Raw genomic sequence first — 288,358 nt, forward strand, 5'->3', positions numbered from 1 at the left:
GTCCGTGGTCTCACCTCACTAATCGTAATGTAGTATCCATGGTAACGTAGTGTCCATGGTCTCACCTCACTAATCGTAACATAGTGTCCATGGCGTCACCTCACTAATCGTAACGTAGTATCCATGGTAATGTTGTATACATGGTCTCACCTCACTAATCGTAATGTAGTATCCACGGTAACGTAGTATACATGGTCTCACCTCACTAATCGTAACGCAGTATCCATGGTAACGTAGTGTCCATGGTCTCACCTCACTAACCGTAACGTAGTGTCCATGGTCTCACCTCACTAATCGTAACGTAGTATCCATGGTAACGTAGTGTCCGTGGTCTCACCTCACTAATGGTAATGTAGTATCCATGGTAACGTTGTATACATGGTCTCACCTCACTAATCGTAACGTAGTATCCATGGTAACTTTATGCAGATCACGAGGTGATGAGTCCCAAATGGCACTCTAATCCCTCCATAGGGCCCTGGGCTAAAGTAACACACTATATAGGGAATAAGGAGTCATTTGGGAGACAGGCGTGAAACTCTGTTTAGATGCAGCTTCCTTCCTCTCTCCCTCCTCTGCATCTGGTTTGAATGTATGAGGTTACATAACAGTGAGTCAGAGGACTGTACGTACAGTGATTCATCTTATCTAGAGAGGATCTCTCGCTCTCTCTCCTCTTCCGCTCTCGCCTCCCCTCCTCTCCTCTTCCCCTCTCGCCTCCCCTCCTCTCCTCTTCCCCTCTCGCCTCCCCTACTCTCCTCTTCTCCCCTCCTCTTCTCTTCTCTTCTCCCCTCTCCACCCCTCCTCTCCTCTCCTCTCTTCTCTCCCCTCCTCTTCTTTCTGATAGACAGCAGCAGATAGAGCTGCACTCTACCTACCTAAAATCAACCTCTCTTCTATTCTGTCCATTCTTCTCCTCTTGTCTCCTCCCCTGCCCTCCCCTCTCATCATGTCTCCTCCCCTGCCTTCCCCTCTCCTCTTGTCTCCTCCCCTGCCCTCCCCTCTCCTATTGTCTCCTCCCCTGCCCTCCTCTCCTCTTGTCTCCTCCCCTGCCCTCCCCTCTCCTATTGTCTCCTCCCCTGCCCTCCCCTCTCATCATGTCTCCTCCCCTGCCCTCTCCTCTTGTCTCCTCCCCTGCCCTCCCCTCTCATCATGTCTCCTCCCTTGCCCTCCCCTCTCATCATGTCTACTCCCCTGTAGGATATTTAAAAGGTTTTGGAGATTTAAAAGGTTTTGGAGATGTAAAAGGTGTTTGAGATGTAAAAGGTGTAGGAGATGTAAAAGGTGTTTGAGATGTAAAAGGTGTATTAGATGTAAAAGGTGTTTGAGATGTAAAAGGTGTAGGAGATGTAAAAGGTGTAGGAGATGTAAAAGGTGTAGGAGATGTAAAAGGTGTAGGAGATGTAAAAGGTGTATTAGATGTAAAAGGTGTAGGAGATGTGAAAGGTGTTTGAGATGTAAAAGGTGTAGGAGATGTAAAAGGTGTTTGAGATGTAAAAGGTGTAGGAGATGTAAAAGGTGTTTGAGATGTAAAAGGTGTTGGAGATGTAAAAGGTGTAGGAGATGTAAAAGGTGTAGGAGATGTAAAAGGTGTAGGAGATGTAAAAGGTGTAGGAGATGTAAAAGGTGTAGGAGATGTAAAAGGTGTAGGAGATGTAAAAGGTGTTTGAGATGTAAAAGGTGTAGGAGATGTGAAAGGTGTTTGTGATGTAAAAGGTGTAGGAGATGTAAAAGGTGTTTGAGATGTAAAAGGTGTTTGAGATGTAAAAGGTGTTTGAGATGTAAAAGGTGTATTAGATGTAAAAGGTGTAGGAGATGTGAAAGGTGTTTGAGATGTAAAAGGTGTAGGAGATGTGAAAGGTGTTTGAGATGTAAAAGGTGTAGGAGATGTGAAAGGTGTTTGAGATGTAAAAGGTGTTTGAGATGTAAAAGGTGTATTAGATGTAAAAGGTGTAGGAGATGTAAAAGGTGTAGGAGATGTAAAAGGTGTTTGAGATGTAAAAGGTGTTTGAGATGTAAAAGGTGTAGGAGATGTAAAAGGTGTTTGAGATGTAAAAGGTGTAGGAGATGTAAAAGGTGTAGGAGATGTAAAAGGTGTAGGAGATGTAAAAGGTGTAGGAGATGTAAAAGGTGTAGGAGATGTAAAAGGTGTAGGAGATGTAAAAGGTGTTTGACATGTAAAAGGTGTAGGAGATGTAAAAGGTGTAGGAGATGTAAAAGGTGTAGCAGATGTAAAAGGTGTAGGAGATGTAAAAGGTGTAGGAGATGTAAAAGGTGTAGGAGATGTAAAAGGTGTTTGAGATGTAAAAGGTGTTTGAGGTGTAAAAGGTGTAGGAGATGTAAAAGGTGTTTGAGATGTAAAAGGTGTAGGAGATGTAAAAGGTGTTGGAGATGTAAAAGGTGTAGGAGATGTAAAAGGTGTAGGAGATGTAAAAGGTGTAGGAGATGTAAAAGGTGTAGGAGATGTAAAAGGTGTAGGAGATGTAAAAGGTGTAGGAGATGTAAAAGGTGTAGGAGATGTAAAAGGTGTAGGAGATGTAAAAGGTGTTTGAGATGTAAAAGGTGTTTGAGGTGTAAAAGGTGTAGGAGATGTAAAAGGTGTTTGAGATGTAAAAGGTGTTTGATATGTAACAGACCACCGCTCAAATCAAATCAAATCCACACAGACTGGTGCTGTACAGACCACCGCTCAAATCAAATCAAATCCACACAGACTGGTATTGTACAGACCACCACTCAAATCAAATCAAATCCAGACATACAGACTGTACTGTACACACCGACGTTCAAAAGTTTAGGGTCACTTAGAAATGTCCTTTTTTTGAAAGAAAAGCACTTTTTTTTCGTCCATTAAAATAACATGAAATTGATTAGAAATACAGTGTAAATGATTATTGTAGCTGGAAACGGCTGATTATTTTATGGAATATCTATATAGGTGTAACAGTATAACTTTAGACCATCCCCTCGCCCATACCCGGGCGCGAACCAGGGACCCTCTGCACACATCAATAACAGTCACCCTCGAAGCATCGTTACCCATCGCTCCACAACAGCCGCGGCCCTTGCAGAGCAAGGAGAACTACTATTTCAAGGTCTCAGAGCAAGTGACGTCACCGATTGAAACGCTATTTAGCGCGCACCGCTAAGTAAGCTAGCCGTTTCACATCCGTTCCACTCACCCCCCTTTTGATCTCCTCCTTTTTCCGCAGCAACCCCGGTTTGAATCCGGGTCACGGCACCAATGTAACAGTATAACTTTAGACCGTCCCCTCTCCCATACCCGGGAGCGAACCAGGGACCCTCTGCACACATCAACAACAGTCACCCTCGAAGCATCTTTACCCATCGCTCCACAACGGCCGCGGCCCTTGCAGAGCAAGGGGAACTACTACTTCAAGGTCTCAGAGCAAGTGATGTCACCGATTGAAACGCTATTTAGCGCGCACCGCTAACTAAGCTAGCCGTTTCACATCCGTTACATAGGCGTACAGAGGCTCATTATCAACAAACATCACTCCTGTGTTCCAATGGCACGTTGTGTTAGCTAATCCAAGTTTATCATTTTAAAAGGATAATTGATCATTAGAAAACCCTTTTGAGATTATGTTAGCACAGCTGAAAACTGTGGTTCTGATTAAAGAAGCAATAAAACTGGCCTTCTTTAGGCTAGTTGAGTATCTGGAGCATCAGCATTTGTGGGTTCGATTACAGGCTCAAAATGGCCAGAAACAAAGACTTTCTTCTGAAAGTCTTCAGTCTATTCTTGTTCAAAGAAATGATGGCTATTCCATGTGAGAAATTGCCAAAAAACTAAATCTCTCATACAACGCTGTATGAGATATATCACAGAACAGCGAAAACTGGCTCTAACCAGAATAGAAAGAGGAGTGGGAGGCCCTGGTGCACAACTGAGCAAGAGTAGATTATAGTGTCTAGTTTGAGAAACAGACGCCTTACAAGTCCTCAACTGGCAGCTTCATTAAATAGTACCCGCAAAACACCCATCTCAACGTCAACAGTGAAGAGGCGACTCCGGGATGCTGGCCTTCTAGACAGAGTTGTAAAGTAAAAGCCACATCTCAGACTGGCCAATAAAAATACAAGATTAATATGGCCAGAGGTAGTAGGCAGAGGTAGTAGGCAGAGGTAGTAGGTAGAGGTAGTAGGTAGAGGTAGTAGGCAGAGGTAGTAGGCAGAGGTAGTAGGCAGAGGTAGTAGGCAGAGGTAGTAGGTAGAGGTAGTAGGCAGAGGTAGTAGGTAGAGGTAGTAGGTAGAGGTAGTAGGCAGAGGTAGTAGGCAGAGGTAGTAGGTAGAGGTAGTAGGTAGAGGTAGTAGGTAGAGGTAGTAGGCAGAGGTAGTAGGTAGAGGTAGTAGGTAGAGGTAGTAGGTAGAGGTAGTAGGTAGAGGTAGTAGACAGAGGTAGTAGGTAGAGGTAGTAGGTAGAGGTAGTAGGTAGAGGTAGTAGGTAGAGGTAGTAGGTAGAGGTAGTAGACAGAGGTAGTAGGTAGAGGTAGTAGGCAGAGGTAGTAGACAGAGGTAGTAGACAGAGGTAGTAGGCAGAGGTAGTAGGTAGAGGTAGTAGACAGAGGTAGTAGGTAGAGGTAGTAGGTAGAGGTAGTAGGTAGAGGTAGTAGACAGAGGTAGTAGGTAGAGGTAGTAGACAGAGGTAGTAGGTAGAGGTAGTAGGTAGAGGTAGTAGGTAGAGGTAGTAGGCAGAGGTAGTAGGTAGAGGTAGTAGACAGAGGTAGTAGGTAGAGGTAGTAGACAGAGGTAGTAGGTAGAGGTAGTAGGCAGAGGTAGTAGGTAGAGGTAGTAGACAGAGGTAGTAGGTAGAGGTAGTAGGTAGAGGTAGTAGGTAGAGGTAGTAGACAGAGGTAGTAGGTAGAGGTAGTAGGCAGAGGTAGTAGGTAGAGGTAGTAGACAGAGGTAGTAGGTAGAGGTAGTAGGCAGAGGTAGTAGGTAGAGGTAGTAGACAGAGGTAGTAGGTAGAGGTAGTAGGTAGAGGTAGTAGGTAGAGGTAGTAGGCAGAGGTAGTAGACAGAGGTAGTAGACAGAGGTAGTAGGTAGAGGTAGTAGGCAGAGGTAGTAGGTAGAGGTAGTAGGCAGAGGTAGTAGGTAGAGGTAGTAGACAGAGGTAGTAGGTAGAGGTAGTAGGTAGAGGTAGTAGGTAGAGGTAGTAGACAGAGGTAGTAGGTAGAGGTAGTAGGCAGAGGTAGTAGGTAGAGCAGCGTTTTATTATGGACAGACTTGTCCCCATTTTAGCTACAGTTGTATCTATATGTTTTGACCATGACAGTTAACAATCCAGGTTTACTCCATGTGGTTCACTCTCCTCAACGTATTTATTACAATACTTAGTTGAGGTTTAGTTTATGATCTGTGAATGATTTCGTTTTTGAAATATTTAGGATGAACTTATTCCTTGCCACCCATTCTGAAACTAACTGCAGTTCTTTGTTGAGTGTTGCAGTCATTTCAGTCGCTGTAGTCGCTGACGTGTATAGTGTTGAGTCATCAGCATACATAGACACACAAGCTTTACTCAAAGCCAGTGGCATGTCGTTAGTAAAGATTGAAAAAGTAAGGGGCCTACACATCTGCCCTGGGGAATTCCTGATTCTACCTGGTTTCTCTGTAGCCGATGTGGACAAGACCTTTAAATAGGTCAGCATTCACAAGGCCGTGGGGGCCAGACGGATTACCAGGACGTGTACTCAGAGCATGCAGAGACATTTTCAACCTCTCCCTGACTGAGTCTGTAATACCAACATGTTTCAAGCAGACCATCACAGTCCCTGTGCCCAAGAAACCGAAGGTAATCTGGCTAAATGATTACCGCCCCGTAGCACTCACGTCTGTATCCATGAAGTGCATACCACCCCAACAACAATTCGCATAAAACCCCAACAGATCCACAAATGACACAATCTCAATCGCACTCCATACTGCCCTTTCCAACCTGGACAAAAGGAACACCTATGTGAGAATGCTGTTCATTGACTACAGCTCAGCGTTCAACACCATAATGCCCATAAATCTCATCACTAAGCTAAGGACCCTGGAACTAAACACCTCCCTCTGCAACTGGATCCTGGACTTCCTGACGGTCCGCCCCCAGGTGAAAAGGGTAGGCAACAAAACATCTGCCATGCTGATCCTCGACACAGGGGTCCCTCAGGGGTGCGTGCTCAGACCCCTCCTGTACTCCCAGTTCACCCACGACTGCGTGGCCAAGCACGACTTCAACATTAAGTTTTCTGATGACACAACGGTGGTAGGCCTGATCACCGACAACAATGAGACAGCCAATAGGGAGGAGGTCAGAGACCTAGCTGTGTGGTGCCAGGACAACAACCTCTCCCTCAACGTGAGCAAGACAAAAGAGATGATCGTGGACTACAGGAAAAGGAAGGCTGAACACGACCCCGTTCACATTGACGGGGCTGTAGTGTAGCGGGTTGAGAGTTGTAAGTTCTTTGGTGTTCACATCATCAACAAACTATCATGGTCCAAACACACAGGAGATGTATGTTTTATTGTGTTACTGTTTTTTTTTACTTCAGTTTATTTAGTAAATATTTTCTGAACATTGCATTGTTGGTTAAGGGCTTGTAAGTAATAATTTCACTGTTGTATTCGGGGCATATGTGACTGATACAATTAGATTTGGTTTGGTTTGATTATGTTGGAGAGGATTCCATTAAAGAACACCCTCTGTGTTCTGTTAGACAGGTAACTCTTTATCCACATTATAGCAGGGGGTGTAAAGCCGTGACACAGACGTTTCTCCAGCAGCAGACTATGATCCATAGGTCAAGAGCAGCAATGAAGTCTAACAAAACAGCCCCCACAAAATGTTATCATAAATGTATCTCAGCCAATCAGTCATTTGTGTAAGAGCTGTGCTTGTTGAATTACTTCCCTAAAAGCATGCTGAAAGTCTGTTGTCAATTTGTTTACTGTAAAATAGCATTGTATCTGGTCAAACATCATTTTTTTACTAAGGGTTGGTAACAGGCTGATTGGTCGGCTATTTGAGCCAGTAAATGCTTTACTATTCTTAGGGGGCGGAATGATTTAGCTTCCCTCCAGGCCTGAGACACTTTCTAGTAGGCTTAGATTGAAGATGTGACAAATAGGAGCGGCAATATCGTCTGCTATTATCCTCAGTAATTTTCCATCCAAGTTGTCAGACCTCGGTGGCTTGTCATTGTTGATAGACAAAAATAATTTGATGAGGTGGCCGGTCTTCATTTGATCGACTGTATCTTTGTCAAATAAACCAAATGGGATCAAACAAAGCTAGCTAGATAGCCAATGAGCTGGGCTTTACGGGAGTATCAGGAAACCCTGTATCTGTCGTAAAATGTAGCTACTAACCTTGTGCGACAGCATGCCTTTTCCTTTCGGACAACAATTATAAGAAGAGTTATGAAGTAATGAAAACTGGTTGTTTTGGAAATGTTGAACTTATAATATGTCTACTATCTACTAATACTGGAAAAGCTGAATCAAAGTCCAAGTACACAGATTTGACGATATTCTTGCAGAAAAATATTATATGAATGCGAATGTCTCCGTCACGATTTGCCCAAATGTACCTGGGTGACTTCACACTAAATGTCATGTAGTTCACTCATACTTCAAGTCATCCGTCTGAAACGTTGCACATACACTGCTGCCATCTTGTGGACACTATCTGAACTACGAACCGGAGTGATGGCTAGATGTGGGACCAGAGTGATGGCTAGATGTGGGAACAGAGTGATGGCTAGATGTGGGAACAGAGTGATGGCTAGATGTGGGACCAGAGTGATGGCTAGATGTGGGACCAGAGTGATGGCTAGATGTGGGACCAGAGTGATAGCTAGATGTGGGACCAGAGTGATGGCTAGATGTGGGACCAGAGTGATGGCTGGATGTGGGACCAGAGTGATGGCTAGATGTGGGACCAGAGTGATAGCTAGATGTGGGACCAGAGTGATGGCTAGATGTTTGACCAGAGTAATGGCTAGAACTACAACCAGAGTGATGGCTAGAACTACAACCAGAGTGATGGCTGGAACTGGGACCTTTCTGTTGCATTTCAAAGATGGTGGTAGAAAAAGATTGGTTGTTTTTCTTTGTATTTTCTTCTACCAGATCTATTGTGTTATATTCTCCTACATTCAATTCACATTTCCACAAACTTCAAAGTGTTTCCTTTCAAATGGTACCAAGAATATGCATATCCTTGCTTCAGGGCCTGAGCTACAGGCAGTTAGATTTGGGTCATTTCAGGCGAACATTGAAAAAATGGGGCTGTCCCTATTACAAAGTACTTGGCAATATCAGTGGGTTTTGTGATGAATGAGCCATCTGATTCAATGAATAATGGAGCAGAGTTTGCCTTTCTTTCCCAAACTTTAATTCAAGGTGCTCCAAAGCTTTTTAACTATCATTCTTTGTGTCATGTTTCTTTGTTTCATTGTGTAGTTTCTTCTTATTTTTACTCAGTTTAGTCACATGATTTCTCAGTTCGCAGTTCGTTTGCCAAATCGGTTGTGCAGCCAGACTTACTTGCCATTCCTTTTGCCTCTTCCCTCTCAACCATACAATTCTTCAATTCCTCATCAATCCACAGGGATTTAACAGTTTTTACAGTCATTTTCTTAATGGGTGCTTATTAGTAACTGGGATAAGCAATTTCATAAATGTGCAGTGTCTGGTTGCTCCTCATTAAACACCACAGACCAGCAGCGTCTGGTTGCTCCTCATTACACACCACAGACCAGCAGCGTCTGGTTGCTCCTCATTACACACCACAGACCAGCAGCGTCTGGTTGCTCCTCATTAAACACCACAGACCAGCAGCGTCTGGTTGCTCCTCATTACACACCACAGACCAGCAGCGTCTGGTTGCTCCTCATTACACACCACAGACCAGCAGCGTCTGGTTGCTCCTCATTACACACCACAGACCAGCAGCGTCTGGTTGCTCCTCATTACACACCACAGACCAGCAGCGGCTGGTTGCTCCTCATTACACACCACAGACCAGCAGCGTCTGGTTGCTCCTCATTACACACCACAGACCAGCAGCGTCTGGTTGCTCCTCATTACACACCACAGACCAGCAGCGTCTGGTTGGTCCTCATTACACACCACAGACCAGCAGCGTCTGGTTGCTCCTCATTACACACCACAGACCAGCAGCGTCTGGTTGCTCCTCATTAAACACCACAGACCAGCAGCGTCTGGTTGCTTCTCATTACACACCACAGACCAGCAGCGTCTGGTTGCTCCTCATTACACACCACAGACCAGCAGCGTCTGGTTGCTCCTCATTACACACCACAGACCAGCAGCGTCTGGTTGCTCCTCATTACACACCAAAGACCAGCAGCGTCTGGTTGCTCCTCATTAAACACCACAGACCAGCAGCGTCTGGTTGCTCCTCATTACACACCACAGACCAGCAGCGTCTGGTTGCTCCTCATTACACACCACAGACCAGCAGCGTCTGGTTGCTCCTCATTAAACACCACAGACCAGCAGCGTCTGGTTGCTCCTCATTACACACCACAGACCAGCAGCGTCTGGTTGCTCCTCATTACTCACCACAGACCAGCATATATTATTTACATCAACATAGGAAACACTACAGAACATATTGTATGACCTCTTATACACTATAACAGGCCCAGTCTTTGGAACTGTGGTTTTCCTAGATATGGCTACTATATTGTGATCACTACATCCTATGGATCTTAGAGCAGATGTCTGCAGCATTAGTAAAGATGTGATCAATACATGTTGATGATTTCATTCCTGTGCTGTTTGTAAATACCCTGGTAGGTTGACTGATAACCTGAACCACTGGTTACAGTTTGAAGCTTTTTCTTGAGTGGGCAGCTTGATGTAAGCCAGTCAAAGTCGGGCATCAGTACTCAGCCTATGATTCTCTGATGTAGCCAGTCAATATTTAACTTCTTATGGCTGGGGGCAGTATTGAGTAGCTTGGATGAATAAGGTTCCCCGAGGTGCCCAGAGTAAACAGCCTGCTACTCAGTACCAGTTGCTAATATATGCATATTATAGTATATTTGGATAGAAAACACTCTGACGTTTCTAAAACTGTTTGAATGATGTCTGTGAGTATAACAGAACTCATATGGCGAAAACCTGAGAAGAAATCCAACCAGGAAGTAGGAAATCTGAGGATGGTTGTTCTTCAACTCATTCCCTATTGAAGATACAGTGGGATATTGGTCATGTTGCACTTCCTAAGGCTTCCACTAGATGTCAACAGCCTTTAGAAACTTGTTTGTGGCTTCTACTGTAAAGGAGGGGCTCATAAGGGCTCTTTGAGTCAGTGGTCTGGCAGAGAGCCACGGGCTCGTGACGCGCGGTCATGAGAGAGGTAGCTCGCGTTCCATTGCTTTTCTACAGACAAAGGAATTCTCCGGTTGGAACATTATTGTAGATTTATGTTAAAAACATCCTAAAGATTGATTCTATACGTCATTTGACATATTTCTACGTACTGTAACGGAACTTTTTGACATTTCGTCAGCTCCTAGTGAACACGCTTCGTGAGGTTGGATTTGTTTACCAAAAGCGCTAACAAAAGTAGCTATTTGGACATAAATGATGGACTTTATCGAACAAAACAAACATTTATTGTGGAACTGGGATTCCTGGGAGTGCATTCTGATGAAGATCATCCCATATTTCATCCCATATCCCATTTCATCCCACATCCCATATTTATAATGTTATTTCTGACTGGATATTTCTTTGGCTGGTTTGTTCTCTGAGAGCCGTTTTTTTATTTTTTTTATTTTTTTTACCTTTATTTAACTAGGCAAGTCAGTTAAGAACAAATTCTTATTTTCAATGACGGCTTAGGAACAGTGGGTTAACTTCCTGTTCAGGGGCAGAACGACAGATTTTGTACCTTGTCAGCTCGGGGATTTGAACTTGCAACCTTTCGGTTACTAGTCCAATGCTCTAACCACTAGGCTACCCTGCCGCCGACTGGACAGAGCATACCTCCATCCCCCCCTCTCTATCCTAGTGTTGGGACAAGCAGAAGACTGGACAGAGCATACCTCCATCCCTCCCCCTCTATCCTAGTGTTGGGACAAGCAGAAGACTAGACAGAGCATATCGTCATCCCTCCCCCTCTATCCTCTCTCCTAGTGTTGGGACAAGCAGAATACTGGACAGAGCATACCTCCATCCCTCCCCCTCTATCCTCTCTCCTAGTGTTGGGACAAACAGAATACTGGAGAGAGAGCCGTACTCAGATCATTGCATGGTTTGCTTTTTCCGTAAAGCTTTTTTGAAATCTGACACAGCGGTTGCATTAAGGAGAAGAGTATCTAAAGTTCCATGCGTAACACTTGTATTTTCACCAAAATGTATTATGAGAATTTTTGTAAATTGAGGTGGCTCTCTGCAAAATCACTGGATGTTTACCAGCAGCTGCCTCCCCCCCCCCCCCCCCCCTCTCCCCCCCTCTATCCTCTCTCCTAGTGTTGGGACAAGCAGAAGACTGGATAGAGCATACCTCCATCCCTCCCCCTCTATCCTCTCTCCTAGTGTTGGGACAGGCAGAAGACTGGACAGAGCATACCTCCATCCCTCCCTCTCTATCCTAGTGTTGGGACAAGCAGAAGACTGGACAGAGCATACCTCCATCCCTCCCCCTCTATCCTAGTGTTGGGACAAGCAGAAGACTAGACAGAGCATATCGTCATCCCTCCCCCTCTATCCTCTCTCCTAGTGTTGGGACAAGCAGAATACTGGACAGAGCATACCTCCATCCCTCCCCCTCTATCCTCTCTCCTAGTGTTGGGACAAGCATAATACTGGAGAGAGCATACCTCAATCCCTCCCCCTCTATCCTCTCTCCTAGTGTTGGGACAAGCAGAAGACTGGATAGAGCATGCCTCCATCCCTCCCCCTCTATCCTCTCTCCTAGTGTTGGGACAAGCAGAGGACTGGAGAGAGCATACCTCCATCCCCCCCTCTATCCTCTCTCCTAGTGTTGGGACAAGCAGAGGACTGGAGAGAGCATACCTCCATCCCTCCATCCCTCCCCCTCTATCCTTTCTCCAAGTGTTGGGACAAGCAGAGGACTAGAGAGAGCATACCTCCATCCTTCCCCCTCTATCCTCTCTCCTAGTGTTGGGACAAGCAGAGGACTGGAGAGAGCATACCTCTATCCCTCCCCCTATATCCTCTCTCCTAGTGTTGGGACAAGCAAAAGACTGGAGAGAGCATACCTCCATCCCTCCCCCTCTATCCTCTCTCCTAGTGTTGGAACAAGCAGAAGACAGGAGAGAGCATACCTCCATCCCTCCCCCTCTATCCTCTCTCCTAGTGTTGAGACAAGCAGAAGACTGGAGAGAGCATACCTCCATCCCTCCATCCCTCCCCCTCTATCCTCTCTCCTAGTGTTGGGACAAGCAGAGGACTGGAGAGAGCATACCTCCATCCCTCCATCCCTATCCTCTCTCCTAGTGTTGGGACAAGCAGAAGACTGGACAGAGCATACCTCCATCCCTCCCCCTCTATCCTCTCTCCTAGTGTTGGGACAAGCAGAAGCCTGGAGAGAGCATACCTCCATCCCTCCCCCTCTATCCTCTCTCCTAGTGTTGGGACAAGCAGAGGACTGGAGAGAGCATACCTCCATCCCTCCCCCTCTATCCTCTCTCCTAGTGTTGGGACAAGCAGAAGACTGGAGAGAGCATACCTCCATCCCTCCCTCTATCCTCTCTCCTAGTGTTGGGACAAGCAGAAGACTGGAGAGAGCATACTTCCATCCCTCCCCCTCTATCCTCTCTCCTAGTGTTGGGACAAGCAGAAGACTGGACAGAGCATACCTCCATCCCTCCCCTCTATCCTCTCTCCTAGTGTTGGGACAAGCAGAAGACTGGACAGAGCATACCTCCATCCCTCCCCCTCTATCCTCTCTCCTAGTGTTTGGACAAGCAGAAGACTGGACAGAGCATACCTCCATCCCTCCCCCTCTATCCTCTCTCCTAGTGTTGGGACAAGCAGAAGACTGGAAAGAGCATACCTCCATCCCTCCCCCTCTATCCTCTCTCCTAGTGTTGGGACAAGCAGAAGACTGGACAGAGCATACCTCCATCCCTCTCCCTCTATCCTCTCTCTTAGTGTTGGGACAAGCAGAAGACTGGAGAGAGCATACCTCCATCCCTCCCCCTCTATCCTCTCTCCTAGTGTTGGGAGCCAGAGAGGTGGGACTAGGGCTCAGTACCACTTTATAGAGTACAGGGTGAGTATTGCTGAGTCAGAGAGGTGGGACTAGGGCTCAGTACCACTTGGGACTCAGCCAGGTAGAGATGAGGTCACGCTACCGGAGGGAGAAATTGACTACAGAGTCACCCCTCCCAGTAGGAAGCTGACAGGCTAAATAATGAACTCCTGATCATGGGAGTGCTGAGGTGACTAAAAGGCATGTCAGAATCCCTGATTATACCTGCCCCTAACATTACCTCCAACCATTACCTCACCATTACCTCCAACCATTACCACCAACCATTACCACAAATCATTATCACCAACCATTACCTCACCATTACCACCAACCATTACCTCACCATTGCCTCCAACCATTACCACCAACCATTACCACAAATCATTACCACCAACCATTGCCTCACCATTACCTCCAACCATTACCACCAACCATTACCACAAATCATTATCACCAACCATTACCTCCAACCATTACCTCCAACCATTACCACCAACCATTACCTCCAACCATTACCACCAACCATTACCACCAACCATTACCACCAACCATTACCTCTAACCATTACCTCCCTACCATTACCTCCAACCACTACCTACAACTATTACCTCTAACCACCACCTCCAACCATTACCTCCAACCATTACCTCCAACCACTACCTCCAACCACTACCTCCAACCATTACCTCCAACCACTACCTCTAACCACCACCTCCAACCACTACCTCCAACCACCACCTCCAACCACTACCTCCAACCATTACCTCCAACCATTACCTCCAACCACTACCTCCAACCACAACCTCCAACCACAACCTCCAACCACTACCTCCAACCACTACCTCCAACCACTACCTCCAACCACTACCTCCAACCACTACCTCCAACCACTACCTCCAACCACTACCTCCAACCACTACCTCCAACCACTACCTCCAACCACTACCTCCAACCACTACCTCTAACCACTACCTCCAACCACTACCTCTAACCATTACCTCCAACCATTACCTCCAACCATTACCTCTAACCATTACCTCTAACCATTACCTCTAACCATTACCTCTAACCATTACCTCTAACCATTACCTCTAACCATTACCTCTAACCATTACCTCTAACCATTACCTCTAACCATTACCTCCAACCATTACCTCCAACCATTACCTCCAACCATTACCTCTAACCATTACCTCTAACCATTACCTCTAACCATTACCTCCAACCATTACCTCCAACCATTACCTCCAACCATTACCTCCAAACACTACCTCCAACCATTACCGACAAACACTACCTCTAACCATTACCTCCAAACACTACCTCCAACCATTACCTCCAAACACTACCTCTAACCATTACCGACAAACACTACCTCCAACCATTACCACCAACCACTACCTCCAACCACTTCCTCCAACCATTACCTCCAACCATTACCTCTAACCATTACCTCCCTACCATTACCTCCAACCACTACCTCCAACCATTACTTCTAACCACTACCTCCAACCACTACCTCCAACCACTACCTCCAACCACTACCTCCAACCACTACCTCCAACCACTACCTCCAACCATTACCTTCAACCATTACCTCCAAACATTACCTCTAACCATTACCTCTAACCATTGTCAAACGCTCCCTAAAACACTTCAGCAAGCAGGCCTTTCTAATCGACCTGGCCCGGGTATCCTGGAAGGGTATTGACCTCATCCCGTCAGTAGAGGATGCCTGGTCATTCTTTAAAAGTGCCTTCCTCACCATCATAGATAAGCATGTCCCTTTCAAAAAATGTAGAACCAGGAACAGATAGAGCCCATGGTTCTCTCCAGACCTGACTGCCCTTGACCAGCATGAAAACATCCTGTGGCGTTCTGCATTAGTATCGAATAGCCCCCGTGATATGCAACTTTTCAGGGAAGTTAGGAACCAATATACACTGGCAGTTAGGATAGCAAAGGCTAGCTTTTTCAAGCAGATATTTGTATCCTGTAGCACAAACTCAAAAAAGTTCTGGGACACTGTAAAGTCCATGGAAAATAAGATCACCTCCTCCCAGCTGCCCACTGCTCTGAGGCTCGGAAACACTGTCACTACTGATAAATACACGATAATTGAGAATTTCAATAAGCATTTTTCTACGGCTGGCCATGCTTTCCACCTGGCTACCCCTACCCCGGTCAACGGCCCTGCACTCCCCGCAACTCCTTCACCCAAATCCAGACAGCTGATGTTCTGAAAGAGCTGCAAAATCTGGACCCCTACAAATCAGCCGGGCTAGACAATATGGACCCTCTATTTCTAAAATTATCTGTTGAAATAGTTGCAACCCCTATCACTAGCCTATTCAACCTCTCTTTCGTATCATCTGAGATTCCCAAAGATTGGAAAGCAGCTGCGGTCATCCCCCTCTTCAAAGGTGGGGAAACTCTAGACCCAAACTGCTACAGACCTATTCTATCCTACCCTGCCTTCGAAAGCCAAGTCAACAAACAGATTACCGACTATTTCAAATCCCACCGTACCTTCTCCGTTATGCAATCTGGTTTCAGAGCTGGTCATGGGTGCACCTCAGCCACACGCTCAAGGTCCTAAATGATTCCTAAATGAAACCTGGAATAAACAGAGTCACTTAAAGCTACTTAAAACGATCCGCTGTGTTTCCTGTCATTAGCATCGTTCTGAAAAACACTTTGTTTCTGAGATGCAATAATCACTTCCCATATCCTGGTTATGACTTAATAACCGGTGTGATTCAGTTAGAGGCCTGTCTCTTTCTGATGACAACACAATAATCACTTCCCATATCCTGGTTATGACTTAATAACAGGTGTGATTCAGTTAGAGGCCTGTCTCTTTCTGATGACAACACATAGCCTTATTTATCAGTACAGAATTGATAGAATTTAAGTCTCTAAATGAGACAATTAAATATCCATTTCAAACACATTGGGCAATTGTATCCACACAAACTCTCCGGGAAGGTAATAGAGACAAAGAAACCAATTGTATCCACACAAACTCTCTGGGAAGGTAATAGAGACAAAGAAACCAATTGTATCCACACAAACTCTCCGGGAAGGTAATAGAGACAAAGAAACCAATTGTATCCACACAAACTCTCCGGGAAGGTAATAGAGACAAAGAAACCAATTGTATCCACACAAACTCTCTGGGAAGGTAATAGAGACAAAGAAACCAAAACAAGCACCGGGGGGAAATATTGGTTGTATTTATGGAGAAATGTTTAACCAGAGAGCTGAGCCTTTGATTTCATCTAGAGTTAGAAGTATGTTACCAAACTGTAGGAACTGCCTGACAATGCTTGTTTGTGCTGCTGACCCTCAGGGAGGGAAGGAAGGAAGGAGGGAGGGGGAGAGAGGGAGAGAAAGGGAGAGAGAGCAAGAGAGCGAGAAAATAGATTATTTATCTATTTCACTTGCTTTGGCAATGTAAACATATGTTTCCCCATGCCAATAAAGCCATTAGAATTGGATTGAAACAGAGAGAGAAACACAGAGAGAGAGAGAGAGAGAGAAACACAGAGAGAGAGAGAGAGAGAGAGAGAGAGAGAGAGAGAGAGAGAGAGAAGGAGAGAGACAGAGACACACAACCTGCAGGTTGATTAGGAGTCTGTCTGCAGAAATAGAATAACTCCCAAATCAATCCTCCTCCCAGCCCCGTCCTCCTCCCAGCCCCAGCCCCATCCTCCTCCCAGCCCCAGCCCCATCCTCCTCCCAGCCCCATCCTCCTCCCAGCCCCATCCTCCTCGCAGCCCCAGCCCCGTCCTCCTCCCAGCCCCGTCCTCCCAGCCCCAGCCCCGTCCTCCTCCCAGCCCCGTCCTCCTCCCAGCCCCGTCCTCCTCCCAGCCCCGTCCTCCTCCCAGCCCCGTCCTCCTCCCAGCCCCGTCCTCCTCCCAGCCCCGTCCTCCTCCCATCCCCATCCTCCTCTGTGCCTGCTGGGGGACTGCATGATATCCCTCGGCAGTTGGATGTAACACAGGGGTGGGTAATGGGTCAATACGTTAGATAAATAGCATGTGGTGCTATGGAAACCACTGACTGCAGCCAGGCTATCGGGGCCCACTGAGCCAGTTTGTATTCTCTCTGCTTCTCGCTGGGTAATTTCTCTAGACTGGAGGTCCAGACTCACATCTCCTTCAACCCGCAACAAAAAAGGGTCAATGCAGGTAGTCCAGGAAGCCATTTGATTAGCTACACTATATATACAAACGTATGTGGACACCCCTTCAAATGAGTGGATTCGGCTATTTCAGCCACACCCGTTGCTGACAGGTGTATTAATCGAGCACACAGACATGCGATCTCCATAGACAGACATTGACAGTAAAATGGCCTTCCTGAAGAGCTAAGTGACTTTCAACGTGGCTCCGTCATAGGATGCCCCCTTTCCAGGAAGTCAGTTCGTCAAAAAATCCGCCCTGCTGGAGCTGCCCCAGAGCTGCCCCAGAGCTGCCCTGCTAGAGCTGCCCCAGAGCTGTCCTGCTAGAGCTGCCCCAGAGCTGCCCTGCTAGAGCTGCCCCAGAGCTGCCCTGCTAGAGCTGCCCCAGAGCTGTCCTGCTAGAGCTGCCCCAGAGCTGCCCCAGTAAGTGCTGTTATTGTGAAGTGGACATGTCTGGGCGCAACAACGGCTCAGTCGCGAAGTGGTAGGCCATACAAGTTCACAGAAGAAGACCGCCGAGTGCTGAGGGCGTACCGCGTAAAAATAGTCTGCCCTCGTTTGCAACAGTCACTACCAAGTTCCAAACTGCCTGTATAAGCAACATCAGCACAATAACTGTTCATTCAGGAGCTTCAATAAATAGGTTTCCTTGGCCGAGCAGGCACACACTAGCCTAAGATCACCATATGCAATGTCAACCGTCGGCAGGAGTGGTGTGAAGCTCGCCGCCATTGGACTCTGGAGCAGTGGAAACACGTTCTCTGGAGTGATTAATCACACTTCACCATCTGTCAGTTCAACACACGAATCTGGGTTTGGCGGATTTCAGGAGAACCCTACCTGCCCCAATGCATAGTGGCAAATGTAAAGTTTGGTGGAGGAGAATAATGGTCTGGGGCTGTTTTTCATGGTTTAGGCCCCAGTGAAGGGATATCTTAATGCTACAACATACAATGACATTCTAGACTATTCTGTGCTTCCAGCTTCCAGCCTTCCTAGAAGGCTGTTATAGCAGCAATGTACCAACATCTAGTGGAAAGCCTTCCTAGAAGAGTGGAGGCTGTTATAGCAGCAATGTTCCAACATCTAGTGGAAAGCCTTCCTAGAAGAGTGGAGGCTGTTATAGCAGCAATGTTCCAACATCTAGTGGAAAGCCTTCCTAGAAGAGTGGAGGCTGTTATAGCAGCAATGTTCCAACATCTAGTGGAAAGCCTTCCTAGAAGAGTGGAGGCTGTTATAGCAGCAATGTTCCAACATCTAGTGGAAAGCCTTCCCAGAAGAGTGGAGGCTGTTATAGCAGCAAAGGGGGGACCAACTCCATATTAATGCCCATGATGTTGGAATGAGATGTTGGACGTGTCCTGCATCTTGCACCGCCGTACCAAGTGTTGATGCAGCCAGTCAAGAGGTTCTCAATGGCTAGATAGATAAATATAACTTATTGAGGATCTCAGGGCCCATGTCAAATTGTTTTCAGCCTCCTGGGGGAGAAGAGGTGTTGTCATGCCCTCTTCACGACTGTGCTGGTGTGTTTGGACCAGGACAGAGCCTTAGTGATGTGGACACCGAGGAACTTGACGCTCTCGATTCCACTCCCATCAATGTGGAGCATGCTCGCACCTCCGTTTTCTGTAGTCATCATCACCATCAGCTCCTTTGTCTTGCTGACGTTGATGGAGAGGTTGCTGTCCTGGCACTACACTGCCAGGTCTCTTAATATAGGCTGCCTAATTGTTGTCAGTGATCAGTCCAAACACCGTCATGACGTCAGCAAACTTGATGATGGTGTTGGAGTTGTGCGCGGCCACGCAGTCTTGGCTGAACAGGGAGGGCAGGAGGGGACTAAGCATGTACCCCTGAGGGGCCTCGTTTTGAGGGTCAGCGTGGCAGATCTGTTGTTGCCTACCCTCACCACCTGGGGGAGGCCTGTCAGGAAGTCCAGGATCCAGTTGCAAAGGGAGGTGTTCAGTCCCAGGCTCCTTAGCTTAGTGATGAGCTTGGAGGGGACTATGGTGTTGAATGCTGAGCTGTAGTCAATGAAAGTCATTCTAACAAAGTTATTATTGTTGTCCAGGTGGGTGAGGGCACTCTGGAATGCAATAGACATCGCATTATCTGTTGGGGCGGTATGCGAATTTGAGTGGGTCCAGGTTGATGTGAGCCATGACCAGTATTTCAAAGCATTTCATGGCTATAGATGTGAGTGATACGGGCGGGCCAATAGTCATTTAGGCAGGTTACCTTGGCGTTCTTGGGCATGGGATCTATGGTGGTGAGCTTGAAACATGTTATTGTTACAGACCAGGTCAGGGAAAAAATGGATTGAAAATGTCAGTGAAGACACTTGCCAGCTGGTCAGCGCATGCTCGGAGTACACATCCTGGTATTCCGTCTGGCCCTGCGCCCTTGCGAATGTTAGCCTGTTTAAAGGTCTTACTCACATCGTCTACGGAGAGCGAGATCAGACAGTCATCTAGAACAGCTGGTGCTCTCATGCGGGGTTCAGTGTTGCTTGCCTCGAAGCAAGCAAAGAAGGCATTTAGCTCCCGAGTGGCGGGCTGGTCTTAGGCACTGCATTGCAGTTGCTAGCCTTGCCACTAGAGTTCCTGGTTAGAGTTGCCGGCCACGATCAGCCGGCCACGATCAGGATGAGACAAGACTGTAACTATCAATTAGAATACCGCGAAATTGGGGAGAAAAAGGGGAAAAGGTTTTTCGTCAGAGGTCATAGAGGGATTTCTTATAAGCGTCCCGATTAGTGTCCCGCGCCTTGAAAGCGGCAGCTCTAGCCTTCAGCTCAGTGTGGATGTTGCCTGTAATCCATGGCTTCTGGTTGGGATATGGAAATACGGTCACTGTGGGGACGACGTCGTCGATGCATTTAGTAGCCCTTTTTGGAAATCGAATGACCAAAGCATCCTCTAGTGGCCTTATGAGTGGAATTGTATTAATATTTGTATTAATTCCAGGGCAGGGCAGCCCGGGTTAGGGCAGGGCAGCCAGGGTTAGGGCAGGGCAGCCAGGGTTAGGGCAGGGCAGCCAGGGTTAGGGCAGGGCAGCCAGGGTTAGGGCAGGGCAGCCAGGGTTACGGCAGGGCAGCCAGGGTTACGGCAGGGCAGCCAGGGTTACGGCAGGGCAGCCAGGGTTAGGGCAGGGCAGCCAGGGTTAGGGCAGGGCAGCCAGGGTTAGGGCAGGGCAGCCAGGGTTACGGCAGGGCAGCCAGGGTTACGGCAGGGCAGCCAGGGTTAGGGCAGGGCAGCCAGGGTTAGGGTTAGGGCAGCCAGGGTTACGGCAGGGCAGCCAGGGTTAGGGCAGGGCAGCCAGGGTTAGGGCAGGGCAGCCAGGGTTAGGGCAGGGCAGCCAGGGTTACGGCAGGGCAGCCAGGGTTAGGGTTAGGGCAGCCAGGGTTAGGGCAGGGCAGCCAGGGTTAGGGCAGGGCAGCCAGGGTTAGGGCAGGGCAGCCAGGGTTAGGGCAGGGCAGCCAGGGTTACGGCAGGGCAGCCAGGGTTACGGCAGGGCAGCCAGGGTTAGGGCAGGGCAGCCAGGGTTAGGGCAGGGAAGCCAGGATTAGGGCAGGGCAGCCAGGGTTAGGGCAGGGCAGCCAGGGTTACGGCAGGGCAGCCAGGGTTAGGGCAGGGCAGCCAGGGTTAAGGCAGGGCAGCCAGGGTTAAGGCAGGGCAGCCAGGGTTAGGGCAGGGCAGCCAGGGTTAGGGCAGGGCAGCCAGGGTTACAGCAGGGCAGCCACGTTTAGGGCAGGGCAGCCAGGGTTAGGGCAGGGCAGCCAGGGTTAGGGCAGGGCAGCCAGGGTTACGGCAGGGCAGCCAGGATTAGGTCAGAAGTGTCCCTACAGAGGTCAGGGGTGAGAAGTGTCCCTACAGAGACACAGTCCTAAACCCTTCCCACTCCTTCCCTCCCTCACCCCTAAACTCTTCCCTCTCCTTACCTCTAAACCCTTCCCACTCACTCCCTCCCTCACCCCTAAATCCTTCCCACTCCCTCCCTCACCCCTAAACCCTTCCCACTCCCTCCCTCACCCCTAAACCCGTCCCACTCCCTCCCTCACCCCTAAACCCTTCCCACTCCCTCCCTCACCCCTAAACCCTTCCCACTCCCTCCCTCACCCCTAAACCCTTCCCACTCTCTCCCTCACCTCTAAACCCTTCCCACTCCCTCCCTCACCTCTAAACCCTTCCCACTCCCTCCCTCACCTCTAAACCCTTCCCACTCCCTCCCTCACCTCTAAACCCTTCCCTCTCCTCACTTCTAAATCCGTCCCACTCTTACCCTCCAGGGGTGTCTGTAAGATCCACCCCCCCTTCCAGATCCAGTCCCTCAGACAGGTCAGGGTGGAGGTTGCCCCTCTGGTCTCTGTCTGGTTCCTCTCTGGCCCTACCTGTAATTATGACGGATGGGGCAATTTCCTTTAGCCGAGAGGGTCAGGGCCTGCCTTGCTTTTTCCGGGCTTTAACTACTATTTAATGGAGCTCAGTCACACACCTACATCAGCGCTGCGACAAATCACTGGTTATTAAAATGGGTAACGGCACACGATGACAGGACAGGCAGTTTGGACCCTGATAGACTAAACCCCTCGAGTCATTTGTTTTCAGCAGACAGGTGTGTGTGTGGTTGTGTCTGTGTGGTTGTCTGTGTGGTTGTGTCTGTGTGGTTGTGTTGTTATCTGTGTGGTTGTCTGTGTGTGTGTGGTTGTGTGTGTGTGGTTGTGTCTGTGTGTCTGTGTGGTTGTGTGTGTGTGGTTGTGTCTGTGTGATTGTGTCTGTGTGGTTGTGTCTGTGTGGTTGTGTCTGTGTGGTTGTGTCTGTGTGGTTGTGTTTGTGTGGTTGTCTGTGTGTGGTTGTGTCTGTGTGTGGGTGTGTTTGTGTCTGTGTGGTTGTGTGTGTGTGGTTGTGTGTGTGTGGTTGTGTCTGTGTGGTTGTGTCTGTGTGGTTGTGTCTGTGTGGTTGTGTGTGTGTGGTTGTGTCTGTGTGGTTGTGTCTGTGTGGTTGTGTCTGTGTGGTTGTGTCTGTGTGGTTGTGTGTGTGTGGTTGTGTCTGTGTGGTTGTGTCTGTGTGGTTGTGTCTGTGTGGTTGTGTTTAAGCTCAGGGATAAACATATCCCTGAGCTTTGAAAGTCCTGACAGTTTATGATAGATCAGGGCTTTCAAAGCTCAGAGATATTAATGTTTATGATAGATCAGGGCTTTCAAAGCTCAGAGATATTAATGTTTATGATAGATCAGGGCTTTCAAAGCTCAGAGATATTAATGTTTATGATAGATCAGGGCTTTCAAAGCTCAGAGATATTAATGTTTATGATAGATCAGGGCTGTCAAAGCTCAGAGATATTAATGTTTATGATAGATCAGGGCTTTCAAAGCTCAGGGATATTAATGTTTATGATAGATCAGGGCTTTCAAAGCTCAGGGATATTAATGTTTATGATAGATCAGGGCTGTCAAAGCTCAGAGATATTAATGTTTATGATAGATCAGGGCTTTCGAAGCTCAGGGATATTAATGTTTATGATAGATCAGGGCTTTCAAAGCTCAGGGATATTAATGTTTATGATAGATCAGGGCTTTCAAAGCTCAGGGATATGTTTATGATAGATCAGGGCTTTCAAAGCTCAGGGATATTAATGTTTATGATAGATCAGGGCTTTCAAAGCTCAGGGATGTTAATGTTTATGATAGATCAGGGCTTTCAAAGCTCAGGGATATTAATGTTTATGATAGATCAGGGCTTTCAAAGCTCAGGGATATTAATGTTTATGATAGATCAGGGCTTTCAAAGCTCAGGGATATTAATGTTTATGATAGATCAGGGCTTTCAAAGCTCAGGGATATTAATGTTTATGATAGATCAGGGCTTTCAAAGCTCAGGGATATTAATGTTTATGATAGATCAGTCACATGACTGTAGGGGCAGAAACAGACCAGCCATAGGGCAGTTCTGGAAAAATGGCAGAACTGTAAATTGCTGTTGTGTTTTGGGCCGGTCTAAATTGGGGTTTTCCTCAGAATAAACATTGTCTGGATAATAATGGGGGCCTCAAGGGGGACAACGGGCCGGGGCCTGGACTGATTTCAAATCAAATCAAATGTATTTATATAGCCCTTCGTACATCAGCTGATATCTCAAAGTGCTGTATAGAAACCCAGCCTAAAACCCCAAACAGCAAGCGATGCAGGTGTAGATCCTAGGTGGCTAGGAAAAACTCCCTAGAAAGGCCAAAACCTAGGAAGAAACCTAGAGAGGAACCAGGCTATGTGGGGTGGCCAGTCCTCTTCTGGCTGTGCCGGGTGGAGATTATAACAGAACATGGCCAAGATGTTCAAATGTTCATAAATGACCAGCATGGTCGAATATTAATAAGGCAGAACAGTTGAAACTGGAGCAGCAGCACGGCCAGGTGGACTGGGGACAGCAAGGAGTCATCATGTCAGGTAGTCCTCGGGCATGGTCCTAGGGCTCAGGTCCTCCGAGAGAGAGAGAGAAAGAGAGAATTAGAGAGAGCACACTTAAATTCAAACAGGACACCGAATAGGACAGGAGAAGAACTCCATATATAACAAACTGACCCTAGCCCCCCGACACATAAACTACTGCAGCATAAATACTGGAGGCTGAGACAGGAGCGGTAAGGAGACACTGTGGCCCCATCCGAGGACACCACCGGACAGGGCCAAACAGGAAGGATATAACCCCACCCACTTTGCCAAAGCACAGCCCCCACACCACTAGAGGGATATCTTCAACCACCAACTTACCATCCTGAGACAAGGCTGAGTATAGCCCACAAAGATCTCCACCACGGCACAACCCAAGGGGGGCGCCAACCCAGACAGGATGACCACATCAGTGAATCAACCCACTCAGGTGACGCACCCCTTCCAGGGACGGTATGAGAGAGCCCCAGTAAGCCATTGACTCAGCCCCTGTAATAGGGTTAGAGGCAGATAATCCCAGTGGAAAGAGGGGAACCGGCCAGGCAGAGACAGCAAGGGCGGTTCGTTGCTCCAGAGCCTTTCCGTTCACCTTCCCACTCCTGGGCCAGACTACACTCAATCATATGACCCACTGAAGAGATGAGTCTTCAGTAAAGACTTAAGGGTTGAGACCGAGTTTGCGTCTCTGACATGGGTAGGCAGACCATTCCATAAAAATGGAGCTCTATAGGAGAAAGCCCTGCCTCCAGCTGTTTGCTTAGAAATTCTAGGGACAATTAGAAGGCCTGCGTCTTGTGACCGTAGCGTACGTGTAGGTATGTACGGCAGGACCAAATCAGAGAGATAGGTAGGAGCAAGCCCATGTAATGCTTTGTAGGTTAGCAGTAAAACCTTGAAATCAGCCCTTGCTTTGACAGGAAGCCAGTGTAGGGAGGCTAGCACTGGAGTAATATGATCAAATTTTGTGGTTCTAGTCAGGATTCTAGCAGCTGTATTTAGCACTAACTGAAGTTTATTTAGTGCTTTATCCGGGTAGCCGGAAAGTAGAGCATTGCAGTAGTCTAACCTAGAAGTGACAAAAGCATGGATTAATCTTTCTGCATCATTTTTGGACATAAAGTTTCTGATTTTTGCAATGTTACGTAGATGGAAAAAAGCTGTCCTTGAAATGGTCTTGAAATGTTCTTCAAAAGAGAGATCAGGGTCCAGAGTAACGCCGAGGTCCTTCACAGTTTTATTTGAGACGACTGTACAACCATTAAGATTAATTGTCAGATTCAACAGAAGATCTCTTTGTTTCTTGGGACCTAGAACAAGCATCTCTGTTTTGTCCGAATTTAAAAGTAGAAAGTTAAACTGATTTCTGGTCCCAATCCGTCCCTGGGATGGCTAAAAGCCAGGGCTCAGATAATTGCCATGGGCCCGGTTTCCCGAAAGCGATGGAATTTAGACTTAAGAGTTTTTTTTACCTATACATCTTTCCTACTACGGCCAAAAGACGTAACGTTACATAAAACCCCATGCAGAGAGAACGTTGGCTCAGTGTGTCGTTGAGGCATGTGTCCATACTGACAGGATGGAAAGAAAGGCAACGCTGCTGTCGGATCAGCTTTCTCCGTTCAAATCTTACCTCATAGACGCTCCGCCATTTCCTGGTTGTTGGCTAATAGTTCTAATAGTAATTTCAGTTTTAGTGACAAAACAAGCAGGTAGAGAATCACCATATAAACCACTGTACAGTGGTAGTGATATATAACTGTACTATATATAACAGGTAGTGATATACAACTGTACTATAACAGGTAGTGATATATAACTGTAAAAACAAGCAGGTAGAGAATCACTGCACCATATAAACCACTGTATCTTTTCAATAACTAAACATTTTGTTTTCAGCAGTTTTAAACTGGTGGACAAAACCCCCAATTAAAAGACGCAAAAAAACTAAAACTTAAGAATGGAAGGCATAGAAATAGAACACATAGAACAGATCCACCAAACAACACCACATAATGTTAAACACCCCATAATGTTAAACACCCCATAATGTTAAACTATACCCCATAATGCTAAACACCCCATAATGTTAAACAATAGATCTTGCGTGGAGCCCCAGATCGAGGGAGATTATCAGTGGTTTTGTATGTCTTCCACTTCCTAATAATTGCTCCCACAGTTGATTTCTTCAAACCAAGCTGCTTACCTATTGCAGATTCAGTCTTCCCAGCCTGGTGCAGGTCTACAATTTTGTTTCTGGTGTCCTTTGACAGCTCTTTGGTCTTGGCCATAGTGGAGTTTGGAGTGTGACTGTTTGAGGTTGTGGACAGGTGTCTTTTATACTGATAACAAGTTCAAACAGGTGCCATTAATACAGGTAACGAGTGGAGGACAGAGGAGCCTCTTAAAGAAGAAGTTACAGGTCTGTGAGAGCCAGAAATCTTGCTTGTTTGTAGGTGACGAAATACTTGTTTTCCACCATAATTTGCAAATAAATTCATTAAAAATCCTACAACGTGATTTTCATTGTTTCATTTTGTCTGTCATAGTTGAAGTGTACCTATGATGAAAATTACAGGCTTCTCATCTTTTTAAGTGGGAGAACTTGCACAATTGGTGGCTGACTAAATACTTTTTTGCCCCACTGTACATGTATTGTGTAACATGAAGTGCTATGAGTGCCATCTGATGAAGATCATCATAGGTTAGTGATTCATTTTATCTCTATTTCTGCTTTTTGTGACTCCTCTCTTTGGCTGGAAAAATGGCTGTGTTTTTCTGTGACTAGGTGCTGACCTAACATAATCGCATGGTTTGCTTTCATCAAAGCCTTTTTGAAATCAGACACTGTGGCTGGATTAACAAGAAGATTATCTTTAAAATGGTGTTTAATATTTGTATGTTTGAGGAATTTTAATGATGAGATTTCTGTTGTTTGAATTTGGCGTCCTGCACTTTCACTGGCTGTTGTCAAATCGATCCCGTTGACGGGATTTCAGCCGTAAGAAGTTGTTAAGGCATTAGAAGAAGACGAATGTATGTTACCAATTGAACAACATCTACTGCATTGTAAATCAATGTTAAAGTTTACATAGCTGGGCATATATGGATGAGGGCCCAGGATGGACAGAATCAGTGGATCTCTCTCTCTCACATCTCTCTCTCTTCCCCTGGCTCAGCACTGAATTATGAATTAACAGCCCCTGTTTATGAGGTGAGAGGCCATTTAAATTTAATTTGGAAAGGGATTGTGTTAGGAGTGTCTTGCTCAGCAACCTCACAACAACTAATATCTCCATCGGGTCACATGTAAACACTATAATAGACAAGTAAATAAAGATGGATCCATGCACTCTACCTCCTTCTGGTAATAGCACTATGTATGAATCCCAAATGGCACCCTATTCCCTGTACTACTACTACTTTAAACCAGGGCCCATAGGGTAGTAGTGCACTATATAGGGAATAGAGTGCCATTTTGGATGCAAACCTATGAGATGTTAAGAGGTCTACTCAATACCATCGTTGACAGAGAGAAAGATAATATTGGGAAGCATTATCTAAGGAAAGCCCTTGGAAGAAGTGCTTACAGTGGTGTTTTTAGAAAAAGACTGTTTACATCTTGCATAAACTGTGGTTCTGCAGCTTTGGGAAAGTGGAGTTGGGCGTACAAGGGTAGTTATGGTGTATAATCATTTAGTTAGGGTAGTTAGGGTAGTTAGGGTATATAATCATTTAGGTTAGGGTAGTTAGGGTAGTTATGGTGTATAATCATTTAGTTAGGGTAGTTAGGGTAGTTATGGTGTATAATCATTTAGTTGGGTTAGGGTAGTTAGGGTATATAATCACTTAGTTAGGGTAGTTATGGTATATAATCATTTAGTTAGGGTAGTTATGGTGTATAATCATTTAGTTAGGGTAGTTCGGAGTTCTGTCCTACTATCAAGGTCTGTACCCAAACAATTTGAACTTCTACTGTTAAAAATCCACCTCTCTAAAAACAAGTCTCTCACCATTGCCCCCAGCTGTGCTCTGGACACCATATGTGAACTGATTGCCCCCCATCTATCTTCAGAGCTTGTGCTGCTAGGCGACCTAAAATGGAACATGCTTAACACCCCAGCCATCATACAATCTAAGCTTGATGCCCTCAATCTCAAACAAATGATCAATGAACCTACCAGGTACAACCCCAAAGCCGTAAACACGGGCCCACTCATAGATATCATCCTAACCAACTTGCCCTCTAAATACACCTCTGCTGTTTTCAACCAAGATCTCAGCGATCACTGCCTGCACCCGTAATGGGTCAGCGGTCAATCAACCTCCACTCATCACTGTCAAACGCTCCCTGAAACACTTCAGCGAGCAGGCCTTTCTAATCGACCTGGCCAGGGTATCCTGGAAGGATATTGATCTCATCCCGTCAGCAGAGGATGCCTGGGTATTTTTTAAATGCCTTCCTAACCATTTAAATAAGCATGCCCCTTTCAAGAAATTTAGAACCAGGAACAGATATAGCCCTTAGTTCTCCCCAGACCTGACTACCCTTAACCAACACAAAAACATCCTATGGCGTTCTGCATTAGCATTGAACAGCCCCCGTGATATGCAGCTTTTCAGGGAAGCTAGAAACCATTATACACAGGCAGTTAGAAAAGCCAAGGCTAGCTTTTTCAAGCAGAAATTTGCTTCCTGCAACACTAACTCAAAAAAGTTCTGGGACACTGTAAAGTCCATGGAGAATAAGAACACCTCCTCCCAGCTGCCCACTGCACTGAAGAAGACAGGAAACACTGTCACCACTGATAAATCCACTATAATTGAGAATTTCAATAAGCATTTTTCTACGAATGGCCATGCTTTCCACCTGGCTACCCCTACCCCGGTCAACAGCACTGCACCCCCCACAGCAACTCGCCCAAACCTTGTCCAAGCCTTCCCCATTTATCCTTCTCCCAAATCCAGTCAGCTGATGTTCTAAAAGAGCTGCAAAATCTGGACCCCTACAAATCAGCCGGGCTAGACAATCTGGACCCTTTCTTTCTAAAATTATCTGCCAAAATTGTTGCCACCCCTATTACTAGCCTGTTCAACCTCTCTTTCGTGTCGTCTGAGATTCCCAAAGATTGGAAAGCAGCTGCGGTCATCACCCTCTTCAAAGGGGGGGACGCTCTAGACCCAAACTGCTACAGACCTATATCTATCCTACCATGCCTTTCTAAGGTCTTCGAAAGCCAAGTCAACAAACAGATTACCGACCCTTTCAAATCTCACCATACCCTCTCTGCTATGCAATCTGGTTTCAGAGAGGGTCATGGGTGCACCTCAGCCACGCTCAAGGTCCTAAACGATATCTTAACCACCATCGATACGAAACATTACTGTGCAGCCGTATTCATTGATCTGGCCAAGGCTTTCGACTCTGTCAATCACCACATCCTCATCGGCAGACTCGACAGCCTTGGTTTCTCAAATGATTGCCTCGCCTGGTTCACCAAATACTTCTCTGATAGAGTTCAGTGTGTCAAATCGGAGGGTCTGCTGACCGGACCTCTGGCAGTCTCTATGGGGGTACCACAGGGTTCAATTCTTGGACCGACTCTCTTCTCTGTATACATCAATGATGTCGCTCTTGCTGCTGGTGAGTCTCTGATCCACCTCTACGCAGACAACACCATTCTGTATACTTCTGGCCCTTCTTTGGACACTGTGTTATTAACAACCCTCCAGGCAAGCTTCAATGCCATACAACTCTCATTCCGTGGCCTCCAATTGCTCTTAAATACAAGTAAAACTAAATGCATGCTCTTCAACCGATCGCTGCCTGCACCTGCCCGCCTGTCCAACATCACTACTCTGGACGGCTCTGACTTAGAATACGTGGACAACTACAAATACCTAGATGTCTGTTTAGACTGTATACTCTCCTTCCAGACCCACATCAAACATCTCCAATTCAAAGTTAAATCTAGCATTGGCTTCCTATTTCGCAACAAAGCATCCTTCACTCATGCTACCAAACATACCCTTGTAAAACTGACCATACTACCAATCCTTGACTTCGGCGATGTCATTTACAATACAGCCTCCAATACCCTAGTCAACAAATTGGATGCAGTATATCACAGTGCCATCCGTTTTGTCACCAACATGTTCTCTGTTTAGTAAGTCCTCCAGATCAGAGGCAGTAGGGATGACCAGGGATGTTCTCTGTTTAGTGAGTCCTCCAGATCAGAGGCACTACCCACCATTGCGACCTGTACGCTCTCGTTGGCTGGCCCTCGCTTCCTACTCGTCGCCAAACCCACCATGTCATCTACAAGACCCTGCTAGGTAAAGTCCCCCCTTATCTCAGCTCGCTGGTCACCATAGCATCACCCACCTGTAGCACGCGCTCCAGCAGGTCTGGTCACATTTTTATTTTTATTTTACCTTTATTTAACCAGGCAAGTCAGTTAAGAACAAATTCTTATTTTCAATGACGGCCTAGGAACAGTGGGTTAACTGCCTGTTCAGCGGAACTGAACCTACTGAACTGCCTGTTCAGGGGAACAGTGGGTTAACTGCCTGTTCAGGGGAACAGTGGGTTAACTGCCTGTTCAGGGGAACAGTGGGTTAACTGCCTGTTCAGGGGAACAGTGGGTTAACTGCCTGTTCAGGGGAACAGTGGGTCTGTTCAGGGGAACAGTGGGTTAACTGCCTGTTCAGGGGAACAGTGGGTTAACTGCCTGTTCAGGGGAACAGTGGGTTAACTGCCTTGTTCAGGGGAACAGTGGGTTAACTGCCTTGTTCAGGGGAACAGTGGGTTAACTGCCTTGTTCAGGGGAACAGTGGGTTAACTGCCTTGTTCAGGGGAACAGTGGGTTAACTGCCTTGTTCAGGGGAACAGTGGGTTAACTGCCTTGTTCAGGGGAACAGTGGGTTAACTGCCTGTTCAGGGGAACAGTGGGTTAACTGCCTGTTCAGGGGAACAGTGGGTTAACTGCCTGTTCAGGGGAACAGTGGGTTAACTGCCTTGTTCAGGGGAACAGTGGGTTAACTGCCTTGTTCAGGGGAACAGTGGGTTAACTGCCTGTTCAGGGGAACAGTGGGTTAACTGCCTTGTTCAGGGGAACAGTGGGTTAACTGCCTTGTTCAGGGGAACAGTGGGTTAACTGCCTGTTCAGGGGAACAGTGGGTTAACTGCCTGTTCAGGGGCAGAACTAAAGACCCTTTATTGACTTTTTTCTTGTCAGCTCGGGGGTTTGAACTCGCAACCTTCCGGTTACTAGTCACACGCTCTAACCACTTGGCTACCCTGCCGCCCCAATATACATATATATACATACACACACATATATATACACACATATATATATATACACACATATATATATATATATATATATCTATATCATAGAGCTAGGCTTCAGAACCAAGTGCAAGATTAGTTTGTGCATCACTGTTTTGAACTACGATCAGTCAGACCTACTGTCATGTATCCTACTGACAGGACGTCTTGAATCAATTGACCTTCTTTTCCAAAAACATTTCAGTCATTTTGTCTTTTTCATAAACTTTTCTTTTCTTCCTAGAGTCCGTTGTACTGCTTCTCCTCACCCTTTATTGACTTTTCTATTTTTCTTTTGTCTTTTTCAGCCCTTTCATTCGCTCTGATCTCCTTTTCTACTGCCCATGGTATATCTTGAAGCACTCAGTGTGCCGTGGCGCTTTGCATTTCTCACATGCATAGGTAGTGTGTTTGTCACCATGACGACTTCTCTGGAACCGGTGCATCGTGCTGATTGGCCAGTGAGAAGCTTTGTCATATCTTGCCTGATTTCTCATTTTGAGGGATAACTGCAATGTTGCCTTGTCTGGGCAGTCACCTAGATCCAACATATCCAGAACTGGACTCAAAGGGAAACTTAAAGAAAGAACAGAGTAGAAAGTTAGGTATAACAAGAACTATGTATGTGTATAAGTATAAGTATGTGTACACCTGGATGCACTGTGTTGTCCCCCCGGTCACTATTGTTGCCATCAACATGTTTGCACATTCTGTGACCACACTGAACAATGTTGAGTAATTGCAAATGCATATATCAATACGAGACACCTTAAAGATGTGTACCATAGATCTTTGTCCTAAATTTAAGTTAATATACTTTACTAACCTTCTGTTTGGGAGCTTTGATGCAGCCATCCTCTTCTCATGGTGCAACCAGGAAGTAAACAGCTCTGGTCATGTGACAATTTACAATAAACATGTGACACTGCACATCATTCATTGAGACCCTTTATTATGTCAATATTTGCTGGAAATGCATTGATAGATCATTCCTAGTGATGACCAGGGATGTTCTCTGTTTAGTGAGTCCTCCAGATCAGAGGCAGTAGGGATGACCAGGGATGTTCTCTGTTTAGTGAGTCCTCCAGATCAGAGACAGTAGGGATGACCAGGGATGTTCTCTGTTTAGTGAGTGCTCCAGATCAGAGGCAGTAGGGATGACCAGGGATGTTCTCTGTTTAGTGAGTCCTCCAGATCAGAGGCTAGTAGGGATGACCAGGGATGTTCTCTGTTTAGTGAGTCCTCCAGATCAGAGGCAGTAGGGATGACCAGGGATGTTCTCTGTTTAGTGAGTCCTCCAGATCAGAGGCAGTAGGGATGACCAGGGATGTTCTCTGTTTAGTGAGTCCTCCAGATCAGAGGCAGTACGGATGACCAGGGATGTTCTCTGTTTAGTGAGTCCTCCAGATCAGAGGCAGTAGGGATGACCAGGGATGTTCTCTGTTTAGTGAGTCCTCCAGATCAGAGGCAGTAAGGATGACCACATGTTATCTTGATAAGTGTGTGAATTGGACCATTTTCCTGTCCTGCTAAACATTCCAAATGTAACAAGTACTTTTAGGTGTCAGGGAAAATGTATGGAGAAAAAACTATATTATTTTCTTTAGCAATATAGTGAAGTAAAAGTCAAAAATATTAATATTAAAGTACAGATACCCTTAAGTAGAACTTTAAAGCATTTTTACTGAAGTACTTTACACCAGTGGGAAAGGGGATATTTCTAGTGAAAGGACAGTTGAATCTGAGAGGGTCAATGTGCATCACTATGTTCTCTGGGCCTAATATACAGTTGTGTCCAACAGATGTGAGAATGACAAACATATTAATCTTCACAAAATTTGCTGCTTCAGTGTCTTTAGATATGTTTGTCAGATGTTACTATGGAATACTGAAGTATAATTACAAGCATTTCATAAGTGTCAAAGGCTTTTATTGACAATTACATGAAGTTGATGCAAAGAGTCAATATTTGCAGTGTTGACCCTTCTTTTTCAAGACCTCTGCAATCCGCCCTGGCATGCTGTCAATTAACTTCTGGGCCACATCCTGACTGATGGCTGCCCATTCTTGCATAATCAACGCTCGGAGTTTGTCAGAATTTGTGGGTTTTAGTTTGTCCACCCGCCTCTTGAGAATTGACCACAAGTTCTCAATGGAATTAAGGTCTGGGGAGTTTCCTGGCCATGGACCCAAAATAACTATGTTTTGTTCCCCGAGCCACTTAGTTATAACTTTTGCTTTATGGCAAGGTGCTCCATCATGCTGGAAAAAGCATTGTTCATCCCCAAACTGTTCCTGGATAGTTGGGAGATGTTGCTCTCGGGGATGTGTTGGTACCATTCTTTACTCATGGCTGTGTTCTTAGGCAAAATTGTGAGTGAGCCCTTGGCTGAGAAGCAACCCCACACATGAATGGTCTCAGGATGCTTTACTGTTGGCATGACACAGGACTGATGGTAGCGCTCACCTTGTCTTCTCCAGACAAGCTTTTTTCCGGATGCCCCAAACAATCGGAAAGGAGATTCATCAGAGAAAATGACTTTACCCCAGTCCTCAGCAGTCCAATCCCTGTACCTTTTGCAGAATATCAGTCTGTCCCTGATGTTTTTCCTGGAGAGAAGTGGCTTCTTTGCTGCCCTTCTTGACACCAGGCCATCCTCCAAAAGTCTTCTCCTCACTGTGCGTGCAGATGCAACCTGCCTGCTGCCATTCCTGAGCAAGCTCTGTACTAGTGGTGCCCCGATTCTGCAGCTGAATCCATTTTAGGAGACGATCCTGGTGCTTGCTGGACTTTCTTGGGCGCCCTGAAGCCTTCTTCACAATAAATGAACCGCTCTCCTTGAAGTTCTTGATGATCCGATAAAAGATTGATTTAGGTGCAACCTTACTGGCAGCAATATCCTTGCCTGTGCAGCCCTTTTTGTGCAAAGCAATGATGACGGCACGTGTTTCCTTGCAGTTGACCATGCTTGACAGAGGAAGAACAATGATTCCAAGCACCACCCTCCTTTTGAAGCTTCCAGTCTGTTATTCAAACTCAATCAGCATGACAGAGTGATCTCCAGCCTTGTCCTCGTCAACACTCACACCTGTGTTAACGAGAGAATCACTGACATGATGTCAGCTGGTCCTTTTGTGGCAGGGCTGAAATGCAGTGGAAATGTTTTTTGGGGGATTCAGTTCATTTGCATGGCAAAGAGGGACTTTGTAATAAAATGCAATTCAACTGATCACTCTTCATAACATTCTGAAGTATATGCAAATTGCCATCATACAAACTGAGGCAGCAGACTTCGTGAAAATGTATATTTGTGTCATTCTCAACTTTTGGCCACGACTTCAGAGACACTCTCTGACCAGCCTCTCCTGTCTCACTACTGCCATCTAGTGGACAGGACAATACACTGTTCTGACCAGCCTCTCCTGTCTCATTACTGCCATCTAGTGGACAGGACAATACACGGTTCTGACCAGCCTCTCCTGTCTCACTACTGCCATCTAGTGGAGGACAGGAAAATACACTGTTTGCATAGAACAACACACAGGCAAAGAGACTGGCTTTCTATCCTCTGGGATATAGGCCTACAGACAACACTGAATGGTTTATATGTTGGAACAAATTATAAACTTTAATCATGCTCGCTTATACACCAAGTGGACGGGCAGGAGAAAACAACAGTTGCTGTGACAGAAATATGACTTCCAGGACTCAACGAGGACGTTTCGAAAAAAGACATCCGTAACCATCACATCTTCTCCATCAGCTCTCATCCGCTCCATCACAGGTTGAGTATGAAGCAGTCAACCTTCTCCATCAGCTCTCATCCGCTCCATCACAGGTTGAGTATGAAGCAGTCAACCTTCTTCATCAGCTCTCATCCGCTCCATCACAGGTTGAGTATGAAGCGGTCAACCTTCTCCAAGTAAGCTGGCTTCAGGTATCCCTGCAGTTCAGTCTTCTTCACCCACAAGAAAGGTTCTTTCTGACTGGCTGAACCAGCAGACAGGAAAGGTTCTTTCTGACTGGCTGAACCAGCAGACAGGAAAGGTTCTTTCTGACTGGCTGAACCAGCAGACAGGAAAGCTTTGAAAAAGAAGACCTTGGCTCCCACGCAGCGCTCTGTCCGGACCTCTTTGGGGAATGTGTACCTGTACACTCCACAGGGGGTGTTGCCAAGGAACGTAGCCTTGAAATCAGCCTCTGGAACGAAGAACAAACTTGGCGTTAGAACGGAGTTGGAGAACACAGAATTTAGAGTCTTTACTGATGTACCAGTACAGTGTGCAGGTGAAGGGCTCTATCATGATACAGAACTAGAATAGTTAGATATAGAGCCCTGATCAAGAACATTGCATAGATCTCCTGCTCAAGCATGTGCCGTGTAGATATTTCTGGAACCTTCCAGAGTCCAGCACTAGAGAAGGTGTTGGAAACCTGATGAAAATGTCTGACAGAGGAAACACTGCATCACCCGAAATTGGCCCCCTAATTCAGAGCACTACTTTTGACCAGGGCCTATAAAGTAGTGCACTAGATAGGGCTCCAGTACCACTACACAGCTGACCTGGCAGGCTGCTGAGGCCTCTCTCTGCTGTCTGTCGGAGAGTCTCCCCTGCCTCCCACTGGGCCTGAGGGAGCAGCCAGATGGTCTCTTTACCGACGGTCTGCTGGACCAGCAGGACCAGGCTGTCTCCTAGACACCTCTCCACTGAGCCCAGCGGTGTCCCACCTACATCTGAAACACAGAGTTACAGGTCAGTTTGACAGTCTGCTGGACCAGCAGGACCAGGCTGTCTCCTAGACACCTCTCCACTGAGCCCAGCGGTGTCCCACCTACATCTGAAACACAGAGTTACAGGTCAGTTTGACAGTCAATGTATTTTCCTACTATCACTGACTGTGTTGACTGATAACTACCTTGAGGGAAAATGTTGTTACTACGACTGAGCTGTTGTCCCACCCAGCTATCTTGAGATCACCTCATTAACTGTAGGTGTCTCTGGATAAGAGCGTCTGCTGAATGACTAACATGTCAATGTTGTTTATGAAGCAATTCACTGTTAGTCTCCACCTGTTGGTCGTGAAGCATTTCACTGTTAGTCTCCACCTGTTGTCTAGGAAGCATGTCACTGTTAGTCTCCACCTGTTGCTCATGAAGCATTTCACGGTTAGTCTCCACCTGTTGTCTAGGAAGCATGTCACTGTTAGTCTCCACCTGTTGGTCATGAAGCATTTCACTGTTAGTCTCCACCTGTTGTTCATGAAGCATTTCATTGTTAGTCTCCACCTGTTGGTCATGAAGCATTTCACTGTTAGTCTCCACCTGTTGTTCATGAAGCATTTCATTGTTAGTCTCCACCTGTTGGTCATGAAGCATTTCACTGTTAGTCTCCACCTGTTGTTCATGAAGCATTTCACTGTTCGTCTCCACCTGTTGGTGGTGAAGCATTTCACTGTTCGTCTCCACCTGTTGGTGGTGAAGCATTTCACTGTTAGTCTCCACCTGTTGGTCGTGAAGCATTTCACTGTTAGTCTCCACCTGTTGTTCATGAAGCACGTGACCAATAACGTGATTTATTATTTGATTTGTTCCTAATGTTTTGTCTAGTCAGTGCATAGGGAATAGGGTGCCATTTAGGACAACCTCTCTGACTCCTACCTCTGTCTCTGAGAGCAGGTTGGAAGTGTTTGAGTTTCTGTTCCCAGGTGTCCTCCTGGTCCTGAGCGGTGATGGTCTCCTGGCCACCGTAGTCTGCCTCCTCCTCATCTGAATCATAGTTGTCTGCCTGTTTACGAGTCATACGTTCTGAGTCCTCAAGGAGCCTCTGTTCATGATCCGACAGCAAGCTTCTCTCCAGCTCCATCTGGGATTAGGATATCACAGAGACGTCACCCTCTCAACCCCTAGGATATCACAGAGACGTCACCCTCTCAACCCCTAGGATATCACAGAGACGTCACCCTCTCATTCCTAGGATATCACAGAGACGTCACCCTCTCATTCCTAGGATATCACAGAGACGTCACCCTCTCATTCCTAGGATATCACAGAGACGTCACCCTCTCATTCCTAGGATATCACAGACATGTCATCCTCTCATTTCTATCACACACTAGTAATACATCTTCCGAGGAGAGGAGGCCTATTGGAGACAAGGACTTTATAATATCATGTAATACGTAGATATAAAGGAGCCCAGAGTGAATTACACCAGGACATTCAGGTCTACATGCTGTTAAGAGCTTAGCAAAAAAACAACAACATTTATACTGGAAAAAGAAATTACCTTTTAAAAATGTAGCATGAACAGAACCAGTCATGATATTGTCAAACAAATCACTTCAAGAAGTAGATTACCTGTTCATCCCCTCCAAAATCAATTCCAGCTTCCAAACTGCATGTATACTGGTGTGAGTTGGTACATGGAAATAGTCTACCCTCTGCTAGGACCGCCGGTAGTCTACCCTCTGCTAGGACCGCCGGTAGTCTACCCTCTGCTACAGTACTGCTGGTAGTCTACCCTCCGCTAGGACTACAGTACTGCTGGTAGTCTACCCTCCGCTAGGACTACAGTACTGCTGGTAGTCTACCCTGTGCTACAGGACCGCCGGTAGTCTACCCTCTGCTACAGTACTGCTGGTAGTCTACCCTCCGCTAGGACTACAGTACTGCTGGTAGTCTACCCTGTGCTACAGGACCGCCGGTAGTCTACCCTCTGCTACAGTACTGCTGGTAGTCTACCCTACACTAGGACTACAGTACTGCTGGTAGTCTGCCCTCCGCTAGGACTACAGTACTGCTGGTAGTCTACCCTCCGCTAGGACTACAGTACTGCCGGTAGTCTACCCTCCACTAGGACTACAGTACTGCCGGTAGTCTACCCTCCATTACAGTACTGCCGGTAGTCTACCCTCTACTACAGTACTGCTGGTAGTCTACCCTCCATTACAGTACTGCCGGTAGTCTACCCTCCACTAGGACTACAGTACTGCCGGTAGTCTACCCTCCATTACAGTACTGCCGGTAGTCTACCCTCCCCTACAGTACTGCCGGTAGTCTACCCTCCACTAGGACTACAGTACTGCTGGTAGTCTACCCTCCATTACAGTACTGCCGGTAGTCTACCCTCCACTACAGTACTGCCGGTAGTCTACCCTCCACTACAGTACTGCCGGTAGTCTACCCTCCACTACAGTACTGCCGGTAGTCTACCCTCCCCTACAGTACTGCTGGTAGTCTACCCTCCACTAGGACTACAGTACTGCTGGTAGTCTACCCTCCATTACAGTACTGCCGGTAGTCTACCCTCCCCTACAGTACTGCTGGTAGTCTACCCTCCACGAGGACTACAGTACTGCTGGTAGTCTACCCTCCATTACAGTACTGCCGGTAGTCTACCCTCCCCTACAGTACTGCTGGTAGTCTACCCTCCACTACAGTACTGCTGGTAGTCTACCCTCCACGAGAACTACAGTACTGCTGGTAGTCTACCCTCCCCTACAGTACTGCCGGTAGTCTACCCTCCACTACAGTACTGCCGGTAGTCTACCCTCCACTACAGTACTGCCGGTAGTCTACCCTCCACTACAGTACTGCCGGTAGTCTACCCTCCCCTACAGTACTGCTGGTAGTCTACCCTCCACTAGGACTACAGTACTGCCGGTAGTCTACCCTCCACTACAGTACTGCCGGTAGTCTACCCTCCACTACAGTACTGCCGGTAGTCTACCCTCCACTACAGTACTGCCGGTAGTCTACCCTCCACTACAGTACTGCCGGTAGTCTACCCTCCACTACAGTACTGCCGGTAGTCTACCCTCCCCTACAGTACTGCTGGTAGTCTACCCTCCACTAGGACTACAGTACTGCCGGTAGTCTACCCTCCACTACAGTACTGCCGGTAGTCTACCCTCCACTACAGTACTGCCGGTAGTCTACCCTCCACTACAGTACTGCCGGTAGTCTACCCTCCACTACAGTACTGCCGGTAGTCTACCCTCCGCTAGGACTACAGTACTGCTGGTAGTCTACCCTCCACTAGGACTACAGTACTGCTGGTAGTCTACCCTCCACTACAGTACTGCCGGTAGTCTACCCTCCACTACAGTACTGCCGGTAGTCTACCCTCCACTACAGTACTGCCGGTAGTCTACCCTCCACTACAGTACTGCCGGTAGTCTACCCTCCACTACAGTACTGCCGGTAGTCTACCCTCCACTACAGTACTGCCGGTAGTCTACCCTCCGCTAGGACTACAGTACTGCCGGTAGTCTACCCTCCACTAGGACTACAGTACTGCCGGTAGTCTACCCTCCCAGCAAAAGCATTTTACACACATGAACACACGCAGGACAGGTAGTCTACATTCAATATATTACAGTTGAAAAACATGTTTTACACCCTGGTTCAGGAGTAACATGTAATTAAAAAACTGTCCTCATGGGCACATAGATCTAAAATAATGTAGGCCTATGCAAATGCTTCTAACCAAAATAGTCAACTATAGGCCTACTGGCATTAATTTACTTGTTGGATGGATTTGGATGCGCACTGGTGTCTAGCTGTAGACTAGTTGTCTAGTGATATTGGTGTCGAGCTGTAGACTAGTTGTCTAGTGATGTTGGTGTCTAGTGATATTGGTGTCGAGCTGTAGACTAGTTGTCTAGTGATGTTGGTGTCTAGTGATATTGGTGTCGAGCTGTAGGCTAGTGATATTGGTGTCGAGCTGTAGGCTAGTGATATTGGTGTCGAGCTGTAGGCTAGTTGTCTAGTGATGTTGGGGTCTAAATCATATTTACCATTGCATTTTAAACAAAAAGAAGAATGGTTAAATTAGCATTATTTAGGGCAACACCATAGTTTGTTCCATATTGAGGAGCTAACTCTTCATTCAGAGGAGCACCCCCCCCCCCAGCTCATCCGTATTCCGAACCTTGTAGCAGAGCAGTGGAGAGCAACAGGGCGCAGGGATTTATTCTAGCCTTACACTACTGATTCAACTCAATGAAGTCTTGGAAGTTGATTGGTTGAATATGTGTTAGCGCAAGGCTTGAAGCAAAGACCTGCATTGGCTTGCACATCCACTTCAGGACCACGGTCAGCAAACCATCTCTGAGTATTCACTAGTGACTACAGCCATTGACAAGTGAATGGAAACACATTTACCTGATGCATGAGCTCAGCGAATTGGTCTTCGATCGGGTTCCGCTCCTGTGATATGACAGGCAGCCTCTGGAGACACACCGCCCCGTACAGCTTCCATGGCGACGCGACGCTTTCCGTTTTACTTCTGGTCTGAGTTGCAGCTCGACAAGCAGAACCGAGAGAAATTTGACGAACTCCTGTATGTTTTAGCCCTGTCCGTCTGACATTTGTAATAAATTGCCATAAAGGGCGACTCGCCATCCTCGAGCAGGGCGCTGCCATCTTGATTCTCCAGTTTCCACCCACAATCCTCTGCGAAGAAGGGAGAGATTATGCTAAGGAAAAAAGGGTAGAGGAAATTAAGATAAATGTAGTTTGAAATATAAAATATTTAACATTAAGATCATTCATTGAAACATATCTTTTTTTAATTGATCTTAGATACATTTAGTGTAGAAATAAAAACGTTTATGCATAAGATTTTAGAACTAAATATTTTCTAATAATTTGAATCGCTCCCCTACATTATTAATAATGTACTATTCCAGGAAACGCGTCATACTAAATGGCTAATTTTGACTTTGTGACTGTGCTATCTATTGGAAACCTCCTCAATGTCACACATGTTGTTGTGTAACGCTAGTTGACTTGTTGGTTTCTAGTAGCTAAATTGTATTAGCTAATCATGCATAAATTACATTGTATATTATCTAATTCTGTCAGGAGTGCCTGCCAACAGGTTGCTGGTTCCTTCAATGCAGGAGGCTCAATGTAAGTATCTCGTTTTTTATACGAAATTCCATGCATGCAATTGACAGCTAGTTAACGTTATTTTACGATGCTAGTTTGAGAACTGGTAGTGTGGTACTTTAAACTCGACAAAGACCTTTACCGATTTAATTATACTGCCAGCTTGCTACACTTCATTCAACCGATCAGCTACCTTAGTTATATATCTATACTAAACAAAATTATAACGCAACATGTAACAATTTCTGTGTGTGTGTGTGTGTGTGTGACAATTTCAGAGTTACAGTTCATATAAGGAGAATAGTCAATTGAAATGAATTATTCCCTAATCTATGGATTTCACATGACTGGGTGGGGCCTTTATATTTATTTTTTTATAAACTTTTATTCAACTAGGCAAGTCAGACCAAATTCTTATTTACAATGATGGCCTACACTGGCCAAACCCGGACAGCGCTGGGCCAATTGTGCGTCGCCTTATGGGACTCCCAATCATGGCTGGTTGTGCAGTGCAATCGTCCTCCTGTGATGGTGATTTCACTGCACACTGTCCTATCCCATCTGGACAAGAGGAATATTCATGTGAGAATGCTGTTCATTGACTACAGCTCAGCATTTAACACCACAGTACCCTCCAAGCTAATCGTTAGGCTTGAGACCCTGCGTCTCAACCCCGCCCTGTGCAACTGGGTCCTGGACTTCCTGATGGGTCACCCCCAGATGGTGAATGTAGGAAACACCTCCACTTCGCTGATCCTCAACACCCTGGGGCCCCTCCTGTACTCCCTGTTAACCCATGACTGCATGGCCACGCACGCCTCCAACTCAAAAAGCTTCTTGATATGCCACACCTGTCAGGTGGATGGATTATCTTGGCAAAGGAGAAATGCTCACTAACAGGGACGTAAAAACAAATTTGAGAGAAATAAGCTTTTTCTGGGATTGTTTATTTCAGCTCATGAAACGAACACCTTCACATGTGGTGTTTCTATTCCTGTTCACTAGATGATCTGGGCAGTTACTGGACTGTCTCAAAATGAACCAGTTGATTTGCGGTCTCCAGAGAGCAGTGTGCTGATTGGTTTATTCTCTGTTATAGTTGTAGAACCAGCGGTCTGCAGAGAGCAGTGTGCTGATTGGTTTATTCTCTGTTATAGTTGTAGAACCAGCGGTCTGCAGAGAGCAGTGTGTTGATTGGTTTATTCTCTGTTATAGTTGTGGAACCAGCAGTCTGCAGTGTGCTGATTGGTTTATTCTCTGTTGTAGTTGTGGAACCGGCGGTCTGCAGAGAGCAGTGTGCTCCAGTGCTGTCAGGTTGCAAGAGGATGCCAGTGTCTCAGCCACACCTGGGAAAATATCCAAAGACTTCAGGTAACACTAGCTCTCAGACTCTAGGTGCCCTTCTCCCTACAGCTCTGACTCTCTCTAGGTGCCATTCTCCCTACAGCTCTGACTCTCTCTAGGTGCCCTTCTCCCTACAGCTCTGACTCTCTCTAGGTGCCCTTCTCCCTACAGCTCTCAGCCATTCTGCCTTCTCCCTACAGCTCTCAGCCATTCGCTTCGCTCACAACTGGCTCATGTGAGCTACAATCCCAACTCTGTGTCATCAGCGAGAAACAATCCTTCAAAATAAAAGTCAATTTTGCCCAGATCCATCCAGCAAAACTATAATTCAGCTCCACTTCCTGAGTTTCGCTGACACACAGGTGTACAGAGCATGCTCGATAGCTAATTAACACAGGTAGTTCCATCTGTCTTCGTAAACAAGCAATGAACCATGGAGATATGGCCGTGTGGGAACACTAACCCTATAAAGATGTGTTGTAATTTTAACCTTTTAGTAAAAAAAAAAAAGATTTCTCTCTGATTTGAAAGATAAGGTCCATATGCCTCCAAAACCGTACTGCAAGCGATGCCTGTTAATGTTCAGCCCGAGCGTCGTACAGAAGACACCTTTGTCCAATGACTTATTGGGTACCTGGGGTATTTTAATAGGATCCCTGTATATCAGTACCCACACAATATCCAGGTCAAATAGGGGAGAGGTGTTGTGAGGTGTTGCTTTAGGGTTTTTTAAACCCGGTTTGCTGTTCACTTGAGCGATCTCAGATGGGAGCTCAATGCAATCATGGCTCTATGTAATACTGTCCACTTTCTGGAAGTTGTTCTGGATTTGGGGACTGTGAAAAGACCCCTGGTGGCATGTCTGGTGGGGTAAGTGTGTGTGTGTCAGAGATTTGTGTAAGTTGACTGTGCAAACAATTTGGTATTTAACGACTGTTTCTTATAATGTTGCAATCAGTCTCTCCTCTACTTCCAGCCCAGAGAGACTGTATTGATCTTAGCCTTCTGATGACAAGACGTGCTGCTCTGTTCTGGGCCAGCTGCATCTTAACTAGGTCCTTCTTTGTTGCACCTGACCATATGACTGGACAATAATCAAGCTAAGATCGAACTAGAGCCTGCAGGACTTGACCATATGACTGGACAACACTCACGATAAGATCAAACTAGAGCCTGCAGGACTTGCTTTTTGGAGGGTGGTGTCAGAAAAGCAGACAGACCTCTCCCCATCTTTACAACCTAAGTCTACAAATTTGTAGACGAGTAGGTAAACCACGACTCCCCTCCGTATTATTGGCCAACGTGCTCATTGGAAAACAAACTGGGCCATCTACGATTTAAGACTCCTACCAACGGGACATTCAAACTAGTAATATGTTTCACCGAGACGTGTTGACAACAGTCTTTGCTCAATATTGTCACGTTTCCAACAGTTTGCCCATGTTTCTTCCTCCTCTCTAAGTCACCTCCCCCCGATGCCTGGCCAGGACAGTGTGCTGAGATGGGCTGGGAAGAAGTACGAGGAGTTGCCAATAGCACATATCAAAGCCACATATAACAAGTAAGCTGAGAGACAGTGATGTGAATAACTGATATATTTTAATGTCCAGGTGACAGACTGATGTGAATAGCTGATATTTTAACGTGTCCCCTCCAGTACACATGTCCAGGTGATATATATTAATGTCCCCCTCCAGTACACATGTCCAGGTGATATATATATTAATGTCTCCCTCCAGTACACATGTCCAGGTGATATATATATTAATGTCTCCCTCCAGTACACATGTCCAGGTGATATATATATTGATGTCCCCCTCCAGTACACATGTCCAGGTGATATACAGTGCATTGCGAAAGTATTCGGCCCCCTTGAACTTTGCGACCTTTTGCCACATTTCAGGCTTCAAACATATAAAACTGTATTTTTTTGTGAAGAATCAACAACAAGTGGAACGACATTTATTGGATATTTCAAACTTTTTTAACAAATCAAAACTGAAAAATTGGGCGTGCAAAATTATTCAGCCCCCTTAAGTTAATACTTTGTAGCGCCACCTTTTGCTGCGATTACAGCTGTAAGTCGCTTGGGGTATGTCTCTCAGTATTGCACATCGAGAGACTGAAATTTTTTCCCATTCCTCCTTGCAAAACAGCTCGAGCTCAGTGAGGTTGGATGGAGAGCATTTGTGAACAGCAGTTTTCAGTTCTTTCCACAGATTGTCGATTGGATTCAGGTCTGGACTTTGACTTGGCCATTCTAACACCTGGATATGTTTATTTTTGAACCATTCCATTGTAGATTTTGCTTTATGTTTTGGATCATTGTCTTGTTGGAAGACAAATCTCCGTCCCAGTCTCAGGTCTTTTGCAGACTCCATCAGGTTTTGTTCCAGAATGGTCCTGTATTTGGCTCCATCCATCTTCCCATCAATTTTAACCATCTTCCCTGTCCCTGCTGAAGAAAAGCAGGCCCAAACCATGATGCTGCCACCACCATGTTTGACAGTGGGGATGGTGTGTTCAGGGTGATGAGCTGTGTTGCTTTTACGCCAAACATGACGTTTTGCATTGTTGCCAAAAAGTTCAATTTTGGTTTCATCTGACCAGAGCATCTTCTTCCACATGTTTGGTGTGTCTCCCAGGTGGCTTGTGGCAAACTTTAAACAACACTTTTTATGGATATCTTTAAGAAATGGCTTTCTTCTTGCCACTCTTCCATAAAGGCCAGATTTGTGCAATATACGACTGATTGTTGTCCTATGGACAGAGTCTCCCACCTCAGCTGTAGATCTCTGCAGTTCATCCAGAGTGATCATGGGCCTCTTGGCTGCATCTCTGATCAGTCTTCTCCTTGTATGAGCTGAAAGTTTAGAGGGACGGCCAGGTCTTGGTAGATTTGCAGTGGTCTGATACTCCTTCCATTTCAATATTATCGCTTGCACAGTGCTCCTTGGGATGTTTAAAGCTTGGGAAATCTTTTTGTATCCAAATCAGGCTTTAAACTTCTTCACAACAGTATCTCGGACCTGCCTGGTGTGTTCCTTGTTCTTCATGATGCTCTCTGCGCTTTTAACGGACCTCTGAGACTATCACAGTGCAGGTGCATTTATACGGAGACTTGATTACACACAGGTGGATTGTATTTATCATCATTAGTCATTTAGGTCAACATTGGATCATTCAGAGATCCTCAATGAACTTCTGGAGAGAGTTTGCTGCACTGAAAGTAAAGGGGCTGAATAATTTTGCACGCCCAATTTTTCATTTTTTGATTTGTTAAAAAAGTTTGAAATATCCAATAAATGTTGTTCCACTTCATGATTGTGTCCCACTTGTTGTTGATTCTTCACAAAAAAATACAGTTTTATATCTTTATGTTTGAAGCCTGAAATGTGGCAAAAGGTCTCAAAGTTCAAGGGGGCCAAATACTTTCGCAATGCACTGTATATTAATGTCTCCCTCCAGTACACATGTCCAGGTGATATATATTGTCCCCCTCCAGTACACATGTCCAGGTGACAGACTGTGAGGGCCAGTTCATGGTCAGAACATCGTGTGGAACCGAGGGGTTCAAGAACGTCAAGAAGTCCACTCCCATCGCTGCTCAGACAGCAGGCATCTCAGCTGCAGCGGTGAGATGAGACCACATGGAAAATATAGATCATGTAGACGTATAGTTAATAGTTGTAGTCTGGCTGCTACAGACGACAGAGACATCGGTTCTCCACTAGATGGCACTAGAGCCTAAAACAAACTGGCAAAAAGATGAATTTGTGTTTCCTGATGAATGGTCCTGTATTCTTCTTCTCCTGGGCAGAAGGCCACAGCGGTGGGGGTGACGTTTGTCCGCGTGTTGGTGAAAGGTCTGGGTCCTGGACGCCTGGTGAGAACCTTTTTGATGAAATGCAGAATTCATACCGTAGAGATAGTGTTCACATGATGCATCTCCCCCCACTCTGACGTTATCCCAGCAGTTTGCCAGCAGCAGACCACCCTGTATCCCACTGCTGGCTTTAACCAGCAGCAGACCACACTGTATCCCACTGCTGGCTTTAACCAGCAGCAGACCACACTGTATCCCACTGCTGGCTTTAACCAGCAGCAGACCACCCTGTATCCCACTGCTGGCTTTAACCAGCAGCAGACCACCCTGTATCCCAATGCTGGCTTTAACCAGCAGCAGACCAACCTGTATCCCAATGCTGGCTTTAACCAGCAGCAGACCAACCTGTATCCCACTGCTGGCTTTAACCAGCAGCAGACCACCCTGGCTTTAACCAGCAGCAGACCACCCTGAATCCCACTGCTGGTTTTAACCAGCAGCAGACCACCCTGTATCCCACTGCTGGCTTTAACCAGCAGCAGACCACCCTGTATCCCACTGCTGGCTTTAACCAGCAGCAGACCAACCTGTATCCCACTGCTGGCTTTAACCAGCAGCAGACCAACCTGTATCCCACTGCTGGCTTTAACCAGCAGCAGACCAACCTGTATCCCACTGCTGGCTTTAACCAGCAGCAGACCACCCTGTATCCCACTGCTGGCTTTAACCAGCAGCAGACCACCCTGTATCCCACTGCTGGCTTTAACCAGCAGCAGACCACCCTGTATCCCACTGCTGGCTTTAAACAGCAGCAGACCACCCTGTATCCCACTGCTGGCTTTAACCAGCAGCAGACCACCCTGTATCCCACTGCTGGCTTTAACCAGCAGCAGACCACCCTGTATCCCACTGCTGGCTTTAACCAGCAGCAGACCAACCTGTATCCCACTGCTGGCTTTAACCAGCAGCAGACCAACCTGTATCCCACTGCTGGCTTTAACCAGCAGCAGACCAACCTGTATCCCACTGCTGGCTTTAACCAGCAGCAGACCACCCTGTATCCCACTGCTGGCTTTAACCAGCAGCAGACCACCCTGTATCCCACTGCTGGCTTTAACCAGCAGCAGACCAACCTGTATCCCACTGCTGGCTTTAAACAGCAGCAGACCACCCTGTATCCCACTGCTGGCTTTAACCAGCAGCAGACCACCCTGTATCCCACTGCTGGCTTTAACCAGCAGCAGACCACCCTGTATCCCACTGCTGGCTTTAACCAGCAGCAGACCAACCTGTATCCCACTGCTGGCTTTAACCAGCAGCAGACCACCCTGTATCCCACTGCTGGCTTTAACCAGCAGCAGACCACCCTGTATCCCACTGCTGGCTTTAAACAGCAGCAGACCACCCTGTATCCCACTGTTGGCTTTAACCAGCAGCAGACCACCCTGTATCCCACTGTTGGCTTTAACCAGCAGCAGACCACCCTGTATCCCACTGTTTTAACAAGCAGCAGACCACCCTGCATCCCACTGCTGGCTTTAACCAGCAGCAGACCACCCTGTATCCCACTGCTGGCTTTAACCAGCAGCAGACCACCCTGTATCCCACTGCTGGCTTTAACCAGCAGCAGACCACCCTGTATCCCACTGCTGGCTTTAACCAGCAGCAGACCACCCTGTATCCCACTGTTTTAACCAGCAGCAGACCACTCTGCATCCCACTGTGTTATCCAGCTGCAGACCACCCTGCATCCCACTGCTGGCTTTAACCAGCATCAGCCCACCCTGCATCCCACTGTGTTAACCAGCAGCAGACCACCCTGTATCCCACTGCTGGCGTTAACCAGCAGCAGACCACCCTGTATCCCACTGCTGGCTTTAACCAGCAGCAGACCACCCTGTATCCCACTGCTGGCTTTAACCAGCAGCAGACCACCCTGTATCCCACTGCTGGCTTTAACCAGCAGCAGACCACCCTGTATCCCACTGCTGGCTTTAACCAGCAGCAGACCACCCTGTATCCCACTGCTGGCTTTAAACAGCAGCAGACCACCCTGTATCCCACTGCTGGCTTTAACCAGCAGCAGACCACCCTGTATCCCACTGCTGGCTTTAACCAGCAGCAGACCACCCTGTATCCCACTGCTGGCTTTAACCAGCAGCAGACCAACCTGTATCCCACTGCTGGCTTTAACCAGCAGCAGACCACCCTGTATCCCACTGCTGGCTTTAACCAGCAGCAGACCACCCTGTATCCCACTGCTGGCTTTAACAAGCAGCAGACCAACCTGTATCCCACTGCTGGCTTTAACCAGCAGCAGACCAACCTGTATCCCACTGCTGGCTTTAACCAGCAGCAGACCACCCTGTATCCCACTGCTGGCTTTAAACAGCAGCAGACCACCCTGTATCCCACTGTTGGCTTTAACCAGCAGCAGACCACCCTGTATCCCACTGTTGGCTTTAACCAGCAGCAGACCACCCTGTATCCCACTGCTGGCTTTAACCAGCAGCAGACCACCCTGTATCCCACTGCTGGCTTTAACCAGCAGCAGACCACCCTGTATCCCACTGCTGGCTTTAACCAGCAGCAGACCACCCTGTATCCCACTGTTTTAACCAGCAGACCACTCTGCATCCCACTGTGTTAACCAGCTGCAGACCACCCTGCATCCCACTGCTGGCTTTAACCAGCATCAGCCCACCCTGCAGACCACCCTGTATCCCACTGTGTTAACCAGCAGCAGACCACCCTGTATCCCACTGCTGGCTTTAACCAGCAGCAGACCACCCTGTATCCCACTGCTGGCTTTAACCAGCAGCAGACCACCCTGTATCCCACTGCTGGCTTTAACCAGCAGCAGACCACCCTGTATCCCACTGCTGGCTTTAACCAGCATCAGACCACCCTGTATCCCACTGCTGGCTTTAACCAGCAGCAGTCCACCCTGTATCCCACTGCTGGCTTTAACCAGCAGCAGACCACCCTGTATCCCACTGCTGGCTTTAACCAGCAGCAGACCACCCTGTATCCCACTGCTGGCTTTAACCAGCAGCAGACCACCCTGTATCCCACTGCTGGCTTTAACCAGCAGCAGACCACCCTGTATCCCACTGCTGGCTTTAACCAGCAGCAGACCAACCTGTATCCCACTGCTGGCTTTAACCAGCAGCAGACCACCCTGTATCCCACTGCTGGCTTTAAACAGCAGCAGACCACCCTGTATCCCACTGCTGGCTTTAAACAGCAGCAGACCACCCTGTATCCCACTGTTGGCTTTAACCAGCAGCAGACCACCCTGTATCCCACTGTTGGCTTTAACCAGCAGCAGACCACTCTGCATCCCACTGTGTTAACCAGCTGCAGACCACCCTGCATCCCACTGCTGGCTTTAACCAGCATCAGACCACCCTGCATCCCACTGTGTTAACCAGCAGCAGACCACCCTGTATCCCACTGTGTTAACCAGCAGCAGACCACCCTGTATCCCACTGCTGGCTTTAACCAGCAGCAGACCACCCTGTATCCCACTGCTGGCTTTAACCAGCAGCAGACCACCCTGTATCCCACTGCTGGCTTTAACCAGCAGCAGACCCCCCTGTATCCCACTGCTGGCTTTAACCAGCAGCAGACCACCCTGTATCCCACTGCTGGCTTTAACCAGCAGCAGACCACCCTGTATCCCACTGTTTTAACCAGCAGCAGACCAACCTGTATCCCACTGTGTTAACCAGCTGCAGACCACCCTGCATCCCACTGCTGGCTTTAACCAGCAGCAGATCACCCTGTATCCCACTGTGTTAACCAGCAGCAGACCACCCTGTATCCCACTGCTGGCTTTAACCAGCAGCAGACCACCCTGTATCCCACTGCTGGCTTTAACCAGCAGCAGACCACCCTGTATCCCACTGCTGGCTTTAACCAGCAGCAGACCACCCTGTATCCCACTGCTGGCTTTAACCAGCAGCAGACCACCCTGTATCCCACTGCTGGCTTTAACCAGCAGCAGACCACCCTGTATCCCACTGCTGGCTTTAACCAGCAGCAGACCACCCTGTATCCCACTGCTGGCTTTAAACAGCAGCAGACCACCCTGTATCCCACTGCTGGCTTTAACCAGCAGCAGACCACCCTGTATCCCACTGCTGGCTTTAACCAGCAGCAGACCACCCTGTATCCCACTGCTGGCTTTAACCAGCAGCAGACCAACCTGTATCCCACTGCTGGCTTTAACCAGCAGCAGACCACCCTGTATCCCACTGCTGGCTTTAACCAGCAGCAGACCACCCTGTATCCCACTGCTGGCTTTAACCAGCAGCAGACCACCCTGTATCCCACTGCTGGCTTTAACCAGCAGCAGACCACCCTGTATCCCACTGTTTTAACCAGCAGACCACTCTGCATCCCACTGTGTTAACCAGCTGCAGACCACCCTGCATCCCACTGCTGGCTTTAACCAGCATCAGCCCACCCTGCAGACCACCCTGTATCCCACTGTGTTAACCAGCAGCAGACCACCCTGTATCCCACTGCTGGCTTTAACCAGCAGCAGACCACCCTGTATCCCACTGCTGGCTTTAACCAGCAGCAGACCACCCTGTATCCCACTGCTGGCTTTAACCAGCAGCAGACCACCCTGTATCCCACTGCTGGCTTTAACCAGCAGCAGACCACCCTGTATCCCACTGCTGGCTTTAACCAGCAGCAGACCACCCTGCATCCCACTGTGTTAACCAGCAGCAGACCACCCTGTATCCCACTGCTGGCTTTAACCAGCAGCAGACCACCCTGTATCCCACTGCTGGCTTTAACCAGCAGCAGACCACCCTGTATCCCACTGCTGGCTTTAACCAGCAGCAGACCACCCTGTATCCCACTGCTGGCGTTAACCAGCAGCAGACCACCCTGTATCCCACTGCTGGCTTTAACCAGCAGCAGACCACCCTGTATCCCACTGCTGGCTTTAACCAGCAGCAGACCACCCTGTATCCCACTGCTGGCTTTAAACAGCAGCAGACCACCCTGTATCCCACTGCTGGCTTTAACCAGCAGCAGACCAACCTGTATCCCACTGCTGGCTTTAACCAGCAGCAGACCAACCTGTATCCCACTGCTGGCTTTAACCAGCAGCAGACCACCCTGTATCCCACTGCTGGCTTTAACAAGCAGCAGACCAACCTGTATCCCACTGCTGGCTTTAACTAGCAGCAGACCAACCTGTATCCCACTGCTGGCTTTAACCAGCAGCAGACCACCCTGTATCCCACTGCTGGCTTTAACCAGCAGCAGACCCCCCTGTATCCCACTGCTGGCTTTAACCAGCAGCAGACCACCCTGTATCCCACTGCTGGCTTTAACCAGCAGCAGACCACCCTGTATCCCACTGTTTTAACCAGCAGCAGACCAACCTGTATCCCACTGTGTTAACCAGCTGCAGACCACCCTGCATCCCACTGCTGGCTTTAACCAGCAGCAGATCACCCTGTATCCCACTGTGTTAACCAGCAGCAGACCACCTTGTATCCCACTGCTGGCTTTAACCAGCAGCAGACCACCCTGTATCCCACTGCTGGCTTTAACCAGCAGCAGACCACCCTGTATCCCACTGCTGGCTTTAACCAGCAGCAGACCACCCTGTATCCCACTGCTGGCTTTAACCAGCAGCAGACCACCCTGTATCCCACTGCTGGCTTTAACCAGCAGCAGACCACCCTGTATCCCACTGCTGGCTTTAAACAGCAGCAGACCACCCTGTATCCCACTGCTGGCTTTAACCAGCAGCAGACCACCCTGTATCCCACTGCTGGCTTTAACCAGCAGCAGACCACCCTGTATCCCACTGCTGGCTTTAACCAGCAGCAGACCAACCTGTATCCCACTGCTGGCTTTAACCAGCAGCAGACCACCCTGTATCCCACTGCTGGCTTTAACCAGCAGCAGACCACCCTGTATCCCACTGCTGGCTTTAACAAGCAGCAGACCAACCTGTATCCCACTGCTGGCTTTAACCAGCAGCAGACCAACCTGTATCCCACTGCTGGCTTTAACCAGCAGCAGACCACCCTGTATCCCACTGCTGGCTTTAAACAGCAGCAGACCACCCTGTATCCCACTGTTGGCTTTAACCAGCAGCAGACCACCCTGTATCCCACTGTTGGCTTTAACCAGCAGCAGACCACCCTGTATCCCACTGCTGGCTTTAACCAGCAGCAGACCACCCTGTATCCCACTGCTGGCTTTAACCAGCAGCAGACCACCCTGTATCCCACTGCTGGCTTTAACCAGCAGCAGACCACCCTGTATCCCACTGTTTTAACCAGCAGACCACTCTGCATCCCACTGTGTTAACCAGCTGCAGACCACCCTGCATCCCACTGCTGGCTTTAACCAGCATCAGCCCACCCTGCAGACCACCCTGTATCCCACTGTGTTAACCAGCAGCAGACCACCCTGTATCCCACTGCTGGCTTTAACCAGCAGCAGACCACCCTGTATCCCACTGCTGGCTTTAACCAGCAGCAGACCACCCTGTATCCCACTGCTGGCTTTAACCAGCAGCAGACCACCCTGTATCCCACTGCTGGCTTTAACCAGCATCAGACCACCCTGTATCCCACTGCTGGCTTTAACCAGCAGCAGTCCACCCTGTATCCCACTGCTGGCTTTAACCAGCAGCAGACCACCCTGTATCCCACTGCTGGCTTTAACCAGCAGCAGACCACCCTGTATCCCACTGCTGGCTTTAACCAGCAGCAGACCACCCTGTATCCCACTGCTGGCTTTAACCAGCAGCAGACCACCCTGTATCCCACTGCTGGCTTTAACCAGCAGCAGACCAACCTGTATCCCACTGCTGGCTTTAACCAGCAGCAGACCACCCTGTATCCCACTGCTGGCTTTAAACAGCAGCAGACCACCCTGTATCCCACTGCTGGCTTTAAACAGCAGCAGACCACCCTGTATCCCACTGTTGGCTTTAACCAGCAGCAGACCACCCTGTATCCCACTGTTGGCTTTAACCAGCAGCAGACCACTCTGCATCCCACTGTGTTAACCAGCTGCAGACCACCCTGCATCCCACTGCTGGCTTTAACCAGCATCAGACCACCCTGCATCCCACTGTGTTAACCAGCAGCAGACCACCCTGTATCCCACTGTGTTAACCAGCAGCAGACCACCCTGTATCCCACTGCTGGCTTTAACCAGCAGCAGACCACCCTGTATCCCACTGCTGGCTTTAACCAGCAGCAGACCACCCTGTATCCCACTGCTGGCTTTAACCAGCAGAAGACCCCCCTGTATCCCACTGCTGGCTTTAACCAGCAGCAGACCACCCTGTATCCCACTGCTGGCTTTAACCAGCAGCAGACCACCCTGTATCCCACTGTTTTAACCAGCAGCAGACCAACCTGTATCCCACTGTGTTAACCAGCTGCAGACCACCCTGCATCCCACTGCTGGCTTTAACCAGCAGCAGATCACCCTGTATCCCACTGTGTTAACCAGCAGCAGACCACCCTGTATCCCACTGCTGGCTTTAACCAGCAGCAGACCACCCTGTATCCCACTGCTGGCTTTAACCAGCAGCAGACCACCCTGTATCCCACTGCTGGCTTTAACCAGCAGCAGACCACCCTGCATCCCACTGTGTTAACCAGCAGCAGACCACCCTGTATCCCACTGCTGGCTTTAACCAGCAGCAGACCACCCTGTATCCCACTGCTGGCTTTAACCAGCAGCAGACCACCCTGTATCCCACTGCTGGCTTTAACCAGCAGCAGACCACCCTGTATCCCACTGCTGGCGTTAACCAGCAGCAGACCACCCTGTATCCCACTGCTGGCTTTAACCAGCAGCAGACCACCCTGTATCCCACTGCTGGCTTTAACCAGCAGCAGACCACCCTGTATCCCACTGCTGGCTTTAAACAGCAGCAGACCACCCTGTATCCCACTGCTGGCTTTAACCAGCAGCAGACCAACCTGTATCCCACTGCTGGCTTTAACCAGCAGCAGACCAACCTGTATCCCACTGCTGGCTTTAACCAGCAGCAGACCACCCTGTATCCCACTGCTGGCTTTAACAAGCAGCAGACCAACCTGTATCCCACTGCTGGCTTTAACTAGCAGCAGACCAACCTGTATCCCACTGCTGGCTTTAACCAGCAGCAGACCACCCTGTATCCCACTGCTGGCTTTAAACAGCAGCAGACCACCCTGTATCCCACTGTTGGCTTTAACCAGCAGCAGACCACCCTGTATCCCACTGTTGGCTTTAACCAGCAGCAGACCACCCTGTATCCCACTGCTGGCTTTAACCAGCAGCAGACCACCCTGTATCCCACTGCTGGCTTTAACCAGCAGCAGACCACCCTGTATCCCACTGCTGGCTTTAACCAGCCGCAGACCACCCTGTATCCCACTGTTTTAACCAGCAGACCACTCTGCATCCCACTGTGTTAACCAGCTGCAGACCACCCTGCATCCCACTGCTGGCTTTAACCAGCATCAGCCCACCCTGCAGACCACCCTGTATCCCACTGTGTTAACCAGCAGCAGACCACCCTGTATCCCACTGCTGGCTTTAACCAGCAGCAGACCACCCTGTATCCCACTGCTGGCTTTAACCAGCAGCAGTCCACCCTGTATCCCACTGCTGGCTTTAACCAGCAGCAGACCACCCTGTATCCCACTGCTGGCTTTAAACAGCAGCAGACCACCCTGTATCCCACTGCTGGCTTTAACCAGCAGCAGACCACCCTGTATCCCACTGCTGGCTTTAACCAGCAGCAGACCACCCTGTATCCCACTGCTGGCTTTAACCAGCAGCAGACCAACCTGTATCCCACTGCTGGCTTTAACCAGCAGCAGACCACCCTGTATCCCACTGCTGGCTTTAAACAGCAGCAGACCACCCTGTATCCCACTGCTGGCTTTAAACAGCAGCAGACCACCCTGTATCCCACTGTTGGCTTTAACCAGCAGCAGACCACCCTGTATCCCACTGCTGGCTTTAACCAGCAGCAGACCACTCTGCATCCCACTGTGTTAACCAGCTGCAGACCACCCTGCATCCCACTGCTGGCTTTAACCAGCATCAGACCACCCTGCATCCCACTGTGTTAACCAGCAGCAGACCACCCTGTATCCCACTGTGTTAACCAGCAGCAGACCACCCTGTATCCCACTGCTGGCTTTAACCAGCAGCAGACCACCCTGTATCCCACTGCTGGCTTTAACCAGCAGCAGACCACCCTGTATCCCACTGCTGGCTTTAACCAGCAGCAGACCACCCTGTATCCCACTGCTGGCTTTAACCAGCAGCAGACCACCCTGTATCCCACTGCTGGCTTTAACCAGCAGCAGACCACCCTGTATCCCACTGTGTTAACCAGCAGCAGACCACCCTGTATCCCACTGCTGGCTTTAACCAGCCGCAGACCACCCTGTATCCCACTGTTTTAACCAGCAGCAGACCACCCTGTATCCCAAATTAGAATGTGTTCTCAGTCAATTTACCTGGTTAATTAAACATCTGGTTTTGAATCTGTCAGAATCTTGTAGAGATGAGGAAAAGTAATTTGACTCAGTTCTGATGCATTTCTCTCTGTGTGCAGTCTGCCATCAAGGGTCTGACCATGGGAGGATTGGAGGTTGTGTCCATCACAGACAACACCCCCGTACCACACAATGGTTGTCGCCCTCGCAAGGCTCGAAGAATATGAACAGGACCGTACCATCATGGACTGCAGGGGTCCAGCCATCTGTCTTGTAACATGCTTAATGTTGTTGTATGAAGACTATTTTTTTACTGGTATTTAAGCATTTTGGAAAATACTTGTACTTGCAGAAATGTTTAAAACATTCAGGGCCTGTTTCCCAGACACAGATTCATCCCTGGACTGAAAAACAAGTTCAATGTAGAATCTTCAGTCCAGGTCTTAATCTGTGTCTGGGGGAACTGGCTGAACCTGAATGCATGGACCAGCACATCTAGTAACAGATAGAAAATGATTCATCGATGTTTATTAAATCCATATACACCCAAACCCCTGTACAACATGTGTTTATAAATACAAGGCTTCCAGCAGGAGAGAACCTGGTCAGATCAGTCTAGCAGGAGAGAACCTGGTCAGATCAGTCCATCGGGAGAGAACCTGGTCAGATCAGACCAGCAGGTTTGTCACTATAACTAACATGAGGTGAACAACCAAAACATGCAGTTATACAGAAACTAGTCAAACGTTGCTGACTTCCTTATTCCATCAAGGTGTACTGATAGGAGGGGTCAAACGTTGCTAACTTCCTGGTTCCATCAAGGTGTATTGATAGGAGGGGTCAAACGTTGCTAACTTCCTGGTTCCATCAAGGTGTACTGATAGGAGGGGTCAAACAGAACATCTCTGCTACTGTAGTCTAGTGTCTACAGTAGGTAACAGAACATCTCTGCTACTGTAGCCTAGTGTCTGTACAGTAGGTAACAGAACATCTCTGCTACTGTAGCCTAGTGTCTGTACAGTAGGTAACAGAACATCTCTGCTACTGTAGCCTAGTGTCTGTACAGTAGGTAACAGAACATCTCTGCTACTGTAGCCTAGTGTCTGTACAGTAGGTAACAGAACATCTCTGCTACTGTAGCCTAGTGTCTGTACAGTAGGTAACAGAACATCTCTGCTACTGTAGCCTAGTGTCTGTACAGTAGGTAACAGAACATCTCTGCTACTGTAGCCTAGTGTCTGTACAGTAGGTAACAGAACATCTCTGCTACTGAAGCCTAGTGTCTGTACAGTAGGTAACAGAACATCTCTGCTACTGTAGCCTAGTGTCTGTACAGTAGGTAACAGAACATCTCTGCTACTGTAGCCTAGTGTCTGTACAGTAGGTAACAGAACATCTCTGCTACTGAAGCCTAGTGTCTGTACAGTAGGTAACAGAACATCTCTGCTACTGTAGCCTAGTGTCTGTACAGTAGGTAACAGAACATCTCTGCTACTGAAGCCTAGTGATCGGGAGGTCTATTACCATGTTATCCAACTGGTCTGACTAGCCAAAGAGATCTATTATCATGTTATCCAACTGGTCTGACTGGTCAAAGAGCTTTATTACCATGTTATCCAACTGGTATGACTGGCCAAAGAGCTCTTATCATGTTCTCCAACTGGTCTGACTGGCCAAAGAGCTCTATTACCATGTTATCGGACTGGCCAAAGAGCTCTATTACCATGTTATCCAACTGGCCAAAGAGCTCTTATCATGTTATCCAACTGGTCTGACTGGTCAAAGAGCTCTATTATCATGTTATCTGACTGGCCAAAGAGCTCTAGTACCATGTTATTCAACTGGCCAAAGAGCTCTTACCATGTTATTCAACTGGTCAAAGAGCTCTATTACCATGTTATCCAACTGGTCTGACTGGCCAAAGAGCTCTTATCATGTTATCCAACTGGTCAAAGAGCTCTTATCATGTTATTCAACTAATATAAACACCTGGAGTTTGATAAACGGCGTTGGTGCTTTGGTCACTCCCACCAGTGGTATACAGTATGTAATAGTGAGTGCTATACGGAATAGGGGGCGCTGTACGGAATAGTGGGCGCTGTACGGAATAGTGGGCGCTGTACGGAATAGTGGGCGCTGTACGGAATAGGGGGCGCTGTACGGAATAGTGGGCGCTGTACGGAATAGTGGGCGCTGTACGGAATAGGGGGCGCTGTACGGAATAGGGGGCGCTGTACGGAATAGGGGGCGCTGTACGGAATAGTGGGCGCTGTACGGAATAGTGGGCGCTGTACGGAATAGGGGGCGCTGTACGGAATAGGGGGCGCTGTACGGATAGCTTCTTAGTCAGATGTTTTATATCAGCTCGAAGGACAACTTGTCATCAACCAGACTCCCAGGTACTTATATTGAGAAACAAGCTCAATGTGGGCTCACACTTGTCATCAATCCAGACTCCCAGGTACTGATATTGGGAAACCAGCTCAATGTGGGCTCACACTTGTCATCAATCCAGACTCCCAGGTACTGATATTGGGAAACCAGCTCAATGTGGGCTCACACTTGTCATCAATCCAGACTCCCAGGTACTGATATTGGGGAAACCAGCTCAATGTGGGCTCACACTTGTCATCAATCCAGACTCCCAGGTACTGATATTGGGGAAACCAGCTCAATGTGGGCTCACACTTGTCATCAATCCAGACTCCCAGGTACTGATATTGGGAAACCAGCTCAATGTGGGCTCACACTTGTCATCAATCTAGACTCCCAGGTACTGATATTGGGAAACCAGCTCAATGTGGGCTCACACTGGTCATCAATCCAGACTCCCAGGTACTGATATTGGGGAAACCAGCTCAATGTGGGCTCACACTTGTCATCAATCCAGACTCCCAGGTACTGATATTGGGAAACCAGCTCAATGTGGGCTCACACTTGTCATCAATCCAGACTCCCAGGTACTGATATTGGGGAAACCAGCTCAATGTGGGCTCACACTGGTCATCAACCCAGACTCCCAGGTACTGATATTGGGGAAACCAGCTCAATGTGGGCTCACACTGGTCATCAACCCAGACTCCCAGGTACTGATATTGGGGAAACCAGCTCAATGTGGGCTCACACTTGTCATCAATCCAGACTCCCAGGTACTGATATTGGGAAACCAGCTCAATGTGGGCTCACACTGGTCATCAATCCAGACTCCCAGGTACTGATATTGGGGAAACCAGCTCAATGTGGGCTCACACTTGTCATCAATCCAGACTCCCAGGTACTGATATTGGGAAACCAGCTCAATGTGGGCTCACACTTGTCATCAAGCCAGACTCCCAGGTACTGATATTGGGGAAACCAGCTCAATGTGGGCTCACACTGGTCATCAACCCAGACTCCCAGGTACTGATATTGGGGAAACCAGCTCAATGTGGGCTCACACCTGTCATCAATCCAGACTCCCAGGTACTGATATTGGGGAAACCAGCTCAATGTGGGCTCACTCTGGTCATCAATCCAGACTCCCAGGTACTGATATTGGGGAAACCAGCTCAATGTGGGCTCACACTTGTCATCAATCCAGACTCCCAGGTACTGATATTGGGGAAACCAGCTCAATGTGGGCTCACACTTGTCATCAATCCAGACTCCCAGGTACTGATATTGGGGAAACCAGCTCAATGTGGGCTCACACTTGTCATCAATCCAGACTCCCAGGTACTGATATGGGGGAAACCAGCTCAATGTGGGCTCACACTTGTCATCAATCCAGACTCCCAGGTACTGATATTGGGGAAACCAGCTCAATGTGGGCTCACACTGGTCATCAATCCAGACTCCCAGGTACTGATATTGGGAAACCAGCTCAATGTGGGCTCACACTTGTCATCAATCCAGACTCCCAGGTACTGATATTGGGAAACCAGCTCAATGTGGGCTGATGGAATGGCAGCACATATGCAGATTTCCTTGGAAAACTTCCTGTTAACAACGTTAAATTAAAAATGTGGGCTACTGAGACGGCAATAAGAGGTGATGCACACTTCAGCACGACCAGGCTCCAAATGATCAGGGGATTCGATCATGTCTAACGTTAACAAAGCATCCAGGACTTCTTTATCAGTGAATTTCAGAAAAAAGGAAAACTCCTGAGCAGCATTTCCACCAAGCTGCCTTTGATATACATTCAGAGATAAAGGTGATTTAAACCCATTAATGATATCCATGTTGTCAGTAATAGGGCCAGGGAATCTAAATGAATTCATGTATTTTCACTATCATTCAATAGATTTCCACCAAGCTGCCTTTGATATACATTCAGAGATAATGGTGGTTTAAACCCATTAATGATATCCATGTTGTCAGTAATAGGACCAGGGAATCTAAATGAATTCATGTATTTTCACTATCATTCAATAGATTTCCACCAAGCTGCCTTTGATATACATTCAGAGATAAAGGTGATTTAAACCCATTAATGATATCCATGTTGTCAGTAATAGGGCCAGGGAATCTAAATGAATTCATTTATTGAGGGAGAGAAGAAGAGATACATCCCTTCAGGGATTTTAACAGCTTCCCAAAATGTAGCTGAGTTCCCTGTACATTCAGATAGTGTATTGGCTTAATGGATTTAGCTTTTTAAAACTTATTTTACACGGATTTCTCAACTTCCTGAAAGACTGCCAGTCTGGGAATCTAGCTTTGGCCCAGGCAGCATCCCTGATGTGCATGACTTCAGATAGCTCTGGACTGAACCAAGGGCAAGACCTACTTTTAATTCTATTAATTCTAAGGGAACATGTTTATCTACAATACAATGTAAAACATGAGACGTGGTTCAGAGCCCACTCTGGGTCAGGTACAGAAGCAATACAATGTAAAACATGAGACGTGGTTCAGAGCCCACTCTGGATCAGGTACAGAAGCAATACAATGTAAAACATGAGACGTGGTTCAGAGCCCACTCTGGGTCAGGTACAGAAGCAATACAATGTAAAACATGAGACGTGGTTCAGAGCCCACTCTGGGTCAGGTACAGAAGCAATACAATGTAAAACATGAGACGTGGTTCAGAGCCCACTCTGGGTCAGGTACAGAAGCAATACACTGTAAAACATGAGACGTGGTTCAGAGCCCACTCTGGGTCAGGTACAGAAGCAATACAATGTAAAACATGAGACGTGGTTCAGAGCCCACTCTGGGTCAGGTACAGAAGCAATACAATGTAAAACATGAGACGTGGTTCAGAGCCCACTCTGGGTCAGGTACAGAAGCAATACGATCAAAGTCACCAAAATAAAGGTCACCAATAAAAGGCCAGTTCGTTGAAATGTTTAAAATGTCTCTCGTTGATAAAATGAGGCTTGGATCGAGGCATCTGGATATCCCTGACACAAACAATGGGACAGCGGTCACTAATATCCACAGCAAATACCCCAGAATATTACTCTGGAGTATTTGTAAATATGAGGTCAATCAAAGTCGATTTCATAGAGTCCTTTAAGTTTGGACGAGTGGGCTTTGTAATCAGCTGGGTCAAATTTAGATTAGTACAACAGTTATGTAGGCAGTCAGCTTCCAGCATCCATGCAAGATTAAAATATCCAGCGATCAACACCTCTGGGGTAATAAAAATGGTAATTAAATCAGGGAGTTTGTTTAGTACACACTTCTTGGCGGAAGGTAGACGGTAGATTCCTATAACTGTTATTCTTGACTTTGAACACAACTGAAGACTTAAAGCCAACAAGTATAATAGTTTAGGACTGGAGGTGGCCTTTAACAGAGACACAGAAAGAAGATTCCTTGTGTAAATAGCAACACCACCACCGTTGCCTTTCCTACCAGCCCTAAACACATTGTAACCATCCATAGAAACACCACCACCGTTGCCTTTCCTACCAGCCCTAAACACATTGTAACCATCCATAGAAACACCACCACCGTTGCCTTTCCTACCAGCCCTAAACACATTGTAACCATCCATAGAAACACCACCACCGTTGCCTTTCCTACCAGCCCTAAACACATTGTAACCATCCATAGAAACACCACAACCGTTGCCTTTCCTACCAGCCCTAAACACATTGTAACCATCCATAGTAACACCACCACCGTTGCCTTTCCTACCAGCCCTAAACACATTGTAACCATCCATAGTAACACCACCACCGTTGCCTTTCCTACCAGCCCTAAACACATTGTAACCATCCATAGAAACACCACCACCGTTGCCTTTCCTACCAGCCCTAAACACATTGTAACCATCCATAGAAACACCACCACCGTTGCCTTTCCTACCAGCCCTAAACACATTGTAACCATCCATAGTAACACCACCACCGTTGCCTTTCCTACCAACCCTAAACACTTTGTAACCATCCATAGAAACACCACCACCGTTGCCTTTCCTACCAGCCCTAAACACATTGTAACCATCCATAGAAACACCACCACCGTTACCTTTCCTACCAGCCCTAAACACATTGTAACCATCCATAGAAACACCACCACCGTTGCCTTTCCTACCAGCCCTAAACACATTGTAACCATCCATAGAAACACCACCACCGTTGCCTTTCCTACCAGCCCTACACACATTGTAACCATCCATAGAAACACCACCACCGTTGCCTTTCCTACCAGCCCTAAACACATTGTAACCATCCATAGTAACACCACCACCGTTGCCTTTCCTACCAGCCCTAAACACATTGTAACCATCCATAGCAACATTAGAGTCCAGGGTTTTATCAGTTAACTCGGTCTCAGATACAATACAAAATATCAGAGGCCCAGATCTTGACATTTTTTAGGTAATAAACTACACATATTAAGTAAAAATGTAAAACCATTTCTGCATTTAAAATCATAGAGTTTCAATACTTTGAGATTTCAGAACAACAGATTATATCTGTCAGGAAAATAAAACAAAGATTAGATTACAGCTACTCCTCAGAGCAGGTGAGTCTCCTGTATTGTGTCAGTCACCTGTATCTCTCTCCCCTCCTCAGAGCAGGTGAGTCTCCTGTATTGTGTGTCAGTTACCTGTATCTCTCTCCACTCCTCAGAGCAGGTGAGTCTCCTGTATTGTGTCAGTTACCTGTATCTCTCAATTCCTCAGAGCAGGTGAGTCTCCTGTATTGTGTGTCAGATACCTGTATCTCTCTCCCATCCTCAGAGCAGGTTAGTCTCCTGTATTGTGTGTCAGTTACTGGTATCTCCTCACTCCTCAGAGCAGGTGAGTCTCCTGTATTGTGTCAGATACCTGTATCTCTCTCCCCTCCTCAGAGCAGGTGAGTCTCCTGTATTGTGTGTCAGTTACTGGTATCTCTCTCCCCTCCTCAGAGCAGGTGAGTCTCCTGTATTGTGTTAGTAACCTGTATCTCTCTCCACTCCTCAGAGCAGGTGAGTCTCCTGTATTGTGTTAGTAACCTGTATCTCTCTCCCCTCCTCAGAGCAGGTGAGTCTCCTGTATTGTGATCAAACAGACGTCTGACCTCAGGGAGCCCATCCTAATGAAATGTACTAGAACATGAAATATTGGACAACAAAGCATTACTGACCGTAAAGAAACACCATTTCAGAATCAACACAACCAATTAGATGGGATATAGATAGATGGGTTTTACAGTCTCGCTGACATCCTCTCTGACAGAACCGTTTAAATATGACCCAGAAGGCTAACGAGGGTTTAAACCATTTAAATATGACCCAGAAGGATAACGAGGGTTTAAACCATTTAAGTATGACCCAGAAGGATAACGAGGGTTTAAACCATTTAAGTATGACCCAGAAGGATAACGAGGGTATAAACCATTTAAATATGACCCAGAAGGATAACGAGGGTTTAAACCATTTAAATATGACCCAGAAGGATAACGAGGGTATAAACCGTTTAAATATGACCCAGAAGGATAACGAGGGTTTAAACCATTTAAGTATGACCCAGAAGGATAACGAGGGTTTAAACCATTTAAATATGACCCAGAAGGATAACGAGGGTATAAACCATTTAAGTATGACCCAGAAGGATAACGAGGGTTTAAACCATTTAAGTATGACCCAGAAGGATAACGAGGGTTTAAACCATTTAAATATGACCCAGAAGGATAACGAGGGTATAAACCATTTAAGTATGACCCAGAAGGATAACGAGGGTTTAAACCATTTAAATATGACCCAGAAGGATAACGAGGGTATAAACCATTTAAATATGACCCAGAAGGATAACGAGGGTATAAACCATTTAAATATGACCCAGAAGGATAACGCGGGTATAGGGGAAGGGCGCAGGTGGGAGGGGTGCAGGGGGGAAGGGGCGCAGGGGGGAAGGGGCGCAGGGGCAAGGGGCGCGACCAAACAGATGTGGGACCATATCATAGCTGGATAGTTTTATTCTGTACAAAGTGTTTCAGTCTGATAAACATGGTACAACTCGTCAAATCTGTGCTACTTCAACATATTTACAACTTCACTCATATACAAAAATACATTTATTTTGAACATTTGTCCTTTCTTTACACAGACATCCATCCAGAGGGAGATCGATAGGAAATCACCCACCAACCACGAGGCCTCCCATTGGACAGGGCAGCACGTTTCCACCAATAAGAGGGAATTTAACACGGCTATTCCCTTCTCCGTCACGCCACCCCCCTCAGATAACCACTACTGTCCTCCCCACCGTACTCACTCAGACCGCAGGACTTTAAAAGGTTTAGATATACAGTTAATATATGGTTATCACGTGATATGTAGAGGGAGGGACGCACTGAGAGGCAGTCCAGACAGACAACTCTGGACCTGGGGGGGGCCAGTCCTGACAGACAGACAACTCTGGACCTGGGGGGGCCAGTCCTGACAGACAGACAACTCTGGACCTGGGGGGGCAGTCCTGACAGACAGACAACTCTGGACCTAGGGGGCCAGTCCTGACAGACAGACAACTCTGGACCTGGGGGGGCCAGTCCTGACAGACAGACAAATCTGGACCTTGGGGGGCAGTCCTGACAGATAGACAACTCTGGACCTTGGGGGGCCAGTCCTGACAGACAGACAACTCTGGACCTTGGGGGGCAGTCCTGACAGATAGACAACTCTGGACCTGGGGGGGCAGTCCTGACAGATAGACAACTCTGGACCTGGGGGGGCAGTCCTGACAGACAGACAACTCTGGACCTTGGGGGGCCAGTCCTGACAGACAGACAACTCTGGACCTTGGGGGGCAGTCCTGACAGACAGACAAATCTGGACCTGGGGGGGCAGTCCTGACAGACAGACAACTCTGGACCTTGGGGGGCAGTCCTGACAGACAGACAAATCTGGACCTGGGGGGGCCAGTCCTGACAGACAGACAACTCTGGACCTGGGGGGGCCAGTCCTGACAGACAGACAAATCTGGACCTGGGGGGGCAGTCCTGACAGACAGACAACTCTGGACCTGGGGGGGCCAGTCCTGACAGACAGACAAATCTGGACCTGGGGGGGCAGTCCTGACAGACAGACAACTCTGGACCTGGGGGGGCAGTCCTGACAGACAGACAACTCTGGACCTTGGGGGGCCAGTCCTGACAGACAGACAACTCTGGACCTGGGGGGGCCAGTCCTGACAGACAGACAAATCTGGACCTGGGGGGGCCAGTCCTGACAGACAGACAACTCTGGACCTGGGGGGGCCAGTCCTGACAGACAGACAAATCTGGACCTTGGGGGGCAGTCCTGACAGACAGACAAATCTGGACCTGGGGGGGCAGTCCTGACAGACAGACAGACAGACAACTCTGGACCTGGGGGGGCCAGTCCTGACAGACAGACAGACAGACAACTCTGGACCTTGGGGGGCAGTCCTGACAGACAGACAACTCTGGACCTGGGGGGGCAGTCCTGACAGACAGACAACTCTGGACCTTGGGGGGCCAGTCCTGACAGACAGACAACTCTGGACCTGGGGGGGCCAGTCCTGACAGACAGACAAATCTGGACCTGGGGGGGCCAGTCCTGACAGACAGACAACTCTGGACCTGGGGGGGCCAGTCCTGACAGACAGACAAATCTGGACCTTGGGGGGCAGTCCTGACAGACAGACAAATCTGGACCTGGGGGGGCAGTCCTGACAGACAGACAGACAGACAACTCTGGACCTGGGGGGGCCAGTCCTGACAGACAGACAGACAGACAGACAACTCTGGACCTGGGGGGGCAGTCCTGACAGACAGACAACTCTGGACCTTGGGGGGCAGTCCTGACAGACAGACAACTCTGGACCTGGGGGGGCCAGTCCTGACAGACAGACAACTCTGGACCTGGGGGGGGCCAGTCCTGACAGACAGACAACTCTGGACCTGGGGGGCCAGTCCTGACAGACAGACAACTCTGGACCTGGGGGGGCAGTCCTGACAGACAGACAACTCTGGAGTTTTTGGTATCTTGTAGATATTGCACTATGAAAGAGAAGGGGAGAGAGGGATGGGGGGGGGGGGGGGGCGGGGGATTGATTGTGCGTTAAACGGTACGCCCCTTCAGCGTGGGAGCGAGAGGCAGAGAACAGAGAACAGATCGGCACCAGAAGGATGGAGCGAGAGGCAGAGAACAGATCGGCACCAGAACGGTGGAGCGAGAGACAGAGAACAGATCAGCACTAGAAGGATGGAGCGAGAGGCCGAGAACAGATCGGCACCAGAAGAATGGAGCGAGAGGCAGAGAACAGATCGGCACCAGAAGAATGGAGCGAGAGGCAGAGAACAGATCGGCACCAGAAGGATGGAGGAGCGAGAGGCAGAGAACAGAGAACAGATCGGCACCAGAAGGATGGAGCGAGAGGCAGAGAACAGATCGGCACCAGAACGGTGGAGCGAGAGACAGAGAACAGATCAGCACTAGAAGGATGGAGCGAGAGGCCGAGAACAGATCGGCACCAGAAGAATGGAGCGAGAGACAGAGAACAGATCGGCACCAGAAGGATGGAGGAGCGAGAGGCCGAGAACAGATCGGCACCAGAAGGATGGAGCGAGAGGCAGAGAACAGATCGGCACCAGAAGGATGGAGGAGCGAGAGGCCGAGAACAGATCGGCACCAGAAGGATGGAGCGAGAGGCAGAGAACAGATCGGCACCAGAAGGATGGAGCGAGAGGCCGAGAACAGATCGGCACCAGAAGGATGGAGCGAGAGGCAGAGAACAGATCGGCACCAGAAGGATGGAGGAGCGAGAGGCCGAGAACAGATCGGCACCAGAAGGATGGAGCGAGAGGCAGAGAACAGATCGGCACCAGAAGGATGGAGCGAGAGACAGAGAACAGATCGGCACCAGAAGGGTAGAGCGAGAGACAGAGAACAGATCGGCACCAGAAGGATGGAGCGAGAGGCCGAGAACAGATCGGCACCAGAAGAATGGAGCGAGAGGCAGAGAACAGATCGGCACCAGAAGGATGGAGGAGCGAGAGGCCGAGAACAGATCGGCACCAGAAGGGTAGAGCGAGAGGCAGAGAACAGATCGGCACCAGAAGGGTGGAGCGAGAGGCCGAGAACAGATCGGCACCAGAAGGATGGAGCGAGAGGCAGAGAACAGATCGGCACCAGAAGGATGGAGGAGCGAGAGGCCGAGAACAGATCGGCACCAGAAGGGTGGAGCGAGAGGCCGAGAACAGATCGGCACCAGAAGGATGGAGCGAGAGGCCGAGAACAGATTGGCACCAGAAGGATGGAGCGAGAGGCAGAGAACAGATCGGCACCAGAAGGATGGAGCGAGAGACAGAGAACAGATCGGCACCAGAAGGGTAGAGCGAGAGACAGAGAACAGATCGGCACCAGAAGGATGGAGCGAGAGGCCGAGAACAGATCGGCACCAGAAGAATGGAGCGAGAGGCAGAGAACAGATCGGCACCAGAAGGATGGAGGAGCGAGAGGCCGAGAACAGATCGGCACCAGAAGGGTAGAGCGAGAGGCAGAGAACAGATCGGCACCAGAAGGGTGGAGCGAGAGGCCGAGAACAGATCGGCACCAGAAGGATGGAGCGAGAGGCAGAGAACAGATCGGCACCAGAAGGATGGAGGAGCGAGAGGCCGAGAACAGATCGGCACCAGAAGGGTGGAGCGAGAGGCCGAGAACAGATCGGCACCAGAAGGGTGGAGCGAGAGGCCGAGAACAGATCGGCACCAGAAGGATGGAGCGAGAGGCAGAGAACAGATCGGCACCAGAAGGATGGAGGAGCGAGAGGCCGAGAACAGATCGGCACCAGAAGGGTGGAGCAAGAGGCCGAGAACAGATCGGCACCAGACGGGTAGAGCGAGAGGCAGAGAACAGATCGGCACCAGAAGGGTGGAGCGAGAGGCCGAGAACAGATCGGCACCAGAAGGATGGAGGAGCGAGAGGCCGAGAACAGATCGGCACCAGAAGGGTGGAGCGAGAGGCCGAGAACAGATCGGCACCAGAAGGGTGGAGCGAGAGAAAGGTTAAAGGGTCATCTCTGGAGAGTTCACCCTTCACTCAGACCCCTCTTCTTAGATCCTACATTCCTTCCTCTTCCTCATTTGCCCTGAAAGTTACTGAGCTCCATCTCATCTTTGCGTCGTCTCTGCTGGGCGAACAGAGAGCTGAAGGGGTACAGCTTCGCCTTGGCTGGGTATCTCTGTCCTGCTATATCCACCTCGTAATCTCCCCTGTTGATGAAGTCTGGGGTCACCGCGGCAGGGGAGCCGTCCAGGGAGGGCGGCGAGACAAAGCCCAGACACACGTGTCTCTCCAGGGTGTAGGAGTAGGCAGAGGAGGTGGTGGTACCACACAGCTCCCCATTCCTGAAGAGACAGAGAGAGAAAAAGACAGAGAGAGAAAGAGACAGAGAGAGAAAGAGACAGAGAGAGAAAGAGACAGAGAGAGACAGACAGAGACAGACAGAGAAAGAGAGAGCGAAAGAGAGAGAGAAAAAGACAGAAAGAGAGTGAGAGAAAAAGACAGAGAGAAAGAGAGAGAGCGACAGAGAAAGAGAGAGCGACAGAGAAAGAGAGAAAGAAACAGAGAAAGAGAGAGAGATAGATGAGATGACAGAGAGAGAGACGGAGAGAGAGCGACAGAGAGAGAGCGACAGAGAGAAAGAGACGAGACAGAGAGCATTAGATGGTGAAAATAAAACATTATTGATCCTGTAACCCTCTGATAGCCTCTTCATCCAGACTGTGTGTGTAAGGCAGTTCATAGGTTCAGAGGATAGGGCAGTTCAGAGTCTAGGGCAGTTTAGGGGTTCAGAGTCTAGGGCAGTTTAGGGGTTCAGAGTCTAGGGCAGTTTAGGGGTTCAGAGGCCAGGGCAGTTTAGGGGTTCAGAGGCTAGGGCAGTTTAGGGGTTTAGAGGCTAGGGCAGTTTAGGGGTTCAGAGGCTAGGGCAGTTTAGGGGTTCAGAGGCTAGGGCAGTTTAGGGGTTCAGAGTCTAGGGCAGTTTAGGGGTTCAGAGGCCAGGGCAGTTTAGGGGTTCAGAGGCTAGGGCAGTTTAGGGGTTTAGAGGCCAGGGCAGTTTAGGGGTTCAGAGGCCAGGGCAGTTTAGGGGTTTAGAGGCTAGGGCAGTTTAGGGGTTCAGAGGCCAGGGCAGTTTAGGGGTTCAGAGGCTAGGGCAGTTTAGGGGTTCAGAGTCCAGGGCAGTTTAGGGGTTCAGAGGCCAGGGCAGTTTAGGGGTTCAGAGGATAGGGCAGTTTAGGGGTTCAGAGGATAGGGCAGTTTAGGGGTTCAGAGGCCAGGGCAGTTTAGGGGTTCAGAGGCTAGGGCAGTTTAGGGGTTCAGAGGCTAGGGCAGTTCAGATGCTAGGGCAGTTTAGGGGTTCAGAGGCTAAGCAGTTTAGGGGTTCAGAGGATAGGGCAGTTCAGAGGCTAGGGCAGTTTAGGGGTTCAGAGGCTAGGGCAGTTTAGGGGTTCAGAGGCTAGGGCAGTTCAGAGGCTAGGGCAGTTTAGGGGTTCAGAGGCTAGGGCAGTTCAGATGCTAGGGCAGTTTAGGGGTTCAGAGGCTAAGCAGTTTAGGGGTTCAGAGGATAGGGCAGTTCAGAGGCAAGGGCAGTTTAGGGGTTCAGAGGCTAGGGCAGCGGACAGCTACTATTGTAGTGTCTGCCGAGCAGTTTAGGGGTTCAGAGGCTTGTCTAACCTGTAGATGGGTTCTCCCCACCAGGGCCACAGGTCCAGCTCTGTGTCATGATCCTCCAGGACCAACATGATGAAGCGACGGCTCACCCCCTCCTGACGCTGATGCAGCAGAGACGCTCGACCCAGGAAGTCTATGTCCTGGAGGAGGGGACAGAGAGGAGGAGGAGGAGGGGACAGAGAGAGGAGGAGGAGGGGACAGAGGGAGGAGGGGACAGAGGGAGGAGGGGACAGAGAGAGGAGGGGACAGAGAGAGGAGGAGACAGAGAGAGGAGGAGGAGGATGGGACAGAGAGAGGAGGAGGAGGAGGGGACAGAGAGAGGAGGAGGAGGAGGAGGGGACAGAGAGAGGAGGAGGGGACAGAGAGAGGAGGAGGGGACAGAGAGAGGAGGAGGGGACAGAGAGAGGAGGAGGAGGAGGGGACAGAGAGAGGAGGAGGAGGAGGGGACAGAGAGAGGAGGAGGGGACAGAGAGGAGGAGGAGGGGACAGAGAGAGGAGGGGGACAGAGAGAGGAGGGGGACAGAGAGAGGAGGGGGACAGAGAGAGGAGGGGGACAGAGGGAGGAGGAGGGGACAGAGAGAGGAAGAGGAGGGGACAGAGAGAGGAAGAGGAGGGGACAGAGAGAGGAAGAGGAGGGGACAGAGAGAGGAGGAGGGGGTACAGAGAGAGGAGGAGGGGGTACAGAGAGAGGAGGATGGGGTACAGAGAGAGGAGGATGGGGTACAGAGAGAGGAGGATGGGGTACAGAGAGAGGAGGATGGGGTACAGAGAGAGGAGGATGGGGTACAGAGAGAGGAGGATGGGGTACAGAGAGAGGAGGATGGGGTACAGAGAGGTGGAGGATGGGGTACAGAGAGGAGGAGGGGACAGAGAGATTAGGATGGGGGATAGAGAGAGGAGGAGGGGATAAGACCAAACATCAACCAGACCTCATCAGTAACACAGTACAGGACTAAGGACCTGTTCAGACCAAACTAAATATTGGGGTCCGTGGGTCGTACCGTGTCAAACTTGACCCTGAACTCCCGTCCACACTCCAGGGGAGTGGTGAAAGGATCCAGGTCCTGACCCCAGAAGGCAAAGAACTTCTCTATTCGGAGAGAACGCAGGGCGTAGTACCCAGCGTTACGGATCCCATACTTCTGGCCCACTGACATCACCTCGTTGTAGACATGGAGCGCATACTGGAGGAGACGAGGGGGAGAGAGGGAGAGAGAGGGGGAGAGAGAGAGAGAGGGGAGAGAGGGGAAAGAGAGGGGGAGAGAGAGAGAGAGGGAGAGAGAGAAGGGGAGAGGGAGAGAGAGAGAGAGAGAGAGAGAGAGAGAGAGAGAGAGAGAGAGAGAGAGAGAGAGAGAGAGAGAGAGAGAGAGAGAGAGAGAGAGAGAGAGAGGGGAGAGAGAGAGTGTTAAGGGAATTTTATCAATGATGACTAATTATGTATACATTTCAATCAGGACTGACTAATCAGAATACTATTATGTTACTGTATATGTACTAATCAGAATACTATTATGTTACTGTATCTGTACTAATCAGAATACTATTATGTTACTGTATCTGTACTAATCAGAATACTATTATGTTACTGTATATGTACTAATCAGAATACTATTATGTTACTGTATATGTACTAATCAGAATACTATTATGTTACTGTATCTGTACTAATCAGAATACTATTATGTTACTGTATATGTACTAATCAGAATACTATTATGTTACTGTATATGTACTAATCAGAATACTATTATGTTACTGTATATGTACTAATCAGAATACTATTATGTTACTGCATATGTATGAGTTTTCTTTCTAGTAGTATATAACCAGTAGTATATACCCAGTAGTGTATAACCAGTAGTATATAACCAGTAGTATATAACCAGTAGTATATAACCAGTAGTGTATAACCAGTAGTGTATAGTAGTCTAGTAGTATATAACCAGTAGTATATAACCAGTAGTGTATAACCAGTAGTGTATAGTAGTCTAGTAGTATATAACCAGTAGTATATAACCAGTAGTGTATAACCAGTAGTGTATAGTAGTCTAGTAGTATATAACCAGTAGTATATAACCAGTAGTATATAACCAGTAGTATATAACCAGTAGTATATAACCAGTAGTGTATAACCAGTAGTGTATAGTAGTCTAGTAGTATATAACCAGTAGTATATACCCAGTAGTATATAACCAGTAGTATATAACCAGTAGTATATAACCAGTAGTATATAACCAGTAGTATAACCAGTAGTATATAACCAGTAGTATATAACCAGTAGTGTATAACCAGTAGTGTATAGTAGACTAGTAGTATATAACCAGTAGTATATAACCAGTAGTATATAACCAGTAGTATATACCCAGTAGTGTATAGTAGTCTAGTAGTATATAACCAGTAGTATATAACCAGTAGTATATACCCAGTAGTATATAACCAGTAGTATATAACCAGTAGTGTATAACCAGTAGTGTATAGTAGACTAGTAGTATATAACCAGTAGTATATAACCAGTAGTATATAACCAGTAGTATATACCCAGTAGTGTATAGTAGTCTAGTAGTATATAACCAGTAGTATATAACCAGTAGTATATACCCAGTAGTATATAACCAGTAGTATATAACCAGTAGTATAACCAGTAGTATATAACCAGTAGTATATAACCAGTAGTATATAACCAGTAGTATATAACCAGTAGTATAGAACCAGTAGTATATACCCAGTAGTATAGAACCAGTAGTGTATAGTAGTCTAGTAGTATATAACCAGTAGTATATAGTATAGTGTGTATCTCACCTCTATAGGTATGTAAAGCATGAAGCCCGGCTCTCCTGTATGGTATATAACCAGTAGTATATAACCAGTAGTGTATAGTAGTCTAGTAGTATATAACCAGTAGTATATAACCAGTAGTGTATAGTAGTCTAGTAGTATATAACCAGTAGTATATAACCAGTAGTATATAACCAGTAGTATATACCCAGTAGTATAGAACCAGTAGTATAGAACCAGTAGTATATAACCAGTAGTGTATAGTAGTCTAGTAGTATATAACCAGTAGTATATAACCGGTAGTATATAACCAGTAGTATATAACCAGTAGTATATAACCAGTAGTATAGAACCAGTAGTATATACCCAGTAGTATAGAACCAGTAGTGTATAGTAGTCTAGTAGTATATAACCAGTAGTATATACCCAGTAGTATAGAACCAGTAGTATATAACCAGTAGTATATACCCAGTAGTATAGAACCAGTAGTATAGAACCAGTAGTATATAACCAGTAGTATATAACCAGTAGTATATAACCAGTAGTATATACCCAGTAGTATATAACCAGTAGTATATAACCAGTAGTGTAGAGTAGTCTAGTAGTATATAACCAGTAGTATATAACCAGTAGTATATAACCAGTAGTATAGAACCAGTAGTATATACCCAGTAGTATAGAACCAGTAGTGTATAGTAGTCTAGTAGTATATAACCAGTAGTATATACCCAGTAGTATAGAACCAGTAGTGTATAGTAGTCTAGTAGTATATAACCAGTAGTATATACCCAGTAGTATAGAACCAGTAGTATATAACCAGTAGTATATAACCAGTAGTATATACCCAGTAGTATAGAACCAGTAGTATATAACCAGTAGTATATACCCAGTAGTATATAACCAGTAGTATATAACCAGTAGTATATACCCAGTAGTATATAACCAGTAGTATATAACCAGTAGTGTATAGCCAGTAGTATATAACCAGTAGTGTATAGTAGACCAGTAGTATATAACTAGTAGTATATAACCAGTAGTATATAACCAGTAGTGTATAACCAGTAGTGTAGAGTAGTCTAGTAGTATATAACCAGTAGTATATAACCAGTAGTATATAACCAGTAGTATATACCCAGTAGTATATAACCAGTAGTATATAACCAGTAGTATGTAACCAGTAGTATAGAACCAGTAGTATATAACCAGTAGTATATAACCAGTAGTATATAACCAGTAGTATATAACCAGTAGTATATAACCAGTAGTATATAACCAGTAGTATAACCAGTAGTATATAACCAGTAGTATATAACCAGTAGTGTAGAGTAGACCAGTAGTATATAACCAGTAGTATATAACCAGTAGTATATAACCAGTAGTATATAACCAGTAGTATAGAACCAGTAGTATATACCCAGTAGTATAGAACCAGTAGTGTATAGTAGTCTAGTAGTATATAACCAGTAGTATATAGTATAGTGTGTATCTCACCTCTATAGGTATGTAAAGCATGAAGCCCGGCTCTCCTGTATAGTATATAACCAGTAGTATATAACCAGTAGTGTATAGTAGTCTAGTAGTATATAACCAGTAGTATATAACCAGTAGTGTATAGTAGTCTAGTAGTATATAACCAGTAGTATATAACCAGTAGTACACTGCTCAAAAAAATAAAGGGAACACTTAAACAACACAATGTAACTCCAAGTCAATCACACTTCTGTGAAATCAAACTGTCCACTTAGGAAGCAACACTGATTGACAATACATTCCACATGCTGTTGTGCAAATGGAATAGACAACAGGTGGAAATTATAGGCAATTAGCAAGACACCCGCAATAAAGGAGTGGTTCTGCACGTGGGGACCACAGACCACTTCTCAGTTCCTATGCTTCCTGGCTGATGTTTTGGTCACTTTTGAATGCTGGAGGTGCTTTCACTCTAGTGGTAGCATGAGACGGAGTCTACAACCCACACAAGTGGCTCAGGTAATGCAGCTCATCCAGGATGGCACATCAATGCGAGCGGTGGCAAGAAGGTTTGCTGTGTCTGTCAGCGTAGTGTCCAGAGCATGGAGGCGCTACCAGGAGACAGGCCAGTACATCAGGCGACGTGGAGGAGGCCGTAGGAGGGCAACAACCCAGCAGCAGGACCGCTACCTCCGCCTTTGTGCAAGGAGGAGCAGGAGGAGCACTGCCAGAGCCCTGCAAAATGACCTCCAGCAGGCCACACATGTGCATGTGTCTGCTCAAACGGTCAGAAACAGACTCCATGAGGGTGGTGTGAGGGCCCGACGTCCACAGGTGGGGGTTGTGCTTACAGCCCAACACCGTGCAGGACGTTTGGCATTTGCCAGAGAACACAAAGATTGGCAAATTCGCCACTGGCGCCCTGTGCTCTTCACAGATGAAAACAGGTTCACACTGAGCACGTGACAGACATGACAGAGTCTGGAGACGCCGTGGAGAACGTTCTGCTGCCTGCTACATCCTCCAGCATGACCGGTATGGCAGTGGGTCAGTCATGGTGTGGGGTGGCATTTCTTTGGGGAGCCGCACAGCCCTCCATGTGCTCGCCAGAGGTAGTCTGACTGCCATTAGGTACTGAGATGAGATCCTCAGACCCCTTGTGAGACCATATGCTGGTGCGGTTGGCCCTGGGTTCCTCCTAATACAAGACAATGCTAGACCTCATGTGGCTGGAGTGTGTCAGCAGTTCCTGCAAGAGGAAGGCATTGATGCTATGGACTGGCCCGCCCGTTCCCCAGACCTGAATCCAATTGAGCACATCTGGGACATCATGTCTCGCTCCATCCACCAACGCCATGTTGCACCACAGACTGTCCAGGAGTTGGCGGATGCTTTAGTCCAGGTCTGGTAGGAGATCCCTCAGGAGACCATCCGCCACCTCATCAGGAGCATGCCCAGGCGTTGTAGGGAGGTCATACAGGCACGTGGAGGCCACACACAGTACTGAGCCTCATTTTGATTTGTTTTAAGGACATTACATCAAAGTTGGATCAGCCTGTAGTGTGGTTTTCCACTTTCATTTTGAGTGTGACTCCAAATCCAGACCTCCATGGGTTGATAAATTTGATTTCCATTGATAATTTTTGTGTGATTTTGTTGTCAGCACATTCAACTATGTAAAGAAAAAAGTATTTAATACGAATATTTGATTAATTCAGATCTAGGATGTGTTATTTTAGTGTTCCCTTTATTTTTTGGGGCAGTGTATATAGTATAGTGTGTATCTCACCTCTATAGGTATGTAAAGCATGAAGCCCGGCTCTCCTGTATGGGTCATACTCATTACTCGGATCCCATTGGCGTAGCCCACACTCATTTCCTGTTGACACACACCAAAGGTCAGGACAACAACACACACAACCTTCGACCTTGTGATGAGCCACGATAAACATAACATGACCGGGCGAAAACAGGTTCCTCACCTTACAGAAGAGGGACGGGAAGTGTTCGGGAGTCATGGAGACATACGATAGTTCTCCTAGGACGTCCATCGCCCGCGGACCAATAAGATTCAGCGCTGTAGAAGGGAGGCCGGGGGTGGGGAAAGGGTTCAGAACAGAAATGCATTGTGGGGAACTGAGGGGAAGATCGAGGTTCTGCAGCGATAGTTCTCACCGGTGTACTTCCAGCTGACGTCCTCTAGGTGGAGCTGTGGGTCGTCGGGCATGTGCTTCTTCAACCACGACCAGCAGTGGACCTGCTGATCTGTAGGAGAGATGATGAAGAAGCTACAGAGACAGAGACAGAAAGAGAGATAAAGGGAGAGATGGAGAGAGAAAGGGAGAGATGGAGAGAGAGAGAGATGGAGAGAGAGAGAGAGATGGAGAGAGAGAGAGAGAAAGATGGAGAGAAAGCGAGAGATGGAAAGGGAGAGAGGAAAACATTTAGATGAGGAACTAACCCGTCGCTCCTATGTGACCCTCGTCCCTCAACAGACAGTGGAGACGAATGTGGAGCTGTCTGACATAAGACAAGGTGGTTCAGTCTATCCTGTTCATTTAGAGGACATTCACACGAGTTAGCCCCCAGGTGGAGTTAGCCCCCAGGTGGAGTTAGCCCCCAGGTGGAGTTAGCCCCCAGGTGGAGTTAGCCCCCAGGTGGAGTTATGAACAGCTGGCTAAACTCTCACCTGTTCTTCTTAATGGCTAAACTCTCACCTGTTCTTCTTAATGGCTAAACTCTCACCTGTTCTTCTTAATGGCTAAACTCTCACCTGTTCTTCTTAATGGCTAAACTCTCACCTGTTCTTCTTAATGGCTAAACTCTCACCTGTTCTTCTTAAATGGCTAAACTCTCACCTGTTCTTCTTAATGGCTAAACTCTCACCTGTTCTTCTTAATGGCTAAACTCTCACCTGTTCTTCTTAATGGCTAAACTCTCACCTGTTCTTCTTAATGGCTAAACTCTCACCTGTTCTTCTTAATGGCTAAACTCTCACCTGTTCTTCTTAATGGCTAAACTCTCACCTGTTCTTCTTAATGGCTAAACCCTCACCTGTTCTTCTTAATGGCTAAACTCTCACCTGTTCTTCTTAAATGGCTAAACTCTCACCTGTTCTTCTTAATGGCTAAACTCTCACCTGTTCTTCTTAATGGCTAAACTCTCACCTGTTCTTCTTGACTCTGACCACGCTGCAGTCGTTCTCATATCCGCCCCTCTCGTTCAGCATGCCCGTATGAACGATGTGACCCACTGGCACATCGAGGTCATTGGCACACAGGTGCTGCAGCAATGCCAACGCCTGGTCATCTGTAGACTGGCACAGAAAGAAAAGTAGTGACCGAGGGTGGTCTAACTATGGAGATAATGTCATTCACATTATATCTGTGACCGAGGGTGGTCTAACTATGGAGATAATGTCATTCACATTATAGCTGTGACCGAGGGTGGTCTAACCATGGAGATAATGTCATTCACATTATAGCTGTGACCTAGGGTGGTCTAACTATGGAGATAATGTCATTCACATTATAGCTGTGACCGAGGGTGGTCTAACCATGGAGATAATGTCATTCACATTATAGCTGTGACCTAGGGTGGTCTAACCATGGAGATAATGTCATTCACATTATAGCTGTGACCGAGGGTGGTCTAACCATGGAGATAATGTCATTCACATTATAGCTGTGACCTAGGGTGGTCTAACCATGGATATAATGTCATTCACATTATAGCTGTGACCTAGGGTGGTCTGGCCATAGAGATAATGTCATTCACATTATAGCTGTGACCTAGGGTGGTCTAACCATGGAGATAATGTCATTCACATTATAGCTGTGACCTAGGGTGGTCTAACCATAGAGATAATGTAATTCACATTATAGCTGTGACCTAGGGTGGTCTAACCATGGAGATAATGTCATTCACATTATAGCTGTGACCTAGGGTGGTCTAACCATGGAGATGTCATTCACATTATAGCTGTGACCTAGGGTGGTCTAACCATGGAGATAATGTCATTCACATTATAGCTGTGACCTAGGGTGGTCTAACCATGGAGATAATGTCATTCACATTATAGCTGTGACCTAGGGTGGTCTAGTCAGAGATAATGTCATTCACATTATAGCTGTGACCTAGGGTGGTCTAGTCAGAGATAATGTCATTCACATTATAGCTGTGACCTAGGGTGGTCTAACCATGGAGATAATGTCATTCACATTATAGCTGTGACCTAGGGTGGTCTAACCATGGAGATAATGTCATTCACATTATAGCTGTGACCTATGGTGGTCTAACCATGGAGATAATGTCATTCACATTATAGCTGTGACCTAGGGTGGTCTAGTCAGAGATAATGTCATTCACATTATAGCTGTGACCTAGGGTGGTCTAGTCAGAGATAATGTCATTCACATTATAGCTGTGACCTAGGGTGGTCCAGCCATAGAGATAATGTTATTCACATTATAGCTGTGACCTAGGGTGGTCTAGTCAAAGATAATGCAATTCACATTATAGCTGTGACCTAGGGTGGTCCAGCCATAGAGATAATGTAATTCACATTATAGCTGTGACCTAGGGTGGTCTAACCATAGAGATAATGTAATTCACATTATAGCTGTGACCTAGGGTGGTCCAGCCATAGAGATAATGTCATTCACATTATAGCTGTGACCGAGGGTGGTCCAGCCATCGAGATAATGTCATTCACATTATAGCTGTGACCGAGGGTGATCCAGCCATAGAGATAATGTCATTCACATTATAGCTGTGACCGAGGGTGGTCCAGCCATAGAGATAATGTAATTCACATTATAGCTGAGACCGAGGGTGGTCCAGCCATAGAGATCATGTAATTCACATTATAGCTGTGACCGAGGGTGGTCCAGCCATAGAGATCATGTAATTCACATTATAGCTGTGACCGAGGGTGGTCCAGCCATAGAGATAATGTAATTCACATTATAGCTGTGACCGAGGGTGGTCCAGCCATAGAGATAATGTAATTCACATTATAGCTGTGACCGAGGGTGGTCCAGCCATAGAGATAATGTAATTCACATTATAGCTGTGACCGAGGGTGGTCCAGCCATAGAGATAATGTAATTCACATTATAGCTGTGACCGAGGGTGGTCCAGCCATAGAGATAACATTCCTTTTTCTATTTCATTCTGTGGGTCCAGGGGTCAGATGATACCTCACTTCCCCTCCTCTCCCTCTCCTTTCCAGGGGTCAGATGATACCCCACTTCCCCTCCTCTCCCTCTCCTTTCCAGGGGTCAGATGATACCCCACTTCCCCTCCTCTCCCTCTCCTTTTCAGGGGTCAACTACCTACAGCTTCCATCATAGGAGGAAGTTGATACCTCACTTCCCCTCCTCTCCCTCTCCTTTTCAGGGGTCAGCCACCTACAGCTTCCATCATAGGAGGAAGTTGATACCTCACTTCCCCTCCTCTCCCTCTCCTTTTCAGGGGTCAGCCACCTAGAGCTTCCATCATAGGAGGAAGTTGATACCTCACTTCCCCTCCTCTCCCTCTCCTTTTCAGGGGTCAGCCACCTACAGCTTCCATCATAGGAGGAAGTTGATACCTCACTTCCCCTCCTCTCCCTCTCCTTTTCAGGGGTCAGCCACCTAGAGCTTCCATCATAGGAGGAAGTTGATACCTCACTTCCCCTCCTCTCCCTCTCCTTTCCAGGGGTCAGATGATACCCCACTTCCCCTCCTCTCCCTCTCCTTTTCAGGGGTCAGCCACTTACAGCTTCCATCATAGGAGGAAGTTGATACTTCACTTCCCCTCCTCTCCCTCTCCTTTTCAGGGGTCAGCCACCTAGAGCTTCCATCATAGGAGGAAGTTGATACCTCACTTCCCCTCCTCTCCCTCTCCTTTTCAGGGGTCAGATGATACCTCACTTCCCCTCCTCTCCCTCTCCTTTCCAGGGGTCAGATGATACCTCACTTCCCCTCCTCTCCCTCTCCTTTTCAGGGGTCAGCCACCTACAGCTTCCATCATAGGAGGAAGTTGATACCTCACTTCCCCTCCTCTCCCTCTCCTTTTCAGGGGTCAGCCACCTACAGCTTCCATCATAGGAGGAAGTTGATACCTCACTTCCCCTCCTCTCCCTCTCCTTTTCAGGGGTCAGCCACTTACAGCTTCCATCATAGGAGGAAATTGATACCTCACTTCCCCTCCTCTCCCTCTCCTTTTCAGGGGTCAGTCACCTACAGCTTCCATCATAGGAGGAAGTTGATACCTCACTTCCCCTCCTCTCCCTTCCCTCTCCTTTCCAGGGGTCAGCCACCTACAGCTTCCATCATAGGAGGAAGTTGATACCTCACTTCCCCTCCTCTCCCTCTCCTTTCCAGGGGTCAGCCACCTACAGCTTCCATCATGGGAGGAAGTTGATACCTCACTTCCCCTCCTCTCCCTTCCCTCTCCTTTCCAGGGGTCAGCCACCTACAGCTTCCATCATAGGAGGAAGTTGATACCTCACTTCCCCTCCTCTCCTTTTCAGGGGTCAGCCACCTACAGCTTCCATCATAGGAGGAAGTTGATACCTCACTTCCCCTCCTCTCCCTTCCCTCTCCTTTCCAGGGGTCACTCACAGTGAGCTCAAACTTGGTGAAGGAGGACATGTCGATGACACAGACGGCCTCCTTGCAGCATTTCACCTCCGCCCCCACGATGTCAAACCAGTCAGGCTTATAGAACGTCTTACTGGCATCCAGGGACAGCAGGTCTGAGAACAGATGATAGAATTGTTTAACTAACAGACAGACACAGGTCTGAGAACAGATGATAGAACTGTTTAACTAAACAGACAGACACAGGTCTGAGAACAGATGATAGAACTGTTTAACTAAACAGACAGACACAGAGCTAAAATACAGCAGGTCTGAGAACAGAGGAACATGGTTTAGCTCTGATTGACAGAAGCATTGGGAAATTGTGGTGTGTGGGGTGAGGTGGGGTGTGTGTGTGTGGGGTGGGGTGTGTGTGGTCTGCCTCACCCTTCCCTGCAGGGATGAAGTACTTGGCCCTCTCAAAGCCGTGTTTCTCCATCCATCTGGCTCCCTGTGTGTCCAGACGGTCGTACAGGGGAGAAGTCCTCAGCTGCCGGCCCGTCTGGAAGTCCCAACGAGGAACCTTTAGGTTATACAGCAGGGCTGGTGAGAGACAGACAGTCAGAAACCAAGAGAGAGAGAGACAGAAAGACAGAAACCGAGAGAGAAGAAAGAAAGAAAAAAAGAGAGAGAGAGAGAGCAGAACAGTCAGTCAGACACAGAGAAAGAGAGCAGGACAGACAGTCAGACACAGAGAGAGAGGGACAGTCAGTCAGACACAGAGAGAGAGGGCAGAACAGACAGGCAGACACAGAGAGAGCAGGACAGACACAGAGAAAGCAGGACAGACACAGAGAGAGAGGGACAGTCAGGCAGACACAGAGAGAGAGGGACAGTCAGGCAGACACAGAGAGAGAGGGACAGTCAGGCAGACACAGAGAGAGAGGGACAGTCAGGCAGACACAGAGAGAGGGACAGTCAGTCAGACACAGAGAGAGAGGGACAGTCAGGCAGAGAGAGGGACAGTCAGGCAGAGAGAGGGACAGTCAGGCAGAGACAGGGACAGTCAGGCAGAGACAGGGACAGTCAGGCAGAGACAGGGACAGTCAGGCAGAGACAGGGACAGTCAGGCAGAGACAGGGACAGTCAGGCAGAGACAGGGACAGTCAGGCAGAGAGAGGGACAGTCAGGCAGAGAGAGGGACAGTCAGGCAGAGAGAGGGACAGTCAGGCAGAGAGAGGGACAGTCAGGCAGAGAGAGGGACAGTCAGGCAGAGAGAGGGACAGTCAGGCAGACATTACTAACAGGGAGTGTGATTGTGTTTGCTCTGGTCAGGACTCACGCATGACCTCCATGACCCTGTGTCGGAGGAAGGTTCGGCTGCTCTGAAGGTTGCCGAAGCGTTTGATGTCCAGCGGCCAGACGTTAGCCGTGGGGTAACCATACGTCATCCACTCTGCCAGGTACCTGACGACAGAACACACTGCTTTGATCCAGTTCATTTAGCCCACCACTATACACTAACCCTGCACTGTAACCTCTAACTTCTAACCCTGACAGACAGGACAGACGTTAGCCGTGGGGTAACCATACGTCATCCACTCTGCCAGGTACCTGACGACAGAACACACTGCTTTGATCCAGTTCATTTAGCCCACCACTATACACTAACCCTGCACTGTAACCTCTAACCTCTAACCCTGACAGACAGGACAGACGTTAGCCGTGGGGTAACCATACGTCATCCACTCTGCCAGGTACCTGACGACAGAACACACTGCTTTGATCCAGTTCATTTAGCCCACCACTATACACTAACCCTGCACTGTAACCTCTAACCTCTAACCCTGACAGACAGGACAGACGTTAGCCGTGGGGTAACCATACGTCATCCACTCTGCCAGGTACCTGACGACAGAACACACTGCTTTGATCCAGTTCATTTAGCCCACCACTATACACTAACCCTGCACTGTAACCTCTAACCTCTAACCCTGACAGACAGGACAGACGTTAGCCGTGGGGTAACCATACGTCATCCACTCTGCCAGGTACCTGACGACAGAACACACTGCTTTGATCCAGTTCATTTAGCCCACCACTATACACTAACCCTGCACTGTAACCTCTAACCACAGACAGGACAGTCGTAACCTCTAACCCTGACAGACAGGACAGACGTTAGTCATGGGGTAACCATACGTCATCCACTCTGCCAGGTACCTGACGACAGAACACACTGCTTTGATCCAGTTCATTTAGCCCACCACTATACACTAACCCTGCACTGTAACCTCTAACCACAGACAGGACAGTCGTAACCTCTAACCCTGACAGACAGGACAGACGTTAGCCATGGGGTAACCATACGTCATCCACTCTGCCAGGTACCTGACGACAGAACACACTGCTTTGATCCAGTTCATTTAGCCCACCACTATACACTAACCCTGCACTGTAACCTCTAACCTCTAACCCTGACAGACAGGACAGACGTTAGCCGTGGGGTAACCATACGTCATCCACTCTGCCAGGTACCTGACGACAGAACACACTGCTTTGATCAAGTTCATTTAGCCCACCACTATACACTAACCCTGCACTGTAACCTCTAACCTCTAACCCTGACAGACAGGACAGACGTTAGTCATGGGGTAACCATACGTCATCCACTCTGCCAGGTACCTGACGACAGAACACACTGCTTTGATCCAGTTCATTTAGCCCACCACTATACACTAACCCTGCACTGTAACCTCTAACCACAGACAGGACAGTCGTAACCTCTAACCCTGACAGACAGGACAGACGTTAGTCATGGGGTAACCATACGTCATCCACTCTGCCAGGTACCTGACGACAGAACACACTGCTTTGATCCAGTTCATTTAGCCCACCACTATACACTAACCCTGCACTGTAACCTCTAACCACAGACAGGACAGTCGTAACCTCTAACCCTGACAGACAGGACAGACGTTAGTCATGGGGTAACCATACGTCATCCACTCTGCCAGGTACCTGACGACAGAACACACTGCTTTGATCCAGTTCATTTAGCCCACCACTATACACTAACCCTGCACTGTAACCTCTAACCACAGACAGGACAGTCGTAACCTCTAACCCTGACAGACAGGACAGACGTTAGTCATGGGGTAACCATACGTCATCCACTCTGCCAGGTACCTGACGACAGAACACACCGCTTTGATCCAGTTCATTTAGCCCACCACTATACACTAACCCTGCACTGTAACCTCAAACCTCTAACCCTGACAGACAGGACAGACGTTAGTCATGGGGTAACCATACGTCATCCACTCTGCCAGGTACCTGACGACAGAACACACTGCTTTGATCCAGTTCATTTAGCCCACCACTATACACTAACCCTGCACTGTAACCTCTAACCACAGACAGGACAGTCGTAACCTCTAACCCTGACAGACAGGACAGACGTTAGCCATGGGGTAACCATACGTCATCCACTCTGCCAGGTACCTGACGACAGAACACACTGCTTTGATCCAGTTCATTTAGCCCACCACTATACACTAACCCTGCACTGTAACCTCTAACCTCTAACCCTGACAGACAGGACAGACGTTAGCCGTGGGGTAACCATACGTCATCCACTCTGCCAGGTACCTGACGACAGAACACACTGCTTTGATCAAGTTCATTTAGCCCACCACTATACACTAACCCTGCACTGTAACCTCTAACCTCTAACCCTGACAGACAGGACAGACGTTAGTCATGGGGTAACCATACGTCATCCACTCTGCCAGGTACCTGACGACAGAACACACTGCTTTGATCCAGTTCATTTAGCCCACCACTATACACTAACCCTGCACTGTAACCTCTAACCACAGACAGGACAGTCGTAACCTCTAACCCTGACAGACAGGACAGACGTTAGTCATGGGGTAACCATACGTCATCCACTCTGCCAGGTACCTGACGACAGAACACACTGCTTTGATCCAGTTCATTTAGCCCACCACTATACACTAACCCTGCACTGTAACCTCTAACCACAGACAGGACAGTCGTAACCTCTAACCCTGACAGACAGGACAGACGTTAGTCATGGGGTAACCATACGTCATCCACTCTGCCAGGTACCTGACGACAGAACACACTGCTTTGATCCAGTTCATTTAGCCCACCACTATACACTAACCCTGCACTGTAACCTCTAACCACAGACAGGACAGTCGTAACCTCTAACCCTGACAGACAGGACAGACGTTAGTCATGGGGTAACCATACGTCATCCACTCTGCCAGGTACCTGACGACAGAACACACTGCTTTGATCCAGTTCATTTAGCCCACCACTATACACTAACCCTGCACTGTAACCTCTAACCACAGACAGGACAGTCGTAACCTCTAACCCTGACAGACAGGACAGACGTTAGTCATGGGGTAACCATACGTCATCCACTCTGCCAGGTACCTGACGACAGAACACACTGCTTTGATCCAGTTCATTTAGCCCACCACTATACACTAACCCTGCACTGTAACCTCTAACCACAGACAGGACAGTCGTAACCTCTAACCCTGACAGACAGGACAGACGTTAGTCATGGGGTAACCATACGTCATCCACTCTGCCAGGTACCTGACGACAGAACACACTGCTTTGATCCAGTTCATTTAGCCCACCACTATACACTAACCCTGCACTGTAACCTCTAACCACAGACAGGACAGTCGTAACCTCTAACCCTGACAGACAGGACAGACGTTAGTCATGGGGTAACCATACGTCATCCACTCTGCCAGGTACCTGACGACAGAACACACTGCTTTGATCCAGTTCATTTAGCCCACCACTATACACTAACCCTGCACTGTAACCTCTAACCACAGACAGGACAGTCGTAACCTCTAACCCTGACAGACAGGACAGACGTTAGTCATGGGGTAACCATACGTCATCCACTCTGCCAGGTACCTGACGACAGAACACACTGCTTTGATCCAGTTCATTTAGCCCACCACTATACACTAACCCTGCACTGTAACCTCTAACCTCTAACCCTGACAGACAGGACAGACGTTAGCCGTGGGGTAACCATACGTCATCCACTCTGCCAGGTACCTGACGACAGAACACACTGCTTTGATCCAGTTCATTTAGCCCACCACTATACACTAACCCTGCACTGTAACCTCTAACCTCTAACCCTGACAGACAGGACAGACGTTAGTCATGGGGTAACCATACGTCATCCACTCTGCCAGGTACCTGACGACAGAACACACTGCTTTGATCCAGTTCATTTAGCCCACCACTATACACTAACCCTGCACTGTAACCTCTAACCACAGACAGGACAGTCGTAACCTCTAACCCTGACAGACAGGACAGACGTTAGTCATGGGGTAACCATACGTCATCCACTCTGCCAGGTACCTGACGACAGAACACACTGCTTTGATCCAGTTCATTTAGCCCACCACTATACACTAACCCTGCACTGTAACCTCTAACCACAGACAGGACAGTCGTAACCTCTAACCCTGACAGACAGGACAGACGTTAGTCATGGGGTAACCATACGTCATCCACTCTGCCAGGTACCTGACGACAGAACACACTGCTTTGATCCAGTTCATTTAGCCCACCACTATACACTAACCCTGCACTGTAACCTCTAACCACAGACAGGACAGTCGTAACCTCTAACCCTGACAGACAGGACAGACGTTAGTCATGGGGTAACCATACGTCATCCACTCTGCCAGGTACCTGACGACAGAACACACTGCTTTGATCCAGTTCATTTAGCCCACCACTATACACTAACCCTGCACTGTAACCTCTAACCACAGACAGGACAGTCGTAACCTCTAACCCTGACAGACAGGACAATCGTAACCTCTAACCCTGACAGACAGGACAGTCGTAAACTCTAACCCTGACAGACAGGACAGTCGTAACCTCTAACCCTGACAGACAGGACAGCCGTAACCTCTAACCCTGACAGACAGGACAGCCGTAACCTCTAACCCTGACAGACAGGACAGCCGTAACCTCTAACCCTGACAGACAGGACAGCCGTAACCTCTAACCCTGACAGACAGGACAGCCGTAACCTCTAACCCTGACAGACAGGACAGCCGTAACCTCTAACCCTGACAGACAGGACAGCCGTAACCTCTAACCCTGACAGACAGGACAGCTGTAACCTCTAACCCTGACAGACAGGACAGCCGTAACCTCTAACCCTGACAGACAGGACAGTCGTAACCTCTAACCCTGACAGACAGGACAGCTGTAACCTCTAACCCTGACAGACAGGACAGCTGTAACCTCTAACCCTGACAGACAGGACAGTCGTAACCTCTAATCCTGACAGACAGGACAGTGGAGTGATAAGTATGTAAGTCAATCATCAAACATTACTCCACTCCTACATGAACCAGATTAGGGTGGTCACGATACTACATGAACCAGATTAGGGTTGTCACGATACGACGTGATCCAGATTAGGGTGGTCGCGATACGACGTGACCCAGATTAGGGTGGTCGCGATACGACGTGACCCAGATTGGTGTTGTTACGATACTACATGAACCAGATTAGTGTGGTCACGATACTACATGAACCAGATTAGGGTTGTCACGATACGACGTGACCCAGATTAGGGTGGTCGCGATACGACGTGACCCAGATTAGGGTGGTCGCGATACGACGTGACCCAGATTAGGGTGGTCGCGATACGACGTGACCCAGATTAGGGTGGTCGCGATACGACGTGACCCAGATTAGGGTGGTCGCGATACGACGTGACCCAGATTAGGGTGGTCGCGATACTACGTGACCCAGATTAGAGTTGTTACGATACGACGTGAGCCAGATTAGTGTTGTCACGATACGACGTGAGCCAGATTAGTGTTGTCACGATACGACGTGAGCCAGATTAGGGTGGTCGCGATACGACGTGACCCAGATTAGGGTGGTCGCGATACGACGTGACACAGATTAGGGTGGTCGTGATACGACGTGACCCAGATTAGGGTGGTCGCGATACTACGTGAACCAGAGGTGTTCCCTCTTCCCTGGTGGCTGAACCTCAATCATAGGTTGATTTTCTGTGTTTTCTGGTGTTGTTACGATACTACGTGAACCAGAGGTGTTCCCTCTTCCCTGGTGGTTGAACCTCAATCACAGGTTGGTTTTCTGTGTTTTCTGGTGTTGTTACGATACTACGTGAACCAGAGGTGTTCCCTCTTCCCTGGTGGTTGAACCTCAATCGAAGGTTGGTTTTCTGTCTTGTGAACAAAACAATGTAAATAGCCAAGAAACACAAGGACAGATTCCCCCTTTACTAAACTTGGTTTCAGGTAAATTAGACCAATTTTTATGCCTGTGCACAGCGCTTCTAAAACAATCTTTCACACAGCCCAGTGTCGCAGCAGGAAGTAGAATAGGCTACATAGGATTCAAACATAATGAGGTTCATCCACCAACTACTAAACAAAACGTCAGATACTTTGAAAACTGACCAGACCAGACCTGAGCACCCGCCAGCTCACACTGTGGAGACCTGAGCACCCGCCAGCTCACACTGTGGAGACCTGAGCACCCGACACTGTGGAGACCTGAGCACCCGCCAGCTCACACTGTGGAGACCTGAGCACCCGCCAGCTCACACTGTGGAGACCTGAGCACCCGACACTGTGGAGACCTGAGCACCCGACACTGTGGAGACCTGAGCACCCGCCAGCTCACGCTGTGGAGACCTGAGCCCCCGCCAGCTCACACTGTGGAGACCTGAGCACCCGCAAGCTCACGCTGTGGAGACCTGACCACCCGCCAGCTCACGCTGTGGAGACCTGACCATCCGACACTGTGGAGACCTGACCACCCGACACAGTGGAGACCTGACCACCAGACACCGTGGAGACCTGACCACCCGACACCGTGGAGACCTGACCACCCGACACCGTGGAGACCTGACCACCCGACACCGTGGAGACCTGACCACCCGACACCGTGGAGACCTGACCACCCGACACCGTGGAGACCCGACCAACCGACAACGTGGAGACCTGACCACCCGACACCGTGGAGACCTGACCACCCGACACCGTGGAGACCTGACTACCCGACACCGTGGAGACCTGACACCGGCCAGCTCGCACCGTGGAGACCTGACCACCCGACACTGTGGAGACCTGACCACCCGACACGAATTATGTTCTCAAGGTTCATAACCCAATTAAATTATACTACTCAGTCTGCAACCCCGAATTTGTAAGATACGGGTTGAAATGAAATTAAAATAGTCAAAAAGGTTTCTTCACGAGGGCGCTGGTCTGTTGTTCAAAACCATTCATTTAATACTGGCTCCTTAAGCACATACTTTCACACAAACATTAGGTATCCTACACACACACTGTCCTGCTACCCAGCCCACAAACATTAGGTATCCTACACACACACTGTCCTGCTACCCAGCCCACAAACATTAGGTATCCTACACACACACTGTCCTGCTACCCAGCCCACAAACATTAGGTATCCTACACACACACTGTCCTGCTACCCAGCCCACAAACATTAGGTATCCTACACACACACTGTCCTGCTACCCAGCCCACAAACATTAGGTATCCTACAAACACACACACACACTGTCCTGCTACCCAGCCCACAAACATTAGGTATACTACACACACACTGTCCTGCTACCCAGCCCACAAACATTAGGTATCCTACACACACACTGTCCTGCTACCCAGCCCACAAACATTAGGTATCCTACACACACACTGTCCTGCTACCCAGCCCACAAACATTAGGTATCCTACACACACACTGTCCTGCTACCCAGCCCACAAACATTAGGTATCCTACACACACACTGTCCTGCTACCCAGCCCACAAACATTAGGTATCCTACACACACACTGTCCTGCTACCCAGCCCACAAACATTAGGTATCCTACACACACACTGTCCTGCTACCCAGCCCACAAACATTAGGTATCCTACACACACACTGTCCTGCTACCCAGCCCACAAACATTAGGTATCCTACACACACACTGTCCTGCTACCCAGCCCACAAACATTAGGTATCCTACACACACACTGTCCTGCTACCCAGCCCACAAACATTAGGTATCCTACACACACACTGTCCTGCTACCCAGCCCACAAACATTAGGTATCCTACACACACACTGTCCTGCTACCCAGCCGACAAAGATTAGGTATCCTACACACACACACTGTCCTGCTACCCAGCCCACAAACATGAGGTATCCTACACACACACTGTCCTGCTACCCAGCCCACAAACATTAGGTATCCTACACACAAACACTGTCCAGCTACCCAGCCGACAACCATTAGGTATCCTACACACACACTGTCCTGCTACCCAGCCCACAAACATTAGGTATCCTACACACACACTGTCCTGCTACCCAGCCCACAAACATTAGGTATCCTACACACACACTGACCTGCTACCCAGCCGACAAAGATTAGGTATCCTACACACACACACTGTCCTGCTACCCAGCCCACAAACATTAGGTATCCTACACACACACACTGTCCTGCTACCCAGCCCACAAACATTAGGTATCCTACACACACACACACACTGTCCTGCTACCCAGCCCACAAACATTAGGTATACTACACACACACTGTCCTGCTACCCAGCCCACAAACATTAGGTATCCTACGCACACACTGTCCTGCTACCCAGCCCACAAACATAAGGGGAGTCCGTGAGAATCACTCCCCATCCTCCCTCAAGATAGGGAGACCCTGGGAGGTACTCTGTGGCCCCCAGCCAAGGTCGGCACCGAATCTGGCTCAGACAGTCTGGTTTTAAGATACTATAAGACATATTGTACAGATATATTGTTATACCCTAATTCTGACTAAAAACTACACTCCTATATAATTCTACTGACTAAACCCACACACATCATTAGAATAATCTCATGATTCTAATCAATTTCATACAATCATATGGTTTCAGGGTGGAATATTCTAATCATTCATTAAACGTATAAATCCCATTATTAACACCACCCGACACCGTGGAGACCTGACCACCCGACACCGTGGAGACCTGACCACCCGACACCGTGGAGACCTGACCACCCGACACCGTGGAGACCTGACCACCCGACACCGTGGAGACCTGACACCTGCCAGATCGCACCGTGGAGACCTGACCACCCGACACTGTGGAGACCTGACCACTCGACACTGTGGAGACCTGAGCACCCGACACTGTGGAGACCTGACCACCCGACACTGTGGAGACCTGACCACTCGACACTGTGGAGACCTGAGCACCCGACACTGTGGAGACCTGAGCACCCGACACTGTGGAGACCTGAGCACCCGACACTGTGGAGACCTGAGCACCCGACACTGTGGAGACCTGAGCACCCGACACTGTGGAGACCTGAGCACCCGCCAGCTCAAGCTGTGGAGACCTGAGCACCCGCCAGCTCACGCTGTGGAGACCTGAGCACCCAACACTGTGGAGACCTGAGCACCCGCCAGCTCACGCTGTGGAGACCTGAGCACCCGCCAGCTCACGCTGTGGAGACCTGAGCACCCGCCAGCTCACGCTGTGGTGACCTGACCACCCGCCAGCTCACGCTGTGGTGACCTGAGCACCCGCCAGCTCACACTATGGAGACCTGAGCACCCGCCAGCTCACACTGCGGAGACCTGAGCACCCGACAGCTCACACTGTGGAGACCTGACCACCCGACACCGTGGAGACCTGACCACCCGACACCGTGGAGACCTGACCACCCGACACCGTGGAGACCTGACCACCCGACACCGTGGAGACCTGACCACCCGACACCGTGGAGACCTGACCACCCGACACCGTGGAGACCTGACCACCCGACACCGTGGAGACCTGACCATCCGACACCGTGGAGACCTGACCACCCGACACCGTGGAGACCTGACCATCCGACACCGTGGAGACCTGACCATCCGACACCGTGGAGATCTGACCATCCGACACCGTGGAGACCTGACCACCCGACACCGTGGAGACCTGACCACCCGACACCATGGAGACCTGAAAGACGTCTTGCACGCCAAAATCTACCCGCATTTGGCATACTCCGTCTACCATACTCCGTCTACCATACTCAGTCTACCATACTCAGTCTACCATACTCAGTCCACCATACTCAGTCCACCATACTCAGTCCACCATACTCAGTCTACCATACTCAGTCTACCATACTCAGTCTACCATACTCAGTCTACCATACTCAGTCTACCATACTCAGTCTACCATACTCAGTCTACCATACTCAGTCTACCATACTCCATGGGGAGAACATGAACCAGACTAATATTAGGTTGGTTGTAACATCAGGACTGTTTTCATCAACAAATTCAGTCCTTAAATGTTCATGTTTTGTTTGCTTGCCATCATAGATGTACTGGAAATGTCCTGTAGTTCTCACGTTCAACCCTAAAGTAGATGTACTGGAAATGTCCTGTCGTTCTCACTCTCAACCCTAAAGTAGATGTACTGGAAATGTCCTGTCGTTCTCACGTTCAACCCTAAAGTAGATGTACTGGAAATGTCCTGTCGTTCTCACGTTCAACCCTAAAGTAGATGTACTGGAAATGTCCTGTTGTTCTCACTCTCAACCCTAAAGTAGATGTACTGGAAATGTCCTGTTGTTCTCACTCTCAACCCTAAAGTAGATGTACTGGAAATGTCCTGTCGTTCTCACTCTCAACCCTAAAGTAGATGTACTGGAAATGTCCTGTTGTTCTCACGTTCAACCCTAAAGTAGATGTACTGGAAATGTCCTGTTGTTCTCACTCTCAACCCTAAAGTAGATGTACTGGAAATGTCCTGTCGTTCTCACGTTCAACCCTAAAGTAGATGTACTGGAAATGTCCTGTCGTTCTCACTCTCAACCCTAAAGTAGATGTACTGGAAATGTCCTGTCGTTCTCACGTTCAACCCTAAAGTAGATGTACTGGAAATGTCCTATCCTTACTTTCCTGCTCCGCCAGCGAAGGCCAGGCCAGAGGCGTTCATTCCAGCCAGGACGAAGTAGCCGTGCACCCCCGGTGTCTCCCCCATCAGACAGCGCATGTCTGGGGTGAACGACTCAGGACAGTTGACCAGCTGCTGGATCTCACACACCTCTAGTTCTGGCATCCTCCTCAACAGGGCTGACAGCATGGGTTCTACAGGGGGAGGGAGGGGGTAAGAGAGGGGGTAAGAGAGGGGGTTAGGTAGAGACACTATGGACCGGTCAGTTATTATGGTATATAACCACCTCACATAAACACAGTATATAACCAGTATGGGTTCGATTCCCACTGGGGCCAACCCATACTGTCTCAGTTGGTAAGAGTGTGTGCCAACATCATGGGTTCGATTCCCACTGGGGACAACCCATACTGTCTCAGTTGGTAAGAGTGTGTGCCAACATCATGGGTTCGATTCCCACTGGGGACAACCCATACTATCTCAGTTGGTAAGAGTGTGTGCCAACATCATGAGTTCGATTCCCACTGGGGACAACCCATACTGTCTCAGTTGGTAAGAGTGTGTGCCAAAATCATGGGTTCGATTCCCACTGGGGACAACCCATACTGTCTCAGTTGGTGAGAGTGTGCGCCAACATCATGGGTTCGATTCCCACTGGGGACAACCCATACTGTCTCAGTTGGTAAGAGTGTGTGCCAACATCATGGGTTCGATTCCCACTGGGGCCAACCCATACTGTCTCAGTTGGTAAGAGTGTGGTGCCAACATCATGGGTTCGATTCCCACTGGGGACAACCCATACTGTCTCAGTTGGTGAGAGTGTGGCGCCAACATCATGGGTTTGATTCCCACTGGGGACAAACCATACTGTCTCAGTTGGTAAGAGTGTGTGCCAACATCATGGGTTTGATTCCCACTGGGGACAACCCATTTTAAAATGTATGCACTCACAGCACAAAGTCGCTATGGAAAACAAAACTAAATGGACTCCATGTTTTACAGTAGCCGTGGCAACATAAACAGAACAGGGTGCCATTATAGAAAAATCACCCCATCTCTTACCGAAGTGGTCCCAGTCCTCCTGCATGGTCTGGATCTCCAGCTGGTTACGTCCCTCGGTGAAGATGGGTTTAGGGTTCTTCTCAAATCCACCAGACAGGACCCCTCCCTGCCACGCTCTCACATAGATCCTCCCGTCCATATCCATCACCACTAGAGAGAACACACAGAGACACACAGTTACAACACAGTCTAACCCTGACCCTAACCACCAGACAGGACAGAGTTCAGGCCAGCGGAGGCTCCTCAGAGGAGGAAGGGGAGGACCATCCTCCTCAGTGAATTTCATAAACATGTAAATAGTAAAACATTAAAAAGGTTATCCCATTTAGATAAAACTACACAACAAAAAGATTTGCATGTTACCAAATCATTGATTAAAACACACCGTTTTGCAATGAAGGTCACAGTAGCCTCAGCAGCACCATAGTGTAGCCGGAGGACAGCTAGTTTCCGTCCTCCTCTGAGCACATCGACTTCAAAACAAAACCTAGGAGGCTCATGGTTCTCACCCCCTTCCATAGACTTACACAGTAATTACGACAACTTCCGGAGGACGTTCTCCAACCTATGGATGTTACATTGAACTGGGTGAATATGAATGACAGTAACCTAAACCTGTCACTGTTACATTGAACTGCGTGAATATGAATGACAGTAACCTAAACCTGTCACTGTTACATTGAACTGGGTGAATATGAATGACAGTAACCTAAACCTGTCACTGTTACATTGAACTGGGTGAATATGAATGACAGTAACCTAAACCTGTCACTGTTACATTGAACTGGGTGAATATGAATGACAGTAACCTAAACCTGTCACATTGAACTGGATGAATATGAATGACAGTAACCTAAACCAATCACTGTTACATTGAACTGGGTGAATATGAATGACAGTTATCCAATACGCTGTAATAGAAATAAGGCCGTGCTCATCTGGACTGAGCGGTACCAGCTCTAACTCCTTCTGGACTGAGCGGTACCAGCTCTAACTCCTTCTGGACTGAGCGGTACCAGCTCTAACTCCTTGAAGAAACCATACGTGGATTATTTGTATCTGGGCTGTAAAGGAGGTAGTCTCACCTGGGGTTCTGGACTGTAGAGGCTCTGATAGGAGGTAGTCTCACCTGGGGTTCTGGACTGTAGAGGCTCTGATAGGAGGTAGTCTCACCTGGGGTTCTGGGCTGTAGAGGAGGGAGTCTCACCTGGGGTTCTGGACTGTAGAGGCTCTGATAGGAGGTAGTCTCACCTGGGGTTCTGGGCTGTAGAGGAGGTAGTCTCACCTGGGGTTCTGGACTGTAGAGGCTCTGATAGGAGGTAGTCTCACCTGGGGTTCTGGGCTGTAGAGGAGGGAGTCTCACCTGGGGTTCTGGGCTGTAGAGGAGGTAGTCTCACCTGGGGTTCTTGGCTGTAGAGGAGGGAGTCTCACCTGGGGTTCTGGGCTGTAGAGGAGGTAGTCTCACTTGGGGTTCTGGGCTGTAGAAGAGGTAGTCTCACCTGGGGTTCTGGGCTGTAGAAGAGGTAGTCTCACCTGGGGTTCTGGGCTGTAGAGGAGGTAGTCTCACTTGGGGTTCTGGGCTGTAGAAGAGGTAGTCTCACCTGGGGTTCTGGGCTGTAGAGGAGGTGGACTCACCTGGGGTTCTGGGCTGTAGAGGCTCTGAGAGGAGGTAGTCTCACCTGGGGTGCTGGGCTGTAGAGGCTCTGGTAGAGGTTTGGAGAGCAGGTAGAAGTGTTCACATCCATGGAGAGGAACAGACACCTTGGTCTCACTGGCCTGGCCCAGCTCATACGCCCACTGTAGAACATACATAGGACAGTTATAACATATCATATAGCATTCATAACCCCCTATTATATGAACACTTTTAGAGGAACAGACACCCTGGTTTCACTGGCCTGGCCCAGCTCTCTCAGAGACAGCTAGATACAACACTTCACTGGTCCAGCTCCCTCAGAGACAGCTAGATTACAACACTTCACTGGTCCAGCTCCCTCAGAGACAGCTAGATTACAACACTTCACTGGCCCAGCTCCCTCAGAGACAGCTAGATTACAACACTTCACTGGTCCAGCTCCCTCAGAGACAGCTAGATACAACACTTCACTGGTCCAGCTCCCTCAGAGACAGCTAGATTACAACACTTCACTGGTCCAGCTCCCTCAGAGACAGCTAGATTACAACACTTCACTGGTCCAGCTCCCTCAGAGACAGCTAGATACAACACTTCACTGGCCCAGCTCCCTCAGAGACAGCTAGATTACAACACTTCACTGGCCCAGCTCCCTCAGAGACAGCTAGATACAACACTTCACTGGTCCAGCTCCCTCAGAGACAGCTAGATTACAACACTTCACTGGTCCAGCTCCCTCAGAGACAGCTAGATTACAACACTTCACTGGTCCAGCTCCCTCAGAGACAGCTAGATACAACACTTCACTGGCCCAGCTCCCTCAGAGACAGCTAGATTACAACACTTCACTGGTCCAGCTCCCTCAGAGACAGCTAGATACAACACTTCACTGGCCCAGCTCCTACACCCAGAGAGTATTTAGATTAGAAACCTCAGAGACAGCCAGTTACAACACTTCATATACAGCATGACTGTGTCCCAAATGGTTCCTTATTCTAGTGCACTAAATAGGACCCATCCTATCATTCATAACGCGTTCTGAAACCTTACAGATCAGTTGGGCTGAAGAGAGCTGTCTAGCTGTTAACTGTCTAAAGACTAGTGGAGGGAGAGACGCCATGTCATTTACAGTCACACACACACACACACACACACACACACACACACACACACACACACAATGGATAGAGGTTCACCTGTCCTGCACAGTTGACAAAGTATTCACACTCGATGGCTCCTCTGTCCGTCTCCACCGCTGTCACATGTCCCTTCTCCATCATCACATGGTTAACTGTGGTGCGCTCATGGATCTGGACTCCTGGAGATCAGAACATGGTTAACTGTGGTGCCTCATGGATCTGGACTCCTGGAGATCAGAACATGGTTAACTGTGGTGAGCTCATGGATCTGGACTCCTGGAGATCAGAACATGGTTAACTGTGGTGCCTCATGGATCTGGACTCCTGGAGATCAGAACATGGTTAACTGTGGTGAGCTCATGGATCTGGACTCCTGGAGATCAGAACATGGTTAACTGTGGTGAGCTCATGGATCTGGACTCCTGGAGATCAAGAACATGGTTAACTGTGGTGCCTCATGGATCTGGTTTCCTGGAGATCAGAACATGGTTAACTGTGGTGCCTCATGGATCTGGTTTCCTGGAGATCAGAACATGGTTAACTGTGGTGAGCTCATGGATCTGGTTTCCTGGAGATCAGAACATGGTTAACTGTTGAAGTCAGAAGTTTACATTCACCGTAACCAAATGCATTTAAACTCAGTTTTTCCAAATGTCCATTCCTGACATTTGATCCTAGTATAAATTCCCTGTCTTAGGTCAGTTAGGATCACCACCTTATTTTACGAATGTGAAATGTCAGAATAATAGTAGAGAGTATGATTTATTTCAGCTTTTATTTCTTTCATCATATTCCCAGTGGGTCAGATGTTTAGATACACTCAATTAGTATTTGGTAGCGTTGCCTTTAAATTGTTTAACTTGGGTCAAACGTTTCGGGTAGCCTTCCACAAGCTTCCCACAATAAGTTGGGTGAATTTTGTCCCATTCCTCCTGACAGAGCTGGTGTAACTGAGTCAGGTTTGTAGGCCTCCATGCCCGCACACACTTTTTCAGTTCTATCCACAAATTTTCTATAGGATTGAGGTCAGGGCTTTGTGATGGCCACTCCAATACCTCGACTTTGTTGTCCTTAAGCCATTTTGCCACAACTTTGGAAGTATGCTTGGAGTCATTGTCCATTTGGAAGACCCATTTGTGACCAAGCTTTAACTTCCTGACTGATGTCTTGAGATGTTGATTCAATATATCCACATAATTTTCCATCCTCATGATGCCATCTAGTTTGCTAAGTGCACCAGTCCCTCCTGCAGCAAAGCATGATGCTGCCAGCCCCGTGCTTCACGGTTGGGATGGTCTTCTTCGGCTTGCAAGCCTCCCCCTTTTTCCTCCAAACATTACGATGGTCATTATGGCCAAACAGTTCTATTTTTGTTTCATCAGACCAGAGGACATTTCTCCAAAAAGTACAATCTTTGTTCCCATGTGCAGTTACAAACCGTAGTCTGGCTTTTTTATAGCGGTTTTGGAGCAGTGGCTTCTTCCTTGCTGAGCGGCTTCTTCCTTGCTGAGCGGCTTCTTCCTTGCTGAGCGGCTTCTTCCTTGCTGAGCGGCCTCTTCCTTGCTGAGCGGCCTCTTCCTTGCTGAGCGGCCTCTTCCTTGCTGAGCGGCCTCTTCCTTGCTGAGCGGACTCTTCCTTGCTGAGCGGCCTTTCAGGTTATGTCGATATAGGATATATACTCGCATACTATTGTTTGTAAAGATGAATGTGGTTCCTTCAGGCATTTGGAAATTGCTCCCAAGGATGAATCAGACTCGTGGAGGTCTACAATTATTTTGTCTGAGGTCTTGGCTGATTTCTTTTGATTTTCCCATGATGTCAAGCAAAGAGGCACTGAGTTTGAAGATAGGCCTTGAAATACATCCACAGGTACACCTCCAATTGACTCAAATGATGTCAATTAGCCTATCAGAAGCTTCTAAAGTCATGACATAATTTTCTGGAATTTTCCAAGCTGTTTAAAGGCAGTCAATTTAGTGTATGTAAACTTCTGACCCACTGGAATTGTGATATAATTCACTGTAAGTGAAATAATCTGTCTGAAAACAATTGTTGGAAAATGTACTTGTGTCATGCATAAAGTAGATGTCCTAACCGACTTGCCAAAACTATAGTTTGTTAACAAGACATTTGTGGAGTGGTTGAAAAACAAGTTTTAATGACTCCAACCTAAGTGTAACTTCCAACTTCAAATGTACATGTATTCATGTAGAAAGGTACAATGTGATCAAACATGACAAACACTATCAATAGTTCATCGTTCGTTTGATTGGAGTAGCATGATGTCAAATTAGCCAAAGAGATGCCCCCTGGGCACCGACTACCTCACTCTGATTGGCAGGCCTTACCTTGGCCCCTTGGCAGGCCACACCTTGGCAGGCCACACCTTGGCAGGCCACACCTTGGCAGGCCACACCTTGGCAGGCCACACCTTGGCAGAACACACCTTGGCCCTTGGCAGGCCACACCTTGGCAGGCCACACCATGGCAGGCCACACCTTGGCAGGCCACACCTTGGCAGGCCACACCTTGGCCCTTCCCTCCAGAAGCTTTGCTTTCTGGCTTCATTCTAACTGATGGCGAAACCACATGGTTGTAACTTTCTATTGAAACCTCCACTACAGATAGGATTGCAGGATTTTTCCTAAAATTCAGTTTTTCCAGAAATCCCAGTTGGAAAATTCCCCCAAATCAGGATGGAACAAGCAGGAAATCTGGAATCATCCAATCAGGATTTCTGGAAAACCTGGGAATTTTTGGTTTGCAAGCCGAACAATAGTCCATCCTTGGTTTTACTGTCTCACCGTGTCCGGCTGCTGCCGTGGCGAGGGCGTGGTTGACGTCAGGCGGTGACACCACGGCATCCCCCGGCAGGTGGAGCGCCCCCACCAGGTCATGAATATTCACCAGGGGGTGGAGCTTGGACACCTCTTTGGGTTTGATCACATTACAGGGGATCCCCATCACACTGAGGAAGGAGGAGAGAGAGGAGAGAGGAGAGAGAGGAGGAGGAGAGAGAGGGAGGGAGGGAGGAGAGGAGGAAGGGAGGAGAGAGGGAGGAGGAGAGAGGTTAGGGAGAGACTGGACCAGAGAGAGGACTGAGCTATAATTCAGACCAGAGGAGAGGGTCAGGGAGAGACTGGACCAGAGAGAGTACTGAGCTATAATTCAGACCAGAGGAGAGGGTCAGGGAGAGACTGGACCAGAGAGAGTACTGAGCTATAATTCAGACCAGAGGAGAGGGTCAGGGAGAGACTGGAACAGAGAGAGTACTGAGCTATAATTCAGACCAGCGGAGAGGGTCAGGGAGAGACTGGAACAGAGAGAGTACTGAGCTATAATTCAGACCAGAGGAGAGGGTCAGGGAGAGACTGGATCAGAGAGAGTACTGAGCTATAATTCAGACCAGAGGAGAGGGTCATTGAGAGACTGGACCAGAGAGAGTACTGAGCTATAATTCAGACCAGAGGAGAGGGTCAGGGAGAGACTGGACCAGAGAGAATACTGAGCTATAATTCAGACCAGAGGAGAGGGTCAGGGAGAGACTGGACAAGAGAGAGTACTGAGCTATAATTCAGACCAGAGGAGAGGGTCAGGGAGAGACTGGACCAGAGAGAGTACTGAGCTATAATTCAGACCAGAGGAGAGGGTCAGGGAGAGACTGGACCAGAGAGAGAGTACTGAGCTATAATTCAGACCAAAGGAGAGGGTCAGGGAGAGACTGGACCAGAGAGAGAATACTGAGCTATAATTCAGACCAGAGGAGAGAGTACTGAGCTATAATTCAGACCAGAGGAGAGGCAGGGTCAGGTTAGGGAGGGAAGAGAAAGGCGGTTAGGGAGGGACTTACTTCAGCCTGGATGCCAGGCGCTTCAGGGAGAGGAAACGGTCCTGATTCTGGGCCAGACATAGAGAGCCTGTTTTCACGTAACCTGGAACAAACACACACACACATCAGGACTGCCAAGTCATGAGTCATCTCGTGTTAAACCACACAAGGCAACGCCCTGCCATACTGTCTGGATGTTGGCACAAGACTAAACACCACTGGTAAATATGTTGTTCTACAAGACTAAATACCACTGGTAAATCTGTTGTTCCACAAGACTAAATACCACTGGTAAATCTGTTGTTCCACAAGACTAAATACCACTGGTAAATATGTTGTTCCACAAGACTAAATACCACTGGTAAATCTGTTGTTCCACAAGACTAAATACCACTGGTAAATCTGTTGTTCCACAAGACTAAATACCACTGGTAAATCTGTTGTTCCACAAGACTAAACACAACTGGTAAATCTGTTGTTCCACAAGACTAAACACCACTGGTAAATCTGTTGTTCCACAAGACTAAACACCACTGGTAAATATGTTGTTCCACAAGACTAAATACCACTGGTAAATCTGTTGTTCTACAAGACTAAATACCACTGGTAAATCTGTTGTTCCACAAGACTAAATACCACTGGTAAATATGTTGTTCTACAAGACTAAATACCACTGGTAAATCTGTTGTTCCACAAGACTAAACACCACTGGTAAATATGTTGTTCTACAAGACTAAATACCACTGGTAAATCTGTTGTTTATACAAGACTAAATACCACTGGTAAATCTGTTGTTCCACAAGACTAAATACCACTGGTAAATCTGTTGTTCCACAAGACTAAATACCACTGGTAAATCTGTGTTTATACAAGACTAAATACCACTGGTAAATCTGTGTTTATACAAGACTAAATACCACTGGTAAATCTGTCTTTATACAAGACTAAATACCACTGGTAAGTCTGTTGTTCATACAAGACTAAATACCACTGGTAAATCTGTTGTTCCACAAGACTAAATACCACTGGTAAATCTGTTGTTCCACAAGACTAAATACCACTGGTAAATCTGTGTTTATACAAGACTAAATACCACTGGTAAATCTGTGTTTATACAAGACTAAATACCACTGGTAAATATGTTGTTCCACAAGACTAAATACCACTGGTAAATCTGTGTTTATACAAGACTAAATACCACTGGTAAATCTGTTGTTCCACAAGACTAAATACCACTGGTAAATCTGTTGTTCCACAAGACTAAATACCACTGGTAAATCTGTTGTTCCACAAGACTAAATACCACTGGAAATCTGTTGTTCCACAAGACTAAATACCACTGGTAAATCTGTTGTTCCACAAGACTAAATACCACTGGTAAATATGTTGTTCCACAAGACTAAATACCACTGGAAATCTGTTGTTCCACAAGACTAAATACCACTGGTAAATCTGTGTTTAAACAACACTAAATACCACTGGTAAATATGTGTTTATACAAGACTAAATACCACTGGTAAATCTGTGTTGAAACACAAACTGAAACAGCATGTGAGAGGAGGAGGGGGAAGCACTGGTAGGATACAGCCAGTCACATGACCTCATAGATAATATATAATAATTGATTCAACAACCAAAACAACTGGCTAAAACACAATCAGAAGACAGGCCACACAGCAAAGACATGTTCATAAACCCATTGAGGTACGTTGAAACAGACTGGAACTGTACTACAGCGAGCAGGAGAGGCAAACTAACCAGCTTCCAGAGACATTCACTGATAAGGAGTTAGTACAAATGGAGTGGAACTCAGGAACTCAAGCTAGAGTCATACTGTAGGCATGTTAGTACAAATGGAGTGGAACTCAGGCTAGAGTCATATTGTAGGCATGTTAGCACAAATGGACTGGAACTCAGGCTAGAGTCATACTGTAGGCATGTTAGCACAAATGGAGTGGAACTCAGGCTAGAGTCATACTGTAGGCGTGTTAGCACAAATGGACTGGAACTCAGGCTAGTGTCATACTGTAGGCATGTTAGCACAAATGGAGTGGAACTCAGGCTAGAGTCATACTGTAGGCATGTTAGCACAAATGGAGTGGAAACCAGGCTAGAGTCATACTGTAGGCATGTTAGTACAAATGGAGTGGAACTCAGGCTAGTCATAGTGTAGGCATGTTAGTACACATGGAGTAGAACTCAGGCTAGTCTGAGTTCCAGGCATGTAGGCATGTTAGTACAAATGGAGTGGAACTCAGGCTAGAGTCATACTGTAGGCATGTTAGCACAAATGGACTGGAACTCAGGCTAGAGTTATATTGTAGGCATGTTAGCACAAATCGAGTGGAACTCAGGCTAGTCTGAGTTCCAGGCATGTAGGCATGTTAGTACAAATGGAGTGGAACTCAGGCTAGAGTCATACTGTAGGCATGTTAGTACAAATGGAGCGGAACTCAGGCTAGAGTCATACTGTAGGCATGTTAGTACAAATGGAGCGGAACTCAGGCTAGAGTCATACTGTAGGCATGTTAGTACAAATGGAGCGGAACTCAGGCTAGAGTCATACTGTAGGCATGTTAGTACAAATGGAGCGGAACTCAGGCTAGAGTCGTACTGTAGGCATGTTAGTACAAATGGAGTGGAACTCAGGCTAGTCATAGTGTAGAAGTCCATCCCACCTGTCTTGACCCCAGTCTCCTCCTCCAGGTGTTCATACAGGGAGTTGGAGTAGTCAGCCATTTTACACTCAATAGAGATGGGCTTGGCCACGCTGACGATCCCAGCACACAGCCTGGTGGTGCCAGCACCTAACCTAGCACACAGAGAGATGAGGACAACATGGTTAGGTACAGCACCCAGACTAGCACACAGAGAGATGACAACAACATGGTTAGCTGTACCTAGCCTAGCACACAGAGAGATGACAACAACATGGTTAGGTACAGCACCTAGCCTAGCACACAGAGAAATGACAACAACACCCAGTCTGGTGGTACCAGCACCCAGCCTAACACCCGGTCTGGTGGTGCCAGCACCCAGCCTAACACCCAGCCTGGTGGTGCCAGCACCCAGCCTAACACTCAGCCTGGTGGTACCAGCACCCAGCCTAACACCCAGCCTAACACCCAGCCTGGTGGTACCAGCACCCAGCCTAACACCCAGCCTAACACCCAGCCTGGTGGTACCAGCACCCAGCCTAACACCCAGCCTAACACCCAGCCTGGTGGTACCAGCACCCAGCCTAACACCCAGCCTGGTGGTACCAGCACCCAGCCTAACACCCAGCCTGGTGGTGCCAGCACTCAGCCTAACACCCAGCCTAACACCCAGCCTGGTGGTACCAGCACCCAGCCTAACACCCAGCCTAACACCCAGCCTGGTGGTACCAACACCCAGCCTAACACCCAACCTAACACCCAGCCTGGTGGTACCAGCACCCAGCCTAACACTCAGCCTAACACCCAGCCTGGTGGTGCCAGCACCCAGCCTAACACCCAGCCTGGTGGTACCAGCACACAGCCTAACACCCAACCTAACACCCAGCCTGGTGGTACCAGCACCCAGCCTAACACTCAGCCTAACACCCAGCCTGGTGGTGCCAGCACCCAGCCTAACACCCAGCCTGGTGGTACCAGCACCCAGCCTAACACCCAGCCTAACACCCAGCCTGTTGGTACCAGCACCCAGCCTAACACCCAGTCTGGTGGTGCCAGCACCCAGCCTAGCACCCAGCCTAACACCCAGCCTGGTGGTGCCAGCACCCAGCCTAACACTCAGCCTGGTGGTACCAGCACCCAGCCTAACACCCAGCCTAACACCCAGCCTGGTGGTACCAGCACCCAGCCTAACACCCAGCCTAACACCCAGCCTGGTGGTACCAGCACCCAGCCTAACACCCAGCCTGGTGGTACCAGCACACAGCCTAACACCCAGCCTAACACCCAGCCTGGTGGTACCAGCACCCAGCCTAACACCCAGCCATGCTGCCTAACACTCAGCCTGGTGGTACCAGCATGCAGCCTAACACCCAGCCTGGTGGTACCAGCACTGAGGCTATAACACTAGGGGTGAAAGTAAGGCGGTTCACTAAATAGTGGGGGTACGCCGTACCGGGTAAACCGTGAGCCTATCACAATAACTAAAACAAAGATGCCAAGAAAACTGTCAGCTATTTCACCACTATTTAAAGGCTCAGTGCAGTGAAAAACGTGATTTGCCTGTATTTTATAAATATTTACACAAGGTTGTTAGACAATCAGATGAAAACATCATGACTGGTTGTGTTAATGGCTCATTAAAAGGTCATGCATAATACAGGTGAGATGCCCAATCCTTACAAGGCCCATGAGATCACAATAATTCATAGGGATTCATTATGGGATTCTATGATCCGCAATTACACAGACAGTAGATCCTATAACTGTAAGAAATGCCATCTACTTTCCCCCCTGTCTAACACACACAGAGGACCACACAGTAGATCACACACACATAGGACCACACAGTAGATCACACACACACACAGTGGACCACACAGTAGATCACACACACACACAGTGGACCACACAGTAGATCACACACACAGAGGACCACACAGTAGATCACACACACAGAGGACCACACAGTAGATCACACACACACAGTGGACCACACAGTAGATCACACACGCAGAGGACCACACAGTAGATCACACACACAAAGGACCACACAGTAGATCACACACACACACACAGTGGACCACACAGTAGATCACACACACAGAGGACCACACAGTAGATCACACACACACACAGTGGACCACACAGTAGATCACACACACACACAGAGGACCACACAGTAGATCACACACACAGAGGACCACAACCCAGCAGGGTGAGTAATGAGACATAAGACCATGGTTCCTTGTGATTTCTAGATGTTATCATTGATTACATAAGGTCTCGTAGGCTAGTCCATGTTTTCACTGTGTTGGTCTCCCATCCCCTGACAAGCCCAGTAAAACAATGAACTCATGAAATCATGATATATTGTCCACCTACCCACAGATAAAGTGTTCTGGAAACATGCACCCCCCTCTTGTAAACAGACCACATAATTTAGCCTCTCCTACCTTCCCTGCTCCAATAGTACTATCTCAGTCCAGCCCAGCTTGGCCAGGTGATAGGCCACAGACGTCCCTACGATGCCCCCTCCACAGATCACCACCCGGGCTTGGCTGGGCAGGGGGATGGGCTGCGTGGTCTCTACAGCCGAGGCCAGTCTCCGAGGGGAGCTCCAGATACCCCTAGGCCTGGTCCCCGGAGCCCAGCATCCTGCATGGGACAGCAGCCTAGGGAGCAGGGCAGGGGACAGAGCCCTGGAACTCCATACACAGCTGCAGTGCATGGCTTGGAGGAACCTGGAGAATCAGAACACAACAGGCCAGGAGGATCAGAACACAACAGGCCAGGAGGATCACAACACAACAGGCCAGGAGGATCAGAACACAACAGGCCAGGAGGATCAGAACACAACAGGCCAGGAGGATCAGAACACAACAGGCCAGGAGGATCACAACACAACAGGCCAGGAGGATCACAACACAACAGGCCTGGAGGATCACAACACAACAGGCCAGGAGGATCACAACACAACAGGCCTGGAGGATCACAACACAACAGGCCTGGAGGATCACAACACAACAGGCCCGGAGGATCAGAACACAACAGGCCTGGAGGATCACATTAGCAAGCATGCAGACTTAGGTACTAGGTACCACAGCTAACTTTCGTACTGTCTTTCAAACAAGCTACAGTTAGCTAGCGAACTTTAGCTAACGTTAGTTGATCAGCTGGCTCAATGATAACTATCACTTCTTGCTAATGCCAACAGTAAATCTGAAGTTTGCTTGTGTTCGACCTTCGTCCCAAGGAGAACAACACCCCGATCCAAACGTCTTTGCATTGGTAGCAAAGCGGCCTTCTGACATTCGTCTAGCTAATGATAATGCTAGTTAGCATTATCATTACCATGTAGCAAACTCACCGACTCACTCCACTCCAAAAGTAATGAAATCTCTATTCGGCTTGAAGCAGATTTCAGTCCTGCGCCTCGATGACAGCAGAATGTTTCAGTCAGACCTTCTTCGGCCAAACAAACTGCATTGTTTATTTACACCGCCGTGAAACAGGCAACAAAAACGAACTACTTCCGGGTCGCGGATTTTTTTTGAAATCCGTCAGAATAAAAGTTCCATCCTGTATACTTGGTAAATTAATAATTATGAAAATTTGTACAATTATTTACAAAAATATAAACGCAACGATTTAAACCAATTTACTGAGTTACAGTTCATATAAGGAAATCAGTCAATTGAAATAAATTAATTCGACCTAATCTATGGATTTCACATGAAAACAGATATGCATATATTGGTCACATATACTCAGTGGTGGCCTGTCATTCAGGGCAGGTGAGCACCACCTGTTTTGAGACCCACCCGTTCAGAAAAAAAATACACGTTTTTCAGGTTATTTTTTACATAAATACATGTCACATATCAGTTTGCAAACAATGTAAAAAATAATAATATTTGAGTTAATAAAGCCGCATACAAACATGGTTGCTTTCTTGAGTATGGCATCTCCAAAATGCAGATGTTTCAGCCTAGCTTAGTGCTTTCTGTGGTGGAGGGGCAGCCAGTGGAAAATACAGAGTGTAGTGGTTAGTAATGTACTCTAGTTGCGCCGTGATTGGCTCACTTCTGTCACTCATCGGGACACTTTGTCAGCGCAAAATCTACAGAGAGAGCTTGAAAATTCAAGCCCCTTGGGTGCTGCCATAGATTTATTTTAGAAGTGCCCATCCAAGAAGGCTCAAAGTCATTGGCCGCAAATAAAGTGACATCAAATCACGTTATATCTACAGCAGTTTTAATTGGACTTTCAAAATCTTAGCTAGCAAGATAGACAAGCGGCCATCGTCACAAATCAACAATCTATTGGCAAATCCTTTTCAAACCTTGTCGAGAAATTATAAGATAAAAAAAACATTGGTGCTCATCGGCCATTGGACATTAACATTACACATGAATTTGGAAATCGCAAATATAACAATGGGTGATTTGGAAGGAACCTTTTACTGCTGCTCTTTAATTAATACATTTTTTTATGGTCTATTTTTTACTTAATACTTATTTTTCTTAAAACTGCATTGTTGGTTAGGGGCTTGTAAGCATTTCACTGTAAGGTTGTATTCGGCACATGTGACAAATACAATTTGATTTGATCAGTGGCTAACTGCAAGTGTTGCAAAGCAATCACTAGCTTGCTACTCAGTGGAGAGGGTGTGTGGTCCAAATCTGGGTTTAAGGGTTTCTTTTTCAAGCTTAAAAGGATAAACAGTCACATGTAACACTGTGGGCCAGAAAAGGTTGAATACATTGGCCACACTGTCAACCTAGTACAACTTCTGCCGCATTCAAAACAAGTGTAAACTTGGAACTGACTTCAGTGAGTTCAAGACAACTGGGAAAAAAACGAGCTCAGACTGGAAAAATACGCTTTCAATCCAACTCGGGAACTCAGGCCTCTTTCTAGAGCTCCGACCTGAAGATCACTGACGTCATGATTCAACCTTTAATACATTTTTTCGTTCCCAGTTATCTTGAAAGCACCATCAATCTAGAGAATGCCAGACTTTGATGACAAAATTTGCCCACAAGAAGAACCGCTGTGCCACCTTCCTGTTCAAGTGAGCACAGCACAACAATGTACGTCCAAAATGGTATTAAATGCTGCTGCAAAAATTATGTAATATGCCAGGGAGATATGTCCCTTCCCCCTCATAAGTTAGCCTACTGTTCTGACTTGGTGGTGCACATGTAGCCTATAGTCTGTTTAGAGAAATGCCATCATCGAGAATTGTAAGAGCTTTCATTGTCTACTCATACGCCCCCTTTATTTATCCTACGGTTCTGACTTGGTGTACAGGGAGAATACTGTAAGAACGGGCCATGTTTTGAATTCTGTCGCTGTACATTTCAAAAGTGCTGAACAAATACTTATACTGACTACATCCGTCTTAGCTCTTAAACAAAATTACGGATGTGAATTTGAATACATTGGCTAGCTAGTTAGCGGTGGTGCAGTAGCCAGTGTAATGGATGTGAAATGGCTAGCTAGTTAGCGGTGGTGCAGTAGCCAGTGTAACGGATGTGAAATGGCTAGCTAGTTAGCGGTGGTGCAGTAGCCAGTGTAACGGATGTGAAATGGCTAGCTAGTTAGCGGTGGTGCAGTAGCCAGTGTAACGGATGTGAAATGGCTAGCTAGTTAGCGGCGGTGCAGTTGTAACAGTATAATTTTTTTTAACCGTCCCCTCGCCCATACCCGGGCGCGAACCAGGGACCTTCTGCACACATCAACAACTGACACCCACAAAGCATCGTTACCCATCGCTCCACAAAAGCCACGGCCCTTGCAGAGCAAGGGGAACTACTACTTCAAGGTCTCAGAGCAAGTGACGTCACCGATTGAAACGCTATTTAGCGCACACTGCTAACTAAACTAGCCGTTTCACATCCGTTACACTCACCCCCCTTTTGACCTTCCTCCTTTTTCCGCAGCAACCAGTGATCCGGGTCAACAGCATCAATGTAACAGTATAATTTTAAACCGTCCCCTCGCCCATACCCGGGCGCGAACCAGGGACCTTCTGCACACATCACCCACGAAGCGTCGTTACCCATCGCTCCACAAAAGCCGCAAAAGCCGGAACTACTACTTCAAGGTCTCAGAGCAAGTGACGTCACCGATTGAAACGCTATTTAGCGCACACTGCTAACTAAACTAGCCGTTTCACATCCGTTACACAGTAGCCAGTGTAACGGATGTGAAATGGCTAGCTAGTTAGCGGTGGTGCAGTAGCCAGTGTAACGGATGTGAAATGGCTAGCTAGTTAGCGGTGGTGCAGTAGCCAGTGTAACGGATGTGAAATGGCTAGCTAATTAGCGGTGGTGCAGTAGCCAGTGTAACGGATGTGAAATGGCTAGCTAGTTAGCGGTGGTGCGCGCTAATAGCGTTTCAATCGGTGACGTCACTTGCTCTGAGACCTTGAAGTAGTGGTTCCCTTTACTCTGCAAGGGCACGGCTTTTGTGGAGCGATGGGTAACGATGCTTCGAGGGTGACTGTTGATATGTGCAGAGGGTCCCTGGTTCGCGCCCGGGTCGAGGCGAGGGGAAGGACTAAAGTTATACTATTACATCCGCTCATCGTTCCCTTGTACATCTCAATTGTCCGCATTAACCACATTTTGTTTAAGCGAAGCAGCCATATCAGATTTTTTTTTTTTGAAATGGCAGTAAATGAGGCTGAATTAACTGTTTCCCTGCCAGACAAGGCTCTACTGATAGCCAGGTGCAGCAGTGGTAAGGATCCCCTCCATGGTGCTGGAAACAAGGCTCCACTGATAGCCAGGTGTAGCGGTGGTAAGGATTCACTCCATGGTGCTGAAAATAAATCTCTGCTGTTGGGACAGCTTTATGTTGGCCCTAACAGTTAGTGGGCATCATTTGTCACCGTTATAGTGTAATTAATGTATTGTTTAGTGTTGTGGCTTTGCTGGCATGCGTCAACATTTTTTTGAGTTTGTCCCACCAAATGTACATGCTAAAATCACCACTGCATAAAACCAGTCAGTATCTGGTGTGACCACCGTGCAGCGCGACTCCTTCGCATGGAGTTGATCAGGCTGTTGATTGTGGAATGTTGCCCCACTCCTCTTCAATGGTTGTGCGAAGTTGCTGGATATTGGCGGGAACTGGAACACGCTGTCATACAAGTCGATCCAACAGTGGAGGCCCCTCAGAGGAGGATCATCCTCCTCAGTGAATTTATAAAACATTTAAAAAGTTAGCCTTTTTAGATAAAACTACACTAAATATATTCACGTCACCAAATAACTGATTCAAACAAACTGTTTTGCAATGTTGGGGTTTGGCCGTCATTGTAAATACGATTTTGTTCTTAACTGACTTGTCTAGTTAAATAAAGGTTAAATAAAAATTAAATATCCAATATGAAAAACGTACTGAACATCGTGTAATGCAAATGGGATAATTAACAATGGGATTTTAAAGTGTTTTCTAAAGTTGATTACAATTATACCAATAATATTATGAATATTATTACTAAATGTAGCATTCAAAATGTGTTGTTTTACCGTTACCATGATAACTATCTAGTATCATTTATTTTTAATGCTGCTAACAATAATGTCAATGCTATATTAGCATTTATGGCAAAAACTATATTTTTTTTATATTGTTAAACAAATTTCAAAATTTGCTAACATTTCCCCATAAACAGTAACTCATATCGACCTTTTTTATTATTTTTCACCATCTTCATTGCCGGACTTTTATATTGAAGGAAAACTGCCAAGGTCAGGGCATTATTCTTGCTGGTGGAACGGAGGTAATGTTTACGATCCCATCGCGGCTGCGTGAACAGCATCTTCACGAAACGTCATTGGTCATTACTGTACTAGTCAAATGTCAAAAAATGTCCACGTATTGTTTCGATACATTAATATTGTTCCATTTATGAGGAAAGGAGAGACTGCTCTTATCCAGTTGTCTTCAATACAAACATCTGTTAGAAATACATTGCTTTCCTATCGCATGACACCAACAGTCATTCTGAAATACATTGCTTTCCTATCGCATGACACCAACAGTCATTCTGAAATACATTGCTTTCCTATCGCATGACAGCAACAGTCATTCTGAAATACATTGCTTTCCTATCGCATGACACCAACAGTCATTCTGAAATACCCAACATGGACACCATGAGGTAAAAATATGCAGACAATTTTATTAAATTGACAAAATGTTCATCTGTACAGCAAAAAAAAAACACAAAATCTCAATATTACATCGTGGCATAACCTGAACAAAAAATATAACAGCAGATCCATAACGTTGTACAGAAAGAAAAGGACAAAACTGGTTATCATCATCAGTCTGTTTCAAATAAGTCTCACTTCAAATCGACGAAAACAGACAGGAAGAAGGACAAACTTTGTTTAAAATGAATAGAGCGTCCAGGTGTTGCTGAAGCAGGAGAGAGGTCCAGTTCCTGGAGAGCAGAGGAGCTATGTGACCTTCTCATGTAGTCCAAACGGTCTCACGGAGGGCCTCGGTGTCCAGACTCTCCCCTCGTTTCTGTTTCCAGGGTTGAGATGTGGAGGATGGTGGTGCCAGATTTACAACAGGGCCAGATCTGGCCCAATATGACCTCTAAAGGGGCCTAATGTTACTCTAAGGTCCAAGGCCCTTCTGTTATTTTCATAGGGAGACTGGAAGCCAAAACAGACACTCCATCTAAACATGAATCAGATTCTCAACTGCGATACATTTCTAGAAACATAAAACCCTTGTCACTTTCATATCACATCGAAATAATTTCACAAATGTAAAATACACATTTACTGAAGTGGTGTGAAGTCCTTCAGTGAAACGTTTTTGGGGTATCTGTACTTTATATGTTTACTTCACTACATTCCTAAATAAAATGTACTTTTTACTCCATACATTTTCCCTGACACCCAAAAAGTAAATGTTGATGCTTAGCAGGACAGGAAAATGGTCTAATTTATACACTTATCAAGAGAACACGGTCAAGAGAACACGGTCAAGAGAACATGGTCATTTATACTTTTACTTTTGATCTGTAAGTATAGTTTAGCAATTATGTTGCCTTTTTATACTGATGTATATTTAAAACCAAAGACTTTTAACTCAAAGAACAAACTTTTGTTTGAAATGAATAGAGCGTCCAGGTGTTGCTGAAGCAGGAGAGAGGTTCAGCTCCTGAAGAGCAGAGGTGCTTTGTGACCTTCTCATGTAGTAGTATTTTACTGGGTGACTCACTTTCACCTGAGTCATTTTCTATTAAAGTATCTTTACTTTTACTCAAGTATGATAATGTATTTTTTACACTGCTGCTGTACACCGTTTTGACCAGCTATATCACAGTTGCAGCCGATATTTCAGTGACAACACGTTTTCTGGCGGTCTGCTTCCATTACACACAGGTGTCAGGTGCATGCTAGATATCTAACTAGCACAGGTGTCAGGTGCATGCTAGATATCTAATTAGCACAGGTGTCAGGCGCATGCTAGATATCAAATTAGCACAGGTGTCAGGTGCATGCTAGATATCTAACTAGCACAGGTGTCAGGTGCATGCTAGATATCTAACTAGCACAGGTGTCAGGTGCATGCTAGATATCTAATTAGCACAGGTGTCAGGTGCATACTAGATATCTAATTAGCACAGGTGGTGTCTCGGTGGTCCGTCGACACTGTAACATGGATTCATTTAAACTGGACACAGCAGATCATCTAGATGACAGCGTCAACCGAGAAAATACCTTTCTGAAAACTCCCCCCCCCCCGACTCTAACACCATCTGATTCCTAATTAAAACAGAAAAACATTTCTCAAATAAATAGCTTCTCATTTTCAGTTTATTGAGAAAAAATTGTAATTATTGAATTAGAATCTCAGTTTATTTCCTGAACTGACCAACTTCTATTGGAATGGATCCCAACAGGCCCCTGACCTCTGACCTCTGTGGAGCAAGACATATTGAGGATGCATCCCAACAGGCCCTTGACCTCTGACCTCTGGAGCAAGACATATTGAGGATGCATCCCAAAATGCACCTCATTCCCTACATAGCGCACTACGTTTGACCACGACCCATAGGGCCCTGGTCCAAAGTAGTGCAGTTAATAGGGAATAGGGAGGCCTTTTGTTACAGAGACGCAGAACGACTTCCCTATTCAATGCTAGCAGCTATAACAGGAGCCACGTACTGTAGTAGGGACACAGTGGACGTAAACACAATAGAAAAACAACCTGACAACACACCATCATCATCACAGTCAAAACAACCAGCTCAGGTAGCAGAACAAACACATTTACAATCAACATGAATTGTTGTTCTTGTACAATATGACATTTATTTAACTTTAGCATTTACTAAAGGAGGCACATACATGACCAACAGGCCAGTGTCCCAAATGGAATCCTATCCCCTCTGTCGTGCACTACTATTGACCAGGACCCATAGGGTAAAGGGGACACTACTGTTGACCAGGGCCCATAGGGTAAAGGGGACACTACTGTTGACCAGGGCCCATAGGGTAAAGGGGACACTACTGTTGACCAGGGCCCATAAGGTGAAGGGGACACTACTGTTAACCAGGGCCCATAGGATAAAGGGGACACTACTGTTGACCAGGGCCCATAGAGTGAAGGGGGCACTACTGTTGACCAGGGCCCATAGGGTAAAGGGGACACTACTGTTGACCAGGGCCCATAGGGTAAAGGGGACACTACTGTTGACCAGGGCCCATAGGGTGAAGGGGACACTACTGTTGACCAGGGCTCATAGGGTGAAGGGGACACTACTGTTAACCAGGGCCCATAGGATAAAGGGGACACTACTGTTGACCAGGGCCCATAGGGTGAAGGGGACACTACTGTTAACCAGGGCCCATAGGGTAAAGGGGACACTACTGTTAACCAGGGCCCATAGGATAAAGGGGACACTACTGTTAACCAGGGCCAATATGATAAAGGGGACACTACTGTTAACCAGGGCCCATAGAGTGAAGGGGACACTACTGTTAACCAGGGCCCATAGGGTAAAGGGGACACCCCCCCGGGGACACCCCCCCGGGGACACCCCCCCCAACCCCCCCCCACCCATAGAGACTGGTAAAATCCACCATCATGTCTTCAAGGCGCCCCCCCACTCCTCATTGGACTGGACCGGGTTATCCAGATATGAGACACTTCATAAAAACTCTGAATCAATATTAGTAAACAATAAACAAGTCTGCAAAACAAACAAACAAACAACCAGTAGGACCAACAGCCTTCTTCAAGAGGAGGTTCAGGGCCAGTTTTAGGACCAGTAGGACCAACAGCCTTCTTCAAGAGGAGGTTCAGGGCCAGTTTTAGGACCAGTAGGACCAACAGCCTTCTTCAAGAGGAGGTTCAGGGCCAGTTTTAGGTCCAACAGTAGCCAGCTTCAAGAGGAGGTTCAGGGACAGTTTTAGGACCAGTAGGACCAACAGCCTTCTTCAAGAGGAGGTTCAGGGCCAGTTTTAGGACCAGTAGGACCAACAGCCTTCTTCAAGAGGAGGTTCAGGGCCAGTTTTAGGACCAACAGTATCCAGCTTCAAGAGAAGAGCCTGGGCCAGTTTTAGGACCAACAGCCTTCTTCAAGAGGAGGTTCAGGGCCAGTTTTAGGACCAACAGTATCCAGCTTCAAGAGAAGAGTCTGGGCCAGTTTTAGGACCAACAGCCTTCTTCAAGAGGAGGTTCAAGTTTTCGGTCCAACAGTAGCCAGCTTCAAGAGGAGGTTCAGGGCCAGTTTTAGGACCAACAGTATCCTGCTTCAGGAGGAGGGTCAGGGCCCGTTTTAGGTCCAACAGTATCCTGCTTCAGGAGGAGGTTCAGGGCCAGTTTTAGGACCAACAGCCTGCTTCAGGAGGAGGTTCAGGGCCAGTTTTAGGACCAGTAGGACCAACAGCCTTCTTCAAGAGGAGGTTCAGGGACAGTTTTAGGTCCAACAGTAGCCAGCTTCAAGAGGAGAGTCTGGGCCAGTTTTAGGACCAACAGTAGCCAGCTTAAAGAGGAGGTTCAGGGCCAGTTTTAGGACCAGTAGGACCAACAGCCTGCTTCAGGAGGTGGTTCAGGGCCAGTTTTAGGACCAACAATATCCTACTTCAGAAGGAGGTTCAGAACCAGTTTTAGGACCAACAGTATCCTGCTTCAGGAGGAGGTTCAGGGCCAGTTTTAGGACCAACAGTATCCTACTTCAGGAGGAGGTTCAGAGCCAGTTTTAGGACCAGTAGGGCCAACAGTAACCTGCTTCAGGAGGTTGTTAAGGGCCAGTTTTAGGACCAACAGTATCCTGCTTCAGGAGGAGGTTCAGGGCCAGTTTTAGGACCAACAGTATCCTACTTCAGGAGGAGGTTCAGAGCCAGTTTTAGGACCAGTAGGGCCAACAGTATCCTGCTTCAGGAGGAGGTTCAGGGCCAGTTTTAGGACCAACAGTATCCTACTTCAGGAGGAGGTTCAGAGCCAGTTTTAGGACCAGTAGGGCCAACAGTATCCTGCTTCAGGAGGAGGTTAAGGGTCAGTTTTAGGACCAACAGTATCCTGCTTCGGGAGGTGGTTCAGGGCCAGTTTTAGGACCAGTAGGGCCAACAGTATCCTGCTTCAGGAGGAGGTTCAGGGCCAGTTTTAGGACCAACAGTGTTCTGCTTCAGGGGGAGGTTCAGGGCCAGTTTTAGGACCAACAATATCCTGCTCCAGGAGGAGGTTCAGGGCCAGTTTTAGGACCAACAGTATCCTGCTTCAGGAGGATGTTCAGGGCCAGTTTTAGGACCAACAGTATCCTGCTTCAGGAGGTGGTTCAGGGCCAGTTTTAGGACCAACAGTATCCTGCTTCAGCAGGAGGTTCAGGGCCAGTTTTAGGACCAACAGTATCCTGCTTCAGGAGGAGGTTCAGGGCCAGTTTTAGGACCAACAATATCCTGCTCCAGGAGGAGGTTCAGGGCCAGTTTTAGGACCAACAGTATCCTGCTTCAGCAGGTGGTTCAGGGCCAGTTTTAGGACCAACAGTATCCTGCTTCAGGAGGAGGTTCAGGGCCAGTTTTAGGACCAACAGTATCCTGCTTCAGCAGGTGGTTCAGGGCCAGTTTTAGGACCAACAGTATCCTGCTTCAGGAGGAGGTTCAGGGCCAGTTTTAGGACCAGTAGGACCAACAGTATCCTGTTTCAGGAGGTGTTTCAGGGCAACTTCTCAGTAGTAGTGGAGTGGATCAGTTTCTGGTGGGGGGGTGTCTTAACATGCCTCCTCTGGCTCTGTGGAGCTTGGCTGGTTACGGGTGGACCCCAAGACTGGGGCTCTGGGTGGTGATAGGGGGGCTGGAGAGGGGCGGAGGTGGCTGGGGCAAGCCCGGGCTGTTTTTTTTTAGTTGGGCCTTTGGAAGAGACAGTCTGTTTCTGCCTACCAGGTGGAACCCTGTTCCCTACATAGTGCAGTACTTCTGACCAGAGACCCATAGAGTTAGTTCTCACACAAAGCCAGTTGATGAAGTGGACCAAGGAGATGACAACATTGATATTTTTCTGTGATGTCAGGTCCAGGTATGAAGGATCCCCACAGGGCTCTGGTCACAAGTAGTGCACTATATAGGCAATAGTACCATTTGGGAGTCAGTCTGTCCCAGGGAGGTCCGTCCGTCCCAGGGAGGTCCGTTCATCCCCCCTCTCTCTACCTGTCCTTCAGTTCCCTGGTGACTCTCTTGGTGATGCGTCCACACAGCAGGCCGACCAGGAAGAGGACAATCACCCCCAGGGAGATTATAAACAGGATGTAATTCTTAGAGGGGGAGGTCATCACCTGCATGGCAAGGTCTGAAAAACCCTCTGCTGGAGCGACCTGGGGGGGAGAGGGGGAATTATTAGAGGGGGAGGTCACCACCTGAGGGGGGGAGAGGGGGAATTATTAGAGGGGGAGGTCGCCACCTGGGGGGGAGATCACTACCTGGGGGGGAAAGAGAGGGAATTATTAGAGGGGGAGGTCACCACCTGGGGGGGGGGGGGGGGGGGGGGGGAAATATTAGAGGGGGAGGTCACCACCTGGGGGGGAGAGAGGGGATTATTAGAGGGGGAGATCACTACCTGGGGGGGAGAGAGAGGGAATTATTAGAGGGGGAGGTCACCACCTGGGGGGAGAGAGGTTATTAAAGGGGAACCCATTGCAGCAACCAGGTTATTAAAGGGGAAACCACTGCAGGTGTCAGGTTATTAAAGGGGAAACCACTGCAGGTGTCAGGTTATTAAAGGGGAAACCACTGCAGGTGTCAGGTTATTAAAGGGGAAACCACTGCAGGTGTCAGGTTATTCAAGGGGAACCCACTGCAGGTGTCAGATTATTAAAGGGGAAACCACTGCAGGTGTCAGGTTATTAAAGGGGAAACCACTGCAGGTGTCTGGTTATTAAAGGGGAAACCACTGCAGGTTATTAAAGGGGAAACCACTGCAGATTATTAAAGGGGAAACCACTGCAGGTTATTAAAGGGGAAACCACTGCAGGTGTCAGGTTATTAAAGGGGAACCCACTGCAGGTGTCACGTTATTAAAGGGGAAACCACTGCAGGTGTCAGATTATTAAAGGGGAAACCACTGCAGATGTCAGGTTATTAAAGGGGAAACCACTGCAGCTGCCAGGTTATTAAAGGGGAAACCACTGCAGGTGTCAGGTTATTAAAGGGGAAACCACTGCAGGTGTCTGGTTATTAAAGGGGAAACCACTGCAGGTTATTAAAGGGGAAACCACTGCAGATTATTAAAGGGGAAACCACTGCAGCTGCCAGGTTATTAAAGGGGAAACCACTGCAGCTGTCAGGTTATTAAAGGGGAAACCACTGCAGGTTATTAAAGGGGAACCCACTGCAGGTGTCAGGTTATTAAAGGGGAAACCACTGCAGCTGTCAGGTTATTAAAGGGGAAACCACTGCAGCTGTCAGGTTATTAAAGGGGAAACCACTGCAGGTTTTTAAAGGGGGAACCACTGCAGGTTATTAAAGGGGAAACCACTGCAGGTGTCAGGTTATTAAAGGGGAAACCACTGCAGGTGTCAGGTTATTAAAGGGGAAACCACTGCAGATGTCAGGTTATTAAAGGGGAAACCACTGCAGCTGCCAGGTTATTAAAGGGGAAACCACTGCAGGTGTCAGGTTATTAAAGGGGAAACCACTGCAGGTGTCTGGTTATTAAAGGGGAAACCACTGCAGGTTATTAAAGGGGAAACCACTGCAGATTATTAAAGGGGAAACCACTGCAGGTTATTAAAGGGGAAACCACTGCAGCTGCCAGGTTATTAAAGGGGAACCCACTGCAGCTGCCAGGTTATTAAAGGGGAACCCACTGCAGCTGTCAGGTTATTAAAGGGGAAACCACGGCAGCTGCCAGGTTATTAAAGGGGAACCCACTTCAGCTGCCAGGTTATTAAAGGGGAACCCACTGCAGGTGTCAGGTTATTAAAGGGGAAACCACTGCAGGTGTCTGGTTATTAAAGGGGAAACCACTGCAGGTGTCTGGTTATTAAAGGGGAAACCACTGCAGGTGTCAGGTTATTCAAGGGGAAACCACTGCAGGTGTCAGATTATTAAAGGGGAAACCACTGCAGGTTATTAAAGGGGAAACCACTGCAGCTGCCAGGTTATTAAAGGGGAAACCACTGCAGGTTATTAAAGGGGAACCCACTGCAGGTGTCAGGTTATTAAAGGGGAACCCACTGCAGGTGTCAGGTTATTAAAGGGGAAACCACTGCAGGTGTCAGGTTATTCAAGGGGAAACCACTGCAGGTGTCAGATTATTAAAGGGGAAACCACTGCAGGTTATTAAAGGGGAAACCACTGCAGCTGCCAGGTTATTAAAGGGGAAACCACTGCAGGTTATTAAAGGGGAACCCACTGCAGGTGTCAGGTTATTAAAGGGGAACCCACTGCAGGTGTCAGGTTATTAAAGGGGAACCCACTGCAGCTGCCAGGTTATTAAAGGGGAAACCACTGCAGGTGTCAGATTATTAAAGGGGAACCCACTGCAGGTGTCAGGTTATTAAAGGGGAACCCACTGCAGCTGCCAGGTTATTAAAGGGGAAACCACTGCAGCTGTCAGGTTATTAAAGGGGAAACCACTGCAGGTGTCAGGTTATTAAAGGGGAAACCACTGCAGGTTATTAAAGGGGAAACCACTGCAGGTTATTAAAGGGGAAACCACTGCAGGTGTCAGGTTATTAAAGGGGAAACCACTGCAGCTGTCAGGTTATTAAAGGGGAAACCACTGCAGGTGTCAGGTTATTAAAGGAGAAACCACTGCAGGTTATTAAAGGGGAAACCACTGCAGGTGTCAGGTTATTAAAGGGGAAACCACTGCAGGTGTCAGGTTATTAAAGGGGAAACCACTGCAGGTGTCAGGTTATTAAAGGGGAAACCACTGCAGGTGTCAGGTTATTAAAGGGGAAACCACTGCAGGTGTCTGGTTATTAAAGGGGAAACCACTGCAGGTTATTAAAGGGGAAACCACTGCAGGTTATTAAAGGGGAAACCACTGCAGGTTATTAAAGGGGAAACCACTGCAGCTGGCAGGTTATTAAAGGGGAACCCACTGCAGGTGTCAGGTTATTAAAGGGGAACCCACTGCAGCTGCCAGGTTATTAAAGGGGAACCCACTGCAGCTGTCAGGTTATTAAAGGGGAAACCACTGCAGGTGTCAGGTTATTAAAGGGGAAACCACTGCAGGTTATTAAAGGGGAAACCACTGCAGGTGTCAGGTTATTAAAGGGGAAACCACTGCAGCTGTCAGGTTATTAAAGGGGAAACCACTGCAGGTGTCAGGTTATTAAAGGAGAAACCACTGCAGGTTATTAAAGGGGAAACCACTGCAGGTGTCAGGTTATTAAAGGGGAAACCACTGCAGGTGTCAGGTTATTAAAGGGGAAACCACTGCAGCAACCAGGTTATTAAAGGGGAACCCACTGCAGCTGCCAGGTTATTAAAGGGGAAACCACTGCAGGTGTCAGGTTATTAAAGGGGAAACCACTGCAGGTTATTAAAGGGGAAACCACTGCAGCTGCCAGGTTATTAAAGGGGAAACCACTGCAGGTGTCAGGTTATTAAAGGGGAACCCACTGCAGCTGCCAGGTTATTAAAGGGGGACCCACTGCAGCTGTCAGGTTATTAAAGGGGAAACCACTGCAGGTGTCAGGTTATTAAAGGGGAAACCACTGCAAGTGTCAGATTATTAAAGGGGAAACCACTGCAGGTGTCAGGTTATTAAAGGGGAAACCACTGCAGGTTATTAAACGGGAAACCACTGCAGCTGCCAGGTTATTAAAGGGGGACCCACTGCAGCTGTCAGGTTATTAAAGGGGAAACCACTGCAGGTGTCAGGTTATTAAAGGGGAAACCACTGCAGGTGTCAGATTATTAAAGGGGAAACCACTGCAGGTGTCAGGTTATTAAAGGGGAAACCACTGCAGGTTATTAAAGGGGAAACCACTGCAGCTGCCAGGTTATTAAAGGGGAAACCACTGCAGGTGTCAGGTTATTAAAGGGGAACCCACTGCAGCTGCCAGGTTATTAAAGGGGGACCCACTGCAGCTGTCAGGTTATTAAAGGGGAAACCACTGCAGGTGTCAGGTTATTAAAGGGGAAACCACTGCAGGTGTCAGATTATTAAAGGGGAAACCACTGCAGGTGTCAGGTTATTAAAAGGGAAACCACTGCAGGTTATTAAAGGGGAAACCACTGCAGCTGCCAGGTTATTAAAGGGGAAACCACTGCAGGTGTCAGGTTATTAAAGGGGAAACCACTGCAGGTGTCAGATTATTAAAGGGGAAACCACTGCAGGTGTCAGGTTATTAAAGGGGAAACCACTGCAGGTGTCAGGTTATTAAAGGGGAAACCACTGCAGGTGTCAGGTTATTAAAGGGGAAACCACTGCAGGTGTCAGGTTATTAAAGGGGAAACCACTGCATCAACCAGGTTATTAAAGGGGAACCCACTGCAGGTGTCAGGTTATTAAAGGGGAAACCACTGCAGGTGTCAGGTTATTAAAGGGGAAGCCACTGCAGGTTATTAAAGGGGAAACACTGCAGGTGTCAGGTTATTAAAGGGGAAGCCACTGCAGGTTATTAAAGGGGAAACACTGCAGGTGTCAGGTTAAATGAGTGTACATTAACCTTGGCAGCGTAGCTCCACATGTCCATGCGGTCCTGGAGTCTCTTCTTACACTCTGGCTGCAGACGGACTCTCTTATCCTGCAACGACTCCAGTAGACATGACATCTCTGGTAGGGAGGGGGGAGAGAGAGAGAGCGAGGGGGGAGAGAGAGAGAGCGAGGGGGGAGAGAGAGAGCGAGGGAGGGGGGGAGAGAGAGAGCGAGGGAGGGGGGAGAGAGAGAGAGCGAGGGAGGGGGGAGAGAGAGAGAGCGAGGGAGGGGGGAGAGAGAGAGCGAGGGAGGGGGGAGAGAGAGAGCGAGGGAGGGGGGAGAGAGAGAGCGAGGGAGGGGGGAGAGAGAGAGCGAGGGAGGGGGGAGAGAGAGAGCGAGGGAGGGGGGAGAGAGAGAGCGAGCGAGCGAGCGAGGGGGGAGAGAGCGAGCGAGGGGGGAGAGAGCGAGCGAGGGGGGAGAGAGCGAGCGAGGGGGGAGAGAGCGAGCGAGGGGGGAGAGAGCGAGCGAGGGGGGAGAGAGCGAGCGAGGGGGCAGAGAGAGAGCGAGGGGGCAGAGAGAGAGCGAGGGGGCAGAGAGAGAGCGAGGGGGCAGAGAGAGAGCGAGGGGGCAGAGAGAGAGCGAGGGGGCAGAGAGAGAGCGAGGGGGCAGAGAGAGAGCGAGGGGGGAGAGAGAGAGCGAGGGGGCAGAGAGAGAGCGAGGGGGCAGAGAGAGAGCGAGGGGGCAGAGAGAGAGCGAGGGGGGAGAGAGAGAGCGAGGGGGGAGAGAGAGAGCGAGGGGGGAGAGAGAGAGCGAGGGGGGAGAGAGAGAGCGAGGGGGGGAGAGAGAGAGCGAGGGGGGAGAGAGAGAGCGAGGGGGAGAGAGAGAGCGAGGGGGGAGAGAGAGAGCGAGGGGAGTTAGGGCACAGCGGTGTACAAAGTTGAATCACATAAATGTTGAACAGAACCTTCAGTAGTCGTACACCGGCTGTGGTCCATTCCAATATGTTGTCTTTCTGGAATGGAACACAGCCGGTGTCTGAACTGTTGTGTTAATAATCACAAGGTGAAGGCTGAGGCCTGGAAATGTTCTAAACCAGAGAGTAGGAGACCATCAAGCCAAGCACCAAGCACCGAGCCAAGCACAGAGCCAAGCACCAAGCCAAGCACCAAGCCAAGCCAAGCACCAAGCCAAGCCAAGCACCAAGCCAAGCCAAGCACCAAGCCAAGCCAAGCACCAAGCCAAGCCAAGCACCAAGCACCGAGCCAAGCACCGAGCCAAGCAGAGCCAAGCACCGAGCCAAGCACCAAGCCAATCCAAGCCAAGCACCAAGCCAAGCCAAGCACCAAGCCAAGCACCAAGCCAAGCCAAGCACCAAGCCAAGCCAAGCACCAAGCCAAGCACCAAGCCAAGCACCAAGCCAAGAAACAAGCAAAGCAACAAGCCAAGCAACAAGCCAAGCAACAAGCCAAGCAACAAGCCAAGAACTAAGCACCAAGCACCGAGCCAAGCACCAAGCCAAGCACCAAGCCAAGCACCAAGCCAAGCACCAAGCCAAGCACCAAGCCCAGGACCAAGCCCAGGACCAAGCACCAAGCCAAGCACCAAGCCAAGCCAAGCACCAAGCCAAGCCAAGCACCAAGCCAAGCACCAAGCCAAGCACCAAGCCAAGCCAAGCCAAGCCAAGCCAAGCCAAGCCAAGCAAAGCACCAATCACTAAGCCAAGGACCAAGCTAAGCACCAATCACTAAGCCAAGGACCAAGCTGAGCACCAAGCCAAGCACCAAGCACCAAGCCAAGGACCAAGCCCAGGACCAAGCCAAGCACCAAGCATCAAGCCAAGCACCAAGCCCAGGACCAAGCCAAGCACCAAGCCAAGCACCAAGCCAAGCACCAAGCCAAGCACCAAGTACAAAGCCAAGCACCAAGCCCAAGCAAAGCACCAAGCCAAGCACACAGCAAAGCACCAAGCCAAGCACCAAGTACAAAGCCAAGCACCAAGCCCAAGCAAAGCACCAAGCCAAGCACCAAGCACCAAGCCAAGCACCAAGCAAAGCACCAAGCACCAAGCCAAGCACCAAGCGCCAAGCACCAAGCCAAGCACCAAGCAAAGCACCAAGCCAAGCACCAAGCACCAAGCCAAGCACCAAGCAAAGCACCAAGCCAAGCACCAAGCAAAGCACCAAGCCAAGCACCAAGCCAAGCACCAAGCCAAGCACCAAGCCAAGCACCAAGCCATGCACCAAGCCAAGCCAAGCCAAGCACCAAGCCAAGCACCAAGCCAAGCACCAAGCCAAGCACCAAGCCAAGCCAAGCACCAAGCCAAGCCCCAAGCCAAGCACCAAGCCAAGCACCAAGCCAAGCCAAGCACCAAGCCAAGCCAAGCACCAAGCCAAGCACCAAGCCAAGCCCCAAGCCAAGCACCAAGCCAAGCACCAAGCCAAGCCAAGCACCAAGCCAAGCCAAGCACCAAGCCAAGCACCAAGCGCCAAGCCAAGCACCAAGCCAAGCACCAAGCCAAGCACCAAGCCAAGCACCAAGCCAAGCACCAAGCCATGCACCAAGCCAAGCACCAAGCCAAGCACCAAGCCATGCACCAAGCCAAGCCAAGCCAAGCACCAAGCCAAGCACCAAGCCAAGCACCAAGCCAAGCACCAAGCCAAGCCAAGCACCAAGCCAAGCCCCAAGCCAAGCACCAAGCCAAGCACCAAGCCAAGCCAAGCACCAAGCCAAGCCAAGCACCAAGCCAAGCCAAGCACCAAGCCAAGCACCAAGCACTAAGCCAAGGACCAAGCCAAGGACCAAGCCAAGGACCAAGCCAAGGACCAAGCCAAGGACCAAGCCAAGCACCAATCACCAAGCCAAGCACCAATCACCAAGCCAAGCACCAAGCCAAGAACCAAGCCAAGAACCAAGCCAAGCACCAAGCCAAGCACCAAGCCAAGCACCAAGCACCAAGCCAAGAACCAAGCACCAAGCCAAGAACCAAGCACCAAGCCAAGAACCAAGCACCAAGCCAAGAACCAAGCACCAAGCCAAGCACTAAACACCAAGCCAAGCACTAAGCACCGAGCCAAGCACCAAGCACCAAACCAAGCACCGAGCCAAGCACCGAGCCAAGCACCGAGCCAAGCACCGATCCAAGCACCGAGCCAAGCCAAGCACCAAGCCAAGCCAAGCACCAAGCCAAGCCAAGCACCAAGCCAAGCCAAGCACCAAGCCAAGCACTAAGCACCGAGCCAAGCACCAAACCAAGCACCAAGCCAAGCACCAAGCACCAAGCCAAGCACCAAGACAAGCACTAAGCACCAAAACAAGCGCCAAGCCAAGCGCCAAGCACCGAGCCAAGCACCGAGCACCGAGCCAAGCACCGAGCCAAGCACCGAGCACCAAGCCAAGCACAGAGCCAAGCACCAAGCCAAGCACCGAGCCAAGCACCGAGCCAAGCACCGAGCCAAGCCAAGTACCGAGCCAAGCCAAGCACCGAGCCAAGCACCAAGCCAAGCACCAAGCCAAGCACCAAGCCTAGCACCAAGACAAGCACTAAGCACCAAGCCAAGCACCAAGCCAAGCACCAAGCACCGAGCCAAGCACCGAGCCAAGCACCGAGCCAAGCACCAAGCCAAGCACCAAGCCAGCTTCCTAGGGCTTATGCCTTGTTCTTATGCTGAGTGACTCAAACATTAGAACTAAATCAATGGGGGGAATTTTAGATTCTCCCTGTGTCACGATTGTCCTCTTCTTCTGACGAGGAGTAAGAGAGGTCGGAGGACCAATGCGCTGCGTGGTAAGTGTCCATTTTAATATATAAAACTGAACACTACAAAATACAAAATAACAACGTGAATGAACAAACGAAAACCGAAACAGGCCCGTATGGTACAAACACAGACACAGGAAACAATCACCCACAACTCAAAAGTGAAACCAGGCTACCTAAATATGGTTCTCAATCTATATCATTACTAAATACTATCATGGTGGTGTAGGAAGGTGAATATACCGCCATGTCATTACTAAATCCTATGGCTGTGAACAGACAGGTGGTGTAGAAGGTGAATATACCCTTATATCATTACTAAATCCTACGGCTGTGAACAGACAGGTGGTGTAGAAGGTGAATATACCCCCATGTCATTGGCTGTGAACAGACAGGTGGGCGGGACTCACGTCGTCCTCTGCCCGGCGTGACAGCAGCACACTGGTGTTTGAGGTCAAGGGCACAGGCCGTGTGGAGGACAGGATCAACGAAGACGTCTGCCTTGCTCTCCTTCAACATGTTCAGCACCTCCTTCTTACACAAGTCATGTTTGATCTTCAACAGGTTGGCCTTCAGACACTCCTCCACCTGACCTGTCTGCTCCTGGGCCACTGCCTCCTCCGCACACAGACCGGGGATCTAGAGGAGTGACAGGGGGAGGGAGGGAGAGGGGAATAGAGGGAAGACAGAGAGAGGGAAGACAGAGAGAGGGAAGACAGAACGTAAATTCTGTAGTCGCAGCTCTCAGAATGTATTTCAAAAGCTTTCTTCTATCAACATGGAACATGCTTTACAGCAGTCTGGCCTAGTTTGGGGCCGGTCTCTTCAGGGCTGTGGGGTTGTGTATTAGTAACCATCTCTCAGGGACAGCAGTCTGGCCTGGTTTAGAGGACCGGTCTCTTCAGGGCTGTGGGGTTGTGTATTAGTAACCATCTCTCAGGGACAGAAGTCTGGCCTGGTATAGAGGACCGGTCTCTTCAGGGCTGTGGGGTTGTGTATTAGTAACCATCTCTCAGGGACAGCAGTCTGGCCTGGTTTAGAGGACCGGTCTCTTCAGGACAGTGGGGTTATGTATTAGTAACCATCTCTCAGGGACAGCAGTCTGGCCTGGTTTAGAGGAAAGGTCTCCTCCTCAGCACAGTGGATCTGTAGCTGGGGGTCCAGTCTATATTAACACTCCTCACCTCCTCAGTGGATCTGTAGCTGGGGGTCCAGTCTATATTAACACTCCTCACCTCCTCAGCACAGTGGATCTGTAGCTGGGGGTCCAGTCTATATTAACACTCCTCACCTCCTCAGTGGATCTGTAGCTGGGGGTCCAGTCTATATTAACACTCCTCACCTCCTCAGCACAGTGGATCTGTAGCTGGGGGTCCAGTCTATATTAACACTCCTCACCTCCTCAGTGGATCTGTAGCTGGGGGTCCAGTCTATATTAACACTCCTCACCTCCTCAGCACAGTGGATCTGTAGCTGGGGGTCCAGTCTATATTAACACTCCTCACCTCCTCAGCACAGTGGATCTGTAGCTGGGAGTCCAGTCTATATTAACACTCCTCACCTCCTCAGCACAGTGGATCTGTAGCTGGGGGTCCAGTCTATATTAACACTCCTCACCTCCTCAGTGGATCTGTAGCTGGGGGTCCAGTCTATATTAACACTCCTCACCTCCTCAGTGGATCTGTAGCTGGGGGTCCAGTCTATATTAACACTCCTCACCTCCTCAGCACAGTGGATCTGTAGCTGGGGGTCCAGTCTATATTAACACTCCTCACCTCCTCAGTGGATCTGTAGCTGGGGGTCCAGTCTATATTAACACTCCTCACCTCCTCAGCACAGTGGATCTGTAGCTGGGGGTCCAGTCTATATTAACACTCCTTACCTCCTCAGTGGATCTGTAGCTGGGGGTCCAGTCTATATTAACACTCCTTACCTCCTCAGTGGATCTGTAGCTAGGGGTCCAGTCTATATTAACACTCCTCACCTCCTCAGTGGATCTGTAGCTGGGGGTCCAGTCTATATTAACACTCCTCACCTCCTCAGCACAGTGGATCTGTAGCTGGGGGTCCAGTCTGTAGTCCAGCGCCGACTCCTGAAGAATCACTCTGATCTGGTCCTCACAGTCTGGAGACAGACGCTGGTCGGCGTATTTCAGCTTCAGGCAACCAATCACCTGGCCCTCCAGTTCACTGTCATCACTGGCCTTGTTCAGGATTGGCTGACAGAATTTAGGGATGTCTGCCTTACAGGCCTTTCTCAATATTGGGTTTAACCTGTAGTCTGAGAGAGAGGAAGACAACCAGAAATATCAGAGATACGGGTCCACATGACCCGGGTCCACATGACATGGGCTCTGACCCGGGTCCACGTGACATGGGCTCTGACCCGGGTCCACCTGACATGGGCTCTGACCCGGGTAAACATGACATGGGCTCTGACCCGGGTCCACCTGACCCGGGTCCACATGACATGGGCTCTGACCCGGGTCCACATGACATGGGCTCTGACCCGGGTCCACATGACATGGGCTCTGACCCGGGTCCACATGACATGGGCTCTGACCCAATTCCTTTTCTCTCCATTCCTTGCATCCTCTTTCCTCGCCTGCTTCTCAAAACCCATTGGAGAAGAAGATCCAAGGGGAGGGACCTTAGACCAACTCCTCCAAGCGTTGAGAAGCAGGCGAGGAGATGGTCCTATTAGAGGTAACAGGTGATCCCATCTATTAGAGGTAACAGGTGGTCCCATCTATTAGAGGTAACAGGTGGTCCCATCTATTAGAGGTAACAGGTGGTCCCATCTATTAGAGGTAACAGGTGGTCCCATCTATTAGAGGTAACAGGTGGTCCCATCTATTAGAGGTAACAGGTGGTCCCTCTATTAGAGGTAACAGGTGGTGTGACAGTGTGTGTTACCTGTGTTCTGTGTGAGAGTGTCTGTGTGTGTGAGAGTGTGTGTTACCTGTGTTCTGTGTGAGAGTGTCTGTGTGTGTGACAGTGTGTGTTACCTGTGTTCTGTGTGAGAGTGTGTGTGTGTGACAGTGTGTGTTACCGGTGTTCTGTGTGAGAGTGTGTGTTACCTGTGTTCTGTGTGATCTGTCTCTTGGTGATCATCTGTTTACACTTGGGATCCATCAGTTCAGAGTTCTTGTTCTGTTTCAGACACTGCAGCATGTTCTTAGCATCCACATCTGTACAGAACCGCTGACACATGGAGAGAGAGGACAGACAGAGAGGACAAGAGGGACAGAGAGAGAGAGAGGACAGGAGGGAGAGAGAGAGAGAGAGGACAGTACGGACAGAGACAGAGAGAGGACAGGAGGGGCAGAGAGAGAGGACAGACAGAGAGGACAGGATGGGGCAGAGAGAGAGAGGACAGACAGAGAGGACAGGAGGGGCAGAGAGAGAGGACAGACAGAGAGGACAGAGACAAGTTAAAGATAGGTAGAGGGAACAGGCCTAGAATATTTTCTTTAATATGTTCTTAGCATCTACGTCCGTCCAGAACCGCTGAGAGAGACACAGAGAGACAGAGAGAGAGAGACAGAGAGAGAGAGACAGAGAGAGAGAGAGAGACAGAGACAGAGACAGACAGAGAGAGAGACAGAGAGAGAGAGACAGAGAGAGAGACAGAGAGACACAGAGAGAGAGAGAGAGACAGAGAGAGAGAGACAGAGAGAGAGAGACAGAGAGAGAGACAGAGAGAGAGAGACAGAGAGAGAGCGACAGAGAGAGAGCGACAGAGAGACACAGAGAGAGAGAGAGAGACAGAGAGAGAGAGAGACAGAGGGAGAGACAGAGAGAGAGAGAGAGAGAGAGAGAGACACAGAGAGACAGAGAGAGACAGAGAGAGAGAGACAGAGAGAGACAGAGAGAGAGAGAGAGAGAGAGAGACACAGAGAGACAGAGAGAGACAGAGAGAGAGAGACAGAGAGAGACAGAGAGAGACAGAGAGAGAGACAGAGAGAGACAGAGAGAGACAGAGACAGAGAGAGACAGAGACAGAGAGAGACAGAGAGAGACAGAGAGAGACAGAGAGAGGCCAAACCACGACCAACAGCATTGGACACTCTATGGAACAAAAAGCCTTCACTATATTATCCTGGAATATCCAAGGCCTGAGGTCATCTGCCTTTGGCCTAAAGAGCAGAAACCCGGACTTCACCAAAGAAATCGGTAATACAGACATTGTCATCCTGCAAGAAACCTGGTATAGAGGAGACGGACCCACTGGTTGCCCTCTAGGTTACAGAGAGCTGGTAGTCTTATCCACCAAACTACCAGGTGTGAAACAGGGAAGGGACTCAGGGGGTATGCTAATTTGGTATAGAGCAGACCTAACTCACTCCATTAAATTAATCAAAACAGGAACATTCTACATTTGGCTAGAAATTCAAAAGAAAATTATCCTAACAGAGAAAAATGTCCTCCTGTGTGCTACCTATATCCCCCCACTAGAATCCCCATATTTTAATGAAGACAGCTTCTCCATCCTGGAGGGGGAAATCAATCATTTCCAGGCCCAGGGACATGTACTAGTCTGTGGCGACCTAAATGCCAGAACCGGACAAGAACCTGACACCCTCAGCACACAGGGGGACAAACACCTGCCTGGAGGTGACAGCATTCCCTCCCACATATGCCCCCCTAGACACAACTATGACAACATAACCAACAAAAACGGGTCACAACTCCTGCAGCTCTGTCGCACGCTGGGTATGTACATAGTCAACGGTAGGCTTCGAGGGGACTCCTATGGTAGGTACACCTATAGCGCATCTCTTGGCAGTAGTACTGTAGACTACTTTATCACTGACCTCAACCCAGAGTCTCTCAGAGAGTTCACAGTCAGCCCACTGACACCCCTATCAGACCACAGCAAAATCACAGTCTACTTAAACAGAGCAATACTCAATCATGAGGCATCAAAGCCAAAGGAACTGAGTAACATTAAGAAATGCTATAGATGGAAGGAATGCAGTTTGGAAACCTACCAAAAAACAATTAGGCAACAACAAATTCAATCCCTTTTAGACAATTTCCTGGGTAAAACGTTCCACTGTAATAGTGAAGGTGTCAACTTGGCAGTAGAAAATCTTAACAGTATATTTGACCTCTCAGCTTCCCTATCAAATCTAAAAATCTCAAATAGAAAACCGAAGAAAATTAACAATAATGACAAATGGTTTGATGAAGAATGCAAAAATCTAAGAAAGAAATTGAGAAACCTATCCAACCAAAAACATAGAGACCCGGAAAACCTGAGTCTACGCCTTCACTATGGTGAATCACTAAAACAATACAGAAATACACTACGGAAAAAGAAGGAACAGCATGTCAGAAATCAGCTCAATGCAATTGAAGAATCCATAGACTCTAACCACTTCTGGGAAAATTAGAAAACACTAAACAAACAACAACAAGAAGAATTATCTATCCAAAATGGAGATGTATGGGTAAACCACTTCTCCAATCTTTTTGGCTCTATAACAAAGAACAAAAACATATACATGATCAAATACAGATCTTAGAATCAACTATTAAAGACTACCAGAACCCACTGGATTCTCCAATTACATTGAATGAGTTACAGGACAAAATAAAAACCCTCCAACCCAAAAAGGCCTGTGGTGTTGATGGGATCCTCAATGAAATGATCAAATATACAGACAACAAATTCCAATTGGCTATACTAAAACTCTTTAACATCATACTTAGCTCTGGCATCTTCCCCAATATTTGGAACCAAGGACTGATCACCCCAATCCACAAAAGTGGAGACAAATTTGACCCCAATAACTACCGTGGAATATGTGTCAACAGTAACCTTGGGAAAATCCTCTGCATTATTATTAACAGCAGACTCGTACATTTCCTCAATGAAAACAATGTACTGAGCAAATGTAAAATTGGCTTTTTACAAAATTACCGTACAACAGACCATGTATTCACCCTGCACACCCTAAGTGACAACCAAACAAACCAAAACAAAGGCAAAGTCTTCTCATGCTTTGTTGATTTCAAAAAAGCCTTCGACTCAATCTGGCATGAGGGTCTGCTATACAAACTGATGGAAAGTGGTGTTGGGGGTAAAACATACGACATTATAAAATCCATGTACACAAACAACAAGTGTGCGGTTAAAATTGGCAAAAAACACACATTTCTTCACACAGGGTCGTGGGGTTAGACAGGGATGCAGCTTAAGCCCCACCCTCTTCAACATATCAATGAATTGGCGCGGGCACTAGAAAAGTCGGCAGCACCCGGCCTCCCCCTACTAGAATCCGAAGTCAAATGTCTGCTGTTTGCCGATGATCTGGTGCTTCTGTCACCAACCAAGGAGGGCCTACAGCAGCACCTAGATCTTATGCACAGATTCTGTCAGACCTGGGCCCTGACAGTAAATCTCAGTAAGACCAAAATAATGGTGTTCCAAAAAAGGTCCAGTCACCAGGACCACAAATACATTCCATCTAGACACTGTTGCCCTAGAGCACACAAAAAACTATACATACCTTGGCCTAAACATCAGCGCCACAGGTAACTTCCACAAAGCTGTGAACGATCTGACAAGGCAAGAAGGGCATTCTATGCCATCAAAAGAAACTTCAATTAAATTTCAACATACCAATTAGGATTTGTCTAAAAATACTTGAATCAGTCATAGAGCCCATTGCCCTTTATGGTTGTGAGGTCTGGGGTCCGCTCACCAACCAAGACTTCACAAAATGGGACAAACACCAAATTGAGACTCTACACGCAGAATTCTGCTAAAATATCCTCCGTGTACAACGTAGAACACCAAATAATGCATGCAGAGCAGAATTAGGCCGATACCCACTAATTATCAAAATCCAGAAAAGAGCCGTTAAATTCTACAACCACCTAAAAGGAAGCGATTCACAAACCTTCCATAACAAAGCCATCACCTACAGAGAGATGAACCTGGAGAAGAGTCCCCTAAGCAAGCTGGTCCTGGGGCTCTGTTCACAAACACAAACACACCCTACAGAGCCCCAGGACAGCAACACAATTAGACCCAACCAAATCATGAGAAAACAAAAAGATAATTACTTGACACATTGGAAAGAATTAACAAAAAAACAGAGCAAACTAGAATGCTATTTGGCCCTACACAGAGAGTACACAGCGGCAGAATACCTGACCACTGTGACTGACCCAAAATTAAGGAAAGCTTTGACTATGTACAGACTCAGTGAGCATAGCCTTGCTATTGAGAAAGGCCGCCGTAGGCAGACATGGCTCTCAAGAGAAGACAGGCTATGTGCTCACTGCCCACAAAATGAGGTGGAAACTGAGCTGCACTTCCTAACTTCCTGCCCAATGTATGACCATATTAGAGAGACATATTTCCCTCAGATTACACAGATCCACAAAGAATTCGAAAACAAATCCAATTTTGAAAAACTCCCATATCTACTGGGTGAAATTCCACAGTATGACATCACAGCAGCAAGATTTGTGACCTGTTGCCACGAGAAAAGGGCAACCAGTGAAGAACACACACCATTGTAAATTACAACCCATATTTATGCTTATTTATTTTATCTTGTGTCCTTTAACCATTTGTACATTGTTAAAACACTGTATATATATATATATAATATGACATTTGTAATGTCTTTACTGTTTTGAAACCTCTGTATGTGTAATGTTTACTGTTAATCTTTGTTGTTTTTCACTTTATATTTTCACTTTGTATGTTGTCTACCTCACTTGCTTTGGCAATGTTAACACATGTTTCCCATGCCAATAAAGCCCTTGAATTGAATTGAATTGAGAGAGAGAGAGAGAGAGACAGAGAGAGAGAGAGAGAGAGAGACAGAGAGAGACAGAGAGAGAGAGAGAGACCAAAAATAACCTGCAGCTCTGTGGTCAGTACACAGCCAACGGTAGGTACACCCATAGCTCACCCCTTGGCAGTAGTACTGTAGACTACTTTATCACTGACCTCAACCTAGAGTCTCTCAGAGCGTTCACAGTCAGCCCACTAACCTCAACCTAGAGTCTCTCAGAGCGTTCACAGTCAGCCCACTAACCTCAACCTAGAGTCTCTCAGAGCGTTCACAGTCAGCCCACTAACCTCAACCTAGAGTCTCTCAGAGCGTTCACAGTCAGCCCACTAACCTCAACCTAGAGTCTCTCAGAGCGTTCACAGTCAGCCCACTAACCTCAACCTAGAGTCTCTCAGAGCGTTCACAGTCAGCCCACTGACCTCAACCTAGAGTCTCTCAGAGCGTTCACAGTCAGCCCACTAACCTCAACCTAGAGTCTCTCAGAGCGTTCACAGTCAGCCCACTAACCTCAACCTAGAGTCTCTCAGAGCGTTCACAGTCAGCCCACTAACCTCAACCTAGAGTCTCTCAGAGCGTTCACAGTCAGCCCACTGACCTCAACCTAGAGTCTCTCAGAGCGTTCACAGTCAGCCCACTAACCTCAACCTAGAGTCTCTCAGAGCGTTCACAGTCAGCCCACTAACCTCAACCTAGAGTCTCTCAGAGCGTTCACAGTCAGCCCACTAACCTCAACCTAGAGTCTCTCAGAGCGTTCACAGTCAGCCCACTAACCTCAACCCAGAGTCTCTCAGAGCGTTCACAGTCAGCCCACTAACCTCAACCTAGAGTCTCTCAGGGCGTTCACAGTCAGCCCACTAACCTCAACCTAGAGTCTCTCAGAGCGTTCACAGTCAGCCCACTAACCTCAACCTAGAGTCTCTCAGAGCGTTCACAGTCAGCCCACTAACCTCAACCTAGAGTCTCTCAGGGCGTTCACAGTCAGCCCACTAACCTCAACCTAGAGTCTCTCAGAGCGTTCACAGTCAGCCCACTAACCTCAACCTAGAGTCTCTCAGAGCGTTCACAGTCAGCCCACTAACCTCAACCTAGAGTCTCTCAGAGCGTTCACAGTCAGCCCACTAACCTCAACCTAGAGTCTCTCAGAGCGTTCACAGTCAGCCCACTAACCTCAACCTAGAGTCTCTCAGAGCGTTCACAGTCAGCCCACTAACCTCAACCTAGAGTCTCTCAGAGCGTTCACAGTCAGCCCACTAACCTCAACCTAGAGTCTCTCAGAGCGTTCACAGTCAGCCCACTAACCTCAACCTAGAGTCTCTCAGAGCGTTCACAGTCAGCCCACTAACACCTCTATCAGATCACAGCAAAATCACATGTACTTGAAAAGTGCAACAGTGAATCATGAGGCGTCAACTTGCCCAGTTAAATACAAATCTAATCAAATCAAAGTTGAACAAACTGCCTTCTGTTTAGAAAGAGGCTATTTTCATCCAGAGATGTTGAATCGGGTTCAATCTGGGCTCTGGCTGGGCCACTCAAGGACATTCAGAGACTTGTCCAAAACCACTCCTGTGTTGTCTTGGCTGTGTGTTTAGGATCGTTGTCCTGTTGGAAGGTGAACCTTCACCACAGCCACACGGGGGCGTCCCCCACTCACAACGGTCACACGGGGGCGTCCCCCACTCACCACGGCCACACGGGGGCGCCCCCCTCACCACGGCCACACGGGGGCGCCCCCCTCACCACAGCCACACGGGGGCGTCCCCCCATCACCACGGTCACGTCCCCCCCTCACCACGGCCACACGGGGGCGTCCCCCCCACCACAGCCACACGGGGGCGTCCCCCCCTCACCACAGCCACACGGGGGCGTCCCCCCCTCACCACAGCCACACGGGGGCGTCCCCCCCTCACCACAGCCACACGGGGGCGTCCCCCCCTCACCACGGTCACGTCCCCCCCTCACCACGGCCACACGGGGGCGCCCCCCTCACCACGGTCACACGGGGGCGCCCCCTTCACCACAGTCACACGGGGGCGTCCCCCCCACCACAGCCACACGGGGGCGTCCCCCCCTCACCACAGCCACACGGGGGCGTCCCCCCCTCACCACAGCCACACGGGGGCGTCCCCCTCACCACAGCCACACGGGGGCGTCCCCCTCACCACAGCCACACGGGGGCGTCCCCCTCACCACAGCCACACGGGGGCGTCCCCCTCACCACAGCCACACGGGGGCGTCCCCCTCACCACAGCCACACGGGGGCGTCCCCCCCTCACCACAGTCGCACGGGGGCGTCCCCCTCACCACAGCCACACGGGGGCGTACCCCTCACCTTAATCATCTGCTTGCAGACCCTCATGAGCTGGTAGTCCAGTTCTGGATCCAGCATCTCTCCCTCCTGTAGTTTAAACACCCTCTGGTGACACTGCTGAGACAGCTGTTTCTTCCTCTCCTTTAAACACTCCATCATCTGAGCGTTACCGAACACCACGTTGGAGCAGAGCCGCCCGATGTCGGTCTTACACACGTCATACAACTCAGGTTCCAGACGAATATCCTCTGACTGCAGAGAGAGGAGAAAGGAGAGGAGAGAGAAAGGAGAGGAGAGGAGGAGAGAGAAAGGAGAGGAGAGAGAAAGGAGAGAGAAAGGAGAGGAGAGAGAAAGGAGAGGAGAGAGAAAGGAGAGAGAAAGGAGAGGAGAGATAAAGGAGAGGAGGGGGAGGAGAGGAGAGGAGGAGGAGAGAGAAAGGAGAGGAGAGCGAAAGGAGAGGAGAGGAGGAGAGGAGGAGGAGAGAGAAAGGAGAGGAGAGGAGAGGGGAGGAGGAGAGAGAAAGGAGAGGAGAGGAGGAGAGAGAAAGGAGAGGAGAGAGAAAGGAGAGGAGGGAGGAGAGGAGAAAGAAAGGAGAGGAGGGAGGAGAAAGAAAGGACAGGAGAGGAGGAGAGAGAGAGGAGAGGAGGAGGAGAGAGAAAGGAGAGGAGAGAGAAAGGAGAGGAGAGAGAAAGGAGAGGAGAGGAGGAGAGAGAAAGGAGAGGAGAGAGAAAGGAGAGGAGAGAGAAAGGAGAGGAGAGAGAAAGGAGAGAGAAAGGAGAGGAGAGAGAAAGGAGAGGAGGAGGAGGAGAGGAGGAGAGAGAAAGAGGAGGAGAGAGAGAAAGGAGGATTGAGAAAGGAGAGGAGAGGAGGAGAGAGAAAGGAGAGGAGAGATAAAGGAGAGGAGGGGGAGGAGAGGAGAGGAGGAGGAGAGAGAAAGGAGAGGAGAGAGAAAGGAGAGGAGAGGAGGAGAGGAGGAGGAGAGAGAAAGGAGAAGAGAGGAGAGGGGAGGAGGAGAGAGAAAGGAGAGGAGAGGAGGAGAGAGAGAGGAGAGGAGGAGGAGAGAGAAAGGAGAGGAGAGAGAAAGGAGAGGAGAGAGAAAGGAGAGGAGAGAGAAAGGAGAGGAGAGGAGGAGAGAGAAAGGAGAGGAGAGAGAAAGGAGAGGAGAGGAGGAGCGAGAAAGGAGAGGAGAGAGAAAGGAGAGGAGAGAGAAAGGAGAGGAGAGAGAAAGGAGAGAGAAAGGAGAGGAGAGAGAAAGGAGAGGAGGAGGAGGAGAGGAGGAGAGAGAAAGAGGAGGAGAGAGAGAAAGGAGGATTGAGAAAGGAGAGGAGAGGAGGAGAGAGAAAGGAGAGGAGAGATAAAGGAGAGGAGGGGGAGGAGAGGAGAGGAGGAGGAGAGAGAAAGGAGAGGAGAGAGAAAGGAGAGGAGAGGAGGAGAGGAGGAGGAGAGAGAAAGGAGAAGAGAGGAGAGGGGAGGAGGAGAGAGAAAGGAGAGGAGAGGAGGAGAGAGAAAGGAGAGGAGGAGAGAGAAAGGAGAGGAGGGAGGAGAGGAGAAAGAAAGGAGAGGAGGGAGGAGAAAGAAAGGACAGGAGAGGAGGAGAGAGAGAGGAGAGGAGGGAGGAGAGGAGTGACGAGAAAGAAAGGACAGGAGAGGTGGAGAGAGAGAGGAGGAGAGAGAGAGGAGAGGAGGAGAGAGAGAGGAGGAGAGAGAAAGGAGAGGAGGAGAGAGAAAGGAGAGGAGGAAAGAGAGAAAATACAGGAGAAAGGAGGAGAGAGAGAGGAGAGGAGGAGGAGAGAGAAAGGAGAGGAGAGAGAAAGGAGAGGAGAGAGAAAGGAGAGGAGAGAGAAAGGAGAGGAGAGGAGGAGAGAGAAAGGAGAGGAGAGAGAAAGGAGAGGAGAGGAGGAGCGAGAAAGGAGAGGAGAGAGAAAGGAGAGGAGAGAGAAAGGAGAGGAGAGAGAAAGGAGAGAGAAAGGAGAGGAGAGAGAAAGGAGAGGAGGAGGAGGAGAGGAGGAGAGAGAAAGAGGAGGAGAGAGAGAAAGGAGGATTGAGAAAGGAGAGGAGAGGAGGAGAGAGAAAGGAGAGGAGAGATAAAGGAGAGGAGGGGGAGGAGAGGAGAGGAGGAGGAGAGAGAAAGGAGAGGAGAGAGAAAGGAGAGGAGAGGAGGAGAGGAGGAGGAGAGAGAAAGGAGAAGAGAGGAGAGGGGAGGAGGAGAGAGAAAGGAGAGGAGAGGAGGAGAGAGAAAGGAGAGGAGGAGAGAGAAAGGAGAGGAGGGAGGAGAGGAGAAAGAAAGGAGAGGAGGGAGGAGAAAGAAAGGACAGGAGAGGAGGAGAGAGAGAGGAGAGGAGGAGAGAGAAAGGAGAGGAGGGAGGAGAGGAGTGACGAGAAAGAAAGGACAGGAGAGGTGGAGAGAGAGAGGAGGAGAGAGAGAGGAGAGGAGGAGAGAGAGAGGAGGAGAGAGAAAGGAGAGGAGGAGAGAGAAAGGAGAGGAGGAAAGAGAGAAAATACAGGAGAAAGGAGGGAGAAACATGTGAGAGAGAAGAGAAAAATGATATATACCAAATTTGCTTGATATGAATAGTTGACAATTAATAAATAGGACGGCATGTCTGTCCTACTAATGCTGTGTCTTAATGGTCTCCACTCGAGTTCCCGTCAGCTAACCTGGCAGTATGGTCACCAGAGATGACTTGAGCTGACAAATGAGTTAAAGACTGCATTAAAAGACTGAGTTAAAGACTGCTCAACAGCTTGGTCAGGCCTAATAAGGCCTCAGGGGTTTAAGTGTAGCTGACCAGGGGTGTATCGAACCACCACAAGCAGGTAAACAAATAACAGACAGAGTTGTATCTCTCCCCATCTCCAGCTCCTCTACTCTGAGTTGTATCTATCCCCATCTCCAGCTCCTCTACTCTGAGTTGTAACAGAGTTGTAACTCTCCCCATCTCCAGCTCCTCTACTCTGAGTTGTAACTCTCACCATCTCCAGCTCCTCTACTCTGAGTTGTAACAGAGTTGAATCTCTCCCCATCTCCAGCTCCTCTACTCTGAGTTGTAACAGAGTTGTATCTCTCACCATCTCTAGCTCCTCTACTCTGAGTTGTATCTCTCACCATCTCCAGCTCCTCTACTCTGAGTTGTATCTCTCCCCATCTCCAGCTCCTCTACTCTGAGTTGTATCTCTCACCATCTCTAGCTCCTCTACTCTGAGTTGTATCTCTCACCATCTCCAGCTCCTCTACTCGGAGTTGTTTCCGACACTTGAGAGAGACACGCTGCTCCTTGACGTCCTGCAGAGTGTCATTCCTCACTGTAGTACTGAGACAGATCACTACATCCACCCTGTGGGACAGACAGAGACACAGAGAGACAGAGACAGAGACAGAGACAGAGACAGAGAGAGGAGAGAGAGAGAGGGAGAGAGAGAGAGAGAGAGAGAGACATACAGAGGGAGACAGAGAGAGACAGAGAGAGACAGAGAGAGACAGAAAGAGAGACAGAAAGAGAGACAGAAAGAGAGAGAGATACAGAGAGATACAGAGAGATACAGAGAGAGACAGAGAGAGACAGAGAGAGACAGAGAGAGAGATACAGAGAGAGACAGAGACAGAGAGATACAGAGAGAGACAGAGAGAGACAGAGATACAGAGAGATACAGAGAGAGACAGAGAGAGACAGAGAGAGACAGAGAGACAGAGAGACAGAGAGACAGAGAGACAGAGACAGAGAGATACAGAGAGAGACAGAGACAGAGAGATACAGAGAGATACAGAGACAGAGAGAGACAGAGATGCAGAGAGATACAGAGAGAGACAGAGATAGACAGAGAGAGACAGAGAGAGACAGAGAGAGACAGGGAGAGGGTTAATTATTAAGTGGAAGATCCAACCAATGAAAAGTAATAGGGCTAATGGAAATGACTCTGTAGCTGTCTGGCACACACACCTCTATTTAGGGAATAGGGAGCCATTGGGTCCTGGTCATTAGTAGTGCACTATATAGGGAATAGGGAGCCATTGGGTCCTGGTCATAAGTAGTGCACTATATAGGGAATAGGGAGCCATTGGGACGGGTTCTGACTCACTTCTTCTTGATGTTTGGGCAGAGCTTGAGCACGTCCTCTTTACACGCCATCTTGAATTTGTAGGAGAAACGAAAGTCCTTCATCTGGATCTGAGGAAGAGGAGGAGGAGATGGAGTCAGTCTGGGTTGATTATCTACACCGGCCGGTCGTCAAACACATCTACACATAAACCTGTGCCTCACATCCTACCAGTTTACGTGGCCTCACATCCTACCCGTTTACATGGCCTCACATCCTACCAGTTTACATGGCCTCACATCCTACCCGTTTACATGGCCTCACATCCTACCAGTTTACGTGGCCTCACATCCTACCAGTTTACGTGGCCTCACATCCTACCAGTTTACATGGCCTCACATCCTACCAGTTTGCATGGTCTCACATCCTACCAGTTTACATGGACTCACATCCTACCAGTTTACATGGACTCACATCCTACCAGTTTACATGGCCTCACATCCTACCAGTTTACATGGACTCACATCCTACCAGTTTACATGGCCTCACATCCTACCAGTTTACATGGCCTCACATCCTATGGGAGGTACCCAGCTATGCGAGGTGCCCTTACTCTGGGGTAAGGATGAGTGTGTGGTGTGTTTGAGATTATGAGGATCATTCAGAGAGATAGTGAGTGTGTGGGATTATGTGGATTATTCAGAGAGATAGTGAGTGTGTGGTGTGTGTGAGATTATGTGGATTATTCAGAGAGATAGTGAGTGTGTGGGATTATGTGGATTATTCAGAGAGATAGTGAGTGTGTGGTGTGTGTGAGATTATGTGGATTATTCAGAGAGATAGTGAGTGTATGGTGTGTGAGATTATGTGGATTATTCAGAGAGATAGTGAGTGTGTGGGATTATGTGGATTATTCAGAGAGATAGTGAGTGTGTGGTGTGTGTGAGATTATGTGGATCATTCAGAGAGATAGTGAGTGTGTGGTGTGTGTGAGATTATGTGGATTATTCAGAGAGATAGTGAGTGTGTGGGATTATGTGGATTATTCAGAGAGATAGTGTGTGTGTGGTGTGTGTGAGATTATGTGGATTATTCAGAGAGATAGTGAGTGTGTGGGATTATGTGGATTATTCAGAGAGATAGTGAGTGTGTGGTGTGTGTGAGATTATGTGGATTATTCAGAGAGATAGTGAGTGTGTGGTGTGTGAGATTATGTGGATTATTCAGAGAGATAGTGAGTGTGTGGGATTATGTGGATTATTCAGAGAGATAGTGAGTGTGTGGTGTGTGTGAGATTATGTGGATCATTCAGAGAGATAGTGAGTGGGTGGGATTATGTGGATCATTCAGAGAGATAGTGTGTGTGTGGTGTGTGTGAGATTATGTGGATTATTCAGAGAGATAGTGAGTGTGTGGGATTATGTGGATTATTCAGAGAGATAGTGAGTGTGTGGTGTGTGTGAGATTATGTGGATCATTCAGAGAGATAGTGAGTGTGTGAGTCAGGGTGTTCAGTTCAGTCGGGGGGGGTCATAGTGAGGTCAACAGCTTCTTGGTCCGTGTTGTCATAGAGACAGCGACCCGCCAGCTGTGTGTACATGCGTACATGATTCAGTGTGCGTGTTGTCATAGCGACAGTGACCCACCAGCTGGAAGTGTGTCACTCCCACGGTACACTTGCTGTTCATCTCCTTCTGGTGTTTGTTCTGAACCAGACACTCCATCACATCCCCTGTATCCACCTGGTTATCAGATACATCCTGGAGGGAGGAGAGAGAGAGGAGAGAGATGTGTTTGTTCTGAACCAGACACTCCATCACATCCCCTGTATCCACCTGGTTATCAGATACATCCTAGAGGGAGGAGAGAGAGAGGAGAGAGATGTGTTTGTTCTGAACCAGACACTCCATCACATCCCCTGTATCCACCTGGTTATCAGATACATCCTAGAGGGAGGAGAGAGAGAGGAGAGAGATGTGTTTGTTCTGAACCAGACACTCCATCACATCCCCTGTATCCACCTGGTTATCAGATACATCCTGGAGGGAGGAGAGAGAGAGGAGAGAGATGTGTTTGTTCTGAACCAGACACTCCATCACATCCCCTGTATCCACCTGGTTATCAGATACATCCTAGAGGGAGGAGAGAGAGAGGAGAGAGATGTGTTTGTTCTGAACCAGACACTCCATCACATCCCCTGTATCCACCTGGTTATCAGATACATCCTGGAGGGAGGAGAGAGAGAGGAGAGAGATGTGTTTGTTCTGAACCAGACACTCCATCACATCCCCTGTATCCACCTGGTTATCAGATACATCCTGGAGGGAGGAGAGAGAGAGGAGAGAGATGTGTTTGTTCTGAACCAGACACTCCATCACATCCCCTGTATCCACCTGGTTATCAAATACATCCTAGAGAGCGGAGAGAGATGTGTTTGTTCTGAACCAGACACTCCATCACATCCCCTGTTGGGATAACTTGTTTTTAGACTTGCCAAAAGAGGAGAAGCTGTTCTGAGGTCAGGCAGAGTGAGAGAGCTGAGTTCTGAAGCTGTTCTGAGGTCAGGCAGAGTGAGAGAGCTGAAGCTGTTTGTTGGAACTTACATGGCAGTGAGACTGGATGACAGGCTGACAGGCCCGGATCAGCAGAGCCTCAATATGAATGTCCTGTCACAGCAGAGAGACCATGTCAGCCAGAGACAGTAATATACAGAGACATCACACATACAGAATGGTTGGCACCCTTGATAAAGATGAGACTGGATGAAATAAATAACACAAATACGGAGCTGTACAGCGCATTGGGAACGTTTTCTGATCACTTGACTTTCTCCACAGTTTGTTACTTTACAGCCTTATTCTAAAATGGGTTCAAAAATATAAATACAGCCTCAATCTACACACAATACCCCATAATGATGTCATCATCAATCTACACACAATACCCCATAATGATGTCATCATCAATCTACACACAATACCCCATAATGATGTCATCATCAATCTACACACAATACCCCATAATGATGTCATCATCAATCTACACACAATACCCCATAATGATGTCATCATCAATCTACACACAATACCCCATAATGATGTCATCATCAATCTACACACAATACCCCATAATGATGTCATCATCAACCTACACACAATACCCCATAATGATGTCATCATCAATCTACACACAATACCCCATAATGATGTCATCATCAATCTACACACAATACCCCATAATGATGTCATCATCAATCTACACACAATACCCCATAATGATAAAGTAAACAGGTTAAGACATTTTAGCAAATTTATTACAAATAAAAAAAACTGAAGAATGACATTTCCATAAGTATTCAGATCCTTTACTCTGTGCTTTGTTGAAGCACCTTTGGCAGCAATTATAGCCTCAAGTCTTATTGGGTATGTGTTAAGGGATTGTTTTTAATCAATAATGACTAATTATGTATACATTTCAATCAGGACTGACTAATCAGAATACTATTATGTTACTGTATAGATGTATGAATTTTCTTTTAATCCTAGTACTGAATATAATGTGTGTAAATATAATCAAGAAGTAGAACAATGACTGTCTGTTCCTTGGTAGAAATGAATGAACTTATCGTCAAGACTGGCTGGAATGCTTATCTACACAGGGAGACCTTGGCTCGGTCATAAATTATCTAAATTGGGAGAGACGATGTGGGAAGGCTTGAGAACTATACAGCCATTGTACTGGAGTGGAGATGAGACGGGTTTGTACGAAAACTAATGACATCATCTTCAGTTTATAACCTGTGATAAACTGTATCGTGTTCAGTACTCTCGAGAATAAACGCTGCTGATTGATTTTGAGACTGGTCTCTGTCCATTTTATGCAAATAGGAGTCTTACAAATTCTTAGGAATTGACAGAGTGTTTAATTTTAATTGGGTATTAAAACATGTAGGAATTTAATTCCTGTAACAGTATGACTCTACAAGCTTGGCACACCTGTATTTGGGAAGTTTCATACTCATAGAACTCATACTAAATAATATAGTAATACTATAGTACAAATATAACTCATACTATATAATATAGTACTAATATAACTCATACTATATAAAATAGTAATAATATAGTGCTAATATAACATTGTAATAATATAACTCATTTATAATATAGTAACAATATAGTACTAATATAACTCATACTATATAATATAGTAATAATATAGTACTAATATAACTCATACTATATATAGTAATAATAGTACTAATATAACTCATACTATATATAGTAATAATAGTAGTAATATAACTCATACAATTTAATATAACTCATACTCTATAATATAGTACTAATATAATAATACTATATACTATAGCAGTAACATAACTCATACTATATAATAACTACTAATATAACTCATACTATATAATATAACTCATACTATATAATATAACTCATACTATATAACATAACTCATACTATATAACATAACTCATACTATATAACATAACTCATACTATATAATATAACTCATACTATATAATATAACTCATACTATATAATATAACTCATACTATATAATATAACTCATACTATATAATATTTTTATTTATTTATTTATTTTACCTTTATTTAACCAGGTAGGCAAGTTCTCATTTACAATTGCGACCTGGCCAAGATAAAGCAAAGCAGTTCGACAGATACAACAACACAGAGTTACACATGGAGTAAAACAAACATACAGTCAATAATAAAGTATAAACAAGTCTATATACAATGTGAGCAAATGAGGTGAGAAGGGAGGTAAAGGCAAAAAAAGGCCTTGGTGGCAAGGTAAATACAATATAGCAATTAAAACACTGGAATGGTAGTTTTGCAATGGAAGAATGTGCAAAGTAGAAATAAAAATAATGGGGTGCAAAGGAGCAAAATAAATAAATAAATTAAATACAGTTGGGAAAGAGGTAGTTGATAGGGCTAAATTATATGTGGGCTATGTACAGGTGCAGTAATCTGTGAGCTGCTCTGACAGTTGGTGCTTAAAGCTAGTGAGGGAGATAAGTGTTTCCAGTTTCAGAGATTTTTGTAGTTCGTTCCAGTCATTGGCAGCAGAGAACTGGAAAGAGAGGCGGCCAAAGAAAGAATTGGTTTTGGGGGTGACTAGAGAGATATACCTGCTGGAGCGTGTGCTACAGGTGGGAGATGCTATGGTGACCAGCGAGCTGAGATAAGGGGGGACTTTACCTAGCAGGGTCTTGTAGATGACATGGAGCCAGTGGGTTTGGCGACGAGTATGAAGCGAGGGCCAGCCAACGAGAGCGTACAGGTCGCAATGGTGGGTAGTGTATGGGGCTTTGGTGACAAAACGGATTGCACTGTGATAGACTGCATCCAGTTTGTTGAGTAGGGTATTGGAGGCTATTTTGTAAATTACATCGCCAAAGTCGAGGATTGGTAGGATGGTCAGTTTTACAAGGGTATGTTTGGCAGCATGAGTGAAGGATGCTTTGTTGCGAAATAGGAAGCCAATTCTAGATTTAACTTTGAATTGGAGATGTTTGATATGGGTCTGGAAGGAGAGTTTACAGTCTAACCAGACACCTAAGTATTTGTAGTTGTCCACGTATTCTAAGTCAGAGCCGTCCAGAGTAGTGATGTTGGACAGGCGGGTAGGTGCAGGTAGTGATCGGTTGAAGAGCATGCATTTAGTTTTACTTGTATTTAAGAGCAGTTGGAGGCCACGGAAGGAGAGTTGTATGGCATTGAAGCTTGCCTGGAGGGTTGTTAACACAGTGTCCAAAGAAGGGCCGGAAGTATACAGAATGGTGTCGTCTGCGTAGAGGTGGATCAGAGACTCACCAGCAGCAAGAGCGACCTCATTGATGTATACAGAGAAGAGAGTCGGTCCAAGAATTGAACCCTGTGGCACCCCCATAGAGACTGCCAGAGGTCCGGACAACAGACCCTCAGATTTGACACACTGAACTCTATCAGAGAAGTAGTTGGTGAACCAGGCGAGGCAATCATTTGAGAAACCAAGGCTGTTGAGTCTGCCGATGAGGATGTGGTGATTGACAGAGTCGAAAGCCTTGGCCAGATCAATGAATACGGCTGCACAGTAATGTTTCTTATCGATGGCGGTTAAGATATCGTTTAGGACCTTGAGCGTGGCTGAGGTGCACCCATGACCAGCTCTGAAACCAGATTGCATAGCAGAGAAGGTATGGTGAGATTCAAAATGGTCGGTAATCTGTTTGTTGACTTGGCTTTCGAAGACCTTAGAAAGGCATGGTAGGATAGATATAGGTCTGTAGCAGTTTGGGTCAAGAGTGTCCCCCCCTTTGAAGAGGGGGATGACCGCAGCTGCTTTCCAATCTTTGGGAATCTCAGACGACACGAAAGAGAGGTTGAACAGGCTAGTAATAGGGGTGGCAACAATTTCGGCAGATAATTTTAGAAAGAAAGGGTCCAGATTGTCTAGCCCGGCTGATTTGTAGGGGTCCAGATTTTGCAGCTCTTTCAGAACATCAGCTGAATGGATTTGGGAGAAAGAGAAATGGGGAAGGCTTGGGCGAGTTGCTGTTGGGGGTGCAGTGCTGTTGACAGGGGTAGGAGTAGCCAGGTGGAAAGCATGGCCAGCAGTAGAAAAATGCTTATTGAAATTTTCAATTATGGTGGATTTATCAGTGGTGACAGTGTTTCCTATCTTCAGTGCAGTGGGCAGCTGGGAGGAGGTGTTCTTATTCTCCATGGACTTTACAGTGTCCCAGAACTTTTTTGAGTTAGTGTTGCAAGAAGCAAATTTCTGCTTGAAAAAGCTAGCCTTGGCTTTTCTAACTGCCTGTGTATAATGGTTTCTAGCTTCCCTGAACAGCTGCATATCACGGGGGCTGTTCGATGCTAATGCAGAACGCCATAGGACGTTTTTGTGTTGATTAAGGGCAGTCAGGTCTGGGGAGAACCAAGGGCTATATCTGTTCCTGGTTCTAAATTTCTTGAATGGGGCATGTTTATTTAAGATGGTTAGGAAGGCATTTTAAAAAAATATCCAGGCATCCTCTACTGACGGGATGAGGTCAATATCCTTCCAGGATACCCCGGCCAGGTCGATTAGAAAGGCCTGCTCGCTGAAGTGTTTCAGGGAGCGTTTTACAGTGATGAGAGGAGGTCGTTTGACCGCTGACCCATTACGGATGCAGGCAATGAGGCAGTGATCGCTGAGATCTTGGTTGAAGACAGCAGAGGTGTATTTAGAGGGGAAGTTGGTTAGGATGATATCTATGAGGGTGCCCGTGTTTAAGGCTTTGGGGAGGTACCTGGTAGGTTCATTGATAATTTGTGTGAGATTGAGGGCATCAAGTTTAGATTGTAGGATGGCTGGGGTGTTAAGCATGTTCCAGTTTAGGTCGCCTAGCAGCACGAGCTCTGAAGATAGATGGGGGGCAATCAGTTCACATATGGTGTCCAGAGCACAGCTGGGGGCAGAGGGTGGTCTATAGCAGGCGGCAACGGTGAGAGACTTGTTTTTAGAAAGGTGGATTTTTAAAAGTAGAAGTTCAAATTGTTTGGGTACAGACCTGGATAGTAGGACAGAACTCTGCAGGCTATCTTTGCAGTAAATTGCAACACCGCCCCCTTTGGCAGTTCTATCTTGTCTGAAAATGTTGTAGTTTGGAATTAAAATGTCTGAATTTTTGGTGGTCTTCCTAAGCCAGGATTCAGACACAGCTAGAACATCCGGGTTGGCAGAGTGTGCTAAAGCAGTGAATAGAACAAACTTAGGGAGGAGGCTTCTAATGTTAACTCATACTATATAATATAACTCATACTATATAACATAACTCATACTATATAACATAACTCATACTATATAATATAACTCATACTATATAATATAACTCATACTATATAATATAACTCATACTATATAATATAGTACTAATATAACTCATACTATATAATATAACTCATACTATATAATATAACTCATACTATATAATATAACTCATACTATATGATATAGTACTAATATAACTCATACTATATAATATAACTCATACTATATAATATAACTCATACTATATAATATAACTCATACTATATAATATAACTCATACTATATAATATAGTACTAATATAACTCATACTATATAATATAACTCATACTATATAATATAACTCATACTATATAATATAACTCATACTATATGATATAGTACTAATATAACTCATACTATATAATATAACTCATACTATATAATATAACTCATACTATATAATAACTACTAATATAACTCATACTATATAATATAACTCATACTATATAATATAACTCATACTATATAATATAACTCATACTATATAATATAACTCATACTATATAATATAGTACTAATATAACTCATACTATATAATATAACTCATACTATATAATATAACTCATACTATATAATATAACTCATACTATATGATATAGTACTAATATAACTCATACTATATAATATAACTCATACTATATAATATAACTCATACTATATGATATAGTACTAATATAACTCATACTATATAATATAACTCATACTATATAATATAACTCATACTATATGATATAGTACTAATATAACTCATACTATATAATATAACTCATACTATATAATATAACTCATACTATATAATATAACTCATACTATATGATATAGTACTAATATAACTCATACTATATAATATAACTCATACTATATAATATAACTCATACTATATGATATAGTACTAATATAACTCATACTATATAATATAACTCATACTATATAATATAACTCATACTATATGATATAGTACTAATATAACTCATACTATATAATATAACTCATACTATATAATATAACTCATACTATATAATATAACTCATACTATATGATATAGTACTAATATAACTCATACTATATAATATAACTCATACTATATAATATAACTCATACTATATGATATAGTACTAATATAACTCATACTATATAATATAACTCATACTATATAATATAACTCATACTATATGATATAGTACTAATATAACTCATAATAACTCATAGTAATAATATAGTTTAGTATTTGTATCATTTATTTAATCCAGTCTTTTTTGCTCATCTTTATCAGGGTAACTTTGGAGCCACAGTCCATCCAACATGAAGACAGACAGATAGTGTACCTCAGACTGCAGCTCTGTCAGGTTGCCCACCACCTCTCCACACCCTGACAGCAGGTCTTCCAGGTGGTCCTGCAGACACTCCAACTCCTAGAACACACACACCATCACAACGCCGTCACACACACCATTCCCACATCATCACAACGCCGTCACACACTCCATCACAACGCCGTCACACACACCATCACAACGCCGTCACACACACCATCACAACGCCGTCACACACCATCACAACGCCGTCACACAACGCCGTCACACAAAGCCGTCACACACACCATCACAACGCCGTCACACACCATCACAACGCCGTCACACAACGCCGTCACACACACCATCACAACGCCGTCACACACTCCATCACAACGCCATCACACACACCATCACAACGCCGTCACACACACCATCACAACGCCGTCACACACACCATCCCCACACCATCACAACGCCGTCACACACACACCATCACAACGCCGTCACACACACCATCACAACGCCGTCACACACACCATCACAACGCCGTCACACACACCCTCACAACGCCGTCACCACACCATCACAACGCCGTCACACACACCATCACAACGCCGTCACCACACCATCACAACGCCGTCACCCACACCGTCACAACGCCGTCACACAACGCCGTCACACAACGCCGTCACACACACCATCACAACACCGTCACACAACGCCGTCACACACACCATCCCAACACCGTCACACACACCACCACAACGCCGTCACACACACCACCACAACGCCGTCACACACACCATCACAACGCCGTCACACAACGCCGTCACACACACCATCACAACACCGTCACACACACCATCACAACACCGTCACACACACCATCACAACGCCGTCACACACACCATCACAACGCCGTCACACACACCATCACACAACGCCGTCACAACACAGCCTTCATATATACCAAGCAAACACATTCAGTATTTGAGAAGTGAAGCCAAAGGCAGTAATACATTATTGTAATCCATAATGTGGGAGACTGGGCGGTGTATACCGTATACCAGGGGACTTGGAAACAGCCACGGGAAGGTTTTCCAATACCGCCAAAACTATTAATTTCAACTTTTCAATAAAGTTCAATTTCTGTAGCTCCTTTTTAATACCTGCAGTTAACTTGTGCAATACGTTAGCAGATAAAGAATATTGAGTTCTTCAAATCACCGGTCACTGTTCCTCCTCTGTTCTTCTCCCCTCTGCTCTGTGAACACATGCTGCTGTTCCTCCTCTGTTCTTCCCCCCTCTGCTCTGTGAACACATGCTGCTGTTCCTCCTCTGTTCTTCCCCCCTCTGCTCTGTGAACACATCCTGCTGTTCCTCCTTTCTTCCCCCCTCTGCTCTGTGAACACATGCTGCTGTTCCTCCTCTGTTCTTCCCCCCTCTGCTCTGTGAACACATGCTGCTGTTCCTCCTCTGTTCTTCCCCCCTCTGCTCTGTGAACACATGCTGCTGTTCCTCCTCTGTTCTTCCCCCCTCTGCTATGCTTGTGTGACTTTATGTGCTGGATTTACCTGTCTTTGCAATTACTTTGTTTGTTTTTGCTCATTAGCATTTAGCTAACAGCATCTATGTGAATGCCCTATTAGTTTGTGCTTATTTTGTTAGCATTCTGGTAAGAGGCCCAATGGGCTTATCTTGCATTTTTTGGGGGACATTTGCAGCTCTCCCAGAATGCCCAGGGGTTGATTTAGGACATTTAGTGCTGATTCTCCACCCTTTTTCAGTAGTCTAAATCTCATGGATTTAAAAGCATCTGATTGGTGTACGCATTGGCTGGAGGGTGTTTTCCACCATTCTTAACTCCATGTGAGAAAGTACAGATTTACACTTTGGGGGAATTGGGATGAAGCCAGTGTCGGTTTCTGTCAGGTAAATCTGTCCTCCTACCTGGTCGGTCATACAGTGAATCTGTCTGTCTGTCTGTCTGTCTGTCTGTGACCTACCTGTCTTGTTACTACACCACTACCTCAGGCCAGTCATACAGTGTCTGTCTGTCTGTCTGTCTGTCTGTCTGTCTGTCTGTCTGTCTGTGACCTACCTGTCTTGTTACTACACCACTACCTAAGGCCAGTCATACAGTGTGTGTGTGTGTGTCACCTACCTGTCCCGTGCCAGTTTTGTCACTACACCACTTCCCCAGGTCAGTCAAACAGCGCTTCTGGAGATCAGGGTCTAGTTTCACATCTAGCGCCCTCTGGTGGAGGATCCTCTGTACCTCTACCTTACAGTCACGAGACAGCTAAACAACACACACAGGGAACACACACACACACACACACAGGGAACACACACACACACACACACAGGGAACACACACACACACAGGGAACACACACACACACAGGGAACACACACACACACACACACACACACACACACACACACACACACACACACACACACACACACACACACACACACACACACACACACACACACACACACACACACACACATACCAGTGAAAGGTCATTTTTTATAACAGCACAGATATCAGATGGGATGATCATCTTGTCAGACAATATTGTAGCCATTTATGTCCATCAGATTCAGCACAGTCAGGAACGGGGCTTTAAAAACAATTACTGTCTTTACCAATCACCACCTACCACTGTCATTACCAACCACCATCACCACCTACCACTGTCATTACCACTCCCCACCACCACCTACCACTGTCATTACCACTCCCCACCACCACCTACCACTGTCATTACCACTCCCCACCACCACCTACCACTGTCATTACCAACCACCTACCAATGTCATTACCAACCACCTACCAATGTCATTACCAACCACCTACCACTGTCATTACCAACCACCTACCACTGTCATAACCAATCACCACCACCACTTACCACTGTCATTACCAACCACCTACCAATGTCATTACCAAACACCACCCTCATCTTCCTCACCACCATCTCCAACAACATGTGTTCTACCATAGTAGTAATGTGGAACCATGGGAACTAGTCCATCTTCGCTACTCCTGAATCTCTTACCCGTCGTCCCTGCTCCTCGGTGCGGTAGGCATGGCGATAGAGACACGAGAACACGGCCCCAGGTGGCATCAGCTCGCTGGTCTCATTCCAGCCGTGGGTGTGGCACAGCCGGGCAGCGTCACCCTGGCACTTCTTATACAGGATGGGGTCCAGTCTGGTAGAGGGAGGAGAGAGTTAGACAGTCTGACAGCCAGGGGGCAGTAGAGAGTCAGACAGTGTGGCACTTCTTATACAGGATGGGGTCCAGTCTGGTAGAGGGAGGAGAGAGTTAGACAGTCTGACAGCCAGGGGGCAGTAGAGAGTTAGACAGTGTGGCACTTCTTATACAGGATGGGGTCCAGTCTGGTAGAGGGAGGAGAGAGTTAGACAGTCTGACAGCCAGGGGGCAGTAGAGAGTTAAACAGTCTGACCGCCAGGGGGCAGTAGAGAGTTAGACAGTCTGACCGCCAGGGGGCAGTAGAGAGTTAGACAGTGTGGCACTTCTTATACAGGATGGGGTCCAGTCTGGTAGAGGGAGGAGAGAGTTAGACAGTCTGACAGCCAGGGGGCAGTAGAGAGTTAGACAGTCTGACAGCCAGGGGGCAGTAGAGAGTTAGACAGTGTGGCACTTCTTATACAGGATGGGGTCCAGTCTGGTAGAGGGAGGAGAGAGTTAGACAGTCTGACAGCCAGGGGGCAGTAGAGAGTTAGACAGTGTCAGACCGACAGACAGGGGGCAGTAGAGAGTTAGTGTGGCGGGGCAGTAGAGAGTTAGACAGTGGCAGACAGGGGACAGTAGAGAGTTTGACAGTGTGAGCTCCAGTAGTGTGAGCTCCAGTAGTCTGCATTCACAGTCAGGGGTCAGGGGTCAGAGGTCATGGTTGACTTACTTCCAGTCTCTAGAGATGAAGTACTGCAGCTCCAGTAGTCTGCGTTCACAGTCAGGGGTTAGGGGGTCAGGGGTCAGAGGTCATGGTTGACTTACTTCCAGTCTCTAGAGATGAAGTACTGCAGCTCCAGTAGTCTGCTTTCACAGTCAGGGGTTAGGGGGTCAGGGGTCAGAGGTCATGGTTGACTTACTTCCAGTCTCGAGAGATGAAGTACTGCATCTTCAGTAGTCTGCGTTCACAGTCAGGGGTCAGAGGTCGTGGTTGACTTACTTCCAGTCTCTAGAGATGAAGTACTGCAGCTCCAGTAGTCTGCTTTCACAGTCAGGGGTTAGGGGGTCAGGGGTCAGAGGTCATGGTTGACTTACTTCCAGTCTCGAGAGATGAAGTACTGCATCTTCAGTAGTCTGCGTTCACAGTCAGGGGTCAGAGGTCGTGGTTGACTTACTTCCAGTCTCTAGAGATGAAGTACTGCAGCTCCAGTAGTCTGCTTTCACAGTCAGGGGTTAGGGGGTCAGGGGTCAGAGGTCATGGTTGACTTACTTCCAGTCTCTAGAGATGAAGTACTGCAGCTCCAGTAGTCTGCTTTCACAGTCAGGGGTTAGGGGTCAGAGGTCATGGTTGACTTACTTCCAGTCTCGAGAGATGAAGTACTGCATCTTCAGTAGTCTGCGTTCACAGTCAGGGGTCAGAGGTCGTGGTTGACTTACTTCCAGTCTCTAGAGATGAAGTACTGCAGCTCCAGTAGTCTGCGTTCAAACTCAGGGGTTAGGGGTCAGAGGTCATGGTTGACTTACTTCCAGTCTCTAGAGATGAAGTACTGTAGCTCCAGTAGTCTGCGTTCACAGTCCTCCACCATCTTCTCTGTATACAGGTGCTCCATCAGGCAAGACAGGATCCTACACACACACACAATATGGCAATGACTTTATCAATCAATCAAAAACCCATCCCGACACCGTGCCCAGCCTGAACATATTACTGACACCGTGCTGAACATATTACTGACACCGTGTCCAGCCTGAACATATTACTGACACCGTGCCGAACATATTACTGACACCGTGTCCAGCCTGAACATATTACTGACACCGTGCTGAACATATTACTGACACCGTGCCCAGCCTGAACATATTACAGACACCGTGCCGAACATATTACTGACACCGTGCCGAACATATTACTGACACCGTGCCGAACATATTACTGACACCGTGCTGAACATATTACTGACACGGTGCCAAACATATTACTGACACCGTGCTGAACATATTACTGACACCGTGCCGAACATATTACTGACACCGTGCTGAACATATTACAGACACCGTGCCAAACATATTACTGACACCGTGCTGAACATATTACTGACGTCGTGCCGAACATATTACTGACACCGTGCTGAACATATTATTGACACCGTGCCGAACATATTACTGACACCGTGCCGAACATATTACTGACACCGTGTCCAGCCTGAACATATTACTGACACCGTGCTGAACATATTACTGACACCGTGCCCAGCCTGAACATATTACAGACACCGTGCCGAACATATTACTGACACCGTGCCGAACATATTACTGACACCGTGCCGAACATATTACTGACACCGTGCTGAACATATTACTGACACCGTGCCGAACATATTACTGACACCGTGCTGAACATATTACTGACACCGTGCCGAACATATTACTGACACCGTGCTGAACATATTACTGACACCGTGCCAAACATATTACTGACACCGTGCTGAACATATTACTGACGTCGTGCCGAACATATTACTGACACCGTGCTGAACATATTATTGACACCGTGCCGAACATATTACTGACACCGTGCCGAACATATTACTGACACCGTGCTGAACATATTACTGACACCGTGCCCAGCCTGAACATATTACTGACACCGTGCTGAACATATTACTGACACCGTGCCCAGCCTGAACATATTACTGACACCGTGCTGAACATATTACTGACACCGTGCCGAACATATTACTGACACCGTGCTGAACATATTACTGACACCGTGCTGAACATATTACTGACACCGTGCCCAGCCTGAACATATTACTGACACCGTGCTGAACATATTACTGACACCGTGCCCAGCCTGAACATATTACTGACACCGTGCTGAACATATTACTGACACCGTGCTGAACATATATTACTGACACCGTGCCCAGCCTGAACATATTACTGACACCGTGCTGAACATATTACTGACACCGTGCTGAACATATTACTGACACCGTGCTGAACATATTACTGACACCGTGCTGAACATATTACTGACACCGTGCCCAGCCTGAACATATTACTGACACCGTGCCCAGCCTGAACATATTACTGACACCGTGCTGAACATATTACTGACACCGTGCTGAACATATTACTGACACCGTGCTGAACATATTATTGACACCGTGCCGAACATATTACTGACACCGTGCCGAACATATTACTGACACCGTGCCGAACATATTACTGACACCGTGCTGAACATATTACTGACACCGTGCCGAACATATTACTGACACCGTGCCCAGCCTGAACATATTACTGACACCGTGCCGAACATATTACTGACACCGTCTGAACATATTACTGACACCGTGCCGAACATATTACTGACACCGTGCCCAGCCTGAACATATTACTGACACCGTGCCCAGCCTGAACATATTACTGACACCGTGCTGAACATATTACTGACACCGTGCCCAGCCTGAACATATTACTGACACCGTGCTGAACATATTACTGACACCGTCTGAACATATTACTGACACCGTGCCGAACATATTACTGACACCGTGCCCAGCCTGAACATATTACTGACACCGTGCCCAGCCTGAACATATTACTGACACCGTGCTGAACATATTACTGACACCGTGTCCAGTCTGAACATATTACTGACACCGTGCCCAGCCTGAACATATTACTGACACCGTCTGAACATATTACTGACACCGTGCCGAACACCTGCCAACCTGCCAGTGGCCTGTTGTTCAAGACAAAGACAACAGTGATATTCCTGACAGGTAACAAACCCCTTTATTCTGAACTGACTGACACAGCAGGAAAGACACAGCTGGAGGTGCCGCCAACCATCACAGGTAGAAAAGACATGTGTGCATTTACTCAGCGTCTGTGTCTGCGTGCATCTGAGATCACAGTACTCACAAACGTGTGTGTGCATGCGATTGTTCTTCTGTGTGTGTGTGTGTGTGTGTGTGTGTGTGTGTGTGTGTGTGTGTGTGTGTGTGTGTGTGATGGTACTCACATGGGGTCCCCGCTGCGGATGTGTTTGCAGGCCGTCTGGATAACAGACTCACAGGCTTCGTTCAGGGCCCGGTCTATCCTGTAGTCTGATCCAGGATCAGCTGACTGGATCAAGGTCTGGAGCTGAGGGACAATACTACTAGATTTACAATAACACCGCTACTAGATTTACAATAACATCACTACTAGATTTACAATAACACCACTACTAGATTTACAATAACACCACTACTAGATTTACAATAACACCACTACTAGAATTACAATAACATCACTACTAGAATTACAATAACATCACTACTAGATTTACAATAACACCACTACTAGATTTACAATAACACCACTACTAGATTTACAATAACACCGCTACTAGATTTACAATAACAATACTACTTTATTTACAACAACACCATTACTAGATTTACAACAACACCACTACTAGATTTACAATAACATCACTACTAGAATTACAACAACACCACTACTAGATTTACAATAACACCACTACTAGATTTAGAATAACAATACTACTTTATTTACAATAAAACACTACCTTATTTACAATAACAATACTACTAGATTTACAATAAAAATACTACTAGATTTACAATAACAATACTACTAGATTTCTACTGTAAGGTCTGCGGCAGTGTATGAAAACACATACAGCCCCATCAGCCCCATCTCCAGTGTATGAAAACACATACAGCCCCATCAGCCTCATCTCCAGTGTATGAAAACACATACAGCCCCATCAGCCTCATCTCCAGTGTATGAAACACATACAGCCCCATCAGCCCCATCTCCAGTGTATGAAATCACATACAGCCCCATCAGCCTCATCTCCAGTGTATGAAAACACATACAGCCCCATCAGCCTCATCTCCAGTGTATGAAACACATACAGCCCCATCAGCCCCATCTCCAGTGTATGAAAACACATACAGCCCCATCAGCCTCATCTCCAGTGTATGAAAACACATACAGCCCCATCAGCCCCACCAGCCTCATCAGCCTCATCTCCAGTGTATGAAAACGCATACAGCCCCATCAGCCCAATCTCCAGTGTATGAAAACACATACAGCCCCATCAGCCTCATCTCTAGTGTATGAAAACACATACAGCCCCATCAGCCCCATCAGCCTCATCTCCAGTGTATGAAAACACATACAGCCCCATCAGCCTCATCTCCAGTGTATGAAAACACATACAGCCTCATCAGCCCCATCTCCAGTGTATGAAAACACAAACAGCCCCATCTTCACATTCTAGTCAGTGGGAACAGCAAATACAGATCTTTAGAAACCAGACAAAAGTTGAGCCTGCTCATGCCATTTGCTGTGTATCTGTACGTGTGTCTATGCATGCCTGTTTCCAGTGTGTCTGTGTGTGTGTGTGTCCAGTGCCTTCAGAAAGTATTCATATCCCCTGACGTATTCTACATTTTGTTGTTACAGCCTGAATCCAAAATGGGTTAAATAGATTTTGGGTTCTCACCCATCTACACACAATACCCCATAAAAACATGTTTTTAGTTAGCAAATATATAGAACATTTTAAACAGTCAATACTTTACATCCGTATTCACACCCGAATCAATACTTTACATACGTATCCACACCCGAGTCAATACTTTACATACGTATTCACACTCGTGAGTCAATACTTTACATCCGTATTCACACTCGTGAGTCAATACTTTACATCCGTATTCATACTCGTGAGTCAATACTTTACATCCGTATTCACACTCGTGAGTCAATACTTTACATCCGTATTCACACTCGTGAGTCAATACTTTACATCCGTATTCACACTCGTGAGTCAATACTTTACATTCGTATTCACACTCGTGAGTCAATACTTTACATCCGTATTCACACTCGTGAGTCAATACTTTACATCCGTATTCACACTCATGAGTCAAGCACCTTTAGCAGCGATTACAGCTGGGTGCCATTCTGGGTCTAAGAGATTTCCACACCTGGATTATCCAACATTTGCCCATTATTATTTTCAAGCTATTTTTCAAGCTCTGTCAAATTGGTTGTTGATCATTACTAGACAAACCTTTTCAGGTCTTGCCATAGGTTTTCAAGTAAATGTAAATGAAAACTGTAACTCGGGCCACTGAGGAACATTCACTGTCTTCTTGGTAAGCAACTCCAGTGTAGATTTGGCCTTGTGTTTTAGGTTATTTTCCTGCTGAAAAGGTGAATTCATATCCCAGTGTCTGGTGGAAAGCGGACTAAACCAGGTTTTCCTTTAGGATTTTGCCTGTGCTAATAGCTCCATTCCATTCCTGAAAAACTCCCCGGTCCTTAACGATGACAAGCATACCCATAACATGATGCAGCCACCACTATGCTTGAAAATATGTAGAGTGTTACTGAGTAATGTGTTTTATTGGATTTGCCCCAAACATGACTTTTTGTCCTGACTACAAAGTGTTCATCGCTTTGCCACATTTTTTGCAGTATTACTTTAGCACCTTGTTACAAACATGTTTTGGAATAATTGTATTCTGTACAGGCTTCCTTCTTTTCACTCTGTCATGTAGGTTATTATTGTGGAGTAACTACAATGTTGTTGATCCATCCTCAGTTTCCTCCTATCACAGCCACTAAACACTGTAACTGTTTTACAGTCACCTTTGATGGTGAAATCTTCATTTTTAATTCATTTGAAGAAAAAAAACACCATTCCACTATGGGGTATTGTGATGTCATTATGGGGTATTGTGATGTCATTATGGGGTATTGTGATGTCATTATGGGGTATTGTGATGTCATTATGGGGTATTGTGATGTCATTATGGGGTATTGTGTTTAGGCCAATGACAAAACAATCTAAAACAATCTGAATCCATTTGAAATTCAGGCTGTAACAACAGAATCTGGAAAAAGTCAAGGGGTATGAATACTTTCTGAAGGCACTGTGTCGTCAGCGTGCATCGTCTCACCGCGCTCTGACAGAGTCCGTCCACTGTGCTTCCCTTGTCCCCCCGGCCCACCCTCATCAGACAGTGGAGGGTACGTCCTTTCCTGTGGAGTCCGGAGCAGTGGGTCTCGATCTCCCCTCTACAGTGGAGCACTATTTCTGGACTCAGAGAGAAATCCTCTATCAGCATCCTACGGTACTCCAACATCTCCCCCTGGCAGTCCTCAGACACTGTACGACCTGGGGAGAGAGGAGGGGATAGGTTAGAGAGGCATTCAGACCAGCATCCTGGGGAGACCTGGGGAGAGAGGAGGGGATAGGGTTGAGAGGCATTCAGACCAGCATCCTGGAGACCTGGGGAGAGAGGAGGGGATAGGGTTGAGAGGCATTCAGACCAGCATCCTGGGGAGACCTGGGGAGAGAGGAAGGGATAGGTTAGAGAGGCATTCAGACCAGCATCCTGGGGAGACCTGGGGTGTACGACCTGGGAGGAGTACGAGCTGGGGGGAGTACGACCTGGGGGGAGTACGACCTGGGGGGAGTACGACCTGGGGGGAGTACGACCTGGGGGGAGTACGAACTGGTTAGAGAGACATTCAGAAAGTATTCAGACTCCTTCACGTTTTCCACATTTTATGTTACAGACTTTTTCTAAAAAGGATTAAAGTATTGTTTTTCCCCATCAATCTACAACACAATACCCCATAATGACAAACCGAAAACAAATTTTTAGAAATTAAAAAACAGAAAGGTCTTATTTACATAAGTATTCAGACTCTTTGCTCTGAGACTTGAAATGGATCATCCTTGAGCTGTTTCTACAACTTGATTGAAGTCCACCTGTGGTAAATTCAATTGATTGGACATGATTTAGAAATACACACACCTGTCTATATGAGGTCCCACAGTTGACAGTGCATGTCAGAGCAAAATCCAAGCAATGAGGTCGAAGGAATTGTCCCTAGAGCTCTGAGACAGGATTGTGTCGAGGCACAGATCTGGGGAAGGGTACCAAAACATTTCTGCAGCATTGAAGGTTCCCAAGAACACAGTGGTCTCCATCATTCCTAAAATGAAGAAGTTTGGAATCACCGACTCTTCCGAGAGCTGGCCACCTGGCCAAACTGAGTAATCGGGGAGAAGGGCCTTGGTCAGGGAGGTGACCAAGCAACTGATGGTCACTCTGACAGAGCTCCAGAGTTCCTCTGTGGAGATGGGAGAATCTTCTAGAAGGACAACCATCTCTGCAGCACTCCACCGATCAGGCCTTTACAGTAGAGTGGCCAGACAGAAGCCACATGACAGCCCGCTTGGAGTTTGCCAAAAGGGGCCTAAAGGGCTTTCAGACTGAGAAACAAGATTCTCTGCTCTGATGAAACCAAGATTGAATTCTTTGGCCTGACTGCCAAGCGTAAAACATGGTGGTGGCAGCATCATGCTGTGGGGATGTTTTTCAGCGGCAGGGACTGGGAGACTAGTCAGGATCGAGGGAAAGACGAATGGAGCAAAGTACAGAGAGAGATCCTTGATGAAAACCTGCTCCAGAGCGCTCAGGTCCTCAGACTGGTGCGAAGGTTCACCTTCCAACAGGACAACGACACTAAGCACACAGCCAAGACAGCGCAGGAGTGGCTTCAAGACTAGTCTCTGAATGTGCAGTGACGCTCCCCATCCAACCTGACAGAGTTTGAGAGGATCTGAAAAAGAAGACTGGGAGAAACTCCCCCAATACAGGTGTACCAAGCTTGTAGTGTCATACCCAAGAAGACTTGAGGCTGTAATCACTGCTAAAGGTGCTTCAACAAAGTACTGAGTAAAGGGTCTGAATGTCTAAAAACCTGTTTTGGGTTTGTCATTATGGGTCATTCTGTGTAGATTGATGAGGATAACAATCATAATTTATTTTTGAATAAGGCTGTAATGTAACAAATGCAGAAGAAGTCAAGGTGTCTGAATACTTTCCAAATGCTCTGTAAATGAGGGGTGATAAACGCCATAAATGAACATGTGAACGTGATTTTTTTAATATATATATATATATATACACACATATATATACACATATATATACACATATATATACATACATACATACATACATACATACATACATACATATATATATATATATATATATATATATAGATATATATAGGACCCTGAACAAACAGGACCCTGAACAAACAGGACCCTGAACAAACAGGACCCTGAACAAACAGGACCCTGAACAAACAGGACCCTGCACAAACAGGACCCTGAACAAACAGGACCCTGAACAAACAGGACCCTGAACAAACAGGACCCTGCACAAACAGGACCCTGCACAAACAGGACCCTGCACAAACAGGACCCTGCACAAACAGGACCCTGCACTGTTTACCATCGGTCAAGGTGGGGGGGTTATAATTCCTGTATACAAACACATTAACCACACAACTTATTGTTAATTGGGTCCGCATTCATTAGGTTAAAGGTCACTGACCTGTCATTTCCTTCATGTTAGGCTATAACTTAAGCTATAAAGCAGAAACATAAAGCAACAAATCAGATTGGTGAATTAAAACATATTTAAAATCGTTCTCGTTCTTGGGAGTCTTAACATAGCTAGATATATTTGTTACAATGAATGTAGACCCACTGAACAACAAGTTATGTGGTTCGTGTGTTTCTATACAGGCATTATAACCCCCAGGGGTCCTGTTAGTACAGTGGCTATTATATTGTGGAGTGAATTCCATTAACGCAGCTGTTAGGAACTGAATTAAAATCAGACACTTCGTATCGTTACACATAAACAATACAAATATATATTTTTAAATGCACACGTTCAAGTCACACCTTCAAGTATCAACCCTCAAACATTAACCGTTGAATGTGTGTACATGTGTTTGGCATTTATCACCCCTCATACACATGTATACACATTCAACAGTTAATGTATGGCATTTATCACCCCTCATACACATGTATACACATTCAACAGTTAATGTATGGCATTTATCAACCCTCATACACATTCAATAGTTGATGTATGGCATTTATCACCCCTCATACACATGTATACACATTCAACAGTTAATGTATGGCATTTATCACCCCTCATACACATTCAACAGTTAATGTATGGCATTTATAACCTCTCATACACATTCAACAGTTAATGTATGGCATTTATCACCCCTCATAGACATGTATACACATTCAACAGTTAATGTATGGCATTTATCACCCCTCATACACATGTATACACATTCAACAGTTAATGTATGGCATTTATAACCTCTCATACACATGTACACACACACTCTCTCTCCTCCACCCACCCCTGTGTACAGCAGACTCCACTCTCTCTTCCACCCACCCCTGTGTACAGCAGACTCCACTCTCTCTTCCACCCACCCCTGTGTACAGCAGACTCCAGGCATAGTAGCAGATATGATAGTCGTGCCTCTCTAGCGCGGGGCATGTTGGTGTCCAGGTTACAGCGGTGCTTCCTGAGGTCAGCCTTACAGGCCTTGGTCAGAGAGTAGCTAACCTTGTAGTCCTGGGTTATCAGCTTCTGACGCGTGGTCAGGGCCTCTCGACACTGAGGGAGGGAGGGAGGGGAGGAAGAGAGGGAGGGAGGGGAGGAAGAGAGGGAGGGAGGGGAGGAAGAGAGGGAGGGAGGGGAGGAAGAGAGGGAGGGGGGAGGAAGAGAGGGAGAGGGGAGGAAGAGAGGGAGGGAGGGGAGAAGAGAGGGAGGGAGGGGAGAAGAGAGGGAGGGAGGGGAGAAGAGAGGGAGAGGGGAGGAGAGAGGGAGGGTTTTAGTCATTGTCACATGAAAAGAGCTTTTACACACGTCCAAAAATGGCATAGAAGCTGGGGAAAAATGACAGCTTGAGAAAGAAAATGTCTGCTCACTGTTGGCCGCCCCTTTAATGACCCTTTACTAAAGCCTGTAGTTCAACACCCAACCACTGTTGGCCGCCCCTTTAATGACCCTTTAATAAAGCCTGTAGTTCAACACCCAACCACTGTTGGCCGCCCCTTTAATGACCCTTTACTAAAGCCTTTAGTTCAACACCCAACCACTGTTGGCCGCCCCTTTAATGACCGTTTACTAAAGCCTGTAGTTCAACACCCAACCACTGTTGGCCGCCCCTTTAATGACCCTTTACTATAGCCTGTAGTTCAACACCCAACCACTGTTGGCCGCCCCTTTAATGACCCTTTAATATAGCCTGTAGTTCAACACCCAACCACTGTTGGCCGCCCCTTTAATGACCCTTTACTAAAGCCTGTAGTTCAACACCCAACCACTGTTGGCCGCCCCTTTAATGACCCTTTACTAAAGCCTTTAGTTCAACACCCAACCACTGTTGGCCGCCCCTTTAATGACCCTTTAATATAGCCTGTAGTTCAACACCCAACCACTGTTGGCCCCCCCATTACTAAAGCCTGTAGTTCAACACCCAACCACTGTTGGCCGCCCCTTTAATGACCCTTTAATATAGCCTGTAGTTCAACACTCAACCACTGTTGGCCCCCCCATTACTAAAGCCTGTAGTTCAACACCCAACCACTGTTGGCCGCCCCTTTAATGACCCTTTACTAAAGCCTGTAGTTCAACACCCAACCACTGTTGGCCGCCCCTTTAATGACCCTTTACTAAAGCCTGTAGTTCAACACCCAACCACTGTTGGCCGCCCCTTTAATGACCCTTTACTAAAGCCTGTAGTTCAACACCCAACCACTGTTGGCCGCCCCTTTAATGACCCTTTAATATAGACTGTAGTTCAACACCCAACCACTGTTGGCCGCCCCTTTAATAAAGCCTGTAGTTCAACACCCAACCACTGTTGGCCGCCCCTTTAATGACCCTTTACTAAAGCCTGTAGTTCAACACCCAACCACTGTTGGCCGCCCCTTTAATGACCCTTTACTAAAGCCTGTAGTTCAACACCCAACCACTGTTGCCCGCCCCTTTAATGACCCTTTACTAAAGCCTGTAGTTCAACACCCAACCACTGTTGGCCGCCCCTTTAATGACCCTTTACTAAAGCCTGTAGTTCAACACCCAACCACTGTTGGCCGCCCCTTTAATGACCCTTTACTAAAGCCTGTAGTTCAACACCCAACCACTGTTGGCCGCCCCTTTAATGACCCTTTACTAAAGCCTGTAGTTCAACACCCAACCACTGTTGGCCGCCCCTTTAATGACCCTTTACTAAAGCCTGTAGTTCAACACCCAACCACTGTTGGCCGCCCCTTTAATGACCCTTTACTAAAGCCTGTAGTTCAACACCCAACCACTGTTGGCCGCCCCTTTAATGACCCTTTACTAAAGCCTGTAGTTCAACACCCAACCACTGTTGGCCGCCTCTTTAATGACCCTTTAATAAAGCCTTTAGTTCAACACTCAACCACTGTTGGCCGCCCCTTTAATGACCCTTTACTAAAGCCTGTAGTTCAACACCCAACCACTGTTGGCCGCCCCTTTAATGACCCTTTACTAAAGCCTGTAGTTCAACACTCAACCACTGAAAGCTTCATCAAAGCTGTTGACAGCATGTAGCTTCATTCTTATTCTCAGTCCTGAGCACACATCTCCCTCCCAGCCTAACATAGTCCTGACCACAAATCTCCCTCCCAGCCTAACCCAGTCCTGACCACAAATCTCCCTCCCAGCCTAACACAGTCCTGACCACAAATCTCCCTTCCAGCCTAACAGTCCTGACCACAAATCTCCCTCCCTCCCAGCCTAACACAGTCTTGACCACAAATCTCCCTCCCTCCCAGCCTAACAGTCCTGACCACAAATCCCCCTCCCTCCCAGCTTAACACAGTCCTGACCACAAATCTCCCTCTTTCCCAGCCTAACCCAGTCCTGACCACAAATCTCCCTTTCTCCCAGCCTAACCCAGTCCTGACCACAAATCTCCCTCTCTCCCAGCCTAACCCAGTCCTGACCACAAATCTCCCTCTCTCCTAGCCTAACACAGTCCTGACCACAAATCTCCCTCTCTCCCAGCCTAACCCAGTCCTGACCACAAATCTCCCTCTCTCCCAGCCTAACCCAGTCCTGACCACAAATCTCCCTCTCTCCCAGCCTAACACAGTCCTGACCACAAATCTCCCTCTCTCCCAGCCTAACACAGTCCTGACCACAAATATCCCTCTCTCCCAGCCTAACACAGTCCTGACCACAAATCTCCCTCTCTCCCAGCCTAACACAGTCCTGACCACAAATCTCCCTCTCTCCCAGCCTAACACAGTCCTGACCACAAATCTCCCTCTCTCCCAGCCTAACACAGTCCTGACCACAAATCTCCCTCTCTCCCAGCCTAACACAGTCCTGACCACAACTAGGCAAGTCAGTTAAGAACACATTCTTATTTACAATGACGGCCTACCAGGGAACAGTGGGTTAACTGCCTTGTTCAGGGGCAGAACGACAGATTTTTACCTTGTCAGTTCTGGGATTCAACTTTACAGTTAACTAGTCCAACGCTCTAACCACCTGCCTCTCATTGCACTCCACAAGGAGCCTGTTATGCGAATGCAGTAGAAGCCAAGGTAAGTTGCTAGCTAGCATTAAACTTAACTTATGAAAAACAATCAATCAATCATAATCAGTAGTTAAACTAGTAATATCATCAACCATGTGTAGTTATCTAGCGTGTCCTGCGTTGCATATAATCGATGCAACGCTGGGGGATGATTTAACAAAAGCGCATTTGTGAAAAAAGCAATCGTTGGACGACTGTACCTAACCATAAACATCAATGCCTTTCTTTAAACCAATACACAGAAGTATACAGTTTTAAATCTGCATATTTAGCTGAAAGAAATCCAGGTTAGCAGGCAATATTAACCAGGTGAAATTAGGTCACTTGTCTTGCGTTCATTGCACGCAGAGTCAGGGTATATGCAACAGTTTGGGCCGCCTGGCTCATTGCGAACTAATTTGCCAGAATTTGACGTAATTATGACATAACGTTGAAGGTTGTACAATACAACAAGAATATTTAGACTGATGGATGCCACCCGTTAGATAAAATACCGAATGGTTCCGTATTTCACTGAAATAATAACGTTTTTGTTTTTTTCCGAAATGATACAATCAAATCAAATCAAATCAATTTATATAGCCCTTCGTACATCAGCTGATATCTCAAAGTGCTGTACAGAAACCCAGCCTAAAACCCCAAACAGCAAGCAATGCAGGTGTAGAAGCACGGTGGCTAGGAAAAACTCCCTAGAAAGGCCAAAACCTAGGAAGAAACCTAGAGAGGAACCAGGCTATGTGGGGTGGCCAGTCCTCTTCTGGCTGTGCCGGGTGGAGATTATAACAGAACATGGCCAAGATGTTCAAATGTTCATAAATGACCAGCATGGTCCAATAATAATAATAAGGCAGAACAGTTGAAACTGGAGCAGCAGCAAATGGTACAGAGAGAAATAGTCCTATAATTCCTATAGTAACTACAAACTAAAACTTCTTATTGATAGTCTCCTGATTCGACCATATTAATGACCAAAGGCTCGTATTTGTGTGTTATTATGTTATAATTAAGTCTATGATTTGATAGAGCAGTCTGACTGAGCGATGGTAGGCAGCAGCAGGCTCGTAAGCATTCATTCAAACAGCACTTTTGTGCGTTTTGCCAGCAGCTCTTCGCAAGCACAGCGCTGTTTATGACTTCAAGCCTTTCAGCCTAATGGCTGGTGTAACCAATGTGAAATGGCTAGCTAGTTAGCGGGGTGCGTGCTAATAGCGTTTCAAACGTCACTCGCTCTGAGACTTAGAGTAGTTATTCCGCTCGGCTTTTGTGGAGCGATGGGTAACGCTGCTTTGAGTGTGGCTGTTGTCGATGTGTTCCTGGTTCGAGCCCAGGTAACACCCCACACTGGCAATACTAAAGTACCTATAAGAACATCCAATAGTCAAAGGTTAATGAAATGCAAATGGTACAGAGAGAAATAGTCCTATAATTCCTATAATAACTACAAACTAAAACTTCTTACCTGGGAATATTGAAGACTCATGTTAAAAGGAACTACCAGCTTTCATATGTTCTCATGTTCTGAGCAAGGAACTGAAACGTTAGCTTTCTTACATGGCACATATTGCACTTTTACTTTCTTCTCCAACACTTTGTTTTTGCATTATTTAAACTAAATTGAACATGTTTCATTATTTATTTTAGGCAAAATATATTTTTATTGATGTATTATATGAAGTTAAAATAAGTGTAATTATTATATATTATATATATAATATAATAATTATATTATATAATTATTATAATTATAATATAATTATATAATTATATATATTATATAATTAATAATATACATGCTGATATAAATCATCATCGGCCGACCTCTACTAGAAATGCCATATGTTTGTATGTAGTGTATATAATTAATAATATACATGTTGATATAAATCATCTGCACGTCTCCATCAGGTGGTTTTCTCCATACCTTCTCAGACATGGCCTCCTCAAACTTGTGGCTGAAGAGACACTTGTAGACCTTGCCCTCTCCTGCTTGGGTCTGGAAGAACAGAGAAACACAGAGGCCAGGCAACGTCCTCAGTAACCTGAAGAAGAACAGAGACCAGTCACTGTCCTCAGTAACCTGAAGCAGAACAGAGACCAGTCACTGTCCTCGGTAACCTGAAGAAGAACAGAGACCAGTCACTGTCCTCGGTAACCTGAAGCAGAACAGAGACCAGTCACTGTCCTCGGTAACCTGAAGCAGAACAGAGACCAGTCACTGTCCTCGGTAACCTGAAGCAGAACAGAGACCAGTCACTGTCCTCAGTAACCTGAAGCAGAACAGAGACCAGTCACTGTCCTCGGTAACCTGAAGAAGAACAGAGACCAGTCACTGTCCTCGGTAACCTGAAGCAGAACAGAGACCAGTCACTGTCCTCGGTAAACTGAAGAACAGAGACCAGTCAACGTCCTCGGTAAACTGAAGAACAGAGACCAGTCACTGTCCTCGGTAAACTGAAGAACAGAGACCAGTCACTGTCCTCAGTAACCTGAAGCAGAACAGAGACCAGTCACTGTCCTCGGTAACCTGAAGAAGAACAGAGACCAGTCACTGTCCTCGGTAACCTGAAGCAGAACAGAGACCAGTCACTGTCCTCGGTAAACTGAAGAACAGAGACCAGTCACTGTCCTCGGTAAACTGAAGAACAGAGACCAGTCACTGTCCTCAGTAACCTGAAGAAGAACAGAGACCAGTCACTGTCCTCGGTAAACTGAAGAACAGAGACCAGTCACTGTCCTCGGTAAACTGAAGAACAGAGACCAGTCACTGTCCTCAGTAACCTGAAGAAGAACAGAGACCAGTCAACGTCCTCAGTAACCTGAAGAAGAACAGAGACCAGTCACTGTCCTCAGTAACCTGAAGCAGAACAGAGACCAGTCAACGTCCTCGGTAAACTGAAGAACAGAGACCAGTCAAAGTCCTCAGTAACCTGAAGAAGAACAGAGACCAGTCAACGTCCTCAGTAACCTGAAGAAGAACAGAGACCAGTCAACGTCCTCAGTAACCTGAAGCATCAGATAATTGTCATTTGGGAGACCGTTATGTAAGACAAGATGAGCAGCGTACGTTTTCACAGAAGCGTTCTCGGTCCTCTCGGCAGGAGAAGTACAGGAATCTGTCCAGGTGGAAGTCGTCTGACGACAGCTCCGCTACGCGCATGATGCTCTTCTTACACTCCTCTCTGATTGGATGAGCCTGGTCCTGTTGCTCCGCCTCTCGGACTAAGGCTTTCTCCAGACACGCTATGACCTCACCCTGTGAATGGATGTCCTGGGAGTGAGGTAAGGGGGAGGGAAGGGTCAGAGTGAGGGTGGGAGCAGAGGGAGAGAGGAGCAGAGAAAGTGTTCCAATTGGTTATACTTAAACTCAGTAACAGCACCAGGCCTCACCCTACTACAATCTGAAGTCTAATGTCTACTGTTTGTTGATGATCTGGTGCTTCTGTCACCAACCAAGAAGGACCTACAGCAGCACCTAGATCTTCTACACAAATTCTGACAAACTCCAAGCATTGATTATGCAAGAATGGGCTGCCATCAGTCAGGATGTGGCCCAGAAGTTAATTGACAGCATGCCAGGGCGGATTGCAGAGGTCTTGAAAAAGAAGGGTCAACACTGCAAATATTGACTCTTAGCATCACCTTCATATACAGTGGGACAAAAAAGTATTTAGTCAGCCACGAATTGTGCAAGTTCTCCCACTTAAAAAGATGAGAGAGGCCTGTAATTTTCATCATAGGTACACTTCAACTATGACAGACAAAATGAAACAATGAAAATCACATTGTAGGATTTTTAATGAATTTATTTGCAAATTATGGTGGAAAATAAGCATATCTCAATACGTTTTCTGTAAGAGAGGCTCTCAAGAGAAGACAGACTATGTGCACACTGCCCACAAAATGAGATGGAAACTGAGCTGTACTTCCTAACCTCCTGTCATATGTATGACCATATTAGAGACACATATTTCCCTCAGATTACACAGATCCACAAAGAATTCAAAAAACAAAGTCCCATCTTGATAAAGTCACATATCTATTAAAAAAGGGCCAACCAGTGAAGAACAAACACCATCGGGAATCCAACCTGTATTGATCTGGATTGTCCTCCCACACGATAAATCCTTCAGTACAGACTGCACTATGAAGAGGCCCCTAACCAAATCACTAGACAACTCAGAGAGATAACGGTGCCTCAGCCTTCCTCCCTGTGAGTATCACTACAACACCCCCTCCCCTCTCACCTTCTCTCCAACGTTGATGCTTCCACAGCGTAGCGTGTTGATGTCCTCTCTACACTTGTCCATGAAGCCACAGATGAGTCTGTAGTCTGAGAAGACGATGGAGGTCATCTTGGTGATGTACTGGTGACACTGGTACTCTGTGATGTTACCACGGTGATCCACCAGGCAGGACACCAGGTAACCCTTACCACGCTCCTCCTCCGAACACTCCTTAATCTGAGGGGGGGGTGAAATACACACTCCTTAATCTGAGGGGGGATGGGATGAAATACACTCCTTAATCTGAGGGGGGGTGGGGGTGAAATACACACTCCTTAATCTGAGGGGGGATGGGATGAAATACACTCCTTAATCTGAGGGGGGGGGGGGGTGAAATACACACTCCTTAATCTGAGGGGGGGGGGGGACAGAGGTGAAATACACACTCCTTAATCTGAGGGGGGGGGGCAGAGGTGAAATACACACTCCTTAATCTGAGGGGGGGGGGGGGGGGGGGGGGGGTTGGTGAAATACACACTCCTTAATCTGAGGGGGGGGGGCAGAGGTGAAATACACACTCCTTAATCTGAGGGGGGGGGGACAGAGGTGAAATACACACTCCTTAATCTGAGGGGGGCGGGGGGGACAGAGGTGAAATACACACTCCTTAATCTGAGGGGGGGGGGGCAGAGGTGAAATACACACTCCTTAATCTGAGGGGGGGGGGGGGACAGAGGTGAAATACACACTCCTTAATCTGAGGGGGGGGGGGGGGTACAGAGGTGAAATACACACTCCTTAATCTGAGGGGGGAGGGGGTTGGTGAAATACACACTCCTTAATCTGAGGGGGGGGGGAACAGAGGTGAAATACACACTCCTTAATCTGAGGGGGGGGGGGGGGTTGGTGAAATACACACTCCTTAATCTGAGGGGGGGGGAACAGAGGTGAAATACACACTCCTTAATCTGAGGGGGCGGGGGACAGAGGTGAAATACACACTCCTTAATCTGAGGGGGGGGGGGGGACAGAGGTGAAATACACACTCCTTAATCTGAGGGGGGGGGGGGACAGAGGTGAAATACACACTCCTTAATCTGAGGGGGGGGGGACAGAGGTGAAATACACACTCCTTAATCTGAGGGGGGGGGACAGAGGTGAAATACACACTCCTTAATCTGAGGGGGGGGGGGGGGGCAGAGGTGAAATACACACTCCTTAATCTGAGGGGGGGGGGGCAGAGGTGAAATACACACTCCTTAATCTGAGGGGGGGGGGGACAGAGGTGAAATACACACTCCTTAATCTGAGGGGGGGGGGGGCAGAGGTGAAATACACACTCCATCTGAGGGGGGGGGGACAGAGGTGAAATACACACTCCTTAATCTGAGGGGGGATGGGATGAAATACACTCCTTAATCTGAGGGGGGGGGGGGGTGAAATACACACTCCTTAATCTGAGGGGGGGGGGGACAGAGGTGAAATACACACTCCTTAATCTGAGGGGGGGGGGGGACAGAGGTGAAATACACACTCCTTAATCTGAGGGGGGGGGACAGAGGTGAAATACACACTCCTTAATCTGAGGGGGGGGGGGGGAACAGAGGTGAAATACACACTCCTTAATCTGGGGGGGGGGGGGGGCAGAGGTGAAATACACACTCCTTAATCTGAGGGGGGGGGGGGGGACAGAGGTGAAATACACACTCCTTAATCTGAGGGGGGGGGGCAGAGGTGAAATACACACTCCTTAATCTGAGGGGGGGGGGGGCAGAGGTGAAATACACACTCCTTAATCTGAGGGGGGGGGGGGGGACAGAGGTGAAATACACACTCCTTAATCTGAGGGGGGGGGGGGGGGCAGAGGTGAAATACACACTCCTTAATCTGAGGGGGGGGGGGGGGGGGGCAGAGGTGAAATACACACTCCTTAATCTGAGGGGGGGGGGACAGAGGTGAAATACACACTCCTTAATCTGAGGGGGGGGGGGGGGGGCAGAGGTGAAATACACACTCCTTAATCTGAGGGGGGGGGACAGAGGTGAAATACACACTCCTTAATCTGAGGGGGGGGGACAGAGGTGAAATACACACTCCTTAATCTGAGGGGGGGGGGGGGAACAGAGGTGAAATACACACTCCTTAATCTGGGGGGGGGGGGGGGGCAGAGGTGAAATACACACTCCTTAATCTGAGGGGGGGGGGGGGACAGAGGTGAAATACACACTCCTTAATCTGAGGGGGGGGGGCAGAGGTGAAATACACACTCCTTAATCTGAGGGGGGGGGGGCAGAGGTGAAATACACACTCCTTAATCTGAGGGGGGGGGGGGGGACAGAGGTGAAATACACACTCCTTAATCTGAGGGGGGGGGGGGGGGCAGAGGTGAAATACACACTCCTTAATCTGAGGGGGGGGGGGGGGGGGGGCAGAGGTGAAATACACACTCCTTAATCTGAGGGGGGGGGGACAGAGGTGAAATACACACTCCTTAATCTGAGGGGGGGGGGGGGGGGCAGAGGTGAAATACACACTCCTTAATCTGAGGGGGGGGGGGGGACAGAGGTGAAATACACACTCCTTAATCTGAGGGGGGGGGGCAGAGGTGAAATACACACTCCTTAATCTGAGGGGGGGGGGGACGACAGAGGTGAAATACACACTCCTTAGAATACAACACACACCACTGAGGTGAAGTTAAAACAGACGTCGTTACTAGGATTGAATAGTAGGATAGGTTTTAACTCCACTAAAACCTGTAACAAGATGATGTGTTTTAAATGATTGGATGAAGTTCTATCGTCTCTATGACAACCTGTCCTTTGAAAACATCCAGTGGATGAGAAGGAAAAGCAGAGTAGATGACCTGTCTAGATGACCTGGCTAGATGGGATGGCCTGGCTAGATGACCTGGCTACATGACCTGGCTACATGACCTGGCTAGATGGGATGGCCTGGCTAGATGACCTGGCTACATGACCTGGCTAGATGGGATGGCCTGGCTAGATGACCTGGCTAGATGGGATGGCCTGGCTAGATGACCTGGCTAGATGGGTTGGCCTGGCTAGATGACCTGGCTAGATGACCTGGCTAGATGACCTGGCTAGATGGGTTGGCCTGGCTAGATGACCTGGCTAGATGACCTGGCTAGATGACCTGGCTAGATGGGATGACCTGGCTAGATGACCTGGCTAGATGGGATGACCTGGCTAGATGACCTGGCTAGATGGGATGACCTGGCTAGATGGGATGACCTGGCTAGATGACCTGGCTAGATGACCTGGCTAGATGGGATGACCTGGCTAGATGGGATGACCTGGCTAGATGACCTGGCTAGATGACCTGGCTAGATGGGATGACCTGGCTAGATGACCTGGCTAGATGGGTTGGCCTGGCTAGAGGACCTGGCTAGATGACCTGGCTAGATGGGATGACCTGGCTAGATGACCTGGCTAGATGGGATAACCTGGCATGATGACCTGGCTAGATGGGATGGCTAGATGGGATGACCTGGCTAGATGACCTGGCTAGATGGGATGACCTGGCTAGATGACCTGGCTAGATGGGATGACCTGGCTAGATCACCTGGCTAGATGACCTGGTTGAGTAGATGACCTGGCTAGATGACCTGGCTACATGGGATGACCTGGCTACATGGGATGACCTGGCTACATGGGATGGCCTGGCTACATGGGATGGCCTGGCTACATGGGATGGCCTGGCTACATGGGATGGCCTGGCTACATGGGATGGCCTGGCTACATGGGATGGCCTGGCTACATGGGATGACCTGGCTACATGGGATGACCTGGCTACATGGGATGACCTGGCTACATGGGATGACTTGGCTAGATGGGATGGCCTGGCTAGATGACCTGGCTAGATGACCTGGCTAGATGGGATGACCTGGCTAGATGGGATGACCTGGCTAGATGGGATGGCCTGGCTAGATGGGATGGCCTGGCTAGATGGGATGGCCTGGCTAGATGGGATGGCCTGGCTAGATGGGATGGCCTGGCTAGATGGGATGGCCTGGCTAGATGGGATGACGTGGCTAGATGGGATGACGTGGCTAGATGGGATGACGTGGCTAGATGGGATGACGTGGCTAGATGGGATGACGTGGCTAGATGGGATGACGTGGCTAGATGGGATGACGTGGCTAGATGGGATGACGTGGCTAGATGGGATGACGTGGCTAGATGGGATGACGTGGCTAGATGGGATGACGTGGCTAGATGGGATGGCCTGGCTAGATGGGATGGCCTGGCTAGATGGGATGGCCTGGCTATATGTGATGGCCTGGCTAGATTGGATGGCCTGGCTAGATTGGATGGCCTGGCTAGATGGGATGACCTGGCTACATGGGATGACCTGGCTACATGGGATGACCTGGCTACATGGGATGACCTGGCTACATGGGATGACCTGGCTACATGGGATGACCTGGCTACATGGGATGACCTGGCTACATGGGATGACCTGGCTACATGGGATGACGTGGCTAGATGGGATGGCCTGGCTAGATGGGATGGCCTGGCTAGATGGGATGGCCTGGCTAGATGGGATGGCCTGGCTAGATGGGATGGCCTGGCTAGATGGGATGGCCTGGCTAGATGGGATGGCCTGGCTAGATGGGATGGCCTGGCTAGATGGGATTCAGACGGTCCATACAGACTCATTGTGAGGGAACACCCACTGTCTCCTTACTAGGGCCACTGGGGATGCAGAGCCTGTGTCCCTACGGCCCTACGGGGGACAAGTGGTGCCCACAGTCCCTACGGGGGACAGGTAGTGCCCTATAGGGGACAGGTAGTGCCCTATAGGGGACAGGTAGTGCCCTATAGGGGACAGGTAGTGCCCTATAGGGGACATGTAGTGCCCTATAGGGGACAGGTAGTGCCCTATAGGGGACAAGGTGCCATTTAGGACCCAGTCAATGTCACAGCAACAACAGACTGACATTATCTGGCTCATGGTACAGCTCTGCAGCCATAAAGACATGTTGCTGTGTGTGTGTGTGTGTGTGTGTGTGTGTGTGTGTGTGTGTGACTAACCTCAGTGATAGTACTCTTGCAGATCTCCATGGCCACAGACTCAAACTTGGGATCCATTGTCAGGTTCAGCTTGTAGTTCCATAGCAACTGGAGGGAAGGAGAGAAACCATGAGACACAGACAGACCATGAGACACACAGACAGACACAGACCATGAGACACACACACAGAGACAGAGAGAGACCATGAGACACAGACAGACAGACACAGACAGAGACAGACAGCGAGACAGAGAGACAGAAGGGAGGGAGAGAGAAGAGACAGATATGATACCAGAACAGAACCTGTTGGTAGGGGAAAAGGGGAAAAATGCTGGTAGGGGAAAAATTCCTGACTTGGTTCCATAACAGACCTCAGTTCTGCCAGTCTAACCTGGGTTAGATGAGAGGAGAGGATACATAACAGACCTCAGTTCTGCCAGTCTAACCTGGGTTGGAGGAGAGGAGAGGTACCATAACAGACCTCAGTTCTGCCAGTCTAACCTGGGTTGGAAGAGAGGAGAGGTACCATAACAGATCTCAGTTCTGCCAGTCTAACCTGGGTTGGAGGAGAGGATTCATAACAGATATCAGTTCTGCCAGTCTAACCTGGGTTGGAGGAGAGGAGGGGTACCATAACAGACCCCAGTTCTGCCAGTCTAACCTGGGTTGGAGGAGAGGAGAGGTACCATAACAGATCTCAGCTCTGACAGTCTAACCTGGGTTGGAGGAGAGGATCCATAACAGATCTCAGTTTTGCCAGTCTAACCTGGGTTGGAGGAGAGGAGAGGTAACATAACAGACCTCAGTTCTGCCAGTCTAACCTGGGTTAGAGGAGAGGAGAGGATACATAACAGACCTCAGTTCTGCCAGTCTAACCTGGGTTGGAGGAGAGGAGAGGTACCATAACAGACCTCAGCTCTGCCAGTCTAACCTGGGTTGGAGGAGAGGAGAGGTACCATAACAGACCTCAGTTCTGCCAGTCTAACCTGGGTTGGAGGAGAGGAGAGGTACCATAACAGATCTCAGCTCTGCCAGTCTAACCTGGGTTGGAGGAGAGGATCCATAACAGACCTACGTTCTGCCAGTCTAACCTGGGTTGGAGGAGAGGAGAGGTACCATAACAGATCTCAGCTCTGCCAGTCTAACCTGGGTTAGAGGAGAGGAGAGGATACATAACAGACCTCAGTTCTGCCAGTCTAACCTGGGTTGGAGGAGAGGAGAGGTACCATAACAGACCTCAGTTCTGCCAGTCTAACCTGGGTTGGAGGAGAGGAGAGGTACCATAACAGATCTCAGCTCTGCCAGTCTAACCTGGGTTGGAGGAGAGGTTCCATAACAGATCTCAGCTCTGCCAGTCTAACCTGGGTTGGGGGAGAGGAGAGGATTCATAACAGATCTCAGCTCTGCCAGTCTAACCTGGGTTGGAGGAGAGGATTCATAACAGATCTCAGTTCTGCCAGTCTAACCTGGGTTGGAGAGGAGAGGTACCATAACAGACCTCAGTTCTGCCAGTCTAACCTGGGTTGGAGGAGAGGAGAGGTACCATAACAGATCTCAGTTCTGCCAGTCTAACCTGGGTTGGAGGAGAGGAGAGGTACCATAACAGATCTCAGCTCTGCCAGTCTAATCTGGGTTGGAGGAGAGGATTCATAACAGATCTCAGTTCTGCCAGTCTAACCTGGGTTGGAGGAGAGGATTCATAACAGATCTCAGTTCTGCCAGTCTAACCTGGGTTGGAGGAGAGGATTCATAACAGATCTCAGCTCTGCCAGTCTAACCTGGGTTGGAGGAGAGGATTCATAACAGATCTCAGTTCTGCCAGTCTAACCTGGGTTGGAGGAGAGGATTCATAACAGACCTCAGTTCTGCCAGTTTAACCTGGGTTGGAGGAGAGGAGAGGTTCCATAACAGATCTCAGTTCTGCCAGTCTAACCTGGGTTGGAGGAGAGGAGAGGATTCATAACAGATCTCAGCTCTGCCAGTCTAACCTGGGTTGGAGGAGAGGAGAGGTACCATAACAGACCTCAGTTCTGCCAGTCTAACCTGGGTTGGAGGAGAGGAGAGGATTCATAACAGATCTCAGCTCTGCCAGTCTAACCTGGGTTGGAGGAGAGGATTCATAACAGATCTCAGCTCTGCCAGTCTAACCTGGGTTGGAGGAGAGGAGAGGTACCATAACAGATCTCAGCTCTGCCAGTCTAACCTGGGTTGGAGGAGAGGAGAGGTACCATAACAGATCTCAGCTCTGCCAGTCTAACCTGGGTTGGAGAGGAGAGGTACCATAACAGATCTCAGTTCTGCCAGTCTAACCTGGGTTGGAGGAGAGGAGAGGTACCATAACAGATCTCAGCTCTGCCAGTCTAACCTGGGTTGGAGAGGAGAGGTACCATAACAGATCTCAGTTCTGCCAGTCTAACCTGGGTTGGAGGAGAAGTTCCTGACTATGTTCCATAACAGATCTCAGCTCACAGACATGTCAACAGGAGCTAGGGCATCTAACAAGGTGACATGGGGGGGGTGGCAGGTGACTATGTTCCATAACAGATCTCAGATCAGACATGTCAACAGGAGCTAGGGCATCTAACAAGGTGACATGGGAGGGGTGGCAGGTGACCATGTTCCATAACAGATCTCAGATCAGATATGTCAATAGGAGCTAGGGCATCTAACAAGGTGACAGGGGAGGGGTGGCAGGTGCCGAAAGCTAACACAATATGATGCCCAGTCACCTTATTAATGCAGCCACTTAGATAAACTTAGAGGTTTGGGGGGGGGGTGAAAGAGTCACTATCCCTACCAGGCAGGCAGAGAGCTAATCCATGAGGCCCTCTATCCATGAGGCCCTCTATCCATGAGGCCCTCTGGGAGAACATGAAGGCTGTATCTCCACGGCAGACCCAAACGCCCCCGTATCTCCACGGCAGACCCAAAACACCCCCGTATCTCCACGGCAGACCTAAAACACCCCCCCGTATCTCCACGGCAGACCTAAAACACCCCCGTATCTCCAGACCCAAAACACCCCCGTATCTCCACGGCAGACCCAAAACACCCCCGTATCTCCACGGCAGACCCAAACACCCCTGTATCTCCACGGCAGACCCAAAACACCCCCGTATCTCCACGGCAGACCCAAAACACCCCCGTATCTCCAGACCCAAAACACCCCCGTATCTCCAGACCCAAAACACCCCCGTATCTCCAGACCCAAAACACCCCCGTATTTCCACGGCAGACCCAAACACCCCTGTATCTCCACGGCAGACACAAAACACCCCCGTATCTCCACGGCAGACCCAAAACACCCCTGTATCTCCAGACCCAAAACACCCCCGTATCTCCAGACCCAAAACACCCCCGTATCTCCACGGCAGACCCAAACACCCCCGTATCTCCACGGCAGACCCAAAACACCCCCGTATCTCCACGGCAGACCCAAAACACCCCCGTATCTCCACGGCAGACCCAAAACACCCCCGTATCTCCAGACCCAAAACACCCCCGTATTTCCACGGCAAACCCAAACACCCCTGTATCTCCACGGCAGACACAAACACCCCCGTATCTCCACGGCAGACCCAAAACACCCCCGTATCTCCAGACCCAAAACACCCCCGTATCTCCACGGCAGACCCAAAACACCCCCGTATCTCCACGGCAGACCCAAAACACCCCCGTATCTCCACGGCAGACCCAAAACACCCCCGTATCTCCACGGCAGACCCAAAACACCCCCGTATCTCCAGACCCAAAACACCCCCGTATTTCCACAGCAGACCCAAACACCCCCGTATCTCCACGGCAGACACAAAACACCCCCGTATCTCCACGGCAGACACAAAACACCCCCGTATCTCCACGGCAGACCCAAAACACCCCCGTATTTCCAGACCCAAAACACCCCCGTATCTCCAGACCCAAAACACCCCCGTATCTCCAGACCCAAACCACCCCTGTATCTCCAGACCCAAACACCCCTTCTGTTATGTTACAGTCTAAAATGGATTCAATAAAACGTGTTGCTCATCAATCTACACACAATAATAAAGTGACAACAGGTTTTTAGAAACGTTTGCATCTGTATTAAAAATAAAAAACAAACTGAGTCGAGAAGGGTTAAAAGACAGCTAACGGTGCTTCAACAAAGTACAGAGTAAAGGATCTGAATACTTTACTTTCTATACATTTGTACAAACTTCTAAAAATCTGTATTTTTCTTTGTCATTATGGGGTATTGTGTGTAGATTGATGGGGGGGGGGGGGGACGACTATTTAATCCATTTAAGAATAAGTCTAACGTAACAAAATGTGGAGAAAGTCAAGGGGTCTGAATACTTCCTGAACGACCACAACGAAATGGAGTGATCCTATTAACGTCTAGCAGCCACAACGAACTGTAGTGATCCTATTAACATCTAGCAGCCACAACGAACTGTAGTGATCCTATTAACGTCTAGCAGCCACAACGAACTGGAGTGATCCTATTAGCAGCCACAACGAACTGGAGTGATCCTATTAACATCTAGCAGCCACAACGAACTGTAGTGATCCTATTAACGTCTAGCAGCCACAACGAACTGGAGTGATCCTATTAGCAACCACAACGAACTGTAGTGATCCTATTAACATCTAGCAGCCACAACGAACTGTAGTGATCCTATTAGCAACCACAACGAACTGTAGTGATCCTATTAACAGCCACAACGAACTGGAGTGATCCTATTAACGTCTAGCAGCCACAACGAACTGTAGTGATCCTATTAACGTCTAGCAGCCACAACGAACTGTAGTGATCCTATTAGCAACCACAACGAACTGTAGTGATCCTATTAACATCTAGCAGCCACAACGAACTGTAGTGATCCTATTAGCAGCCACAACGAACTGTAGTGATCCTATTAGCAGCCACAACGAACTGTAGTGATCCTATTAACGTCTAGCAGCCACAACGAACTGTAGTGATCCTATTAACATCTAGCAGCCACAACGAACTGTAGTGATCCTATTAGCAGCCACAACGAACTGTAGTGATCCTATTAGCAGCCACAACGAACTGTAGTGATCCTATTAACGTCTAGCAGCCACAACGAACTATAGTGATCCTATTAGCAGCCACAACGAACTGTAGTGATCCTATTAGTAGCCACAACGAACTGTAGTGATCCTATTTACATCTAGCAGCCACAACGAACTGTAGTGATCCTATTAACGTCTAGCAGCCACAACGAACTATAGTGATCCTATTAGCAGCCACAACGAACTGTAGTGATCCTATTAGCAGCCACAACGAACTGTAGTGATCCTATTAACATCTAGCAGCCACAACGGACTGGAGTGATCCTATTAACATCTAGCAGCCACAACGAACTGGAGTGATCCTATTAACGTCTAGCAGCCACAACGAACTGTAGTGATCCTATTAGCAGCCACAACGAACTGTAGTGATCCTATTAGCAGCCACAACGAACTGTAGTGATCCTATTAACGTCTAGCAGCCACAACGAACTGTAGTGATCCTATTAACATCTAGCAGCCACAACGAACTGTAGTGATCCTATTAGCAGCCACAACGAACTGTAGTGATCCTATTAGCAGCCACAACGAACTGTAGTGATCCTATTAACGTCTAGCAGCCACAACGAACTGGAGTGATCCTATTAACGTCTAGCAGCCACAACGAACTGTAGTGATCCTATTAACATCTAGCAGCCACAACGAACTGTAGTGATCCTATTAGCAGCCACAACGAACTGGAGTGATCCTATTAACATCTAGCAGCCACAACGAACTGTAGTGATCCTATTAGCAGCCACAACGAACTGTAGTGATCCTATTAACATCTAGCAGCCACAACGAACTGTAGTGATCCTATTAGCAGCCACAACGAACTGTAGTGATCCTATTAACGTCTAGCAGCCACAACGAACTGTAGTGATCCTATTAACGTCTAGCAGCCACAACGAACTGTAGTGATCCTATTAACATCTAGCAGCCACAACGAACTGGAGTGATCCTATTAGCAGCCACAACGAACTGTAGTGATCCTATTAGCAGCCACAACGAACTGTAGTGATCCTATTAACATCTAGCAGCCACAACGAACTGTAGTGATCCTATTAGCAGCCACAACGAACTGTAGTGATCCTATTAACGTCTAGCAACCACAACGAACTGTAGTGATCCTATTAACGTCTAGCAGCCACAACGAACTGTAGTGATCCTATTAGCAGCCACAACGAACTGTAGTGATCCTATTAACGTCTAGCAGCCACAACGAACTGGAGTGATCCTATTAACATCTAGCAGCCACAACGAACTGTAGTGATCCTATTAGCAGCCACAACGAACTGGAGTGATCCTATTAGCAGCCACAACGAACTGTAGTGATCCTATTAACATCTAGCAGCCACAACGAACTGTAGTGATCCTATTAGCAGCCACAACGAACTGGAGTGATCCTATTAACATCTAGCAGCCACAACGAACTATAGTGATCCTATTAGCAGCCACAACGAACTGTAGTGATCCTATTAGCAGCCACAACGAACTGTAGTGATCCTATTAACGTCTAGCAGCCACAACGAACTGTAGTGATCCTATTAACGTCTAGCAGCCACAACGAACTGGAGTGATCCTATTAACATCTAGCAGCCACAACGAACTGTAGTGATCCTATTAACGTCTAGCAGCCACAACGAACTGTAGTGATCCTATTAACGTCTAGCAGCCACAACGAACTGTAGTGATCCTATTAGCAGCCACAACGAACTGGAGTGATCCTATTAACATCTAGCAGCCACAACAAACTGTAGTGATCCTATTAGCAGCCACAACGAACTGGAGTGATCCTATTAACATCTAGCAGCCACAACGAACTGTAGTGATCCTATTAACATCTAGCAGCCACAACGAACTGTAGTGATCCTATTAACGTCTAGCAGCCACAACGAACTGGAGTGATCCTATTAACATCTAGCAGCCACAACGAACTGTAGTGATCCTATTAACATCTAGCAGCCACAACGAACTGTAGTGATCCTATTAACATCTAGCAGCCACAACGAACTGGAGTGATCCTATTAACATCTAGCAGCCACAACGAACTGGAGTGATCCTATTAACATCTAGCAGCCACAACGAACTGGAGTGATCCTATTAACATCTAGCAGCCACAACAAACTGTAGTGATCCTATTAACGTCTAGCAGCCACAACGAACTGGAGTGATCCTATTAACATCTAGCAGCCACAACGAACTGGAGTGATCCTATTAGCAGCCACAACGAACTGTAGTGATCCTATTAGCAGCCACAACGAACTGTAGTGATCCTATTAACATCTAGCAGCCACAACAAACTGTAGTGATCCTATTAGCAGCCACAACGAACTGTAGTGATCCTATTAGCAGCCACAACGAACTGTAGTGATCCTATTAACGTCTAGCAGCCACAACGAACTATAGTGATCCTATTAACGTCTAGCAGCCACAACGAACTGGAGTGATCCTATTAACATCTAGCAGCCACAACGAACTGTAGTGATCCTATTAACGTCTAGCAGCCACAACGAACTGGAGTGATCCTATTAACATCTAGCAGCCACAACGAACTGTAGTGATCCTATTAACATCTAGCAGCCACAACGAACTGGAGTGATCCTATTAACATCTAGCAGCCACAACGAACTGGAGTGATCCTATTAACATCTAGCAGCCACAACGAACTGGAGTGATCCTATTAACATCTAGCAGCCACAACTAGGAAGAGCTTTGCCTCTTTACAAATCATACGATCTCTGCATGTTAGTGAGGCTCCACATTGACTGAACTACACCTCAAGTGGTGTTCTTCTCCTGCCATGCGAAGATGCTGTCACCCTCGGAGGGGAGGTCTTCTCCTGCCATGTGAAGATGCTGTCACCTCCGGAGGGGAGGTCTTCTCCTGCCATGCGAAGATGCTGTCACCTCCGGAGGGGAGGTCTTCTCCTGCCATGTGAAGATGCTGTCACCTCCGGAGGTGAGGTCTTCTCCGGCCATGTGAAGATGCTGTCACCTCCAGAGGGGAGGTCTTCTCCTGCCATGTGAAGATGCTGTCACCTCCGGAGGTGAGGTCTTCTCCTGCCATGTGAAGATGCTGTCACCTCCGGAGGTGAGGTCTTCTCCTGCCATGTGAAGATGCTGTCACCTCCGGAGGGGAGGTCTTCTCCTGCCATGCGAAGATGCTGTCACCTCCGGAGGGGAGGTCTTCTCCTGCCATGTGAAGACGCTGTCACCTCCGGAGGGGAGGTCTTCTCCTGCCATGTGAAGAAGCTGTCATCGCTCATCCTGTACGTGTGACTTGGCAGAGCTTCAAAAGCGTCGATGGGGAAACTGTGTCAAGATGAGGGGAGAGGGGGCGAGGAGAGAGAGAGGGGGCGAGGAGAGAGAGAGAGGGCGAGGAAGGAGAGAGAGAGGGCGAGGAAGGAGAGAGAGAGAGAGAGAGAGAGAGAGAGAGGGGGCGAGGAGAGAGAGAGGGGGTGAGGAGAGAGAGGGGGCGAGGAGAGAGAGAGGGGGCGAGGAGAGAGAGAGGGGGCGAGGAGAGAGAGAGGGGGGGCGAGGAAGGAGAGAGAGAGAGAGAGAGAGAGGGGGCGAGGAGAGAGAGCGCGAGGAGCACTTACATGGTTGCAGTCGACAGCAATCTCGGTTTCCTGGAAAGAGAGAAACACAGGTATTAGACTCCATGATCAAGACGCTTTTTACTCAGTCTTTACAGAAGATGAGAGCACACACACACACACACACACACACACACCGCGACAGGTTTTTATTGAAGGCCTCTTAGTGTTACTGAGCTGGCGGTTATAAATATATGAGAACCTCCATTAGTTTGGTTCCTCTGTAGGATAGACAGGAGCCCTGAGGAACCATTAGTTAGGGCTGGCGTCTGTCCTACAGAGGAACCATTAGTTAGTCAGTATATATATACACACTGTACAAAAAAATTAAGGGAACACTAAAATAACACATCCTAGATCTGAATGAATGAAATATTCTTATTAAATACTTTTTTCTTTACATAGTTGAATGTGCTGACAACAAAATCACACAAAAATTATCAATGGAAATCAAATGTATCAACCCATGGAGGTCTGGATTTGGAGTCACACTCAAAATTAAAGTGGAAAACCACACTACAGGCTGATCCGACTTTGATGTAATGTCCTTAAAACAAGTCAAAATGAGGCTCAGTAGTGTGTGTGGCCTCCACGTGCCTGTATGGCCTCCCTACAACGCCTGGGCATGCTCCTGATGAGGTGGCGGATGGTCTCCTGAGGGATCTCCTCCCAGACCTGGACTAAAGCATCCGCCAACTCCTGGACAGTCTGTGGTGCAACGTGGCGTTGGTGGATGGAGCGAGACATGATGTCCCAGATGTGCTCAATAGGATTCAGGTCTGGGGAACGGGCCGGCCAGTCCATAGCATCAATGCATTCCTCTTGCAGGAACTGCTGACACACTCCAGCCACATGAGGTCTAGCATTGTCTTACATTAGGAGGAACCCAGGGCTAACCGCACCAGCATATGGTCTTACAAGGGGTCTGAGGATCTCATCTCGGTACCTAATGGCAGTCAGGCTACCTCTGGCGAGCACATGGAGGGCTGTGCGGCCCCCCAAACAAATGCCACCCCACACCATGACTGACCCACCGCCAAACCGGTCTTGCTGGAGGATGTAGCAGGCAGCAGAACGTTCTCCACGGCGTCTCCAGACTCTGTCATGTCTGTCACGTGCTCAGTGCGAACCTGTTTTCATCTGTGAAGAGCACAGGGCGCCAGTGGCGAATTTGCCAATCTTGGTGTTCTCTGGCAAATGCCAAACGTCCTGCACGGTGTTGGGCTATAAGCCCAACCCCCACCTGTGGACTTCGGGCCCTCATACCACCCTCATGGAGTCTGTTTCTGACCGTTTGAGCACATTTGTGGCCTGCTGGAGGTCATTTTGCAGGGCTCTGGCAGTGCTCCTCCTGCTCCTCCTTGCACAAAGGCGGAGGTAGCGGTCCTGCTGCTGGGTTGTTGCCCTCCTACGGCCTCCTCCACGTCTCCTGATGTACTGGCCTGTCTCCTGGTAGCGCCTCCATGCTCTGGAAACTACGCTGACAGACACAGCGAACCTTCTTGCCACAGCTCGCATTGATGTGCCATCCTGGATGAGCTGCACTACCTGAGCCACTTGTGTGGGTTGTAGACTCCGTCTCATACTACCACTAGAGTGAAAGCACCGCCAGCATTCAAAAGTGACCAAAACATCAGCCAGGAAGCATAGGAACTGAGAAGTGGTCTGTGGTCCCCACGTGCAGAACCACTCCTTTATTGCGGGTGTCTTGCTAATTGCCTATAATTTCCACCTGCTGTCTATTCCATTTGCACAACAGCATGTGGAATTTATTGTCAATCAGTGTTGCTTCCTAAGTGGACAGTTTGATTTCACAGAAGTGTGATTGACTTGGAGTTACATTGTGTTGTTTAAGTGTTCCCTTTATTTTTTTTGAGCCTCCTGACCGTCACCTGTCCATAACCTGACCGTCACCTGTCCATAACCTGACCGGGACCTGTCCATAACCTGACCGTGTCCTGTCCATAACCTGACCGTGTCCTGTCCATAACCTGACCGTGTCCTGTCCATAACCTGACCGTGTCCTGTCCATAACCTGACAGTGTCCTGTCCATAACCTGTAATACATTACAGATGGAAGGGACTTTATCCCCCACTGGAGACATGAAGACAGAACCTCACCCAGAGAGCTGTACATGTCAGTGTGTTAGACAGACAGAACCTCACCCAGAGAGCTGTACATGTCAGTGTGTTAGACAGAACCTCACCCAGAGAGCTGTACATGTCAGTGTGGTTAGACAGAACCTCACCCAGAGAGCTGTACATGTCAGTGTGTTAGACAGACAGAACCTCACCCAGAGAGCTGTACATGTCAGTGTGGTTAGACAGACAGAACCTCACCCAGAGAGCTGTACATGTCAGTGTGTTAGACAGAACCTCACCCAGAGAGCTGTACATGTCAGTGTGGTTAGACAGAACCTCACCCAGAGAGCAGTACATGTCAGTGTGTTAGACAGACAGAACCTCACCCAGAGAGCTGTACATGTCAGTGTGGTTAGACAGAACCTCACCCAGAGAGCTGTACATGTCAGTGTGTTAGACAGAACCTCACCCAGAGAGCTGTACATGTCAGTGTGGTTAGACAGAACCTCACCCAGAGAGCTGTACATGTCAGTGTGGTTAGACAGAACCTCACCCAGAGAGCAGTACATGTCAGTGTGTTAGACAGACAGAACCTCACCCAGAGAGCTGTACATGTCAGTGTGTTAGACAGACAGAACCTCACCCAGAGAGCTGTCCAGACAGCACAACAGGGTGATATTTACAGCACAACAGGGTGATATTTACAGCACAACAGGGTGATATTTACAGCACAACAGGATGATATTTACAGCACAACAGGGTGATATTTACAGCACAACAGGATGATATTTACAGCACAGCAGGATGATATTTACAGCACAACAGGGTGAAATTTACAGCACAACAGGATGATATTTACAGCACAGCAGGATGATATTTACAGCACAATATTTACAGCACAACAGGATGATATTTACAGCACAACAGGATGATATTTACAGCACAACAGGATGATATTTACAGCACAACAGGGTGATATTTACAGCACAACAGGATGATATTTACAGCACAACAGGATGATATTTACAGCACAACAGGGTGATATTTACAGCACAATATTTACAGCACAACAGGATGATATTTACAGCACAACAGGATGATATTTACAGCACAACAGGATGATATTTACAGCACAACAGGATGATATTTACAGCACAACAGGATGATATTTACAGCACAACAGGATGATATTTACAGCACAACAGGGTGATATTTACAGCACAATATTTACAGCACAACATGATGATATTTACAGCACAACAGGATGATATCTACAGCACAACAGGGTGATATTTACAGCACAATATTTACAGCACAACAGGATGATATTTACAGCACAACAGGATGATATTTACAGCACAACAGGGTGATATTTACAGCACAACAGGATGATATTTACAGCACAACAGGATGATATTTACAGCACAACAGGATGATATTTACAGCACAACAGGATGATATTTACAGCACAACAAGATGATATTTACAGCACAACAGGATGATATTTACAGCACAACAGGATGATATTTACAGCACAACAGGGTGATATTTACAGCACAACAGGATGATATTTACAGCACAACAGGGTGATATTTACAGCACAATATTTACAGCACAACAGGATGATATTTAAAGCACAACAGGATGATATCTACAGCACAACAGGGTGATATTTACAGCACAATATTTACAGCACAACAGGATGATATTTACAGCACAACAGGATGATATTTACAGCACAACAGGGTGATATTTACAGCACAACAGGATGATATTTACAGCACAACAGGATGATATTTACAGCACAACAGGATGATATTTACAGCACAACAGGATGATATTTACAGCACAACAAGATGATATTTACAGCACAACAGGATGATATTTACAGCACAACAGGATGATATTTACAGCACAACAGGGTGATATTTACAGCACAACAGGATGATATTTACAGCACAACAGGGTGATATTTACAGCACAACAGGATGATATTTACAGCACAACAGGATGATATTTACAGCACAACAAGATGATATTTACAGCACAACAGGATGATATTTACAGCACAACAGGGTGATATTTACAGCACAACAGGGTGATATCTACAGCACAACAGGGTGATATTTACAGCACAATATTTACAGCACAACAGGATGATATTTACAGCACAACAGGATGATATTTACAGCACAACAGGATGATATTTACAGCACAACAGGGTGATACTTACAGCACAACAGGGTGATATTTACAGCACAACAGGATGATATTTACAGCACAACAGGGTGATATTTACAGCACAACAGGATGATATTTACAGCACAACAGGATGATATTTACAGCACAACAAGATGATATTTACAGCACAACAGGATGATATTTACAGCACAACAGGATGATATTTACAGCACAACAGGATGATATTTACAGCACAATATTTACAGCACAACAGGATGATATTTACAGCACAACAGGATGATATCTACAGCACAACAGGGTGATATCTACAGCACAACAGGGTGATATCTACAGCACAACAGGGTGATATCTACAGCACAATATTTACAGCACAACAGGATGATATTTACAGCACAACAGGATGATATTTACAGCACAACAGGATGATATTTACAGCACAATATTTACAGCACAACAGGATGATATTTACAGCACAACAGGATGATATTTACAGCACAACAGGATGATATCTACAGCACAACAGGGTGATATCTACAGCACAACAGGGTGATATCTACAGCACAATATTTACAGCACAACAGGATGATATTTACAGCACAACAGGATGATATTTACAGCACAACAGGATGATATTTACAGCACAATATTTACAGCACAACAGGATGATATCTACAGCACAACAGGATGATATCTACAGCACAACAGGGTGATATTTACAGCACAACAGGATGATACTTACAGCACAACAGTGTTGTCTTTGTAACCCCTCCATTGATTATTAGTTGGTATATCTACACTGAAGCTGGGCGATGTTTGTGCAACGTCCACATGGAACCTACACCTGTCGGGATATTAGTTCAGGGATCTGTCAACCCAGGGAACGGCCCTAACAGCAGGACATACGGGGTGACACGTTTCAACTAACCAGCTATAGAATATTACGTTTTACAGCTGAGCTGACGGAAGACCGCCGGCATCGGTAGTAATGGTTTCCACGGTAACATGTGTTTACAACTAAGTTGCAAGCTCCGGTCCTAAGGCATTGGTGAAACGAGTGTGTTATGAAACACATTCCAGACACTGGCTCTTACTATGTTCCCGTAGGTGATTTGGAAAAGAGAAATATCAGCTAGATAGCTGGGGGACAGGAGAGCGGCCATGTCAGCGGTCTGCTGGGCTCAACACAAGGTCAGCGCAGGCTTCAGACTACACAGACAACTGAACTACCTGACCGTTTAGACGGGAGAAGTCCTCAACTTCAACACGTTGTTCTCTCCATAGTTTACCTCTCTGTACTCCACTACTGGTCGTGTTTGTTGTTATTGAACGACACGGAAACACCCGAGAAACAACGCAGATCTAATTAGTCTTCAGTCACCGCCCTGCATGGATTAATGACCAGGCCAAAATACAAGGCCAGATCAGGAAGCCTCTTCTCTTTCAGCATTTTACACAGAACATTTGACAAAAACACATTTACATGAATAACAGTGTAGACGCAGATTGTGTTAATTAACAGAATAATGGCAACAACAGCAAACCGTTATTCTGTTCCCAAACTGCATCTTCACTGTTCTTCAAGCAGGTTAAATATGTTTTGTGTAAATCACAGTCCTTGTGCATATAGTTACGGTGTTAAACTTTGAAATCCATGGATATTGTTTTTTTTATCTGAGTCTGAGCGTCATTCCAGAACAGTGGAATCTCCCGTAATGCTTCCTAATGAGACTTCTAAAAAACGGTCGTACGTCATTCATTACCGCATTAGCCAGTTTACTGCAATGTATGTGTTTTTTGTCGTCATTAGAGACTAGTTTTAGTAATGAAATGACATTCATTGATTAAGTACTATAAATAAAGCTCCACTCCGTTGACTGTTTCCTTCTGGAACGGTCTTTGATGAGATACAGTGGACGCCAGAGGATATATCAGGCTTCTATCGCGGTGATGCATAGACATTGTTCAATTATTTGCCGCTGATAAAAACGGAGCTCTTCGCTTTGCATTGAGAAAAACAGTGCATTTGTGTTTAATTTAGACTAATTAGCTTTGCTGTCACTGGGGACTCTGGAGCCATGTTTACTAGGAGAACAAGAAGACCATCGCCGATGATGTGGAATGAAGACATGCTCTCGAGATGTGCCTTACCTGACTGTTGTCGCATTGACATCCGAAAGGCAACACACACACACACACACACACACACACACACACACACACACACGACTGCAGGCAGGCACACTCGCGAACAAAACACGTCGCCACCACCCAAATCCCGTTTTACCTCCTTTCTGTCCTGTAAACACTCCAGGACAGCTAAATTGTTGCTCCATGTGTGTTTGGGACAAAGCCGGGTCAAGTCGTCCCGGCAGGACTGCTCTTCCGCCAGCTTCCACCCGGTAGCCCTCCGAGGCTGCGTCATGGCCGCAACAGCAGGAGCAACTGGGACGTTATTGACTGGACCGGGCGCTCCAACAATATTAACGGGAACCGGAGGGTTTGGTGGCGGATTACCGAGTCCGTTTCCATTGCCGCTAGGTGCTTTCAATCCTTGAACGGTACACAGACAGAATGGCACTGACATCAACAGTAAGAGTAGGTGAACACGTCCGCTCGCCGCCATCTTCGGGGAAATTGTAGCAGAGTATAGCGGAACGTCTGCGTGTGCGCTTAACGTTGGCTGGCCCATAGATATACGCTAACGGTATCTAGATCAGTTATATTCCCTAACAAAATTATTCTGACGACAAAAATAAGAACACAAGATGCAGGAATGTCTATTTATTATATGGAACTATATGGTTTAGGATACAGCAACATTTCTTTGTGACGTTAGCACAAGCCCTGGCACATCTGTGCCTGCGCCGATCTATTATAGTGGATAGTGCTCTCGGTCTGTAATCTACCACCTCCCATCTCTAGAATGTACCTAGATAATACACCGAGTGGACAGAATATTAGGAACACCTGCTCTGTTCATGATATAGTAGACTGGCCAGGTGAAAGCTATGATCCCTTATTGATGTTACCTGTTAAATCCACTTCAATCAATTTAGATGAAGTGAAGGAGACCAGTTAAAAGAACGATTTCTAAGCCTTGACACAATTAAAACATGCATTGTGTATGTGGGTCCTTCAGAGGGTGAATGTTCACGACAAAAGATTTAAGTGCCTTTGAACGGGGTATGGTAGTAGGTACCAGACGCACCGGTTTGAATGTGTCAAGAACTGCAACGCTGCTGGGTTTTCCACACTCAACAGTTTCCCGTGTGTATCAAGAATGTTCCACCAGCCAAAGGACAAGCAGCCAACTTGACACAACTGTGCATTGGAGTCAACATGGGCGAGCATCCCTGTTCAACACCCTGTAGTCCATGTCCCAGTTAGTTGAAGCTGTTCTGAATACTAAAGGTGGGGGGGGGGGGGTGCAACTCAATAGTAGGAAGGTGGGGGGGCAACTCAATAGTAGGAAGGTGGGGGGGGGGCAACTCAATAGTAGGAAGGTGGGGGGGAGGGGCAACTCAATAGTAGAAAGGTGGGGGGGGCAACTCAATAGTAGAAAAGTACAAACGACGTGTGGCGTCTAGCAATGTGTAGAGGGTTGACGTGTAGGGGTCTCTAATGACGTGTAGTTATTTGTGTCAGGTGGGGGGGGGGGGGGGGGCAACTCAATGGTAGGAAGGTGTTCCTAATGTTTTGGACACTGTGTAACCATCATCTTGCTCTATCATTTTGATCAAGGCCAGATGAACATCTAATGAAGAGACAAATGTATCTGAAGGCTGTGCTTGATTTAATAATGAAGGGTATTTTGTCACCATATTCAGTGTCTCTATTCTTCTGAAGTTACAGTTGGGCAAAAAAGTATTTAGTCTGCCACCAATTGTGCAAGTTCTCCCACTTAAAAAGACGAGAGAGGCCTGTAATCATCAATTTCATCATAGGTACACTTAAACTATGGACAGACAAAATGAGAAAAAAAATCCAGAAAATCACATTGTAGGATTTTTTATGAATTTATTTGCAAATTATGGTGGAAAATAAGTATTTGGTCACCTACAAACAAGCAAGATTTCTGGCTCTCACAGACCTGTAACTTCTTCTTTAAGAGGCTCCTCTGTCCTCCACTCGTTACCTGTATTAATGGCACCTGTTTGAACGTGTTATCAGTATAAAATACACCTGTCCACTACCTCAAACAGTCACACTCCAAACTCCACTATGGCCAAGACCAAAGAGCTGTCAAAGGACACCAGAAACAAAATTGTAGACCTGCACCAGGCTGGGAAGACTGAATCTGCAATAGGTAAGCAGCTTGGTGTGAAGAAATCAACTGTGGAAGCAATTATTAGGAAATGGAAGACATACAAGACCACTGATAATCTCCCTCGATCTGGGGCTCCACGCAACATCTCACCCCGTGGGGTCAAAATGATCACAAGAACGGTGAGCAAAAATCCCAGAACCACACGGGGGGGGGGGGGGGGGGGGGGCCTAGTGAATGACCTGCAGAGAGCTGGGACCAAAGTAACAAAGCCTACCATCAGTAACACACTGCGCCGCCAGGGACTCAAATCCTGCAGTGCCAGACGTGTCCCCCTGCTTAAGCCAGTACATGTCCAGGCCCGTCTGAAGTTTGCTAGAGAGCATTTGGATGATCCAGAAGAAGATTGGGAGAATGTCATATGATCAGATGAAACCAAAATATAACTTTTTGGTAAAAACTCAACTCGTCATGTTTGGAGGACAAAGAATGCTGAGTTGCATCCAAAGAACACCATACCTACTGTGAAGCATGGGGGTGGAAACATCATGCTTTGGGGCTGTTTTCTGCAAAGGGACCAGGACGACTGATCCGTGTAAAGGAAAGAATGAATGGGGCCATGTATCGTGAGATTTTCAGTGAAAACCTCCTTCCATCAGCAAGGGCATTGAAGATGAAACGTGGCTGGGTCTTTCAGCATGACAATGATCTCAAACACACCGCCCGGGCAACGAAGGAGTGGCTTCGTAAGAAGCATTTCAAGGTCCTGGAGTGGCCTAGCCAGTCTCCAGATCTCAACCCCATAGAAAATCTTTGGAGGGAGTTGAAAGTCCGTGTTGCCCAGCAACAGCCCCAAAACATCACTGCTCTAGAGGAGATCTGCATGGAGGAATGGGCCAAAATACCAGCAACAGTGTGTGAAAACCTTGTGAAGACTGTTGGGGAATAATCAGAATTGGTGGGTAACATAGATAAAATGTTTTATTTTCATGATATGCTTATGAGTTATTTCTCATAAGAATGTATTTTGTTGTACTATAGTGGTGGCCATTGGCAGTTATCTGTTCTATGTCAAGACTAAGTTGCATGGGCCGCAGAGAGGGGAGAGGTCAAGGTGTCATCATGTGTAAACATATCTTTTGCTCCACTGTGTCTGTGTGCCAGTCACTCCCTACTTTTCCCATCGGGGAGAGGAGGATGGCAGTGTCTGGAATCATTCTATGCTCCCCGTGAGCTTGTCCAGGATTGGTTGTATTTAGAATTGGTTGTATCTAAATGACAATTTGATATATGCCTGTTGATATGGAGGATTGGTTTATGGTTCTGGGTTTGAGTAAGGAGACAAAGCTGAACGATTTATTATGTCTTTGCTGTCTGACTATGTGTGTTCTTTGCTATTAAAGGATCTCAGTTGCAATGTAGAGGGGGCTCTCAGAGAATTCATTGATAGACTCTGAATTTATCTGAGAGTCACAGGGTTGTGATAGAGCTCATATAATTAAATATGGACTTTGATAACTAACTCTGACTTGTGTTGTGGTTTGCGCTCATGATTTGGTAAATAGAGGAAATTTCCACGACAAGACTTACAGAAAACGTTTGACCTCTGTCATTGCCAACAAATGGTATATAACAAAGTATTGAGATAAACTTTTGTTATTGACCCAAATGCTTATTTTCCAACATAATTTGCAAATAAATTCATTAAAAATCCTACAATGTGATTATCTGGATGTTCTTTTCTCATTTTGTCTGTCATAGTTGAAGTTTACCTTTGATGAACATTACAGGCCTCTCTTATCTTTTGAAGTGGGAGAACTTGCACAATTGGTGGCTGACTAAATACTTTTTTGCCCCACTGTATTTGCAAATAAATTATCCTTGTGAATATATCAAATACTGTGCTATTGAAACTAACACTATCAATTTGCACACAAATGAACAAAAATCTCTCTCTGAAGTCCAACCATGAAATAATATTGACATATGATTAAGTTAATTAATTCAGGTAGTCTAGGCTAGTAGCCTTGTGTACCTCTGTATGAACTCCGTGCTCCAGGGTGAACTGAGGAGACCGGAGAGAACTCCGTGCTCCAGGGTGACCTGAGGAGACAGGAGAGAACACTGTCTGACCTTTGAGAGAGGAGAGAACACCGTCTGACCTTTGAGAGAGGAGAGAACACTGTCTGACCTTTGAGGAGACAGGAGAGAACACTGTCTGACCTTTGAGGAGACAGGAGAGAACACTGTCTGACCTTTGAGAGAGGCTGCAGACAGGACTTCTCTGCTTCATCCTCTGCTTGCACCTCAGCCACGCTCAAGGTCCTAAACGATATCTTAACCGCCATCGATAAGAAACATTACTGTGCAGCCGTATTCATTGATCTGGCCAAAGCTTTCGACTCTGTCAATCACCACATCCTCATCGGCAGTCTCAACAGCCTTGGTTTCTCAAATGATTGCCTCGCCTGGTTCACCAACTACTTCTCTGATAGAGTTCAGTGTGTCAAATCGGAGGGTCTGTTGTCCGGACCTCTGGCAGTCTCTATGGGGGTGCCACAGGGTTCAATTCTTGGACCGACTCTCTTCTCTGTATACATCAATGAGGTCGCTCTTGCTGCTGGTGAGTCTCTGATCCACCTCTACGCAGACGACACCATTCTGTATACTTCCGGCCCTTCTTTGGACACTGTGTTAACAACCCTCCAGGCAAGCTTCAATGCCATACAACTCTCCTTCCGTGGCCTCCAATTGCTCTTAAATACAAGTAAAACTAAATGCATGCTCTTCAACCGATCGCTACCTGCACCTACCCGCCTGTCCAACATCACTTATCTGGACGGCTCTGACTTAGAATACGTGGACAACTACAAATACTTAGGTGTCTGGTTAGACTGTAAACTCTCCTTCCAGACCCATATCAAACATCTCCAATCCAAAGTTAAATCTAGAATTGGCTTCCTATTTCGCAACAAAGCATTCTTCACTCATGCTGCCAAACATACCCTTGTAAAACTGACCATCCTACCAATCCTCGACTTTGGCGATGTCATTTACAAAATAGCCTCCAATACCCTACTCAACAAATTGGATGCAGTCTATCACAGTGCAATCTGTTTTGTCACCAAAGCCCCATATACTACCCACCATTGCGACCTGTACACTCTCGTTGGCTGGCCATCGCTTCATACTCGTCGCCAAACCCACTGGCTCCATGTCATCTACAAGACCCTGCTAGGTAAAGTCCCCCCTTATCTCAGCTCGCTGGTCACCATAGCATCTCCCACCTGTAGCACACGCTCCAGCAGGTATATCTCTCTAGTCACCCCCAAAACCAATTATTTCTTTGGCCGCCTCTCTTTCCAGTTCTCTGCTGCCAATGACTGGAACGAACTACAAAAATCTCTGAAACTGGAAACACTTATCTCCCTCACTAGCTTTAAGCACCAACTGACAGAGCAGCTCACAGATTACTGCACCTGTACATAGCCCACCTATAATTTAGCCCAAACAACTACCTCTTTCCCAACTGTATTTAATTAATTTATTTATTTTGCTCCTTTGCACCCCATTATTTTTATTTCTACTTTGCACATTCTTCCATTGCAAAACTACCATTCCAGTGTTTTACTTGCTATATTGTATTTACCTTGCCACCATGGCCTTTTTTTCCTTTACCTCCCTTCTCACCTCATTTGCTCACATTGTATATAGACTTGTTTATACTGTATTATTGACTGTATGTTTGTTTTACTCCATGTGTAACTCTGTGTCGTTGTATCTGTCGAACTGCTTTGCTTTATCTTGGCCAGGTCGCAATTGTAAATGAGAACTTGTTCTCAACTTGCCTACCTGGTTAAATAAAGGTAAAATAAATAAATAAATAAAAAAACCCAGCTCTAAACCCCAGCTCTATACTCTAGCTCTAAACCCCAGCTCTAAACCCCAGCTCTAAACCCCAGCTCTATACACTAGCTCTAAACCCCAGCTCTAAACCCCAGCTCTATACTCTAGCTCTAAACCACAGCTCTATACTCTAGCTCTATACTCTAGCTCTATACTCTAGCTCTAAACCCCAGCTCTATACTCTAGCTCTAAACCCCAGCTCTATACTCTAGCTCTATACTCTAGCTCTAAACCCCAGCTCTATACTCTAGCTCTAAACCCCAGCTCTATACTCTAGCTCTAAACCCCAGCTCTATACTCTAGCTCTATACTCTAGCTCTAAACTCCAGCTCTATACTCTAGCTCTATACCCCAGCTCTAAACTCTAGCTCTATACTCTAGCTCTAAACCACAGCTCTAAACCACAGCTCTAAACCCCAGCTCTAAACCCCAGCTCTAAACCCCAGCTCTATACTCTAGCTCTAAACTTCAGCTCTATACTCTAGCTCTAAACCCCAGCTCTATACTCTAGCTCTATACTCTAGCTCTACACCCCAGCTCTAAACTCTAGCTCTATACTCTAGCTCTATACTCTAGCTCTAAACCCCAGCTCTATACTCTAGCTCTAAACCCCAGCTCTATACTCTAGCTCTAAACCCCAGCTCTATACTCTAGCTCTATACTCTAGCTCTAAACCCCAGCTCTATACTCTAGCTCTATACTCTAGCTCTATACTCCAGCTCTAAACCCCAGCTCTAAACTAGCTCTAAACTAGCTCTAAACCCCAGCTCTAAACTAGCTCTAAACCCCAGCTCTAAACTAGCTCTAAACCCCAGCTCTATACTCTAGCTCTAAACTAGCTCTAAACCCCAGCTCTAAACTAGCTCTAAACCCCAGCTCTAAACTAGCTCTAAACTAGCTCTAAATCCCAGCTCTAAATTAGCTCTAAACCCCAGCTCTAAACCCCAGCTCTAAACCACAGCTCTAAACCCCAGCTCTATACTCTAGCTCTAAACCCCAGCTCTATACTCTAGCTCTAAACCCCAGCTCTATACTCTAGCTCTAAACCCCAGCTCTATACTCTAGCTCTAAACCCCAGCTCTATACTCTAGCTCTAAACTTTAGCTCTAAACCCCAGCTCCAAACCCCAGCTCCAAACCCCAGATCTATACTCTAGCTCTAAACCCCAGCTCTATACTCTAGCTCTAAACCCCAGCGCTATACTCTAGCTCTAAACCCCAGCTCTATACTCTAGCTCTAAACCCCAGCTCTATACTCTAGCTCTAAACCCCAGCTCTAAACACTAGCTCTAAACCCCAGCTCTAAACTCTAGCTCTAAACCCCAGCTCTATACTCTAGCTCTAAACTCTAGCTCTAAACTCCAGCTCTAAACCCCAGCTCTAAACTCTAGCTCTAACCTCAACACCTCATCTGAGGTAGGAGAGTTTCCAATAGCAGGTAGCTCTTTATGAGATTATCAGCATCTTAAGAACAGCCCTCAGCCGTGGTATATTGGCCGTGTACCATACCTTCTCGGATCTTAAGAACAGCCCTCAGCCGTGGTATTTTGGCTGTGTACCACACCTCCTCGGATCTTAAGAACAGCCCTCAGCCGTGGTATATTGGCCATGTACCACACCTTCTCTGATCTTATTAAGAACAGCCCTCAGCCGTGGTATATTGGCCGTGTACCACACTTTTTTGGATCTTATTAAGAACAGCCCTCAGCCGTGGTATGTTGGCCATGTTCCTAGGCCGTCATTGTAAATAAGAATTTGTTCTTATCTGACTTGCCTAGTTAAATAAAGGTTAAATAAAACAATAACAAATAAATAATACTAGGACATACTTTAGAAAACAGCACGTTTGAAGTCAGACTGTCATGAAAAATGACAATGTGAACAAAATATGAATGTGAACTTATTTTCATTGCAATGTTTGAGACAAAACCGGATCTTTTTTGTTGTTTTGACTTGTTTTCATTTTATTCAAATAAATGCCGTAAATAACAATATTTTTATTTGTAATTTGGGAGAAATGTTGTCAGTAGTACATAGTTTAAAACTAAAATGTTAATTTTACCAAAACATCTATAAATAGTAAAACCAGAGAAACTGGTCATTTTGCAGTGGTCTCTTCATTTTTTCCAGAGCTGAACATATATGGACGAGTGATGTCAGAGCGGCATGGACTGAGATACAGTAGAATACAGTATATATACATATGAGCTGAGTAATGCCAGATATGTAAACATTATTAAAGTGACTAGTGATCCATTCCTTATAGTGGCCAGTGATTTCTAGTCTGTGTCTATAGGCAGCAGCCTCTAATGTGCTAGTGATAGCTGTTTAACAGTCTGATGGCCTTGAGACAAAAGCTGTTTAACAGTCTGATGGCCTTGAGATAGAAGCTGTTTTATAGTCTGATGGCCTTGAGATAGAAGCTGTTTTTCAGTCTCACGGTCCCTGCTTTGATGCACCTGTACTGACCTCGCCATCTGGATGATAGAGGGGTGAACGGCCAGTGGTTTAGGTGGTTGATGTCCTTGATGATTTGTTTGGACTTCCTGTGACAACGTGTGCTGTAGTTGTCCTGGAGGGCGTGCAGTTTGCCCCCAGTAATGCGCTGGGCAGACCGCACCACCCTCTGGATTGCCTTGTGGTTGCGGGCTGTGCAGTTGCTGTACAAGGCGGTGATACAGAATGCTCTCAATTGTGCATCTGTAAAAGTTTGTGAGGGTTTTAGGTGCCAAGCCAAATTCTTTAGCCTCCTGAGGTTGAAGAGGCTCTGTTGCGCCTTCTTCACCACACCGTCTGTGTGGAAGGACCATTTCAGTTTGTCTGTGATGTTTGTCCATTGATGTGGATGTGCACCCTCTGCTATTTCCTGATTTCCACGATCATCTCCTTTGTTTTGTTGATGTTGAGGGAGAGGTTATTTTCCTGGAACCACACTTCCAGAGCCCTCGCCTCCTCCCTGTAGGCCGTCTCGTCATTGTTGGTAATCAAGCCCACTACTGTTGTGTTTGTCTGTTTGCGTCTGCAAACTTGATGATTGAGTTAGAGGTGTGCATGGCCACGCAGTCGCGGGTGAACAGGGAGTACAGAGGGGGGGGGGGGGGGGGGGGGGGGAATGAGCATGCACCATTGTTGGGCCTCAGTGTTGAGGTTCAGCAAAGTGGAGGTGTAGTTTCCTATCTTCGCCACCTTCCCGTCAGGAAGTCCAGGACCCATCGCACAGGGCGGGGTTAAGACCTAGGGCTTCAAGCTTAATGATGAGCTTGGAGGGTACTATGGTGTTGAATGCTGAGCTGTAGTCAATGAACAGCATTCTTACATGGGTATTCCTCTTGTCCAGATGGGATAGGGCAGTGCGATTACATCATATGTAGGCCTGTTGGGGCGGTAAGCAAATTGCAGTGGGTCTAGGGTGAGGTGGAGGTGATATGATCCTTGACTAGTCTCTCAAAGCACTTCATGATGAGCACTGCGTTCTGAGCCCTCTCCTGTACTCCCTGTTCACCCACGACTGCGTGGGATTCAGATTTACATCCATCCACCATTACACATTGTGAACGATTTGATAGGTAATTTATAAACCAATCTAGAGCATGACCAGTAATTCCACAACATTTTAACCTTTGCACTAACACAGCATGGTCCACAGTGTCAAATGCCTTCGAGAAATCAATAAAGACAGACACACAATGTAACTTCTTGTCAAGAGCACAGTGGATGTCATTTAAAACCTTCAATGTTGCTGAAACAGTGCTGTGGCCAGACCTAAAACCTGCATTCCATTTAAGATGTTGTTTTCTTGGACTCCATGAAGTTGGGGAGAAAAAGGGGGTAAAAAACTAGAAAAAGAGGGGTGTTTATTAGCTACAACTCTCCTCACATTCATAACAGGAAGCAGATACGGTGGCTCCCATAGGACAGATAATGTGAGTCAAAGGGAACACACAACAATAAAACACAAGGACTGAATAGTGAACATAACATGACAACACAATGTTGCTTTACTTTGTTTGTAAACAATGTAATTGTAAACAAACACTGTACGACCTCAAAACGTGGTTACAACTAATGTTGATATCATGGATGGTCAGTCCTTACATCCACAGCTCTATCTATGCATTTGAGTGGTTACAACTAATGTTGATATCATGGATGGTCAGTCCTTACATCCACAGCTCTATCTATGCATTTGAGTGGTTCCATTTCTCCAGCCCCATCCCTCAGCTGGTCACCAAATCAGTGCCAGGGGGGCTTCTCCTTTTTTTAAACTACAGATTTAACCCACATTGTTAAAAAACGTTTCAAAGTTAATCACGCTGATTGTATTAGAATTTTTCTTATAATCTGTGCTGTTTTGCACCATGGAAATATTGCATTGAGAGCCGAAACAAATCATATAGATAGAAGACTGGATGATCAAGTCAAAGAAAAAATATAATAATATAATAATATATAATATATATATATATATATAATAAATAATAATGATAATAATAATAATAATATAATAAATAATAATGAAATAATATTGTGAGTTCTCAGTGAAACAAATCTTTAGTTATGTTATTTATCAGATTTTTACATTATCAACCTTAGTGTGCATTTGTGAGCTTTGTACTCTCCCATGGTCCTGGTCATTATAATATAAATGGTAATGTAGAGTAGGTATTATCAGGACTTTGTGCTAAGGTCAAGCATTTGATGAATTAAAAGGAACAATGTTCTCATTTGCTATGCTTTCTTTATTGATTAACAGAATGATCAGTGTTACACAGGAATCATTTTAATTGTATTACTTTACTCAGGTATTTCAAAATAATATCTGACTAACACAATGCAATATAAAACCTTACAACCCCTTGGTATATTCAGAAGACTTAAACTGCTGCTAAAATATCATTTATATAATTCAATTGTTAATTGATTGAAAACAACATTAAAGAAGACTTTCTAAATTATCTCTGACAGTGACTTTATGACATAAAAGATAAAATTGAGTGTCAGAAAAACATTTAAAAATTCAACTGATATATTGCCATGCAAAAGCTAATACCTGGCCACATTTTGGGGCTGATTCTGCCTCTCCAACTCAGGTTTTTATTTGCCATACCAGAGGTAGAGGGGCATACCACTGTTGCCAGCATTCAGATTTTTATCGATGAGGATCAAGCCGGCCTCGTCATAAGGGCCAGTTACATCAGGGTTGGATGTAACGGTCAAGGCCTTGATAGGGAGAGATCCATCTTTCTTGAACCAGACATACACTGGCTGACCGCATGTTCCCTCATTGAGGTTAACATTCACCACGGTGAAACCACGCTCCACTAGGATGGAATCCTGCTCACGGTTGATGCATGCATTCATCTCAGTGATCCCGCCGCCCACTGTGGTGGATTGACGGTACCAGAGGTAGATGGGTTTTCCTCCAGAACCTCTACTGAGATCTTCATCCAGCCGGATGTAGCCCTCGTTGGAAAGGTCGATGTGTTGTTGGAATGAGGTGGCGGCAGCAACGTCACAGATGTAGGTCTTACTCTTTCTCTTCAACCAGAGGGTGATGAAATCTCCTGAGTTACTGCGGTTCAGATTGCATGGTAACCTTTCCCAGCCAAGCTTGAATTGGTGGGCCTCTTCTTGCTCATTAGTGGTGAGGAAGAGATCTTCAATGGGAATGTCATACTTAGGGCTTGCACCACTAGAGTACCACAGCTGGATGACGTCTCCTTGTGTTCCAGGGTTGAGGTTTTCTGGGAGCTCAGTGAACCCTGCTTTTTTTAGGACATCTTTCATTTCATCAGTGAATGAAAACTGGACTCTGGTGATGGGTTTACCATTGCCCTTTTTGTACCAGATGTAAACTCTGGTGGTGGATGAAGTGCCTAAGTTGAGGTTGACATTTATCTTGTCATAGTCTTGGTCATGAAGCTGTTGGTCCATTTCACGGGTAGTGGAGATGGCAATTTCTGTGATGTATTTGGAAGCCATTTTGTGTTGTTGGAGACAAGTGTCTGTAAAGTGAGAATACATAGTGACATTGGTCAACACATCATATGAAGCATGAAATGACACACTGAATACACCAAAGACTAGGACATTTGATAAGTATAAAATATGAAGGAATTAGCGACCAGCTTCACTAAGTATATTCTCCAGGGGTCATAAAGGGGAAACAAGGCTTGATAAAATGATGACTTCAAGGATGCACTAAAACACCCTAAACAGATACTAAAACACCCTAAACAGATACTAAAACAGCCTAAACAGATACTAAAACACCCTAAACAGATACTAAAACACCCTAAACAGACACTAAAACACCCTAAACAGATACTAAAACACCCTAAACAGATACTAAAACAGACATTTGTTCTCGGCTGAGTCAAATGATTCATTATAATGATGTAAAATGAATTGGTTAACTGATCCAACATCACTAAAGCACATATTCACACATCAGGAGTGGTAACAACACCCCCTAGAGGACAGCATTAGTCATGTATTTGTTTTCCACTTACATTAATTATGATCCAAATTGAAGACTGATTCTTTGATCATCTGAATCAGGTGTTATGGTGTTAGTGGAACAAGAGAAACCCATGTATCCCACCACCAACCTGCCCTTTATAGTAACACAGACATACTCATATACACATCAGAACCTTTCATTGGAAGTCATTTCTTTACCTGCAATGTTGAGTTCTTCCTCTGTTCTGGAGTGTCTTCTCTGGGAGATAGTGTCTTCTCTGGGAGATAGTGTCTTCTCTGGGAGATAGTGTCTTCTCTGGGAGAATGTGTCTTCTCTGGGAGATTGTGTCTTCTCTGGGAGATTGTGTCTTCACTGGGAGATAGTGTCACATCGAAGATCTGAGTTTCTCTTTTATACACTTTCTCCAGTTAAGTTGGCAAATGATTCACCATTCAGAGTTCTACAGAATACGTATTCCTAGGAACTTTATCTTTCCTCCTCCTCAGATTACACCCTTCCCTAGTCATATCTCAACCTGTCCGTCCATTACCCAGTTCATGTCTCCTTTTGACCCTGACCTTAAAGTAGGAATCCATAGAGGTGAAACTGCCACTTCAGTTTGCGATATTATAACAAAGATGTTAATTCAAACAACAAAAACAAAATGATGATCGGACATCATTCCACATGATTACCTGAACAATAGAACAGCAGAGTATGTGGTAAAATGTTCTATTTGTTATTTATATATATTGTTTTAGAGGGTAGATCATATTTAATATTGCAGATAGATAGTGGCTTCTCTCAGTGTAATTGTCTGCATCATTTCCAATCCCCCATGTATATATTTATATTATATTGATGTATTATTTTGCCCCTGACCCTACCACCCCTCCCCACATTATAGTAAACTAATGAACATCAACACTTAGGCTTCTACTACCATCTAATACATACTATATACATGTTACATACTATATACATGTTGCATACTATATACATGTTACATACTATATACATGTTACATACAATATACATGTTACATACTATATACATGTTACATACTATATACATGTTAGACACAGTATATTTTATATTAATTATTTTTTATCCCACCATTCAGCTCCCCTCAACTCCTCCCATCTATCTCTGAAAACCATCCAGTTACCCTCAACTCCTCCCATCTGTCTCTGAAAACCATCCAGTTACCCTCAACTCCTCCCATCTGTCTCTGAAAACCATCCAGTTACCCTCAACTCCTCCCATCTGTCTCTGAAAACCATCCAGTTACCCTCAACTCCTCCCATCTGTCTCTGAAAACCATCCAGTTACCCTCAACTCCTCCCATCTGTCTCTGAAAACCATCCAGTTACCCTCAACTCCTCCCATCTGTCTCTGAAAACCATCCAGTTACCCTCAACTCCTCCCATCTGTCTCTGAAAACCATCCAGTTACCCTCAACTCCTCCCATCTGTCTCTGAAAACCATCCAGTTACCCTCAACTCCTCCCATCTGTCTCTGAAAACCATCCAGTTACCCTCAACTCCTCCCATCTGTCTCTGAAAACCATCCAGTTACCCTCAACTCCTCCCATCTGTCTCTGAAAACCATCCAGTTACCCTCAACTCCTCCCATCTGTCTCTGAAAACCATCCAGTTACCCTCAACTCCTCCCATCTGTCTCTGAAAACCATCCAGTTACCCTCAACTCCTCCCATCTGTCTCTGAAAACCATCCAGTTACCCTCAACTCCTCCCATCTGTCTCTGAAAACCATCCAGTTACCCTCAACTCCTCCCATCTGTCTCTGAAAACCATCCAGTTACCCTCAACTCCTCCCATCTGTCTCTGAAAACCATCCAGTTACCCTCAACTCCTCCCATCTGTCTCTGAAAACCATCCAGTTACCCTCAACTCCTCCCATCTGTCTCTGAAAACCATCCAGTTACCCTCAACTCCTCCCATCTGTCTCTGAAAACCATCCAGTTACCCTCAACTCCTCCCATCTGTCTCTGAAAACCATCCAGTTACCCTCAACTCCTCCCATCTGTCTCTGAAAACCATCCAGTTACCCTCAACTCCTCCCATCTGTCTCTGAAAACCATCCAGTTACCCTCAACTCCTCCCATCTGTCTCTGAAAACCATCCAGTTACCCTCAACTCCTCCCATCTGTCTCTGAAAACCATCCAGTTACCCTCAACTCCTCCCATCTGTCTCTGAAAACCATCCAGTTACCCTCAACTCCTCCCATCTGTCTCTGAAAACCATCCAGTTACCCTCAACTCCTCCCATCTGTCTCTGAAAACCATCCAGTTACCCTCAACTCCTCCCATCTGTCTCTGAAAACCATCCAGTTACCCTCAACTCCTCCCATCTGTCTCTGAAAACCATCCAGTTACCCTCAACTCCTCCCATCTGTCTCTGAAAACCATCCAGTTACCCTCAACTCCTCCCATCTGTCTCTGAAAACCATCCAGTTACCCTCAACTCCTCCCATCTGTCTCTGAAAACCATCCAGTTACCCTCAACTCCTCCCATCTGTCTCTGAAAACCATCCAGTTACCCTCAACTCCTCCCATCTGTCTCTGAAAACCATCCAGTTACCCTCAACTCCTCCCATCTGTCTCTGAAAACATCCAGCAGTGGTGTTTGCAAAAAGTACTGCCTCAGCAATTCCTGAACCTGTGACCAAAAGCAAGCCACATATGGGCTGTACCAAAATAAGCTACATTTGGGCAGTACCAAAATGAGCTACATTTGGGCAGTACCAAAACAAGCCACATATGGGCAGTACCAAAATGAGTGATCTAATGATTCTGACTCTACGCAGCAAAATCTGCAGAGCTGGGATGGTTGTATCCCCCATATACAGTGGGGAGAACAAGTATTTGTTACACTGCCAATTTTGCAGGTTTTCCTTCTTACAAAGCATGTAGAGGTCTGTAATTTTTATCATGGGTACACTTCAACTGTGAGAGACGGAATCAAAAAAAAATCCAGAAAATCACATTGTATGATTTTTAAGTAATTAATTTGCATTTTATTGCATGACATAAGTATTTAATCACCTACCAACCAGTAAGAATTCCAGTTCTCACAGACCTGTTAGTTTTTCTTTAAGAAGGCTCCCTGTTCTCCACTCATTACCTGTATTAACTGCACCTGTTTGAACTTGTTACCTGTATAAAAGACACCTGTCCACACACTCAATCAAACAGACTCCAACCTCTCCACAATGGCCAAGACCAGAGAGCTGTGTAAGGACATCAGAGATAAAATTGTGGACCTGCACAAGGCTGGGATGGGCTACATGACAATAGGAAAGCAGCTTGGTGAGAAGGCAACAACTGTTGGCGCAATTATTAGAACATGGAAGAAGTTCAAGATGACGGTCAATCACCCTCGGTCTGGGGCTCCATGCAAGATCTCACCTCGTGGGGCATCAATGATCATGAGGAAGGTGAGGGATCAGCCCAGAACTACACGGCAGGACCTGGTCAATGACCTGAAGAGAGCTGGGACCACAGTCTCAAAGAAAACCATTAGTAACACACTACGCCGTCATGGATTAAAATCCTGCAGCACATGCAAGGTCCCCCTGCTCAAGCCAGCGCATGTCCAGGCCCGTCTGAAGTTTGCCAATGACCATCTGGATGATCCAGAGGAGGAATGGGAGAAGGTCATGTGGTCTGATGAGACAAAAATATAGCTTTTTGGTCTAAACTCCACTCGCTGTGTTTGGAGGAAGAAGAAGGATGAGTACAACCCCAAGAACACCATCCCAACCGTGAAGCATGGAGGTGGAAACATCATTCTTTGGGGATGCTTTTCTGCAAAGGGGACAGGACGACTGCACCGTGTTGAGGGGAGGATGGATGGGGCCATGTATCTTGGCCAACAACCTCCTTCCCTCAGTAAGAGCATTGAAGATGGGTCGTGGCTGGGTCTTCCAGCATGACAAGGACCCGAAACACACAGCCAGGGCAACTAAGGAGTGGCTCCATAAGAAGCATCTCAGGGTCCTGGAGTGACCTAGCCAGTCTCCAGACCTGAACCCAATAGGACATCTTTGGAGGGAGCTGAAAGTCCGTAATGCCCAGCGACAGCCCAGAAACCTGAAGGATCTGGAGAAGGTCTGTATGGAGGAGTGGGCCAAAATCCCTGCTGCAGTGTGTGCAAACCTGGTCAAGAACTACAGGAAACGTATGATCTCTGTAATTGCAAACAAAGGTTTCTGTACTAAATTAATTACTTTCAAATCATACAATGTGATTTTCTGGATTTTTGTTTTAGATTCCGTCTCTCACAGTTGAAGTGTACCTATGATAAAAAATACAGACATTCTACATGCTTTGTAAGTAGGAAAACCTGCAAAATCGGCAGTGTTTCAAATACTTGTTCTCCCCACTGTATATAACATTCTATTGGTTGAGAGAATGTTGTGTAATAATGAAAAACTCTTAAGTTTTGAATCCGGGGTCATTTTATGTATCAGTTCATAAATCATAAAGGAATTGATACATTGGACTCTCTTCCCAACAATTTTGCAACCTGGTCTATTTTTTTAATTACAATTTTCTTGAACCAATTGTGTTTCTTAACCCTTAGTCTAAAATGTTTGGAGCCCTGCAGAAATCCATTAAAAAAATAATCCCATAAAATCTGTCTGTTTATGTCATGTACTGTCATGTTGTGTCTTGTTTCTGTCCTTTCTCTTCACCCTGTCTCCCTCTGCTGGTCGTGTTAGGTTACCTTTTCTCCCCCTCTTTCCCCCAGCTGTTCCTTGTCTCCTCCTAACTACCTCGTCACCCCTTTTCCCACCTGTTCCCTTTTTCCCTCTGATTAGTCCTCTATATCTCTCTCTGTTTCTGCTCCTGTCTTTGTCGGATTCTTGTTTGTGTTTTTCATGCCTGAACCAGACTATCGTCATGTTTGCTGCAACCTTGTCCTGTCCTGTCGGAATCTGCCGGTCCATCTGAGCCTGCCTATGTTTGGTTATTAAAGAAGCTCTGTTTACGTTAATTCGCTTTTGGGTCCTCATTCACGCACCATAACAGAAGAATCCGACCAAGAATGGACCCAGCGACTTCGGATCCTCTCCACTCAGCCGTCGAGATCCAGGGAGCGATGCTAGGCAGACACGAGCAGGAATTGTCTGCTGCTCGACATGCCGTTGAGACCCTGGCCACCCAAGTCTCCAACCTCACAGAACAGGTTCACCATCTCCGCCTCGATCCACCGGCCACTTCCAGGGCTTTCGAATCTCCGGAGCCCAGAATCAATAACCCGCCGTGTTACTCTGGGGAGCCCACTGAATGCCGCTCGTTCCTCACCCAGTGTGATATTGTGTTTTCTCTCCAGCCCAACACTTACTCCAGGAGCACTGCTCGTGTCGCCTACGTCATATCTCTCCTTACTGGACGGGCTCGTGAGTGGGGCACGGCAATCTGGGAGGCAAGGGCTGAGTGTACTAACCAGTATCAGGACTTTAAGGAGGAGATGATACGGGTTTTTGATCGATCTGTTTTTGGGGAGGAGGCTTCCAGGGCCCTGTCTTCCCTATGTCAAGGTAATCGATCCATAACAGACTACTCTATTGAGTTTCGCACTCTTGCTGCCTCCAGTGGCTGGAACGAGCCGGCTTTGCTCGCTCGTTTTCTGGAGGGTCTCCGCGCAGAGGTAAAGGATGAGATTCTCTCCCGGGAGGTTCCTTCCAGCGTGGATTCCTTGATTGAACTCGCTATTCGCATTGAGCGACGGGTTGATCTTCGTCACCGAGCTCGTGGAAAGGAGCTCGCGTTCTCCGTTGCCCCCCTCTCCGCATCACTACCATCTTCCTCTGCCGGCTCGGGTGCTGAGCCTATGCAGCTGGGAGGTATCCGCATCTCGACTAAGGAGAGGGAACGGAGAATCACCAACCGCCTCTGTCTCTATTGCGGTTCTGCTGGTCATTTTGTCACTTCATGTCCAGTAAAAGCCAGAGCTCATCAGTAAGCGGAGGGCTACTGGTGAGCGCTACTACTCCTGTCTCTCCTTCAAGATCCTGCACTACCTTGTCGGTCCATCTACGCTGGACCGGTTCGTCAGCTTCCTGCAGTGCCTTAATAGACTCTGGGGAGGAGGGCTGTTTTATGGACGAGACCTGGGCTCGGGAACATGACATTCCTCTCAGACAGTTAAGGGAGTCCACGGCCTTGTTCGCCCTGGATGGTAGTCCTCTCCCCAGGATTCAGCGTGAGACGCTACCTTTAACCCTCACTGTTTCTGGTAATCATAGCGAAACCATTTCTTTTTTAATTTTTCGTTCACCTTTTACACCTGTTGTTTTGGGCCATCCCTGGCTAGTTTGTCATAATCCTTCCATTAATTGGTCTAGTAATTCTATCCTCTCCTGGAACGTCTCTTGTCATGTGAAATGTTTAATGTCTGCTATCCCTCCTGTTTCCTCTGTCTCTTCTTCACAGGAGGAGCCTGGTGATTTGACAGGGGTGCCGGAGGAATATCACGATCTGCGCACGGTGTTCAGTCGGTCCAGGGCCACCTCTCTTCCTCCACACCGGTCGTATGATTGTAGTATTGATCTCCTTCCGGGAACCACTCCCCCCCGGGGTAGACTATACTCTCTGTCGGCTCCCGAACGTAAGGCTCTCGAAGATTATTTGTCTGTAGCTCTTGCCGCCGGTACCATAGTCCCCTCCTCCTCTCCCGCCGGAGCGGGGTTTTTTTTTGTTAAGAAGAAGGACGGGTCCCTGCGCCCCTGCATAGATTATCGAGGGCTGAATGACATAACAGTGAAGAATCGTTATCCGCTTCCTCTTATGTCTTCAGCCTTCGAGATCCTGCAGGGAGCCAGGTTTTTCACTAAGTTGGACCTTCGTAACGCTTACCATCTCGTGCGCATCAGGGAGGGGGACGAGTGGAAGACGGCGTTTAACACTCCGTTAGGGCACTTTGAATACCGGGTTCTTCCTTTCGGCCTCGCTAACGCTCCAGCTGTCTTTCAGGCATTAGTCAATGATGTCCTGAGAGACATGCTGAACATCTTTGTTTTCGTTTACCTTGACGATATCCTGATTTTTTCACCGTCACTCCAGATTCATGTTCAGCACGTTCGACGTGTCCTCCAGCGCCTTTTAGAGAATTGTCTTTTTGTGAAGGCTGAGAAGTGCTCTTTTCATGCCTCCTCCGTCACATTTCTCGGTTCTGTTATTTCCGCTGAATGCATTAAGATGGATCCCGCTAAGGTCCAAGCTGTCATTGATTGGCCCGTCCCTAAGTCACGCGTCGAGCTGCAGCGCTTTCTCGGCTTCGCGAACTTCTATCGTCGTTTCATCCGCAATTTCGGTCAGGTGGCAGCTCCTCTCACAGCCCTTACTTCTGTCAAGACGTGCTTTAAGTGGTCCGTTTCCGCCCAGGGAGCTTTTGATCTCCTCAAGAATCGTTTTACATCCGCACCTATCCTTGTTACACCTGACGTCACTAGACAGTTCGTTGTCGAGGTTGACGCGTCAGAGGTGGGCGTGGGAGCCATTCTTTCTCAGCGCTCCCTCTCTGACGACAAGGTCCACCCTTGCGCGTATTTTTCTCATCACCTGTCGCCGTCGGAACGTAACTATGATGTGGGAAACCGCGAACTGCTCGCCATCCGCTTAGCCCTAGGCGAATGGCGACAGTGGTTGGAGGGGGCGACCGTTCCTTTTGTCGTTTGGACTGACCATAGGAACCTTGAGTACATCCGTTCTGCCAAACGACTTAATGCGCGTCAGGCGCGCTGGGCGCTGTTTTTCGCTCGTTTCGAGTTCGTGATTTCTTATCGTCCGGGCTCTAAGAACACCAAGCCTGATGCTTTATCTCGTCTCTTCAGTTCTTCAGTAGCCTCCACTGACCCCGAGGGGATTCTCCCTGAGGGGCGTGTTGTCGGGTTGACTGTCTGGGGAATTGAGAAGCAGGTAAAGCAAGCACTCACTCAAACTCCGTCGCCGCGCGCCTGTCCTAGGAACCTTCTTTTCGTTCCCGTTCCTACTCGTCTGGCCGTTCTTCAGTGGGCTCACTCTGCCAAGTTAGCCGGCCACCCTGGCGTTCGGGGTACGCTTGCTTCCATTCGCCAGCGTTTTTGGTGGCCCACCCGGGAGCATGACACACGTCGCTTCGTGGCTGCTTGTTCGGTCTGCGCGCAGACTAAGTCCGGTAACTCCCCTCCTGCCGGCCGTCTCAGGCCGCTTCCCATTCCCTCTCGACCGTGGTCTCACATCGCCTTAGATTTTGTCACCGGACTGCCCTCGTCAGCGGGGAAGACTGTTATTCTTACGGTTGTCGACAGGTTCTCTAAGGCGGCTCATTTTATCCCCCTTGCTAAGCTTCCTTCTGCTAAAGAGACGGCACAAATCATCATCGAGAATGTTTTCAGAATTCATGGCCTTCCGTCAGACGTCGTTTCGGACAGAGGTCCGCAATTCACGTCTCAATTTTGGAGGGAGTTTTGCCGTTTGATTGGGGCTTCCGTCAGTCTCTCTTCCGGCTTTCACCCCCAGTCTAACGGTCAAGCAGAACGGGCCAATCAGACTATTGGTCGCATCTTACGCAGTCTTTCTTTTCGCAACCCTGCGTCTTGGTCAGAACAGCTCCCCTGGGCAGAATACGCCCACAACTCGCTTCCTTCGTCTGCGACCGGGCTATCTCCTTTTCAGAGTAGCCTCGGGTACCAGCCTCCGCTGTTCTCATCTCAGTTCGCCGAGTCCAGCGTCCCCTCTGCTCAGGCTTTTGTCCAACGTTGCGAGCGCACCTGGAAGAGGGTCAGGTCTGCACTTTGCCGTTATAGGGCGCAGACTGTGAGAGCTGCTAATAAGCGTAGAACTAAGAGTCCTAGATATTGTCGCGGTCAGAGAGTTTGGCTCTCCACTCAGAACCTTCCCCTTAAGACCGCTTCTCGCAAGTTGACCCCGCGGTTCATTGGTCCGTTCCGTATTTCTCAAATCATTAACCCTGTCGCAGTGCAACTTCTTCTGCCGCGATATCTTCGTCGCGTCCACCCGGTCTTCCATGTCTCCTGTGTCAAGCCCGTTCTTCGTGCCCCCGCTCGTCTTCCCCCCCCCCCCCCATCCTTGTCGAGGGCGCACCCATCTACAGGGTCCGTAGGATTTTGGACATGCGTCCTCGGGGCCGTGGTCATCAGTACCTAGTAGATTGTGAGGGGTACGGTCCTGAGGAGAGGAGTTGGGTTCCCTCTCGGGACGTGCTGGACCGTGCGCTGATCGATGATTTCCTCCGTTGCCGCCAGGCTTCCTCCTCGAGTGCGCCAGGAGGCGCTCGGTGAGTGGGGGGTACTGTCATGTACTGTCATGTTGTGTCTTGTTTCTGTCCTTTCTCTTCACCCTGTCTCCCTCTGCTGGTCGTGTTAGGTTACCTTTTCTCCCCCTCTTTCCCCCAGCTGTTCCTTGTCTCCTCCTAACTACCTCGTCACCCCTTTTCCCACCTGTTCCCTTTTTCCCTCTGATTAGTCCTCTATATCTCTCTCTGTTTCTGCTCCTGTCTTTGTCGGATTCTTGTTTGTGTTTTTCATGCCTGAACCAGACTATCGTCATGTTTGCTGCAACCTTGTCCTGTCCTGTCGGAATCTGCCGGTCCATCTGAGCCTGCCTATGTTTGGTTATTAAAGAAGCTCTGTTTACGTTAATTCGCTTTTGGGTCCTCATTCACGCACCATAACAGTTTAGGCTAGAGATGTCAGGTGCATTGGATGTGTCTCAATCCACCACATCAGCCGATGTTGCAATTCCTCTTCTTTAGTGAAAAGTGTCAGAGCAAGAGTGGTGTTTGTCAGACCAGGAGAGATCCTGAAAACCTGTCTTGTAATTAAAACATCTGTAGCGTCCGAACGGTTCGGTCTACAAACTAACAGACCTACAAACTAATATGACCTAATATGACCTACAAACTAATATGACCAACAAACTAATACGACCTACAAACTAATATGACCTACAAACTAATATGACCTACAAACTAATATGACCTACAAACTAATACGACCTACAAACTGAGTGGGTTGAGTCACTGATGTGGTCATCCTGTCTGGGTTGGCGCCCCCGCCCCCCCCCCCCCACCCCTTGGGTTGTGCCGTGGCGGAGGTCTTTGTGGGCTATACTCAGCCTTGTCTCAGGATGGTAAGTTGGTGGTTGAAGATATCCCTCTAGTGTTGTGGGGGCTGTGCTTTGGCAAAGTGGGTGGGGTTATATCCTTCCTGTTTGGCCCTGTCCGGGGGTGTCCTCGGAGTGGGCCACAGTGTCTCCTGACCCCTCCTGTCTCAGCCTCCAGTATTTATGCTGCAGTAGTTTATGTGTCGGGGGGCTAGGGTCAGTTTGTTATATCTGGAGTACTTCTCCTGTCCTATTCGGTGTCCTGTGTGAATCTAAGTGTGCGTTCTCTAATTCTCTCCTTCTCTCTTTCTCTCTCTCTCGGAGGACCTGAGCCCTAGGACCATGCCCCAGGACTACCTGACATGATGACTCCTTGCTGTCCCCAGTCCACCTGGCTGTGCTGCTGCTCCAGTTTCAACTGTTCTGCCTTATTATTATTCGACCATGCTGGTCATTTATGAACATTTGAACATCTTGGCCATGTTCTGTTATAATCTCCACCCGGCACAGCCAGAAGAGGACTGGCCACCCCACATAGCCTGGTTCCTCTCTAGGTTTCTTCCTAGGTTTTGGCCTTTCTAGGGAGTTTTTCCTAGCCACCGTGCTTCTACACCTGCATTGCTTGCTGTTTGGGGTTTTAGGCTGGGTTTCTGTACAGCACTTTGAGATATCAGCTGATGTACGAAGGGCTATATAAATAAATTTGATTTGATTTGAAACTAATACGACCTACAAACTAATATGACCTAATACTACCTACAAACTAATACGACCTACAAACTAATATGACCTACAAACTAATACGACCTACAAACTAATATGACCTACAAACTAATATGACCAACAAACTAATATGACCTACAAACTAATATGACCTACAAACTAATATGACCAACAAACTAATACAAACTAATATGACCTACAAACTAATATGACCTACAAACTAATATGACCTACAAACTAATACAAACTAATATGACCAACAAACTAATACAAACTAATATGACCTACAAACTAATATGACCTACAAACTAATATGACCTACAAACTAATATGACCTACAAACTAATATGACCTACAAACTAATATGACCTACAAACTAACAAGACCTATAAACTAATATGACCTACAAACTAATATGACCACTCTATGCAAAATCTGTTAAGGTTTTCTTCCGTCGAAGGAGAGGAGGACCAAAATGCAGCGTGGTTATTTCGATACATCTTTAATAAAAGATAAACATGAACAATACTAAACACTAAACGTAAAAAACAAACAAACACAGAGACAGGAACAATCACCCACAAAACACTCAAAGAATATGGCTGCCTAAATGTGGTTCCCAATCAGAGACAACGATAAACAACTGCCTCTGATTGAGAACCACTCCAGACAACCATAGACTTACCTAGACAACTCTACTATAATCCCATAACCTACAAAAAACCCCAAGACAAAACACACCACATAAATAACCCATGTCACACCCTGGCCTGACCAAAATAAAGAAAACACAAGACCAGGGCGTGACAAAATGTCACCGGAGTCATCTAAAGCGAACCGTTACGCTTTTAAAAAATGAGTATGGTGGTAGTTTTGTGCCTAGTTTTGTGTAAATAGATATATATATATATATATATATATATGTGAGTGTATATACAGTGCCTTGCGAAAGTATTCGGCCCCCTTGAACTTTGCGACCTTTTGCCACATTTCAGGCTTCAAACATAAAGATATAAAACTGTATTTTTTTGTGAAGAATCAACAACAAGTGGGACACAATCATGAAGTGGAACGACAATAATTGGATATTTCAAACTGTTTTAACAAATCAAAAACTGAAATATTGGGCGTGCAAAATGATTCAGCCCCCTTAAGTTAATACTTTGTAGCGCCACCTTTTGCTGCGATTACAGCTGTAAGTCGCTTGGGGTATGTCTCTATCAGTTTTGCACATCGAGAGACTGACATTTTTTCCCATTCCTCCTTGCAAAACAGCTCGAGCTCAGTGAGGTTGGATGGAGAGCATTTGTGAACAGCAGTTTTCAGTTCTTTCCACAGATTCTCGATTGGATTCAGGTCTGGACTTTGACTTGGCCATTCTAACACCTGGATATGTTTATTTTTGAACCATTCCATTGTAGATTTTGCTTTATGTTTTGGATCATTGTCTTGTTGGAAGACAAATCTCCGTCCCAGTCTCAGGTCTTTTGCAGACTCCATCAGGTTTTCTTCCAGAATGGTCCTGTATTTGGCTCCATCCATCTTCCCATCAATTTTAACCATCTTCCCTGTCCCTGCTGAAGAAAAGCAGGCCCAAACCATGATGCTGCCACCACCATGTTTGACAGTGGGGATGGTGTGTTCAGCTGTTGCTTTTACGCCAAACATAACGTTTTGCATTGTTGCCAAAAAGTTCAATTTTGGTTTCATCTGACCAGAGCACCTTCTTCCACATGTTTGGTGTGTCTCCCAGGTGGCTTGTGGCAAACTTTAAACAACACTTTTTATGGATATCTTTAAGAAATGGCTTTCTTCTTGCCACTCTTCCATAAAGGCCAGATTTGTGCAATATACGACTGATTGTTGTCCTATGGACAGAGTCTCCCACCTCAGCTGTAGATCTCTGCAGTTCATCCAGAGTGATCATGGGCCTCTTGGCTGCATCTCTGATCAGTCTTCTCCTTGTATGAGCTGAAAGTTTAGATGGACGGCCAGGTCTTGGTAGATTTGCAGTGGTCTGATACTCCTTCCATTTCAATATTATCGCTTGCACAGTGCTCCTTGGGATGTTTAAAGCTTGGGAAATATTTTGGTATCCAAATCCGGCTTTAAACTTCTTCACAACAGTATCTCGGACCTGCCTGGTGTGTTCCTTGTTCTTCATGATGCTCTCTGCGCTTTTAACGGACCTCTGAGACTATCACAGTGCAGGTGCATTTATACGGAGACTTGATTACACACAGGTGGATTGTATTTATCATCATTAGTCATTTAGGTCAACATTGGATCATTCAGAGATCCTCACTGAACTTCTGGAGAGAGTTTGCTGCACTGAGAGTAAAGGGGCTGAATAATTTTGCACGCCCAATTTTTCAGTTTTTGATTTGTTAAAAAGTTTGACATATCCAATAAATGTCGTTCCACTTCATGATTGTGTCCCACTTGTTGTTGATTCTTCACAAAAAAAATACAGTTTTATATCTTTATGTTTGAAGCCTGAAATGTGGCAAAAGGTTGCAAAGTTCAAGGGGGCCGAATACTTTCGCAAGGCACTGTATGTATATATATATATATATATATATATGTATACAGTACCAGTTAAAAGTTTGGAAACACCTACTCATTCCAGGATTTTTCATACTTTTTTACAACTTTCTACATTGTAGAATAATACTGAAAACATATAAACTGTGAAATAACAAACTGATATGACCTACAAACTAATATGACCACTCTATGCAAAATGTCCCGGAGTCATCTAAAGCAAACCGTTACCCTTTTAAAAAATGACTACGGTGGTAGTTTTGTGCCTAGTTTTGTGTAAAAAAACCCCACACATCCTGTGCCCGACCTTAGGCCCCAAATACAAAGAACTTTGTTTTGTTCAGTACTTAGGAAATGTGTTGTTACTTAGTTTCCACCTTGAACTAGGGGAGTTAACAATCTCCCCCTAGGAGGAGGTGACTGACGCACAGACACTGTGGAGACAAGTGATTGGTTCCCATTACTCACACCATGGTACTCACGCCAGGGCAACAATGTTTCCTTCTGACAACCTTTGCCCTATTCTCTTTCTGATATTCTGCATAGCAACAGCGACATGTGATAGACAAACCTGACTTCTCCCCTCTCTGGTCCCCAGGTGACTGAGGCTCATATGAGGGAGGAAGAGCAACACCAGACTCAGAAAGGAGACATTCTAATGACAAGAGATCACCAGACTCAGAAAGGAGACATTCTAATGACAAGAGATCACCAGACTCAGAAAGGAGACATTCTAATGACAAGAGATCGCCAGACTCAGAAAGGAGACATTCTAATGACAAGAGATCACCAGACTCAGAAAGGAGACATTCTAATGACAAGAGATCACCAGACTCAGAAAGGAGACATTCTAATGACAAGAGATCACCAGACTCAGAAAGGAGACATTCTAATGACAAGAGATCACCAGACTCAGAAAGGAGACATTCTAATGACAAGAGATCACCAGACTCAGAAAGGAGACATTCTAATGACAAGAGATCACCAGACTCAGAAAGGAGACATTCTAATGACAAGAGATCAACAGTTCAATCATATCAGCATATTCTGCAGATTAGACATAATAATTACCTTTGTTACTTAGCTAATTCTGATTTCTCCACCACAAACGAAAGACCTTCTCAAATTCAATAGCTAAATGATCCATGGTAAGCCCATCTTAAAACGATTTGTCTCAACCCCCATTTGCTTTATATTGCAATATTTTATTACAGTGATCAGATTATGAATATGTATTTTGTCATGAGTTTTCTTACCAATAAAGTTTTTAATATTCTATAAACATATACTATTATTTCAATCACTAGATGGAGCCTATGCTGTCATTAAGGTGTGTTGTTACAATGTTAACTAGTGTGAAGCCAACCTCTTTATAACAGGGTCATGCTAGTTAGACAGAAAACAGATGGAGGCACTTCCAAACTGGAGATACTATCTGAACTTGTCCAGTGGTTGTTCTTTATATATTGTTGTCTTTGGTGTATTTCTATGCTACTAAGCTGCTGTTTAGTTTCATTGTTGTGTAATAGTGAGATGCAGCGCTGCCTTGGAAAAGGGACCTTGATCATCTTGGACACTACAAGCTGCTGTTTAGTTTAATTGTTGTGTAATAGTGAGATGCAGCGCTGCCTTGGAAAAGAGACCTTGATCATCTTGGACACTACAAACAGCCTTTGACAGATCAACTTAGTGACATCAACACCTGATATTGAAACACCTCATACAAAATAATCATACAATCTTGGTTCTTTCTCTCTTTCGTGTGCAAATGAAACAATCTTGGTCATGCATTTTTACATTTCAAATGGTCTACATTAAATATTGAGTAAAACACTGCAATGACAAAGCACAGCTTTCAAGTGCATTAGATCACTTGTTTTGGGATTGCCCATACATAGCTTTTTCTTGGTTCCATGTTCAGGAATGGCAGAAGAATTGCAACATTTACCTGGAGCTAACTCTGCATGTAGCACTGCTGGGTGATTTGAAGGTCATTGTCAATTTATAAATAACAAATCAAAATATATTTTTGGCATTTTCTCAACCAGCTTCAAGAGGTAGTCACCTGGAATGCATTTCAATTAACCGATGTGCCTTGTTAAGTTAATTTGTGGAATTTCTTTCCGTTGTGTTGTGACTAGGTAGGGGTGGTATACAGAAGATAGCCCTATTTTAAAGAAAAACCCTGGAATGAGTAGGTGTGTCAACTTTTGACTGGTACTGTATATATATGGGGAATTGGAAACTATGATGCAGACAATTATGTTGATAGAAGCAACAATGTGCCATATTAAAGATGATCTGCCTCTAAAACAAATATGTAGAAAGAAAACCATAGTACATTGTTGTTCTATTGTGCAATCATGTGGAATGATGTCCGGGAAAAATATAGTGTTTGAAGTCACATCTTTGTTGTAGTGTGTGTGTGTGTGTGTGTGTGTGTGTGTGTGTGTGTGTGTGTGTGTGTGTGTGTGTGTGTGTGTGTGTGTGTGTGTGAAAGGCATTGACCATTCCCGAGATAGAGACACTGACTATTCATAGTGTTTAAAGAATTCTAGTGAAGTAACCCTGTTGGACCACACTTTCTGAAGATCTCCGGGTTCAGTGAATCATCACTTCTACCTCTAATCAAATCAAATAAAATCAAATAAAATTTTATTTGTCACATACACATGGTTAGCAGATGTTAATGCGAGTGTAGAGAAATGCTTGTGCTTCTAGTTCCGACGATGCAGTAATAACCAACGAGTAATCTAGCTAACAATTCCAAAACTACTGTCTTATACACACAAGTGTAAAGGGATAAAGAATATGTACATAAAGATATATTAATGGGTGATGGTACAGAACGGCATAGGCAAGATGCAGTAGATGGTATCGAGTACAGTACATACATATGAGATGAGTAATGTAGGGTATGTAAACTAAGTGGCATAGTTTAACGTGGATAGTGATACAAGTATTACATAAAGATGTAGTAGATGATATAGATGATATAGAGTACAGTATATACATATACATATGAGATGAGTAATGTAGGGTATATAAACATTATATGAAGTCGCATTGTTTAAAGTGGCTAGTGATATATTGTCCATCAATTTCCATCAATTCCCATTACTAAACTGCCTGGAGTTGAGTCAGTGTTGGCAGCAGCCACTCAATGTTAGTGGTGGCTGTTTAACAGTCCGATGGCCTTGAGATAGAAGCTGTTTTTCAGTCTCTCGGTCCCTGCTTTGATGCACCTCTACTGACCTCGTCTTCTGGATGATAGCGGGGTGAACAGGCAGTGGCTCGGGTGGTTGTTGTCCTTGATGATTTTTATGGCCTTCCTGTGACATCGGATGGTGTAGGTGTCCTGGAGGGCAGGTAGTTTGCCCCCGGTGATGCGTTGTGCAGACCTCACTACCCTCTGGAGAGCCTTACGGTTGTGGGCGGAGCAGTTGCCGTACCAGGCGGTGATACAGCCCGCCAGGATGCTCTCGATTGTGCATCTGTAGAAGTTTGTGAGTGCTTTTGCCAAATTTCTTCAGCCTCCTGAGGTTGAAGAGGCGCTGCTCCTCCTTCTTCACGATGCTGTCTGTGTGAGTGGACCAATTCAGTTTGTCCTTGATGCGTACGCCAAGGAACTTAAAACTTACTACCCTCTCCACTACTGTCCCATCGATGTGGATAAGGGGGTGCTCCCTCTGCTGTTTCCTGAAGTCCACAATCATCTCCTTTGTTTTGTTGACGTTGAGTGTGAGGTTATTTTCCTGACAGCACACTCCGAGGGCTTTCACTTCCTCCCTGTAGGCCTTCTTGTCGTTGTTGGTTATCAAGCCTACCACTGTAGTGTCGTCCGTAAACTTGATGATTGAGTTGGAGGCGTGCATGGCCACGCAGTCGTGGGTGAACAGGGAGTATGGGAGAGGGCTCAGAACACAACCCTGTGGGGCCCCAGTGATGAGGATCAGTTTTGAGGATCAGCGGGGTGGAGATGTTGTTACCTACCCTCACCACCTGGGGGCGGCCCGTCAGAAAGTCCAGTACCCAGTTGCACAGGGCGGGGTCGAGACCCAGGGTCTCGAGCTTGATGACGAGTTTGGAGGGTACTATGGTGTTAAATGCTGAGCTGTTGTCGATGAACAGCATTCTCACATAGATATTCCTCTTGTCCAAATGGGTTAGGGCAGTGTGCAGTGTTGTTGAGATTGCGTCGTCTGTGGACCTATTTGGGCGGTAAGCAAATTGGAGTGGGTCTAGGGTGTCAGGCATAATCCCAACTCAATCCCAACTACATGAATCTGCAGGTACCTAATCAAACAGGTTCAATGTTAGCTAGCTAAAATTAGGTTATAACTAGCAATACAAATGGCTCTGAGATACTACACATATCATACATGTAATGTTAGATAGCTAGCCAGCCAATTTTGTGTACTACTTTAATTTGATATGAAAACTACTTCTATCAAAATTTGAAACGTGTAATATCTGAAAATGTAGCTAGTCTCTCGTACCCATTTATATGGACGCTTCTCCCTCTCTGTCACGGATGCCATGGTTACCCTTAGTTTGAAGATGTAATCCAGAGCCTTCTGTGTGTTCTCCTTTTGACTCTGTCAGCCTATTTAAAATCAAACGGCAGAATGTTCTCTATATCGTTAGCTATCATGCTCTTAGTCCACTGATTTCAAAACTCGCTTCTCCAGAAAGCGGAGAGCAACACTTATGCACTTCTACTACGTGATATCTTTCAAAAAAGCAGTGTTAGAAATGATTACCTACACAGACAGACCTGCTCATATTATAGACAGAAACGTGCCACATGGGAGACCAATCTGAACTCCTCTCTCGGCATGTCCAGTCCACTCATTATCTCAGCCAATCTTGACTAGCGGAAAGGTTGCCGACTTCTTCCATGGATAAACCAACTAACCTCGTATACATTTGTTTTTTGTATTTACAGATGGCATACACGTTTGTACATGAAGGGTGTTGATTTTGCAGTAGTGCATCCTTGGTATCAAATTGTGAAGGTCTATCCCAATGAGTTTGATCTCCTCCTTGATGATTGTACTGTAACTTTAACATTTCATTTAGATTTTTAATGAGAACCAGTTGAAATGCACTTCATCCTCAAGGTCTGATAATAATTAGGCAAAGACTCAGATTCTGCAAAAGGTTTGTTGTTCTTTATTCAGAGAACGTTCCAAAGTCAACCAAAATGTGCGTAGTCTTTATACCACCCCACATACCCACACACCCCCCCACACACACAAACAGTAGGTGGGCTGTATCTTTTTCCACAGTTCACATTCCTCGTTTACTGTTCACTGTTCTACCCATCTGGCAGTTCCTCGCTGTTCCCTTCCTCCCTCTCTTAGAGGGGCCTTGACAGGGCCTCTTTCCGGTCTAAAGTTTTTCAGAGTTCCAACCAAGTAAAGGTCATGTATAGTTCAATTGTCCTCTGTGTTTTCTCAGTCACACATTTCTCACCCTTAACTTGTCTCAACCAAACCTTATTGGATTTTAGTCTAATTATTCTTTAGTCATTACATTAAAATTCCCTTATCAGTTACACCAGCTCTGTCAGGAGGAAATGGGCCAAAATTCCCCCAACTTATTGTGGGAAGCTTGTGGAAGGCTACCCAAAACATTTGACCCAAGTTAAACAATTTAAAGGCAATGCTACCAAATACTAATTGAGTGTATGTAAACTTCTGACCCACTGGGAATGTGATGAAAGAAATTAAAGCTGAAATAAATCATTCTCTCCACTATTATTCTGACATTTCACATTCTTAAAATAAAGTTGTGATCCTAACTGACCTAAAACAGGGAATTTTTACTAGGATTAAATGTCAGGAACTGTGAAAAACTGAGTTTAAATGTATTTGTCTACTTCCTTTTCTGGTCACAACTTGCAGACTTGTTTACATGCGGCTGTGCGTTTTGTTGCCAACCTATTTTGCTACCTGACAACTTTACGGTTTTTACTTTTTAATTACAGTTCATTTTTGTTTTTTCCCTCAACTTTTTTTCATTACATTTTTTTCGTCAGGACCTCCAACAGCCGTAGCTAAGTTGTAACATTAACATGATGCCTTCTAATTGCAGTCGCTGTACTCATAATATACAGGAGAACGATCGCCTTACGGCGAGGAAGCTGTGCTACAAGCCCAGCTTCAGACGCAGTCGTTAAGCAAGGGTAATTTCAGTGTAGGAAAGGATGAAACAGCGTCTGTGCCACCAGTAAGTACAGATAGTAGTATAAACCGTCCGGACAACTTTCTCACGGTTTCTGGAGGGAAATGCTGTAGGAATGCTCAACCGGTGTCGCTCATTCAGCCGACAGAAACTTTCAACCAATTTTCCCCATTAAGCAATGATTCGGAGTCAGAGGCCGAGCCTTCTCTTGTCTCTACTCCTCCCGTTACGGGGTCTGAGACACCGAAGCTTCCCACCATTAGCTCTGACAAATTGAAAACTCTAGTCATTGGCGACTCCATTACCCGCAGTATTAGACTTAAAACGATCATACACTGTTTACCAGGGAGCAGCGTTATGGCTAATCTGACGATGGTGCTGGCTAAAGCTAAAACTGGCGAGTGTAGAGAGTATAGAGATATTGTTATCCTCGTCGGCACCAACAACATTAGGATGAAACAGTCAGAGATCACCAAGCGCAACAAAGCTTCAGCGTGTAAATCGACTAGAAAGATGTGTCGGCATTGAGTAATTGTATCTGGCCCCTTCCCAGTTAGGGGGAGTGATGAGCTCTACAGCAAAGTCTCACAACTCAATCGCTGGTTGAAAACTGTTTTCTGCCCCTCCCAAAAGGTAGAATTTGTAGATAATTGGCCCTCTTTCTGGGACTAACCCACAAACAGGACCAAGCCTGAACTGCTGAGGAGTGACGGACTCCATCCTAGCTGGAGGGGTGCTCTCATCTTATCTACCAACATAGACAGGGCTCTAACTCCTCTAGCTCCACAATGAAATAGGGTGCAGGCCAGGCAGCAGGCTGTTAGCCAGCCTGCCAGCATAGTGAAGTCTGCCACTAGCACAGTCAGTGTAGTCAGCTCAGCTTTCCTCATTGAGACCGTGTCTGTGCCTCAACCTAGGTTGGGCAAAACTAAACATGGCGGTGTTCGCCTTAGCAATCTCACTAGGATAAAGACCTCCTCCATTCCTGTCATTATTGAAAGAGATTGTGATACCTCACATCTCAAAATAGGGCTACTTAATGTTAGATCCCTTACTTCAAAGGCAATTATAGTCAATGAAGTAATCACTGATCATAATCTTGATGTGATTGGCCTGACTGAAACATGGCTTAAGCCTGATGAATTTACTGTGTTAAATGAGGCCTCACCTCCTGGCTACACTAGTGACCATATCCCCCGTGCATCCCGCAAAGGCGGAGGTGTTGCTAACATTTACGATAGCAAATTTCAATTTACAAAAAAAAATGACGTTTTCGTCTTTTGAGCTTCTAGTCATGAAATCATGCAGCCTACTCAATCCCTTTTTATAGCTACTGTTTACAGGCCTCCTGGGCCATATACAGCGTTCCTCATTGAGTTCCCTGAATTCCTATCGGACCTTGAAGTCATAGCAGATAATATTCTAATTTTTGGTGACTTTAATATTCACATGGAAAAGTCCACAGACCTTCTCCAAAAGGCTTTCGGAGCCATCATCTACTCAATGGGTTTTGTCAAACATGTCTCTGGACCTACTCACTGTCACAGTCATACTCTGGACCTAGTTTTGTCCCATGGAATAAATGTTGTGGATCTTAATGTTTTTCCTCATAATCCTGGACTATCGGACCACCATTTTATTACGTTTGCAATTGCAACAAATCATCTGATCAGACCATCTGGAACATCAAAAGTCGTGCTATAAATTCACAGACAACACAAAGATTCCTTGATGTCCTTCCAGACTCCCTCTGTCTACCCAAGCATATCTGTCACACCCTGACCATAGTTTACTTTGTATATTTCTATGTTGTGGTTGGTCAGGGTGTGATCTGAGTGGGCATTCTATGTTTCATGTCTAGTTTGTCTAGTTCTATGTTCGGCCTGATATGGTTCTCAATCAGAGGCAGGTGTTCGTCATTGTCTCTGATTGGGAACCATATTTAGGTAGCCTGGGTTTCACTGTGTGTTTGTGGGTGATTGTTCCTGTTTTTGTGTTTGCACCAGACAGGGCTGTTTTGAGTTCTCACGTTTCTTGTTTTTTTTCGTTAGTTTGTTCATGTATAGTGTCGTCAATAAATACAATGAACAACCACCACGCTGCGCTTTGGTCCGCCTCTACTTCACAAGAAGAGAATCGTTACAATATCAGAGAACAAAAATCAGTTACCCACCTAACTGAGGAACTCAATTTAACCTTGCGCAATACCCTAGATGCAGTTGCACCCCTAAAAACTAAAAACATTTCTCATAAGAAACTAGCTCCTTGGTACACAGAAAATACCCGAGCTCTGAAGCAAGCTTCCAGAAAATTGGAACGGAAATGGCGCCACACCAATCTGGAAGTCTTCCGACTAGCTTGGAAAGACAGTACCGTGCAGTATCGAAGAGCCCTTACTGCTGCTCGATCATCCTATTGTTCCAACTTAATTGAGGAAAATAAGAACAATCCGAAATTCATTTTTGATACTGTTGCAAAGCTAAAACTAAAAAGCTGCATTTCCCAAGAGAGGATGGCTTTCACTTCAGCAGTAATACATTCATGAACTTCTTTGAGGAAAAGATAATGATTATTAGAAAGCAAATTACGGACTCCTCTTTAAATCTGCGTATTCCTTCAAAGCTCAGTTGTCCTGAGTTTGCACAACTCTGCCAGGACCTAGGATCAAGAGAGACACTCAAGTGTTTTAGTACTATATCTCTTGACACAATGATGAAAATAATCATGGCCTCTAAACCTTCAAGCTGCATACTGGACCCTATTCCAACTAAACTACTGAAAGAGCTGCTTCCTGTGCTTGGCCCTCCTATGTTGAACATAATAAACGGCTCTCTATCCACCGGATGTGTACCAAACTCATTAAAAGTGTCAGAAATTAAGCCTCTCTTGAAAAAGCCAAACCTTGACCCAGAAAATAAAAAAAACTATCGGCCTATATCGAATCTTCCATTCCTCTCCAGAGTTTTAGAAAAGGCTGTTGCGCAGCAACTCACTGCCTTCCTGAAGACAAACAATGTATACGAAATGCTTCAGTCTGGGTTTAGACCCCATCATAGCACTGAGACTGCGCTTGTGAAGGTGGTAAATGACCTTTTAATGGCATCAGACCGAGGCTCTGCATCTGTCCTCGTGCTCCTAGACCTTCTAGAGTGCTGCTTTGCATACCATCGATCACCACATTCTTTTGGAGAGATTGGAAACCCTAATTGGTCTACACGGACAAGTTCTGGCCTGGTTTAGATCTTATCTGTCGGAAAGATATCAGTTTGTTTCTGTGAATGGTTTGTCCTCAAATCAACTGTAAATTTCGGTGTTCCTCAAGGTTCCGTTTTAGGGCCACTATTGTTTTTCACTATATATCTTAGCTCTTGGGGATGTCATTCGAAAACATAATGTTAACTTTCACTGCTATGCGGATGACACACAGCTGTGCATTTCAATGAAACATGATGAAGCCCCAAAATTGCCCTCGCTAGAAGCCTGTGTTTCAGACATAAGGAAGTGGATGGCTGCAAACGTTCTACTTTTAAACTTGGACAAAACAGAGATGCTTGTTCTAGGTCCCAAGAAACAAAGAGATCTTCTGTTGAATCTGACAATTAATCTTAATGGTTGCACAGTCGTCTCAAATACAACTGTGAAGGACCTCGGCGTTACTCTGGACCCTGATCTCTCTTTTGACGAACATATCAAGACTGTTTCAAGGACAGCTTTTTTCCATCTACGTAACATTGCAAAAATCTGAAACTTTCTGTCCAAAAATGATGCAGAAAAATTAATCCATGCTTTTGTTAGTTCTAGGTTAGACTACAGCAATGCTCTACCCTCCGGCTACCCGGATAAAGCACTAAATAAACTTTAGTTGGTGCTAAATACGGCTGCTAGAATCCTGACTAGAACCAAAAAATTTGATCATATTACTCCAGTGCTAGCCTCGCTACACTGGCTTCCTGTCAAAGCATTACATGGGCTTGCTCCTCCCTATCTCTCTGATTTGGTCCTGCCGTGCATACCTACACGTACGCTACGGTCACAAGACGCAGGCCTAATTGTCCTTAGAATTTCTAAGCAAACAGCTGGGGGCAGGGCTTTCTCCTATAGAGCTCCATTTTTATGGAATGGTCTGCCTACCCATGTGAGAGACGCAAACTCGGTCTCAACCTTTAAGTCTTTACTGAAGACTCATCTCTTCAGTGGGTCATATGATTGAGTGTAGTCTGGCCCAGGAGTGTGAAGGTGAACGGAAAGGCTCTGGAGCAACGAACCGCCCTTGCTGTCTCTGCCTGGCCGGTTCCCCTCTTTCCACTGGGATTCTCTGCCTCTAACCCTATTACAGGGGCTGAGTCACTGGCCTACTGGTGCTCTTTCATGCCGTCCCTAGGAGGGGAGCGTCACTTGAGTGGGTTGAGTCACTGATGTGATCTTCCTAGTTGGCTAGATAACATCCCCGTCCATGAGTTCCCTAAGCTACTCTCTTCCTGATAAAGAAGAGGAGGTCTGCTGGACGGAGGAAGAGGGTTTGTGGCTGAACGTTGTCGTGAAAGAAGAGGAGGAAGAGGAGGATGTCACAGTAACAAAAGTAGAGAATGAGGATGTGTCGGTAAAAAAAGAAGTAGAGGATGAGGCTGTTACAGTAAAAGAAGAGGAAGAGGGGGAGGGTGTTACTGTGAAAGAAGAGGAAGGGAAATGCAGTTTTTGGAGTGAAAGAGGAGGAGGATGAGATTACCGTTACATTGGGGGAGGAGGAAAAAGAAGAGAAGACCGGAGATCTGATTAACACCAGTAAGTCTTAAAAAACAAGGGCACAAACTCTGCAGTTGTTGAACTAATGTGTGCTTTTTAAATGGGTATTCTACACTTGAATAATGTTGCGCTGTAGGAATTGTTAAAGCTACAGAGTGGGGACTCAACCAACAAAAAGTCAATGGATAAAACGTCATATTTTTTTCACAATTATTAAACATCTCTAAATATATTTTTCTAAAATATGATTTGAAGATTTAAATCATTTGTTTATAAAATCTAAATAATAAAATCTATGGTTTTATTAGGTCCTACGTTTTTCAGTTATATTGTAAGGCAGACTGATCTGATTGAAATAAGTGGACCGAGACTATGATGGAGTGGGGTCCATGTCCCGAGCCAGAGCCGCCACCGCGGACAGACGCCCACCCAGACCCTTCCCTATAGGTTCAGGTTTTGCGGCCGGAATCCGCACCTTTGGGGGGGGGGGGGGGGGGGGGGGGTACTGTCACGTTCTGACCTTAGTTCCTTTATTTTGTGTTTGTGTTAGTATGGTAAGGGCGTGAGTTGGGGTGAGCAGTCTATGTTCGTTTTTCTAGGTTGTGTTTATGTGTTTTGCCTGGTATGGTTCTCAATGAGAGGCAGGTGTTGTTCGTTGTCTCTGATTGAGAATCATACTTAGGTAGCCTTTTCCCACCTGTGTTTTGTGGGTGAATGTTTTCTGTTTAGTGTATGTCACCATTCAGAACTGTTTCGTTTCATTCTCCGTTGTTACTTTGTTTAGTGTTCTGTTGAATAAATTAACATGGACACGTACCACGCTGCATATTGGTCCGATCTCTCATACTCCTCCTCAGACGAGGACGACGATCGTTACAAATATAAAATATACTATGTCTGTAAAATGTATATAGTATGTAACATGTATATAGTGTGTACATAGTATGTAACATGTATATAGTATGTAACATGTATATAGTATGTAACATGTATATAGTGTGTATATAGTATGTAACATGTATATAGTATGTATATAGTATGTAACATGTATATAGTGTGTATATAGTATGTAACATGTATATAGTATGTAACATGTGAATAGTGTGTATATAGTATGTAACATGTATATAGTATGTAACATGTATATAGTGTGTAACATGTATATAGTGTGTATATAGTATGTAACATGTATATAGTATGTAACATGTATCTAGTATGTAATATGTGTATAGTATGTAACATGTATATAGTATGTAACATGTATCTAGTATGTAACATGTACATAGTATGTAACATGTATATACTATGTAACATGTATATAGTGTGTATATAGTATGTAACATGTATCTAGTATGTAAAATGTATATAGTATGTATTAGATGGTAGTAGAAGCCTAAGTGTTGATGTCCATTAGTTTACTATAATGTGGGGAGGGGTGGTAGGGTCAGGGGCAAAATAATACATCAGTATAATATAAATATATACATGGGGGATTGGAAATGATGCAGACAATTACACTGAGAGAATCCACTATCTATCTGCAATATTAAATATGATCTACCCTCTAAAACAATATATATAAATAACAAATAGAACATTTTACTACATACTCTGCTGTTCTATTGTTCAGGTAATCATGTGGAATGATGTCCGATCATCATTTTGTTTTTGTTGTTTGAATTAACATCTTTGTTATAATATCGCAAACTGAAGTGGCAGTTTCACCTCTATGGATTCCTACTTTAAGGTCAGGGTCAAAAGGAGACATGAACTGGGTAATGGACGGACAGGTTGAGATATGACTAGGGAAGGGTGTAGTCTGAAGAGGAGGAAAGATAAAGTTCCTAGGAATACGTATTCTGGAGAACTCTGAATGGTGAATCATTTGCCAACTTAACTGGAGAAAGTGTATAAAAGACAAACTCGGTTCTTCGATGTGACACTTTCTCCCAGAGAAGACACTTTCTCCCAGAGAACACACATTCTCCCAGAGAAGACACTATCTCCCAGAGAAGACAAATTCTCCCAGAGAAGATACATTCCACCAGAGAATACACATTCTCCCAGAGTAGACACTTTCTCCCAGAGAAGACAAATTCTCCCAGAGCAGACACATTCTCCCACAGAAGATACATTCTCCCACAGAAGACACATTCTCCCACAGAACATACATTCTACCAGAGAAGATACATTCTCCCAGAGAAGATACATTCTGCCAGAGAAGATACATTCTGCCAGAGAAGATACATTCTGCCAGAGAAGATACATTCTACAAGAGAAGATACATTCTACCAGAGAAGATACATTCTACCAGAGAAGATACATTCTACCAGAGAAGATACATTCTACCAGAGAAGATACATTCTGCCAGAGAAGATACATTCTACAATAGAAGATACATTCTACCAGAGAAGATACATTCTACCAGAGAAGATACATTCTACCAGAGAAGATACATTCTTCCAGAGAAGATACATTCTACCAGAGAAGATACATTCTACCAGAGAAGATACATTCTCCCAGAGAAGATACATTCTCCCAGAGAAGACACTTTCTCCCAGAGAAAATACATTCTACCAGAGAAGACAAATTCTCCCACAGAAGACACATTCTACCAGAGAAGACACATTCTACCAGAGAAGATATATTCTACCAGAGAAGATACATTTTCCCAGAGAAGATACATTCTCCCAGAGAAGATACATTCTGTCAGAGAAGATACATTCTGCCAGAGAAGATACATCCTGCCAGAGAAGATACATTCTGCCAGAGAAGATACATTCTACAAGAGAAGATACATTCTACAAGAGAAGATACATTCTACCAGAGGATATGCATTCTACCAGAGAAGATACAGTCTACCAGAGAAGATACATTCTACCAGAGAAGATACATTCTTCCAGAGAAGATACATTCTACCAGAGAAGATACATTCTACCGGAGAAGATACATTCTCCCAGAGAAGATACATTCTCCCAGAGAAGACACTTTCTCCCAGAGAAGATACTTTCTACCAGAGAAGACACATTCTCCCACAGAAGACACATTCTACCAGAGAAGACACATTCTACCAGAGAAGATACATTCTACCAGAGAAGATACATTCTACCAGAGAAGATACATTCTCCCAGAGAAGATACATTCTCCCAGAGAAGACACTTTCTCCCAGAGAAGATACATTCTCCCAGAGAAGATACATTCTCCCAGAGAAGACACTTTCTCCCAGCGAAGATACAATCTACCAGAGAAGATACATTCTACCAGAGAAGATACATTCTACCAGAGAAGATATATTCCACCACAGAAGCCACATTCTCCCAGAGAAGACACTTTCTCCCAGAGAAGATACATTCTCCCAGAGAAGATACATTCTACCAGAGAAGATACATTCTACCAGAGAAGATACATTCTACGAGAGAAGATACATTCTACGAAAGAAGATACATTCTACCAGAGAAGATACATTCTACCAGAGAAGCCACATTCTCCCAGAGAAGACACTTTCTCCCAGAGAACATACATTCTCCCAGAGAAGATACATTCTACCAGAGAAGATACATTCTACCAGAGAAGACACATTCTACCAGAGAAGATACATTCTACCAGAGAAGACACATTCTACCAGAGAAGATACATTCTACCAGAGAAGATACATTCTACCAGAGAAGACACATTCTACCAGAGAAGATACATTCTACCAGAGAAGACACATTCTACCAGAGAAGATACATTCTACCAGAGAAGATACTTTCTCTCAGAGAAGATACATTCTCCCAGAGAACATACATTCTACCAGAGAAGATACATTCTACCAGAGAAGATACATTCTACGAGAGAAGATACATTCTACGAGAGAAGATACATTCTACCAGAGAAGATACATTCTACCAGAGAAGACACATTCTCCCAGAGAAGACACTTTCTCCCAGAGAAGATACATTCTCCCAGAGAAGATACATTCTACCAGAGAAGATACATTCTACCAGAGAAGATACATTAAACGAGAGAAGATACATTCTACGAGAGAAGATACATTCTACCAGAGAAGATACATTCTACCAGAGAAGCCACATTCTCCCAGAGAAGACACTTTCTCCCAGAGAAGACTCTTTATCCCAGAGAAGACAAATTCTCTCACAGAAGACACATTCTCCCAGAGAAGACACATTCTCCCAGAGAAGACACTTTCTCCCAGAGAAGATACATTCTACCAGAGAAGACACATTCTACCAGAGAATACACATTCTACCAGAGAAGATACATTTTCCCAGAGAAGATACATTCTACCAGAGAAGATACATTCTACCAGAGAAGAGACATTCTACCAGAGAAGATACATTCTACCAGAGAAGATATATTCTACCAGAGAAGATACATTCTACCAGAGAAGATACATTCTGCCAGAGAAGATACATTCTGCCAGAGAAGATACATTCTACCACAGAAGATACATTCTACCAGAGAAGATACATTCTACCAGAGAAGATACATTCTACAAGTGAAGATACATTCTCCCAGAGAAAATACATTCTACCAGAGAAGATACATTCTACCAGAGAAGATACATTCTACCAGAGAAGATACATTCTCCCAGAGAAGATACATTCTACCAGAGAAGATACATTCTACCAGAGAAGATACATTCTCCCAGAGAAGATACATTCTACCAGAGAAGATACATTCTACCAGAGAAGACACATTCTACCAGAGAAGATACATTCTACCAGAGAAGACACATTCTACCAGAGAAGATATATTCTACCAGAGAAGATACATTCTACCATAGAAGATACATTCTACCAGATAAGACACATTCTCCCAGAGAAGACACTTTCTCCCAGAGAAGTTACATTCTCCCAGAGACGACACATTCTATCAGAGAAGATACATTCTACCAGAGAAGATACATTCTACCAGAGAAGATACATTCTCCCAGAGAAGATACATTCTCCCAGAGAAGACACTTTCTCCCAGCGAAGATACATTCTACCAGAGAAGATACATTCTACCAGAGAAGATACATTCTACGAGAGAAGATACATTCTACCAGAGAAGATACATTCTACCAGAGAAGCCACATTCTCCCAGAGAAGACACTTTCTCCAAGAGAAGATACATTCTCCCAGAGAAGATACATTCTACCAGAGAAGATACATTCTACCAGAGAAGACACATTCTACCAGAGAAGATACATTCTATCAGAGAAGACACATTCTACCAGAGAAGATACATTCTACCAGAGAAGATACATTCTACCAGAGAAGATACATTCTACCAGAGAAGATACATTCTACCATAGAAGACACATTCTACCAGAGAAGACGCATTCTCCCAGAGAAGACTCTTTCTCCCAGAGAAGACAAATTCTCTCACAGAAGACACATTCTCCCAGAGAAGACACATTCTCCCAGAGAAGACACTTTCTCCCAGAGAAGATACATTCTACCAGAGAAGACACATTCTACCAGAGAATACACATTCTACCAGAGAAGATACATTTTCCCAGAGAATATACATTCTACCAGAGAAGATACATTCTACCAGAGAAGAGACATTCTACCAGAGAAGATACATTTTACCAGAGAAGATATATTCTACCAGAGAAGATACATTCTACCAGAGAAGATACATTCTGCCAGAGAAGATACATTCTGCCAGAGAAGATACATTCTACCACAGAAGATACATTCTACCAGAGAAGATACATTCTACCAGAGAAGATACTTTCTACAAGTGAAGATACATTCTCCCAGAGAAGATACATTCTACCAGAGAAGATACATTCTACCAGAGAAGATACATTCTACCAGAGAAGATACATTCTCCCAGAGAAGATACATTCTACCAGAGAATATACATTCTACCAGAGAAGATACATTCTCCCAGAGAAGATACATTCTAAAAGAGAAGACACATTCTACCAGAGAAGACACATTCTCCCACAGAAGACACATTCTACCAGAGAAGATACATTCTACCAGAGAAGATACATTCTACCAGAGAAGACACTTTCTCCCGGAGAAGACACTATCTCTCCAGAGAAGACACCAGTTCCCAGAGAAGACACATTCTCCCAGAGAAGATACATTCTACCAGAGAAAATACATTCTACCAGAGAAGATACATTCTACCAGAGAAGATACATTCTACCAGAGAAGATACATTCTACCAGAGAAGACACATTCGCCCAGAGAAGACACTGTCTCACAGAGAAGACACCAGCTCCCAGAGAAGACACTATCTCCCAGAGAAGACACTATCTCCCAGAGAAGACACTTTCTCCCGGAGAAGACACATTCTCCCAGAGAAGACACTTTCTCCCAGAGAAGGTACATTCTATCAGAGAAGACACATTCTCCCAGAGGACACACTTTCTCCCAGAGAAGACACTATCTCCAAGAGAAGACAACAGCTCCTAGAGAAGACACTATCTCCCAGAGAAGACACTATCTCCCAGAGAAGACACTATCTCCCAGAGAAGACACATTCTCCCAGAGAAGACACATTCTCCCAGAGAAGATACATTCTTCCAGAGAAGACACATTCTCCCAGAGAAGACACTATCTCCCAGAGAAGACACATTCTCCCAGAGAAGACACTATCTCCCAGAGAAGACACTCCAGAACAGAGGAAGAACTCAACATCGCAGGTAAAGAAATGACTTCCAATGAAAGGTTCTGATGTGTATATGAGTATGTCTGTGTTACTATAAAGGGCAGGTTGGTGGTGGGATACATGGGTTTCTCTTGTTCCACTAACACCATAACACCTGATTCAGATGATCAAAGAATCAGTGTTCAATTTGGATCATAATTAATGTAAGTGGAAAACAAATACATGACTAATGCTGTCCTCTAGGGGGTGTTGTTACCACTCCTGATGTGTGAATATGTGCTTTAGTGTTGTTTTTTCAGTAACCAATTCATTTTACATCATTATAATGAATCATTTGACTCAGCCGAGAACAAGTGTCTGTTTTAGTATCTGTTTAGGGTGTTTTAGTATCTGTTTAGGGTGTTTTAGTATCTGTTTAGGGCATTTTAGTATCTGTTTAGGGTGTTTTAGTATCTGTTTAGGCTGTTTTAGTATATGTTTAGGGTGTTTTAGTATCTGTTTAGGGTGTTTTAGTATCTGTTTAGGGTGTTTTAGTATCTGTTTAGGGTGTTTTAGTATCTGTTTAGGGTGTTTTAGTTCATCCTTGAAGTCTTCATTTTATCAAGCCATGTTTCCCCTTTATGACCCCTGGAGAATATACTTAGTAAAGCTGGCCGCTAATTCCTTCATATTTTATACTTATCATATGTCTTGGTCTTTGGTGTATTTAGTGTGTCATGTCTTGCTACAAATGAGGTGTTGACCAATGTCACGATGTATTCTCACTTTACAGACACTTGTCTCCAACGACACAAAATGGGTTCTAAATACATCACAGAAATTGCAATCTCCACTACCCCTGAAATGGACCAACAGCTTCATGACCAAGACTATGACAAGATAAATGTCAACCTCAACAAAGGCACTTCATCCACCACCAAAGTTTACATGTGGTACAAAAAGGGCAATGGTAAACCCATCACCAGAGTCCAGTTTTCATTCACTGATGAAATGAAAGATGTCCTGAAAAAAGCAGGGTTCACTGAGCTCCCAGAAAACCTCAACTCTGGAACACAAGGAGACGTCATCCAGCTGTGGTACTCTAGTGGTGCAAGCCCTAAGTATGACATTCCCATTGAAGATATCTTCCTCACCACTAATGAGCAAGAAGAGGCCCACCAATTCAAGCTCGGCTGGGAAAGGTTACCATGCAATCTGAACCGCAGTAACGCAGGAGATTTCATCACCCTCTGGTTGAAGAGAAAGAGTAAGACCTACATCTGTGATGTTGCTGCCGCCACCTCATTCCAACAACACATCAACCTTTCCAACGAGGGCTACATCCGGCTGGATGAAGATCTCAATAGAGGTTCTGGAGGAAAACCCATCTACCTCTGGTACCGTCAATCCACCACAGTGGGCGGCGGGATCACAGAGATGAAAGCATGCATCAACCGTGAGCAGGATTCCATCCTAGTGGAGCGTGGTTTCACCATGGTGAATGTTAACCTCAATGAGGGAACATGCGGTCAGCCAGTGTTTGTCTGGATCAAGAAAAATGGATCTCTCCCTATCAAGGCCTTGACCGTTACATCCAACCCTGATGTAACTGGCCCTTATGACGAGGCAGACTTGATCCTCATCGATAGAAATCTGAATGCTGGCAACAGTGGTATGCCCCTCTACCTCTGGTATGGCAAATAAAAACCTGAGTTGGAGAGGTAGAATCAGCCTTAAATTGTGACAGACATTAGCTTTTGCATGGCAATGTATCAGTTTAATTTTTTAATATTTTTCTGACACTCAATGTTATCTTTTATGTAATAAAGTCACTGTCAGAGATAATGTAGAAAATTTTCTTTAATGTTGTTTTCAATCAATTAACAATTGAATTATATAAATTATATTTTAGCAGCAGGTTTAAGTCTTCTGAATATACCAAGGGGTTGTAAGGTTTTATATTGCATTGTGTTAGTCTGATATTATTTTGAAAAACCTGAGAAAAGTAACACATTTAAATGATTCCTGTGTAACACTGATCATTCTGTTAATCAATAAAGAAAGCATAGCAAATGAGAACATTGTACCTTTTAATTCATCAAATGCTTGACCTTAGCACAAAGTCCTGATAATACCTACTGTACATTACAATTTATATTATAATGACCAGGACCATGGGAGAGTACAAAGCTCACAAATGCACACTAAGGTTGATAATGTAATGATCTGATAAATAACAGAACTAAAGATTTGTTTCACTGAGAACTCACATTTGACAGTTTGGGTGCCTTGCAGATTGTAGGATATTTTTTCTTTGACTTGATCATCCAGTCTTCTATCTATATGGTTTGTTTCGGCTCTCAATGCAATATTTCCATGGTGCAAAACAGCACAGATTATAAGAAAAATTCTAATACAATCAGCGTGATTTACCTTGAAACGTTTTTTTTTATAACAATGTGGGTTAAATCTGTAGTTTATAAAAAGGAGTAGCCCCCCTGGCACTGATTTGGTAACCAGCTGAGGGATGGGGCTGGAGAAATGTAACCACTCAAATGCATAGATAGAGCTATGGATAAAGCTTTGGCTATGCCGGATTAAGTGATATGACATGCTATTCTATGAAATAATTTATCCGTAATTAATATCACCTGATTGACAATCATGTAAATGTAATTAAGTAGAGAGTCGGGGCACCACAAAATAATATTTATCGAGCTGTTATCTTCTGAATAAACTCTTAGAGACCTAGTAATATTTTACATCAATAGCAGTCAATATTAATCGTCTTCTTAATTCAGTCTCATCTGAAAGTTGTAAATTCTTGTTTATCTGCACGAACCCTGGCTAACAAGTTGAATCCGCAATGCAAAATTGGGTTTAATTATTTATTTACTAAATACCTAACTAATCACACAGAATTACACATACACATAATTAATCATACAAATTACGTCATAAAGGAAAACGTCCCTAGCGGCGGACCAGCAGCTTGTTACACAAAAGAAAAGGGGATGGGTTTGAGTGAAAGAGCGGGAAGACTGAGGAACAAAAGGGCGAAGCTGTGCTATGGTAAATACAGTATCTTATGCATTCTAAATTACCGGCCATTTGGAAAAGGAAAATGCAATAAATATTTACTCTGCGCTGCGCTTCAGTAGGTTGGTGGAAGACCGTGTTGCCAAACCGAGTCCTTTGTCCTTTGAAGAATGTCTCTGGTGGTCAATTGGATACGTTGTAGTAACGTTGTTATGGCAATTTTGGGGCTTCACCATGTTTCATTGAAATGTACAGCTGTGTGTCATCCGCATAGCAGTGAAAGTTAACTTTATGTTTTTGAATGACATCCCCAAGAGGTAAAATATATAGTGAAAACAATAGTGGTCCTAAAACGGAACCTTGAGGAACACTGATTTACAATTTACAGTTGATTTGTCAGAGGACAAACCATTCACAGAGACAAACTGATATCTTTCCGACAGTTAAGATCTAAACCAGGCCAGAACTTGTCCGTGTAGACCAATTTGGGTTTCCAATCTCTCCAAAAGAATGTGGTGATCGATGGTATCAAAAGCAGCACTAAGGTCTAGGAGCACGAGGACAGATGCAGAGCCTCAGTCTGATGCCATTAAAATGTCATTTACCACCTTCACAAGTGCAGTCTCAGTGCTATGATGGGGTCTAAAACCAGACTGAAGCATTTCATATACATTGTTTGTCTTCAGGAAGGCAGTGAGTTGCTGCGCAACAGCCTTTTCAAAAAGTTTTGAGAGGAATGGAAGATTTGATATAGGCCGATAGTTTTTTATATTTTCTGGGTCAAGGTTTGGCTTTTTCAAGAGAGGCTTTATTACTGCCACTTTTAGTGAGTTTGGTACACATCCGGTGGATAGAGAGCTGTTTATTATGTTCAACATAGGTGGGCCAAGCACAGGAAGCAGCTCTTTCAGTAGTTTAGTTGGAATAGGGTCCAGTATGCAGCTTGAAGGTTTAGAGGCCATGATTATTTTCATCATTGTGTCAAGAGATATAGTACTAAAACACTTGAGTGTCTCTCTTGATCCTAGTTCCTGGCAGAGTTGTGAAGACTCAGGACAACTGGGCTTTGAAGGAATACGCAGATTTAAAGAGGAGTCCGTAATTTGCTTTCTAATAATCATGATCTTTTCCTCAAAGAAGTTCATGAATGTATTACTGCTGAAGTGAAAGCCATCCTCTCTTGGGAAATGCTGCTTTTTAGTTAGCTTTGCAACAGAATCAAAAATTAATTTCGGATTGTTCTGATCTTCCTCAATTAAGTTGGAAAAATAGGATGATCGAGCAGCAGTAAGGGCTCTTCGATACTGCACGGTACTGTCTTTCCAAGCTAGTCGGAAGACTTCCAGATTGGTGTGGCGCCATTTCCGTTCCAATTTTCTGGAAGCTTGCTTCAGAGCTCGGGAATTATCTGTATACCAGGGAGCTAGTTTCTTATGGGAAATGTTTTTAGTTTTTAGGGGTGCAACTGCATCTAGGGTATTGCGCAAGGTTAAATTGAGTTCCTCAGTTAGGTGGTTAACCTCTTGCGACGAGCAATCCCGGATCCGGGAGCGTAATCATAGCCTCAAACGAATTAGCATAACGCAGCGGACATAAATACCCCTAGTAACTTTTCCTATTCATGAAAATCGCAAATGAAATTAAATAAATATATTCAAACACAAGCTTAGCCTTTTGTTAACAACACTGTCATCTCAGATTTTCAAAATATGCGTTACAGCCAACGCTAGACAAGCATTTGTGTAAGTTTATCATGGCATAATGCTATGCTAGCTCTGCTGGCAGCAAGCAACTTTTTCATGAAAATAAGAAAAGCAACCAAATTACCTTTGAAGAACTTCGGATGCTTTCACTCAGGAGACTCCCAGTTAGATAGCAAATGTTCCTTTTTTCCAAAAATATTATTTTTGTAGGCGAAATAGCTCCCGTTTGTTCATCATGCTTGGCTGAGAAATCGACCGGAAAATGCTACCATTACAACGCCAAACTTTTTTCAAAATTAACTCCATAATATCGACAGAAACACGGCAAACGTTGTTTAGGATCCATCCTCAAGGTGTTTTTAACATATATATTCGATAATATATCCATCGAGGCAATTGGTTTCTCATAAGAAGCGATTGGAAAAATGGCTACCTCAGTATTTTACGCAAGATTTTCTGCGGGAGACACCATGTGACCACTTGCTAAATATGCTCCCTTACGGCTATTCTTCAATGGAAATGCGTAAAAAGACTTCACAATGCTGTAGACACCTTGGGGAATACGTGGAAAACGTAAGCTCATTCGTAGCTCATTCATGGCCATATAAGGAGTCATTGGCATGAGGCAGTTTCAAAAAATGTCAGAGTGTCTTCTTTCCAAAGCTCTCAATTATATGCATAGTCGAGCATATTTTCGTGACAAAATATCTTGTTTAAAACGGGAACGCTTTTCATCCAAAAATTAAAATAGCGCCCCCTAAATCCAAGAGGTTAACTGATTTTTGTTCTCTGACGTCCTTGGGGTAGACAGAGGGAGTCTGGAAGGACATCAAGGAATCTTTGTGTTGTCTGTGAATTTATAGCATGACTTTTGATGTTCCTTGGTTGGGGTCTGAGCAGATGATTTGTTGCATTTGCAAACGTAATAAAATGGTGGTCCGATAGTCCAGGATTATGAGGAAAAACATTAAGATCCACAACATTTATTCCATGGGACAAAACTAGGTCCAGAGTATGACTGACAGTGAGTGGGTCCAGAGACATGTTGGACAAAACCCACTGAGTAGATGATGGCTCCGAAAGCCTTTTGGAGTGGGTCTATGGACTTTTCTATGTGAATATTAAAGTCACCAAAAATTAGAATATTATCTGCTATGACTTCAAGGTCTGATAGAAATTCAGGGAACTCAATGAGGAACGCTGTATATGATCCAGGAGGCCTGTAAACAGTAGCTATAAAAAGGGATTGAGTAGGCTGCATGATTTCATGACTAGAAGCTCAAAATAAATTTTAGTCACTTTAGTCATTAGAAATTTGCTATCGTAAATGTTAGCAACACATCCGCCTTTGCGGGATGCACAGGGGATATGGTCACTAGTGTAGCCAGGAGGTGAGGCCTCATTTAACACAGTAAATTCATCAGGCTTAAGCCATGTTTCAGTCAGGCCAATCACATCAAGATTATGATCAGTGATTAGTTCATTGACTATAAGTGCCTTTGAAGTAAGGGATCTAACATTAAGTAGCCCTATTTTGAGATGTGAGGTATCACAATCTCTTTCAATAATGACAGGAATGGAGGAGGTCTTTATCCTAGTGAGATTGCTAAGGCGAACACCGCCATGTTTAGTTTTGCCCAACCTAGGTCGAGGCACAGACACGGTCTCAATGAGGAAAGCTGAGCTGACTACACTGACTGTGCTAGTGGCAGACTTCACTATGCTGGCAGGCTGGCTAACAGCCTGCTGCCTGGCCTGCACCCTATTTCATTGTGGAGCTAGAGGAGTTAGAGCCCTGTCTATGTTGGTAGATAAGATGAGAGCACCCCTCCATCGTCAGATTAGCCTTAACGTCGGTAGCCCTGCCCCCTGGTAAACAGTGTATGATCGCTGGATGATTCATTTTAAGTCTAATACTGCGGGTAATGGAGTCGCCAATGACTAGGGTTTTACATTTGTCAGAGCTAATGGTGGGAAGCTTCGGTGTCTCAGACCCCGTAACGGGAGGAGTCGAGACAAGTGAAGACTTGGCCTCTGACTCCCATGACTCCGACTCATTGCTTAATGGGGAAAATCGCTTGAAAGTTTCAGTCGGCTGAATGAGCGACACCGGTTGAGCATTCCTACAGCATTTCCCTCCAGAAACTGTGAGAAAGTTGTCCGGCTGCGGGACCGCGTGGGGATTTATACTAGCGTTACAATCTGTACTTACTGGTGGCACAGACGCTGTTTCATCCTTTCCTACACTGAAATTACCCTTGCTTAACGACTGCGTCTGAAGCTGGGCTTGTAGCACAGCTATCCTCGCCGTAAGGCGATCGTTCTCCTGTATATTATGAGTACAGCGACTGCAATTAGAAGGCATCATGTTAATGTTACTACTTAGCTTCGGCTGTGGGAGGTCCTGACGAACCAGGTCCAGATAAAGCATCATGTTGATGTTACTACTGGTTGGCTGGTGGAGGTCCTGGAGAACCACATCCAGATAAAGCATCATGTTGATGTTACTACTGGTTGGCTGGTGGAGGTCCTGGAGAACCATGTCCAGATAAAGCATCATGTTAATGTTACTACTGGTTGGCTGGTGGAGGTCCTGTAGAACCATGTCCAGATAAAGCATCATGTTAATGTTACTACTGGTTGGCTGGTGGAGGTCCTGTAGAACCACGTCCAGATAAGGCATCATGTTAATGTTACTACTTACCTTCGGCTGGTGGAGGTCCTGTAGAACCACGTCCAGATAAAGCATCATGTTAATGTTACTACTTATCTTCGGCTGGTGGAGGTCCTGGAGAACCGTGTCCAGATAAAGCATCATGTTATTGTTACTACTGGTTGCCTGGTGGAGGTCCTGTAGAACCACGTCCAGATAAGGCATCATGTTAATGTTACTACTGGTTGGCTGGTGGAGGTCCTGTAGAACCACGTCCAGATAAAGCATCATGTTAATGTTACTACTGGTTGGCTGATGGAGGTCCTGTAGAACCATGTCCAGATAAAGCATCATGTTAATGTTACTACTGGTTGGCTGGTGGAGGTCCTGTAGAACCATGTCCAGATAAAGTGTCCGGAGTAAAAAAAGTTGAGGGAAAAACCAAAAAAATAAACGGTAATTAAAAAGTTAAAACCGTAAAGTTGTCAGGTAGCAAAGTAGGTTGGCAACAAAACGCACAGCCACATGTAAACAAGTCTGCAAGTTGTGACCAGAAAAGGAAGTAGACAAATACATTTAAACTCAGTTTTTCACAGTTCCTGACATTTAATCCTAGTAAAAATTCCCTGTTTTAGGTCAGTTAGGATCACAACTTTATTTTAAGAATGTGAAATGTCAGAATAATAGTGGAGAGAATGATTTATTTCAGCTTTAATTTCTTTCATCACATTCCCAGTGGGTCAGAAGTTTACATACACTCAATTAGTATTTGGTAGCATTGCCTTTAAATTGTTTAACTTGGGTCAAACGTTTTGGGTAGCCTTCCACAAGCTTCCCACAATAATTTGGGGGAATTTTGGCCCATTTCCTCCTGACAGAGCTGGTTTAACTGATAAGGGATTTTTTGTTTAAAGTAATGACTAAAGAATAATTAGACTAAAATCCAATAAGGTTTGGTTGAGACAAGTTAAGGGTGAGAAATGTGTGACTGAGAAAACACAGAGGACAATTGAACTATACATGACCTTTACTTGGTTGGAACTGAAAAACTTTCGACAGGAAAGAGGCCCTGTCAAGGCCCCTCTAAGAGAGGGAGGAAGGGAACAGCGAGGAACTGCCAGATGGGTAGAACAGTGAACAGTAAACGAGGAATGTGAACTGTGGAAAAAGATACAGCCCACCTACTGTTTGTGTGGTGTGGGGGTGTGTGGGTGTGTGGGTGTGGGGGTGTGGGTGTGTGTGGGTGTGTGGGGGTGTGGGGGTGTGGGGTGTGGGGTGTGTGTGTGTGTGGGGGTGTGTGGGTGTGTGGGGGTGTGTGGGTGTGGGGGTGTGTGGGTGTGGGGGTGTGTGTGTGTGTGGGGGTGTGTGGGTGTGGGGGTGTGTGGGTGTGGGGGTGTGGGGGTGTGTGTGTGTGTGTGGGGGTGTGTGGGTGTGGGGGTGTGTGGGGGTGTGTGGGTGTGGGGGTGTGTGGGTGTGTGGGGTTGTGGGGGTGTGTGTGTGTGGGGGTGTGGGGGTGTGTGTGTGTGTGGGGGTGTGTGGGTGTGGGGGTGTGTGGGTGTGTGTGTGTGGGGTTGTGGGGGTGTGGGGTTGTGGGGGTGTGTGGGGGTGGGGGTATAAAGATTTTGGTTGACTGTAGCGCGTTCTCTGAATAAAGAACAACAAACCTGTTGCAGAATCTGAGTCTTTGCCTAATTATTATCATGTAATTTACTCTTAATTTTAACAGTTCATTCCCTTTCACTCTTAACAATGTAAAGAATATTCTTGTGTTGCAATACCACCTACGATGTGTGAGGTCATATGCTCTTCCACCCATCCTTGGGTTTAATGTGACCAAAACAATTACACTCATCCACACGTCACTTGTTCCTCTTATCAAAGATACTCAAACCAGGCTCATCTCAGTCTTGGGTTCCATGTGTAGACTCATGCATTCCATGTCCACCCATTATAACACCCAGAGACACTGTATGAATACTAGACTGAATAGGAGCAACCTTCAGACAAGGTGTGTTCCCTCACTGGGAATGAGAGAATGAAAGCCAGAATCCATGGAGAGGACAGAACACCAGGACTGGGAGCTGCCCTGACAAACTCAATCATCAAGTTTACGGACGACACAACAGTGGTAGGCTTGATTACCAACAACGACGAGAAGGCCCACAGGGAGGAAGTGAGGGCCCTCGGAGTGTGGTGTCAGGAAAATAACCTCACACTCAACGTCAACAAAACAAAGGAGATGATTGTGGACTTCAGGAAACAGCAGAGGGAGCACCCCCCTATCCACATCGATGGAACAGTAGTGGAGAGGGTAGTAAGTTTTAAGTTCCTTGGCGTACACATCACGGACAAACTGAATTGGTCCACCCACACAGACAGCATCGTGAAGAAGGCGCAGCAGCGCCTTTTCAACCTCAGGAGGCTGAAGAAATTTGGCTTGTCAGCAAAAGCACTCACAAACTTCTACAGATGCACTATCGAGAATATCCTGTCGGGCTGTATCACCGCCTGGTATGGCAACCGAGCCGCCCACAACCGTAAGGCTCTCCAGAGGGTAGTGAGGTCTGCACAACGCATCACCGGGGGCAAACTACCTGCCCTCCAGGACACCTACACCACCCGATGTCACAGGAATGCCATAAAGATCATCAAGTACAACAACCAACCGAGCCACTGCCTGTTCACCCGCTATCATCCAGAAGGCGAGGTCAGTACAGGTGCATCAAAGCAGGGACCGAGAGACTGAAAAACAGCTTCTATCTCAAGGCCATCAGACTGTTAAACAGCCACCACTAACATTTAGTGTCTGCTGCCAACACACTGACTCAACTCCAGCCACTTAAATAATGGGATTGATGGAAATTGATGGAAAATATATCACTAGCCACTTTAAACAATGCTACCTAATATAATGTTACATACCCTACATTATTCATCTCATATGTATACGTATATACTGTACTCTATATCATCTACTGCATCTTTATGTAATACATGTATCACTAGCCACTTTAAACTATGCCACTTTGTTTACATACCCTACATTACTCATCTCATATGTATATACTGTACTCGATACCATCTACTGCATCTTGCCTATGCCGTTCTGTACCATCACTCATTCATATATCTTTATGTACATATTCTTTATCCCTTTACACTTGAGTGTACAAGGTAGTAGTTTTGGAATTGTTAGGTTAGATTACTCGTTAGTTATTACTGCATTGTCGGAACTAGAAGCACAAGCATTTCTCTACACTCGCATTAACATCTGCTAACCATGTGTATGTGACAAATAACATTTTATTTTATTTTATTTTATTTGATTAGAGGTAGAAGTGATGATTCACTGAACCCGGAGATCTTCAGATAGTGTGGTCCAACAGGGTTACTTCACTAGAATTCTTTAAACACTATGAATAGTCAGTGTCTCTATCTCGGGAATGGTCAATGCCTTTCACACACACACAAACACACACACACACACACACACACACACACACACACACACACACACACACACACACACACACACACACACACACACACACACACACACACACACACACACACACACACACACACACACGCACACACACACACACTACAACAAAGATGTGACTTCAAACACTATATTTTTCCCGGACATCATTCCACATGATTGCACAATAGAACAACAATGTACTATGGTTTTATTTCTACATATTTGTTTTAGAGGCAGATCATCTTTAATGTTGAAGATTGTTGCTTCTATCAATGTAATTGTCTGCATCATAGTTTCCAATTCCCCATATATATACATATACAGTAAAAGTCAAAAGTTGACACACCTACTCATTAAAGGGTTTTTCTTTAAAATAGGGATATCTTCTGTATACCACCCCTACCTAGTCACAACACAACGGAAAGACATTCCACAAATTAACTTAACAAGGCACATCGGTTAATTGAAATGCATTCCAGGTGACTACCTCTTGAAGCTGGTTGAGAAAATGCCAAAAATATATTTTGATTTGTTTAACACTTTTTTGGTTTCTACATGATTCCATATGTGTTATTTCATCGTTTTTATGTCTTCACTATTATTCTACAAGTTAGAAAAGAGTAAAAATAACAAAAAGCCCTTGAATGAGTAGGTGTGTCCAAACTTTTGACAGGTACAATATGTTTAGTTTTTTACACACATTTTTTACATTCGTTATTATTTTATTTAAATCTACCCTCAACCTCTCCCATCTATCACTCAAGTTTCTACAGATTGCAAAGATGATCACTTTTCATAAGAGTATTATTATACTATTTATAAATTGACAATGACCTTCAAATCACCCAGCAGTGCTACATGCAGAGTTAGCTCCAGGTAAATGTTGCAATTCTTCTGCCATTCCTGAACATGGAACCAAGAAAAAGCTATGTATGGGCAATCCCAAAACAAGTGATCTAATGTACTTGAAAGCTGTGCTTTGTCATTGCAGTGTTTTACTCAATATTTAATGTAGACCATTTGAAATGTAAAAATGCATGACCAAGATTGTTTCATTTGCACACGAAAGAGAGAAAGAACCAAGTTTGTATGATTATATTGTATGTGGTGTTTCAATATCAGGTGTTGTTTGGCCCAGTCCGGGGTGTCCTCGGATGGGGCCACAGTGTCTCCTGACCCCTCCTGTCTCAGCCTCCAGTATTTATGCTGCAGTAGTTTATGTGTCGGGGGGCTAGGTTCAGTTTGTTATATCTGGAGTACTTCTCCTGTCCTATTCGGTGTCCTGTGTGAATCTAAGTGTGCGTTCTCTAATTCTCTCCTTCTCTCTTTCTTTCTCTCTCTCGGAGGACCTGAGCCCTAGGACCATGCCCCAGGACTACCTGACATGATGACTCCTTGCTGTCCCCAGTCCACCTGGCCGTGCTGCTGCTCCAGTTTCAACTGTTCTGCCTTATTATTATTCGACCATGCTGGTCATTTATGAACATTTGAACATCTTGGCCATGTTCTGTTATAATCTCCACCCGGCACAGCCAGAAGAGGACTGGCCACCCCACATAGCCTGGTTCCTCTCTAGGTTTCTTCCAAGGTTTTGGCCTTTCTAGGGAGTTTTTCCTAGCCACCGTGCTTCTACACCTGCATTGCTTGCTGTTTGGGGTTTTAGGCTGGGTTTCTGTACAGCACTTTGAGATATCAGCTGATGTACGAAGGGCTATATAAATACATTTGATTTGATTTTGATTTGATTTGTTGTCACTAAGTTGATCTGTCAACGGCAGTTTATAGTGTCCAAGATGATCAAGGTCTCTTTTCCAAGACAGCGCTGCATCTCACTATTACATAACAATTAAACTAAACAGCAGCTTGTTGTGTCCAAGATGATCAAGGTCTCTTTTCCAAGGCAGCGCTGCATCTCACTATTACACAACAATTAAACTAAACAGCAGCTTGTAGTGTCCAAGATGATCAAGGTCTCTTTTCCAAGGCAGCGCTGCATCTCACTATTACACAACAATGAAACTAAACAGCAGCTTAGTAGCATAGAAATACACCAAAGACAACAATATATACAGAACAACCACTGGACAAGTTCAGATAGTATCTCCAGTTTGGAAGTGCCTCCATCTGTTTTCTGTCTAACTAGCATGACCCTGTTATAAAGAGGTTAGCTTCACACTAGTTAACATTGTAACAACACACCTTAATGACAGCATAGGCTCCATCTAGTGATTGAAATAATAGTATATGTTTATAGAATATTAAAAACTTTATTGGGAAGAAAACTCATATTCAAAATACATATTCATTACCTGATCACTGTAATAAAATATTGCAATATAAAGCAAATGGGGGTTGAGTCGAATCGTTTTAAGATGGGCTTACCATGGATCATTTAGCTATTGAATTTGAGAAGGTCTTTCGGTTGTGGTGGAGAAATCAGAATTAGCTAAGTAACAAAGGTAATTAATATGTCTAATCTGCAGAATATGCTGATATGATTGAACTGTTGATCTCTTGTCATTAGAATGTCTCCTTTCTGAGTCTGGTGATCTCTTGTCATTAGAATGTCTCCTTTCTGAGTCTGGTGATCTCTTGTCATTAGAATGTCTCCTTTCTGAGTCTGGTGATCTCTTGTCATTAGAATGTCTCCTTTCTGAGTCTGGTGATCTCTTGTCATTAGAATGTCTCCTTTCTGAGTCTGGTGATCTCTTGTCATTAGAATGTCTCCTTTCTGAGTCTGGTGATCTCTTGTCATTAGAATGTCTCCTTTCTGAGTCTGGTGATCTCTTGTCATTAGAATGTCTCCTTTCTGAGTCTGGTGATCTCTTGTCATTAGAATGTCTCCTTTCTGAGTCTGGTGATCTCTTGTCATTAGAATGTCTCCTTTCTGAGTCTGGTGATCTCTTGTCATTAGAATGTCTCCTTTCTGAGTCTGGTGATCTCTTGTCATTAGAATGTCTCCTTTCTGAGTCTGGTGATCTCTTGTCATTAGAATGTCTCCTTTCTGAGTCTGGTGATCTCTTGTCATTAGAATGTCTCCTTTCTGAGTCTGGTGATCTCTTGTCATTAGAATGTCTCCTTTCTGAGTCTGGTGTTGCTCTTCCTCCCTCATATGAGCCTCAGTCACCTGGGGACCAGAGAGGGGAGAAGTCAGGTTTGTCTATCACATGTCGCTGTTGCTATGCAGAATATCAGAAAGAGAATAGGGCAAAGGAGGTCAGAAGGAAACATTGTTGCCCTGGCGTGAGTACCATGGTGTGAGTAATGGGAACCAATCACTTGTCTCCACAGTGTCTGTGCGTCAGTCACCTCCTCCTAGGGGGAGATTGTTAACTCCCCTAGTTCAAGGTGGAAACTAAGTAACAACACATTTCCTAAGTACTGAACAAAACAAAGTTCTTTGTATTTGGGGCCTAAGGTCGGGCACAGGATGTGTGGGGTTTTTTTTACACAAAACTAGGCACAAAACTACCACCGTAGTCATTTTTTAAAAGGGTAACGGTTTGCTTTAGATGACTCCGGGACATTTTGCATAGAGTGGTCATATTAGTTTGTAGGTCATATTAGTTTGTTATTTCACAGTTTATATGTTTTCAGTATTATTCTACAATGTAGAAAGTTGTAAAAAAGTATGAAAAATCCTGGAATGAGTAGGTGTTTCCAAACTTTTAACTGGTACAGTATACATGTATACATATACATATATATATGTACATACATATATACACTCATATATATATACATACAGTGCCTTGCGAAAGTATTCGGCCCCCTTGAACTTTGCGACCTTTTTCCACATTTCAGGCTTCAAACATAAAGATATAAAACTGTAAAACTTTTAAAAAACTTTTTTTGTGAAGAATCAACAACAAGTGGGACACAATCATGAAGTGGAACGACATTTATTGAATATGTCAAACTTTTTAACAAATCAAAAACTGAAAAATTGGGCGTGCAAAATTATTCAGCCCCTTTACTCTCAGTGCAGCAAACTCTCTCCAGAAGTTCAGTGAGGATCTCTGAATGATCCAATGTTGACCTAAATGACTAATGATGATAAATACAATCCACCTGTGTGTAATCAAGTCTCCGTATAAATGCATCTGCACTGTGATAGTCTCAGAGGTCCGTTAAAAGCGCAGAGAGCATCATGAAGAACAAGGAACACACCAGGCAGGTCCGAGATACTGTTGTGAAGAAGTTTAAAGCCGGATTTGGATACCAAAATATTTCCCAAGCTTTAAACATCCCAAGGAGCACTGTGCAAGCGATAATATTGAAATGGAAGGAGTATCAGACCACTGCAAATCTACCAAGACCTGGCCGTCCATCTAAACTTTCAGCTCATACAAGGAGAAGACTGATCAGAGATGCAGCCAAGAGGCCCATGATCACTCTGGATGAACTGCAGAGATCTACAGCTGAGGTGGGAGACTCTGTCCATAGGACAACAATCAGTCGTATATTGCACAAATCTGGCCTTTATGGAAGAGTGGCAAGAAGAAAGCCATTTCTTAAAGATATCCATAAAAAGTGTTGTTTAAAGTTTGCCACAAGCCACCTGGGAGACACACCAAACATGTGGAAGAAGGTGCTCTGGTCAGATGAAACCAAAATTGAACTTTTTGGCAACAATGCAAAACGTTATGTTTGGCGTAAAAGCAACACAGCTGAACACACCATCCCCACTGTCAAACATGGTGGTGGCAGCATCATGGTTTGGGCCTGCTTTTCTTCAGCAGGGACAGGGAAGATGGTTAAAATTGATGGGAAGATGGATGGAGCCAAATACAGGACCATTCTGGAAGAAAACCTGATGGAGTCTGCAAAAGACCTGAGACTGGGACGGAGATGTGTCTTTCAACAAGACAATGATCCAAAACATAAAGCAAAATCTACAATGGAATGGTTCAAAAATAAACACATCCAGGTGTTAGAATGGCCAAGTCAAAGTCCAGACCTGAATCCAATCGAGAATCTGTGGAAAGAACTGAAAACTGCTGTTCACAAATGCTCTCCATCCAACCTCACTGAGCTCGAGCTGTTTTGCAAGGAGGAATGGGAAAAAATGTCAGTCTCTCGATGTGCAAAACTGATAGAGACATACCCCAAGCGACTTACAGCTGTAATCGCAGCAAAAGGTGGCGCTACAAAGTATTGAGTTAAGGGGGCTGAATAATTTTGCACGCCCAATTTTTCAGTTTTTGATTTGTTAAAACAGTTTGAAATATCCAATTATTGTCGTTCCACTTCATGATTGTGTCCCACTTGTTGTTGATTCTTCACAAAAAAATACAGTTTTATATCTTTATGTTTGAAGCCTGAAATGTGGCAAAAGGTCGCAAAGTTCAAGGGGGCCGAATACTTTCGCAAGGCACTGTATATACACTCACATATATATATATATATATCTATTTACACAAAACTAGGCACAAAACTACCACCATACTCATTTTTTAAAAGCGTAACGGTTCGCTTTAGATGACTCCGGTGACATTTTGTCACGCCCTGGTCTTGTGTTTTCTTTATTTTGGTCAGGCCAGGGTGTGACATGGGTTATTTATGTGGTGTGTTTTGTCTTGGGGTTTTTTGTAGGTTATGGGATTATAGTAGAGTTGTCTAGGTAAGTCTATGGTTGTCTGGAGTGGTTCTCAATCAGAGGCAGTTGTTTATCGTTGTCTCTGATTGGGAACCACATTTAGGCAGCCATATTCTTTGAGTGTTTTGTGGGTGATTGTTCCTGTCTCTGTGTTTGTTTGTTTTTTACGTTTAGTGTTTAGTAGTGTTTAGTATTGTTCATGTTTATCTTTTATTAAAGATGTATCGAAATAACCACGCTGCATTTTGGTCCTCCTCTCCTTCGACGGAAGAAAACCTTAACAGATTTTGCATGTCGTTTGTAGGTCATATTAGTTTATAGGTCTTGTTAGTTTGTAGGTCATATTAGTTTGTAGGTCATATTAGTTTGTAGGTCATATTAGTTTGTAGGTCATATTAGTTTGTAGGTCATATTAGTTTGTAGGTCATATTAGTTTGTATTAGTTTGTTGGTCATATTAGTTTGTAGGTCATATTAGTTTGTAGGTCATATTAGTTTGTAGGTCATATTAGTTTGTAGGTCGTATTAGTTTGTATTAGTTTGTTGGTCATATTAGTTTGTATTAGTTTGTAGGTCATATTAGTTTGTAGGTCATATTAGTTTGTAGGTCATATTAGTTTGTAGGTCGTATTAGTTTGTATTAGTTTGTTGGTCATATTAGTTTGTATTAGTTTGTTGGTCATATTAGTTTGTAGGTCATATTAGTTTGTAGGTCATATTAGTTTGTAGGTCATATTAGTTTGTAGGTCATATTAGTTTGTAGGTCGTATTAGTTTGTAGGTCATATTAGTTTGTAGGTCATATTAGTTTGTAGGTCATATTAGTTTATATTAGTTTGTAGTTCATATTAGTTTGTAGGTCATATTAGTTTGTAGGTCATATTAGTTTGTAGGTCGTATTAGTTTGTAGGTCATATTAGTTTGTAGGTCATATTAGTTTGTAGGTCGTATTAGTTTGTAGGTCGTATTAGTTTGTAGGTCGTATTAGTTTGTAGGTCATATTAGTTTGTAGGTCATATTAGTTTGTAGGTCATATTAGTTTGTAGGTCGTATTAGTTTGTAGGTCATATTAGTTTGTAGGTCGTATTAGTTTGTAGGTCATATTAGTTTGTAGGTCGTGTTAGTTTGTAGGTCATATTAGTTTGTAGGTCATATTAGTTTGTAGGTCATATTAGTTTGTAGGTCGTATTAGTTTGTAGGTCATATTAGTTTGTAGGTCGTGTTAGTTTGTAGGTCATATTAGTTTGTAGGTCATATTAGTTTGTAGGTCATATTAGTTTGTAGGTCATATTAGTTTGTAGGTCGTATTAGTTTGTAGGTCATATTAGTTTGTATTAGTTTGTAGGTCGTATTAGTTTGTAGGTCATATTAGTTTGTAGGTCATATTAGTTTGTATTAGTTTGTAGGTCGTATTAGTTTGTAGGTCATATTAGTTTGTATTAGTTTGTAGGTCGTATTAGTTTGTAGGTCATATTAGTTTGTATTAGTTTGTAGGTCATATTAGTTTGTATTAGTTTGTAGGTCATATTAGTTTGTAGGTCATATTAGTTTGTATTAGTTTGTAGGTCATATTAGTTTGTATTAGTTTGTAGGTCATATTAGTTTGTATTAGTTTGTAGGTCATATTAGTTTGTAGGTCATATTAGTTTGTAGGTCGTGTTAGTTTGTAGGTCATATTAGTTTGTAGGTCATATTAGTTTGTAGGTCATATTAGTTTGTAGGTCATATTAGTTTGTATTAGTTTGTAGGTCATATTAGTTTGTATTAGTTTGTAGGTCATATTAGTTTGTAGGTCGTATTAGTTTGTAGGTCATATTAGTTTGTAGGTCATATTAGTTTGTAGGTCGTATTAGTTTGTAGGTCATATTAGTTTGTAGGTCATATTAGTTTGTAGGTCATATTAGTTTGTAGGTCATATTAGTTTGTAGGTCATATTAGTTTGTATTAGTTTGTAGGTCATATTAGTTTGTATTAGTTTGTAGGTCATATTAGTTTGTATTAGTTTGTAGGTCATATTAGTTTGTATTAGTTTGTAGGTCATATTAGTTTGTATTAGTTTGTAGGTCATATTAGTTTGTATTCGTTTGTAGGTCATATTAGTTTGTAGGTCATATTAGTTTGTAGGTCATATTAGTTTGTAGGTCGTATTAGTTTGTAGGTCATATTAGTTTGTAGTTCATATTAGTTTGTAGGTCATATTAGTTTGTAGGTCATATTAGTTTGTAGGTCATATTAGTTTGTAGGTCATATTAGTTTGTTGGTCATATTAGTTTGTATTAGTTTGTAGGTCATATTAGTTTGTAGGTCATATCAGTTTGTAGGTCATATTAGTTTGTAGGTCATATTAGTTTGTTGGTCATATTAGTTTGTTGGTCATATCAGTTTGTAGACCGAACCGTTCGGACGCTACAGATGTTTTAATTACAAGACAGGTTTTCAGGATCTCTCCTGGTCTGACAAACACCACTCTTGCTCTGACACTTTTCACTAAAGATACGAAATTGCAACATCGGCTGATGTGGTGGATTGAGACACATCCAATGCACGTGACATCTCTAGCCTAAACAGACAGATTTTATGGGGATTATTTTTTTACTGGATTTCTGCAGGGCTCCAAACATTTTAGACTAAGGGTTAAGAAACACAATTGGTTCAAGAAAATTGAAATTAAAAAAATAGACCAGGTTGCAAAATTGTTGGGAAGAGAGTCCAATGTATCAATTCCTTTATGATTTATGAACTGATACATAAAATGACCCCGGATTCAAAACGTAAGAGTTTTTCATTTTTTATAATTATACAACATTCTCTCAACCAATATAATGTTATATTTAATATTGAAAATAATATTGATCGATTGACTGTGATGCCACATTTGGGCAGTACCAAAATAAGTGATCTAATGATTCTGACTCTTCGCAGCAAAATCTGCAGAGCTGGGATGGTTGTATCCCCCATATACAGTGGGGAGAACAAGTATTTGAAACACTGCCGATTTTGCAGGTTTTCCTACTTACAAAGCATGTAGAGGTCTGTATTTTTTTAATCATAGGTACACTTCAACTGTGAGAGCCGGAATCTAAAACAAAAATCCAGAAAATCACATTGTATAATTTGAAATTAATTAATTTGCATTTTATTGCATGACATAAGTATTTGATACATCAGAAAAGCAAAACTTAATATTTGGTTCAGAAACCTTTGTTTGCAAATACAGAGATCATACGTTTCCTGTAGTTCTTGACCAGGTTTGCACACACTGCAGCAGGGATTTTGGCCCACTCCTCCATACAGACCTTCTCCAGATCCTTCAGGTTTCGGGGCCTTCGCTGGGCATTACGGACTTTCAGCTCCCTCCAAAGATTTTCTATTGGGTTCAGGTCTGGATACTGGCTAGGCCACTCCAGGACCCTGAGATGCTTCTTATGGAGCCACTCCTTAGTTGCCCTGGCTGTGTGTTTTGGGTCATTGTCATGCTGGAAGACCCAGCTACGACCCATCTTCAATGCTCTTACTGAGGGACGGAGGTTATTGGCCAAGATCTCGCGATACATGGCCCCATCCATCCTCCCCTCAAAACGGTGCAGTCGTCCTGTCCCCTTTGCAGAAAAGCATCCCCAAAGAATGATGTTTCCACCTCCATGCTTCACGGTTGGGATGGTGTTCTTGGGGTTGTACTCATCCTAACTGGATGGTTTTCAGAGATAGACAAAAAAATACTTAATACACTTAAAAAATACTTAATATAAAATCTACTGTGTCTAACATGTATATAGTGTGTAACATGTATATAGTATGTAACATGTACATAGTATGTAACATGTATATAGTATGTAAAATGTATATAGTGTGTATTTATTTTATTTTTATTTTTATTTCACCTTTATTTAACCAGGTAGGCTAGTTGAGAACAAGTTCTCATTTGCAACTGCGACCTGGCCACGATAAAGCATAGCAGTGTGAACAGACAACATAGAGTTACACATGGAGTAAACAATTAACAAGTCAGTAACACAGTAGAAAAAAAGGGGAGTCTATATGCATTGTGTGCAAAAGGCATGAGGAGGTAGGCGAATAATTACAATTTTGCAGATTGACACTGGAGTGATAAATGATCAGATGGTCATGTACAGGTAGAGATATTGGTGTGCAAAAGAGCAGAAAAGTAAATAAATAAAAACAGTATGGGGATGAGGTAGGTGAAAATGGGTGGGCTATTTACCGATGGACTATGTACAGCTGCAGCGCTCGGTTAGCTGCTCAGATAGCAGATGTTTGAAGTTGGTGAGGGAGATAAAAGTCTCCAACTTCAGCGATTTTTGCAATTCGTTCCAGTCACAGGCAGCAGAGTACTGGAATGAAAGGCGACCAAATGAGGTGTTGGCTTTAGGGATGATCAGTGAGATACACCTGCTGGAGCGTGTGCTACGGATGGGTGTTGCCATCGTGACCAGTGAACTGAGATAAGGCGGAGCTTTACCTAGCATGGACTTGTAGATGACCTGGAGCCAGTGGGTCTGCCGACGAATATGTAGCGAGGGCCAGCCGACTAGAGCATACAAGTCGCAGTGGTGGGCGGTATAAGGTGCTTTAGTGACAAAACGGATGGCACTGTGATAAACTGCATCCAGTTTGCTGAATAGAGTGTTGGAAGCAATTTTGTAGATGACATAGCCGAAGTCGAGGATCGGTAGGATAGTGTATATAGTGTGTAACATGTATATAGTATGTAACATGTATATAGTATGTAACATGTATATAGAATGTTACATGTATATAGTGTGTATATAGTATGTAACATGTATATAGTATGTAACATGTATATATATTGTAACATGTATATAGTATGTAACATGTATATAGTATGTAACATGTATATAGTGTGTAACATGTATATAGTATGTAACATGTATATATATTGTAACATGTATATATATTGTAACATGTATATAGTATGTAACATGTATATAGTATGTAACATGTATATAGTATGTAACATGTATATAGTATGTAACATGTATATAGTGTGTAACATGTATATAGTATGTATTAGATGGTAATAGAAGCCTAAGTGTTGATGTCCATTAGTTTACTATAATGTGGGGAGGGGTGGTAGGGTCAGGGGCAAAATAATACATCAATATAATATAAATATATACATGGGGGATTGGAAATGATGCAGACAATTACACTGAGAGAAGCCACTATCTATCTGCAATATTAAATATGATCTACCCTCTAAAACAATATATATAAATAACAAATAGAACATTTAACTACATACTCTGCTGTTCTATTGTCAGGTAATCATGTGGAATGATGTCCGATCATCATTTTGTTTTTGTTGTTTGAATTAACATCTTTGTTATAATATCGCAAACTGAAGTGGCAGTTTCACCTCTATGGATTCCTACTTTAAGGTCAGGGTCAAAAGGAGACATGAACTGGGTAATGGACGGACAGGTTGAGATATGACTAGAGGAAGGGTGTAGTCTGAGGAGGAGGAAAGATAAAGTTCCTAGGAATACGAATTCTGGAGAACTCTGAATGGTGAATCATTTGCCAACTTAACTGGAGAAAGTGTATAAAAGAGAAATTCAGCTCTTCGATGTGACACTTTCTCCCAGAGAAGATACTTTCTCCCAGAGAAGACACATTCTCCCAGAGAAGACACATTCTCCCAGAGAAGACACTATCTCCAAGAGAAGACACATTCTCCCAGAGAAGACACTATCTCCCAGAGAAGACACTTTCTCCCAGAGAAGACACATTCTCCCAGAGAAGACACTATCTCCCAGAGAAGACACTTTCTCCCAGAGAAGACACATTCTCCCAGAGAAGACACTATCTCCCAGAGAAGACACTATCTCCCAGAGAAGACACTATCTCCCAGAGAAGACACTCCAGAACAGAGGAAGAACTCAACATCGCAGGTAAAGAAATGACTTCCAATGAAAGGTTCTGATGTGTATATGAGTATGTCTGTGTTACTATAAAGGGCAGGTTGGTGGTGGGATACATGGGTTTCTCTTGTTCCACTAACACCATAACACCTGATTCAGATGATCAAAGAATCAGTCTTCAATTTGGATCATAATTAATGTAAGTGGAAAACAAATACATGACTAATGCTGTCCTCTAGGGGGTGTTGTTACCACTCCTGATGTGTGAATACGTGCTTTAGTGATGTTGGATCAGTTAACCCATTCATTTTACATCATTATAATGAATCATTTGACTCAGCCGAGAACAAATGTCTGTTTTAGTATCTGTTTATGGTATTTTAGTATCTGTTTAGGGTGTTTTAGTGTCTGTTTAGGGTGTTTTAGTATCTGTTTAGGGTGTTTTAGTATGTGTTTAGGGTGTTTTAGTAGATGTTTAGGGTGTTTTAGTATCTGCTTAGGGTGTTTTAGTATCTGTTTAGGGTGTTTTAGTGTCTGTTTAGGGTGTTTTAGTATCTGTTTAGGGTGTTTTAGTATGTGTTTAGGGTGTTTTAGTATATGTTTAGGGTGTTTTAGTATCTGTTTAGGGTGTTTTAGTATCTGTTTAGGGTGTTTTAGTGTCTGTTTAGGGTGTTTTAGTATCTGTTTAGGGTGTTTTAGTATATGTTTAGGGTGTTTTAGTATCTGTTTAGGGTGTTTTAGTGCATCCTTGAAGTCTTCATTTTATCAAGCCTTGTTTCCCCTTTATGACCCCTGGAGAATATAATTCGTAAAGCTGGTTGCTAATTCCTTCATATTTTATACTTATCAAATGTCCTGGTCTTTGGTGTATTTAGTGTGTCATTTCATGCTTCATATGATGTGTTGACCAATGTCACTATGTATTCTCACTTTACAGACACTTGTCTCCAACAACACAAAATGGCTTCTAAATACATCACAGAAATTGCCATCTCCACTACCCGTGAAATGGACCAACAGCTTCATGACCAAGACTATGACAAGATAAATGTCAACCTCAACAAAGGCACTTCATCCACCACCAGAGTTTACATCTGGTACAAAAAGGGCAATGGTAAACCCATCACCAGAGTCCAGTTTTCATTCACTGATGAAATGAAAGATGTCCTGAAAAAAGCAGGGTTCACTGAGCTCCCAGAAAACCTCAACCCTGGAACACAAGGAGACGTCATCCAGCTGTGGTACTCTAGTGGTGCAAGCCCTAAGTATGACATTCCCATTGAAGATCTCTTCCTCACCACTAATGAGCAAGAAGAGGCCCACCAATTCAAGCTTGGCTGGGAAAGGTTACCATGCAATCTGAACCGCAGTAACTCAGGAGATTTCATCACCCTCTGGTTGAAGAGAAAGAGTAAGACCTACATCTGTGATGTTGCTGCCGCCACCTCATTCCAACAACACATCAACCTTTTCAACGAGGGCTACATCCGGCTGGATGAAGATCTCAGTAGAGGTTCTGGAGGAAAACCCATCTACCTCTGGTACCGTCAATCCACCACAGTGGGCGGCGGGATCACTGAGATGAATGCATGCATCAACCGTGAGCAGGATTCCATCCCAGAGGAGCGTGGTTTCACCGTGGTGAATGTTAACCTCAATGAGGGAACATGCGGTCAGCCAGTGTATGTCTGGTTCAAGAAAGATGGATCTCTCCCTATCAAGGCCTTGACCGTTACATCCAACCCTGATGTAACTGGCCCTTATGACGAGGCCGGCTTGATCCTCATCGATAAAAATCTGAATGCTGGCAACAGTGGTGTGCCCCTCTACCTCTGGTATGGCAAATAAAAACCTGAGTTGGAGAGGTAGAATCAGCCCCAAAATTTGGCCAGATATTAGCTTTTTGCATGGCAATATATCAGTTTAATTTTTAAATATTTTTCTGATACTCAATGTTATCTTTTATGTAATAAAGTCACTGTCAGAGATAATTTAGAAAGTTTTCTTTAATGTTGTTTTCAATCAATTGACAATTGAATTATATAAATGATATTTTAGCAGCAGTTTAAGTCTTCTGAATATACCAAGGGGTTGTAAGGTTTTATATTGCATTGTGTTAGTCAGATATTATTTTGAAATACCTGAGTAAAGTAATACAATTAAAATGATTCCTGTGTAACACTGATCATTCTGTTAATCAATAAAGAAAGCATAGCAAATGAGAACATTGTACCTTTTAATTCATCAAATGCTTGACCTTAGCACAAAGTCCTGATAACACCTACTGTACATTACCATTTATATTATAATGACCAGGACCATGGGAGAGTACAAAGCTCACAAATGCACACTAAGGTTAAAAATGTAAAAATCTGATAAATAACATAACTAAAGATTTGTTTCACTGAGAACTCACATTTGACAGTTTGGGTGCCTTGCAGATTGTAGGATATGTTTTCTTTGACTTGATCATCCAGTCTTCTATCTATATGATTTGTTTCGGCTCTCAATGCAATATTTCCGTGGTGCAAAACAGCACAGATTTGAGAAAAATTAAAATACAATCAGCGTGATTAACTTTGAAACGTTTTTAACAATGTGGGTTAAATCTGTAGTTTAAAAAAAGGAGTAGCCCCCCTGCCACTGATTTGGTGACCAGCTGAGGGATGGGGCTGGAGAAATGGAACCACTCAAATGCATAGATAGAGCTGTGGATGTGAGGACTGACCATCCATGATATCAACATTAGTTTTAACCATGTTTTGAGGTCGTACAGTGTTTGTTTACAATTACATCATTGACAAACAAAGTAAAGCAACATTGTGTTGTCATGAGAATCAATAATAAACACTTGTTATGTTCACTATTCAGTCCTTGTGTTTTATTGTTGTGTGTTCCCTTTGACTCACATTATCTGTCCTATGGGAGCCACCGTATCTGCTTCCTGTTATGAATGTGAGGAGAGTTGTAGCTAATAAACATCCCAGCAGTTTATAAAGAATTTAGTTGGGCTCGTTCCTTCAACATAACAGTATTCTCTCTCTTTTTCTAGTTTTTTACCCCCTTTTTCTCCCCAACTTCATGGAGTCCAATTGGTAGTTCCAGTCTTGTCTCGTGGCTGCACCATACGGACTCAGGAGAGGCCGCACTGCTTCTTGACACAATGCCCACTTAACCCGGAAGCCAGCCGCACCAATGTGATGGAGGAAACACCGTGCACCTGGCGACCGTGTCAGCGTGCACTGTACCCGGCCTGCCACAGGAGACACTAGTGTGCGATGGGACAAGGACATCCCCGTCGCCCAGAATCTCTAGTGGCACAGCTATCACTGCGATGCAGTGCGTTAGACCACTACGCCACTAGGGAGCCCCGTAACAGTATTCTCAAGTATTCAAGGCCCTCCCCCGCCCTCTTTTTGGCAAATCTGTCCACAACTCTATTTTGCTCTTCCCTTCCTATAGGCAGAAACTCAAACAGGAAGCAACTGTGCTAAGGACTAATCAACACTTCAGGATTGTTTTGATCACAGACATTTTAGTACCCATATCAAAATTGTCTGTCCTGTCAACGGTACTGGAGTCCTTAGTTAGTAGGCAGCTAAAGACCTACTTCCAAGAAAACAACTTCATAAATGGAATGCAATCAGGTTTTAGGTCTGGCCATAGCACTGTTTCAGCAACATTGAAGGTTTTAAATGACATCCACTGTGCTCTTGACAAGAAGTTACATTGTGTGTCTGTCTTTATTGATTTCTCGAAGGCATTTGACACCGTGGACCATGCTGTGTTAGTGCAAAGGTTAAAATGTTGTGGAATTACAGGTCATGATCTAGATTGGTTTATAAATTACATATCAAATCGTACACAATGTGTAATGGGGGATGGATGTAAATCTGAGTCCATAGAGTTGTGCTCAGGTGTTCCGCAAGGTACTATTTTGGGCCCACTGTTGTTCATTTTGTATATGTAGGCCAATTGTAGGTAACATTTAAATCAAATGTCTATATATTCTTTGCTTCATTAAAACATATCCTAAAGTTCCAGAATCACCAGGTGCATTCACCTTTCAAATCCAGACCAATAGGAATTCATGACCTGCTGGTACATGACAGTGTGTGTGTGGACGACTGCATTTATGTTTTATTTGACAGGGACAGCAGGGCAGGCCAGTCAACTTTCTAGCAACTCAAGCTATCTTACAGAGGAGCTAGCTAGCTAGCTAAAAGCTAGAATACTGTAGCTAGTGACCAAAACGTAATATTTATCATAACAAACGAATGTCATTACCATCACAATACACTAAAATATGAATTAACAGTCAGCGGTCAGGGAAGTGGTTCCAATTGTTTCCCCACCATAAATGTTTCCCATAGGGGATTTTACAAACAATCAAGATAAGGGCTGTGTTTTGCGTAGGCTAACCCTGGCATGATGTAAAGGAATAACATGTAAATGTAAATCTCCTACTATATTCCCGTTAAACTGAGACATCACATGACATCATTATTCTGGGTGTTAATGACCTTTTGTCAATCCAAGGAACTGTGCTGCAGCCTGTAAATGTTCAATAATAAAACAGGTATTATTATTATTATTTTAAATTCTCACCACCACCCCAAAAAACACATGATATTTATTTACAGTTGTGTTAAACCCAGTCCAACTTTACTGTGTGCAAGAAAAGGGCTACAGTACTGGATTTATAATCATGTTCACTGCTAAAGGCGGTTTGGAGGCATTGTCAAGAAACAAGTGAAATTGTTGTTGGCATCCTTGCGATTCAAGTGTTTGTCGCCACAATAATCACAATTTATGAGGCACAAGTGTTCTGAAAAGTGTGTTTCTTTAAACATGGTGGCAGATCTCAACTCACTATACTCACATACTCCTCTGTGGGTTGCTAAGGTTACTGTCCTGGACAGACCAACACTTATCTTATATTATTACAGGTCTTTAGATGTGGGAATGACATATGTACAATGTAAAGGTGGTGAAACACATCAGAACAATGTGCTATTTCCCCAGAATGGGAGATATAGAGAGAGAAATAGAAAGAGAGAGGCTTTTATAAGTCTTAATATACAACTATAAAGTCAACTGAATTTAATCTCTGGTTTTACAGCATGTTCAGAAAAGAGAGTGCTGCTTTTCCACCTTCTGGCCACTAGAGGGAGGGACTTCTCCTGGAACTCAAACATGTTTGTCTGCTTCTTGATCAGCTCAACATCTCCTGGTGGTTGGCCTGGACCAGGGCGGATGTGGAGAGACTGCTGAGGGGGACTCTGTCTCTGGGCTTTCCCAACATCGGGTAGGCTTATCTAGGATATTTTAATAATTTCAACATCAAGTGTTTTGTTCCTGTAGCATCTCATTTTGAATTGATCTTTCATTTTATTAGCATTGCTGTCAAAATCTGTCTGGTGGCCACATATTCGTTTAACCCTGCATAACTGGCTATATGGTGGACCAATTCTTGAGGGGAAGGGGATGCAAACTATCCACACATAGCACGGTATTGCAGTCTGTGGGCTTTGTGTATAAGTCTGTGTGTAATGCATCATTCTATTTGATGATCCATAAGTCCAGGTAGTTTATTTTTCTCTCATCAGTCTGCATGGTGAACTTGAGGTATTCAGAGCTCTCATTTAGTCGAGTTTGGAATTCATTTAGTTCCTGCTGACTTCCTTCCCAGAGCACAAAGACATCATCTATGTATCTCTTCCATAGGAGGATTTTAGAAACTAGGGGATGTGTCTCTGTTTTGTAAATTATTTCTTCCTCAAATTGTCCCACATACAGGTTTGCATAGTTGGGGGGAAAAGGGGAGCCCATGGGTACAACCCGAATATGAAGGAAAACGTCTGACTCAAAGACAAAGTAGTTATTGGATAATAGCAGTTCAGTAAGATGTAAGATGCAATCACTGGATGGAACAAGTGTCACGCCCTGGCCATAGAGAGGCTTTTCTTCTCTATTTTGGTTAGACCAGGGTGTGACTAGGGTGGGCATTCTATGTTCCTTTTTCTATGTTTTTGCATTTCTTTGTTTTTGGCCGGGTGTGGTTCTCTATCAGGGACAGCTGTCTGTCGTTGTCTCTGATTGAGAACCATACTTAGGTAGCTCTTACCCACATGGGTGTTGTGGGTAGTTGCTTTCTGTTTTTGTGTCTGCACCAGAGAGAACTGTTTCGGGTGTTGTTCTCTTTGTTGTTTTGTTAATCCGTGTTCAGTTCCATTAATAAAAGGATGAACACATACCTGCACCTTGGTCCTCACCTTCTTCCACCAGCAGCCGTTACAACAAGGGTAGAGTCTCTCTGCTGAAGGAAGTGTTGCTGCACCTTGGTCCTCACCTTCTTCCACCAGCAGCCGTTACAACAAGGGTAGAGTCTCTCTGCTGAAGGAAGTGTTGCTGCACCTTGGTCCTCACCTTCTTCCACCAACAGTCGTTACAACACGGGTAGAGTCTCTCTGCTGAAGGAAGTGTTGCTGCACCTTGGTCCTCACCTTCTTCCACCAACAGTCGTTACAACACGGGTAGAGTCTCTCTGCTGAAGGAAGTGTTGCTGCACCTTGGTCCTCACCTTCTTCCACCAACAGTCGTTACAACAAGGGTAGAGTCTCTCTGCTGAAGGATGTGTTGCAGCGCCTGCAAGCCTCCAGTGTGTGGGATGTTAGTGTACAAGTTCTCCACATCAAAAGTGGCCAGCAGGGAGCCCTCTGGAATCATTCCTGAGCCCTCTATCAATGAGGTCATGTGACTAGTGTCTTTGACATAAGATGGGAGATTCTCAACCATCGGTTTAATGTGGTAATCCACAAACTTAGACATGTCCCAGAGTCAGTTGCTCCTTCAATGTTTTTACCTGGAGGAGGAGACAGTGGGTCTACCTGGGGGAGGAGACAAGGGGTCTACCTGGGGGAGGAGACAATGGGTCTACCTGGAGGGGGAGACAATGGGTCTATCTGGAGGGGGAGACAATGGGCTACCTGGAGGGGGAGACAATGGGTCTACCTGGAGGGGGAGACAATGGGCCTACCTAGAGGGGGAGACAATGGGTCTACCTGGAGGGGGAGACAATGGGTCTACCTGGAGGGGGAGACAATGGGTCTACCTGGAGGGGGAGACAATGGGTCTACCTGGAGGGGGAGACAATGGGTCTACCTGGAGGGGGAGACAATGGGTCTACCTGGAGGGGGAGACAATGGGTCTACCTGGAGGAGGAGACAATGGGTCTGCCTGGAGGAGGAGACAATGGGTCTACCTGGGGAAGGAGACAATGGGTCTACCTGGGGGAGGAGACAATGGGTCTACCTGGGGGAGGAGACACTTGTTTGTGTAATTTAGTGACTGTATAGAAAGTTGGTATCTTGGGAAATTTCACACACAGAAATTGAACTTATTTTTTGGTGGTTTGTCCTGATTCCAAACAGCTTTTCACTGTGGATGTGATATTACGCTGGAAATCTAGGGTATGGTAATAATTCAGTTTGTGATAGAATTCACCTTTTAGATAGTTGTCGGCGACATTCATTCACACAGTCACATTTGTTTTGTTTACAAATTCCACCTCCTTTTCCCCATTTTTTTAATGATAATCGAAGGATCTGACTTTAAGTCCTTAAGATCCATTTTCTCGTCTCTACTCAGGTTATCTGTAACGTTTGTCGTCGGAAGGAGACCAAGGTGCAGCGTTGTAGGCAAACATTATTTTATTTAAATGTTCCACCAAGAATAAACAAACAATACAACGCATGAAAAGCTTCGTCATGCAAATTACACGCACTCAAACAAAGACAAGATCCCACACTGAAGGAGGGAAAAAATAAATATTATTTGCTAGAGATTGAGTCTGTATGTTGGCAGCAGCCACTCAATGTTAGTGATGACTGTTTAACAGCCTGATGGCCTTGAGATAGAAGTTGTTTTTCCATCTCTCGGTCCCAGCTTTGATGCACCCGTACTGACCTCGCCTTTTGGATGATAGCGGGGTGAAGAGACAGTGGCCAGGGTGGTTGTTGTCCTTGATGATCTTTTTGGCCTTCCTGTGACATCGGGTGCTGTGGGTGTCCTGGAGGGCAGGTAGTTTGCCCCCGGTGATGCGTTGTGCAGACCTCACTACCCTCTGGAGAGCCTTACGGTTGTGGGCGAAGTGTACGCCGAGGAACTTCAAACTTTCCACCTTCTCCACTACTGTCCCGTCGATATGGATAAGGGGGTGCTCCCTCTGCTGTTTCCTGAGGTCCACGATCATCTCCTTTGTTTTGTTGACATTGAGTGTGAGGTTATTTTCCTGACACCACACTCCGAGGGCCCTCACCTCCTCTCTGTAGGCCGTCTCGTCGTTGTTGGTAATCAAGCCTACCACTGTAGTGTCGTCTGCAACTTGATGATATTGAGTTGTAGGCGTGCATGACCACCCAGTCATGGGTGAACAGGGAGTACAGGAGAGGGCTGAGAACGTTGAGGAACAGCGGGTGGAGATGTTGTTTCCTACCTTCACCATCTGGGGACTGCCCGTCAGACAGTCCAGTTGCACAGGGCGGAGTCGAGACCCAGGGTCTCGAGCTCAATGTAGAGTATAGAGGGTACTATGGTGTTAAATGCTGAGCTGTAATCGAAGAAACAGCATTCTTACATAGGTTTTCTTCTTGTCCAGATGGGTTAGGGCAGTGTGCTGTGTGATTGCGATTGCGTCGTCTGTGGCTCTATTGGTGCGGTAAGCACATTGAAGTGGGTCTAGGGTTTCAGGTAAGGTAGAGGTGATATGATCCTTGACTAGTCTCTCAAAGTACTTCATGATGACAGAAGTGAGTGCTTCGAGGCGATAGTCATTTAGCTCAGTTACCTGAGCTAAACGAGGGGGGGATATACACGGCTGTGTTTATAATCAAAGAGAATTATCTTTGTAGATAATGCGGTATACTATAGTAGAGACAGATCTACTGTCTCTACTATTTCATGCTATACCAGCTAGATCTACTGTCTCTACTATTTTAGGACAGACCAGCTAGATCTACTGTCTCTATTATAATATGACAGACCAGCTAAATCTACTGTCTCTATTATGACAGACAAGCTAAATCTACTGTCTCTATTATATTATGACAGACAAGCTAGATCTACTGTCTCAATAATTTTATGACAGACCAGCTAAATCTACTGTCTCTATTGTATTATGGCAGACCAGCTACATCTACAATCTCTATTAAATTATGACAGACCAGCAAGATCTACTGCCAATGTTATATTATGACAGACCAGCTACATATACTGTCTCCATTAAATTATGACAGACCAGCTAGATCTACTGTCTCTATTATATTATGATACACCAGCTAGATTTACTGTCTCTATTATATTATGACAGACCAGCTAGATTTACTGTCTCTATTATATTATGGCACACCAGCTAGATCTACTGTCTCTAATATATTATGACAGACCAGCTAGATCTACTGTCTCTATTATATTATGACAGACCAGCTAGATCTACTGCCTCTATTATAATATGACAGACCTGTTAGATCTACTGTCTCAGTTATATTATGACAGAGCAGCTCAATATACTGTCTCTATTATATTATGATAGACAAGCTAGATCTACTGTCTCTATTATATTATGACAGACCAGCTAGATCTACTGCCTCTATTATAATATGACAGACCTGTTAGATCTACTGTCTCAGTTATATTATGACAGAGCAGCTCAATATACTGTCTCAATTATATTATGATAGACCAGCTAGATCTACTGTCTCTATTATATTATGACAGACCAGTTAGATCTACTGCCTCAATTATAATATGACAGACCAGCTAGATCTACTGTCTCTATTATATTATGACAGACCAGCAAGATATACTATCTCTATTATAGTATGACAGACCAGTTAGATCTCCTGTCTCTATTATATTATGACAGACCAGTTAGATCTACTGCCTCAATTATAATATGGCAGACCAGCTAGATCTACTGTCTCTATTATATTATGACAGACCAGTTAGATCTACTGCCTCAATTATAATATGACAGACCAGCTTGATCTACTGTCTCTATTATATTATGACAGACCAGCAAGATATACTGTCTCTATTATATTATGACAGACCAGCTAGATCTACTGTCTCTATTATCTTATGACAGACCAGCTATATCTCCTGTCTCTATTATATTATGACAGACCAGCTAGATCTACTTCCTCAATTATAATATGACAGACCAGCTAGATCTCCTGTCTCTATTATATTATGATGACCAGCTAGATCTACTGTCTCTATTATATTATGACAGACCAGCTAGATCTACTGTCTCTATTATATTATGACAGACCAGCTAGATCTACTGCCTCTATTATAATATGACAGACCTGTAAGATCTACTGTATCAGTTATATTATGACAGAGCAGCTCAATATACTGTCTCTATTATATTATGACAGACCAGCAAGATATACTGTCTCTATTATCTTATGACAGACCAGCTAGATCTACTGTCTCTACTATATTATGATAGACCAGCTAGATCTACTGTCTCTATTATATAATGACAGACTAGCTAGATCTACTGTCTCTATTATATTATGACAGACCAGCTAGATCGACTGCCTCAATTATAATATGACAGACCAGCTAGATCTACTGTCTCTATTATATTATGACAGACCATCAAGATATACTATCTCTATTATAGAATGACAGACCATCTAGATCTCCTGTCTCTATTATATTATGACAGACCAGCAAGATATACTATCTCTATTATAGAATGACAGACCATCTAGATCTCCTGTCTCTATTATATTATGACAGACCAGCTAGATCTGCTGCCTCAATTATAATATGACAGACCAGCTAGATCTATTGTCTCTATTATATTATGACAGACCTGCTAGATCTACTGTCTCTATTATATTATGATAGAACAGCTAGGTCTACTGTCTCTATTATATTATGACAGACCAGCTAGATCTACTGTCTCTATTATGTTATGACAGACCAGCAAGATCTACTGTCTCTATTATAATATGACAGACCAGCTAAATCTACTCTCTATTATATTATGACAGACCAGCTAGATCTACTGCCTCAATTATAATATGGCAGACCAGCTAGATCTACTGTCTCTATTATATTATGACAGACCAGTTAGATCTACTGCATCAATTATAATATGAAAGACCAGCTTGATCTACTGTCTCTATTATATTATGACAGACCAGCAAGATATACTGTCTCTATTATATTATGACAGACCAGCTAGATCTACTGTCTCTATTATATTTTGATAGACCAGCTAGATCTACTGTCTCTATTATATAATGACAGACTAGCTATATCTACTGTCTCTATTATATTATGACAGACCAGCAAGATATACTGTCTCTACTATATTATGACAGACCAGCTAGATCTACTGTCTCTATTATATTATGACAGACCAGCTAGATCTACTGCCTCTATTATATTATAACAGACCAGATATATCTACTGTCTCTATTATATTATGATAGACCAGCTAGATATACTGTCTCTATTATATTATGACAGACCAGCTAGATCTACTGTCTCTATTATATTATGACTGAACAGCTATATCTACTGGCTCTATTATATTATGACAGACCAGCTGTATCTCCTGTCTCTATTATATTATGACAGACCAGCTAGATCTACTGTCTCTATTATATTTTGACAGACCAGCTATATCTCCTGTCTCTATTATATTATGACAGACCAGCTAGATCTACTGTCTCTATTATATTATGACAGACCAGCTAGATCTACTGTCTCTACTATATTATGACAGACCAGCTAGATCTAATGTCTCTATTATATTATGACAGACCAGCTAGATCTACTGCCTCTATTATAATATGACAGACCAGATATATCTACTGTCTCTATTATATTATGACAGACCAGCTAGATCTACTGTCTCTATTATATTATGACAGACCAGCTAGATCTACTGCCTCTATTATAATATGACAGACCTGTTAGATCTAATGTCTCTGTAATATTATGATATACCAGCTAGATATAATGTCTCTATTATATTATGATAGACAAGGTACATCTACTGTCTATTGTATATTATGACAGACCAGCAAGATCTCTTGTCTCTATTATATTATGACAGACCAGCTAGATCTACTTTCTCTATTATATTATGACAGACCAGCTAGATCTACTGTCTCTATTATATTATGACAGACCAGCAAGATATACTGTCTCTATTATAATATGACAGACCAGCTAGATCTCCTATCTCTATTATATTATGACAGACAAGCTAAATCTACTGTCTCTATTATATTATGACAGACAAGCTAGATCTACTGTCTCAATAATTTTATGACAGACCAGCTAAATCTACTGTCTCTATTGTATTATGGCAGACCAGCTACATCTACAATCTCTATTAAATTATGACAGACCAGCAAGATCTACTGCCAATGTTATATTATGACAGACCAGCTACATATACTGTCTCCATTAAATTATGACAGACCAGCTAGATCTACTGTCTCTATTATATTATGATACACCAGCTAGATTTACTGTCTCTATTATATTATGACAGACCAGCTAGATTTATTGTCTCTATTATATTATGGCACACCAGCTAGATCTACTGTCTCTAATATATTATGACAGACCAGCTAGATCTACTGTCTCTATTATATTATGACAGACCAGCTAGATCTACTGCCTCTATTATAATATGACAGACCTGTTAGATCTACTGTCTCAGTTATATTATGACAGAGCAGCTCAATATACTGTCTCTATTATATTATGATAGACCAGCTAGATCTACTGTCTCTATTATATTATGACAGACCAGCTAGATCTACTGCCTCTATTATAATATGACAGACCTGTTAGATCTACTGTCTCAGTTATATTATGACAGAGCAGCTCAATATACTGTCTCTATTATATTATGATAGACCAGCTAGATCTACTGTCTATATTATATTATGACAGACCAGTTAGATCTACTGCCTCAATTATAATATGACAGACCAGCTAGATCTACTGTCTCTATTATATTATGACAGACCAGCAAGATATACTATCTCTATTATAGTATGACAGACCAGTTAGATCTCCTGTCTCTATTATATTATGACAGACCAGTTAGATCTACTGCATCAATTATAATATGAAAGACCAGCTTGATCTACTGTCTCTATTATATTATGACAGACCAGCAAGATATACTGTCTCTATTATATTATGACAGACCAGCTAGATCTACTGTCTCTATTATATTTTGATAGACCAGCTAGATCTACTGTCTCTATTATATAATGACAGACTAGCTATATCTACTGTCTCTATTATATTATGACAGACCAGCAAGATATACTGTCTCTACTATATTATGACAGACCAGCTAGATCTACTGTCTCTATTATATTATGACAGACCAGCTAGATCTACTGCCTCTATTATATTATAACAGACCAGATATATCTACTGTCTCTATTATATTATGATAGACCAGCTAGATATACTGTCTCTATTATATTATGACAGACCAGCTAGATCTACTGTCTCTATTATATTATGACTGAACAGCTATATCTACTGGCTCTATTATATTATGACAGACCAGCTGTATCTCCTGTCTCTATTATATTATGACAGACCAGCTAGATCTACTGTCTCTATTATATTTTGACAGACCAGCTATATCTCCTGTCTCTATTATATTATGACAGACCAGCTAGATCTACTGTCTCTATTATATTATGACAGACCAGCTAGATCTACTGTCTCTACTATATTATGACAGACCAGCTAGATCTAATGTCTCTATTATATTATGACAGACCAGCTAGATCTACTGCCTCTATTATAATATGACAGACCAGATATATCTACTGTCTCTATTATATTATGACAGACCAGCTAGATCTACTGTCTCTATTATATTATGACAGACCAGCTAGATCTACTGCCTCTATTATAATATGACAGACCTGTTAGATCTAATGTCTCTGTAATATTATGATATACCAGCTAGATATAATGTCTCTATTATATTATGATAGACAAGGTACATCTACTGTCTATTGTATATTATGACAGACCAGCAAGATCTCTTGTCTCTATTATAATATGACAGACCAGCTAGATCTACTTTCTCTATTATATTATGACAGACCAGCTAGATCTACTGTCTCTATTATATTATGACAGACCAGCAAGATATACTGTCTCTATTATAATATGACAGACCAGCTAGATCTCCTATCTCTATTATATTATGACAGACAAGCTAAATCTACTGTCTCTATTATATTATGACAGACAAGCTAGATCTACTGTCTCAATAATTTTATGACAGACCAGCTAAATCTACTGTCTCTATTGTATTATGGCAGACCAGCTACATCTACAATCTCTATTAAATTATGACAGACCAGCAAGATCTACTGCCAATGTTATATTATGACAGACCAGCTACATATACTGTCTCCATTAAATTATGACAGACCAGCTAGATCTACTGTCTCTATTATATTATGATACACCAGCTAGATTTACTGTCTCTATTATATTATGACAGACCAGCTAGATTTATTGTCTCTATTATATTATGGCACACCAGCTAGATCTACTGTCTCTAATATATTATGACAGACCAGCTAGATCTACTGTCTCTATTATATTATGACAGACCAGCTAGAGCTACTGCCTCTATTATAATATGACAGACCTGTTAGATCTACTGTCTCAGTTATATTATGACAGAGCAGCTCGATATACTGTCTCTATTATATTATGATAGACCAGCTAGATCTACTGTCTCTATTATATTATGACAGACCAGCTAGATCTACTGCCTCTATTATAATATGACAGACCTGTTAGATCTACTGTCTCAGTTATATTATGACAGAGCAGCTCAATATACTGTCTCTATTATATTATGATAGACCAGCTAGATCTACTGTCTCTATTATATTATGACAGACCAGCAAGATATACTATCTCTATTATAGTATGACAGACCAGTTAGATCTCCTGTCTCTATTATATTATGACAGACCAGTTAGATCTACTGCCTCAATTATAATATGGCAGACCAGCTAGATCTACTGTCTCTATTATATTATGACAGACCAGTTAGATCTACTGCCTCAATTATAATATGACAGACCAGCTTGATCTACTGTCTCTATTATATTATGACAGACCAGCAAGATATACTGTCTCTATTATATTATGACAGACCAGCTAGATCTACTGTCTCTATTATCTTATGACAGACCAGCTATATCTCCTGTCTCTATTATATTATGACAGACCAGCTAGATCTACTTCCTCAATTATAATATGACAGACCAGCTAGATCTCCTGTCTCTATTATATTATGATGACCAGCTAGATCTACTGTCTCTATTATATTATGACAGACCAGCTAGATCTACTGTCTCTATTATATTATGACAGACCAGCTAGATCTACTGCCTCTATTATAATATGACAGACCTGTAAGATCTACTGTATCAGTTATATTATGACAGAGCAGCTCAATATACTGTCTCTATTATATTATGACAGACCAGCAAGATATACTGTCTCTATTATCTTATGACAGACCAGCTAGATCTCCTGTCTCTATTATATTATGACAGACCAGCTAGATCTACTTCCTCAATTATAATATGACAGACCAGCTAGATCTCCTGTCTCTATTATATTATGACAGACCAGCTAGATCTACTGCCTCTATTATAATATGACAGACCTGTAAGATCTACTGTATCAGTTATATTATGACAGAGCAGCTCAATATACTGTCTCTATTATATTATGACAGACCAACAAGATATACTGTCTCTATTATCTTATGACAGACCAGCTAGATCTACTGTCTCTACTATATTATGATAGACCAGCTAGATCTACTGTCTCTGTTATATAATGACAGACTAGCTAGATCTACTGTCTCTATTATATTATGACAGACCAGCTAGATCGACTGCCTCAATTATAATATGACAGACCAGCTAGATCTACTGTCTCTATTATATTATGACAGACCATCAAGATATACTATCTCTATTATAGAATGACAGACCATCTAGATCTCCTGTCTCTATTATATTATGACAGACCAGCAAGATATACTATCTCTATTATAGAATGACAGACCATCTAGATCTCCTGTCTCTATTATATTATGACAGACCAGCTAGATCTGCTGCCTCAATTATAATATGACAGACCAGCTAGATCTATTGTCTCTATTATATTATGACAGACCTGCTAGATCTACTGTCTCTATTATATTATGATAGACCAGCTAGGTCTACTGTCTCTATTATATTATGACAGACCAGCTAGATCTACTGTCTCTATTATGTTATGACAGACCAGCAAGATCTACTGTCTCTATTATAATATGACAGACCAGCTAAATCTACTCTCTATTATATTATGACAGACCAGCTAGATCTACTGCCTCAATTATAATATGGCAGACCAGCTAGATCTACTGTCTCTATTATATTATGACAGACCAGTTAGATCTACTGCATCAATTATAATATGAAAGACCAGCTTGATCTACTGTCTCTATTATTTTATGACAGACCAGCAAGATATACTGTCTCTATTATATTATGACAGACCAGCTAGATCTACTGTCTCTATTATATTTTGATAGACCAGCTAGATCTACTGTCTCTATTATATAATGACAGACTAGCTATATCTACTGTCTCTATTATATTATGTCAGACCAGCAAGATATACTGTCTCTACTATATTATGACAGACCAGCTAGATCTACTGTCTCTATTATATTATGACAGACCAGCTAGATCTACTGCCTCTATTATATTATAACAGACCAGATATATCTACTGTCTCTATTATATTATGATAGACCAGCTAGATATACTGTCTCTATTATATTATGACAGACCAGCTAGATCTACTGTCTCTATTATATTATGACAGAACAGCTATATCTACTGGCTCTATTATATTATGACAGACCAGCTGTATCTCCTGTCTCTATTATATTATGACAGACCAGCTAGATCTACTGTCTCTATTATATTTTGACAGACCAGCTATATCTCCTGTCTCTATTATATTATGACAGACCAGCTAGATCTACTGTCTCTATTATATTATGACAGACCAGCTAGATCTACTGTCTCTACTATATTATGACAGACCAGCTAGATCTAATGTCTCTATTATATTATGACAGACCAGCTAGATCTACTGCCTCTATTATAATATGACAGACCAGATATATCTACTGTCTCTATTATATTATGACAGACCAGCTAGATCTACTGTCTCTATTATATTATGACAGACCAGCTAGATCTACTGCCTCTATTATAATATGACAGACCTGTTAGATCTAATGTCTCTGTAATATTATGATATACCAGCTAGATATACTGTCTCTATTATATTATGATAGACAAGGTACATCTACTGTCTATTGTATATTATGACAGACCAGCAAGATCTCTTGTCTCTATTATATTATGACAGACCAGCTAGATCTACTTTCTCTATTATATTATGACAGACCAGCTAGATCTACTGTCTCTATTATATTATGACAGACCAGCAAGATATACTGTCTCTATTATAATATGACAGACCAGCTAGATCTCCTATCTCTATTATATTATGACAGACAAGCTAAATCTACTGTCTCTATTATATTATGACAGACAAGCTAGATCTACTGTCTCAATAATTTTATGACAGACCAGCTAAATCTACTGTCTCTATTGTATTATGGCAGACCAGCTACATCTACAATCTCTATTAAATTATGACAGACCAGCAAGATCTACTGCCAATGTTATATTATGACAGACCAGCTACATATACTGTCTCCATTAAATTATGACAGACCAGCTAGATCTACTGTCTCTATTATATTATGATACACCAGCTAGATTTACTGTCTCTATTATATTATGACAGACCAGCTAGATTTATTGTCTCTATTATATTATGGCACACCAGCTAGATCTACTGTCTCTAATATATTATGACAGACCAGCTAGATCTACTGTCTCTATTATATTATGACAGACCAGCTAGATCTACTGCCTCTATTATAATATGACAGACCTGTTAGATCTACTGTCTCAGTTATATTATGACAGAGCAGCTCAATATACTGTCTCTATTATATTATGATAGACCAGCTAGATCTACTGTCTCTATTATATTATGACAGACCAGCTAGATCTACTGCCTCTATTATAATATGACAGACCTGTTAGATCTACTGTCTCAGTTATATTATGACAGAGCAGCTCAATATACTGTCTCTATTATATTATGATAGACCAGCTAGATCTACTGTCTCTATTATATTATGACAGACCAGTTAGATCTACTGCCTCAATTATAATATGACAGACCAGCTAGATCTACTGTCTCTATTATATTATGACAGACCAGCAAGATATACTATCTCTATTATAGTATGACAGACCAGTTAGATCTCCTGTCTCTATTATATTATGACAGACCAGTTAGATCTACTGCCTCAATTATAATATGGCAGACCAGCTAGATCTACTGTCTCTATTATATTATGACAGACCAGTTAGATCTACTGCCTCAATTATAATATGACAGACCAGCTTGATCTACTGTCTCTATTATATTATGATGACCAGCTAGATCTACTGTCTCTATTATATTATGACAGACCAGCTAGATCTACTGTCTCTATTATATTATGACAGACCAGCTAGATCTACTGCCTCTATTATAATATGACAGACCTGTAAGATCTACTGTATCAGTTATATTATGACAGAGCAGCTCAATATACTGTCTCTATTATATTATGACAGACCATCAAGATATACTGTCTCTATTATCTTATGACAGACCAGCTAGATCTACTGTCTCTACTATATTATGATAGACCAGCTAGATCTACTGTCTCTATTATATAATGACAGACTAGCTAGATCTACTGTCTCTATTATATTATGACAGACCAGCTAGATCTACTGTCTCTATTATATTATGACAGACCAGCTAGATCGACTGCCTCAATTATAATATGACAGACCAGCTAGATCTACTGTCTCTATTATATTATGACAGACCATCAAGATATACTATCTCTATTATAGAATGACAGACCATCTAGATCTCCTGTCTCTATTATATTATGACAGACCAGCAAGATATACTATCTCTATTATAGAATGACAGACCATCTAGATCTCCTGTCTCTATTATATTATGACAGACCAGCTAGATCTGCTGCCTCAATTATAATATGACAGACCAGCTAGATCTATTGTCTCTATTATATTATGACAGACCTGCTAGATATACTGTCTCTATTATATTATGATAGACCAGCTAGGTCTACTGTCTCTATTATATTATGACAGACCAGCTAGATCTACTGTCTCTATTATGTTATGACAGACCAGCAAGATCTACTGTCTCTATTATAATATGACAGACCAGCTAAATCTACTCTCTATTATATTATGACAGACCAGCTAGATCTACTGCCTCAATTATAATATGGCAGACCAGCTAGATCTACTGTCTCTATTATATTATGACAGACCAGTTAGATCTACTGCATCAATTATAATATGACAGACCAGCAAGATATACTGTCTCTATTATATTATGACAGACCAGCTAGATCTACTGTCTCCATTATATTTTGATAGACCAGCTAGATCTACTGTCTCTATTATATAATGACAGACTAGCTATATCTACTGTCTCTATTATATTATGACAGACCAGCAAGATATACTGTCTCTACTATATTATGACAGACCAGCTAGATCTACTGTCTCTATTATATTATGACAGACCAGCTAGATCTACTGCCTCTATTATATTATAACAGACCAGATATATCTACTGTCTCTATTATATTATGATAGACCAGCTAGATATACTGTCTCTATTATATTATGACAGACCAGCTAGATCTACTGTCTCTATTATATTATGACAGAACAGCTATATCTACTGGCTCTATTATATTATGACAGACCAGCTGTATCTCCTGTCTCTATTATATTATGACAGACCAGCTAGATCTACTGTCTCTATTATATTTTGACAGACCAGCTATATCTCCTGTCTCTATTATATTATGACAGACCAGCTAGATCTACTGTCTCTATTATATTATGACAGACCAGCTAGATCTACTGTCTCTACTATATTATGACAGACCAGCTAGATCTAATGTCTCTATTATATTATGACAGACCAGCTAGATCTACTGCCTCTATTATAATATGACAGACCAGATATATCTACTGTCTCTATTATATTATGACAGACCAGCTAGATCTACTGTCTCTATTATATTATGACAGACCAGCTAGATCTACTGCCTCTATTATAATATGACAGACCTGTTAGATCTAATGTCTCTGTAATATTATGATATACCAGCTAGATATACTGTCTCTATTATATTATGATAGACAAGGTACATCTACTGTCTATTGTATATTATGACAGACCAGCAAGATCTCTTGTCTCTATTATATTATGACAGACCAGCTAGATCTACTTTCTCTATTATATTATGACAGACCAGCTAGATCTACTGTCTCTATTATATTATGACAGACCAGCAAGATATACTGTCTCTATTATAGTATGACAGACCAGCTAGATCTCCTATCTCTATTATATTATGACAGACCAGCTAGATCTACCGCCTCAATTATAATATGACAGACCAGCTAGATCTACTGTCTCTATTATATTATGACAGACCAGCAAGAAATACTATCTCTATTATAGTATGACAGACCAGGTAGATCTCCTGTCTCTATTATATTATGACAGACCAGCTAGATCTGCTGCCTCAATTATAATATGACAGACCAGCTAGATCTACTGTCTCTATTATATTATGAATGACCAGCTAGATCTACTGTATCTAATGTATTATGACAGACCAGATAGATCTACTGTCTCTATTATATTATAACACACCAGCTCAATATACTGTCTCTATTATGTTATGACAGACCAGCTAGATCTAATGTGTGTATTATATTCTGGCAGACCAGCTAGATCTACTGTCTCTATTATATTATGACAGACCAGCTAGATCTACAGTGTCTATTATATTATAATAGACCTTCTAGATCTACTCTCTCTATTATAATTTGACAGACCAGCTAGATCTACTGTCTCTATTATACTATGACAGACCAGCTAGATCTACAGTCTCTATTATATTATAATAGACCATCTAGATCTACTGTCTCTATTATAATTTGACAGACCAGCTAGATCTAATGTCTCTATTATATTATGACAGACCAGCTAGATCTACTGTCTCTATTATATTATGACAGACCAGCTAGATCTCCTGTCTCTATTATTTTATGATAGACCAGCTAGATCTACTGTCTCTATTATATAATGACAGACAAGTTAGATCTACTGCCTCAATTATAATATGTCAGACCAGCTAGATCTACTGTCTCTATTATATTATGACATACCAGCTAGATCTACAGTCTCTATTATATTATAATATACCTTCTAGATCTACTGTCTCTATTATAATTTGACAGACCAGCTATATCTGCTGCCTCAATTATAATATGACAGACCAGCTAGATCTACTGTCTCTATTATATTATGACAGACCAGCAAGATATACTGTTTCTATTATATTATGATAGACCAGCTAGATCTACTGTCTCTATTATATTATGACAGACCAGCAAGATATACTGTTTCTATTATATTATGACAGAACAGCTAAATCTACTGTCTCTATTTTATTATGACAGACCAGCAAGATATACTTTAACTATTATATTATGATAGACCAGCTAGATCTACTGTCTCTATTATATAATGACAGACCAGCTAGATCTCATGTCTCTATTATGTTATGACAGACCAGCTAGATCTACTGTCTCTTATATTATGACAGAACAGCTAGATCTACTGTCTCTATTATATTATGAATGACCAGCTAGATCTACTGTCTCTAATATATTATGACAGACTAGATAGATCTACTGTCTCTATTATATTATAACACACCAGCTCAATATACTGTCTCTATTATGTTATGACAGACCAGCTAGATCTACTGTCTCTATTATATTATGGCAGACCAGCTAGATCTACTGTCTCTATTATATTATGACAGACCAGCTAGATCTACAGTCTCTATTATATTATAATAGACCTTCTAGATCTACTGTCTCTATTATAATTTGACAGACCAGCTAGATCTACTGTCTCTATTATATTATGACAGACCAGCAAGATATACTGTCTCTATTATATTATGACAGACCAGCTAAATCTACTGTCTCTATTATATCATGATGGACCAGCTAGATCTACTGTCTCTATTATATTATGACAGACCAGTTAGATCTACTGCCTCAATTATAATATGACAGACCAGCTAGATCTACTGTCTCTATTATATTATGACTTACCAGCTAGATCTACTGTCTCTTATATATTATGACAGACCAGATAGATCTACTGTCTCTATTATATTATGACAGACCAGCTCAATATATTGTCTCTATTATGTTATGACAGACCAGCTAGATCTACTGTCTCTATTATATTATGACAGACCAGCTCAATATACTGTCTCTATTATGTTATGACAGACCAGCTAGATCTACTGTCTCTAATATATTATGACAGACCAGCTAGATCTACTGTCTCTATTATATTATGACAGATCAGCTAGATCTACTGTCTCTATTATATTATGATAGACCAGCTAGATATACTGTCTCTATTATATTATGACAGACCAGCTAGATCTACTGTCTCTATTATATTATGACAGACCAGCTAGATCTACTGCCTCTATTATAATATGACAGACCTGTTTGATCTAATGTCTCTGTTATATTATGACAGACCAGCTAGATCTACTGCCTCTATTATAATATGACAGACCAGATATATCTACTGTCTCTATTATATTATGACAGACCAGCTAGATCTACTGTCTCTATTATATTATGACAGACCAGCTAGATCTACTTCCTCTATTATAATATGACAGACCTGTTAGATCTAATGTCTCTGTTATATTATGATACACCAGCTAGATATACTGTCTCTATTATATTATGATAGACAAGGTACATCTACTGTCTATATTATATTATGACAGACCAGCAAGATCTCTTGTCTCTATTATATTATGACAGACCAGCTAGATCTACTTTCTCTATTATATTATGACATACCAGCAAGATATACTGTCTCTATTATAGTATGACAGACCAGCTAGATCTCCTATCTCTATTATATTATGACAGACCAGCTAGATCTACTGCCTCAATTATAATATGACAGTCCAGCTAGAACAACAGTCTCTATTATATTATGACAGACCAGCAAGATATTCTGTCTCTATTTTATTATGTCAGACCAGCTAGATCTACTGTCTCTATTATATTATGATACACCAGCTAGATCTACTGTCTCTATTATACTATGATAGACCAGGTAGATCAAATGTCTATATTATATAATGACAGACCAGCTAGATCTACTGCCTCAATTATAGCATGACAGACCAGCTAGATCTACTGTCTCTATTATATTATGACAGACCAGCTAAATCTACTGTCTCTATTATATTATGATAGACCAGCTAGATCTACTGTCTCTATTATATTATGACAGACCAGCTAGATCTACTGTCTCTATTATATTATGGCAGACCAGCTAGATCTACTGTCTCTAATATATTATGACAGACCAGCTAGATCTACTGTCTCTATTATATTATGATAGACCAGATAGATCTACTGCCTCTATTATAATATGACAGACCTGTTAGATCTACTGTCTCAGTTATATTATGACAGAGCAGCTCAATATACTGTCTCTATTATATTATGATAGACCAGCTAGATCTACTGTATCTATTATATTATGACAGACCAGTTAGATCTACTGCCTCAATTATAATATGACAGACCAGCTAGATCTACTGTCTCTATTATATTATGACAGACCAGCAAGAAATACTATCTCTATTATAGTATGACAGACCAGGTAGATCTCCTGTCTCTATTATAGTATGACAGACCAGCTAGATCTGCTGCCTCAATTATAATATGACAGACCAGCTAGATCTACTGTCTCTATTATATTATGAATGACCAGCTAGATCTACTGTATCTAATATATTATGACAGACCAGATAGATCTACTGTCTCTATTATATTATAACACACCAGCTCAATATACTGTCTCTATTATGTTATGACAGACCAGCTAGATCTAATGTCTCTATTATATTCTGGCAGACCAGCTAGATCTACTGTCTCTATTATATTATGACAGACCAGCTAGATCTAAGGTCTCTATTATATTATAATAGACCTTCTAGATCTACTGTCTCTATTATAATTTGACAGACCAGCTAGATCTACTGTCTCTATTATATTATGACAGACCAGCTAGATCTACAGTCTCTATTATATTATAATATACCTTCTAGATCTACTGTCTCTATTATAATTTGACAGACCAGCTAGATCTGCTGCCTCAATTATAATATGACAGACCAGCTAGATCTACTGTCTCTATTATATTATGACAGACCAGCAAGATATACTGTTTCTATTATATTATGATAGACCAGCTAGATCTACTGTCTCTATTATATTATGACAGACCAGCAAGATATACTGTTTCTATTATATTATGACATAACAGCTAAATCTACTGTCTCTATTTTATTATGACAGACCAGCAAGATATACTTTAACTATTATATTATGATAGACCAGCTAGATCTACTGTCTCTATTATATAATGACAGACCAGCTAGATCTCATGTCTCTATTATGTTATGACAGACCAGCTAGATCTACTGTCTCTTATATTATGACAGAACAGCTAGATCTACAGTCTCTATTAAATTAGGAATGACCAGCTAGATCTACTGTCTCTAATATATTATGACAGACCAGATAGATCTACTGTCTCTATTATATTATAACACACCAGCTCAATATACTGTCTCTATTATGTTATGACAGACCAGCTAGATCTACTGTCTCTATTATATTATGGCAGACCAGCTAGATCTACTGCCTCTATTATATTATGACAGACCAGCTAGATCTACAGTCTCTATTATATTATAATAGACCTTCTAGATCTACTGTCTCTATTATAATTTGACAGACCAGCTAGATCTACTGTCTCTATTATATTATGACAGACCAGCAAGATATACTGTCTCTATTATATTATGACAGACCAGCTAAATCTACTGTCTCCATTATATCATGATGGACCAGCTAGATCTACTGTCTCTATTATATTATGACAGACCAGTTAGATCTACTGCCTCAATTATAATATGACAGACCAGCTAGATCTACTGTCTCTATTATATTATGACAGACCAGCAAGATATACTGTCTCTATTATATTATGACAGACCAGCTAGATCTACTGTCTCTATTATATTATGACAGACCAGCTAGATCTCCTGTCTCTATTATATTATGACAGACCAGCTAGATCTACTGTCTCAATTATAGTATGACTTACCAGCTAGATCTACTGTCTCTAATATATTATGACAGACCAGATAGATCTACTGTCTCTATTATATTATGACAGACCAGCTCAATATACTGTCTCTATTATGTTATGACAGACCAGCTAGATCTACTGTCTCTAATATATTATGACAGACCAGATAGATCTACTGTCTCTATTATATCATGACAGACCAGCTAGATCTACTGTCTCAATTATATTATGATAGACCAGCTAGATCTACTGTCTCTATTATATTATGACAGACCAGCTAGATCTACTGTCTCTATTATATTATGACAGACAAGCTAGATCTACTGTCTCTATTATATTATGACAGACCAGCTAGATCGCCTGTCTCTATTATATTATGACAGACCAGCTAGATCTACTGTCTCTATTATATTATGACAGATCAGCTAGATCTACTGTCTCTATTATATTATGATAGACCAGCTAGATATACTGTCTCTATTATATTATGACAGACCAGCTAGATCGCCTGTCTCTATTATATTATGACAGACCAGCTAGATCTACTGTCTCTATTATATTATGACAGACCAGCTAGATCTACTGCCTCTATTATAATATGACAGACCAGATATATCTACTGTCTCTATTATATTATGACAGACCAGCTAGATCTACTGTCTCTATTATATTATGACAGACCAGCTAGATCTACTTCCTCTATTATAATGTGACAGACCTGTTAGATCTAATGTCTCTGTTATATTATGATATACCAGCTAGATATACTGTCTCTATTATATTATGATAGACAAGGTACATCTACTGTCTATATTATATTATGACAGACCAGCAAGATCTCTTGTCTCTATTATATTATGACAGACCAGCTAGATCTACTTTCTCTATTATATTATGACAGACCAGCTAGATCTACTGTCTATATTATATTATGACAGACCAGCAAGATATACTGTCTCTATTATAGTATGACAGACCAGCTAGATCTCCTATCTCTATTATATTATGACAGACCAGCTAGATCTACTGCCTCAATTATAATATGACAGTCCAGCTAGAACAACAGTCTCTATTATATTATGACAGACCAGCAAGATATTCTGTCTCTATTTTATTATGTCAGACCAGCTAGATCTACTGTCTCTATTATATTATGATACACCAGCTAGATCTACTGTCTCTATTATACTATGATAGACCAGGTAGATCAAATGTCTATATTATATAATGACAGACCAGCTAGATCTACTGCCTCAATTATAGCATGACAGACCAGCTAGATCTACTGTCTCTATTATATTATGACAGACCAGCTAAATCTACTGTCTCTATTATATTATGATAGACCAGCTAGATCTACTGTCTCTATTATATTATGACAGACCAGCTAGATCTACTGTCTCTATTATATTATGGCAGACCAGCTAGATCTACTGTCTCTAATATATTATGGCAGACCAGCTAGATCTACTGTCTCTATTATATTATGATAGACCAGATAGATCTACTGCCTCTATTATAATATGACAGACCTGTTAGATCTACTGTCTCAGTTATATTATGACAGAGCAGCTCAATATACTGTCTCTATTATATTATGATAGACCAGCTAGATCTACTGTATCTATTATATTATGACAGACCAGTTAGATCTACTGCCTCAATTATAATATGACAGACCAGCTAGATCTACTGTCTCTATTATATTATGACAGACCAGCAAGAAATACTATCTCTATTATAGTATGACAGACCAGGTAGATCTCCTGTCTCTATTATATTATGACAGACCAGCTAGATCTGCTGCCTCAATTATAATATGACAGACCAGCTAGATCTACTGTCACTATTATATTATGAATGACCAGCTAGATCTACTGTATCTAATATATTATGACAGACCAGATAGATCTACTGTCTCTATTATATTATAACACACCAGCTCAATATACTGTCTCTATTATGTTATGACAGACCAGCTAGATCTAATGTCTCTATTATATTCTGGCAGACCAGCTAGATCTACTGTCTCTATTATATTATGACAGACCAGCTAGATCTACAGTCTCTATTATATTATAATAGACCTTCTAGATCTACTGTCTCTATTATAATTTGACAGACCAGCTAGATCTACTGTCTCTATTATATTATGACAGACCAGCTAGATCTACAGTCTCTATTACATTATAATAGACCATCTAGATCTACTCTCTCTATTATAATTTGACAGACCAGCTAGATCTACTGTCTCTATTATATTATGACAGACCAGCTAGATCTACTGTCTCTATTATATTATGACAGACCAGCTAGATCTCCTGTCTCTATTATATTATGATAGACCAGCTAGATCTACTGTCTCTATTATATAATGACAGACCAGTTAGATCTAATGCCTCAATTATAATATGTCAGACCAGCTAGATCTACTGTCTCTATTATATTATGACAGACCAGCTAGATCTACAGTCTCTATTATATTATAATATACCTTCTAGATCTACTGTCTCTATTATATTATAACACACCAGCTCAATATACTGTCTCTATTATATTCTGACAGACCAGCTAGATCTACTGTCTCTATTATATTATGACAGACCAGCTAGATCTACAGTCTCTATTATATTATAATAGACCATCTAGATCTACTGTCTCTATTATAATTTGACAGACCAGCTAGATCTGCTGCCTCAATTATAATATGACAGACCAGCTAGATCTACTGTCTCTATTATATTATGACAGACCAGCAAGATATACTGTCTCTATTATATTATGAATGACCAGCTAGATCTACTGTCTCTAATATATTATGACAGACCAGATAGATCTACTGTCTCTATTATATTATAACACACCAGCTCAATATACTGTCTCTATTATATTATGACAGACCAGCTAGATCTCCTGTCTCTATTATATTATGATAGACCAGCTAGATCTACTGTCTCTATTATATAATGACAGACCAGTTAGATCTAATGCCTCAATTATAATATGTCAGACCAGCTAGATCTACTGTCTCTATTATATTATGACAGACCAGCTAGATCTACAGTCTCTATTATATTATAATATACCTTCTAGATCTACTGTCTCTATTATATTATAACACACCAGCTCAATATACTGTCTCTATTATATTCTGACAGACCAGCTAGATCTACTGTCTCTATTATATTATGACAGACCAGCTAGATCTACAGTCTCTATTATATTATAATAGACCATCTAGATCTACTGTCTCTATTATAATTTGACAGACCAGCTAGATCTGCTGCCTCAATTATAATATGACAGACCAGCTAGATCTACTGTCTCTATTATATTATGACAGACCAGCAAGATATACTGTCTCTATTATATTATGAATGACCAGCTAGATCTACTGTCTCTAATATATTATGACAGACCAGATAGATCTACTGTCTCTATTATATTATAACACACCAGCTCAATATACTGTCTCTATTGTGTTATGACAGACCAGCTAGATCTACTGTCTCTATTATATTATGGCAGACCAGCTAGATCTACTGTCTCTATTATATTATGACAGACCAGCTAGATCTACAGTCTCTATTATATTATAATAGACCTTCTAGATCTACTGTCTCTATTATAATTTGACAGACCAGCTAGATCTACTGTCTCTATTATATTATGACAGACCAGCAAGAAGAACTGTCTCTATTATATTATGACAGACCAGCTAAATCTACTGTCTCTATTATATCATGATGGACCAGCTAGATCTACTGTCTCTATTATATTATGACAGACCAGTTAGATCTACTGCCTCAATTATAATATGACAGACCAGCTAGATCTACTGTCTCTATTATATTATGACAGACCAGCAAGATATACTGTCTCTATTATATTATGACAGACCAGCTAGATCTACTGTCACTATTACATTATGACAGACCAGCTAGATCTCCTGTCTCTATTATATTATGACAGCCCAGCTAGCTCTACTGTCTCAATTATAGTATGACAGACCAGCTAGATCTACTGTCTCTAATATATTATGACAGACCAGATAGATCTACTGTCTCTATTATATTATGACAGACCAGCTCAATATACTGTCTCTATTATGTTATGACAGACCAGCTAGATCTACTGTCTCTAATATATTATGACAGACCAGATAGATCTACTGTCTCTATTATATTATGACAGACCAGCTAGATCTACTGTCTCAATTATATTATGATAGACCAGCTAGATCTACTGTCTCTATTATATTATGACAGACCAGCTAGATTTACTGTCTCTATTATATTATGACAGACAAGCTAGATCGCCTGTCTCTATTATATTATGACAGACCAGCTAGATCTACTGTCTCTATTATATTATGATAGACCAGCTAGATCTACTGCCTCAATATGACAGACCAGCTTGATCTACTGTCTCTATTATATTATGACAGACCAACAAGATATACTGTCTCTATTATATTATGACAGACCAGCTAGATCTACAGTCTCTATTATATTATAATAGACCATCTAGATCTACTGTCTCTATTATAATTTGACAGACCAGCTAGATCTGCTGCCTCAATTATAATATGACAGACCAGCTAGATCTACTGTCTCTATTATATTATGACAGACCAGCAAGATATACTGTCTCTATTATATTATGAATGACCAGCTAGATCTACTGTCTCTAATATATTATGACAGACCAGATAGATCTACTGTCTCTATTATATTATAACACACCAGCTCAATATACTGTCTCTATTATATTATGACAGACCAGCTAGATCTCCTGTCTCTATTATATTATGATAGACCAGCTAGATCTACTGTCTCTATTATATAATGACAGACCAGTTAGATCTAATGCCTCAATTATAATATGTCAGACCAGCTAGATCTACTGTCTCTATTATATTATGACAGACCAGCTAGATCTACAGTCTCTATTATATTATAATATACCTTCTAGATCTACTGTCTCTATTATATTATAACACACCAGCTCAATATACTGTCTCTATTATATTCTGACAGACCAGCTAGATCTACTGTCTCTATTATATTATGACAGACCAGCTAGATCTACAGTCTCTATTATATTATAATAGACCATCTAGATCTACTGTCTCTATTATAATTTGACAGACCAGCTAGATCTGCTGCCTCAATTATAATATGACAGACCAGCTAGATCTACTGTCTCTATTATATTATGACAGACCAGCAAGATATACTGTCTCTATTATATTATGAATGACCAGCTAGATCTACTGTCTCTAATATATTATGACAGACCAGATAGATCTACTGTCTCTATTATATTATAACACACCAGCTCAATATACTGTCTCTATTGTGTTATGACAGACCAGCTAGATCTACTGTCTCTATTATATTATGGCAGACCAGCTAGATCTACTGTCTCTATTATATTATGACAGACCAGCTAGATCTACAGTCTCTATTATATTATAATAGACCTTCTAGATCTACTGTCTCTATTATAATTTGACAGACCAGCTAGATCTACTGTCTCTATTATATTATGACAGACCAGCAAGAAGAACTGTCTCTATTATATTATGACAGACCAGCTAAATCTACTGTCTCTATTATATCATGATGGACCAGCTAGATCTACTGTCTCTATTATATTATGACAGACCAGTTAGATCTACTGCCTCAATTATAATATGACAGACCAGCTAGATCTACTGTCTCTATTATATTATGACAGACCAGCAAGATATACTGTCTCTATTATATTATGACAGACCAGCTAGATCTACTGTCACTATTACATTATGACAGACCAGCTAGATCTCCTGTCTCTATTATATTATGACAGCCCAGCTAGATCTACTGTCTCAATTATAGTATGACAGACCAGCTAGATCTACTGTCTCTAATATATTATGACAGACCAGATAGATCTACTGTCTCTATTATATTATGACAGACCAGCTCAATATACTGTCTCTATTATGTTATGACAGACCAGCTAGATCTACTGTCTCTAATATATTATGACAGACCAGATAGATCTACTGTCTCTATTATATTATGACAGACCAGCTAGATCTACTGTCTCAATTATATTATGATAGACCAGCTAGATCTACTGTCTCTATTATATTATGACAGACCAGCTAGATCTACTGTCTCTATTATATTATGACAGACCAGCTAGATTTACTGTCTCTATTATATTATGACAGACAAGCTAGATCGCCTGTCTCTATTATATTATGACAGACCAGCTAGATCTACTGTCTCTATTATATTATGATAGACCAGCTAGATCTACTGCCTCAATATGACAGACCAGCTTGATCTACTGTCTCTATTATATTATGACAGACCAACAAGATATACTGTCTCTATTATATTATGACAGACCAGCTAGATATACTGCCTCTATTATAATATGACAGACCGTAAGATCTACTGTCTCTATTATATTATGATATACCAGCTAGATACACTGCCTCTATTATAATATGACAGACCGTAAGATCTACTGTCTCTATTATATTATGACAGACCAGCAAGATATACTGTCTCTATTATATTACGACAGACCAGCTAGATCTACTGTCTCTATTATATTATGACAGACCAGCTAGATCTCCTGTCTCTATTATATTATGACAGATCAGCTAGATCTACTGTCTCTATTATATTATGATAGACCAGCTAGATCTACTGCCTCAATTATTGTATGACAGACCAGCTATATATACTGTCTCTATTTTATTATGACAGACCAGCAAGATATACTTTAACTATTATATTATGATAGACCAGCTAGATCTACTGTCTCTATTATATAATGACAGACCAGCTAGATCTACTGCCTCAATTATAATATGACAGACCAGCTAGATCTACTGTCTCTATTATATTATGACAGACCAGTTAGATCTACTGCCTCAATTATAATATGACAGACCAGCTTGATCTACTGTCTCTATTATATTATGACAGACCAGCTGTATCTCCTGTCTCTATTATATTATGACAGACCAGCTAGATCTACTGTCTCTATTATATTATGACAGACCAGCTAGATCTACTGCCTCTATTATAATATGACAGACCAGCTAGTTCTAGTGTCTCTATTATATTATGACAGACCAGCTAGATCTACTGCCTCAATTATAGTATGACAGACCAGCTAGATCTACTGCCTCAATTATAGTATGACAGACCAGCTAGATCTACTGTCTCTATTATATTATGACAGACCAGCTAGATCTACTGTCTCTATTATATTATGGCAGACCAGCTAGATCTACTGTCTCTAATATATTATGACAGACCAGCTAGATCTACTGTCTCTATTATATTATGATAGACCAGATAGATCTACTGCCTCTATTATAATATGACAGACCTGTTAGATCTACTGTCTCAGTTATATTATGACAGAGCAGCTCAATATACTGTCTCTATTATATTATGATAGACCAGCTAGATCTACTGTATCTATTATATTATTACAGACCAGTTAGATCTACTGCCTCAATTATAATATGACAGACCAGCTAGATCTACTGTCTCTATTATATTATGACAGACCAGCAAG

The 288,358-nt window shown here is 45.1% G+C and overlaps 6 protein-coding genes across 11 annotated transcripts; 3 read left to right on the top strand and 3 right to left on the bottom strand.

The window, feature by feature from the left end:
* Positions 1-34,839: 34,839 nt before the first annotated feature.
* Positions 34,840-40,718, bottom strand: LOC110489560 (39S ribosomal protein L46, mitochondrial). 5 transcript variants are annotated; one of them, XM_036964276.1, is made up of 6 exons: positions 40,405-40,718; positions 36,898-37,102; positions 35,803-35,973; positions 35,244-35,438; positions 35,152-35,207; positions 34,840-35,097 (listed from the first exon to the last, which is right to left on the bottom strand). In XM_036964276.1, the coding sequence occupies exons 1-6, from the start codon at positions 40,663-40,665 to the stop codon at positions 35,071-35,073; spliced, it is 915 nt and encodes a 304-aa protein (XP_036820171.1). In that variant the 5' UTR covers positions 40,666-40,718; the 3' UTR covers positions 34,840-35,070. The 5 variants fall into 5 exon arrangements, with proteins under 5 accessions (XP_036820171.1, XP_036820172.1, XP_036820170.1 ...); XM_036964277.1 differs by having other exon boundaries at positions 34,840-35,234; positions 35,307-35,438; XM_036964275.1 differs by having other exon boundaries at positions 34,840-35,207.
* Positions 40,719-40,923: 205 nt separating this feature from the next.
* Positions 40,924-56,351, top strand: LOC110489561 (28S ribosomal protein S11, mitochondrial). Of its 2 annotated transcripts, XM_036964278.1 has the most exons (6): positions 40,924-41,154; positions 42,400-42,504; positions 43,940-44,038; positions 45,983-46,112; positions 46,298-46,363; positions 55,920-56,351. In XM_036964278.1, the coding sequence occupies exons 1-6, from the start codon at positions 41,069-41,071 to the stop codon at positions 56,025-56,027; spliced, it is 594 nt and encodes a 197-aa protein (XP_036820173.1). In that variant the 5' UTR covers positions 40,924-41,068; the 3' UTR covers positions 56,028-56,351. The 2 variants fall into 2 exon arrangements, with proteins under 2 accessions (XP_036820173.1, XP_036820174.1); XM_036964279.1 differs by lacking the exon at positions 42,400-42,504 and having other exon boundaries at positions 40,963-41,154.
* Positions 56,352-68,255: 11,904 nt separating this feature from the next.
* On the bottom strand, positions 68,256-106,612 carry LOC110513655 (pyruvate dehydrogenase phosphatase regulatory subunit, mitochondrial-like). The gene is made up of 19 exons (XM_036964280.1): positions 106,463-106,612; positions 105,549-105,836; positions 103,117-103,250; positions 100,460-100,541; positions 99,414-99,577; positions 96,667-96,788; positions 95,517-95,634; positions 93,838-93,987; positions 92,777-92,969; positions 82,069-82,193; positions 81,174-81,329; positions 80,769-80,902; positions 77,328-77,476; positions 76,336-76,448; positions 76,143-76,237; positions 75,950-76,039; positions 70,917-71,099; positions 69,919-70,055; positions 68,256-68,591 (listed from the first exon to the last, which is right to left on the bottom strand). The coding sequence occupies exons 2-19, from the start codon at positions 105,821-105,823 to the stop codon at positions 68,324-68,326; spliced, it is 2,688 nt and encodes an 895-aa protein (XP_036820175.1). The 5' UTR covers positions 105,824-105,836; positions 106,463-106,612; the 3' UTR covers positions 68,256-68,323.
* A 9,037-nt stretch (positions 106,613-115,649) lies between these two features.
* LOC110516758 (Golgi apparatus protein 1) lies at positions 115,650-190,135 on the bottom strand. The gene is made up of 23 exons (XM_036963707.1): positions 189,524-190,135; positions 182,959-182,988; positions 174,326-174,412; positions 169,290-169,505; positions 168,110-168,313; positions 166,967-167,038; positions 161,897-162,083; positions 158,520-158,737; positions 155,558-155,679; positions 153,049-153,150; positions 151,386-151,539; positions 150,479-150,616; positions 148,345-148,431; positions 141,750-141,812; positions 140,793-140,906; positions 139,189-139,277; positions 138,329-138,446; positions 135,133-135,363; positions 128,061-128,184; positions 127,017-127,261; positions 125,392-125,620; positions 121,256-121,362; positions 115,650-116,947 (listed from the first exon to the last, which is right to left on the bottom strand). The coding sequence occupies exons 1-23, from the start codon at positions 189,926-189,928 to the stop codon at positions 116,780-116,782; spliced, it is 3,510 nt and encodes a 1,169-aa protein (XP_036819602.1). The 5' UTR covers positions 189,929-190,135; the 3' UTR covers positions 115,650-116,779.
* A 42,625-nt stretch (positions 190,136-232,760) lies between these two features.
* Positions 232,761-234,541, top strand: LOC110512750. The gene is made up of 2 exons (XM_036964578.1): positions 232,761-232,854; positions 233,593-234,541. Exon 2 carries the CDS (start codon positions 233,616-233,618, stop codon positions 234,501-234,503), a length of 888 nt encoding a protein of 295 aa, XP_036820473.1. The 5' UTR covers positions 232,761-232,854; positions 233,593-233,615; the 3' UTR covers positions 234,504-234,541.
* Positions 234,542-255,064: 20,523 nt separating this feature from the next.
* Positions 255,065-257,974, top strand: LOC110516759. Its single transcript, XM_021595110.2, has 2 exons — positions 255,065-255,208; positions 256,116-257,974. Exon 2 carries the CDS (start codon positions 256,139-256,141, stop codon positions 257,024-257,026), a length of 888 nt encoding a protein of 295 aa, XP_021450785.2. The 5' UTR covers positions 255,065-255,208; positions 256,116-256,138; the 3' UTR covers positions 257,027-257,974.
* The last annotated feature ends 30,384 nt before the right edge of the window (positions 257,975-288,358 follow it).

The sequence above is a fragment of the Oncorhynchus mykiss genome, chromosome 26 (assembly GCF_013265735.2).
Source record: "Oncorhynchus mykiss isolate Arlee chromosome 26, USDA_OmykA_1.1, whole genome shotgun sequence".
NCBI classification, from domain to species: Eukaryota; Metazoa; Chordata; class Actinopteri; order Salmoniformes; family Salmonidae; genus Oncorhynchus; species Oncorhynchus mykiss.

What these genes read in the sequence shown, in the direction of transcription:
- LOC110512750 (XM_036964578.1), top strand. Translation starts at nt 233,616, where the DNA reads ATGGGTTCTAAATACATCACAGAAATTGCAATCTCCACTACCCCTGAA.
- LOC110516758 (XM_036963707.1), bottom strand. Translation starts at nt 189,928, where the DNA reads ATGGGCCAGCCAACGTTAAGCGCACACGCAGACGTTCCGCTATACTCT. An exon ending in GAGTAGAGGAGCTGGAGATG is followed by an intron (nt 135,364 to 138,328) that starts GTGAGAGATACA and finishes CTCTCTCTGCAG; the next exon opens with TCAGAGGATATTCGTCTGGA. An exon ending in TGTGGAGCTACGCTGCCAAG is followed by an intron (nt 116,948 to 121,255) that starts GTTAATGTACAC and finishes TCTCCCCCCCAG; the next exon opens with GTCGCTCCAGCAGAGGGTTT.
- LOC110489561 (XM_036964278.1), top strand. Translation starts at nt 41,069, where the DNA reads ATGCATAAATTACATTGTATATTATCTAATTCTGTCAGGAGTGCCTGC. An exon ending in ATCAAAGCCACATATAACAA is followed by an intron (nt 44,039 to 45,982) that starts GTAAGCTGAGAG and finishes GTCCCCCTCCAG; the next exon opens with TACACATGTCCAGGTGACAG. An exon ending in GTCTGGGTCCTGGACGCCTG is followed by an intron (nt 46,364 to 55,919) that starts GTGAGAACCTTT and finishes CTCTGTGTGCAG; the next exon opens with TCTGCCATCAAGGGTCTGAC.
- LOC110489560 (XM_036964274.1), bottom strand. Translation starts at nt 40,665, where the DNA reads ATGGCAGCGCCCTGCTCGAGGATGGCGAGTCGCCCTTTATGGCAATTT. An exon ending in ACCTGCTCTCAGAGACAGAG is followed by an intron (nt 35,974 to 36,897) that starts GTAGGAGTCAGA and finishes TCTGTGTTTCAG; the next exon opens with ATGTAGGTGGGACACCGCTG. An exon ending in AGCCAGCTTACTTGGAGAAG is followed by an intron (nt 35,098 to 35,151) that starts GTTGACCGCTTC and finishes CTGATGAAGAAG; the next exon opens with GTTGACTGCTTCATACTCAA.
- LOC110513655 (XM_036964280.1), bottom strand. Translation starts at nt 105,823, where the DNA reads ATGCACTGCAGCTGTGTATGGAGTTCCAGGGCTCTGTCCCCTGCCCTG. An exon ending in TTCGCTGGCGGAGCAGGAAA is followed by an intron (nt 82,194 to 92,776) that starts GTAAGGATAGGA and finishes TTCTGTCGTCAG; the next exon opens with GTACCTGGCAGAGTGGATGA. An exon ending in TCCCGTCCCTCTTCTGTAAG is followed by an intron (nt 76,040 to 76,142) that starts GTGAGGAACCTG and finishes GTGTGTCAACAG; the next exon opens with GAAATGAGTGTGGGCTACGC.
- LOC110516759 (XM_021595110.2), top strand. Translation starts at nt 256,139, where the DNA reads ATGGCTTCTAAATACATCACAGAAATTGCCATCTCCACTACCCGTGAA.